The sequence below is a fragment of the Triturus cristatus genome, chromosome 3_1 (assembly GCF_964204655.1).
Source record: "Triturus cristatus chromosome 3_1, aTriCri1.1, whole genome shotgun sequence".
Lineage (NCBI taxonomy): Eukaryota > Metazoa > Chordata > Amphibia > Caudata > Salamandridae > Triturus > Triturus cristatus.
Window position 1 is genome coordinate 972,640,056 of NC_140583.1, and position 288,358 is coordinate 972,928,413.

Consider the following 288,358-nt stretch of genomic DNA (forward strand, 5'->3'; position numbering starts at 1 on the left):
TTTAATTATAACTTTTCTTACGGGTGCTTTCCCAGGATAGGGCATCAATTTCAACAAGAATTATCAAAGAAGGGATGCACACCTTTTCATACTGTTTATATCGAAGTTTGTCCAATGTTCAATCTGCATTGCGTGCAGCTTGGATAGGTGCCATGCCCAACAGACACCTGCGTTAGATACATTGTGCGATTCCACACGGCTGGCGAGACATCGTGGTTCGTCTCAGAAGATGGTGTTGAACAATATGAACTGGAATACTTGAACGACCAACAAATGATATATGTTTTTCCATACAAAATACAACTTTTTGGAGGTTTTTTGAAAAAAAGACATGTGATTCTGATATTTGGAGTATGTTCCTACAACCGTAATGGGTTGTGGGATAAGTAGTTTTTCGATTACAAAGGGTTTTATAGACTTTCATTGGCGGGAAATAAGCATGCACTAGACCAATGAGGGAGGAGGGTACTGGTTTAAATAAGGGGTGTTAACATCATGGTCATGATGATTCGCTAGTCAAGAAACGAAGATGGTTGTTTTGAATTGGCAGTAGCAGGTACGGAACGTAATGAAAATGAACAGCGCTATTGCGCTTTACAGAAATATGCAATGTTTTAACAACAGGTACTTCCGTATAAGGGACTGGGGATTATATAGATGCTTTGTCTAGAGAGTAGCATGGGGAAAATCGAGCGCGTCAATATGTTAGAATCCCGTCATTTTTAATTAGTTCGAATAAGGATGAGAAGTTCAAAGATGTTTAGTTTTAATGTATGAATCAACGTAAAGCACGTTAAATCACATGAGCCTCAAGTTTGATTGTACATTAATGTAGCAGCATTGATGTTGTCGTAAATGTTAACGGTAATATTGGTTATTTTACTTGTTCTTTCAGTAACCCCTGAAGAAGGGCACCAGCGGCCCGAAATGCATTGGGTATTTTTTAAAAAATAAACGACACTGCCTCAGACGAAATTGCTTCTTTCGTGTTTTATGCAAGAGGTTCGGATGGCCCAGCTTAAGCACGTGAAAACTTGTAAATTTGCAAATCCATTCCGCGTGTGGAAACAAAATGGTGAAATAAGTGGATTAAAATGATCGGTTAAAAGTGGTTGAAGAGTTGATTACTATGGCAAAAATACGGATGATTTGGAAAACAGAATAATGGCCTAGACAGGCGAGTTCAGCTGTGCGTTTGGTTGGGGTGTAAACTCACCCCACATTTGAAATTGTATCTAACGCAGGTGTCTGTTGGGCATGGCACCTATCCAAGCTGCACGCAATGCAGATTGAACATTGGACAAACTTCGATATAAACAGTATGAAAAGGTGTGCATCCCTTCTTTGATAATTCTTGTTGAAATTGATGCCCTATCCTGGGAAAGCACCCGTAAGAAAAGTTATAATTAAAAACTTAAGTAAAGATGGAGTATGGACATTGTGCGATTCCACACGGCTGGCGAGACATCGTGGTTCGTCTCAGAAGATGGTGTTGAACAATATGAACTGGAATACTTGAACGACCAACAAATGATATATGTTTTTCCATACAAAATACAACTTTTTGGAGGTTTTTTGAAAAAAAGACATGTGATTCTGATATTTGGAGTATGTTCCTACAACCGTAATGGGTTGTGGGATAAGTAGTTTTTCGATTACAAAGGGTTTTATAGACTTTCATTGGCGGGAAATAAGCATGCACTAGACCAATGAGGGAGGAGGGTACTGGTTTAAATAAGGGGTGTTAACATCATGGTCATGATGATTCGCTAGTCAAGAAACGAAGATGGTTGTTTTGAATTGGCAGTAGCAGGTACGGAACGTAATGAAAATGAACAGCGCTATTGCGCTTTACAGAAATATGCAATGTTTTAACAACAGGTACTTCCGTATAAGGGACTGGGGATTATATAGATGCTTTGTCTAGAGAGTAGCATGGGGAAAATCGAGCGCGTCAATATGTTAGAATCCCGTCATTTTTAATTAGTTCGAATAAGGATGAGAAGTTCAAAGATGTTTAGTTTTAATGTATGAATCAACGTAAAGCACGTTAAATCACATGAGCCTCAAGTTTGATTGTACATTAATGTAGCAGCATTGATGTTGTCGTAAATGTTAACGGTAATATTGGTTATTTTACTTGTTCTTTCAGTAACCCCTGAAGAAGGGCACCAGCGGCCCGAAATGCATTGGGTATTTTTTTAAAAATAAACGACACTGCCTCAGACGAAATTGCTTCTTTCGTGTTTTATGCAAGAGGTTCGGATGGCCCAGCTTAAGCACGTGAAAACTTGTAAATTTGCAAATCCATTCCGCGTGTGGAAACAAAATGGTGAAATAAGTGGATTAAAATGATCGGTTAAAAGTGGTTGAAGAGTTGATTACTATGGCAAAAATACGGATGATTTGGAAAACAGAATAATGGCCTAGACAGGCGAGTTCAGCTGTGCGTTTGGTTGGGGTGTAAACTCACCCCACATTTGAAATTGTATCTAACGCAGGTGTCTGTTGGGCATGGCACCTATCCAAGCTGCACGCAATGCAGATTGAACATTGGACAAACTTCGATATAAACAGTATGAAAAGGTGTGCATCCCTTCTTTGATAATTCGTGCTGTGTATTCAGGCATTGGTCAACTTTTACAACATTGTTTTCTTCGCTCCCAGGTGAAATACCCCCAAGTCCAAATCAGATATTCAAAAGGCAGAATACAGCTTTTCCCCCTTTTCCTGCGCCAACGCCCTCCGCCCCGCCCCGCCCCCTCCCCCTAAAAAATGAGTGATCTCAGATGTTGTTTTCCGTGAGAGCTGGGAAAGAAGACGAATTCCTAAAGTCTGAGGGGCAGCATGAGAGGGGGCTGTTCGCAGGCTAATACATCCCCTGTGCTCTAAGAGGGGGGTCCCTCCACCCTTATTGCCCCTCCCAGTTCAAAGACTCCGGGAGGACCAGCCCTGCTCGTGCACACTCGAGACCGACTGACTGCCTGACAAGTCCCACCGCTCTGCACGCGCAGGTCGAACTAACTTCGAGGACCCCCCGGCGCGCAGGACCCAAGACCGCCAGGACCGCTAACTCCGAGGACCGCAGCCGCCCAGCATCTCCCGGCATCATGGAGCAGTCCCAGCGCAGCTTCCCCTCCTACCTCGCCCTCTCCATCTTCAACATGCTCTGCTGCTGCTTCCCCCTCGGGCTGGTGGCCCTCATCTGCTCCCTCAGAGTAAGTTGCACTACTTTCTCCGTTGTGTCTTTTCCTGCTTCTGCAGAGACGGAAGAACCGTGGCAGGTGGCACATGAATTGTGCAACAATGTAAAATAATATTAATTCATACATGAATAAATTGAGCACAGTGGTTGTATTTGCTCCGGAATAAGGATGCGTTTTAATGCGCATCGCCAAGTTTCAGGGTCTTTCGCTTTGTGCGTGATCGTAAAAAACTGTCATTTGCTTAGGGTGACCAGATCTTGTGACCCCAAAACCGGGACATTTCGCAAAAATAAAGGAAGAACTACCATTTGACATCAACGAAGTGGCAAAGAATAACAGCTCTCAACAACATGGAAACACAGAAGGGGCACTAAGCAAATAAATAAAATGTATTTTTTTTTAAACCAGCATCATACCTGTTAATAAAAGTTCTTATTTATAACAGCTACTAACTAGCCCTGCTTTGGAACACCTAAAAAAAATGCCGCTCACTGTTTTCATTTAACTCTCTCTAAAATCCGGGACGTGAGCCAAATATGCCGGGACAGATGTTGAAATTCGGGACGCCTGGTTATCCTATATTTACTACTCCACTTTTTAACTGTGCAAGCTGCAGCCACAGATGGTGCTAAAACGTCTATCTTCTTGTTAGCGTCGTTGCACGCGCAAACGAGTGGCAAAGTCTGGCGGTAGGAGGCATCAACGCCTTCACTTCTGCACAATCAGCAAAAAAAGACGCACAATTAATGAGGGCAGTTGTTGCCTCAGTCGAAAGCGCGAATTTGTTTTGCGCAGCATCTTTAATCTGGCGTCGTATACTCTTTCTTTGATGTATTTAACCTGACTGACTGGTCTACCTTCCTATGGCGCAGTAATCTTTTTTTTAACGCGCAGTGTCCCTGGTCCGTCTCCTCACTCGTCTGTTGTGGTGCATCGCTTCTGACTTGGCACAGTCTGTTCTGTCTTGCAGCGGTTCCCGTGTCGGGCGCTGTCTCCCTCCTCTGGCGGAAACGCCCTCGTGTGGTGTCGCCTCCAGCCCGGCGACCTCCCCCTTCTGGTAAAACGTCACTTTTTAAAATGCAACAATTTTTAATGCATAGCTCCGTCAAAGTCGGCTCAGTGTTCTTGCATTTCTGGTAAAAATAAATAAATACATGTACGAAGGTTCTTTAAATCCCTTCTGCTAGTGCGGGACTATGGCTGATAATGCCCTCTTTATTTAGGAAGGAAAACTCCTCCTACCAACGATGTGTATTATTCTGGAGTCCCGTGGATAAAATAAAAACAGATCAAACTGCCTTCACTTTTCAGGATCATTTCAATCTGTTGCGCCCTAAAAGAGGCGGTGTCATGGGCGTCAATCCTCTAAAATGCTAGGGGCAGCAGAAATGATATCACATGCCCACTCTTTGATCCAATGACATCACAGGAAATGACAGCACATGATATTTGACACTGAATCGTCCCAGATAGTGATGTCATGTGAACTTAATGCTGATGACATCACAATAACTGGCAATGCAGAAGTTAGGAGCTTCTTAAGCACAGTATGTAATAACACAACAGCTGCTGACATAGATAAATGTCCCTTTTATTTACCACCTACATTTTAAATAGGGTGCTGATATGATAGCAACAATGTGTTTTTTTTTAGAGGAGAATATATAGTGCCAACCCCCCCCCCCCCGCCCACACACACACACACACACCCACACACAAAAAACAGCACCAGGAAGCCAAATTAAGTATACCACAAACTTTTGTGATTGAATGGCTCCTGGTCGGTGGTGCTCGGCACAGGCACTTAATTGTCAACACCAGCACTTATGACAGTGTGCCACATGGTGGCGCTGTTTGTCTTATTTAGAGATTAGCACAACAGTTGTTTATTCATTCAATACCATTCAATATACATTTAAGGTGGCTAATTCCGCTAATGGTTTAGGTTCCGGGAATGGGAACAGTCTGAACTGTCACACATGCCCGAGGATGATGATTAGTGGTTGTTTTGGTTCTCTCATTGGCAGCGCTGGCATGAGCAATGGGTGGTGCAAGGTGCAGTGGACCCCTGACGACAGTCCTGGCACTCTTAATTGTTTTACAAAAAAAGCACTGCTTCTAGTGTCTAACCCAAGCATAAAATGTACAAGATGAAAAAAAAATAGTTACAAAACAATAGCAGTGTGTACATGTTTATTATCACTCACTAAAGCACAAAGGTAAAATTTCTATTCAAACACATCATTTTCTATGAGTTTGTAAGAATGAAAATCTGCAACATCTTGTTTAATTTTTTTTTTTTTATTATTTACTTTCCTAATTTTATTAGGCAGAGTATACTTTGAACTGCTGTGCGTGTTTGCTTTGCAGAGTTAAGTGTTTAATACCCGATGTCACAGGTGGAGCAGCAGAGAGTAAGCAGTGCACATCACAGCAACTGTTTACCTTCTGTTCTTGGCATTGCTTTGCCTTTACTGAAGCCAGAGGCCACAAAGGCAGTGCCAGGGGTCGTCCGGGGCAAGCCAGGGGCCACTGAGAGACTGCACACGATAAAACTTTAAACACCCGAAGGTTGCTGCCTTTAGTGCTCAAGGAGGCAGACACAAGAGTGGGGTAAGGTTGATCGGGAGGGGAGGCAATGTGATAATGGCAGGGCAACTGGAATTATGCGGCAGTCGAGCACCAAATTATACATCAGGTCTGACTAAATTATGCAGCAAGAAAATGCAAATTATGGGGCAAAATGTGGCTCTTTTTTATAGTGTTGCTTCATTATTTTTTATTTTTTTACATATAGTGATACTGTCAGGGCAAAGTTCATATTATTAGTGCCAGTTTAACATCCATATGCAGAAATACACAACTGAAAGATGATGACCAGTTAACCTTTGCAAAGGGGCATCCATTTCACGCAAACAGGGAGTCACATTTTTAGTCACTTTTGATCTGTTTGAGCTGGAATTTTTGTTGTTGTTAAAATCCGCAGATTATGCAGCAGGTGATGTATTATGTGACAAATGCTGCAACCCATACCTATGCTAAAAAAGCTGCGGCTGCAGAATCGCATAATTTTAACAGTCCTGGCTACGGGCAATGGTTAAAAAGAGAAACAGAGGCATGGGAAGGGAGTGATAGAGGCAGGAAAGGTGTGGTAATGGGTTAGGGATGGTGGGAGGGTAGGCAGGATGTCATGTGGCTGCAATTAGAGCTGGGATGTAGTAAAAAGGCTTGAGAGTTTTCCGAGAGAGGTTCAGGAAGTGGTGGGGCCTGGACGGGATAGTAACTAGAGATGGGGTCGGGAGGAGGCACTGACAAAGTGGGCCGGGTCCAAGATTTCACAAACAGCAGCACAGATATCTGCTGTCTCCATTTCCCCCCATGGCCTTCGGTGATTTGTCAAATCACACTCTCTTGAGTTAGGCATCTCTGCAATACTCTAGCTAGGGACCTTCCAAATGCCAAAGGCCACTAGGGTACCTTCTCTGTAGCCTTCAGTGCCAGAGAATCTCCCAGGTGGCCCTTCTGTGTACCAGTCAAGCCCTGATACATCAGGAGGGACCTTCTCTGAAACTCCAAAGCCCTGATGGTCCTGGGAGGGGTCTTCCTAGTAGCACTTCACGAGGAACCATCCCCAGTCCTAATACCCATGTAGATAGGGTGACCAGAATTTTTAAGCAAAACAACGGGACATTTCACAAAAATAGAAGAAGGACTATAATTTTATGTCAAGCGAGCGCACAGAATGACAGCGCTCATCCGCAGATAATTACAAAACTGGCCGTAAGAACATACATAAGATGCCATTTTTAAACCCAGTAGCTTGCCTGTAAATTAAATAGCTTTCTTGGAACAACTGCTAACTATCCCCGCTTTGTAAAACATCAAAAAAACACCTCCCCCGTTTTTAGTCGACCGCTCCAAAAACCGGGACATGAGCTAAATTTCTCGAAATCTGTCCGGACAGCTGGTGGAAAACGGGGACCTTCCTGGCAAATCCGGGACGCGGCGGACGCCTGGTCACCCTACATGTAGAGAACTTCCCTGTTACAAACAAGCTCGACTGGCCGCAGCTCTCCGTCTGTGATCCGTACGCCCTGATGTCAGTAGCAGGGACCCTCTCTAAAGATCTCTGGATTGGCCCTTTCTTCAAACGTCACTCGGATGCACCACATCCGTTAAAGTGAAATCGGATGTCACACGAAGTGATTTTTGCAACACGGAAGGACCTTCTCTGTATCATTCAAGCCACAATTACCAATGCGACTTGGAAGTGTATTCTCTGTAACACTCGGGTGACGTACCTTCTCTGTAACTCTCTGGTGCCCTGCTCCCATGCAGAGATTCCTGTGTACCAAGTGATTACATTTGTAATCGGCAGCCTCATTGACAGCAGGGTTCACGACACCCTTAAACACTTAGACTTCACCCCTCTATTAAAGGCGGGAGGTTCCTCACATCTAAACAGCTACTGCCCTATTGAAAGAATTAATGGATCTAGAACATTATTGAAATCAGTTGCATATGGACTCAAACAACCCTCTCGACAAACACCAACCTGGCTATAAGCCAAAACACCCTGAAACTGCCCTGTCCAACCCGTGGGATGACCTCCTGTCACTGTTTGACCTATCAGGTGCATTTGACAAATCAGACCACAACCCTCTGCTCCACAGGCTCCCAATGGTGGTCAACACCTCTAGCAAGGCCTCCAGAGAGTTCACTTCCTCCGGAAACAGCGAGACTGAGCTGTTCATCCGCCCTTGTGCACAGCGTCAAATGAGGAGGACTATAGGCCCTCCAGTTATCCCTCGCCTCCTCTTCAACATATTTTTAGAACCTTTAATAAACTAACACAGGGATGAGCATTAAAGGAACTTCCTCCCTAACCAATTTCAAATTAAAAAAGTGATTGCCTCACCAGCATCAAAGCCTAAAACTTGCCTAGGAATAAAAGACTTCAAAGAGAAAGTTCGGATGCTAGGTCCAGCACACCTCCCCAAAATCTTTCAATCAATCAATCAGGGTCCGTATAGGGCGCAGCTAATCACCCGTTAAGGTCCCAAGTCGCGGGGGTGGGGGGGGGGGCTGCAGTTAAATCGAAGAGCTTGAGGCAGGGCCGAACTGGCAGTAGCGGGCACCGGGCGTTTCCGCAGTGGGCCGCCAGGGTGGGGGCCGGCTTTGGGCTCCTGTGGGCCATTTTGGTTACTGTGGGCCGCTATAGCAAAATCGGCTGAAACCGGCCCTAGCAAACAGCTCAGCGAGCAGTTTGCCAGGGTCGGTTTCGGTTCCACGTTAGGCCCTGGCTTGAGGTCCTTCCTGAATTGAGCCAGTAAAGGTGACTGCCTAAGAGCTGGAGGTAGAGAGTTCCAGGTCTTCGCAGCGAGGTAGGGGAAAGATCTTCCTCCGGGCGAGGCCTTAAATATCATTGAATATTAGTCCCACCTTCCACTTCTTTAAAAATCGTTCTTATCAAAATTAAAGTGCTGAATTGGAAGTGATTTGGGATGCTAATCTCAGCATGAATTTGCTATGGTAAAACATCATTCCCCCAAATCAGACTGCAGAGCCTCTCCCGCCTATCAATATCACGTGATGATTGTTGGAGTCCTGGCCAACTTAAGGCTTGACTACTGTAACACTTTGCAACATGGCCTGCATCATACCAAATCAGTGAGCTTCAGAGGGCTCAAAGTGCATCAACGAGTTTGATCTTTCTTCTAAAAAAAAAGAAATCCTGTACCACCACATCTCAAAAGTAGGTCAGAGCGTAATTTCCACTGCGTTATGCACGTTACACAAAATTCCAGAAATTAAACTATAACTCACGTTGCGTAATTATGCACCGTTCATGGCAAAATTTAGAGCGAGCAATCGGAATCAACGTGAATGACTAGAAATCTAGTGACTGCTGTTTGCGGCATTCTTGTTTTTGTGATATTTTATTATGTGAACTGTCTTTCACATCTAAAATTGACAAATGCCTATTTTGTATTTTGTGTAACTATGTGTTCTTTTTTTTCTAATTTACGCAAATTTCACACACCATTACTCAAAATTCTATCGTCATGCCCGGTTAAGGACCATATAATATTCATAATCTAACATATTTGTAAAGCACTCATTCACCCCAAGGGCATCTTGGCATTGAATTAGAGCTGTATGGTGTTCACTTTACCAACCTCCTCAGGCTTCTGAAATGCCTGAACAGACCCTCCAGGAATTGAACCTGTGACTATGAGATAAGGCACACCAGGGGCTGCTCCTCCCCTACAGTGGAGGAGCGCCTCCCCACTGCTTTCTCGCAGTGTGAGAAGCAGAAACATAAAATGGTAATAACTTTTAAGTTAATACCATTTTAGGTTTGCTTTGCGCATTGCGGGCGGGTGGGCGGGGAAGCTCTGCTCTTTGAGTAAGGCAGTGGAGGAGTGGTTTGTCCACTCCTGAGTGCGCAAAGACTGTTTGGTCGGCCCTCTTGGGCCGCCCTAACCAGTCATGTGCACTCTGCTCTTCTCCATGCAGGCTGCATTGCACTCACTAGACCCTGGCTGGGCGCCGTTCCGACCAATCACAATGCTGCTTTCAGCATTGTGATTGGCTTAGGGGAGGGAGCCACGCTGCCTGCCTCCTGTTCCTGTTGGAGGCAGGAGAGCAGGAGCAGAGAAGACACGGGACCCGGCGGAAAGGCACGTTTAATATATATATTTTTTATTTCCCCGCGATACCCTCATGACACCCTCCATGAATCCCATCTCCGCGACCCCTCGTGCCCGCCCTCCCCACCCGCGAGCACTGCCGGCCGCCACTGAGGCACACATTCCTGCTGTGGATACATTAGTCCATTGAGACACAAGATTATCTTCCTTACCTGCCAGTGTGTCAAAGGTATACCCTTCAAATACCCGCAGAAAAAAAATTGAGCAATACACCCTGGTTGACAATCTACCTTCAGCAGATGAACATCTCCTGATTAAACCCAAAACAGATGAAAAGAACAGCCACACCCGATGATTCTCTGTGGAGACTCCCCCACCTTTGGAATCCCCAGCCCAGCAATAATTTGCCACACTTAATCCCTGATGATTTAGTTCAATCCCTGATGATGTAGTTCAAGTCGAGACTCAACACTCACTTATTCTAACACTGCTCTAGCTCTCTCCTTTTCCCATCCATGTATTTATTACTTATGTTGGTTTCCACTATGCATGTTTCTACATGCCTTTCTGTAGTCACTTTATTGTAGGGGTGTTCGAAATTTGCAATTTTTTCTTTAGTGTAATTGTGCAACATTTCAGGAAAATTTGCAAAATTGTAAAAAATGCAAATCTATCATGAAGTGCTATATTTTAGGGCAAAAGGTGTCCTTGTGTCAATGTTTGACGTGAAACTGTACTTTGCGCTAAAAAAAAAGCGAACAGAAACTTACGTTCTAGTTATTTGATTTGTTCCTGCGCTATCCTTTTGCCATATATAATGGTGTAATTACATGACATGGCATAATGGAACACTTTCAAGAATTTCATTTAACAAGCATAACGCAAAATTACTGAAAATATGTGAATTATGCTGGCTTAATTTAAGTTTCGCCTGGGCCTACTTTACTGGTCGAGTCGTTCTATATAATCTATAGCATCGGTCCCCAACCAGTCGATGGCGAGCTGCCAATGAGTAGCTGGCCATCTGGCCTGTCTGCAGGATTGAGAATATAGAGGTGCCCACCTGATAAGGCAGCTTTTTAAAACACTGTGACCGTTTCTGGGAGGGCCCCAAAGCTGACAAAGCAGGATAATGCAGCCTTCCCTCTTCTTCAGCATATTATTTTTCTTAACTTCTTTTTCTCTTTTCTTTCTTGCCTCTCCTTTGTTTGCTTTCTTTTTTCCTTGCTTTCAACATCCTTCTCTCCTTTCTCGATGTCTTTTATCCCCTCTTTTTTGCTTTCCTTTATTCATTCTCCTTCTTTCTCTCTTCCTTCATACACTACTAATTCTTTCTTTTCCTATTTCTTGTTGTGCATTCTTTTCAGTTTCAGTTTCTTCTGGTCTTTTTTTTACTCTTACTCTCTTTCTCTACTTTTTTCTTTTGTCTTATTTCTACCCCTACTTTTTTTCTTTTTCCTTCATTTCCCCATTCGTTGTTTCTGTTCTACTTTTTTCTTTATCTTCTGTCATTCTCTTGATTTCGATTTTTCTCTGCTTTTTTCTTTTTCTCTACTTCTTTCCTTTTCAGATGTCTCTCTTTTCTCAATAATTCTTTCTTTTGTTCTTTCATTTTTCTCCTCTTCCAGTATTTCTCATTTCTCCATGTATTTTCCTTCCTCTCCTCTATCCTGATTTCTCTCCAGCTCTAGTTCCTTTCTTTTTTGGCCCTCCCTTTCTTTCTCTGCTTTTTTCCTTCGGTTTTTTCTCGTCTTCATTCTTTTTCTACTTGTTTTCAGCCTTATCTTCTTTCCATGTCTTCATCGTTTCTCCTACGTTATTCTTTCTGACTTGTTTTCTTGTTGTATTCACTTATTGTACATTCCTCGTTCTTTTTCTCCACTACTCTCCTTTCCTCAATGTTTCTCCTTCTTTGTTTCTTTCATATTTTCTTTTTTTTCTACTCTTTCTTATCCCATCTCTTGTTTTTCCCTTTACTCCATTTTCCTCCTTTTCTCATTTGCTTTTTTCTTGATTTTTTTGCACTAAGACCCTTGAAGCACCTAAATGCAAGTGTACCTTAATTGTTGAAACAGATTTAGAAATGTACTACTTAAAGCTTCATATTGTTTAGAAAAAGCAACATAATTATGGTTTATCACAAATGGAAATGCTTACAAAATAAATAGTAAACCTGGAGTCATATCTGTATTAAATCAGCGAAAGTGACTGCTACATAACATTCCACTCCCAGATCTCTGGCTGGCAAGGAACTTCTCTAGACACAACAGGGCTGGGGGGCTCTTGTGAGAGAATTATTTCCGAGTTTCCTCTCTCTCCGTGCAATGAACCCCAGAGCCACACATAATGCAGGGCTGCAGTCCTAAACAATACCCAACATGGCCAGTCCTGCGCCCGTTGCCTCCCCTTCGCCAACCCACTGGCACCCAATCTCCTTGGCAGCGATGAAGCGGCGGGGCTGCCATGCCAGCAGAAATGTCTGTTGTGGAGGACAGGTTGTGTGGGGACAGCCTCTCTGCACCCTACCCCACCGCAAACCAGACTTCCTTCGGGCACAAACAAGCGCCTGCCAAACGATTCCGTCCTACAGGGGGAGTAAAGCAAGAGGTTTAGGGAAGAGGCAGGGGAGGGGGAATAGAAGGGAATTAGGATAGGGCAGACTGAAAAATGGGAGGAGGAAGCGCGCGAGGAAGGGAAGAAGGGAGAGCTAGGAATGGTAGCTCCGGGAAGAGGGGCCGTGGGAGGGGAGGAAGAGAGGAAATGGGGAAGGCGGGACAGGGCGGGATAAAGGCAAGTATGGTGATCGTGAGAGGCAGTGCCTCTCTTCCCATTCCTCGCTCCCATTCCTTCGCCGCTGTATTTCTCGGCACGAGTCTTCGTGCCCCTTTATCGCACTTTCCCGCCATTTCCCGCCCCCTTCTGTCTGTTCGCTTCCTCCTCCCACCATCACACAGCGCCCCTCCCTAGCCCTGATGCTGTTACCACTTTTGCTTGTGAGTTGTGATTCCGTTGTTTACAGAGCGCGGCTCGGGTGACTGAAAAGCGCGCCCGGACAGAGAGCCCCGGGGCTGGAGTGCAGGGGGAATCGATATAGAGCCCACTCGCCGTCCAGACATACAATGCGGGGCTGAGATGTTCATGGATAAAATGCTTACGTGGCAACATTTTAGAGTAGGCAAGTAAGTGAGGGGGAAACTCTAAAAATAAAATCGGGGGATTGCATGATTTTACTCATTGACTAATGGAGCGAAGGCAATATTAGGGAGGCTCCTGAAAGAAAAGCCTTTTTCGGGTTAAAAAATCAATCAGGAATCTCCCACCACCTGATTAGGGTTTATTGGCAGTATGGAAATGTAAAGGGAGAGGTGGGTCTGCAGGAGCCACGGCAAATGGGAAGGGGGGGGGGGGGGGGGGTACTCTCCGTACATGCCATTGACCACACTCCCGATTTTTGAAGGCAAAAATGGCTACATTTTGTCTCCCGCCTGAAATTGCCTCTGCTTCGACATAAGCCAGTGGGGTAAACACATTCTCCCGATTATTTTTTTTACAAAAATACACTCCCACTTTCCTCTTCTAAAATGTTGGCATGTACAGGGACATCTTAAGGATTTTGGGGGCCCTCGGCCAAACGTATTTCAGGGGCCCCCGTTCAGACCAGCTTTAAATTCATGATATCATTTCAGCTCTTTCATGCCTTCTTTGGCTAGGTCTCTGACAGAAACACTCGTCAAAATTCTAAATGTGTTTTCATCTCATTTTGAGGGATAGTGATGGGTGTTTTCAATATTGTAACACAGCAGCAGCTCACCAATATTAATGCAAACAATCTCTATGACATCCTCCTATTTCTCATGTGTGAGGCCCTTTTTTGATCTACAAGAAACTTTTGTGGATGTTGCATGAAACAAGCACGTTTCTCTGCAGAATGTCTGTACTGGACTCTTACACACCAACCACATTAAAAGTAAATTAAAGGAAAACAGTATTTAAAACAAGCTGTTTAAGAAATATTCAAGGTCAATAAGGCAATACTCTGCAGGACAGAGATGACTCTATCAGGGGGCCCCCTGAAAAACTGGGGCCTTGGGCCAGAGCCCACTTTGCCCATGCATTAAAACGTCTCTGGGCATGTATGGTACATATAGAAACACACGCATTACTGAGAGTGAACCTGAGCCTGGAATCTGAACGGCAGGGTTTAATGTACAGGAAAATAGTGCCCCTCCCCTACAAGTTCCCAACCATACACTATCAGTCTGGTCTTTCAGGACTGCTCCTTATCACTGAGTGAGGGAGTGGTATCTCAGAAGTGTCGCCCTAGAGCTGCCAGGCCCAGGGATGTCACCCCGGGACTGTGCAAATCAGCACCCCAGATTGTGTTGCATAAGGGTACCTGATGACTCCACGGCAATAAATATGCAAAGATCCACGCCGAGGCTTTTCTTTTACAATGACTTGTTTCCAGATGCTTTAGTTCAATTGAATGAACTGAAGTGAACCAGGAATACAAGAACCAAAATGCATTAAATTCATAAAAATGAACCCCTGGAGTGGAGCACTCCATCCTTGTTCACAGAGAGCTATCCAGTGCCCCAGTAATTTCTTGGTGAAAAGTTCAGGGCTGGAATCAGTGTCCGTGGTCACTTGGTGTGCGATGGCCATCTCCACCGAATCATCGGCATAGCACCACATTCCCTAAAGCAGAGCTTTCCAAACTGTGTGTCCCGACACAGTACTGTGTCGCCTGCAATGGTGGGTGTGTCGCGGGATGACACTGGTATTAACAGGCACTTAGCACATAACTGCTGCTAATTAAGAGGCATTCCTTTGACCACTTTGTTCTCACTATGCCTCATCTATTGCATAACGTCTCTCAGTAAATGGTCTTTTAAAGACCTGCGAAGTACTCAGGTGTGGCTGTGTGTGTGCCCGGGAAGCTGGGGTGAGGTGACAGAGGGTGACAGACAGAGGGTGACAGACAGAGGGAGACAGACAGAGGGAGACAGACAGAGGGAGATAGAGGGAGGAAGAGAGACAGAGGGAGGGAGACAGAGGGAGGGAGGCAGAGAGAGAGGGAGACAGAGGGAGGGAGACAGAGGGAGGGAGGGAGACAGAGGGAGGGAGACAGAGAGAGAGGGAAAAGTGGGAGACAGAGAGAGGGAGACAGAGGGAGGGAGTCCAGCATAGACAGAGGGAGGGAGAGGAAGACAGCTAGAGGGAGACAGAGGGAGACAGACAGAGGGAGGGAGACAGAGGGACAGAGAGAGGGAGACAGAGGGTGACAGATAGAGGGAGACAGACAGCGGGAGGGAGACAGAGGGAGGGAGACAGATGGAGGGAGACAGATGGAGGGAGACAGAGATAGACATAGATAGAGACAGAGCCAGACAGAGACAGGGACAGACAGTGTCAGATAGAGGCAGAGATAGGGACAGGGGCAGACAGACACATGCAGAGACAGACAGAGACAGAGAGGGAAACAGGGAGGGAGACAGCGACATACAGGGACAGACAGAGACAGGGACAGGGACAGACAGACAGATAGAGGCAGAGACAGGGACAGACAGATAGAGGCAGAGACTGAGACAGACAGAGAGGCAGAGAGACAGAGAGGGAGATGGAGGGAAAGAGAGAGAGGGAGACAGAGGGTGACGGAGGGAGGGAGAGGGAGGGAGACAGAGAGAGGGAGACAGAGAGAGAGGGAGACAGGGAGGGAGAGAGGAAGGGAGACAGAGGGACGGAGACAGAGGGAGACAGAGGGCGACAGACAGATGGAGGAGGGAGACAGACAGAGGGAGGGAGGGAGACAGATAGAGGGAGGGAGACAGACAGAGGGAGACAGATGGAGACAGAGAGAGAGGGAAACTGTGGGAGACAGAGAGAGAGGGAGACAGAGGGAGAGAGAGGGAGGGAGTCCGGGGTAGACAGAGGGAGATGGAGAGAGGGAGACAGACAGAGGGAGACAGACAGAGGGAGGGAGACAGAGAGAGAGGGAGACAGAGAGAGAGGAAGGCAGACAGAGTAAGGGAGACAGAGGGAGAGAGAGGGAGAGAGAGAGAGGGAGAGAGAGAGAGGGAGAGAGAACAAGAGATAGAGAGAGGGGAGAGACAGAGAGAGGGGGAGGGAGACAGAGAGAGGGAGGGAGACAGACAGAGATAAAGACAGAGTCAGACTGAGACAGAGACAGATAGAGGCAGAGACGGGCAGACAGATGCAGAGACAGACAGAGACAGAGAGACAGAGAGGGAGACAGAGAGAGGGAGACAGCGACATACAGGGACAGACAGGGACAGACAGATAGAGGCAAAGACTGAGACAGAGATAGACAGAGATAGAGACAGGGACAGAGAGAGACAGATAGAGGCAGAGATAGGGACAGGGGCAGACAGACAGGGACAGGGACAGACAGATAGAGGCAGATAATGAGACAGACAGAGAAAAGCAGAGAGACAGAGAGGGAGATGGAGGGAAAGAGAGAGAGGGAGACAGAGGGTGACGGAGGGAGGGAGAGGAAGGGAGACAGAGAGAGACAGCGGGAGACAGAGAGAGAGGGAGGGAGACAGATAAAGGGAGACAGAGGGAGGGAGACAGAGAGAGAGGGAGACAGAGAGAGAGGGAAACTGTGGGAGACAGAGAGAGAGGGAGGCAGAGGGAGACAGACAGAGGGAGGGAGACAGAGAGAGAGGGAGACAGAGAGAGAGGGAGACAGAGAGAGAGGGAGGCAGACCGAGTAAGGGAGACAGAGGGAGAGAGCGGGAGAGAGAGGGAGAGAGAGGGAGAGAGAGAGAGAGATAGAGAGCGGGAGGGAGACAGAGAGAGGGGGTGGGAGACAGAGAGAGGGAGGCAGAGATAAAGACAGAGACAGACTGAGACAGATAGAGGCAGAGACAGGGGCAGACAGATAGAGGCAGAGACGGACAGAGACAGAGAGACGGAGAGGGAGACAGAGAGAGGGAGACAGAGACATACAGGGACAGACAGACAGACAGACAGGGACAGACAGATAGAGGCAGAGACAGGGACAGACAGATAGAGGCAGAGACTGAGACAGAGGGAGGCAGAGAGACAGAGAGGGAGACAGAGATTGAGAGGAAGACGGAGGGAGACAGAGGGAGCGAGAGAGAGGGAGACAGAGGGTGACAGAGGGAGGGAGAGGGAGGGAGACAGAAAGAGGGAGACAGAGGGAAAGGGAGGCAGGGAGGGAGGCAGAGGGAGACAGAGGGAGACAGAGGGAGGGAGTCAGGCGGAGACAGAGGGAAGGACAGGGAGATAGACTGAGGGAGGGAGACAGAGGGAGAGAGACAGAGAGAGAGGGAGACAGAGAGAGGGAGACAGAGAGAGGGAGACAGAGAGAAGGAGACAGAGAGAGGGAGACAGACAGAGGGAGACAGACAGAGGGAGAAAGAGGGAGAGCGAGAGGGAGACAGAGGGAGAGAGAGAGGGAGAGGGAGGGAGACAGAGCGAGGGAGATTGAAGGATGGAGACAGAGGGAGGGAGACAGAGGGACGGAAACAGAGGGAGACAGAGAGAGAGGGAGACAGAGGGAGGGAGACAGAGGGAGACAGACAGAGGGAGAAAGAGTGAGACAGAGGGAGGAAGACAGACAGAGTGAGTGAGACAGAGGGAGGGAGAGAGAGAGAGGGAGAGAGAGAGAGGGGGAGGGAGGGAGAGAGAGAGAGAGGGAGGGAGACAGAGAGAGGAAGGGAGGGAGGGAGACAGAGAGAGGTAGGAAGAGATAGAGAGAGGGAGGGAGACTGAAACCAAGAGAGAGAGAGAGACAGATGTGTGTATGCCGGGTCTGGTGGCTCAGTGGACGAAGGCATCCACTGCAGGGGCCTGTGTTCAACCTCATGGTCTCAAAATTGCTTGAAAATACACCATTTGCCCACTTTTATTTCAAAATTTTCTTCCGGGGGAGAACCCCCCCCCCCACACCCTCTTTAAGTGGTTTGGGTTTGCTTGCTACACTCGCTCGCTACACTGCCTTACTGTGTTCCAAAACGATGTATCTCCAAAAAGTGTGTTACCAACATATAGATAGCACTTTTGCTTTCTAGCAGTGTATTGTATTTTAAGGGATTTTATATAGTGCTTACTACCCCTGAAAAGGCATTTAAACACTTTATGCCATGCAGTGTGCTGCTGCAGAACCCAAGGTCACTATTTATTTCTGTGGTTACTGGTTAGTGTTGGTCACTGGGATTTGCACTGTGCGCTGAAAAAAAACCATTACATACATTTAATGAAAGAAAGTTACCTGTGTCATTTATATGGTGCTTACTTCGCCACAAGACGTTGAATCCAGGGTTGTAGGTGTCATTGGTACAGCAGGTGCAGTGGCACCAGTGTCCTGAGGGGCCAACTGAACCCTGATAAATGCTGTATCTTGCTTCCCCAACAGCAGCCAAATGAGGTGTTTTCATTGCCTGCACCAGGACCCTTAGCATCCTTGCCTCGCTACTGATTGAAGCATGTTACAACAGGCAGCAAAATGCTCCAGAACCCAGTGGGTAGTGGTTAATGTAGTATTTATTGGTAACTGGGTCTAGTCTTTTACTGTTAAGGAAACCAATCGATGCCTGTACTCCAATTTCTCTTGGAAATTTATTAGGAGTTAGGTTTGATAATTAATGGGGATGCATATGTGAGTTATTGCAGATGGCTGGTGATATTGATGGGTTAGAGGATTTTAAGTATGTTTCGGTTGCAGGCGTGTTATTTTCAAAGTAGGAGAGGCTGTGATCTTTGAAATAAATGGAAATTTACTGAACTACAAGAATAGGAATTAAGAAAAACATGCATGTGAGTTAGAGTTCACAGTAATCTAGGAGAGGAGGCATACAGAGGATGGAAAGTAAGGAGAGGGTAATTTGAAGAAAAAAGGACAGACAGCAATCAGTAGTTCTAGATCTAGGTAAACATTTTTATGCACTATTTTAATAATATTGAGGAAGCTTTTTGAGATAGCAAGCAATCTGAGGATGCAAAGCCATAGAAAGAAACGACATATCCATGTGCATAGTGCTATGCTAGGTACCTTTGAACGGGTCTAGAATAGGTAGTCTTTCTGCTGCTAGGCCACAGCTAGACCAACGCTTCAGGAAGGACATCTGAGTAGCTCAAGGGTTGGAAGTGTAAAGGGAAAATTTGAGTGCTTTAGGCTCAGTAAGAAAGAATCTGTAACCTCCTGATCACAGCAACATGAGAAAACATACTGGGTGACTAAAGCGGGCAGAAGTGGATGTCTGACAGCTCCCCAGACATTGGAAGTGTTTTCCTGCATTCCAGTGGCTGGAAAGTTTATTATTATTAGATGGTACAAGGAAAGTGCACCTCTGCCCTTTCCATGGTCACTTTACGTTATAACAAGGATTTTCTTCATAGCATCTCATTATGTCCCAAAACCTCATGTTCCACAAAATGCACCCACCAGGAAAATTTGCAGGTAGCTGTCTAGAATACCCCTTAGCATAAAAACCTTACACCACCAGACACACAGGGCTGCTACACTCAGCACCAGGAATGCAGTATTTCTTCACATCATGCTTTCCCAGGCGGCTGAATAACTGTTTTTACAAGTACATTCCATTGATGTACACAGTCCACTCTGATCGGGTGAGCAACAAAAACATGATGAGCCCCTTTGCTTTCAAGTCACCACAAGTTTCCTAATCTCCCCTTCTAGCACACAGAGCTGCAGAGGGTCCCTCCTCGAGTCTCCCGCTCAGGCAGCTCTGAACCAGTGCTGGCCGAGCACCGACACCCAGTGTTGGCCACATTGTTCGGCCATCTTAGGAGGTGTGCAGACTGCTCTGTGCGCATTTGATCCCCATAGATAAGAAAAGGGCCATTTGTGCTATGTGTCATCAACAGGCCTTATTGATCCTGGTGCTAGTTAATAAGACTTGAAAAGAAAAAGGTTACTTACCTCTAACAACAGTTCTTCAGTGTTGTTATCTTTCATAGATTAATGTTTTCAAATTATCTCCTTCGTCCAGCTGCAGTGTTATGGTGCAACTCAAAAGGTGGCCCCACAGTCTTCTCCGGGCGCACCCCAGTCCCCAGCCTCCTATGAATGGCACCCTCAGTGGCATAACAAAATGTAACGGGGCCCTCCTGCAAGATGTTCTGAAGGGTTCCCTCACACTCACATTAGTGGGGGCTAAGGGGGCCTACTCCAGTATGGGGAAGCCTGGAAACCCCTCCCCCGCACCGCGGGGGCCTTTGTTACGCCCCTGGGCACCCTAACTTACCGATAGCTCCCCAGTTTTATGGACTGTGCAGCTTTTACTTTCTTACTTTAAACCCGAGGGGGGGCTGGTGATCATCAACAAAGTTTTACATAGTGCTACTTGTCATCACACTTAACCTGTGAATGATTGAGACCACATTGGCATAGGCTCATGGAATAGATCTGTGTACCCTTAATGTCTATTATGCTATTGACTTCACAATGTAAAATTATTCTTTTTCAAATGTGCACAAAGCTTCATGACTAAGATCCGCTCATAATAATAACAGCAACAGTAATTCGTGTTCTCCGCAACTATTGAATCTGAAAGTTGTGTTCCTTTGTTTTAATGGTGGGACTAGGACACCTGCACACGTGGGTAAAGGGAAATACAGTGGGGTGCAAACACAAGGCATATTTTGCGTATTCTATAATTATCTGCTATGTTTGTTAACCTGCCACAATACATTTTTATAAAGTTTTACCTATAATTTCTCTTAGCCAGTAGGGCAAAAAGAGAAGCACCAATGAGGCCAAACTCTTAGTTTCTAGAGCTCGGGGTGAAATTCTTATTCTGCCTTTCAAACCCCCAAGTTTCACCAGCCTCCAATTTAGGTTTGCAAACAGGGTAGGACATGGGCAGAAAATATGCTGCCGGGGGCACCAAAATACATGTGGCCTCCATTACCGAAACAGACAGCTAAAAAGTGTCCGACATTTGCAAAACGGGGTAGTTTTGCACTTTTGAAGACCCGCTGTATAGGTTGTTTGCAAGATATGGGTCTGCTGCAAGTAATGTTTGTGTTACTATCAGGGAATACAATAGTAAAATCTGGCCCACTAGACAATAAAAGAGGCCCATAAACAAAACAAGCATTGGCAAAGCCAATAGTCTTGCCTACGCGAGAGCTACTGGCTTGTCAATCTCTTATAGCCATTTTGTACTGCAGGGCGGCTGCTGAGCATGGCTAAAAGTTATGAACAAATAGCGCTGTGATACATTGTAGCGCTGTGAAAAAAGCACTGGCCTTCTTCTGCCGCTTTGTTTTCCAGCCATGCTGCACAGGATCCATGCTGCTGTCCAACATGGCTAAATGACGGTGCCAAAGCCAATAGCTCTTGCATAGGCGAGACTTATTGCCTTTTCAAATGCTTATTTTTATTGCTGTCTGGGTGAGACAAGGAACGGGCAACAATGAGGTAGGAAAGGCGTTTGGGAGAGGGGCAGCAGGAGAATTAAGGGGGTGAAAGTGGCAAACAAATGTTAGTGGGTAGTCAATGGAAAATATTTTGTCATTGGCGCTGAATATCCTGTATGTGCAATGCATGCAATCAATGCAAATTATAAATCCCTGAAGGCAAACAAGTCCGTGGAGCATAAGTTGAAATAGTTCAACATGTTTTTTAGGGGTCTGGCACTTTGATCTCTTTACTCAATCCAAGTGGCTAGTAAATTACTGTGCCAGTCAAAGCGTCCCTTTGATCTTGTGGAAATTGCGCTGGCGTGCAGCGTTTGACAGCTGTTGGTCATTAACTGGATTTAACTTTTTTCAGTGTGTGTTTGTTTTTTATGTGCTTAGAAGGAATCAAACCGCTTCTTGGATCAAATCATAGCATGGGAATGGCAAGGTCAGAGTTTAAATTGTGAGTGATTGTAGTAATCTCTGTCTTACTTGTCTTCCCAAATAAAATAATTTGTACTTTATTACATTTAGGACCCTCAGCCTCTGTACAGTTGGTTGGGCTGGGGCGCAGTCAGCCACATATCTACCAAGTCGCCCATGTCGAGTGCTAAACTCGCAGAGAGTTCTTGTTTCGTAGCAAATAGCAGTTCTCATGTTGAGTCTATTATAGTTGAGTAGATAAAAGTTAGGAAAAAAGCACTATGACAAGGCTAGCAGTGACTCTGTCATAGCGCTTTTTAGGTCGAGCCTGGGCAGCGCATGCGCTGCTCTGCGAGGCATGCTGTTCTCAGGTATGGACTTGAAGCTCCACCCGCTCTCCGCCCATCTTTTCAATTGGCTCCTTTTACTGTCCTTTCTAAATGGTTGCTTCTGATTTGTTAATAGTCTCGTTAGTTCCTCCTTAGTAATGCCTTGTCTGCATTTGTAATCTCCAGAGGATCGGACTTTTTTACTTGTGTGGTTATACGGTATGTTTATTTAGTATGTGAGCACTATTTTTTAAAATTATTTTGTCCTACTGCAGACACGACTTTCCTGCAATGGCTTTTAAGATGTGGAGGAGGCACCTTCAGGTTTGAGAATGGCAGCCACTTATTTCTTTTGTTTTGCGCGCTTCTGAAATAAATTAACAAAAACTCACTAATGTCGCCTGCGGCCCGCAGCCCCTCATCTCCGTCCCGCACCCGGGCGCCACGCTTTAGGTTTCTGCACAGTGCCCACTTTAAGATTAACCACATGGGCACCCGCTTCGACATTATCACAAGCACCCATTTTCTTTGCCACAAATACACATGAAAATGTAGGGCACGCACTATCGCATTTCCACTGCCAATCGCTACAATACAGCAGGGACACAAGTTAAATGCTTTGCAACACACGGTTGTGTTGTAAAATCATTCCCATCTCCCGGCTTCCTCCTCCAACCCATCCTCCCCACCATTATCGGGTTTCCTCTCAACGCCACTGCAGATTGTGTGAAAGAGGGGGGTAGGTACTTGTATTCCTGTTTTCATCTTTGTCAATGTACGACTGCATACCAGCGTGGCAACTGCTTCCTCCTCCCTCACTGTTTGGTAGTTGAAGGCTGCATTGTGAAAGTTAGGAAAAAAGAAAACTATAATTATGCACTGCTATAATTAACACGTTCCCTACTAATGTCTTAATTGTAGCAGTGCGTAACTATAGTTTTATTTTCTCCTAACTTTCACTGGCTCTATGGTCGTGACAACAACACAGCCTGCAGGCTGCATGAGGCGTAGTCCAGTTACACGTTGCTTAATAGGTCTCGCATTTGTGAATAACAATGCCTTTAATTTATCTGTTTTAAAAACAACACATCAATAAAAGGCATTGTCATTTTCAATGCCAATAGCTGAAACTCTCGCAAATGCGAGACCTACTGCATTGCAAATGCTTATTGTGTTTATTGCAGAGGGAGTGCTTAACAGTTAGCAGTACTGAGGCAGAAAATGTGAGGGGGAGGAACACAGACAACAGAGGATGTGTGGGGTATGTAGGGCTGGGGCAACACAGCCAAGAAAGGGTGGGAGGGAGGGGCTGGGGTAAGCAGCAAGAAGTACATCAATGAAGGGCAAGTGGGAGCAAGCAACACAGGGAAGGGAGGGACATGGAGGGGGCCTCCTCAAAAACGTGCACTCTGGTACAGTCCTTAACCCCAGATTTCATCTGGCACCATAATTTACCAGCAAACAGTATCCACAACTGATACAAATGAGGCAGCTTTAGAGCTGCTGTGCAGAGCTGGGGGTGGTTGTTTGAGTTAGCAGCAGGCCTGCTGCTGCCCTCTGCTTTTCGATCCCGGAATTGCAGCTCCCGATTGACTTCATGAGTGTCAGGGAGAGTTGTGAAGTCACCAAGGACAGCAATGCCTCACTAATGAAACACTCCTAAGAAGCCATTGTGACCCAAGTAGATAAAAGCTAGGGGGAAAAGCACTATGACATGGCAGTCATAGTGCTTTTGCTTTAAAAAAAAAATGTTTGTTACAGAGGGAGGGCGACTGAGTATATAACAGAGGGGGAGAGGGTCAACTCACTCAAAGGAGGATGGGCAGGAGTGCCTGGGTAAACCCAACAGAAAATAAATGGAGGGCTGGCAGTTGAGAGCCTGCAACAGAAAAGAGGGGTATGGAGGGTAGAGGAGTACACGAGGCAGCCTACTGAATATATTGCACTGGTCGAGTCCTTAAGCCCAAAGACAAAAGTAGCACCTAAAAAAATGGGCAATGGAAAGGCATAAGCAATGCAGCCATGCACCAGGGTAGGCACAAACGCAGGAAGAGGATGGCAGACTATCCCAGCGGGCCTACAAAAGAAAATAAATGAGAGTGGCGAAGAAGACAACCAATGGTAAGTATTGGGTGGTCTCCTAACCCACAGATAAAAAGACATTTTCAAAGAGACAGCACACGCTCTGCCTAGGCAAGACCTAAAAACCAGCACATACTCTGACCCAGAAGAACATCCCTTCCTGCACTGCCATAATTGCCATATATTAGAATCCAACCCAGCTTGCAAACCCACTCCCAACTCCCAAACATGCATTTGCAATGAAATAGGTCTCGCATTTGCAAAAGTTTAAGCTATTAGCATTGTAAATGAAAATGTCTTTTGTAGCATTGTAAATGAAAATGTCGTTTGCCCATTTGTTTGTTTTTTGGAGTTGATGTATGTAGTGTGGAGTGGAATTACGTGGGTTGAATGGAATTGTTAGTTGTGGAATTGTTTCGGGTGAATTGTGTTGTGTATAGTGTATTTGTGGAATTATGTGGCATGGTGAATTGATGGGGATGAGAGCTGCACAGAATAGATAGAAAGGAAGATATAGAGAGGCAGATAGTTTGTGCAGAAAGTGGTGAATGAACTCCAGACAGAGGAGCATAAAGAGTATGTGAGAAAGAGAAAGCAGGGGAGAGCGGCCATAGACACTTAAAGAGGGAGTTTCTCTGTATGCAGGGGACACCCTAAGATTAAGAGGAGGAGAGTGTGAGTTTCAGAGACAGAAATCGTAAAAAGGCATGGGAAAGAAACTGTGCTCAAAGACCTGAAGTGAACCATATGAGAGAGGCAGTAAGAGTGCGTGAGAGAGCTAGAGAGAGGAATGATTGGGAGGGGCACTCGGGTGGGTTGGAGGCGAGAGGTGGACCAGTGCGCAGCGCAAGGAGGTATAGGAAGGTAGAATGTGTGAGCAGGCTATATAGAGAGGAGACAGGGAGTGTGAGGAATGAGAAGGTCGCAGTGGAATTGCGAGATGAGTGGGTAGTGGTAGTGTGAGGGAGAGATGAAAGGGTTGGTGGAAAGACAAGGTAGAAATGGGTTGTTTTTGAATTTTTTGTTGTGAAATATTGTGCTTGGAATTGTGTGGTGGGGAGTGGTGTAGTGGAAATATGTGGCATGGTGTGCTGTGAAATTTTGTGGATAGTAATTAAATGGGATTAACTGTAACAGAAATATTTAGTGAGATTGTGTGTGATGAACTTAATTATGTGGAATGGTATTGTGCATTGTGGAGTGGTGCAGGCCAGAGAGGCGAGGTGCAGGGTAGAGAGGAGAGGTGCAGGATAGAGTGTAGAGGTGTGGAGTGATGTAGAGTGCAGTGGTGTGGTGTGTAGTGATGCAAAATAGATTAGCGTGGCATAGAGTGGAGTGATGAAGAGTAGAGTGGCGTAGAGTTGAGTGCAATGGCGAGAGTGCAGTGGCACAGAAAGCATCGACCACAGAGTGTAGTGGTGCAGTGGCACAGAGCACAGTGGTGCAGAGTGCAGTGGCACAGAGTGCACAGTAGAGTGTACTGAGAGAGTAGAGTGGTGCACAGTAGATCAGATTGGCATACAGTAGAGTGGTGCACAGAGTATAGTGGTGTACAGAGTACAGTGGAGCAGAGTATAGTAGTGCAGAGTGCACTGGCGCATAGTGCAGCGGCACAGAGTGCACTGGCATAAAGTGCATTGGCATAAAGTGGTGCAGAAAAGAGTGCAGACCAGATTGGCGCAGAGTAAAGTGGCGCAGAGCAGAGTGAAGCCGAGTGGCAGAGAGCAGAGTGCATCGGAGTGGAGTGCAGTGGTGTAGAGTGGTGAAGAGTAAAGTGACATAGAGTACAATGGTGTGAAGTAGTGTGGCTTAGAGGGCAGTAAAGAAGAATGTTGCAGAGTACAGTGGCGTACAGTGCAGCGATGCACAGTACATTGGCGTACAGTGCAGCGGTGCAGAGTTTAACTGAGGCCTAGATGGGCTCGGTTCATGCTTGCTATTCAGGATATCCACCTTTGATATTTTTATATATATTTATGTTTATCTATGATAACTCCAAATGGAACTCATTTAGATAGTCAGTGCATTTTCCAGAAAACATAGCACAGATCCGGCCCTCCTGGGCCTTTGTTGGGCATTTCTGGACTAGAATATATTCTTTTGATAAAACAGGTTGTGAATGCAGCAGCTGCCTCCCAGCAGAACTACTAGACACAAAAAAGTGTGCGTGTTTAAAATGGCCTGGGTCAGGTAGAGGAGAGCAAAAGTACCGAGTAAGGACTGGTAAAGCAGACGACCATGGAGTGGGAGGTTCTCATTAGGAGAAAATAAAATAAGCAGTTACGATGTGCCCAGCACTCACTATCTGTACCTAATTGAACGTTCACCTTTTCCATGATCACCTTATGCACCTTTGCTAACAACCGTAGCTCATCTAGCCCTAGAGATGCCCATCCACTTACCCATCTATCATTAGTGCAGTAGGTGCAGTGGGATCAGGGGCCCCCACATTCCAATTTTAATACCTAATCTACGGCACCTTTGTTATGCCAGAGGCAACATGGGTGCCAGAATCGTTCCTATTCCCTTGTGCTGTGACAAAAGTTTGCGCTATATAAATTATGATTGGAAATGTATCCATGCAAACATAAACATGTACATGGGCACATATGTAGATATAGATGCAAACATGAGGACATACATGTATATCTATCTACATATTTACAGATATGCATATACTAATATACATGCATGCGTACATACACAAATACATTAATTTATACATACATGAGACATCAATGCATACATATACATTCATACATGGATATACATATACTTGCATACGTCGATACATGCATGCAATTCTATATGCATGCATGAACGCATACAAACATACACACATGATTGCATGCATCCATATTGTACACATGTACCCATGTTCTGTTTCTAAGACATCAAAATAAAATACAGGAAAACCTACACAATGAGTGGTGTCGGCCTAATGTAGCATTGAAAGGAGCATCACTTTTTTTATCAGTAACCTCAAAGAGTATTATATAACGAGGGATGCACATGCCTGTCCATAGTTACTGGGGCTGGAGGAGTGGACTGACAGGGTAAGAACCTAAACTGAAATGCAAAGCGTGCTGGTGCAGAGACCTGTATACCCGGCTCATCGCACATGTGCCGTGCCACTCGGTAATGAGCATGATCTGGCCCGCTCTCGTCCAATGGGGCACATCACTCCTCCCACCCAGGGAAGCTGCCATTTTAGAGTGGGAGGGTTGTTCCTGCTGAACTGATAGCAGGATGTTTTTTAAATTCAAAATATTTGTATTTACTTACTTAGAGAAAAATATTATACTTTGTAAAACATAGAGTGAACTGAGTAACAAATAATTCATAATTTTACATTTATTTAGAAAACTACGCAGAACAGGAACACATGCCATCTGTATTTCTCCTTTATTTTACAAGATAACGTACTCGTGGTTCTTCAAAATCAAATACATTTTGTAAACTAAGCGTAGTCAATGCAGCTACTCTAATCAGGCAAATAAAACAGTAGAAAAACTATAAGTACTGGAAGCGTGGCCATCCCTCGCCAAATATTCAACTGCATAGGAATAGAGGTGGATATCACCCACGATGACCCAAATGCCCTGGTCTAGTACAGCACAAGAGTGGACAAGTCCATGAGATAGCCTTGTTTAAAGGTGCAAGCCATGTTGGGGATAGTGCTTTATTGGCCCCTCTCACAGTACATTATAAACTCCTTGTTAGCCAAACATGGAAGCTGTTGAGGGTGGCCAATTGTCATCCAAAGCCAGATGCAAATGCTTCTCATGGCACTGCATGGAAGATAAAGTGTCGCAAGAGGCTGAGACATTCCTGGCAGGAGATCCACACAATTAGCCACCACTTTCAATCTGAGTCCGCGGTAAGAGGATTCCCTTGCAGACTGCGCCTTCCCTGGAGTCAGCTCCGGTTGAGACTCTGCTGGAACAGACTGGAGCAATGGGGGGAGGGGTGCGAGGCACTCTGCAGCTTTCTCAGCTTCTGAAACCAGTGCCCAAGATTCAGCTGGAGCATCCTGCCCAGTTTGTGAACCTACCAGACTGGCCAACTTCTAAAAGCAAAGAAGCAAATCTCCATTTTACAGGCACACTTCAATAATAGCTTCTGTCTATAAGTAGCAATCCACAGCTTGGAAAATAAGCCAAAGAGAGTGAGGCTGGTTTCGAGGGACCCAACAAAGCGGCAATGCCAGTTATGTCGTTGTGGGGCCCATAGCTGGCATCGCAGTGGTTTTGTGTACGTTTTTGTGCCTGTTTCTCGTTATTGATGGGAGATATTTGTTTAAATAAACTGTGAGTTGCATTTAGGCATTATTTTTAAATGCAGGCTTGTTTTATCATGCTGATACAAACATCACAGAGCGAGCAGGAAAGAAATAATAAACAAGCAGGCGGGAGAAAGAGGAGGAGGCGGCTGCAGCCCAAGAAGACGGAGCAACTGTTGTTTTCAAATGCAGGCTCATGAAGCGAGCAGGAAAGACATTTTAAACAAGCAGGAGATAGGTGTTGGAGGCAACTGCAGCCTGAGGAGAGAGAGGAAGAGTGGGCGCGAGCGACTTCCTAAGCCTAAACTACCAAAAAGAAAAAAAGAGTGCTCATAAAGTAATAAATAACAAGACAAGTTAGAGCACATGTCCTCATGGGAGGTTACTAATGTAGAAAAGGAGGGACTACTGAGCATATTAATGAAAGAAAAGCAGACATTTACGAAGGACAGTAAAAGGAGCCATTTACAAAGCTGCGGCGGTGCTTAAAGCCCATATTCTAGATACAGCAGTCTCGAATATAGAGCGCATGCGCTGCCTAGGCGAGACCTAAAAGGATGTGTAAAAGTTTTGTCTGCCGGTGAAGTTTTTTTGAGTTCCTTGTTTTTGCCCTTTACAAAGTTTGCTAAGTTTCCAAATTTCACTTTGACTTTCCACATACTACGTTTTTTTTACTTTGCACATACTACTTTTTTTGCATGTTGTACAAACATTTTGACAACATTGTGAGATCTTATTTTACATTATTCAACCAGTCAAACTGGAACATGCAAAGGGGACATTATAAGACTTTACAGGTTATGTGAAGTTTCATAGCTTTGCAAATGTTGAAAACAACTTTGCATTCCCTCCTTCAGGGTTGCAGCTATAAATTTCCGTTTTTTTAATGTTTGTTCAAAATATTTCACAGTTTTGTTCCATATGCTGCAGTAGTGAGTCTTCGAACTATATTTCTTACATTTAGGATATTCACATTTGGGTATCAGTCAAATATAGGCCAAGCAAAGCTTTGACTAATGGCCTATTTTTGTCTCACGTTATGCAATGTGCACTTGTTTTGTCTTGTGTTATGTAACGTGCACTACTATAGCACTTTAATACCACTTCTAAGGTGTGTCACTTTTGGAATATGGGCATCTTTACGGTTTAGAGTACACATTGACAGGAGTCAAAGTAGCCTGGTGACACTGTTTGGTTGTGTTTCCTATTGTGTAGAGGTGTCCTATTTAGAAAAGGCTTTATTTATCGCTGTATGCACCATTTCAGTTTAACTCTCTTTTTAAGTTGGAGTATTTGGGGAAATCTCAGAATAAACCGACTTCCTGTTGATAAAGCAGCCTGTGGGGGATATTCTCAAGAACGTGTGATAACCACCGCAAGTTTAGCTTAGTGCAACTTTGCATATAGCAGTCTATCATGGGAAAACAACGCCGTTTTAACGTAGTATTCCCAACCTGGCGGCACCATGCGATAGTCCCACGATAACGCGTAAAATGACCGCGTTAAAATCAAAGCGACGCCGCAAAAATGCGGAACACGAACGTGCATAAAGTTGCGATGAGGCCAACCGTGATACAAAAATCAGCGATAACCAGCGACAGGCCGGCAATTCCCACTCGTCATGCGGGAAAATGCACTATAAAAGCTGAACAAGAAAAACACACCATAAACAAAATAAACTGCGTAGCAACATGGATGCACCCGGAATGAGTGCCCAGGTCAACGTGAACCCCACAAGCCCCACAGACCACCAGCAAGGAGCCTCGGTTTCGGGGAAGGCCAAGGAGAAGAGGAAGAGGAAGACGGTACAGTCCGCATGACAACCGGATCGTCGTCACAGAGGTGACAGAGCACTGACAACAACTGTCCGTCACCTCCACCCTGTCATTGGCAACACAGACAACAAGCATTGGCATAGCCAATAGGTCTAGCTTTTGGGACCTTATAAGTATTTAGTTATGCAGCACAATATCCTTGGTGCAACAAAATCAACTATTGCATGGCTAAACACTTATAAGGTCCCAAAGGCGAGACCTGTTGGCTATGCCAATGCTTATTTTTTTTATTTTTTTACCAATTAGGCTCTGGCGTCATGCACAGGCTCGCCTCCAGGGTAACTTCTCTCATGCACTGTCTGGGGCCGAGCAGGCAATGTGAGGATCATTGTGCTTGAGGGATGTGCTATCTCTTTTCTGAAAGCATCACCGTCCACCAATGTAACTGCTGTAGTTTCTGGAACAAGAACACCCTGAAAACTGTGGGAAGCTGAGGCAGGAGTTGGTAAGAGCATCCATGACAAAGCCCAGCTAGATGGAAGACCAATTAAAGACACCAAAGATTAAAAGAGTTGCCTGATGGAGGCTCGCACCTAATCCTCCGGGGGGGGGAGGATGCTGTCCCGCCAAACCCATCTTGTCTTCTCGTAAGGAGGAGGGGTAATGTAAGGTGCTAAAGAGCAGAGGAGGTGTGGTTTAGCCCGTATGCAGTTGTTATTTGAAGCCACTTTACCCCCAAGAAGGATCAGCTCACTTTTCAACAAACAGTGTGTCTGGAACACTACATCGGTGTCTTAAAGCAGCCTGTGTATATAAAGAGTAAAGTCCTCTCTAAGAATGACTGGATGCAGCAGATCTTGTAAGCTTCCTAAGTATGAGAACCCAAGGCAGCAACATCCCCTCCATCAAGGTCTCCAAGGGTAATGCAAACTCTGGCCAGGCCGGATTTGGAGAGGCCGCTCTAGCAAACCTCCAAGTGGCTGCTGTCCATGCCATGCAGTGCCATAACAACGGGCTTGATTGGATGAAGCAGCTTTCAGGGGTGCAAGGTGATATGAAGCGGACTCGCCTCCATACCCTTCTGCCCTTGTGATGCATTGAATGCTGGGAGCATGAGAGGGTCCAGGGTGGGACTCTTTTGAACACTTCATAGACTAACTCCTGTTCCTGGAACGGATTAAAAATACATTTATTGACTGTTTAATATGGTCACTGGTGCACCAAGCTCCTGTAATAGGGGTCTTCTGGCTGGCCATGAGGTGTTTTATCTGGTGGTTATTCTTACAGTTGCCTGGTGATTGGTCATTTGGTTGGAAGATTGTTGGTATTGTGTTAGTTCTTGTGGTAGGCTTACGTCTACCTCTACCCCCCTCTTTACCTTGAGTCGGTGGTCACTGGCGACCCCCGCTGCTTTCTGCAGTGCCTGGCTGTCTCTGAAGGGAATGCATAGATAGATGGATAATGAGGGGCTCAGCAGACATGAAGTGGGCGTCTTGCACTCTGTGCACACCGTTCTCCTCGAGGCTCGTTTAGCTGAGGGGGCGGCGTGAAACCAGCTTCACTGAGAAAACAAGTGTGCACTTTAATTGGGATACATTGGTGGCGTGCAGCTATTTCCCGTCTTTCCATTATTAGGTGGTTAAAAATAAACTAATTGCATATTTAATGATTCTTTCACTTTGAACATACCACTGAGTATTTTGTAAATGTACTCTGATGGAACGTAATGCACTGAAGCTGCAGAGTCCCTTCTTGCCGCAACTTCTTATGCAAAGCCTTGTGCTGCGGCGACCGTCCCACTCAGGATCCCCCGCTCTCTGCTTTGGGCCTAGGACCAGGGTTCCATCCTTTTTAAAGAACCTCAGTGTCTGCGAGACTCATGCTGAGAGCTTAGAATACATTTAAATTGCAATTAGCATTTTTCAATCAATACAAGACTTTGCAATTAAGTTTGGTTTTAAAATTCTTGGTGTTAAAATTCTTGGAGAAAAGTGAGGGGAAGGAACATTTCTTGAGTAAATGAGTCCTTTGGGGGCTGTAGCGGCGCCCCGCTTAATTACTCTGCATATTCGTTTGTGGTTTTACTGTGTTCAGCTACAAACATGGTATAGAACACAAAGAGCGCCGGGAGGGGGGAGAAGAGAAGATGCAGAAGAAGCGATGGAATAGGGAAGGAGACGAGAGGAGTTTGGTGAAGCAGGGAGGGAGGATGGGACGACAGTTTGGAGAGCCAGTGCAGAGTGTGATGGCCTATATGCCAGAGACCTCGTGGTTAGCGCGCTGCATCGCGCAGTAATGCACTCGGACACACGATGTAGTTTCCAGCGTGGTCCCGACTGCCGATTGCGGGCCACGCCCCTTTATTTATACCCAGCGCATGACGTCATGCGTCAGCGCTCGTTCCTCACCTCCGACGCGGGTAGACTATACCGCTACCCGACGCCGGAGGACACTACATTCCTTCTAACCTTTATCAAACAAACAATGAACATTTTGACCTAGTAGGTCTGTTACCAGTCACTAGAATTCCAGTCCCAGGTCCGTCACACCAGGAAGTCCGCCAGCTGGGAGGACGGCGCCAGATTTCTTCTCAGGCTGTATCCGGACTGCTGTCCCCGCACTGATGGTGTTGTCGGGACCACTCCTTGCGAGGCTGCGCCCCCTGGGGACCGCTCCCGAGGGCTGGGCGACCTCCCGCCTGGTGTTCCTGGCGGCGACGTCGCACTCTGGTCTGGGTGATCCTCGTGATCGGAGGGGGTGGGCCCCTGACTCCCTTCTGACCCTCCATCCGCTGGCAGCTGACTCGGCCAGTCGCCCTGGCGTTCCGACGGATGGTCCCGGGGTGCACTCTTTTGAAGAACGATATGTTCCTGGTTACCTCCTCGGTCCCTCGCCTCGCGGTGACCAGAGTTCCAGTTCGGCAGACTACTGTCCAAGGTTTGTGTTCAAAGGGGAGCCGGAATTTGCTCCCAGGATACCTGTCCTTGAGATAGACTCTGTCTCTAACTTGAATGGTTGACATCCGGGCTCCCCGGTCGGCACTGGCCTGTTCATTGGTGTGGGTCCTATTGGCTAGAACCTTCCCCGCGTCGATCTGAGGCGGAACCCAGCTTGGGTGATGCGGGATGGTGTCTCGCACTATTCTGCCCATGCTCGCCGGTCCCGGGGCTGTCTCTGTCGTGAGATGAGGCGTCAGCCGATATTCTCTCAGGAAGCTGTAGATGGCCCTCTCGAGCGGCGACCCTTCGGCGTGCGCAATGTGTACCACTTTGTTGAGGGTCCGCATGAACCTCTCCGCTTCCCCATTGGCTTGAGGCCAGCGCGGGGTCACTTTCCGGTGGTGGATTCCCCACTCCTTTAGATAGTCCGCAAATTCTTGCCCTTGGAAGGGTGGGCCGTTGTCCGTTTTGACCACTTCAAATATTCCGTGCGTGGCGATAGTCTTCTCGAACTTTGTGATGACCTCCGCGGCGGTCTGGCTTCCCACCACTTCGACCTCCGGGTACTTTGTGTAGTCGTCGATGATCACCAGGGCATAGCGTCCATCTGGGAGGTGCCCAAAATCTGCGCTCACCTTCTCCCACGGTCGTTGCGGGTTTTCCTCGGTGATGACGGGGTGGGGATGCTCCGGCTGACCTGACGCCTGGCACCAGGAGCATGTTCGGACCGTTCGCTCCACCATAGGGTCCATCCCCGGGAACCATACCTTGGCTCTCAGCCGACTCTTTGTTTTCACCATGCCTTGATGGCCCCGGTGTGCCAGGTCTACTGCTTGCTGGGTCAGACTGGACGGGATCACCAGTCGCGGGCCCCGAAGAAGACACCCGCTGGTGTCAACCGAGAGTTCATCCTTGACCCGCGTGAGCGACTCCAGGATGGCCTTGGCTTGCAGCGTTCGTCTGGCCATGGAGGACTGGATGGGGCGCCAGTCATGCGACTGGACGGCCGTCAGGACTAATTGCAGACATTCGTCCTCCTGGGTGGCTGCTACGATCGTGTCGAGGCTCATGGGCAATGGCCGGGATCTCTCTGATACCATCCGGACATATTCTTCCGTGTCTTCGGCATCCTCCTCTTCCGCTTTAGTGGCTACTCTGGGATGTCTTGAGAGGTAGTCTGCGGGATTCGAGGAGCCCGGCTTGTACTCTACTGTGTAGTCGTACTCCTGTAGCTGAAGGATCCACTTTTCGATCCGCGGTGGGGGTTTTGATGCCGATCCCTGAAACAGGGGGATGAGGGGTTTGTGGTCCGTGGACACGGTGAATGGATTGCCGTACACGTAGACGTGAAAATGTCGGCAGGCCCAATGGATGGCGATCGCTTCTCGCTCGATCTGCGAGTACCTCTGTTCTGTGTCCGTCAAAGAGCGGCTCGCATAGGCTATCGGGGCCCACTAACCATTCTCCTGCCGCTGTGCGAGGACTGCTCCTAGTCCATACGGGCTGGCGTCCACTGCCACATTGGTGGGCCGTGCCGGATTGAAGTATGATAGGGTGGTATCAGCCGACAACGCCGCCTTGGTGTCCTTAAAGGCTTGCACCTGTTCTGGTCCCCATTGCCACGGGGTGGTGGACTTTGTCAGTTCCCTGAGGGGCTTCGTGAGGTTTGACAAGTCCGGGACAAACCGGCCGCAGAAGTTCACCATCCCAGGAAACTCCTTATTTCCGAGATGTTGGAGGGTGCTGGAGCGTCCTGCACATCTTTGACCTTGTCCGGGTCCGGGGCGACTCCTTGGTCGGAGAATGTGTATCCAAAGAAACTGATCTTCTTCTTTAGGAATTGGCACTTCTCCCTGTGTAGGATCAGTCCGGAGTCTTTGATCCTCTGGAGGACCCCTCGCAGCCTCCGGTGGTGGTCTTCTATCGATGAGGCGGACACCAGGAGATCATCGCTTACGTTCAGGACCCCTGGCAGCCCGCTGAGAACTTCTCGGATAGCGTTTTGGAACACCTCCGCGGCGCTTGAGATTCCGAAGTTGAGGCGTCGGTACCGCCTGAGGCCGACGTGTGTCGAGAAGGTAGTGACGTAGCGAGAGTCTGGGTGCAGCGGCAGTTGGTGATATCCGGACCTCAGGTCCATCTTTGAAAACCATCTGGCGCCGTTCAGTTCTCCCAGGATGTTGTCAATGGTGGGAGTTAGATGACGCTCCCTCTTCACTGCGGCGTTGGGGAGGCGCATGTCCACGCAGATGCGGACCTGCCCCGGCTGCTTCGGTTTTCTCGCCACTACGATCGGGGACACCCACGGGGTGGGTCCGCTGACCTTCTCAATAATCCCCTGTCTCTCCAGTGCCTCCAGCTCGTCCTCCACCTTCTTGCGCAAATGGAACGCAATGCGCCTGTGTCTCAGCGCCACCGGTTGGATCGACTGGTCGATGTGGAGGGATACTTCTTTACCTTTGAGGCATCCGATGCCCTTGAAGACGTCTTCGAACTCCTCTAGGATAGCCTCTAACTCTTCCTCCTGCACCGCCAGGGCGAACGATATCAGCCTCAGCTCTTCCGCTGACTGCCCACTGATCAGCATTCCATTTCCTTCAGGGGTCACGTATACTGTGGTGGGTATCTTGACATCGTTGTGGCATATCTCCGTCATGAAACACCCCAAGAGCGGGATTGGTGTTTTCTGCCCATACGCAAACACTCTGATTCTTGCTTTGCTCAGTGGGGGGCTGGGATTTAGTCGTTCGTACACATTGGCCGCCATGAGCTCGATCGACGCCCCCGTGTCTATGGTGGCTCTCACGTCCTGGTTGTGGATCTTGACTTTGCACCTTGGGAGTCGTCGTCTCTTCCGTCGTGGTTGATCTACCACGAACACGTAGTGGACCGGGTAGTCCCCTGCGTCGTCATCCATGTCCTCTCCGTCTTGCTCTTCCGCCACCGTCTGGGCCGCCTCTTTCCGTGACTTTGTGGACCGGCAGACTGCCGCGAAATGGTTCATCCACCCGCATGCACTGCATCTTTTCCCTCTTGCTGGGCAGTCTTGCAGGCGATGGGGCGCGCCTCCGCAGTATCCGCATCCCTTTTTCCTGTCTTGCGGCTTTCTCCCTGCGGTTTGGCGCGATTTGGGCCTTACCGCGTTGGTCGTGTCCACCGCGTTGACTTGCTCCGTCTTGACAGGGCGGTGGAGCGCCGCCTCCATGTGCGACGCCCTGGCTTGCGACAATTCTTTCGACCGGCCCAAAGTGAGGATGTCCGCCAGAGGCTTGCCGTCCTCCTGAAGAATGTTGACTCTGAGTTTGGACGAGTAGCATCCTTGAATAATCTGACCTCGGATCTCCTCCTGTTCATCGCGAAAACCACACGTGCTGGCCAGTTCCTTCAGGCGCCCATGGAATGCGTCCAGCGATTCTTCCGCTTCCTGCTTGGCCTGGCGAAATATGAACCGTTCGTAGTCCCTGTTCGCCATCGGCTCGAAGTGCGCATTCAGGGCATTGAGAAGCGTGTGGTAGGTCTTAGGTGTTGCCTCCACCAATGTCTTGTAAATGCGATGGATGTCCTTGCCTCCCAGGTGAAGAAGTAGGGCCCTGCGCCGCTCTCGGGCTATACCCGCCCCTTCGAAGTAGATCTGGAGACGATCGGTCCAGTCTCTCCATCGTGGGGCAAGAGAGGAGGAAGTGCCGTCGACCACAAATGGCTCAATGGCGGGAATCGACGCCATCTTGGCGCAGTCGCAGATCCACTCCGCAGCACGTGCGCTCCCTACCTTCCTGGGACAGCGACAGCCGCTTGGCTGAGGTCAGGATGGACTTCCTTAGGGCCTCTTCAGTGTCCCGGCCGTGTCAGGCCTCGCAGCGGGGTCCTCCGCTCACCAGGGTGCCGGGCGCGAATCTCCGTAGGCTCCGCCGGCCACGTGCGAGGCCCACACCCATCAGCAGGCACGCCCCCGAGAAGATGGGCCCAGCGTGGGGTCTCCCAACCTGCCTAGGGCTCATCGCAGGCGAGCTGCACCCAGGCGAGACAGCAAGGGGCCAGAGTCGAGGGCACAGCAGTGGTGCACGAGGAGATGGCTGTCAGCACCATAGCATGGGGTCGTTTCTGCCCCTCGTCGCCAGTGTGATGGCCTATATGCCAGAGACCTCGTGGTTAGCGCGCTGCATCGCGCAGTAATGCACTCGGACACACAATGTAGTTTCCAGCGTGGTCCCGACTGCCGATTGCGGGCCACGCCCCTTTATTTATACCCAGCGCATGACGTCATGCGTCAGCGCTCGTTCCTCACCTCCGACGCGGGTAGACTATACCGCTACCCGACGCCGGAGGACACTACACAGAGGTGGAAAAGAGGGACGGGAGAAAGCACAGAATGGACAAATGGGGGGTGGCATAAGAGAGGAGTGGATAAACCGATAATGGCAAAGGTAGTGCGAAGAAATCAAGTGGAAAGAGGAGGTGATGGGTGTAAGGACTGCAGAGGGAGGGGAGAAGGAGGAAGGAAAAGATAGTGACCCTGCTCAAGAGGTTCAGCGTACCACACGGATGTGACGTGTGATCTGTGTGTTTTAACAGAGATGCACATGTCGAGGTACGAACTCAAAGACAGTCTTCCCAATTGCATACTCCTCCCCTCTCATGATTACCATAAGCATAACATTCACGTCTAGTGACAGCCAGGGACCACAACACGGCCAATGTTTGTACTCCAACGACTCCTCATGTTTTCATTGAGTGAATGTGTTATTCTACACATACAACGGAAACATTATAAAGCTTTGCATTTCTGAGTTCCCTGCATGTATTTGAAAATGCCTTTATAGTGTATTTCCTTTAAAACATGGTGCCATGTACTTTAAAAAATTCGTAAAATAACACCCATGAAGTTAAAAAATACACTTACACTTTTTCAATGCAGATATTACTTAGAATTACCATCATAGGTAATAAAATATTTCTAAATGAGGCCATTGCTTTTTTGTCATTTTAGAGATATATTAATGTGAAATGATTTTATAGCAATCCATTTATAAAACTTAGAAGAATGAAATGCTGAACAGTCCTTACAGGGTGTGACCTGGAGCTCACACCAGATGTCTGCAAGGGGCGTTTAACTAACTGAGCCATCTTGCCAGCGACATAAATCATCCAGTGCTCCAAACAACACTTGCTTCCATGACGTGATAGATCGAGTTATGGGAGACTAATAGCATGTGTGTCTGCAGACAAGGACTCTGAAGATTACTGTGCTAAACATCGCACGGTCAGGGTAGGGAAGAAAGCTTAACGCAACGGCCTGCGTAGACCTACAGTACCATACCACTTGGCAACACTAAAAGATCCGTGCATGGGTTAGAAAGGGGCAGACATGACTTGTCCACTGTGTGTCCCTCTGATTAGAGCGCACACAGCAGCATTAGGTAGCAAACTAAACAGGCGCGACCTATTGGCTTTGCCAATGCTTGTTATGGTTGAAAATGCTACTACGGATGATCCAAAAGCAACGATCCCATTGTTTCTATCCAGCTGTATTCAGCTACATCTTGACTGTAGTACTTTACTAGAATTCCTTTAAACATGCATCTTTATATCGTTTGCGTGTAATGAGGTTTGCATTGCATACGTGCCTACTCTGCATATTTAGGAAAGATCGCTCCTGTTTAAGCAAAACAAATCAGTGTATTGATGTTCACACTTGACTATAGTACTTTAGCAGAATTCTTTTAACGTTTATCTTTGTGATGTTCTGTGTGTAATATCGTTCGTACTCTGCAGGTTTAGGAGGAAGTACCCCATTTAAGCACAGATATTCAGTGTGTGCCTTCTCGCTATATTGCAAATCAAATCGCCTACATTTTAGTAAGAGTGCAGTATAGAGTACCCCATTCCCTCCCTCCAAGTGTTTCCCCGGGAGAATGTAACTTGCCACAAACATGTAACAAATAACCCCTCCCGTGCATGTTAAAACACAGAAATCATTGCGCAATAGAACATGTTGCTGGAGGCTGGACATTCTCTCTTACTCAACTTTCACTGGGAGACGAAGTCGGAATGGTAAAAGCCGTAATCTGCATTTTTTAAGCAACAAAAGGTAGTTTGTGGAGTTTTGATGCAGTGAATCTCGGTTTTTAGACCTTTCTGGCCCTGTGTATGCACCGGGTAAACACAGTGAAAGATCTGTGATTTGATTGGAAGGAGTGCTGCATAATAATGGGGAAAGGCAGCCCTTCATTGGCGCTCGCAGCAAAATCGTGCTGCTGCTGAAAGCAAATGTGCCAAAATTGTTGAGTTGTATTTTGAAAAGAAGTGAGCGGAGGCCATGGAGGGGTCAATGTAAGAAGAGGGCCTCACGAGTGGCAGCACTGCTTCTCGGAGAGGACGTAGGAGCAAAAAGTTATTTTTTGTTTATCGGGCAGCTAACCAGAAATCTTGATGTTCGCTGCTCTTATTTCGGTTCCTTTCTTTTTGTGCTTAAAGAAGCCCGATTTTGCCAATGCCTGAGATTAAAGCAGCACCTGGGGGTTGACCCTGTGTGGAGTGCTCACAGACAGAGACAAGTATAAGAGCCAAAGCAAGGAAAAATAAAAATAACAAGCATTGGCCGTGCGGCCGTGAAAGTGATGCGGCCGCGCAAGTGAAAGTGATCGCGGGCTTTAAGGGTGCCCGCGAGCGATGCACTTAATGAGCCATGACGAGACAGGAAAGCCAGATAGCACTTGTGTTCGTATCTGTGCGCGTAAGTGCACGCTCTAGGCCACACAAAAAGCTGTGGTTGGCTTTTTGAAGCCCACTTACTAAAAGTCTCGCCAGAGCATCGCATGCGCTGGCTCAGGCGAGACCTAAAAATAAAATTGTTCCATAAATACACTGCCCCTGGAGCTGTGTTGAGCCTACCTTAGTGTGACTTACATGTAGTAAAAGAGAAGGTTTGGGCCTGGCAAGTGGGTGCACTTGAGAGGTCGAAATGGCAGTTTAAAACTGCACTCACAGACATCCCAATGATAGGCCTGAGACAGGTTTGCAAGCCACTCAAGTGGGTGGCACAATCAGTGCTGCAGGCCCACCACTAGTAGCATTTGATTTACAGGCACTGGGCACACCTGGTGCACTTTACTAGGGACACACTAATAAATCAAATATGCCAATCATAGATAAACCAATCACCAATACAATATAGATAGAGAGCATGTGCACCTTGGCACTGGTTAGCAGTTGTAATATACCCAGAGTCCTAAAATAAACAAAAACATGTTAGAAACAATAGGAGGAATAAGGCAAAACATTTGAGGTTAACCCTACATAAAGGGCCAGGTCCAACAGTCAACCTTTTGGTTTTGTCAATGCATGTCTTGTTCTGACATGATTTTTGTAAAACTTTATTGTTGTGGGAGCTGCCAGGACCTCATCATTATAACAAACATTGGCAAAAATCAATAATATTTTTGGTCTCAAAAAGCGCACATTGTCACAGTAGTATATGGCACTGAGGAAAACTACTTTGTGTGCCAATATGGGCCTTGTGAAAGAGGAGAATGCTGTCACTCGCAGTGAAGCCAGTCTATAGATAGAGGAAGAGAGACAGAATTTTAATAAAAATAAAAGGTCTAGGTTAATTCAAGAGCTAATTAGGGGCCCAATTCTTAAATAAAGTCACAAAAGTGCACCCATGGTATATGCCCTTTATTAGTGCATATTTACAGCTTTCAGAATTCACAATAATTTACAAAAGTAGGCCAGGAAATCGTACTCCTAGAAGATATTTGTGAACTGCATTTTAGCACGAGCAAATATGAAAGTGTAGATTTCACTCAAGCAAAAATCTGTTGAGCGTTTACAAGTTCACTTTCCCTCCAACCACGTTTTTTCCCCAACTATGGAAGACATTTTTATTTCTGCCCTTGTCAGGAATACATTTCCAGTCTTTCTATGCATGGGAGAAGATTAGAGAAGAGCTGGTCAAAACTAACACACACAAGTTAGTAGGTTAGCACAGACTTCAAGGCACTTTCCAACCCTATAACTATTGCTTAATGCTACCTCCAGTCCCAGTATGTAGATTTGTAGAAAGGTGGCAAAATGCAGGACTTGCTAGAATTCAAACCCAACTATAGTATGAGCCCCGGCATAATCAGCTCTCCTATAATGAGATTGCTGCCATAAGTTATTGCTGCACCAAAGGGCCAAGTGGATTATTTTACAGGACAAGTAGATTTCTGAAGTAACCTGTCCCATGGACAAGTAGTTATTTTAATAAATTCCACAACCCTGAACACTGGCACTGGGGACCTGGTTAGCAGGAACCCAGAGCACTTCAATCAAAATTGAATCAAATGCCAGGCAAAAAGTAGAGGGGACAATGTAAAAAAGGGTCACTTTCCTACAGTGATGATCATAATTTCTAGGCCGGACTACACATTCTTTTTCACTTAAACATTTTCCCAGTGGGCTATAAGTTAGGGATCTTTCAGAGCTGGATGGGTTGTTATGATATCATCTGAGTTGCTGACATCTGCAATGACGGGCTGATTTGAACATTTGTATTGGCTTAAGACTGGTGTTTTATGATTTGGATGGAGTTATACTAAGTAACTCCCATGTGCCTATGTTATGCATAGAACTTCTGATAAGGAGACAAACAGGAGTAAATTAGGACTTTGCGTCTGTCCTTTCTTCGATCTTATGATTGTCTCAATTTATATCTAGCTTCGTGAGTAGGGGTCTTCACCAGCCCACATCACTTTCATGATCTGTTGGATCACGTACAAACCTGTAAACCCAAGCAGACCACTATACCTGGCAAGTAAGAATGGGGTTTCCAGGGGCCACATAACACTCACTGATGCAACCACTTAAAGCTCGAAACATAAAGCTGCAGGAAGGAGAAGTCAAGATGCCAAGCCTTTAATCCAAGGATCTGGAACACCCTGCCCACTCGTGGTCAGCAAGCTCTCTCACCCCTTCTTTTCAGGAAGGGTCTCAATCAACAGCTCATCTACGTGTGACCACCCCCCTCCCCCAGATGATAATCCCCCAGCTGCTAATCCCCTTGTCCATCACCCACCTTAATCAAACCCTTTAAAAGCATCTTTGTAAGGCACTCTGTTGCAGTGTAGCTAGGTTCGTACTCCATGAATGAACATAAATACGTAAATGGGACCCCACGACATCAATCGCTTCGTTTACTTCTGTTGCCGAAACCGATTCATGAATTTTAGCCCGAACATACTAAGTGTGTCTGAAACCTGTGACTTGACCGTGGGCCAAAATATTCAACCACAAACATTCAAGTAACCTTAAATTGAGCTTAAATTTCAGAAGAATGGCAGAATGTTTTAGGAGCTTTAGTCACATGTACGAGCACTCTTCGCCTGACCCATTTAGAACGCATTTTAGAAGCTTTTCAGAACAAGAACTGAAATTCGGAGATATTCACCTAATTCTCAGCCCTTCAGAGGCACAAAAAGAGAGGGTAAGAGGAATCCAGTGTAATTGTGACAGAAGAGGAAATGAAACAAAATAAACATACCACTGCATCAAATATTCTATTGGAGGCACAGTGATGTGCACACACAATTCGTGTGGCCTCCACTACTTTTCAAGCTTGTCGGACAGAGAGAGCCCAGCCTGCGAGACATTCCACAACAAAAGCAGTTGCGTTGATCAACGCCACTGTAACTAGGTGTGTACAGGTAAGGGGACTCCTGGGCACTCCCAGCAAGCTAAAGGCTAGCTTCTAGCCAACCTCACACCATTTGATTTCTTCATCACCTGTTGCTAAAATGAATTCGGAGTGGCTTCCAATTACCAGCACTTCGAAGCTAAGTGGGTCACTTACATGCAGCCATCTCTGAAACCTGTCCCTAACCATATTCACACTACTGGTGGCAGAAACAGTTTTAACATAAATAGCACAGTGCCAATTCGAAATAGATTATTGTCTTTTTGGGAGTGTGAGAAACTAGGAAATGACAGAAAGGTGGCTCTGCCAAAATTATGTACAAAGTAAACATGAAGCAAATAGATTTTTCTCAGTTTCTAAATAAAAAAGCAGTAAGCTCAGGACGCCTTGGTTATTATGCGAAAGCAAACGCAAAACGCATTCATTCTTCTGACTTTTTTACGTTTATGAATCCAGTCCCCTGACATGGAAATGTAATCTCAACCTAAACTTTAACAATGACAGGCATTGGATTAGAGTAAAACTTTGAAAGGTCATGGCATGAACCTCATAATTCACTGCATACAAATAAAAAATGTTGAATGCCAACGCGAAACTATCACTTGAGAGCCAGATACCTTTAAAAAGATTCACTCTAATTTGTCCATCCGCTGTGCAGTATGGCTGAAATATGAGACGGTCAGTGGTGGTGGCATCTAGCTCTTTGTTTGTATAGCTGGCGGGTGGGCGATATGACCGGACTCTACACCCTGTGTTGCACCCCTTCCTCCCTTTAGGATGTAACCAGTCCCACCCTCCTGCCAGCAATTTTAAAAAAACAAGAAAAGACAAGCGCGCGCGCCTCACGCTGCAAGTTAAACAAGCAACAGAACATTGGAGAGGCGGAGCGAGGCGCGCGTGCTTGTGCGCGTAGCAGCAAGCTGGTGGCTGCCTTTGGCAGCACTTTAAAAACCCGCTTGCTAAATGTCTCGGCAGACCAGCGCATGCGCTGGCTCTAGCGAGACCTAAAAATGGCATTCCATTGTGTATGCAGCCGGAGTGCAGAGGAGGCCAAGATGCGCTGGCACGATGTGAAAAGTCAAACCTTTCAGAAACCCGCTTTCAACAGGACAGCATCAACGGCAAATGGAGGTGGGAGACCTGTGCCACAGGAGGAGCTGGAGCAAATGATGGCCACAGTGTGGAGACAGTGCAAGGAGTCGGGAGTCCGGACACTGCTCGACATGACCTGACACAACATCAACAGGGTGAGTAAAGAACAGGGACTGGGGGGACGGGCACAAAGGCACACATGCACAACGATGTGTAGCACACCGCACACCCACAATGACCCTGGGTCATGTCCCTGATCACCGTGGCACACTGTAGCACACATACAAACATCAAGTAGGCCCCCGTCCACCATGTGCCCAAAGGGGTCACACCCCACACATCACCAATTCCACAACACACATGCACCAGTGCGAAACGCAGCAAAGATGTGTATGTGAGAGCCACACTGACAATGCAAGTGACACCACATGACGAGCAGCATGGCTGGAGTCCAATCACCATGACATTGTGCACGCCACGACACTGAGGTGGCTGAGTGTGGACCACATCCGGAAAGGAGCAGGTCACACTCTGACACATCCACGTGCACAAACAACCGTAGATGTCAACAATACATCTGCAGACGAATGATACACAAGAGTACAAAAACCGTCCAAGAGCACAAATGACCCAAGTCGCCAACATCACAGCACCATAAAAGCACAAAAGCCAAATGGGCTCACCTCCAAGGGATAAGGGGCAGCAAAGTCACAGCTTTAGGTGCGACTCCCACAATGCAGCACACACACATAGCAATGACAGCACATCCACATGGACGACAATGTGGAACACAGTGCAACACTTACACTGCAAAACAGAGGACACAACTGGGTCCGCCTGTGCGTAGAAAATGGCCAATCACATCTGACATAGCAGGAAACTGTGAGATGAAAATGTACGTGTACAAGCTCACCTACGTCATGTAGTCCATATGTCCACTGTCCCGTATCAAATAGTCCGCCCCTCCCAAACAGTCACAATGTACATTGTCATGCAGTCTGTATGTAAACTTGAACAATGCGTCAACATACATGCCAACACAATGTCAACAAGCATCTTCCCTTCACATTGCAGAGGGACAAACAAAACCTCCAGCAGAACATACAACTCTACAGTGATGCTGAAGAGGACTTCCACACTTTCGACACTGACGCCCTACAACAGTTCATGGACATCTTAGGCAATCGTCCTCCAGGAGCAGGGCAGCACCCCTGCATCGTGGATACCCCACCCCCTGCGTACACCAGCCCAGTTCAATCCTCTTACGCATTGAGTGGGGGACTACAAAGCTACATGTGCAATGTCTCACCCGCTGCCTGCGGTGACATGGCTGCATCTGCTGTACACAGCACAATGTAATGTTGTAGGGCCCATGGCCCTAATGCATATATCATGAGCACACGGACACACTCAGGTAGTTCGTTGAACTGGCTACGGGCACGTGCGCTTGACACCTTTATTGGTATGGTCACATGTACAGTGACGCATGTGCTGGATGTGTGTGTGGTGAGTGTAATCCAGCCCTCATGGAGTCTGGTGACAACATGAACAGTGATCACAATTAAAGCAGAAACAGAAAACACCAGCATAACAGAAACAACTGTGAAGCATCATGGTGATAGCTGGAGAAAGTACAGTGTTCACCCAACATGGAAGCAGAATGGTCCATGTCTTGAGCAGCACAGAGTCAGTGGCCCCGGATGCACTGGGGCTGGCACAGGCCCACCGCCACGGGACGGTGACTTGCGGTGCAGTGAGATAGGGGCACATAAAGTGCTGAGCGGGTTCCCGTCGATGTCCAAAGTGAATGTAGCAGAGGTTTGCGGGGGATAGTGGAAGGTGTCCTCCAGGGCATGATGCAGAGAGCAGAAGCCGGCCCGAAGTGGCAAATGGAGGAGTGGAATGCTACAGCCTCGTTTTTGCCACAAAGTCAGTATCACCGACATGATGATGAACAGACATAGTGGCACTGGAGCTGAAAGGGGATGCAGTCTGCGATGAGGCCATTACAATGACATCAAGTCTGCCATAAATAAATCATGACTGAGTTCCCAATGTGTGACCTACTCGACCGGAGTGTATGCCAGAGGCTGCGGTCTGCATGGCCCCACAGACACATTTCGTTGGGATGCTTTGCACAGAGTTGCTGGCACCACATCGAAGGGAGTACAGTGACATAAAATCTACCATGAAGTGTGTACTCTGCCATTGCATAATCAAGACTGAGTTCCACATGTGTGACCTACTTGACCGCTGTGTAGTCCAGAGACAGCGGTCAGCGTGAGCCAACCGCTGTTCAGCGAGCTCCTCCTGGAACTTTAACACACAACGTTGAAATGGCATGTGGGGATGACTTGTGGTTGACGGCGGTAGAAGCAGCAGAGCCGAGCGGGTGTTTAGCCAGCGACGATGCCGTGTCCTGCCTGGTACGGACTGGATTGGATTGGTGTGAGGCCTGCTGGACCGCAGTGTAGGCCGACGGCGTAGTCATCAAGGGCCCACAGACACGTGTGGTTGGGATGCCATGCACATACTTTGTGTTACCACATCGAAGGGAGTATAGTGATTAAAACTCTGCATTGATATGTGTACTCGGCCATTGTATAATCAAGACTCAGTTCCAAATGTGTGACCTACTCGACCACAGTGTAGGCCCAAGGCAGCGGTCAGCAGGGGCCCACAGCCACGTGTCATTGGCCCGCGATGCACAGAGTTAGTGACACCAGAGCAGTTGTCTGCAGTGTTCGATCACCTCTGTAACGATGATCCTTTTGTCCTCCGGACTGAACCGCGTCTTCCTCTTACTTGTCTCCTTGCGTACAATGATATGAACTCTGCCGAAATCAAGACTTTGTTCCAAATGTGTGACCTACTTGACTGTAGTGTAGGCCGGGGGCAGCAGTAGAGTACGTCGATGAGTAAAACGGGCCTGTGTCACGGAGGCCGTGATGGTCTGAGGAGGCTGCCAAGGTCACAGGCCTCGAGCTTGGAGCTTGCGCCGGCACGTAGTGGGCCCTCTTCGACACTCACCGGTGTCGGCAGTTGAGCAGTGAGGCCTGGCTGCGCAGGGGCGAGCATGACGGGTTCGGGGACCAGCGGCCCGGGGTGCAGCAGGCGCACAGGATCGCAGGCAACACCGCTCACGGCGTCGGCCTCGTGGCACGTTGGGAGGCGCCGCCCTGACAGACATGTTGGGCATTCCGGAAGAGAACCACAGCCAGAGCCACGTGCTTTTTATTTACACTCCTACGCTGGCCTGGTGTACGCCGGGCCATCCCACTCCACACATGCTTACAGGGGGGTACGTCACAAGCTCCATTTCCGCGATCTTCCCAACTGGCTGAGGTGACATGGTTGCGTCCACTGTCCACTACACTCCAAACACCAGCAGTGCATGTAGACATGGATATGTCTGTGGTCTGCATACTGCAGTATGTCCAGCACATCTCCGCCACTCTTGGCATTGTGTACATTCTGATTCATGGGTCACTTGCCTCCTTCGCACATGCCTGGTTCCCACCTCTCCCCACATTCCGCTATTGTGTGACTGAGGTGCCATGCAATTGATGGCTCATGTACATGGCTCACCAAGGTTGCCACAGTAAGTTGTGCTGTCGTGTCTGGTGGGTGGGCATGTCGTTTGGCATGTTGTATGTGATTTTGTGACGTGTGAATTGCCAAAGTTGTGAGTTGCATGATTGTGGAGTTGAGGTGTGTGTTGTGTTCATTTGGTATTTGCCAACGAGCAGTGCATTCCTATAGGTGCCATCCTGGAAGCGCTGGTTCATGTTGGACTGTCGGAAGATGAAGGACTTATGCACACTGCCTGGGTAGTTAGTGAGGACATTGGTGAAGAGTCCCCGGTGGTCCACTATTGCCTGCACATTGATGGAATGCGTGTGCTTCCTGTTGCGGTAATTGTGTGCAGTGTGGGCAGGGGGCACAAGTAGGACATGTGTGCAGTCGATTGCCCCCAACACGTTCAGGAATCCAGCTGTGGCGTATAGTCCTTGCTTGGTCCCAAGCTGTTCCTGCACATTGCGGGGAACGTAAAGGTACTGGGGTACCAAGCTGATGATGGCATCCAGGACAGGTGTGAAGAACTTGGATGGGGCTGGCTGTGAGACTCCTCCGACTCTGGAGGTTGTTTGTTGGGAGGTACCAGAGGACAACATGTGCAGCACTGCCAGCAGCTTTGTCTGCGGAGGGATGTTGGTTGTCAGCTGTGTTGGTACCATCAGCCTGTGGGCAATGATGTTCAGAATGCGGAGGATGGTTGTCCTTTTGGGCCTGTAGTGGGCATTGAAATTGTCTGGTGTTGGGTCTGTGAGGCTGGTGCATTTCCTGAAGGTCTGTTGTCTTTGTCTATGCTGCCTCTGTGGTGGTCCGGGGGGGCAGTGGGGTCCAGGGAGAGGTGGCGGTCCTGATGGTGGTGGCGGTGGGTGTTGTTGCCCTTTCGGGCTCCGGGATGCATGGTGTGTGGCTCCATGGCATCTGTTGTTCTTCATGTGTGGCTCTGGGCTGGGCTTCCTTGTCTGGTGCTGGTTGTCGTCTGACTTTACACCAGGTCAGAGCAGGTGTTAATTTCCTGCTGCTAACGTGCCTTATCGCCTGTTTTGTGTTCTTATCACCGATCTGGCTGGTCGTTGGGAATGTTGAGGTGTGGTGTTGTCGCGGCTTTTTGCTCGGGAATGTCTACTCTGCATCTCATTAGCAATAGTTGCTGGGGTCATCTGTGGCGATGTTTTTTGCGGATACTTTCGCACGGAAACTGGTGTTATCAGCTGTTAGCACCAACTTGTGAATGGGGTGATAGATTTATCGTGACTTTGGGTGCAATAAAGTGCCGATAACTCTGCGATAGCTCCTTGAGAATATCCCCCTGTGTCTTTTAGAGTAAATTGAAATGTATTGGTTGGACGTTTCAACCCACGGCAATATTCCAATAGTGAAAGAATAAATACCACCAGTGGCTCAGAGATGTTGCTTAAAATGAAAATGATTATTTTTATGGGATGAATATGGGACATCACTTACACTGGACAATAGAATGTAGAAAAGTTATCAGCCTTGTTTTTCTCTACAGTACTGTTATAATAGCACCAGTAGAAAATCTTTGCTTTAGATAGCATGACAAGTTTGAAAAATGTCATGAAATTCGACATACTTTTCACTGATTATATATTTTATACAGATTAGCTAGAGCCTCAATCCCCATGATTGCTTTTACTGTTTTCTCAACAACACATCCAGATCATATATACCCCATCAGGGGCCCCATTATGTTAAGGGCGCACTTTCCCTGTTTGCGCCCGGTGCACCTTAAAAAAGGAAAAGTGTGCCCTATTACATGGAATGCGCTTCCCCCAAGGGCAGCCACCATCTCGCGCTGCATCTAGTGCAACATCTTCATGTGAAAAATGAAGCAGCTGCTTTAAACCCACTCCGTGTTTTCACAGTGCAGGTGGCATCCCGTCTGCACTTTTAAATGGGATTAGAGATCTCCTTGCAGGCGGGTCCTGTGAGTGACTGCACTCGCCTGCAGGGGAATGTCTGGGGAGTCCATGGGGCCCCCTTTCTCCTCTCTAGAGAGCTGCAATCACTGCCAGTGCACCCCCTGAGAGCTTCTTTGCCTCTGCACTTGTGTCTCTAATATGGCACAGTCGTAGAGGCAAAGGGATTCTCTCATTAGCATAGGGCCCCGCCCCCATGTAAAGGAGGGAACGCCCTCTTGAGGAATCGCTGTATGTGCACCAGTGATTTCAGTATTACAGAAGGGAACGCACAAGCATCTGCGGCCCCTTCTGCAATACCAAAGTGCCCCAGTGGTGAGTAAATCTGGGTGCAAACGCCTGTTACGCCCCCTGGGCACTTCTATAATATGGCCAGAAGTTTATTGAAGAAGTTTATAAGCCACCTTTGCATGTTTCATGTTTTTTAATTCTATGCATATGCACCATTACTTATTACAACTTATTTACTATTCATGCATTACTATATATGTTTTTTTCTGCTTTAATTTAATTATTCTTTTACAGTTAAACACAGGTTTCAGAAAAGATTATATGTGATTATTTTCCCATTTTTCTTTCTGATCCCTTTTTTCCTCTCCTTAAAGGTTAAAACAAATTGTTGACTATACTTATTACTTTTCGTTGCATCTCATGCCTTTCATTAACAGTCTTATTATGTATGGACATTATGGGCCTCGTTTATGAGGCCTCTTGCTGCACTTTTGCCCCACCGTCACTTTTCAACGTTCCGGTGGTGCAAGGTGCCACCGCATATTTATAGGGCCACGTAAAGCCACTTAGCTTGATTTTTCATGGCCTTGGAAATTTGTGTCCCTTTCACGCATGCCCCTTTCACGCAAAACACAGCGTGAAAGGGGCACTCCAGGGGTGTTGTTGTGGGTGTTCCCATGCAACAACCATGGAATCTGAAGCATTCCCAAATTTACGAGGAATCGTAAACCTGGAAATGCATCAGAATCTAAAACCTCCCTAGGAGTGGCGTTAGGGAGGCACAAGGAGGAACACACAGAAAGAAGAAATCTCCTGAATGTATTAATTTTGTGCAGGAAGGTATTCCTTCCTGCACAAAATCAATCAGCCCCGCAACGCAGGCACCCTTGCACCATAGTGCAAAGATGCCTGCATTGGTGCATGGCAGCCAATTGTGCACCAGTACAGGAGAAAAGGGGAGGAATGCACCGTATCTATTAGATAAGGCACATTCCTGCCCTTCTCTTTTGATGCAGGGCAGCACAGCAGGATTCCTGAGACGCTGCCCTGCGCCAAAAACCTCATAAATTAGACCCTATGGGCATATTTACAAGCCCTTGCGCCGCCGGTGCGTCACTTTTTATGCTACACCTACGGTGCAGGGTGGTGCTCCATATTTACAAGGACACGTAATGCCACCCTGCGTGGCTTTTCGTATCCTTGTAAATACATCCCCATTTCATGCAGCACTTTGCATGAAAAGTTTAGTAAACCTGGGGAGGCGTAAGGAGGAGCAACGAGGAGAAATACTTTTATTTCTCCTCGTTTTTTTCTCTTTCTATGCGTGCTGCATTCTACAGCACACATTGAAATAGAAAAACACCTCATGACTGTTTTTGTGCAGGGAGGTGTCCCTTCCTGCACAAAAACAATCATCCCCGCAACTCAGGCACCCTTGCACCATGGTGCAAGGGTGCCTGCGGTGTCGCATGGCAGCCAATTGTGTGCCAGCGCAGGGGAGAGCTAAGGGATATGTCATATTGTTGTAAATATGATGTATCCCTTTGCTCCTGAAGTGACGCAACGTGGCACCGCCAAATGGCTTGCAGCACTGCGCTGCATTACTTCGTTGTAAATATGACCCGAAATCTTTACAATTATTTATATAACTTTTATCGTTTTTTGTTAGAAAAACCTTTCTTAAACTTTAATATGCGATAAATCGATAAAAGGATCAGTGGTGGCCAGCACTGTTACCTTCTCGCCACTTCCTCGCCTTGTCTCTCCTCCGTAGCCCCTCGCTCCAGTCAGGAACAGGAAGCACACCCAGGTTTCCCATAGTCAATCCCAATGTTGCAATGCAGTGTTGTGATTGGTCTGAGCGCCATGGTTCAGTGCTCAGACAGGCAGTGGGAGCCTGGGTACGTTGCCCACCCAGGCTGCAACACAGCCTGGGTGGAAAACATGCAAAGTGCGCATGAATGTTTGGCCGGCGCGAGACAGGCGGCTAAACATTCATGCACACTTACAAAGGGTGCTCACCACTCCCCTTGCCCCTGTCTGGCTCGCCCTGCCTTGCAAAGCTGCAGCAGCAGAAACAAATGAAATGAAAATAACTGCATGTTATTATCATTTTATTTTTCCTTTATTTTATTGCTGAAAAGCAGTGAGGCAATGTCTTCTGCCTTAGCGGAGGAACAGCTGCTGCAAAGGATGACTGAGTTCTTGTTCTAAGGTGTGATCTGTGACTCGATGTTTATTCATATATTTTGATTGTTTGTGGTTTGTAAGTGGATGTTTTTGCCATATGGTTAACCTGTTGATTGCTGGTCGGTGTCAGTCAGGAATAACTAGCATGAGCGCTATATAGATGCCATTAAAATACAACCCCAACATCTGTACGACCAGATCACAGAGCGTACCGCCTTCTTTGTACCTTTGCGACAAGCTTTGTTTTTAAAATGCAAGGTGCATCTTAGCAGTGTTGGTGATGCCAAAAAATGGGGTGTGTTGCAGAAATTGCTTCAGGAGTAAAGGATCATTGAGAATATTCAACTATACTGGGAAAAAAGTATCTACATGTGCACTAACTCCGTAATCATGATTTGCTGGTTTCCCAAGGTGACGGGCAGTGGTTCCACACAGCTGCATCAGCAGTAGGTATTAAGAAGGGCCAATGGAATTAGGCTGTAGTAGTGGACAAATTATGTGCCACGGAGGACCAAATCATGCAGCAAGAAAAGGCAATTTATGTGGCACATTTTGTGATAGTCTGACCTCATTATTTTCGAATTCGTACACATATCAACACTGTTGGGGCAAAGATTTCACCTCGTTAGTACCAGTTTAACAACCAAATACAGCAATAAGCAACTGAAAGATGAAAAGGCAACCTATGCAAAGGGCATTCATTCCACTGTGCGTGCATATGTTGCCATGTTTTTAGTAACTTTTGATCCATTTGAGCTAGAAATATTTTTTTGTTAAAATATACAGGATATGCAGGAGACAATGGTTTATGTGGCAAATCCATAGCTATATATAAAATGCTGCAGTCGCACAGTTGTATAATTCCAGTGGCCCTGGTATTAAGACAACATGCCCATGAGAGTCTGTCAGGACAAGTGAGTCAGGGGCCCCAAGGCATTCACCAAACTGTGGTGGAAACCTTTTACATCAGTAGTGATGCAAGGCCAGGTCTTTGCAGGCACATGCATTAGACTTTGAGTATTCACTGCATAGGTTAGAGTCTCTGAAAGGCATTTGTACCTGATGCAGCCGGTAGCACATATATACAGAGCTGGCCATTGCTTAGAGAGTAGCAACACAAAAAGATGATGGACGTAATGCTGAACATTGTCAAACATTTGCCGCCAGTCAGAGATCTGGGTTAAGTCCATTGTTTTTTAGGTCTCGCCTAGCGACGCAGCGCATGTGCTACTCGCCTTGGCGAGACAATTGTTGTCGGTTTGGGGAGCGAAGTGGGACAAGACATGTGCATGCCCAGACATGCGATGTGCACACGCATGGCATCTCCTCTCGGCCTCACACGCTCCCACCGCGCGCTTGATTTATTTTTCAGTTCATGTGCGCGCCTGGTTGGGGCTGGACAGAAGATGTGCACGCTCACCGCACAGCGTCTCTTTTGCTCGCTGGCTTGTTCTTTATAGAGACTGAAAGAAGGTCGAGGCACTGTTATGTGATATTATGTGGGGCACTGACTGACATTTTCACCACTTTGATATCTAGCGGGTGCTTGTGAGTAGAAACTACACCAAATCCATAACAAGAGGCAGACTGATAGAAAACATGAATTGTGTGCATGCATCAAACTTTTCTGCAGGGTTACCGCATCACGCTCCAGTGATACCAAAGTGTGTTTAAGAACTATCGAAGCACCTCCGCATTTCATCAGAGAAAATGTGCACGAGGTGTTCCCATGGCAATGCTGTCTTGACTCTCCAGTGCAACACCTTGCTGGACTATGGTTGATTTTGGGGGATTTCACTTTATATTGTCAACCAAAGCGAACGTTTATTCTTACTTCATTTTGTACTTGCTATAACACAGAACCTGTGTGGAGGCTGACTAGAAAGTGCTGCAGTAATGAGGATCTCGCAGTGCCTCCTGGGTAAACGGCCACCATGACTCAGCGGGGGAATCTTCAGGGTGAGACATGCACTCTATAAACAAGGTGACTCAACAGACAGCTGCTGGCTCTAACTTGAGCATGTGATCGAGTTGTGGTGCCTGCATAATATTAACATATGCAAATGAAGATGTCATTGATGATCTAGGTGGAGGGCTGAAGTGGCTTACAGATGCCAAGCGGAGATAAACGGGGAGGGGGGACGTCCTATCAGCGGCCCCGTCTCCAGGGAGCCTCGCTGCCTTGTAATCCACAGCTCGGAATGCTGACGAGAAGTGGGAAATTAGACCTGAAGATATGGAAATGGGTCTGTCTCAGCGTCATTAGCTTTGCATGGAGCAAGGGTTCCGAGTAGCTGAACCAATGTATCCAGTTATTAATGCGGTTTGGGAGGCTAGCCCAACAAACTTCATGATTATTGTACATTTTTTAAAACCAGGAGGACAAAACTTTCCATCAGAGGGGTAGGCTGTTTGTGGTTCTAAGGAAACATAGGAAGTAAAGTCAACAAGGGGAGATATTTTGAAGCTAAGCTACTTTGACAATATCACAGAGAAGTGTGGGAAGGGGAAAACACTCAGCGGCTCTCAGAATAACAGGCTTTGACCCAGTAAAGTTCTAGGTGGCCACAAGGTCTCCGCACATTGTGGCCCCAGTGAAGCCTGTGTTTCCAAGCAAATATCTGATCCACTGACCACGTGGCACCTGTTGCACAGCTTTAAGCAGCTGAGGCATATTCTGGAGTCCACATTGGATTCTGGCCTGCCTCATGCTTATCCTCAATGCACAGGACGAATGTAGCAACTGCGCTCCATCGTCTCTGCTACATGCCTCCCACAAGGGTGCTTGGCTATGTCACTGGTGCAGGACCATCGCTAAAGGAAACAAAAGAGATAACATTGCATCACCAAAACAAGTAGCTCAGATTAAGGCCATGTTTTAAACTAAAATGGAGGTGAGTGTGAAAACCAATCTCATTATCTGAGATTGAAGATTGTTGTTCTTACTCTCTTCCAGCTGTCAGTCACCGTGGCCTTGCAGACATTTCAGTGCTTTTTTTGTTCCTACTCCCTGGCACTAGGTTACTTCACTGCCTTGTCTGTTCCTTCCCCCCTTGCACTCTGTCACTGTTCTTCTTTACTTGGGTGTTTCTGAGAACAGTAGCAAAACAGGTCTCATTTCTGCAAATAAGCCCAGGACAGGTTCTAGGGGAAAGCAACAATAGGCAGTGAGCCATGGTGACACCACTGAGGGGGGGCAGGTTGGCCCTACAAGTAGCAAATGTGCACAAATTATCCTGCAAGCCAGGAAGCAAAATTAACTTTACGTATCATGGTAAAACCCTTAGCAGCAGCCTCCAGAAAGTAGACTAGCCTAGACTCCAGACTGCGGACGTAGAGACTCTGCTTGATATGCAACATAAAAGAAAAGAACTTGTAAAGCATACATTGCAAGGGCGGCACTGGCTCCCTGAGCAGCACCCATTAGAGCCCAACTCGATGTCTCCTTGACAAAGCTTATTCCCACTCTCCAGCACGACCACTCACTACCCCTCCGCGAGCAAGCTTAGGTCAGAAGTGCAAAACACTCCTCTTCCCCCAAATACACCTTCAAGAGTTTTGGAAACCGATACCAGGGATCTAGAAATAGATCTGTGTTACTCCTGCCTGAAAGTTGGTGATTTCTAGGATGTCATCTTTGTTTCAGGGAGGCCTTGGAAGTCCATCTCGTCTGTCAGCATATCTCAGCTGACAGACGAGCAAGCGTGGAGCAAGCTGGGCTCTGCTGTCGGAAACCAAGCAGTTCAGCTACCTGTAAACGAGGCTGAGGAATATATTGACAATTCTGCACCACACAACATATTTACACTACACATAATAGCACTCAAAGCCACATAATTATACTACACATAATTATACTCTACTCAACACAACGTAAATACACCCCCACATAAATGCATTTTATAACCATAACACATTATTCCAATAAGCATAATTTCGCTCAATGCCACACAGTTCCACGCCACACAATTCAACTCCACACATTTCCAATACACACCACATAATTCCACATCAACCCACAGATTTCAAATACACAACACAGTTTCACAACACACCACATACCTCCAATACACACCACACATTTACACATTGTACACCAAATAAAAACTACAATACAACCCACATAATTCCACTCCACACCACATCATCCACTACACTTCAAACCAAATAGGTAAAACACATTGTCATTTTGAATGTCAATAGCTCTAACTCTTGCAAATGCGAGACCTATTGCATTGCACATACTTGTTTGTTTTGCTCACCATGCCACTCATGTTTGGACCCAGCCATATGCAAATCAGTCTTGACCCTGCTCTCCAAGAGAACAGTCCAGCCCAAACTGCCAGGCCAGGTCCTCCCTGGACCGGAAAACAAGCATCCTGGGACCGGTTTCAGGTATCACCTCTCATCAATCAGCCTAGCTTGAATCCAAAGGAAAGCAAGCATGGGACCCATGTCTCGTCACACCCTTCCCACATAGGGCGACTATAGCAACACAAAAAGATGATGGAAGGAATGCTGAACATTGTCAAAAATTCACCCCAATCACAGATCTGGGTTAAATCCCATGACACCCCAGTTTGAACCCAGCCATATGAAAATCATTCTTGACCCTGCTCCCCATAGGAACGGTCCAGCCCGAACTGCCAGGCCAGGTTCTCCCTGGACCAGTAAACAAGCATCCTGGAACCGGCTTTAGGGTATCACTCCTCCTCAGCCAGGCTAGCTTGAATCCAGTGGCATAGCGAGCACGGGCCCCATTTCTAGGCATACCCTTCCCACTTAGGGCGACAATAGCAACACAAAAAGATAATGGAAGGAATGCTGAACATTGTCAAACATTCATCCTCAGTTTGAGATCTGGGTTAAATCCATCATATTTCTGCACATCATGCCACCCCAATTTGGAAACAGCCATATGCAAATCAGTCTTGATCCTGCTCCCCATGGGTGCAGTCCAGCCCAAAATGCCATGCCAGGTCCTCCCTGGACTGGAAAACAAACATCCTGGAACCGGTTTGGGGGTTTCACCCTTCATCAGCAAGGCTAGCTTGAATACAGTGGCATTTGCTTAGAGAGAGCTCTGGGTGAAACCACATGTTATGCCCCACCCCAATCATCCTCTTTAACTGTCTCTGTGTTGAATCAATTGAGTAAGGAGGTGATGAGGCAAGCCAGAGAAAGGAGAACCATGAGATGAAATGTAGCCAAAATGCAGACGCTGGTACCGGCAGCCTCCAGAAGCAGTGTTTAAACACAATTTTCTTTGGAGCCAAGTGGGAAAAAGAGTGATACATACAGTTCATATTTCAGGCAGTATGGCACATTCCATTCCTTTCCTCCATGCTGGTGCACAATGGGCTGCTTAGCGCCAATGCAGGCACCCTTGAACCATGGTGCAAGGATGCCTGCGTTGCATGCAGGATTATTTTTGTGCAAGAAGGTACACCTTCCTGCACAAAAAAAATCCTGAGGAGCTTTTTCCTCTTTCTATGTGAGTTGAAGAATGAAACACATATATAAAGAACAAAATAACGAGGAGAAATGAAGATATTTTTTCCCGTTACACCTCTCCTGGGGAGGCGTATCTTTTTGGCACATTCCTAGGTTTAGCTGCTCTTGTAAATCTTGGAATTCAATAAAATCTAGGCATGTTGTGTTCTCCGTGAGAACGCCTCCCTGGCGCAGAGTAATGTAACACGTTACATTACTCGAGATTTATGAAACCATGCAAGGTGGCCTTGTGTGGCTTCATAACTCTCATTTTTCATTTGCGTCGCTCTTGCATCACTTTGAATGGTGCAAGAGCGACGCAAAGAGGCTCATAAATATGCCCCATTGTGTCTTTGGTGCATTCCATGTGAAGCTCACCACTTTTTTACGACATGACACACGCAGCCAGAAGACATGACACACGCAGCCAGAACCTCTGGACACAGCACCCACCTTTTACGCTAACGGCTTATAGCAACACTCGTCTCATCCCCTTTCCTCCGATACTAACAGGGCCTGAACCAAAATTTAATGACCAAATATTATGTTACAAACTCTCTCAAGCCAGCTTCTGAAAAGTTCTGGCAGTGACTCTTCCTCCTTGGATTCTCTTGAAATGTCTTTACGGGGTTGGTTGAGTGCTATATTTGTCTGTTGGCAGCGCATCATCTCTTTCTGAATATGCAATTATATTTCAAGATTTTTTTTGTTGCAGCTTTATATAGCGTGAACTCAATCCAAAGGTAATGGAACACTTTACATAAGCACCAGTTACATTACACAAGAACATATTTGTTTTTGGTAGGCGAGGGGTGGGGTGGGGGGGTAATGATTAAGTGATATGCCCACGACCAGTGGAGACTCAAACCTGTTTAAAAAGTTGGCAGCTTTGGCCGTTAGGCCACATCCTCTCCTATGGCATGTTAGTAGAACATATCTCCACTGCAGTGGCGAATGAAAGTTGAAGGGAACTCCCTGCAAGGTACACAGAGGGGCCCGCTCCGGATTTAATATGGAGTTTTCAGGCCTGTGTACTGTGCTGAGGGGGCCCCCTGCAGCTCGGGGGCCCCCCCACACCGCAGGGGCCTGTGTTACGCCCCTGCTCCACTGGCACCTGATGTTACGGTCTAGTGCCTTCAATAACACAGTCAAAGATTCTCTCTGATGGCAGCCACAAAAACTCTGGTGATTCTTAAAACTTTTATGTTTCCAATTAGTACTTGAATCTGTGTATATTTCATAAACCAAACATGGCAGACAAACTAAGTTACCTCCCTTTGTTTGGGAGTTATTGTTTTGATAACCTTGGGCCTTATTTAGATCTTGGCAGATGGGTTACTCGGTCACATCAATGACGGATATCCCGTCTGGCGAAATATACATCTGATAGGATATCATTGGATTTATATTTCTGCAGACGGGATATCCCCTGCTGTACATTAGAGCATTGAAAGTCACCTTGTAGTTTCATGACCTTGTTAAGGAACTCAGCCTTTGGCCTTGCTCCTCCGTCTGGTCAAGGAACTTCCTGGTGACTTGCAAAATCCCTATAATGGAGGGCATGGTTTGCTTTATCCCATACATAGCTCATCTGTCTCAGCTGAATAGCCAGTGGGTAATTTGTAAGAAAATAAGTGCTGGTCTCTTGTCAGGAAGCAGCTTGCACCAGACCATTTCTCCTGTAAGGCTGCCTAAAACAGAACCAACTACTAATCAGGAAGTGGGGAGAGGATGTGGGGTAATGGCCAGAGCTGCTGACTTTGGAGGTGAGGAACCAGGCTCAAATCTCAGCATGGCTCAAATCCTCTGACTCTGGGCAAATCACTTAACCTCCCGTGCCTCTCAAAAATGAGCGTGTTCTTAACTGGCGCTCATGAAACTATAGCGCCAGTGCTGATTAAGTGCTGGTGCTGCACACCGGAAACCACTGGCTCGAATTAAGCACTGAGAATAGCCTCGTTGAACTGTGACTGTTGTTGAAGGCGTTTAACTTTGCCAACGTGAGACTCTTGGAGTCTGGCGGGATTTTGTGACACACTCTGCCACTGTCCTTGTGATTGAAGGCCCATGCCGCCCTTGTTCTGTTTTCCACAGCATTTTATTGCCCAGCACTTTCTTTGCTTCAATTTTAGTTCTGAATACTGCTGATTTTGGGATGTGATGTTGCTAAAAGTAGGCATATGGCATACAATGATTGGCCCTAGCTCTCTGTATGGTAAGTTACTTTTTAACCATCATATCGAGCATGGAAGGATGAAAGACTAAGCTGGCCCCATGGGAATTTCAGTCTCTGACCTGCAGGACTCCACCGAACTGTGACTTTTCAAGGGTGACCCCCCCCCCCACGCCCCCACCACAAAGACCCTGATTATCTGCGTGAATTCCACTCATGCCCGAGGCGCATACGCAGAAACAATATGGCATTTGTTCCGGTTTCAAGGGACAGAGCTTGACCAGCCTCATCCTTCAGGAAGCGCGAGCAGGCAATTCTTCGAACGTTTATTTTATCCAGTGACTAAACGACATACCAAATATGACTTATTCTATGTTAATGGGAGTTAAGAACTGCTGGCGATGCACTCCTGTCTTCGGCGTGGTATTTAGTACTAAAGAAAGTGGTCTGTGTGATGGGGTTAACAGCTTGTGTTTTCCTTCACACCCGATTTGTACGGTTCCTTTTCTTAGCTGCGTTCACCAACTTCACACCGCGACCGATAACTTTAAATCCATCTCTTTTTTTCCCTCCCGAACGAAAATCACAGACTCTGAAGCTGCAGCGTCCGCTCCGTAACAAATATCTCCTTATATGGGATGCCTTCAACTAGGCTAACAGAATGCATTACTTTTGTTCATGTATAAGTTTTTTATAACACGAACATGGCCAGTGCTTAATTTGTAAATGAGAGAGTGCCGGTGCCAAAAGCTCTGAAACAGGATGCGGAGCAATTAAACCTGCGTGCAGGGAATACCAAGGCTGCTTAGTCCTAAAGCCACCTCCTGCCTCTCGAATCCACTGCCAGACACTCCCTGCACCTTCGTCTGCAGGTTCCTGATTTCTCCCTTTGTGACAGATTTTCTGTCTTACTCTTCCTTCAACTTTCCCATTTGTGTGTTTTTCGCTCTTTTCCTCTTGGTAAATGTCTGATGCCGAAAAATAAGTGACCCCCCCACCTTCAACCACCTGCTCAAATTAAGCACTGAACGTGGTCCCAAGGGTGCTGGAACACTTGACAATGGAAAAAGTGATAGTTATACAATTAAAAACTAGTTCTGTGTAAACAAAAAAATAGAGAAAAAAGAAACACATACTGGACAGGGAGGACATTTTCACTTAGAATTCCTAGAAAAATATTTTTGAGAGAGGAGAAAATACATCTCATTATTTGAAGGTGTCGAGAGAGGTGGTGGTTAATTGAGGATCCCAGTCACACTACCAGGGAAAGATTGTGCCATTAGGTGTTCCACGTTGAAAGGTGGAGGTTCTAAAAGTGGACCCACTTGACCTTTTCAGTTTAGTTGCAGGGTAATAGAGTACCATGTAATGACCTTGTGGGCACTGGTTAATTTGTAAAAACAAAAATAGGGCTGTGGCTCTTGTCAGGAGGCAGCTTCCACCAACCCTTTTCTCCAGTTACTGCTGCCTAAAACAGACCAACTACTAACCATGGAACCCCACAAGAGAGAATACAATGTGGCGTAATGGCCAGAGCTGCAGACTTCGGACCTGGGAAACCAGGTTTGAGTCTCTGCGTCTGCTCAACATACTGTGATTCTGGGCGAATCACTTAATCTCCCGATGCCTACCAAAAATGAATGCGTCTTTAACTGGTGCTCAAGCACCGGTGTTGATGGTTAAGTGCTGGTGCGGAGCACCGGAAACCACCGGCTCAAATTAAACACTGCTAGTGGGTAGTGCACGCCGTCTTGTAGAAGGTCTTTACAGGTAACCTTTACATCGGTAGAAGTACAGGTGTGAAGTGATCAGATCTCTTGGTACCAGATACAAAAGAGGAGGCTGCATGAAGCATTACCTTCATGGTAGCGAAGCATATCTCACAAAATCCAGACAGGAAAGGATTGCTATAGTCCATCCTTGACAGAACGAAAGATTGGAACATTGGATGTGGACTTGTGGTGGGTAAAAATAAATTGGTCCTAGTTTTCTAATTGAAAAGTTTTATCTCTAAACCCTTAATCATAATCCGAATCCTGTGTCCAAAAAAACGATTCACTGCTTATGATATTTATGAATTAATGCATTTGAATGTTCTCAAAGCGAATCCCCTACTAGCAGAACGTCATCAAGGTGCAGTATCCAGAAGCAGTATCCAGAAGGGCCAAAAGGATCCCTCCAATGTCTGTAATGGCCTCCAGAAGCCAACAGATTTTTCCAAGAGAGCTCATGACTAAATTTGCATGGTGCATTTCCCTTAATCTGTTAGATTCCAACAGTTCCTGAGCACATGAGGAGACTCTCCAACTTTTTGCAAATGGAAAAGAAATTTACGAACTTACCTATGTACTAATCGGTCGGTTCACAAAATTCTGAATCGTACGGGGACACAATCCGACTCACCACATCCGTATTTATGATTAGGTCGCAAATTGGATGCCATCATAGGGACTGTGGCCTGCTGGGATTAGCACACCATCATGTCTGTGATCACATTTTGATAAAGTACATTTTTATTTTAAATGCAGCTCATTCTCCTTAAGGGAAATGGGGCTGCATTTAAAAAGCAGAGGCTATTTTTTGTTTCAGAGCACTATCTATTCCCAACAAACTTTTTTTTACAGGCGGCGTCCCAAAGGAAACTTCTTCCCTTTTGCGAATATGTTACCACCTCCACTCTGTAGTCTGCAACTTTTCCATGTTGTTGCAAAACATTGATACATACCATACAAAACCTTTATTAAGGAGAGATGTCCTAAACACGCCTCTTTTTTAAATAACGATTTGTTATGCCTTTCTAAACCCATTTTGCTTTTGAATATAATGTTACCAAATGGCAAAATGGGTTTAGTAGGTTTTAAAAAAAACATTTCCGGTTGCAGAAAAACTTCAGTCAAGGTGTCCTTCTCACATGGATGTACAATCTGGGGTTTCCCTAGGAATTAAGTTTTGTTTTAGATGGTGTCCTGCCACATGATTAGTACATTTTCCATGCAAAAGTTAATCAGATGGACTCATCTACAGTACCCTAATAGAAAATTCATCCTTACAGAAGACGTTCATATCTCTCCTTCACTCATCTACACACTTCTGTGAAGCGCAGTCCCACCACAGAAGATGCCCGAATAAAGGGCTTCATTAGGATGTTAGGCGGACCGCCACTGACAGGCTATAGGTGGCAGTCTGCCCGACAGACCTGCCATTGGTCTGACCACCGCATCTTTATGCATGCGGTCGACCGCAGAGGTCGGGGGGAAAGACCGCCGCCTCTGGCAGTATCTAAGATCCCGACGTGGCGGCGATTGGAATCCTAACCCTACAATGGAGACGGTGTGTTCACAGGCACCACTGTAGGGATTAGGATGACCCTTTCCGACTTCCTTTTCATGGCAGTCCCACTGCCAAAAAAAGGCAGCTGGAAACTGACTTTGTGGGCCCCAAGCAGGGCCCCGTCCCCCATGGGCTTCTGCAAAGTGGCCCTGGGGTCCTATGTAGTGCCCTCCACACATCCATGCTCGTGTGCCAGGCACATTGTGCCTTGCACATGTGCATGGATGTGCAATAATCGCTTTTTTCTACTGCAGCTTGTGTTGCGGTCCTTTTCCTGCGCTGCAGTACAAGCCGCAGGAGATAAATACCCATTCCGACTGCTGTACTGGTGGTCTCATTGTACGAGGGTGTGTGAGGCCACCGACTCATTGTCGGACAGTCTTCTGCCCGATGCGATGGAAGCCGGTAGTCCGACTGACTGACATCGTAATTAGGGCCAAAGTTCAAGGTTGACAGATCTGGGGAACATTGTTAACAGGCTGCAACATAGGGGTTGCACGGTGGATGTTATAGAGCCTGTGGACAAGTGGCACATAATGCCTGAGAAAGTGGGATTAGTGCTGGAAATGTGACGGGTTAGATTGAGAGTTGTAGTGCGGACTGTAGTGAGAAACAATCTGCAATTTCTTATGTAACCATACACTACTCAATTGTAAAAGTGAGCAGAGAATTTCTTTCTATAGCAGCACTATCCCTTGTACACCAGTGTACAGTACAGAGAACTAAAAGATACATCAGAGAACATGGGTGAAGTAAAAAGATCTGCCATTCAACTTGTGTTTGAAGCAGTGCTTAATTTGAGCCAGTGGTGGGGGAAACTGGCACTCATTTTTGGGGACCAGATCTTATTTTTCCTCAACGGACATTTATTGGGAGCAATAGACGGAAAAACACACATAGGGGAATTAAGTAAGTAGGGATAAATGGAAAAACTGTCACAAAGGCATAAAGCAAGAACCTGCACGAGTAAGATGAAGGGGTGGGGAGTATCTAATAGTTGAAGATCCATGAGGTCTATTCAACACTACTTAGCCTTGGTATTCAGTGCACCGACATTTAGAAGCACCATCCATGGGTTTCATATCCGAACTTTGGGCACCAGCGCTGATTCTATTGCAAATTAAGCACTGGTTCAAAGGATTATATACTTTCTCCCGAGAAGAGTTAACGGCTGCATTGGGGTTCAGGAGTAAGTGTACTGTTAAGGGCTTACGACCAGTCTGAGTGTAAGATAACCTTTGTTGGCATGTATATTTACAATGGTACTAGCCCCAGGGTATAGGTTGTGGTTAGTGTGAGGACTAGGGTCAGAACTCAGAAGTTGACTTTACCTATAGGGTTAGGGCCGGGGCAAGGAATATTTCCACTTCCATGTTTACCATTATAGTTATGGCTAGTATTAAGATTGGCAGCCCTCAATGTGTGCCAGTGGATTCAGGTGGCAAGCACTGGCACTCATTTCTGGGGACCAGGACTTATTTTTCATTATCAGACTTTAAACCAGAGCAAGAGAGAAAGTAGAAAAGTGAAAAAAAGAGGAAGACAGGAAAGATAGGAAAACGGTAACAGAGGGGAAAAGCTGGGTTGGAAAAGTGCCTCCAAGAGTGAGGTAAGGAGGCACAATGTGTAGGGTTGTGCATGAAAGACAGGCATGAAATGATCGGTTACTTACCGGTAATATTCATTACTCCGAGTCGTGGACCTCCCCATCACAGTCCTGGTTCCCATCCCTCCCCCCCTGTTCGGCTTTTTGTGCTTGGTGGTACAGGATGTGCTGCAGTGGGTCAGGGGTTAGGAGCCACAGGATGTGGGAGTGGCCTGGAAGGTAGGGATGGGGCTAAGGGCGTTTTGCTTGGAAGTTCTGTGGGGAGGAGCTATTGCTCATGCGTTAATAACTGTGACTGGGAGGTCTGACGAGGAGGTAATGGAATCAAGACTAGGCAGCCTCGGCGAGGCAGGCCCGGTATTCAGCAGCACCAGCACTGAGCACCCAAGTTAAACATTTGGGCCCCTGCACTTATTTGTTTTACAAAATTACGCACTGGGGTTCAGGTTGTTTTGGTTAGGGGTAGGCGCAGGGCACTTTAACGGCCAAAGTCAGGGCTAGACGGCGGTTGTGATGATTGCCCCACCCACACATTAGGAGAGCTCTATTAGAAAATCCAGCTTTTTGTAATAAAATAAGACAACCTCGCACACAGCACGTCTGCACATGCTATGTAAAAGCAGCATTACTCCTGCCGCATGTTCTTTACTTCCGGTGGAACATATATCCTTTTATGGTGAGGTTAGTGTCCAGCTGTGGTCCAATTAGTGCTTCCGTTGGCCTCGTTAAAGTAACTTACCTTGTCCCATGTGTCTGAGGCCTGGTTTTGGGGGACATTCACACCCCTCCTGTCCTGTTTGTGAATCTAAGCTAATTGTTTCGGTGAAAAACTTTGTGAAGTGTAGAATGCCTGAGTTCTATCAAAGATCCTTTATGATTTTTGTTAAGCGCTTTGGGTTTTGTCTGATGTGAAGATTCTAGGGTACTTAAAAAGTTACAGAAACGTTACAATGAATTATACAGCTTTATGGGATAATTACTTAGCCAGCTAAGAACTGTAACTGCATGGTCATTTTATTGAAGCTCATAGCGTTGATTAACTGTAACTTTAGTGTTTCTAAAGTACAGAAAATCACTTGAATCGATTCCAATTTCCAGTCCCACTGCTCTAATCCAATAAGGTCTCCCTCATTGTTTGACAGTGTCTCTGGTTCTAATGTTGACTACAATGCCCCCAACAGATAAAAAGACATAACATATGGCTAAAAATAATTAAGAAAACATAGGTTTCACTTTCACTCATCTTAGCATTTGAGCCATGTCAAATGCAGAAGACGAATACAGAATAAGAAGAGATGAGTAGTTAGCTTGACAAAAAGAAGAGAGACCATCATTGACTGAGCGGAGGGTGGCTCCAGTAGAATGGGCAGACCCAAAAACTCTGGGGCAGATTTACAAGAAAGTGATGCATCTGTGAAGATGCGTCACTTTCCCTGAGCCACTTTGAGAAACCCTTGCGCCACTATGAATGCGCCGTATTTACAATACGGCGCACCATGGCGCTAGGATTGACAGATGAGTCAGAAATTCTGATGCATCTGTTGACGCAAAAGTCACGCATAGCTGGAGTCGTGCCGCAAGCACGACGCAACTCCAGCAATGCAGGGGGATGCCTATCCGCATTGTGCTGCGTCACTCCTTATGCCTGCTTCAAACAGGCGTAAGAATTTGACGCAGTGGCGTCCTAGAAGTGGCGCAGTGAAATCTTGTAGATTTCACTGCGTCACTTCTACGAGGATTTTTTGCGTTGGAACACCCAACCTGCATACATTATACCTGACGCAGGTATAATGTGACGCAGGGCTTTACAACGTGACGCATCTCCCTAGATGCGTCACGTTGTTAATGGGACGGATTTTTACGCTGCAGCGTCATTTTTAACATGGGAATAGTGACGCAAAAGTGGCGCAAGGGGCTTGTAAATCTGCCCCAAAGTGTAGTAGAGACAGAAACGAATCAGAATTCAGGCACGAGGAAAGTAGATGTTAGGATGACCCATGTTACAAAACCTCAGAAGAAAAAGAATGACATGGAAGAAAGGTTTGTTTAAAAAAGCAGAAAGGCTTATATATATTTTTTTTTTGTTAAAGGACAAGAGATGGAGAGATGGAAAGAAATGGGGGATGTGGAATGAAGTTCAAAAGGAGCAGAAGGAGGCTGAACACAGAAAATACAGCCAAGGTGATCGGATTCGAAAATCGGAGCGAGGGCAGAGAGGGACTGTGCGGTAGGGCAACAAAAGGGATAGTGAATTAGGGCAGACTATGGAAAAGAAGCCAGCAGTCTATCAGTTTTCAAGGCGAAACAACCTAAAAATAAATACAAAATGAGAGACAGAGTGAGAGAGGAGAGGGAAGTAGTGTCAACAGAGTACGGATTTGTTACTGTGTTTTAGTAAGGAGAAAATATAGTGATAGCCGAGAATATGGCAATATATCTGCTGCACACTGGAGACTGATAAAAAGGGTCAGGAAAGGGAAAAGAGCATCACTGGAAGGAACGCCAGACTTCTCCCACATACATTTCTACCAACATTCTGTGACCAAAACGAGGCCTGACTTTCAGGTTTCAGAATTAATTAGCACAATGATGACATCACAGGAAATTACATCACTTGGCCGTTGACCCTATAATGAAATCACAAAATGCACAACAAATGATATGTCTCCTATGCCAGAGTATATAACATTGTGCACCTGACCTAGATGATTTTCTGAGAAATTACGGGAGCAGGCCATTGGCCTCCAAAGCCACAGTGCCACAGTGTCATAGGGAATGCCAATGCATTCCCCACCGACTAAACCATTACAAACAATGCATTCCCATGACCCCAGAGCTATAGTAAAAGATGTGTGACCAGGTTAGAAAAGCAATAGGGATCAATCTGTCTCTAGGGGCAAACTGTAGGTAATTATGAATGCAGTTAATCGTTACAGCCAACAGCTCTCTCTCTCTCTATATATATATATTCACAGAAAAAAACATAGGTTTCAGGGGTGTTATAGTTAGCTGCCCATTTCACTCGTACAAAACCATAGAAATTCCTCCGTTATAGTTAGTTCTGCTAACTATAACTCACGCGCCCGCAATGCACTGCTGATGATGTCACATATTGCATCATTCATGACATGGTCAGTGACATCCCTGATGACATCACTGATGACATCTCAAATGACATCACTGATGACATCACTGATGACATCATCCACTGAATGTGGTTTAGTTTGAAATTTAAATATGTATTATATATATACCAATCTGTATTGAAGATTGAGTGGATATATAACTGTCTGGATGGAGGATTTAGTAGCTGTCTGACTGTCTTTTTAAGTGAGTAATTAAAAGTGTCTCACTTAGTACATGGATTAGTAACTAAACTATGTGAATGTGTGCAGCACTGTCTCTGTTGTTGTATAACATGCTGCCTCAGTTGGTCACTAACTACATGAGTGTGTATATTAGTTATTGATTAGTTGGGTGAGTATTTGTATGGGACACTGAGTTTGTGTGTGGTTGGATGGGGTGTGTGTAATTCTATGCATAGATGTGTGAATGGTTGATTGACTAGGTGTATGGGTTTAAGAGTGCATGTGGAAACAGTTGTTTGGGTGACTGAGTGTATTTATTTGTGTGTTGGTGAGCGAATATATGTTTTAGTTGTACATCTTCAACAAAGTAAAAAAATAAAAGGCATTGTATGTGAGTGTTGGTGTATATAAATAAGTTTGTGTAAGAGTCAGTGATTGTGAGAGTAAATATATGAATGAGTGTATAATTGTAATGGTTCTTTTTTAACATATTAACGATGAGTTACTATGTGTTTGAATAAATGAGGTGTCGTTGGATAATTGTGTAAGTGAGTAAATTTAAGTGCGATACATTTGTTTCATGAGTGAGTAGGATGACTGCATAACCGACTAAGATGACTGCTGATGTGTCAATGTCTATATATGTGTATAAGTGCATTTGATAGTGTTCTATTAATTAATGACTGCATGTATAGATGATTCTGTTGTTGAATGGGTAGTTGTGTGTGTAGACTTAGGAATCAGTGAGTGGGTATGTAGTAACTGGTATTGGTGTGTCATTGGTTTCAAATATGGTACTCTGTATTTTACAGTGAGTGATGAAAGGTTATACTAGTGTATGATGTTGTGTATCGGATTGTCAAGTGGATGATGTCATCAGTGATGTCATTTGAGATGTCATCAGTGATGTCATCAGTGATGTCACTGACCATGTCATGAATGATGCAATATGTGACATCATCAGCAGTGCATTGCGGGCGCGTGAGTTATAGTTAGCAGAACTAACTATAACGGAGGAATTTCTATGGTTTTGTATGAGTGAAATGGGCAGCTAACTATAACACCCCTGAAACCTATGTTTTTTTCTGTGAATTTCTAAGGTTTTTTAAATGCTAATTTCTAACTATAACGTCTCTGAAACCTATGTTTTTTTTCAGTGAATTTCAAAGGTTTTTTAAATGCTAACTTTTAAGTGTGATAGTAGTTATATCTATTTTTTGTACTGATTTTCTACAGTTTTTTAACTATTTATAAATATTTTATTCATTAAATAACATTATATATTTTTCTGAAAATTGCAAAAAACATTTTTTAATTAAAACTGAAATATTGATTAATTTTCTTGTTTTCATTTTTTATTTTAATATATTTATATCATTTTCTTTAAAAAAAAAAATCCAATTTTTTTCGCAGTCGCAAACTCAAAGTGTACACATCACGGTGGGTGCGCGCATTCTAGCCGCCATTTTAGAAAAGTCATGAAGGATCCGTGTATGGTGTGCGACCGCTGCGTGTTTTTCAGTTACATCATATACATTTAATATCACGTGATATGCGCGATTGGTATGCGACCAGTCTGCGACTCCTGCTCCCGCGCATTCGCGACACATGCGCATTACGGTACGAGATAGACCCTCTGAGCGGCCCTCATCAGTGCCCCAGCTGTCCCTTTAGGCTTCAAAGGCCTCAGCCAAGTTTAATAACTCGACCTAGTCCATCTATGCTGTATACAGCTGACGCTGTCGCTGAGCTTGCCTCTCGACCTTCATTAAAAATCCTACATCTTAACGTCAGATCCTTGGTCTGCCACTATCTGGAAGTGTTCTCCCTGATTACGGATGAGAACCCTGATGTATTCTTTTTACCGAAACATGGCTACATGATCAAGCCATGGTAACCATGAACTTAGCCCTACCTGTGGGTTATACTATGTACACGCTCCATCGTAACGCTAGAGGGGGAGGCATTGCGGCTGCGGTAAAATCATGTTACCCATGTGTTTGGCAGCCTGTCTCCATAGCGGGATGTGAGAGTGCTCAATTCAGAATCTCTATAAACCCCCATTTTACCTTTTCGGGACTGCTCATATACAGGCCTCCTGGCCCTGATGCAGCTTTTCGTAATAGCCTCCCGGAGGTAGCCTCCTCCCTTGCGCTGAAGACGGCCAACTTCTCCATAGTTGGAGACCTTAACCTGCACATGGAGTCACTGAGTTCCAACGCTGTCAGCAGTCTTCTGGCTGATCTTGAAGCTCTTCAACTAGTTCAGCTGATTGAACAACAGACTCACACTGGCGGACATTTACTAGACCCCTTTTTGACAAATATTACTAATAGTTCAGTGCTCCAGCCTAAACCCATGGCCTGGACCGATCATTACCTGATCGAGATCCACATTGCTACATCTGCTCCCTCTTTTAGAAATAACATCCCTAATATCTTTAAACGACCATGGAAAAATTTAAACCTAGTGGATTTTCATCAGCTTCTGATGAAACACCACCTTCACCTCCCCACTGAAGTTACCCGTGGTTATGACAGTTTTTGTGAATGGCTAACTCTAGCTCTGGATTCGCTCATACCTGCTAGATGGTGCAGGTCCCGATCAGGTCCCTCTAATCCATGGTATAACGACTCTCTTAAGCAGCTTAAATCTTCCTGTAAAAAGGCGGAGCGAGCCTGGCGTAAAGTGTATGACTCCGACCTCAAGTCAGCCTATAGGGCTTGTACTAGGCTATACCATCGGGCCATATGCAAAGCCAGAGCTACGTATTACTCGTTGGAAATAAAAAACAGCACTAATCCAATGAAGGTAATTTTTAAGGTGTGTAAAGATCTAACTAGTAAAAAGACGGTAACCCCAGCTAAAGCCACCTTAGCCCACTGTGAAGATCTCGCCTCCTTTTTTGTTGAAAAGGTTGAGGCTATATATAGGTCTTTCCCTCGGTCCACCTCTTTAAATAAAACACCAGTTCATAAGCCAACTGCCTCAAAACTATTGTTATCTATTCCGGGCCCCACCTCTGAGGAGTTCAGATCTCTGGTCAACAAAGTTAAGTCTGGTTCCCCTACGGACCCTTTAAGACCTGCTCAATTTCAGGATCTTGCAGAGTGCTGCTATCCTCCACTTCACAATCTTATTGAACTTTCCTTTGTTTCAGGTACTGTGCCCACTAAGTGGAAGCAGGCCACCATCATCTCTATACTAAAGAAACCTTCCCTTGACCCCGCCAAACCCGAACATTACCGGCCCATTTCCCTTCTTCCCTGGATATCAAAACTAGCAGAAGCACATGCCAATAACATCCTCTCTTCACACCTACAGGAAGCTAGCATTCTTGATCCTTCTCAGAATGGGTTTCGTGCAGAACACAGCACTGAAACCGCCCTCTTAGCAATTGTGGAGCAGATAAGGAAGATGCTAGACAGTGATCAGACGGTGGCACTGATCCTTTTGGATCTAAGTGCCGCCTTCGACACTGTCTCTCATTCGATCCTTCTCCAACGGCTTTCTGAGGCGGGAGTCGGGAAAATTGCGATGGATTGGTTCCGCTCCTTCCTTGCGGAGCGCACCTTTAGAGTCTCCACGCAACCCTACGAATCCTCTCCCGTCCTATTTTACATGGTGTTCCACAGGGTTCGGCTCTTAGCCCTACCTTGTTTAACCTTTATGTTCAGCCGTTGGCGGAAATAGCCCGTAGGTGTGGTCTTACCATGGTGTCATACGCTGATGACACTCAGCTTGCGGTGGCACTTAATGGTGACACCACTATGGATGCTTCCACCTTCCAGGCTGCCCTTAAAGAAGTAGCAGGGTGGATGTTGGAGAATTGTCTTCAACTTAATGCTACTAAGACCGAGGTCCTTGTCCTTGGCAAGGACACTAAGCTCTGGGGAGATCAATGGTGGCCATTAGAATTGGGCCCCGTCCCTACTCCCGTTACAGAGGTTAGAAATCTCGGGGTGTGGCTCGATGACAAACTCTCCTTTACTCCCCACACAAAGAGAGTGGCTGGTGTCTGTTTTGGCACTTTGCAGTGCCTTCGGCCGATCTTTAAATTTTTCGACGCGGCTACCAGACAAATAATAGTCCAAGCCATGGTTCTCACCAAATTGGACTATGCTAGCTCACTCCTGCTGGGAGTGAATCAGGCAGAGCTAGTTCGCCTCCAGCGTGTCCAAAATGCGGCAGCCAGGATGCTGGTCGGCCTCCCTAAATTCTGCTCAGCCCGACGTACCATCCATGATCTCCACTGGCTGCCTGTAGGGCAAAGGATTAAGTTTAAGGCCTTATGTCTGACTTTTAAAATCCTTAAATTGGCCTCTCCTCCTATCCTTGCCCAGACTATCTCTTATTATACTCCTTCCAGAGCTCTCCGGTCATCAGGGCAAAATCTTGCCATTGTCCCACGCTACAAAAGAACTAGAATAGGCGGACGTTCTTTTGCTGTGATGGCGGCCTCTCTCTGGAACACTCTGCCTACCTCACTCCGTTCTATACCCGATCTGTTCCTGTTTAGGAAGGCTTTAAAAACCTTCCTATTTTCCACAGTTTAAACTCTTTTCTGTTGAAGTCTTCTCAATGTTTGTTGTGTGTCACCATCTCCTTAGCGCCGGGACGCCTCTTGGCTGCGGCATCTGTGCGCTCTATAAAATTATATAACATAACATAACATGTTTGCTCGCTTGCGGGTCCCGCGTGACATCATATACGTGCTGGGGCGCGCTGGGTGCGCGACTCCCGCAAAAAAAATGTATGTTCCAAAATAATATGTTTGTGTCTTTAATATACATATTAAGGCAAGAGATTATGTCAGATATTCATCAAAATAATATATTTGTACTTATAAGAAACTTATATTATTTTTAAATATATTTTCGCGAAGTCGGGTGCGTGCGTCGTGAGTGCAGAAAACCAGGTCAGCAGAGCTGCTGTAGAGCCAGAGAACCAGGTCAGCAGAGCTGCTCTAGAGCCTAAGAACTAGGTCAGCAGAGCTGCTCTAGAGTCAGAGAACCAGGTCAGCAGAGCTGCTGTAGAGCCAGAGAAACCAGGTCAACAGAGCTGCTTTAGAGGGAGAGAACCAGGTCAGCAGAGCTGCTTTAGAGCCAGAGAACCAGGTTAGCAGAGCTGCTTTAGAGCCAGAGAACCAGGTCAGCAGAGCTACTCTAGAGCCAGAGAACCAAATCAGCAGAGCTGCTTTAGAGCCATAGAACCAGGTCAGCAGAGCTGCTTTAGAGCCAGAGAACCAGGTCAGTAGAGCTGGTCTAGAGCCTAAGAACCAGGTCAACAGAGCTGCTCTAGAGCCAGAGAACCAGGTCAGCAGAGCTGCTGCAGAGCCAGAGAAACCAGGTCAGTTGAGCTGCTTTAGAGGGAGAAAACCAGGTCAGCAGAGCTTCTATAGAGCCAGTGAACCAGGTCAGCAGACCTGCTTCAGAGCCATAGAGCTGGGTCAACGGAGCTGCTTTAGAGCCAGAGAACCAGGTCTGCAGAGCTGTTGTAGAGCCAGAGAACTAGATCAGCAGAGCTGCTCTGTAGCATAAGAACTAGGTCAGCAGAGCTGCTCTAGAGCCAGAGAACCAGGTCAGCAGACCTGCTGTAGAGCCAGAGAAACCAGGTCAGCAGAGCTGCTTTAGAGAGAGAGAACCAGGTCAGCAGAGCTGCTTTAGAGCCAGAGAACCAGGTCAGCAGAGATGCTCTAGCTGACACTGACTGACTGACACTGACTGACTGACACTGACTGATTGACACTGACTGACACTGATTGACACTGACTGACACTGACTGACTGACACTGATTGACTGACACTGACTGACTGACACTGATTGACTGACACTGACTGACGCTGATTGACTGACACTGACAGACTGACTGACACTGATTGACTGACACTGACAGACTGACTGACACTGACTGACTGACATTGACTGACATTGACTGACACTGGCTGACTACTCTCTACTACTCTACTACTGACTCTCTACTACTCTACTACTCTCTCTCTACTACTCACTCTCTACTACTCACTCTCTACTACTCTCTACTACTCACTCTCTACTACTCTACTACTCTCTACTACTCACTCTCTACTACTCACTCTCAACTACTCACTCTTTACTACTCTACTACTCACTCTCTACTACTCACTCGCTACTACTCTCTACTACTCACTCTCTACTACTCACGCTCTACTACTCTCTACTACTCACTCTCTACTACTCTCTACTATTCACTCTCTACTACTCACTCTCTACTACTCACTCTACTACTTTCTACTACTCTCTACCACTCACTCTCTACTACTCTACTACTCACTCTCTACTACTCTCTACTACTCACTTGCTACTACTCTCTACTACTCACTCTCTACTACACTCTCTACTACTCTCTCTCTACTACTCACTCTCTACTATTCACTCTCTACTACTCACTCTCTACTACTCTCTACTACTCACTCTCTGCTGCTCTCTAGCACTCACTCTCTACTACTCTACTACTCTCTCTCTACTACTCACTCTCTACTACTCTCTCTCTACTACTCTCTACTACTCTCTACTACTCACTCTCTACTACTCACTCTACTACTCTCTACTACTCACTCTCTACTACTCTCTCTCTACTACTCTCTACTACTCTCTACTACTCACTCTCTACTACTCACTCTACTACTCTCTACTACTCACTCTCTACTACTCTCTCTCTACTACTCACTCTCTACTATTCACTCTCTACTACTCACTCTCTACTACTCGCTCTCTACTACTCACTCACCACTACTCACTCTCTACTACTCTCTACTACTCACTCTCTACTACTCACTCGCTACTACTCTCTACTACTCTCTCTGCTACTCACTCAACTACTCACTCTCTACTACTCTACTACTCTCTACTACTCACTCTCTACTACTCACTCTCAACTACTCACTCTCTACTACTCTACTACTCACTCTCTACTACTCACTCGCTACTACTCTCTACTACTCACTCTCTACTACTCACTCTCTACTACTCACGCTCTACTACTCGCTCTCTAGTACTCTCTACTATTCACTCTCTACTACTCACTCTCTACTACTCACTCTACTACTTTCTACTACTCTCTACCACTCACTCTCTACTACTCTACTACTCACTCTCTACTACTCTCTACTACTCACTCGCTACTACTCTCTACTACTCACTCTCTACTACACTCTCTACTACTCTCTCTCTACTACTCACTCTCTACTATTCACTCTACTACTCACTCTCTACTACTCTCTACTACTCTCTGCTGCTCTCTAGCACTCACTCTCTACTACTCTACTACTCTCGCTCTACTACTCACTCTCTACTACTCTCTCTCTACTACTCTCTACTACTCTCTACTACTCACTCTCTACTACTCACTCTACTACTCTCTACTACTCACTCTCTACTACTCTCTCTCTACTACTCACTCTCTACTATTCACTCTCTACTACTCACTCTCTACTACTCGCTCTCTACTACTCACTCACCACTACTCACTCTCTACTACTCTCTACTACTCACTCTCTACTACTCACTCGCTACTACTCTCTACTACTCTCTCTGCTACTCACTCTACTACTCACTCTCTACTACTCTACTACTCTCTACTACTCGCTCTACTACTCACTCTCTACTATTCTCTACTACTCACTCTACTACTCTCTACTACTACTCTACTACTCACTCTCTACTACTCTCCCTCTACTACTCTCTACTACTCACTCTGTACTACTCTCTACTACTCACTCTGTACTACTCACTCTCTACTACTCACTCTCTACTACTCTCTACTGCTCACTCTCCACTACTGATTCTCTACTACTCGCTCTCAACTACTCTCTACTACTCACTCTACTACTCACTCTCTACTACTCTACTACTCTCTCTACTTCTCACTCTCTACTACTCTCTCTACTACTCACTCTCTACTACACACTCTCTACTACTTGCTCTCTGCTACTCTACTACTCTCTACTACTCTCTCTCTACTACTCACTCTCTACTACTCACTCTCTACCACTCTCTCTACCACTCTCTACTACTCACTCTCTACTACTCTCTACTACTCTACTACTCTCTCTACTTCTCACTCTCTACTACTCTCTCTACTACTCACTCTCTACTACTCACTCTCTACTACACACTCTCTACTACTTGCTCTCTGCTACTCGCTCTCTACTACTCTCTAGTACTCACTCTAATACTCACTCTCTACTACTCTCTACCACTCACTCTCTACTACTCCACTACTCTCTACTACTCACTCTCTACTACTCACGCTCTACTACTCTACTACTCTCTCTCTACTACTCACTCTCTACCACTCTCTCTACCACTCTCTACTACTCACTCTCTACTACTCGTACCCTACTCACTCTCTACTACTCTCTCTCTACTACTCTCTACTACTCACTCTGCTACTCACTCTCTACTACTCTCTACTACTCACTCTCTACTACTCTCTACTACTCACTCTCTACTACTCTCTACTACTTTCTACTACTCACTCTACTACTCACTCTCTACTACTCTCAACTACTCACTCTCTAATACTCACTCTCTACTACTCACTCTCTACTACTCTCTACTACTCACTCTCTGATACTTTCTCTACTACTCTCTACTAATCTCTTCTACTCACTCTCTACTCTCTATTACTCGCTCTCTACTCTCTACCTCTCTACCTCTCTCTCTACTACTCTCTACCTCTCTACCTCTACCTCTACACCTCTACCTATACACCTCTACCTCTCTACCGCTCTGTACATGCACACATATGCACATATATATATATGCATATGCATTTATATATATGTATGTGTATATATATATATGCAGCTCCCAAAACTCCCGTATTTCTCAAACAGAGTTAAGCACTCACTGGAGGGGTTAGGTATCGGTTTTTCTTTATTTCAGCAGAAACATCAGATAGCGAGACAGACGCGTTTCGAAAAAATCTTCATCAGTGTCTCATTAACAGAGCCGCACGCCAACATTAAATACAGTTTACGTCATGTATTGCGCGACAGCGTGATCAGAATCAAAAACAAAAACAAATGATGGCAATAGTCCCACGCTATCACATAACTCGTGGGGCGGCCATCTTTGAGTAATGTGTTCTATGCACAAAAGAATATCAATAAGACGTATATCTTAACCCTCGAGGAGCCATTACAAACAAAATGATCGTGTTTGCAATAATTCATTTTGTGTTGCTATTTGTGTACAATCTAGATGTGTAGCTCTCTACTTCACTCTCTACTACTCTCTACTACTCACTCTCTACTACTCACCCTACTACTATCTCCTACTCACTCTCTGCTACTCTCTCTACTACTCTCTACTACTCTCTCTCTACTCTCTATTACTCATCCTCTACCTCTCTACCTTTCTCTACCTCTCTCTCTACTACTCTCTACCTCTCTACCTCTACCTCTCTACCTCTACTTCTCTACCTCTACACCTCTACCTCTCTACCTCTCTCTACACAAACACATATGCACATATATGCATATGCATTTATATATATGTATGTGTATATATATATACATACATATATAAACATATATATAATCTGCATATCTATATAAATACAAATATAAATGCATGCATACATATACATATATGCATGTTATGTACATGAAATTTTGAAAAACACTAATAAAAGCAAAGCTAAAAAGCCACCTAATTACAAACAGAATTGCTTTAACTTAAACAAGGGCGAGACCTATTGCATTTTCAATGCTTGTTTACTTTGGTTCCATCAAGAAGGCATTCAGATGTGACACATTTGCCATAAATTCTGAATGGTAGCACTCTAGTTCCTCATTAGATCACTGTAGCAAAGCTACTGCTCACCAGGGAAGTCTGATGCTGGTATTCAAAGTGCATGTTTCAGTCTGCATGTCAGAACTTTTTAATGAAATAGAAGAGGATTTGAGAAGTCAAAATGTGCCCTAAGTTTTCTTTCTGCAGCACTAATCATAATTTCTATGGCAAAATGAACCCCCTCATTTTGTTCCTTTGCAAATTAAATGTTTTAAATGTTACCACTTTATTCCAATCAAGATGGCTTCAGGTGTGCCATACCATTGTCATAAGTAAGACTGTTAGCGCTCTAGTTGTTCTTTAAAACACTCTGGGATTTCTGTCATTGGGCTATACTTGGGCTGCATCTCTGTGATATTTGTGCTACTTTTGGGCTCTTTTGTCTCTGGTGGCCATCTTGGGAGACTTGTTATGAAGTTTCCTAATTTCCTCATTTACTGCAGTCTCCTCAGTAGGCATACTGTCAGTTTTTTACTTTGATTCAATGAAGAAGGCATTCAGATGTGTCGCACATTTGCCACAAATTCAGTATGTTAGCACTCTAGTTGCTCATTAGATCACTGTAGTAAAGCTACTGCTCACCAGGGAAGTCTGCTGCTGGTATTGAAAGTGCATTTTTCAGTCTGCATGTCAGAATTCTTTAATGAAATATAAGAGGACAGAAAATATGCTCTCAGTTTAGCTTATAGATCACCTTCCAAACCTCTGTGGGAAAAGCATGTGAAAATAGTTTTCTCTCAAAGATGATTCATGATATCCCAGCAGAAGGCTTTTTCACATGGTAAAATCACGTTAGAACATACCACAATTCCTAAAATGAGTATGGTACCACCAACAAATGATTTATAATGTAACTAAAGTCTTAAAACCTTCTATTAACTGCAATGCTTTTTAATGAGGTGCTATCATGTATATTGGTCCCAAGATGGCTGCCAGCACTTCTTGGATGAAGTGCTGACAGCCAATCAGATCTCACAATGAGATGTGTGGTTAGGCTCCGCCCAGATATGTATATGATTTTACTTTTGATTTTCTCAGGAACTACTGAACGGATTTACACCATATATGCAAAAGGCACATGCCTGACCTGAGGACTACCTCTTTGCCAAATTTCAAGTAATTCTGTTCAGCCGTTCGGGCTGTACCTTCGACTAAAGGTCCTATGGGAAAATGCATGGGGAAAACGTGTTTTGGGACCCCCCTTTTTTCTCAGCCCCCGCTTGACGAATCACCCCGAAACTTTCAGGGTAGGAGCTGAGCGGAGCGCCCCATTAGTTTTGAAAATTTCACGAACATAAGTCAACCGGCGCCAAAGTTATTCAAAATAGAATTTTCAGATTTCCTATGGGAACTCGGTCCTAACTATAACTATCTACTGGCGACCGCCAGTAGATAATATATATATATATATGTATTTGCTTATATATATTTAGGCAACTCTTAAGAGTTGCAAGACCTTTTGTTACCTTACAGTGGGCATAGAGGCCACACATTGTTTACCACTGGATGGCTTCATTGCCACCTGACTTGCTTGCTTTTTATTCCTCTGCTTTGTAGGCTTGCCTTCCTCGTCTTGTATTGATGCCTCACCAGGAGCATGGACACACTGCTCCTTTTTCTGGTGCTACTTTTTGCCTTTTGTTGAAGCACTATATGTAAGTGCATCAGGGGCGACTCCGCTAAGGCGAAGAGCATCACCCCACTGCTCTCAAAGCACGGAAAATAAAATCATAATAACGTCTTTATTATTATTTTATTTTCGTATGTTCAGGGCTGGGTTAGGGTGGGGCGGGGCTGGTGGCACAGGGGTAGCAGTGATTTGCTCACTCCTAGTGCATATTACTTTTTGGCTGGCCATCTCGGTCCGGCCAAATAGTCATGCGTACATTGCATGTTCCCCCACCAGGCTGTAATGCACAGCCTGGTGAGGAACATGCACAGGCTCCCTGTCTCCCTCTGAGCGCCGAACCACGGCACTCAGACCAATCGCAATACTGCATTGCAGCATTGTGATTGGCTTAGGGGAGCCTGGGTGCTTCCTGATTCCGGGATTCGCAAAAGAAGGAGACACGACGGTGGAGAGACAGTCACGGCAGCCGTGAAGAGGTAGGTGTTATTTTTTGTTTTCTTTTATTTCTGCCCCCTCTCAGCCCCCCCGGCCACGCCTCCCATTCCCTGCCAGCCGCTACTGGAGTGCATGTATGTTCTACCTGATGCACTTGTGTTCTTCTCTGCCCTCCATGCTCTTCCCCTATTATCCTCCCACCCATCCTCTTATTGTCCATGTGCTTCCCCAGCCTCTACCACCTACTCTCTGTTGTCTGTGCAGCTCACCCTCCATTGTCCGAGTGCTTACCCCAGCCATTACCACCCACCCTCCATTATCAATGTGCTCCCCATCACATTTCACCTGTCCCTTTCCACACCCTCGTCCTTCTCTCCTGCCCTCCCTCCTTTCGTGATGCTTTGTACCCCAACCCACTCCCCTGTTTGTTTGTTTTCAAAAGGGGGTGTTGGTTGTTGGATGAAGCAACACAGCAGAGGGATGGAGGGAGGGCAAGAGAGAGGAATGCGGGTTTGGGGAGAGAACTGTGGAGAAGAGATGGGGAGCACACTGCGAAAAAATATTTTTGAAAAAACCCTATGATAGGGCCAGCACCAATGTATTCTTTTTTGTTTTTTTGTTTTTTAAAGCGTATTAGTCATTGCCAAAGCCAATAGCTCTCATAGGCAAGACCCGTTGGCTTTGCCAGTGCTTGTTTTCAGTGTAAAGCAGGCAACTATGCAGATCTAGCCGGTAAAATGAAATTGAAGAAGCTAAAATGGTAGGTGTTAGTCACCATAACAGTAGTTTAGTAGAAAGAGTGAATGAACAAAGATAGTGAAGCAGACCTAAATCTGATTGTATGCTGGTGGGGATGCCCAACCAAATATATAAGCCAAACTGACCCATGTCAATCATGCATATCATAGGTCAGTGCCATGCAGTAAGGCATGCTACAGAGTCTTAAAGTGGTGTTCCAGGCTGGCCACATAGCACTGAGGGTGCACACGCCCCATCAAGTTATTGTAGACTGCCTGACTGTGCAGCCCAGTTCAGAATTGTAGAATTTACACATGTCCACAAGAACACACTATTTATTAAACTATCCCACATGGCACTTGCCCACCATAATCAGCCAGCTGTGTTCCTTTGCCTTTTCATTGTAGCTGACAGTTGCCATTGCACTATTGAGTCCTGCACCAAGTGACATTAGGCAGTTCTCTAGAACCTCTTAATTGCTCTTTAGCCTAGATTAGTTCCATGCCCTTACAAATGAAAAAACTCCTCCTGAAAAAGGTCAACACGTTTTGGCCATAGTAAGTCGTGGCCTCCTCAGAACTGAGGGAGGTGAGTAAACTCGAGTAAATTGCCATCAAATGCGGGCACGTTGGAACCATAAACAACCATACGACCTGGTGTACTCAATCTAGTCATGTGAATGCTAGCAGGTCCAGAGGTTCGTTTTATGAATTGCTGTCCTCTTAAGAGTACCTTCAGCTGGAAGTTGACATGGGAACCTAAATGGTCTACTCTGAATTATCGCCAGAGAGTCTCCAGAAATATGAATATTTGGATGACAGTCAGTAACTAATTTTTTGCAAGAACCTCCAATTCCAAGTTGACTGTCTGTCTAATATAAAAGGAAAGCAGTCTACAACAGTAGCACTGTCTTGGTTCAAAGAACAAAAGCCAATTAATTTCCACAATGTGGCTTTGCGTCTGGAAAAAAAGCTATTGTATATCCATCGTGTACTCTTAAGGTATTGTTGTCTGTGGTAAAACTTGCTCTATCTATAACAAGTGTAGAGACCTTCTGATAGAAATTAACTGGAGTTCTGGAGTTGCTTTTTAGGTCGCAGCCTACCAGACAGGACAGCTGTCTGGTTTGCTAATGACAAGTCGGGTAAATTCGGAAAGCTTCCCTGGGAAAACATTCCATCCATTGCTTACCATTAGCTTTGTAGTTTGTAACTCACATTTGCTTGTTTACTATTTGCTGGCTTTATTTGTTTTAGGCTGTCCAGCTTGAGTTTTCCCCTTCCCTTGCCCAAACCCTATTCACTGTATTCTTCCACCAGTACTGATTTCTGTTAACAAGCCTTTAAATCTTGTTCTTATTTTGTCATATTTGATGTGCATTCAAAGACCGAGGTCAAATGTCGGGCTCTGTCTTTCAGGGAGCTTGGTGTTTACTTTTCTTTCTCTGACTTCAAAGTGAGAGGATTTATGTGACAATCATGCTGGTTATTTGGGGTGCCTTATAACCCCACAAATTATTTTAAATACCTGTAAATAAACTGTGCAGATATTTCAGAATATGGAAAGCACAAATGAAGCATCTTTTTTTGGTAATTCTGAAGAGTGTTGGCAACAAATACCTTTAATATGATCAAAACAAATCAATACAGGTGGTGATGACATTTCCACACATTATGGTTTGTGTGTTGTATACTTTTATCAATAAAACTGTGTCTGGGCATTTTAATAAACATATATTATTCAGCACCAAGATGCCTACGGGTGAATGTGCGCTTTACAAATACACATGTTATGTTATGGTATGTTATGCCACTCGGCTCCACACTGTGTCACTGCCCTCTACTCAGCACCATTCCACTCTTCACCACTTCACTCAACACCTTTCTACTCTATGTCAATGCACTCTACCTCACATTACTCTACTATGCACCACTACACTCTATGCCATCCACTCTAATCTACTCTACACCATTGCACTCTACTCTATGACATTCTATTTAACTCTGCACCATTCTACTCTACCCCACTGCACTCTGTACCACTCTACTCTACGCAGCTGCACTCTACACCACTGCACTCTACGCCAATGCACTCTACTCCACTTTACTCAAAACCAGCAAACTCTACGCCGCTGCACTGTACCCCAATCTACTCTGCACCACTGTACTGCATGCGACTACACTCTACTCTACACGACAGCACTCTATGCCACTCTACTCTACACCATTTGACTCTACGTCACTTTACTCTGCACCACTCTATGCCACTGCACTTTGCACCAATGCACTTTACACCACTCTACTCCACACCATTGTGCTCTACAACACTCTACTCTGCAACACTACACTCTCTGCCACCGAACTATATGCCACTCCACTCTGTGCCACTCTACTCTGCACCACTCTACTCTGTGCCACTGCATTCTGTTCTACTGCACTCTACTCTGCACCAATCTATGCTACTCTACTGCACTGTACGCCAATGCACACTACGCCACTATGCTCTACTCCACTACTCTCTATGCCAATCTGTAATCTATGCCTCTCTGCACGACTCTACTCTACACAGTGCACTGTACGCCAGTGCACTCTACAACACTACACTCTGCAAGACTGCACTGTCCGCTCGTGAACTCAACACCATTTTACTCTATGCCACTGCAGTCTGTGCCACTGCACTTCATGTCACTGCACTCTACTCTGCACCACTCAACTCTATGCCACTCTACTGCACTCTACACCAATGCACTATGCCCCCCTACACTCTATTGCACTCACCTCTGCATCACACCACTCTAATCTAGTCTGCACCACTGCACTCTACACCAGTCTACTCTATGGCACTCTACACCACTACATTCTACCCTGCACAACTCCACTCTACCCTGAAACAATCTACTTTACATCACTGCACGCTTCCATTCTACTCAACTCCACTGTATGCCATTTCACTCTACACCACTGCAATCTACTCTGCACCACTCTACTCTATGTCACTGCGCCAATGGGCTTTACACCACTTTACACACAAAAAATGCACTCTACATAAATCTACTCTGCACCACTGTACTTTAGACCATATTACTCTAGTCCACTCTGCTCCACTCTACAATACTCCACTCAAAGAAACTCCACTCTATGACACTCTACTCTATGCCACTCCACTCTACAACACTCTATGTCACTCTACGATTCTACTCCACTCAGTGATGCTCTACACAACTCTCTCTATGCCACTCCACTCTGACACTCTATGCCAGTGAACTCTACTCTTCGCCACTCGACTCCACTCTATGCCATTCTGCTCTCCTATACTACTCCACTCTACGCCAAGCCACTCTACAACAATGTCCTCCTCTTTACGCCATTCTACTCTAACACTCTACTGCACTCTACACAACCCCCTCTACACTACTCTGCCCTGCACCACTCCACAATGCTCTATGCCACTCCACTCTACAACACTCTACTCCACTCTGACACTCTGCTCCACTATACGTCACTCTACTGTACTCCACTCTACGCCCATCCTCTCTATGACACTCTACTCCCTCCACAACACTCTACACCTCACCACTCTCTGCCATCCCACTTCACTGCCTGCCACTCAACTCAACTCTACTCTACGCCACTCTGCCCCACTCCACTACTCTCTACCCCACTCCATAACACTCCACTCTACTCCACTTTATGACACTCTACTCACCTTTACCCCACAAATGTTTACTCATGCTGAACAGCAGCCATGCTGGTGTACAACATGGCTAAAACATATTGGCAAAGCCAATAGCTCTTGTATAGGTTAGACCGATTGGCTTTGCCAATGCTTGTTTTGGTAAGAGGTTTTCCAATTCCAGAAACTAGCTTAATTATCTTTCATTCTACTTAAAGAGAAGGAATTTATCCAAATGTATTGGGTGCTGCATCAGAACTGAGGAATGTATTGTCAAATGATCCTACAATCACCTTTGCTTCCCACGAGAGAGATCTAAATGAGAAACCAATCTATTCTGTTTTTGTTTCCTCTTGGGTATCAGCACTTTCACTTTAGAAATCATGGGTTATTTTGGAATCTTCTGGGTGGAAAGAGTGGAGAAAAGGATCAAGCAGATCTATGTTTGTGTCTGTGAATGTTTGCCCCCAAGTGTTTTTGTATATGTGTGTGTGTTATTTCATCTTTGTTAGCAACTTCTCTATGCTTACTTGGTAGGAAAGTGGTCATTTCACACTCTGATATATATTTTGAAACCAGGCTACTCATTTAATTTAGTGAATAATTCAGAAATGTTTTTAATAGCTCTTTCTGTCACATACAAATGAAGTGATCATAAGTTCTGCCTTAATACCATCTGTAGATGTTATTGGCATATTGACTGTATGAAATATTGCAATAATTGCAGCTCAAAAGACTATGGGGTGATTTATATTTTGATGGATGTGTTAGTACTGTCTCATGGTGGAGTACTATACTCCTGCCATGGTGAGGGTACTTCCCCCACCAAATTTAGAGATGTTGCCTGGCCACGCGGACATCTCTTGCATTTTCAGGAGCCGCTGTGAGGCCGGTTCCTGTAAATGCATTGAAAGTTTGACAGATGGCTCCTTCATTAAACTTTCAACATTTTCTTATTCTCAAAAAAGAAATTACAAAGCTGAAAATATACATAAAAAACAATGATCCTCTTGCCATTGCAGGATTCTCTCATGATGTGGGAGTCATTTTCCTGTTTTCAATGCCTATTGGTGCCAGGTTTTACCTTACGGTGATGGGCAATGAAAACTGGGCATTTGTTCACCAACTGTAAATAGGGTAGGAGAACACATGGCCAAAACGTTGATGGCCCTTACTCCGTCGGGCCATCAAATATGCATGTAGGTGGCAAAGACAGAGTAGTCTCCGCCATCTACATACTAAAGATCCGCTTGACTCTATATGAGGCTGTGGACCTTCAGGCTGACGCACAGGGTACTCTGTTCCCATTGCGATGGAGTTCCCTTTTTGCCAACATCTAAATCAGACCCTTAGTAAGGGAGTTCTCATTACTGTTGTCCATTACATATAACACTGACCCCATCACTGAATGCATCATCCAGTTCACAGGATTTTCCAGGAAAAGGTTATCAGTAACCCAATGATAGTAGTGTTCCCTTCGTGGGAGTCGTCAAACAATTTGACCAGGCTCTTATTGCCTTTGGCAGATGCGGCCGGGCAGAGAGAGAAAGACAGTAACATTGGAAAAAACTAACTTCTCAATCATGGAGGCAAATAAGGTGTGTGAGACAGGTCACAGCAGTTAGGCCAAAATGCAAGCCGTAATGAGTGGCTACACGCAACTTTAGTCACAAGAAGCCCTCTGTTGTACACAGATGAGCGAAGGACCGTACACTGCTGGAGGAAATTTATGAAAACATCATGGAACGTAGTATACCAACCAAAGCTGTACATTGTCGAGCATAGGTTTTGTCTTGGAAGGGGAGCCTTTGTAGTTTGTGGGGACACTGTTGGCTTCTATGACACATTCGCAGCATCAAACACTGGCTTGACCATGTCTTCCCACCCAGGAGTGAGGAATCATGGGGTTGCAGTTTTGTTTCTGCCACTTGAACTTCAGCAGTTTTGGGGAGAATGGCTCCTTTCTGTGCATTCTGCATGCACTTGCTTTCATGCAGCCTCTGGTAACCAAGGTTCAATTTGTAGGGAGGTCAAGGCATGGCAAACAGCGCACTGTGTTCCTCCGGTTTATCAATAGCTTCTTGTCTTCTTAAATGTAGTCCATGAATATCTCCAGCTCTTCGAGAACAGAGTTTTGATCAGATGAAACTTTGTCCTGCCTGGGGAGTCTGAGCATCTCATCTACAAAGAATGCTTTAAGCCCCTTAGCAGACACATTATCCTCTACAGTGGATTCACTGTTTGAAGATTTAATGAATGTCACAGCCCAGCACCACATACAGTTCAGGGAGTGAACTGAGGGCATCTTTGAGTGACGCTATCAACAGCACACTGTTGAATGGGTGGACTGCTGGAGAAACAAGTCTTGGCAGCAACAATAATTGGCTCAGGCAGCAGATGTTCTTAACCCCTTCCCCGCTCATAACGGAACCACTCCGTCATGAGCCACGGTTGCGCTGTGCTCATGACGGAGTGGTTCCGTCATGCTGCGGCCGTTGGCCGCCGCTCCGCCCATGCGGCACTAATTCCCCGCCTGTGCGGGCGATTAGCGCAGTGGGCGGAGACGTGACGGAACCACTCCGTCATGAGCACAGCTCAACCGTGGCTCGTGACGGAGCGGTTCCGTCACGAGCACAGCGCCACCGCGCTGCCCCCAAATCCCCCCCAGCGCCGCGGCGGAATTCCTGCCGCGGCGAAGGGGTTAAAGCACCAGGTTTGGCGCTGGGTTTGTGACTTCGATCCTGGAGCAAGCCTCGTGATATTCAACCTGATCTTGGTCAAATGGCCGATGCACTGTATTGCTTTAAAAACATGGGCATGTCTTATTACAGCCTTTTAATTCTAACCATGGTGCTGAAAATCAGGCATTTTGTGTATTTTTAATGAGGGGGAGATCACAGCTTCGTATTCAAATTTAAGATCCTACAGAGCATTTGTCGGAAAAGGGATAGCATGAATGCAAAAGTTGGTCGCCCACCTCATCTCTGGATTCACCCATAAATTGGACAGCACCAAGCAAGATGTTCAAGTGAACTTCAATGGAAAAAACATGAGGAAATACCATCGAAGTTTATTGACCAATATCTACCTTCAAGAAAGAGTTAAAGACACATCTATTAAAGGAGGCTTTTGCTCATGAGAAAATCCTGTGGGTCTACTCATCTCATGAAGGGATCAGGCTCCGCCAAAACTAGCCAAGACCAACACCCATGAACCCATCATCCAACATGACCCCCGGAGCGACGAATTCTTGAGACATCTGTATCAAGTAGATGAGCCTCCACTGTATGTCTTTGCCTCGATCTACACCACCTGTCATTTTTAAAGCTTCAAAGTGTCTAGAAGGCAACATGCTGGCAGTATATATATAATGAGTAAATGATTAATGCACTAATGAAACATGCTGAGTCGAATCTTAAATCAACTTCAGGTATGATAAGTTCATTAAATCCTGTGGCACGGTAGAAAGTCCATGTTCCACGTATCCCCTGAGGAACAAGAGAAGATTAAAACTCCAAGGTCCTGCACCCTGGGGCAAAACAAATTAAACATTTTGCCTTCAAGTGAAACTATTACTCCTGAACTTGGGTAAGCATTGGAGACTCCACTTAGCCATGCCAGCACCCATAAGTGTCAACCCCTTTCACTAACACCCCAAATTAAAACTCTGGTAGGCGCTCAGGACCCTCCACGTGATGCTTTCACACTCAAAACCCAATAGCTATTGCCATGGTGCTATTCAGCAGCAGCCCAGAGTGATGCCATGGGCACTCAGGATCCACTGTGGCACTCCCTGCACTCAGCACACACCCCCAGTGAAGTTTCTGGCACTAAGGATCTGCCTGTGACATCAATTTCACTCCCTACTCAACAGCGACACCCTGGGCAAGTGCCCCTTGGCACACAGCACCCCCAACCACTCCCTGGACTTGACCTGACCATGGGAATAATTTACACGCCCCTTTCACCACTGGAGCGTCACTATTTTTGATGCTCCACTGGCGTAGCGCCATTTTCCATATGTACACGGTGGCGCTAATAAAATAACGGGTGGAGAATTCCTGCATGCAATTTGAGGATGTAAACCTGTTGAGAGAAACATTTTTAAATTCTGCTCCTAAGAAATGTACAGTATTTTTAGAGACAGTTAAGAGGTGACACAGATTCCTTCAACAGTGAAACAGAAGCTCAGTGCTTGTTGAGCCCCCTTCACTGCCAAGAAGTATGACAAATAAGCACATTCTATTACCTGTATCAATGCGAACACCCCAGAGAAACCCCATTAATATACCTACAACAGCAGCATATTTAATACTGCAAAGAATCGTTACAGTTTATGCAAATCATATGCGCCATTCATAAACTATACATTTAATAGGAAACGTATGTTATGTAAACACCCATCCACTGGAAAATATAAGGCAATAGATAAACACATTGCAGCAATTATTAGTATATTCAGTCCATGTTTGTGACTCATTCAGTACCTGGTTCAGAAGGTATTGCCACTGCATCCACCTGAAGAGCCCCCCTCAAACACCATGTCCTGAAGAATGGATGTGTCTGTGGTCACCTTCACCTCCCAGGATCCACCCTTCCTCGTAGACGTTGTCTCATTGTGCCTGGACACCGAGTCACTAGCTTGGCTGTGGCAGCAGAAGTGACTTCATGTCCACTTGTCTCATAATTACATATGACCTGTTGAAGATATTTGCAAGCAGTGGGAACTGCAGAAAGCAAACACCTCTCTGAGAATCCTATTTATGTTTTGTGTATACCTGCTGCGGCCTTCTCAACCCTTTGAATTATGGATAGCCAGGCCAATGCTAAGGGTAGCAAAGGAATAAAAAGGACAAGTCTGGCAACCCACAATCCACATCCATGCCAATGTACCATCCGTAGATTCCTGTTGCCTGCTGAGAGGCCAATGAAAGGAAAATGAGAGGGAAACCCAGAACGGGAACCATTTCACATGACTATTTACTTTCTGATTCGCTATTATGACCCGAGACCATGGCTAGCAAGGTCGGGGTTTGTGGTATTAAAGGGGAAGCTAGGGTTTGCCAGCGGCTTAACACAAAATGATGCCCCAGCCCCCTGCATAATGTAATGAGCCACCCCCGTCCTCGAGTCTCCTGTATCTTACAGATATTCATTGGTCTTGGGCTGAATGGGACCTCGTTGAAGGGGTTGGAGTCCCTGTAGGGTTGGGGGTCGCCTGCGCTGCAGAGTTTGTAGGTGTCTGTGTTACACTCCTGAGGGGTTGCAGTTACTACCCTATTTTTCATGTGGTTTTACTCCCTTTCCAGTGGTTTACCTACATCTGTCCCCTGACAGCCTCCCCTTGCTTCTTCTTCAATGACACCTACATCAAATTCCGGCCCCAGTTAGCCCTATTCAGGAGATTTCATGTTTTTCTGCTTTCAGGATTGAAGCAGGACCATCGGAGAGGGCAACTCTCTCTGGCTCAGGTTTGAAGCTGACTTCTACCACAAGAACGCTCCCTGGATACCACATCCAGACCCCGGCCCACGGTGTGTGAACTCCCAATGTTTTCCTCGAAAGTCACTCTACTGCTTTTATTGAATTTGCTAGTCCAAGCTAGACCTTCATGGGAACATGTCTGAAATGTAACGATGGTGCCAGCTGGACAATGTGTGCTGCGGGATATCCGGCAAGACACCATGTGGCATATTTACAAGGAAATGTCGGAGCCGGGAGTTGTGCCAAATTTGGCAGTAAATCTGGCACAGCGTTAAAATGCAATGGATGTTGCGGTGGAACACCCACAACAACACCCATTGCATACCCTTTTCAGTCAAAGTGATCCATGTAAGGGGGCCATATTTACTAGGCGGCGCTAAGCCACCGAAGTGGCTTAACGCCGCTTTGTAAATATGGAAAAGGGCATATTGCCACCAGAACGTCTCTAAAAGTGACTTCTGGTGGCGCTATCCCCTTGTAAATATACACCCTTATTTGTTATATTGATTATTTGCATAACGCCTTATGTCACCTTATGTTTGCCTTGAAGCACTGAGGGGATGAGAGAAAAAGAGGGGTCTCTTAAGAGAGCAAAGGAGGGGAAGAGATATGAGACAGCATTGAAAATATTTGTAGGTGAAGTGGGCTGTTCGAAAATGGTAATAACGCATCACATTGAGAAATGGAGCATTCTGGGGAGCTCCACTTAGGACTCGGACTGGCAGGAAGCAAACTATTTTTGTTGTTAAAGTCAGTGGTTGTTTACAATTTCTTGTTCTTTCAGTATCTCGTTTGTTTACGTCCCTTGGGTCCTTTTGTTTCAAGATGCAATCTGTGCTGGGTGCATCGCCTCTTCCTGATCATTATTGGCTGTAATGTTGTTTGTGAAGATATTAAAGAGAAGTCAGGGGGCCTCATCTTGGCCCTTCCCTGACTCACCCAGGGTTATCTTAGATAATGTTCTCTTCTCTCTCAGCCCTCCAAAATGGGCAACCTGTCATTTATACAGGGGATAGTTTAGCATCACGTTTGTTTGTTTCCTGGCTGTGGCCCTAGCTGGGCTCGCAGCAGAGTCGGACTGGGACAGAAAATAGGCCCGGGGAACCAAAATAAAAGAGACCTCTTTAGTGAATTTAAAAGAAATCAAACATTGGCATAGTCAATAGGCCTCGCCTTTGGGACCTTATAAGTATTTAGCTATGCAGCACAATATCCTTGGTGCAACAACATCAACTGTTGCATGGCTAAACACTTATAAGGTCCCAAAGGTGAGACCTATTGGCTATGCCAATGCTTGTTGCTGTTGTTTCCGTGAACTTTCTGAAACAAATGTGGAGGAGGTTGCACAATTTATTTGCTTTTGGACTGGCAGAGGCAGTAAATTGCGTCAGGTGAACCTTTGTGCCACGATTACAATAGTAAACATAAAAAGAAACTCGTGTTACCCAACAGTAAAACTCGGGTGACCCCTGCCAGACTTCCCGTCATCCAGTCTCGATTCTCACACTCTACTCGTGAATAGCAGCAACATTGTATTTATTGCTTGGAAATCAGACTTTCTTTGCTGCGCAGCACCAAATGTGGTCTGCAGCATGTGGCAATGACAACTCAGCAATGGTGCCACCTGCAGGAAAAGTGCAACATTTCATGAAGGCTGGAAGTGGCCAAAACACACAAATGTGGCTGACCGATAAAACATGGAACAAGAAAACCCAGGAGCCAAGAACATCAGACGAGCGATTTAAGAAAGAGATAAGTGAAATTTATTATTGAGGAAGTTAAAATCCCCAAAAGTGAGACAACAAAACATCAGGAAAAGTATTTCCCACATTAAAATCATCTCCTGACAAAAGAAGCTGGCCGGTGTAACAGCACACTGGGGAGATAAATACGCTGACATCCATAAAGAGCACTGTGTATGAAGTGAATAAGTGCTTGCATGATATGAAGCAGTGCATTAAAGAGATCCTGGCAAAGACACCAAGAGGCAGCACTGGCAGTAGTAGCAGAGGAAAAGGTGACTGAAGTAATTACCACAGAGTTGGTGTGTGCATTCCAAGGCCAGAACATCGGGCCTTGAAGCAGAGCAAACCTTAGGTAAACAATGCATCACATAGCAAGCAGCGCATGACTAATTATGCACGTTTTCATTAAGACAGGATAATGAGAATATGCCTTGCCCATTGTGTTTCCCTCAGTAAAATTGTGTTTTTTTAAAACAAGCTAACTCGAACACATCCTCGGGCAGTTAGGGGTTAAAGTGTTAAGCCCTTGCTTCCATAGAAGTTAATTGTTTAATGCAAAATGAAGAGCGTATTCGCGTGTGCAATTTAATTCGAAAACCCACATGTAAAAAAAGATAGGATCTAAGGGTAGAGCTAAGGGTAGAGCGCCTCGCGCTCAAAGTAAAAAAAAAAACAAGCTGCGAGATGCGCCCTGAGGTGGGGAAGGGGGCGGGCATTGAAGTGAGGCGCGCGCAGCAGCACGAAAAAGTTGAAGTGATCGGGCGGCTGCGCGCATGCACGCTCGCGGGAATGCAAACGCTAGGCCACCAGGCAGCACTTTGAAAACCCGCTTACTAAAGGTCTCGCCTGAGCTAGCGCAAAAGTGGCCCATGTTTGCAAATTGTGCAGTTTGAAACTTCTAAAGATACGCTGCATATGTTTTTTGCAAGGTATGGAAAACTGCGCAGATTTATGCTTGCTGGAGGCAGTGTTTGTTTTAATATCTGGGAAATCAACAATAAAAAGCACCCTAGCTGAACATAAAGCAGGCCCACAAGCAGCCACAAAACCCGCCCACGCACCGACTTTTCAGACCTCCACATGGACACTGCCTCTTTGCCCTATAGCCGAGGCCCACTCTGGCACTCAGTCAATTCCTACTTTAGTTCTTAAATCCCCTGCCTCGAACAAGTCTTTTCAGCTCTTTCAGCCTTCAATGTGTCTTAAGGTATTTGAGAAAACCACTATATTTATTTCTCCGGCAATCTCGTTCCCTGGCCTGGTTGCCCCCTCGATGTGACTTTCCTCTTTTGAAACTCTGCCACACTGGATTGTGTCTTCTTAGAGATTCTTAAATTTGGTTACTCGACACCATGGTCTGGCTGATTGGTCCAGGGATTCTCCCTACAGCATCTTGGGAAGAACAGGACTGTCGGACCTAACTGGTCCTTTACATGTCCAGGCATCTTGGGGCAGATTTGTGACGACTGGCGCATCCCTGCATATCAGCTGGGATGCGCCAGTTATTATGCGCCACAGCTGCGCCACCATGGATGCGCCGCATTTATAATGCGGCGCACCATGGGGCAAAAACGGCACAGATGCGTGACGCATCTGTGCCGAAAAGTGGCGCATTGCTGGAGTTGTGTCCAAGGCTTTCGCGGAGACTTTTTTCTTTATTCTCAATAAAATCCCAGGTACTCTGCCACGCCGTGCAAGTGGGAACTACAAAAGACAAGACTAGAACAAAGAACGCAGCAGACAGAACGTTTGCTCGTCAGCTTTGACGAACATGGCGGGATTGTCGACACACATGGTAGTAGGTTAGCAACAAACACTTTGCTGACCCCCCGACCGTTGCAACTAGAGCCGGAGTGATGACCTGCTGGCATTAACATGTCCCCAGCTGTCTCGGTTGCCAGCAGGGTGGGGTTTCTATCGAATGCATGGATTTAGTTCAGCAGATCACTTTTTAGCGGTTACCAGGTGCGTTCGGTTTGGTATATCACTGACACAGATTAAAGCTTTTGTTTAGCAGGGTTGAAAGGGTCATGAAGATGCCATAGTGAGCGGGCATATAGATGAAAGACGCTGAAATACAGAACTGCACTTGGTATGGGGCACCATTAATGGTGAAAAACGGTAACTGTGTGTTGCGGCCCTCCCCCGAAATAGGTCTTTTCCTTGTCATTAGGTTGCAGCCTACCAGCTAAAGACATTTTGGAGACGTTCAGAAAGTTGACCAAGGAATGCATTTCACCCATGGCTTACCATTGGCTCTGTGGTTTGTAACTCACATTGTCTGGCTTTCTATTTGCTGCCTTTATTTGCTTTAGGCTGTTCAGATCAAGTATGTCCCTCCGGTTGCCCAAACCCTTTTTACTTTATTCTTCCACGAACTTGCTTTCTGTAAACAGGCCTTTAAATCTATCTTGTTCCTATATTGTCACATTTGCTGTGAATTTAAAGACAGGCCAAATGTCAGGCTGTGTCTTCTAGGGAGATTGTATTTTTTTTTCTCTGACTTAGCCACTCTGAACCAATCCACTCTGTCACCCTACTCTGCAACACTGCACTTTATGCCACTGCACTCTACACCACTTTACTCAAAGCTAAAGCACATTATGCCAATCTACTCTGCACCAAATCACTCTACACCACTATACTCACCGCCACTGCATTCTACGCCACTCTATTCTACTCTGCATCGCTTTCTACGTCATTGTACTCTGTGCCACTGCACTCTACGCCAATGCACTCCACGCCACTCTACTATACATCACTGCACTTTTTGACAGTATGCTCTGCAACACTGCACTCTCTACCACTCTACTTTATACCACTCTATGCCACTGAACTCTGTCACTGAACTCTACGCCACTGCACTCAACACCAATCCACTCTAAGCCACTCTAATCTACTCTCCACAACTGCACTCTATGCCACTGTACTGTACACCAATGCACTCTACACCACTTTACTCAAAACCAATACACTCTACGCCACTGCACTTTATGCCAATTTACTCTGCACCACTGCACGCCACTAAACTCTACTCTATGCCACTGCACTCTACTCCACTCAACTCTACAACATTGCACTCTATGTTTCTTTACTCTTCACCACTGGATGCCACTGCACTCTACAGATGCACTCTACGCCACTCTGCTCTACACCACTGCACTCAATGACACTCTACTCTGCAGCACGGTACTTTATGCCACTGAACAATGCCACTCTACTCTTCACCACTCTACTCTGCACCACTGCACTCTACTCTGCACCATTCTATGCAACTCTTCAGCATCCTACGCCACTCTAATTTACTGTGCAACATTGCACTACACCAATGCTCTCTACACCACTTACATTATTCACCACTGTACTCTATACCAATCTACTCTGTACCACTGCACTGTATGCCACCATACTTTACTCTATGACACTGCACTCTACATCACTCTACACCATTGCTCTCTATCACTTTATTCCACTCCACACCGCTCCACTCTACACCACTGCACTCTACAACACTCTACACCAATAAGCTCCATGCCACCCTAATCTACTTTTCACCACTGTACTCTATGCCCCTGCACTCTGCACCACCCCAGTCTAGGCCATTGTATTCTAAACCACTGTACTCTATGCCAGTGCACTCTACACCACTTTACTCAAAACCAATTCACCCTATGCCAATGCATCTACACTAACTACTTTGCACCACTGCATTTTTCCCCATTATACTCTACAACGTTCTGCTCTATGCAACTGCATGGTATGTCACTCTACACCACTGCACTCTACACCACTCCATTCAACTCTACTTCACTACTCTCTGGACCACTCTACTCTGCACCATTATTCGACCCTACATTCTACGGTGCTACACTCTGACACTCTACTCTGCATGTCTGCACTCTATGCCACTGCACTCTACTATGCCCCACTCAACTCTACTGCACTCTGCACCACTGCAGTCTACGCAACTCTACTCAAAACAACTGCACTCTACCCAGCACCCTTCCTGTCTATGCCACTCCACTCTGCGCCACTCTACTCCACTCTGCGCCACTCCACTCAATGCCACTGCACTCTACTCTGCACCGCTCTTCTCTATGCCACCGCAGTCTATGCTACTCTGCATCACTGCACTCTACACCACTTTACTCAAACCCAATGCACTCTTTGACACTGCACTCTAGACCAGTCTACTCTCCACCAATGCACTCTACACCACTTTACCCAAAACCAATGCACTCTACGCCACTGCACTATCGGTCAGTCTACTCTACACCATTCTACTTTACACCACTTCACTGTATGCCACTCTATGACACTCCTCTCCACAATACTCCACTCTATGATGCTCTACTCCATTAAACTCTGCTCCACTGATACTACTCCATTCTATGCCTCTCCACTCTAGAGCACTCTACTCCACGCTATGCCCTTTTATGACATTACTCCACTTTATGAATCTCTACGCAAATACCTCTATGCCACTCCATGCTACTCTACTCCAGTCCACTCCACTCTATGACATAGTACTCCGCTGTACACCACTCTCCCCTACAACACTCTGCTCCACTCCACGCAAGCCCTCTACGTCCTTCCACTCTGCTCTACACCACTCCACGACACTCTGTGCCAGTCCACTCTCTAACACTCTACTCAATTCTGGCACTGTGCTCCACTCTACGCCCTTCCACTCTATGACACTCTACGACCTCCACGACATTCCACAACACTGTATGCTGCTCAATGACCCTCCACTTCACTTCACTCCTCTCCTCTCCTCACCACCACTCAACTCTACTGTACGCCACTCCACGCCACTCTAAATCATATTGGCAAAGCCAATAGCTCTTTCGCAGGCACGACCTCCTGGCTTTGCCAATGCTTGTTTCGTTTATTTCATCTGTGAGTGGGGATGCATTTCAGGGAATTGGTGGCAGCATGGTGGCACAAAGGCAGGCTGACATACAGATGGGAAGGCTGAGCTGAACACATCTGCATGTGCATTTGTCACCATAAATCACAACCCCTGCGGCAATGCTAGTGCTGTTGATCGAGGCCCCAGTCTGTGTAACCTTCCCTTGAATGCTGGTGAGCAAGTGCTGCATCTTTTCATGTCTTAGAGACACATATAGTATGGTAATCCAGGCACATCGCCTCCGGCATTTGTCCAGGTCTGTATCTAATCTGGGGTAAACTACCGGGGAGTGAAGCATATAGTTTCCCTACATCTGTAATTTGTCAGCCAAGATTATTGGAACAAAACGCAGTCAGCAAATTGTGGTCATAGTTATGGCTACGCAACCATCTTTCCTTACTGGCTTAGGCAGGCCACAGAATCGGGGAGGCTTGCAAACAATTAACCTAATAAGGGGCCAAGAGAAAGCAGGATACCCCGCAGAGCCACCATCACATCTGAGGTCTGGTTGAAACCCTTAGCTTGCCCAAACGGGCTCATCACCTCCTGGAGGTTTGTCAAGTAAGTGTGAGGGAGGTCACTTGTGGCCATCCATTGGTAATTATCATTTGCTAACCCTTTAGTCTTTTCCCATTTCATGTCTGCCGGATGTCTTAAAATGGGTTAGTTAGGGCACATCAGGTTCAGAGGAACCTTTATCTCCTTTGGCCACAAACCTCCAAGGTAGTAGCCCAAACTCACGTTGAACTGCAGTACTGTACTTGCTATAACAGTAACCCATCTTGTTTCCTCCTTCTTATACCAAAGTGCTCTGGCACACCTGTCTCTCGAATGCATACTGTTATAATGAGCTGGCAGCTGGCAGTAGCTTCACAAGGATGCCATGTGCCCTAAAGCAAACAAGGAAAAAGGATGCTGGAGTAGGAGTTATACCTAGCAAGATGGAGTCAGTTCTTGTCCTCCCGAGTGGGAGTGATTAACTTCAGTTAATAAGGTAGGAGAATCTTTGGAAACAAAGGGGTATATTTTGAATTTACAACGATACCTTTCACATGCTGATCATGTCTTCTGAAATGAGGATAATGAATGTCAAGTTGTGTATCAGGTAACATGAACACAGGAGCCTAGTGACTTATTCTGTCAGCGTTTGACCTCAATGTGTAGCCTGAAGGTCGCAGGTGAAACTTACTGGGTCAACATAGCATCACCCCTTTTAAGGGGATGAAAGGAGCACCATGGTCTGCAGGAACCAGGGCATGCAACCACAATTGTATTAAGTTACACTGGGAGCATGCTAAGGGAAAAAATTGTCCATGGGCCTAACACAGAACCGTAAGCTTTTTAAAGCAATGGAAAGAATATTCCATAGGAGGGGCAAAATGGTGGTTTTAATTGAAATGTTTCCAACCACTTTTTGCATCACGCTTGAGGGAGAGGCATGATATCATGCATACATTCGAAGTAATCTTTGTTAATGCAGCAGATTCAAGAAAGTAGTGAACACCCAAGGACATCGCGTCCTCTGGAGTTAAAAACGTCATTTCTGTGAGGGCCCCATTTACAAATGTTGCCTCCCTAGACCTAGGGAGGGTGACCAAAGGCAGAGTTGGGCATAAATGCTGCAACAGATGAACCGCAACCAAAGGTGTGTGCATCTTCCCTTGCAAATATTATGAATTCATCATAAAAAGGGTTCCCACCTGAGTTACAGAAGACTATATAGATACAGCGTGTGTCTAGTTCAGCTGTTTACGAGCTCAATTACACCTTGATATGTCGAAATTCCACAAGTAATTTCATAAAAGTAATAGAACAAAAAGGTTCTTTTCACATTTCTACATGGTTTCCTTCTCTTGTTGAGGAATGTTGTAAGGGCACATCATCATAGAGTATATGCTAGTAGTTCCTCCATTCATTCTCTTGTGCTCTGAGTTCACATGAACAGACAGCACAACAAGTACCAGACTTCGGATTAAGCTAACATGCTTGAAGAATACTCGCACCCATTAGGATGCCCAATTCGCAGAATAGAAGTATTTATTTCAAATTATCCACATGAGATGATGTTGATGCTTTATATGGGTGCCCGTGGTAAGATCGATTCACTCTGTTTGGTAGCTTATGTACACATTATTGACTGTGGCAATAGTTGGAACACAGTAATAACAAAACATGTGTATTTGTAACTTGTGTATTTGTAAAGCGCGCGTTCATCCCCAAAGGGGCATCTTGGCGCTGAATAACAGATGTTTAATGCAGGCATTAGTCTAATTCGTCTATTTTGAGTTCAGATGCAGCATGGATGTATTCAGGGATAAAAGTCTGTTGAAGTATGGAGTCTCCAGGTCCAGTCATGTTCATTTTCTTCTCCATACACTTGCCAAGGCTTAGCCTGCTTCACAAAGTAGATCAATTAATATAAAAAATTAGTTAATTGTCTAACGGCCGAAAGAGTTTTCATCTACTTTGTCGTCATCGCTTCCTTCCTTCATAAATGAACCAGCTGACCTGCTGGTGGTCCAGACCCTCTGGAATGGCCATAGTATGATCCTTTATGGGGAGTAATTGGTGGCGGTCACATGGTGGCCAAAGCTGGGGCGGTGAGGTTTGCGGTTGCCTGGTTACTGGTTCTGTAAATGTACAACTCTTATGTTCAGCTGCAGGTCTCACTTGAGTATCACTTATGCGCATGTGCTCTGGAGACGGGGACCTGATCCAGAAGAGGGATGTACATTTTGTAAATATTCAATATGTTATCTCAACATTATGCTCATTGTCAAGATTTGTAACTTATTTTATTTAGCGTATGCAAACAACCTGTACTGCTCCTAAAATGCAACTTTTTGATATGTTTGCAAGTAAATCTAAGCTACGCCCTACCTACCATGAAACTTGTCAAGTGTAATTTTTAGATCTCGCTCGCCCACACAGTGCATGTGCTGTTGCTGCAAGTCTCTTGTAAACAACAACAACAAAAAACTTAAAAAGGGTTTAGAGCCCCCCCATTACTTACCATTAGTTGACCTCCAGGTCACTCTAATTTCCTTGCTTTCCATTGGCCATCACCTCCTGATGTACTCTGTTTTCACTTTCTTTTGTGCCTTCAGTGGAGCTTGGACTAAGTACGGTTTCCTGTCCAGGCCACTAGTCAGGCACTTCCAGAGATACTTTTTAAAATCTTTCTTGTTTTACACTATAAGAGTGCATATATGTAACCGTCCTCCTCTGCTCTGCATCCTTGCTAGGCCCACATCCATCCTCCTCCTGATGTCATTTGCTCTCTCCCGCACCCCATCGGTGCTTGCCCTGTTACCCTCCCATCGTCCCTGGTGTTGGTTGCTTCTCCCCTCCCTCCTACTGTGGCCTGTAACCTTGCTTGCACCTCCTCCACCCTTCATGCTTGTTATCTATGTTATGTCCTGCTTGACACGTTCTAGTGTTTCAGCAGGCACTTGTTTTACCAGCCACTCCCTCGAGGGCTGGCCACACTCACCCCACAACCATCCAACACAGGCATCACGAGTGAGGTGGGCCTGTTAATAAAAGGGACGGGGGGCACTTGCTTGTGGCCAGTTAACCAGCATACTCAATGTGTGTGCATCACTCATTTCAGTTGCATGTTGGCCTAGGGCCCACATCTCTAGCATCTATTGGCTTTTCATTGAGAACGCAAGAGGTGCTTTTTTAGTCGGACTCCCTTGGTGCCTGTACTGCTGGCAGCTGAAGCGTGTGCTCGTTCACTTCAGCAGGCCCGCCAGCTCGTATGTCTCAATGCTGCATTGTACACCCAGGACCTGGCCAACCCCGCCCCCACCTCCTTCACTCTCAGTGGCACGCGAGGTGGCGTCCCCGTCCAGCTCCCGTCCGCCTCTCCTCATCTGCTACCACTTACAAGGGGGCATATTGCAGGCGCAGATTATGCAGGAAGGAGGCAGTAAGGGCGGGGGCTCAGTGTAAACCTCTCATCCGCCTAAAAGCACCCACCTGCATGATCAGTCCCTGTACATTAATCCAAAGTGGCATTTTTTTGGCTGGGAGAAGGAATAAACTGTTGAACACGTTTCACGTCTTGATAACAATTTCTAAGTTTTAAACCACAAAAGATTTTCATTTCTTGGTCTTTTCCATCCTCTCCCTCAAAATTCGATATTCATAGTCCTCCCACTCAAGATGCTGAATTTGTTTTGTTTGTTTATGGTTAACTATACACAACCTCTTGTACTGATAATTACGGTATGATTACAAGGCACCAGCATATGTAGGTCTGCAACTTTGGAGCCCTACTAAACACTGGTGAATAACTGACCAGCTGACAAGTACTGCCGTCTTCTTGTTTTTCATTGGAGTGAACAAACTTACATTCACATGAAGTACTTTTTGTAGAATGTGAGAGGGGAATCCTGGTGTGAGAAGGATGTCAGAAAAGATGTCAGAAATTGCTCCACCGTTGGGCAGCTGGAAGCACAGCGGCACCTGAGGTGGAATCTTCGACAGTCGCCGGTACGCCATCTGTCTTTGGAGGATTGCTAGCCATGGAGCCAGAGCGCCTTTGAAAGGAATAAATGAATGAATTTATTTATTGTGTGGTTCATTGTAACCATTACAGTATACAAAAAATCAACTGGGGTGTTTGTCTGACTCTGCTTGTGCCAACTTGTCTTCAAGAGTATACAAGTATGATGTACAAAGTTGCCAAAGTTGGCCATGTTCTTCACAATGTCCAAAGTGTAGAGCTGGCAGACAGCCTCCCTTTCAGTGCGAGTACCTAGTGGAAGAAGAATGTGTCTAAGATAGATTCTGTGGACTTGCCATAAGGCTGGGCAGCATAGCAAAATGTGTGCCAGGGACTCTCTTTTGTTGTTACATAGATGACACTCTGTAGTGTCCGACCGTGCTTTCCAGGATATAGTTCCTTTAAGGGGAGAGGATGTAGCCGTGTGGCTAAGATCCGCTGGAGCGCCTTTGAAAGGGTATCAGCAACAGCCTTCACTATTGCTCCATATGCACCTTCACAGCAATCAGTGTATATAGACTTCCACGTAGTGAGACCAGGTGGAAAAGGACCCACAGTGCCCAGGTGAACTATGACCATTTATACTGGTGGACAAGAAATCCATTGACGCTGCCATTCGTGCCCAGAGTAGTCTGGTTAGACCTACAGAGGTGTGCCGTGATGCCAGGTGCTCCCAGCTGCACCTGTACTCTTATCCTGATTGCGAAAACAACTTGAATGGACTCAGTGGAGTTGTTGTTTGTTATCTTGTTCTCTCCCACAGGTTGAACTTGTCCCATTTTTAGGTCGAGCCTAGAAAACGCTTGCGCTATCCTGAAGATCTGTTTTATGTATTTTGCGGGATCTGGAGATCATCCCTAAGACTTGTCGGCTGCCTCCTTAGTGTATGGACTTTTTTTTCTGTTCAACTGCCTCTATTTAACTGTCTTGATAGAAAACGACCAGTAGAGGTCAGTAAAATACCAGAATTACTTTCTGCTTGTTCAACTGCCTCTAATTGACTGTTTTGATAGAAAACGACCAGTAGAGGTCAGTAAAATACCAGAATTGCTTACTGCTTAGGGACATTTTTATTTTTTTATTTTTCTGGCAACTGCCTCTATTTAACTTTCTTGATAGAAAACGACCAGCAGAGGTCAGTAAAATACCAGAATCACTTTAGCATTCCCTAGATTCCAGGCCATAGAAACTTGCATTCAACAAGCACTCGTAGACAATAATATTTTTTTCAAATCTTGTATTTTAAGAGATATGACCATGAAGGGGCTGATTTTATATTAAAAACAGAGCTTTGGACAATACAATTTCCTGCTGATAGGCAGTACTTCTCTCCATGTGTTCCCATACCTGACGTGTTTCGCAGTTTGGTGCTTACTTTACCTCCATGTTAAAGAACATTAGATGTATCAGCACCCAGGCTAATGTGCTGCATAGCTAAATACATATTAGGCGCCAAAGGCGAGACCGATTGCGTTGCAAATGCTTGGTATAAAAGGTTGGGAGGGCTGTAGTGACCCGCTGGTGACGGTCTAGTGTTCAGAAGTTATGTGCTTCAACCAGCCACTCCCTGAGGGCTGGCTCCCACACTCACCCCACACCCATCCATCACTGGTGTCACAGGACATGTGACCCTGTCAATAAAAGGGGCCGGGCGCACATGCCCTGGGCTAGTTCCAGATACCCTATCAGTGTGTCTGGGTGATCATTATTAGTGTAGGGGGACCTAGTGCCCGACCCTTTACACTGGTGGAACGTGATAGTGATGGAAACAGGGGAATCAGGGGAGAAGGAGGTCAATTGAGAGCACAAAAATAGACTGTCGCCCCAGGTGCCACCAGCACTAAAGCTGGCCCTGCCTTTATGGATCCGTTCCTGTTTAATACTAGTCGCAATGCTCGGGTCTACTCTGCTCCTGAGAACCTTAGTTCCTGACAGTTACAAATTCCCCTTCTTGTTCTGCACCTGGTGCCACCCTGTGCACGAGGTCTGCAAGCTCTTCACACCGGAGAACAACACTCCACTGAGACCATTCTCTCTCTCCTTGATATTGGGCCTTCTAGCGTTTCCTACCAGCCATTTTAGATGAGAGCCCTACCACGGTCGTGCCCTTTCTGCTGATTTCCTAGAAAAGTTACTTCACAAATAATTGAAAGTTCTAAGGCCAGAGCTGAAAAGGGATGTTGATCTGATCCAAGTCTGAGCAAAGAGCACCGAGAGAAGAAACAGAGGGGTCGGTGCATGGAGGACCGGGATGCGTGGGACACACAGCTTGGGAGGGTCAAACACAGGCGGAAGGAATGGCCTGCCGAATTAGGGTGCTCGAATACTGAAAAACAGGCATTGGAAATGCAATAGGTCTCTCATTTCATTGAGGTAGAACTTTTGGCGTTGTAAATGACAATGTGTTTTACCCAGGTGTTATCGAGTGTATGTATGTGATATGTAGCAGAATTATGTGAGTTGAATTGGAATTGTTAGTTGTGGAATTGAGTGATGTGCAATTGTATATTGATGAGTGGATTTGTTTAGTGAAATTATGTGGATAGTAATTAAGTGTTATTGAGTTTACTGGAATTATGTGGAGTGTGATTGAATGTTATGGAGTGTAATTATGTGGAATGGTATTTTGTGTTGTTGGGTGGTATGTAGTGGAGTTTAATTATGTGGTGTGCGTTTGAATTTTGTGGCTTGATGTGGAATTCCGTGGTGTGGATTGGATGTATGTGGTGTGTTGTGTAATTGTGTTTTTTGAGTTGTATTATGTGATTTGGTGTTGAATTATGTGGTGTCGATTGGAAATGGGTGGAGTTAAATTGTGTGGCATGGAACTCTGTGAATAGCTCTGCATATTTGGTAATAAAAACAAGCATTTGCAATGCAATAGGTCTCGCAATTGCAAGATTTTGAGCTATTGGCATTGTAACTGACAATGCCTTTTAATTATGTGTTTAAAAAACCTGCAATAATAAAAGGCATTGTCATTTACAATAGCAATAGGTCAAAGTTTCTAAAATGCGAGACCTATTGCATTGCAAGTGCTTGTTGTTTACAAGCGCCCCATGCTGCGCTTTCACGTTAATAGAGGCCACACCCTTTCTTTAGACGAGCCGTATCTAAAGAAAGGTCCTATTGCATTGCAATGCTTGTTGTTTACACGCGCACCATGCTGCGCTTTCACGTTAATAGAGGCCACACCCTTTCTTTAGACGAGCCGTATCTAAAGCAAGGTCCTATTGCATTGCAATGCTTGTTGTTTACATGCGCTCCATGCTGCGCTTTCACGTTAATAGAGGCCAAACCCATTTCTTCAGACGAGCTGTGTCTAAGGAAAGGTCCGCGGCCACTATTAAAGGGAAAGGGCGGTGTGGGCGCTTTCACCAACAAAAGCATTTGTTTGTCAAGTTGACAAACAAATGATTTTTTTGTAAAAATGCCCTGTGAAAGCGCGCATGGCACACTGAATGTTGCAGGAGTGCATGTAGTGCCTGCAGTCGGAGAAACTCATTAAAGAAAATAGTGCTTACAGACAAAATAAGACGTACCGCGTAACAACTGAGGATAAAGGTTCATCTTCATGGGATGCTACAAAGGAAAACAAGGCAGGACTAACAATCCTATTAACTAATCAGAAGCCAGAATTTACAAAGGATAATGACACAAGCCAAGGACAAATATGGGTGGAGAGTGGGCGGGGCTTCAAGTCCCTACTCCAATACAGCATGCCCCGCAGAGCAGCGCAAGCGCTGCCCAGGCTCGACGTAAAAACATAGTAACGTAAATAGTTTATCATACACAGAACCCGTTTGGTGCCAGACCGCAAAGGGGTGCTGAGGAATAGAGTCACCACTAACAAAGGACAAAGGGTGAGCAGAGGGATCGATCTTTTAACCAATGTAGAGTCCCATCGATGCATGTATATCTGGCATCGAGGCGCTGCATAATTTAAAGTGGATGCCTCCTGAGAGAGTGAAAATGAGGAGCAGTGGCTTAAAGCGAGAAGAGTGGCTGGGCACTAGTAACTAAGAGTCAAACTAATGGATGCAAAGATATAACGGTCTGCGCACAAGGAAATACTGTTGAAAGTACGGGATGAAAGGAAAAATTCTATGGACAACAGCAAGAAAAGGCGTGAGACGGTACATCACAGGCTATAAGAAAAGACACAGTTGTGTGGCTGCAGTATTTTCTGCATGAACATGAATTTGTCAAAAAATACATTATCTGTTGTATACATTGCAGATTAAAAAAAATATATGTTTTTCGCTGAAACAAATTGAAAGTTATGAAAATTGCTACACCCAACGGTGCAATGCCACGCCAGACACTCTACAAACACTAGATAACTAGCCTACTCGATTATTGGAGTGTGGGACTGTTTACACATTCAAATGGGCATTGGTTTAATTCACTTGCCTGTCATTTATGTAACTATACCGTTCCTTACAATTTTAAGTATGTACACCAGTATACAGTTCTAGTTTAAAATCGTTATTAACACTGCTAAACAGATTTAAAGTGCATGATGCTTAATACTGTACATGTTTGAATTAGTTTTAAGCATGGGCAGTGTTCAACATTAGGCATTTTTAAAGCCTTTGAACCTGCATTAATGCACAGCTATAAAAAAAATCTGAGTAAAATACTCCAAGCTCAAATGTTGCTGTAGGTAAGGCTTAGGAATGAGTGCATGTAAAGAATATAAATCCTGAAGTAAAAGAATAGAAATTAATAGAATATAAATCCTGGGTGGAGATGGGAAGACAGCATCCACCCTGGAAGAGGCAATATGAGATTGAAGGGACTGCAGCAGTCTTGCCACAAGGGATGCTCAGAAATGGGCTCGGAAAACATTCTTTAAAAGAGAGGAAGTAAAGGAGTGTAGCAAGCACTCAACGGAAGAAGAAGGGTTCAAAATAATGTAATGGATTAAAGAAAGCCTGGGACGACAGCAATGCGAGATCAACTCTTTAACTGGAGACAAAGGACCGTTTGTGGTGTCGAGTCAGAAGGGAGCGCTGGGCAGGCAGGATGTCTCCAGTCCTCATCGAAAGCTTAAGACAAATAAAAGACGAGTGAATTTGGAGCAGAGGGTTGATGCGCTTCCAGGAGCCCACAAGAGGCACCGAGCCCTTTCAGCATTAGTTCATCAACAATTAAGCAACTTCTGCAAACAGAAGGGTTTCATTTTATAAGTGGAGTATTTAAGGCCGAAGTCTGTAGTCTACTGCATGGACTGGAGTGAAAAGAAAACAAGACAAGCCCGGCGGAGCGTGGCACGCGCGCTTGGCGGGGGAGCGCATTCCAGGCGGGGGAGCGGACCCTTTGAAGTGCGATGCCAAACGGATTGCATGGCGGCACGATGCGCGTGATTATGCGCGTGCTCGCCATGCAATCCGCTTTTCGGAGCACTTTTAAATGCCCCTTACTATAGACTCGCCTTGCGATCGCTTACGCGATAGCAAGGCGAGACCTAAAAACAATTAGGTAGGAGCTAAGCTCCAGATCTGTGCCTTCGGGTTTTATAAAAAAAAACAATAACAAGCAGTGCACTGAAGCAACACATTTTAAAGTGCTCCGATGCCTAATAGAGGTAGCTTATATATATACAATAATGAAATACAACTTCCAAGCGGCACTGTCAATTTGTTATGTATACAAGAAAAGGTTTCACAATGTGAAAGATTAGAGCCCCCTCCCCCCCTTTTCTTTTTATGCAATTTTATATACAGTAAGCTCGCCCATCCAAGGTTAGTTGCATCTTTCTTCTGCTCCTTGTTTAAAAAGCACATGTATTCTACTGATCTCCCTAACAAGGGAGAACACGCTTGTTTCCCAAGCAGTAAGAATTTTACACTCCTCTCTTTCTTGTGTAAGATTTATTTTCCGGTCTTGCTGATTTCCAGTAAAATATACCAACATGATTAAAAAATACAGGTGAAAAGATAACATCATTGGTGGAGGGAGAGTGCCTGGATACTATTACTGGACCATGATGCATTCACTGCAAGTCTGAGCTCCCACACTCTGAAAGCTGAGGATATCGTAAAATATTCTGAGAAGCAGACAGCTGAGGGGAGCAAGAGGGTGAGAGAGAGGAGGGAGGGAGGGAAGGAGGCTGCACAAGTACTGGCCACACTCCATTACAAGAAAAAAGTTGTGCAATGCACATGAATAAAAACATTATCACAAACAATGAGAGTTTCCTGCGTACACTGGATTTCAACCAACTGCGCAGCAACCAAAGTTTGTGTGCACACAGTGATAATTGCTGTTTAATAAATAGACATCAATAGGCTGGCTATCCTGAAAGCGTCGTGAACAGTTGACGAAAAAGTGGCATATACTCTTTTTGCCAGCCTCTGCTTCTATATATCCAAATTAAAGATAAATTACTCCAGGGCCTTTTTTTTTTATATCGCTCCTAGAGAAACTGATGGAAGTTTCAGATGTTTCAAAACAGTAATCCAATGAAACTGTCAAGTCCCGTGTGCACGCGCAGCATGTTGTATGATATGCTATTTAATTTAATAATGTTTTTAGGGTGCGTTGTGGTCCGAAATGCTCTCTACATGTTGGATTTTACGTGTAGACATGTTCACTGAATCCCTCAGTAGAAGAGGGGTTCCGCACCAGAAAAGCACACAGATGTGGATGCCTGCTCTAGCCCTGGGGGCACCGGAGAGTGACAAAGAGCACGCCTTTTTTAGGTCTCGCCTACGCAGCGCGCATGCGCTGCTTAGGAGGACCTTTAGCTGTCGCTCTGCTAATTTTCAAGCACACACTCGTGCTTGTGGCGGCATCCACCTTGCGGGAGCGAGCAGTGGCATGCCACAAGCACGAGTTCAGTGCTTGAAAATGAGCAGACTGCGTGCGCACACATGCACCACTCCCGGGCTCACCTCCTGCTCCCCCTCTCGATCACGCGCATTCCTTGTTTTTTAAAAACATTCAGCGCCAGTCACGCGCGCTTGTTTTTTATGCTTTCGGCCCATCATTGATTATTTTGCCATCCGCTTCTGTCACCCCTCCTGCCATCTTTATTTTGAACTGCCTCACACCTTGTCACGTGACAAGTGCCATAAAGGCTTCAGTAAACACTACTTTGTTGAGCTTGTTCCCGGTGCCGTGATTCTTTCATAATTGCCGCAGATCCTGTTCCGCTTTTTGTTACCCTCGTCCCGGCCGCCACGATAAATCTTTAAAGTTGCGGCCGCACCTCCTGTTCTGTTGCTTCTTTGCAATTTATATTTAGGTACATTACGTGGCTTGTCCAGAATCGCAGTGTTTTGAGCTGAAGTCAGGATTAGCTTTGAAACATTCTGTTTACTAACACTCATCCTTCCTTCCTCCTCTCCTGTTTTCCACACCCAGCCGAGTAGCAAAGCAATCACTAATTTCGATATCATCTGGCTCTCCTGCTTTTCCACCACTTGAGTTTGCCACTGAATCGCTACTTTCGTTTTTCATCTTTCTAGAAAATGGTGATTTCAAGAAACCTCTCTTTCCTCTCCTTTCCTTCATGCGCTCCCCTGTGAAATGGATCCCAAAGAATAAATACATATTTGTTCTGTTACGAAATGCTGCCTCAGCACGGAGAGAAAAAAAAGGTTCACAATACAAAAAATAAATATTTTAACTAAATAGAGCAAGACTAAATTTTCGCAAAGTGTCCAGAATGGTTTTATTCACACCCAAACACATTATCGCCAAAATTCAAGCTCTGCCACTGGATTGTTGTTTCCTCTGGCGAGTCACCTCGCCCCCTTGTGTCTCTCACTACACCTCTAGTGCCTCCAACCATGCCTCTGAAACTGACTGCCCTCAGGTGAGCTCTTGCTTGCTGTGCTATCTCGGGTGAGCATAGCTCCGACCTCTCACAGTCGTCCAGCTTTCGTTTCCTCTCTAGTGGCCTCTTGCTTCACCTCATGTTCTCCTACCCTCTTACTTCCACCATCTTTCCCTTATTATCACCTTCTACTCTTTTTTTATCTCTATATAGATTCTTGTTTTATCCCGGCTATTTTTATCTTGCGTGCCTGCTTCCATCTCTCTCCTCCCGTCATTCTCTCATTATCACCTTCTACTCTTTTATCTTTCCATAGTTATCATTGTTTACTTTCTCCTTTCTGTTTTTATCGCGTGTTCCTTCTTCGATCTCTCTCCTTCTTTATTTTCCTCTCGTCCCTTCGCATTTCCCTTTCGTTTGTTTCCCATTCTCCTTAAGCTCTAATTTCTTCTCCATTCCTTCTTTCATCTTTACCGATTTTGCTTTTATCTTCGGTGCCAACATTTTTTTTCCAAATTCATTTTTGCTCGAGAGTTCATGCAGTGTTTTGTAGCCATGGAAACTACTTACTCCCTGCAGATGTCTGCTTCATCCTGCCATGACAGTTCATAGTGCCTTTTGAAGATGGAAACACCTACGGGTGCCCCTTTTTCAGGCACGATTAAAAATGAATAATTATAATAAAAAACTGTACAGCCAGAGAGGAGTTTCAATAGCTAGAGCAGACTGCTTGGATAAAAAATAAATTTACAAATAAACCAGGCTACTATGGAGCAGATTTGTTTTGTGTGCATGGACAAGCCACCCTTGTAGATGTCCGCTACGAATGAGCATAGTTTATCCATGTTTAACCGTGTATTTCGCAGCACAGTTCACCGTTGTAACCCATGTGTGCAGCACCAGTACTATGAGCCTCTGGTGCTCAGTGCCACAAAGGCGGCATGCAGCACAGTAACTTGCTACAGTACAGAAAGCCAAGCTTGTGAGCACGATGCTGCCGTCCAGTCCTAGATATTCTTACCAGCCTGCCAGTCCTCTTCAGACTGCAGCTCCTTCCCTCCCCCACTGCCGCTGCTCGCTCCCGCAAGGTAAAGGCTGTCCATGGACTTCTGCCCGCGCTTACCTTCACCCTTGCCCTCTCGCCCCCCTGGCAAACCTGTTAATTACCCTTAACACATACAAATCTCACCCCTGGCCAACCAAACGCCTCTTTGTGCTCAGTAATTCATCGCACCAGCCCCCTGCTTGGAATTCGCGCCCCTCCCCGCGCAGGCACATTTAAATGCTTATTGTCTGTGGAGCTCGCGGCCATGACTGAACTCCTCACTAAAGTAAAACCCTCCCTCAAGCTTCAGAGGTCTCCAGGGTCGGTGCACCATCTCCCTGGTGAAAAATTGTAGTCCGAAATTACATCCTAATATTGACAAGAGTACAAAATGAAAGTGAGATTTAACACTGACAACACTGCCCATTGTTATAACACTCACCGCCCTCTTGACGCTTGAAATGCCTTGCAGTGATCTCAGAAGGATGCTTGTACCCATTTAAATAGTTGTTCGTATTCCATTGACCCCCCCGCTTCATTTCCCCCTCCCCATTAGCCACCCTTTCCACCTCCTCCGCTCTCTCCTACCCTGCTTAACCCCCCCCGATTGTTTGCCCCTATCCTCCTCCTCCTGCTGCCCTGCTCCACCGTCATAATGCCTCCTAAATACTGCTCCTCTCCTCTCATCTCCTCTTTCCTCTTCTCCTTCTCCCCCTCTTCCTCCTCCCCTACCCCCCTTCCTCCTCCATCTTCTTCTTCCTCTTCTCTTCTACCCCACTGCTACCATGCCCTTTCCACTGCTGCCCCACTTCTGTCCTTCACTGTCCTCTCCCCTGGTAAACTGCTCCTAAGATCCCTCCCCATCTGCCCCTATGTTGCTATGTCCTCAGATCCCTCTTCTCCTGACTTGCTCCCCTGTTCTCCCCCCCCTGTCCTGCTCCACTGATGCACTGCTCCCTCCTCTCCTTCTGCCTGATTATTTGCTCTCTCACTCTCTCTCTCTCTCACTAACTCACTCTCTCACTCACTAACTTACTCTTTCACTAACTAACTAACTATCTCAATCCCTCTCACTAACTCTCTCACTATCTAACTCTCTTTAAAAGCACTAATTCAAACTATCTCTCTCTCATGGACTCTCTCTCTCCAAACTAACTCTCTAACTCTCTCTCTCATAGACTCTCTCTCCCAATAACTAACTCTCTAACTCTCTCCTCTCTCTAACTCTCTCCTCTCACTAACTCAGTCTCTCACTCACTAACTTACTAACTTTCTCACTCTTTCACTAACTAACTAACTAACTCTCTCATTAACAAACTAACTCACGAACTATCACACTAACTGTTACACAGTTACTATTTCCCAAGCTTCAGCCTCCTGTTATTTATGCCCCCCCATAACAAAACAAGCATTGGCATAGCCAATAGGTCTTGCCTACGGGATCTTATAAATGTTTAGTTATCCAGCACAATATCCTTGGTGCAACAACATCAACTTTTGCATGGCTAAACACTTAAAAGGTCCCAAAGGCGAGACCTATTGGCTATGCCAATGCTTGTTATTACAAGCAGTGGTCAAAGTACATTAAAAACGAGAAGAAGCAGGGCTCCTTCTACTGTATAGTCCAGGCAGAGCACACTTTGTTTGTGTGAAGAAGTCCTCAACCTACACAACCACAACTTTAAACCCTGTTTTGGCATTTAGGCATTGGTAAAGCATAAGCTATCACCGAATCAACAAAATGAAATGTAGCTGTTTTTCATTCCTGGGTTATGGTCGCAGCAATGGGTTTCATGACGACTTTGCACCATCAGAGACTCCCCCCCCCCCCCTTAGACTGTCGTGCCTACAAAGGTTTTGCTGATGTGCTTTGTGTTCTGGGGGTGTGATCCAGTTCAGGTGCTGTTCATCCATCAAGTGGCAGATGCGTATCTCGGGACTTGTGTAAGTGTTCTCCTGGAGATGGATTGCTTTACGTGTCTAGTCAGTGTTTAAGATGCTTCTATTTTTTTTCTTCCAATAAAGATGTTGAGACTAATGGATACCTCCTGCACAACAAGCACGTGTAAATACCAGGACGGAGGGTGGGGGAATCAGGGACTACCGAGAGGACTGCAAGAGGGAGGAAGAGCGCAAAGAAGAGCAAGGAGCTGGGGAGAAACGAGGGGGGTGGAAAGAATAGTGGGTGGAATGGGGAAAGAGACTGGACAGAATGCGGATTCGGACTGGAAGAGGAACAAATAGAAAAAAGGAAAAGGGGATCAGCAGCGCCGCTCGGGCTGCAGGGGAGAAAATAGCCAGAGAAGCAGGAGGGGGTAGGAGGCAGCGGCAGCAGAGGAGATATCGCAAACGTGTGCATAAGTGAATAGCAGCTGTTCAGAATAAAAACAAGCAGAAGGAAGGAGGTGGAGGCAGCTGAAGCATGAGGAGATGAAGCAAACGTGAGCGCAAGTGAGTTCCTGAGTCTAAAGAAACAAAAAGAAAAACAGTGCCCAGAAAGTAATAAATAACATGACCAATAAGAACCCATGTAACAGGGGCAGTCCTCATGGGAGGTTACAAAAGTAGAAAAGGAGGGACTACTGAGCAAATAAACCAAAGAAAAGCAGCCATTTACGAAGGACAGTAAAAGGAGCCAATTAGAAAGATGGGTGGGGCTTAATGTCCATATTCCATACACAGCATTTCTCGAAGAGAGATCGCATGTGCTGCCTAAGTGAGACCTAAAAACTGCTGGACCATTTGGATTTTATAGAACTAGTGGTGTTGAATTTACATATCCATGTATGAAGCATTGGGATATTTAATGGCTAGGTGGTAAACATCTAAAGGGTACGGATTGATAGTGTTTGCTGTATATGGGTGCCTTTTAATTACTAGTGGTAACCATGGTGTAGTAAAGGTGCATTTGGCTCTAAGCAAGCAAGGACATACAAGCCCTGGCTCCTGGCTGAGCAATAACAAAACAGCCATAATTTAGGGTGCAGTGAGATACTTAGGGCCTCTGGCCCCTGTGCCACTGTGCACCTGCTGCACCACAGATACCTTCGCCCATTTACCGTATGCATTTACAGAATACGCATTGAGGTAAAATCATCCAAATATGATTTAATTCTTGCAAATTTATCGGAAAACAAAATCATATTTTTTTTTACACATATTGAAAATATTGTTGCAGTGTGTTTCTTTAACAAATGCAATAAGCAAATTGTTAAGTTAGAAGGTTTATAGAAAGTGGTGGGTGATGTGTTGTCTCTTTCCCTTAGAGCGAGGGTTGTTTTTGAAGTCTTTTGAGTTACCTAAAATGGAAGGCAAAATGTGGAAATATGGGTATCGACATGCTGTTGTATAATGGCTAATCAATAATCAATACCAGATATGAAAAGCGACTGAGAAACTGATAACACATCCTAAACTCATTTAAGCCCAAAGTTTGGCTTGTGAATTTGAAAACTGATAAAATGTGGTATGAAGTATTTCAGATGATTCTCAAATAGATGAAAATGGCAACTATAAGTCTGGCCAGGTAGTTTAAGTGGACTTTCACATTGAATTGTACATGGCATAATAGACACAATGAAATATGATTTTGGTGAATTTTAAAGAATGAAATCTTATTGATTCATTTTACACTATATGATGGTGTTATTTATCACGTGTGAAGTCTTTTAATGACCAGGTGTGACGACTTTTACTGACAAGGAGTGATGGATTTTAAGGGTGTGAGCCAGTGGCTTCTAATGGCCAGGTGCGATGGCTAATAATGAACAGTGGTGATGTCTTGTAATGATCAGGTATAACGACTTGTAATGCTCACGATAAGTGATGGCTTTTAATTACATGGTGTGAGGGTTTTAAATGAGTAGGAGCAATTAATTTTAATGGCCTGGTGTTGCTAAGAGTGACGACGTTTTATGACTTGGTGTGATTTTCAATGGCTGTGAGCGATGTATTTTAATAACCTGGTTTAATGGTTTTAATTTCAAGGATTGACTACATTTGATGACCTGCCATTTTGGCTTTTAATTATTTGGTGTGACCTGGTGTGATGGTTTCAATGACTATGAGCCATGACATTTTAATGACTTGGTGTGATGGTTTTTAATGACTGGAAGTAATGGGTTTTAATGACCATGTCAGATTAATGTTAACTACATGGGAAATGACATTTGATGACCTTGGTGTGATGACTTTATACATTAGAGGGAAATGAGTTTTGAAAATGACCTGTATTGACTTTTGACTTAACTGTAAGAACCACCCGTTACATCACTATAATCTCTTGGTGTGATGGTTTTTAATGACTGGGAGTGATGGGTTTTAATGACATTTTCAGATTAATGTTAACTACATGGGAAATGACATTTGATGACCTTGGTGTGATGACTTCATACATTAGAGAAAAATTACTTTTGATAATGACCTCTATTGACTTCTGACTTGACTTTTACGAACCATCCGTTACATCACTATAATCTCAGATACTGGCAAAATTCTGGAGGATGCGTGAGAACGAGTAGTAAAAAGCATAAGACAGTTTGGTTAAGGGGGAAATAGCTACAGGATAAGAGAGGAAAAAGAAATGGGTTTGAACTAAAAAACATTAGAGAATCAACGAAATGACAAGATTTGTCTGGATTCTGATAGCAAGTGGCATCAAGGTCTTGCAAAACCGAATGCAAGCAGTTAAGCCACTGGGTAATTCGCTTTCCATCCCCTGTCTTAGTTTTAAAGTTTTTTTATGTGATCCAAGCTGTGAGCTAGGAGACTAGTGGACGGTCACACTATAGGGTTCAGATTAAAGTCTCTAAATTTTACTATAATGACTGACTGTAAATGTTCTGCTAGAGTTATCTATGGTCAACTCGTAGATCTCCTCCAAGTACAGAACAAATGGCCCAATTTATCGTTTGCCTGAGAAATAAAGTTTGTCAAGGATGTGAAGGACATTACCTCCACCACCCTGCTGAATTACAATCCATCAGGCTCAGAAGTCATCAAAGCACATCAAAAGGAACCACTGTCATGGTGGATCATTTCAATGTACCAAAAGTTTGGTGGGAAGCCTCCGTAGGTTTGGATGGCCATCCACCAAATGTTTCTATAGTTTTTGTTTTTCAGAAACAAACTCCCAAGCAGGAGGGGGGGTCATTATTTTTATCCTGCCCCTCATAGATAGGCTTCTCCTGGGGGTGACAGACAGAAACAAGCAATGGCAAGCCAATAGGTCTTACCTGTGAGACAGCCATTGGCTTTACCAATGTCTTTTAGACATGTTGTAGTGCAGCATGGCTAAAAGTTTTTAAAAATTGCTATGATGCTTCATCATAGCATTTTTAGTGCTTATGGCAGACTGTGGTCGGACAACATAGACAACGGGAGTGAGGGTGGGAGGCAAAGGGACAGTAAACTAAAGCAGTATGACGTGGCTAGTGCTGGCCTCATCATCTAGCACATGCATCAAAAATGCCATTTGCGATTCCTTATTAGCGAAAAATAAGGATTCGCTAATAAGGAATCGCAAAAGCCTATGCATGTAGAAATCGCTTACAAAATAGCGATTTCCTAAATATTTCTTAATTGCGAGTTGCAAATTGCGAGTCGCAATTAAGGTATACCTCCCCATTCATTCCTATGGGCCTAAAGGCCCATAGGAATGAATGGGAGGACATTCTCAATTTGCGATTCTCAATTAGAGAATCGCAAATTGAGAATGCAATTTCAAGGGTGCAAGGGTGTCAAAACGACACCCTGTTGCACCCCTGAAATCGATCTGTGTACAAATGTTGCACACACACATGTCCAAAGGACATGTGTGTGTGTAACCTACCACTTTGAAAAATGCACTTTCGTGCATTTTTTAAAGTTTTTGAAAATTACCATGAAGTTCAACTTCATGGTAATTTGCGCCCCCTATCAGCGAAATCGCTAAATATTTTACTTTAATGCATTGCATTTAAGGAAATCTCAATTTGTGAATCCTTAAATGCAATTGCAATTTGAGAACTCGCAATTAATTGCGAATTCTCAAATTGCGAGTGCCTTGACCCTTCATGCATCGCAAATGCCCTTTTTGCGAATCGCACCGTTTGCGCTCGCAAAAATGGTTGATGCATGTGCCCCCATGTGCTTTTATTTCTTATGGCAGGTGGGGGTAACACAGATAACAAGAGGATGTGGGTAGGAGGGGAAGCAGCAGCAATGGAAAGGTGGGTGGGAGGGGAAGGAGCAACACAGACAAAGGGGTGGAAGGGGAAGAAGCAACACAGACAAAGGGAGGTGGGAGGAAGAAGAAGCAGCACTGACAACAGGAGGTGGGGGAAGAAGCAACATGGACAGTGAAGCGGTGGGGACGGGAAGGGAAGAAGCAACATAGGCAATTGGGTGGTTGGGTTAGATGCAACATGGACAACTGGAGGGTGGGAGGCAAAAGAAACAATATGGACAAATGGGGAGTGGGAGAGGAAGTAGCAACATGGACAACACGGGTGGGAAGGTTAAGAAGCAACAGAGACAATGAGGGGTGGGGGTGCAAAAGCAGCAAGGATGACAGTGGAAGAAGAAATAAAAATAGTACCTCAATCATAGGACGAGCAGCAAAAAGATGCTAATCAAGATGTAGCTGTCAGTATTCGGGCAATAGGCTGCAAATAAGAGTGACATTGAAGCTAATGAATAGTTAAAAATGGGTGGGCTGCAAGCCCCTTGTATACTATATCTCTTACAAGTGAAAGCACAAGCACCCTATCTTAGTCGAGACCTATAAAGGAATCAAACTGATCTGTAACAGACAACAGACCTGCCGAGTGTCACACATAGAGGGTCAGACTAAAGCATTTCAGGACCTGATCTTCACCACATTGCAATGCTTAGGCACTCACATGAGCTTCTCTGCTCGAGGCCCTAAATCAATAAACAGCTATATTTCTGCTGTTAGCCTCCAGTGCCGCGAGGAGAGGGGGCCAGGAAGTCAGAGACTGGGTCGAGGAGAGGCTGCTCTGGATGTGATCATGTTGCTGGCCAGAGCCTGGGCCTACATTGTCCCTTAATGTGTAGGAATAATGATTGAATATATTGGCAGCTAAAAAAAAACAAATTTTTGTTTTTTATTTTACTTTAGTTCTTCCGGTAGAACTTTCTAATTTCAATATAGCTTCAATTTCTTACATATTGTTTACTTTTCTTGACCATAGTGCAACTGTAATCTAACATCCCATTGGTAGTACTTTTAGTATTTTTACTGTTAGAGCATTGGACATAAATATTTATTTTCTAGCTGTATAAAGCCGTGCTCTGCTAAGCGACTTAAAGTTCCTGTTATGCACGAGCAGTGCTGGGCCCATCCTGAAAGTACACCAGCAACAGCTTCAGATCTCTCTGTCTCCACCTTTACCAATGATTCTTAAGTTGTTGTCAAAGTTCAGGTGAGTATGACACTTTCAGCAGCAGCTAAAATAAAACTACAAGTCCAAAAAGACAATCTGCTGTTTACTAAAAAAGAAATCCAGGAAATGCTAAAGATGGTATACATTATGTGCGAATCAATCCAGTACAAGAGTAGCTCGCCTGCCTTGTCAACACCTAGTGCTGCTCCATGGCAATTTGCCAAACATGGGAAACTAATTTTAGAGAACACATGTCTGCCAAAAGCAATTTATATAAACAGAAAGACCTGCATATACTTTATTTGTTGGGTTTAGAGATGAGGAGAGTTACTTGAAATTCTAGTGCGCATGGTATTGTGTCTGTTAGGTGTGTGAAGGGGCAGTGTAGCTAACAAGCTTTCCTCACACTGGTCAGCACATTCCCCGGCATGACACACAACAGATGGCTGCAGCTTCTCACTCGCACTGTACTTTAAAATGTATCGCCGCGTTAGGGTAAACTCTGCTATTCTAAGAAAAAGCAAGAGGTTTTCAAGCTAGATAGATGACACAGGAACGCATACAGCAAATAAATAAATTTAAATTGCTTTAAACAGCCAAAACATGACGCAAACAGAAAGAAAAGTAACAGCTTTAAAAAGCAGATTCACGCTGCCTTGCAGTTGCATACAGAAATAAAGCTTTACATACAACACACGAACACAGAAAGAAACAAAATAATTCCATACAGAAAGCAAAAAAGCTGACACGCTGTAAACAGAAAGGAAAGAAATGATTAAAAAAAGCTTTACAAAGCGTACATGCACACTGCCTTGCAGTTGCATACAGAAAGCAAAATAATACACACAAACAAAGGTTAGGCTACCAAAAACACTTGCAAAATGCAAAGAAAAAAAACAGCGCCGAGAGACAAACTTAGAAGCATAAAAAGTGTAAGGCTACATGTAATTGGGCCATGCTCTCTGGGGAGGAACAACACACAAAAAGGAAGGACATTTACAAGAGAATGACCACATACAAGCAAGGATTTGCAAATTACACTCTGAATTATAAATAGAAAGCAATGGGTGGGCTGTAAGCCCACACAGTGTTTACAACATGTCTCAAAGAGACCGAGCATGTGCTGTCTAGAGAGACCTAAAAATGACATTAAACCATCCACCTTAATAGGGAAGGCAGTGTAATGTCTTTCTTCTGATGGATCTGTCAGCATGCAAAGCTATCCCAAAATTCAACTCATGCCATGCACCAATGACTAGGACCGGGAGTGGTGTATTCCCAATTAGGACTTTGGTGCCCCCCACCTGGAGCCGTCAAATTTTGTATATTGATTCACTTCAGTAGCAGGTGCTGAGCATTCTTGTAAGAATGACAGATAAGGGTTGTAGTTTCAAAGATTTATATTAAGAATTAATAGGCAGGTTACAGAAAACGTGCCATAAGCACATTTAGCGGCAATGCATGCAAAACATAGGAAAAATAACTCAGTACAGTTCTCAGTGAAATCCAGCATAGATATGCCTTCTAAAGGTGGAGGAAAAGGGTCTCCTTTAAAAATAAATCTACACATTTTTTTCATAGTACTTTAGACAAATACATTCATACATTCTGCTTGAGTACATGGTTCTCAGGATATGCACTAATAGGGAATGAGCAAGAAGAAAATTTTTACTACGGAATACATTCAAAGTTTCTCTCAGGGTAGTACTACATTAGGTCTACAGATATCCCCACAGTTTATTTAAGCAATTAAATTGATACATTGTGTAGCAATACCCTGGGAAAGTTGAAATGTCCTTGGTTAGGTACTGAGGGAAAAAAGTCTCTGGGAACATTTCTAAGTTTATTAGTGTGAGTCTTGCAAGTCTTTTTTCAGAACGAGAAGAACAACAACAGTTAGCACATGATATTTTGCGATGTCGGTACAAGAAGGAGTACATTGTAAACACAACCTAGGTTAGTGTAAGCCCACTTTATGCTGCTTTTAATATGCAAGGAGAGGAGCTCTCACAGTTCCTCCTCCGTCTCACAATTGGAAGAAGTTTTCTGTTGACAGAGTCAATGGGGCTTTGTCAACAGAATACTTAAGGTCTGCCCATCTCTAAAAGAGGTGGGTTGAAAAGTTGTTTGGAGGGCAGGGTACTCCGTCATGTTTTCAACGGAGTACCCTGACCGCCAAACTCTTAATCGAGCCCTAAGTGACAAGTGAGACTCTGTATGCATTCATAGTCATGGATCAGAGGGCAATAGTCTAAGCTTAGAACCCACAAGCACAACCATTTAAGGGGACAATGACGACTGTGTCCTGGCACTCCACTCATGTTTAGGCATCACGTATAGGTTATAATTGCAGTCAGTGTTATTCTATCAAGTCTTCTACTCCTCTCCTGGGATGGCCTTCTCATGGGGTGGTGAGTTGGTATCACTGGAACAAATCTCCAGCGCCTCTCCAGGCATGGTCTCTTCCTAAAGCAATTAGTATCACTGAAACATGCCTCGGCCTCCTCCAATGAGAGGCTCTGCTCATTAAGTGATTAGTCGATATCACTCAAACAGCCTTGTAGTGAGCCACTCATAAAGTGATTAGTCAGGATTATTCCAAGAAACCTCGCTCTCCTTCTCAGGGATTACCTCTTCATAAAGAGGATAGTATGCTTCACTCAAAAAAAGCCTTAGTCTCCTTGCCACGGAGGCATCCTTATACAGCTGTTAGTTTTATAATTGAAAAGCCGCGATCTCAGCCACAAACATAGGCTCCTCCTAAAGCAGTTAGTCAGTGTCACTGGAATAAGCCACCGTGTCCTCCCAAGAGACGGAACCCTTATACAGAGGTTAGTAGGTATCACTTGAACAAACCTTGAGCGCCTCCTCTGGCATGGTCTCCTCTTGAAATTATTAGAATCGTTGAAACAATACTCAAGCCCCTCCTTCAAGGGAGAACTCATTGAGTGATTGATGTTCCTAATGTATGGGTGTTATGTTTGATACTCTTAGTAATTGGTCTCTCCATGACTCCCTTGCAGGTGGAGAATGCTGCAGGCATCGGTGACACAGAGCGTGCTTCCAAGGCGTCACGCACATCCAAGGTTCTCAACATTGTGGGCATCGTCTTAGGAGTCATCTTAATCATCATAGTCATCGTCGTCGTAATTGTTGGAAAAAACGTGAAGCATAACTGAGAGCCATGGGCCTGAAAAACCCATCTTCTCCCACACCCCTCCTGCACCATCAGCATAGATGATCAGGCATTATACAGAAGTCCTGGTCCTCCCTTCAGACTTCCCACCAAAAATGGCATTTATCGTTACTTTATGCATGTTTACCCATGTAACATAGGTAACCTGGAGCCGACCACTTACATATGTCGATGGTGCTATGCTCCTGTTTTGTAATCTTGATGTTTTACTTACTTCTTTTTACCAAATATGCTTGTAATTAAAAAACTAAAAATCAATAATGTGTTTTGATTATCGATGTCTTTTGCTGACTGTAAATTCACATGGATGTATGTAGGTTAGAATAGGATCTTCCACCTCCAGCTACTGGAAAGGGGAAAATGTGAATAATTAGAAAATGAGGGGCATATTTGTTTAAAAGTAACACAGTGTAGCTATTCACCTTGCTGCATTGCTTTACACGGAAGCGGCTAGAATGCACTGTATTTATCACAAGTCAGTGCATTCCAGTCTTTTCCCAGCACTGGCGCACAATGGGCTGCCTAGCGCCAATGCAGGCACCCGTGCACCATGGTGCAAGGGCGCCTCCGTTGCACAAAAGTGATCCCCTGAGGCATTTTCCTCTTTCTATGTGTGCTACATATTGCAACACACGTAGAAAGAGAAAGTAACAAGGAGAAATAAAGATATTTCAACTCGAAATGCCTTCCCTGGGAATGCGCAGCATATTGGCGCATTCCCAGGTCTACCAGTAATGGTAAATCTGAGAATGCGTCAAAATCCATGGGTGTTGCGTGGGAAGACCCAGGCAACACCCATGGAATACCTCCCTGGGGCAGTTGAACGCAACACAGCAATTTGCGTTGCTCTGGATTTATCAAGCCACTCACGGCCCCGCAAAGTTGCCTTGCATGGCTTGATAAATCGCATTTTGGGATTGCGTCATGCATCTGTCACTTGCGTGGTGCAAAAGTGATGAAATGCCTTGGTAAATAGGGCTTGAAGTGTCTTCAGTAGCTGTGGGATAAAGATAAAGGGGCATATTAGCAAGACCGGCGATAAAATTATCGCAGTTTTAGCGGCAGGAAACTGCCGCTAAAACGGCGATAATGGGCTTGACAATATGCGTTATAGAATTCCAATAGAAGCCCAGGTTAGATGTCCTGCACATCTAACCTGGGCTTCTATTGGAATTCTATAACGCATATTAGCAAGCCCATTATCGCCGCTTTAGCGGCAGTTTCCTGCCGCTAAAACGGCGATAATTTTATCGTCTGTCTTGATAATATGCCCCAAAGTACTCAACTACGGAGCATGCAAAGAATTTCCTCCATTCGTATTGGGCACGAAATCAAAAAAAAAACTTGTGCTTGTTGGTTTGTCTTAAACACACAAAAGTCTCTGTGTTCCACTTCAAGGAATTCACAAAAGATAACTTGCAGCTGGAAAGCCTTTTACTGAAATGTTATATTAACTCACGAAGGAGTAAGATTGCACAGGAGTAAATCCCGTGCAAGGGGTTGGGAGTGGGCGTTCCAGGACATGAGTTGTCTTCAAAGTTTGTAGTTTGCAGGTATTCACAAACACTCTCGGACCACATCCCATTCTGTCAATGAAGAGCAGTGAAAAATTCCTATGCAGATTGCAAATGACAACAGAACTTCCCAGGTCCATGGGCGTAAAGGGAACGGGGATTCTCCTCCAGGAAAAATAACAATAGAAAGGTTGCAGGAGGTGCAGGCATTTTTACTAGGCCTAACTGTAGAGTGCAAACAACTGGCCATTTCTGAATTGCGTCAGGCAAGAAGAAGATACCATTCACAATACCTTTCTTGAGTCGCCCGGGTAGCTGTCATTTCCACGGCTTTCCATGCGTATAATAAAGATTTTTATGAAATCCTGAAAAATATAAAACAACGTTCATGAGAGGGTAAATCATGCCACGCGTAGGTCCCCAGGTTGCTTTGTCGACTGGGTCCGGTACATCCAGCCAAAGCAATCGTGGTTTAGAACAGAAGAATGCAAACTTCTCAGTCTCCGTTATCAGCCCAAGGGGCTTATCAGCAACAACCAGCGATAATTATCGCTAAGCGCACTTAGCGCTAGGATAATTATCGCCGGCTAACGTGGATTTTTATCGCTGAGATAGCGTGCTATTAGCAACGCTTATCTCAAAAGCGATAAAAATCCTAGCGCTAACTGCCAAACGTGAGATTATCGCGATAATCTCACGAAGTTTGGCGTTAGCTTGATGATAGGGCCTCACATACTTAGCCATGATATCCACCTTCCATAGGATATCATGGCTAAGTCAGTCCTGTAGCAGGCGTAAGGAAAGTAGCGATAACAGGGGTTATCGCTACTTTTCTTGCCGCTATGCTTCATAGCGTGGGGCTTGATGATAGGAGAAATGTCGCTTAGCGACATTTCTCCAGTCATGTCAGGTTAACATGGGCTTCAATTGGAATTCCATAGAGCATATTATCAAGCCCATTATCGCCGTTTTAGCCACAGTTTTCTGCCGCTAAAGCGGCGATAATTTTATCGCCTGTCTTGATAATATATATGCCCCAAAGTGCCTCCAGGGAGCACGAGGAATACCCAAGTGGCCAAATGAAGCACGTGTTTCTATTTCTGAGGACTCACTATTGTCTCAATTTGTGGAATTATCTGGCTTGAACCAGATAGATTAGTGAAACCTAGAAAGCTATTTAACATTGGTGCTTCCACAGTTTTGAAAGTCGTGTTGCTGGCTTGTGACAGCAAATACTAAAGGTATAGGGCTGGGAAAAATATGAATGCAACTTAATGAGCAAGAGTCTTTAATGAGGGGCTCCTGTTTGGTACAAGGAGCGGAGCTCTGGTCCAATAGACCATTTTGGAGCTCATGTTAACAAATATATCTAAAGTGGAGTTTAGGTTATTGTCCTGAAATTTGTGCTTGGATCCCGAGTCCAACTTGTGCAAAAATACCTCACATTTTCCCAGCCCAGTCAGATACAACCTCGAAGAATTTGTATGGAGAAATACCACTATCATCTGAGTTTTGCATCTTGTAAGGGAAAACGTGTAATCATATTTTCTCTTATTTTGAGCTGCAGAGCTCGGAATGGCTGGATAACACAATACAATATTAAACACTGCACCACAACTGTACTTACTGGGTGTGGTCTTACATCCTCAGTTTCCATTGGGTCTCTATGTTTCAATGTTGCTAATATTTTTTTTTAAAATACTTGAAATTTTAGTTTGTAAACATGTTTTCCAGCTTCCAGGAGGCTAGAGTACTTTTGCTTTCTCTCCACTGCCTTTTTTGGCAGGTTTGTGCTTTACAAATACAACATACATACATCCACTGTTTATGCACTCTGGAAGCCTGTGCCTGGAGAAGGGAGGAGCTTGTTTTTTTTATTTGCCTCCCCCCACCCCATCCCTATTTCCACCTCCCCCCCGCCTCGCCACTCTGTCAACTCGCCAGCCACTACTGGAATCAAAGCGTAGAGCGATTTAACACGTTGAGAGCATAGTCTGGAATACAAGCGCTTCCAAAATTTAAAAAGCCAAGCAAAGGTTGTAGCTTTTGGATCGTATTTGGGGTTAGCAACTGCACATTTTTCTACAAAGTGAGGAGCCAAGTTCATACCCTCATTGGTTAACTCATAACCAAAGAAAAGAACACTGAGGATAGCAATGTGAAATTTTGAAAAGTTGAAATTGTAACTAAGTGCAGCGAACCGCAAAATTATGCGATCCACTCTAGCTAAATGCAGATTTAATTCATCATCAGTCAAGTGGATGTCATCAACATAAGACAAAGCATCAGGGTCTGTATCATGGAGAATGGACACAATTTGAGCTGCAAAAACACCAGCCTATTTTTATAACCCGCTGGGAGCCAAGGGCGGTAAATGCGGACCAGTCACAGCTCTCTAGAGCCAAATTGTGACTGAAAAAAAGCATTGGAAATATCAAGTGAGATTACATTTTTTTTATACGAACAATATTGTCAATCAGAGCTGTACTGTATGTGTTTTACACAGCAAAAGTGCGAGTATGACTATTCAAATATCGATAATCTAATACAATATGATAAGACTTTTGAAAACAAAAAAAAGAGGAATATTCATCTGTGAAACACAGGGTTCAATTACTCTTTGATATTCCAATTTAGTAAGAATGTCTTTAACATCTTCTTTGGCGTCATGTTTAATAGGATACCCAGGTTGAGGTTGTGGAGTCGACCGCATAGGGTTTACATGGAAAGTAGAATCCTTGTCCCATCCGTTTTGGTTGCGATATAAAGCAAGGGTCAAAGCAAGGGCCCATTTAGAAGCATAAGCCTGTTTAACTGCGTCTGGAACCAGATGCGAAAATGAAGGGTGAATAACATCCTCACCCCTCACCCTGGGGACAAGCAATAATAAAAGAAGCAGGCCAATCTACTTCCACCAAAAGAATATCATAAGAAGAAGTTAAATTGTCTCAGAAGGTAGCTTTAATGGTGAGTTTAATGTCACCTTCAACCTGAATATCTAGGTGATCGAGTTTGTTATGGGGTGCAATGCGGATGTCCATGGTTCGGATGCTCCACCTCCAGAAGCTGTCAGAGTGTCTTGCGCACTATGGTGACTTCTGCCACGCTGTCAAGGAGAATCTCCTCCCAACTCCTGTCCTCACGGTTCTTACAGTCTGAGACATATTTTGCTTTTAAGGCCGCAACTTTCTTTTTCTGGAAAGGGAGCTTATGAGGAGGTGGTTGATCCTCCTTCTTGATCTTCAAGTCGAAAGTACGTTGTGTGTCCCGCTTATGTGGTACGTACTCTCCTTTCCTATGATCACATCGTCGTCCCCTTTCGTACTATTGATCAGACGAGTCCTGCAAAGAACGAGGAGAACATGTATCAGGAACCTACAAGCGATCAGCAGTTTTAATTTTAGAGTGGTCACGAAAGTTGAATGTTGCTCAGAGTATTCCTGTGGCGGTGTACCGAGGTCTACTCTTTTGTTGTGGTTGTTTAGATTTGTCCCATGTTTTCTTTAGAAAATCACGGGCAGGATGAGCAGCTTTAAGAGAAGCTGGTTTTACAAGGGTGGACACTGACGGTCTGGTCCCCAAACTGTTATGTCCTAAGGATGTATACACCTGTGAAATAATAATGGCAATTCACGCTCATGGTCTGCAATTACTACCGGGCCAAAATGCTGGCATATAGCCAGAGAAGCTGCTTCACCTTTAACATTAGAAAGAATCATTTCGGAGACAACTGGAAAATTTCCACCCAGTTTTATCCCCAAATCTAGGGCAGGACCTGCCCCATGTTTATTCTGTATTTGTTTGAGGATGTTCAGCAGAACGCCCCTCAAGGGAGTGCCATAACAGAGAGTATACACTGTGGCGAACACGGTCCCCCAGGTGTTGCAGACAGCTAAAGGAGGAACCAGATCACTGAGCAAACACATAGTTAAAATTCTGAGTTTTTCCTGTGGGCCCATAAGGGGGAACACAGCTGATCAGTTTTCTGGGCAATCCAAAATGGAATGTCCTCACAATTAGGTCATCGTTTGCCCATAACTGAATTCACAATAACTGTACTAATTTCAAGACCGGGGGCTTGGTATGACATGGCATGTGCACAAGCCCTAGCTAGACCTGCCAGAAATGCATGAGAAACAAATTGTATTAAGCGTCTATATAAATGAACAACTTGTTCGTATAACACAGGCATTTCAGCCAAATTCAGTGCAGCCAAATTCGGGTAAGGTGTAAAGCCTGCAAAAGTAGGCCAGGTTGCCCTGTCTAACTTAAGGGTCCCATATGAAGGATGCCGCAGACATGGGGAAGGGTGCCATTAAAACAAGTCTGGTGTTCTCAGACCGTAAGCAGAATCTCAAGAAGTGCATAAGGATGATAAGCATTCGGCACTGCAGCAACAGTATAAGTATGAAACAGATTGTCAATAGCATTGACAGTGGGAAAGGTTTTGCAGCGTGAATCTTTCTGGATTCACTATGCTGTGCATTATTCCGCGATCTGGTGGTTGGGTCCGGATTCGTAGTCTTTCTTTTTTTTTTTTTTTTTTTCGTAGCCCAGGTGGGCGTCGACGTCCCACCATTTGGTGTACCTCTCGTGACGTCGGCGTGCTTCCTGCGGAAGTCCCACCTTTGGGGCGCCATCTTCAGATTCTTTTTTCCGCCGTTGGGTCTGGATCGTCATCGAGAAGCTCCAGAGTTTTAAACGAAGGAAGAAGGAAAATACGCGAGTTTCATCGAAGGAGAATTTACAGAAGACTACAGAGAGGAAGGAATTATAGCCGGGACGGCGAAGAAGGAGGAGATCCTCGAAATTCTTCGACGCCCATAGGAAAATGCGCATTCAGGGACTCTGAGCGCAATGGACAAGACACTATTTAAATTCTGCCCTAACTGCCACCACAAGTACGCGCAGAAGGACCAACATCCGGTGTGCAACCTTTGCCTGCCGATCGACCACGAGAGCATGGACTGCAACGTCTGTTCCGCATTCACGCCTAAGACTCTCCGGGTGAGAGATAGACAGAGGAGAGCCAATTTCAACATGCAAGGCAAGGGTAAGGCCCCGTCGCTGTACGATCTGGGCCTCTCCACCAACGATGAGGACAACATCGCCGAAGGACCTGATGTCTTCACGGTCGCAGAGACCGATAAGAAAACGCCTGACGAGGTAAGAGACACGTCGAGTGCGAAACCCCCGAAAGGGCCCCGAAAATCTGAAAGTGACTCTCGAAAAACAGAGTCAAAGTCCTCAAAAGGAACACCGGCGCCGAAAAGCTCGACGTCCGCGAGTGGATCCATGGACAGAAGGCCCAGCGGATCCTTCGAGAAGGACTCCCAGGTGCCGAAGGCCGCCGAAAGACAGAGTTCGTCGAAGCAGGCCCACGAGGTGGGGCGCTCGGCGACGAAAGACAAGACCGCGTCGACGCAAGCTCTATCGAAGAGACCTGCGGTCGACGCCGAACAAGTCTCCGAAATGGAGAAGAAAAAGAGAAGGCTCGAGGCGGAGATGGAGAGCATCCTTCAGAGGAAGAAGGAGTTCGACGAAAACATGAAAAAATTCAAGATCCCAACGATCCCACCGACGGAGGTCATCGAGATCGAGGAGCAGGAAGAATTCGACGCCTAAGAGCTGTCGAAGGATCCGGAAGAGGAGGAAGAAGGCCCCTACTATGAGGGAGAAGATGAAGAAGAGGATCAGCAGTCGTTCTACGGCTCGGCGCCGTCGACGACTCAGGAGCTGGAATGGCAGGACATCGACACCGAAAATCCCGAAGAGCCCGTGGAGACTTATCCTTCGAGGCCTTCGCTGCCAGACGACATCGGAGCATACAACATGGTCGTCAAGAGCGCTGCAACGGCTTTTGGAGTGAAATTAGACAAGGAGAAGCCGAAAGCAGATTTCCTACTCGAGACTCTGCTCCCCATCCAGACGAGGAGCCAGTTCCTCCCCATGCTCCAAAGCGTGATGAACCAAGGGAAGGAGGCGTTTAAGGACCCAGCAACATGCCGGTCCATCACGCCCAGAACGGAAAATAAGTACAAGCACTCCTCGCAGGATCCTCCTTACATCAAGGGATCGGTCACTGCCGACTCCATCATTGCTTCCACGGCCAGGAGAAGAGCCAATGTGCCGGCGACCTCGGGACCACCTCCTGATAAAGAGAGCAGAAGGATGGACCTCACTGGAAGGAAGGTTGAAAGAAACGCCGCAATGCACTGGCGCATGGCAAACTCTAATGCGCTACTGAACAGGCACCAGTACCAGCATTGGGATGAGATGGGGGAACTAGTCAAGCATCTCCCAGAAGAGTACCGACAAAGGGCTTCCCATCTAGTGGAGGAGGGGAAGAATATCGCCAACTCATGCATTAAGACTGCATTGGACGGGGCTGAGACTTCGAGCAGACTAATGGCCATTGGGATCACTGAAAGGAGGCAGGCCTGGCTGAGAATTTCTGGATTCAAACAAGAGGTCCAGAACAACATACTGAACACCCCATTCAACGGTGAAACTCTGTTCGGGGCACCGGTGGACGAGAAGCTCTCCCAACTGAAGAAGGAAAATGAGACGGCAAGGTCCATGGGGGCCCTGCAATTCAGAGGGATGAGAAGAGGCACCCCAGCTCGGAGACCCTACGGAAGGGGAGGTAACCAGCAGGGAACGTCACACCAAGCATTCCAGCAAGGACAGCAGAGTGACAGTCACAGCCAACAAGGACAGCAGAAGCAGAACTGGCAGTACCAACCTCGAGGCCAGTCCTTTCGCGGGAGGGGAAACGGACGTGGCCAAAGAAGAAGAGGGGGAGACCAACCCTCTTCTAAGTGACTTTGCACGCAAGGAGACGCTCACTCCCAGTATACCCCAAGGGGTGAAGCGCAAAATGAACACAGTGAGGGGGGTACACGAAACAAGCGCCTACGAGCATACAACACCGGTAGGCGGAAGACTGGGACTTTACCTTCAACAATGGCAAAAAATAACCACAGACAAATGGATACTCAACGTCATACAGCACGGATACTGCATAGAGTTGGAGAAAAGGCCTCCAAACAGGAAACCAAAGAGAAGACAACGCTCTGGTCAAGAGCTTGCTCATCTCAGGGAAGAGGCACAACAACTACTCCAAAAGGAGGCCATAGAACCAGCGCCATGCACAGAAAGGAACAAGGGAGTGTACTCAAACTACTTCCTGGTCCCAAAGGTGGACGAAACACTAAGACCCATCCTGGATCTACGATTCCTAAACAAATTCATAAAGACGCAAAAATTCAAAATGACAACGCTACAAGAAGTGCTACCTCAAATACAAGGGGGAGACTACATGTCCACCGTGGATCTCAAAGATGCCTACCTGCACATCCCGATGAACAGGCGCCACAAGAACCTGTTAAGGTTCAACATCAACCAGGACCATTACCAATTCACATCCCTGGCATTCGGTCTAAAGTCCGCACCAAGGGTTTTCACGAAATGCCTTGCAGCAGTAGCAGCGTACCTAAGGAGAGAAGGGTTTCATGTGTATCCTTACCTAGACGACTGGCTGATCAAAGCAAGTACTCGCGACAAGTGCGAGGAGCACGCAGAGCAGGTGACAAGAACACTAACAAGCCTGGGGTTCTCGATACACTGGGGAAAGTCATCAATGGAACCAGAACAGGTGAAGATCTTCCTGGGAGCGCAGATCAACACCTTAGACAAAACAGTCATGCCCAGCGACAGGAGAACGGTAGCCCTGCTGAAGGAGACGCGTCTCTACCAGAAGGGGCGAGCTCTGACAGTGAGAACAGCGAGCAAGATCATGGGCATGATGGCGTCATGCATTCACCTAGTCCCCAATGTACGGCTTCACATGAGACCGTTCCAGGAATGGCTGCAACAACAATGGTCACAAGCGAACGGAAGTTGGGAGGATCTAGTGGTTGTTACGCACACAGTGCAAGAGGAGATAGCATGGTGGAACAGGGAGAACATAACTGTAGGAAAGCCCTTGACACCACCAAGCCCAACTGTGACCATTACCACAGACGCATCCCAGATAGGATGGGGAGCGCACATGAACAAGCTCAGAGTGAGGGGTCTGTGGACACCAGCATATGCGGTCAGACACATCAACTACCTGGAATTGAAGACCGTACTGCTAGCCCTGAAGGCCTTCCAGAGGCAGCTATACAACCAAAAGGTGTTGATGCAGACGGACAATACTACCACAATGTTCTATATCAACAAGCAGGGAGGAACACAATCGTTCCCCCTTTCAATTCTGGCACAAGAGATTTGGAGATGGGCCATCCCACTCAAAATAGACCTGCTGGCGATACACCTACCAGGGAAAGACAATGTGGAAGCCGATTGGCTCAGCAGGCAGACCTCGGCATCCCACGAGTGGGAGCTCAATGGACAGGAAACGCAGGGCTATTCAAAAGGTGGGGTACACCGACAATAGACCTGTTTGCAACACGCCTGAATGCAAAATGCCGAAACTTCGCATCCAGACAACCAGAAAAACAATCCCAGGGGAATGCCCTATGGATAAGTTGTTCAAGGACATTTGCATACGCTTTTCCACCAATACCACTGATGCACAGGGTACTCAACAAGTGCAAGACCAGCAACATGACAATGATCCTGGTGGCACCACAGTGGGCGAGACAGACATGGTACTCACTAATAGTGGAAATGGCACAGGGACCTCCACACAAATTCTCAAAAAGAAAGGACTTGCTCTCCAGGCAGAACGGAGAGGTTCTACAACCAGAGCCAGAGAGCCTCGGACTGGCAGCTTGGCTCCTGAAGACATAGAGTTCGCACACCTTAAACTACCTCCAAGCACTATGCGAGTGCTGCGGGAGGCAAGGAGACCAACAACACGGAAATGTTATGGGGAAAAGTGGAAAAGGTTCACAATGTGGTGCAGCAAAAATAAACTGCAAGGAAAAATCACAAAGGAATCAACGGTGCTTAGATACCTCACACACCTTCTAAAGGCGAAACTTTGCTCATCGTCACTGAGGGTACACCTAGCGGCGATCGTAGCTTATACACGAGGTGAGACAGGAGGAAGCTTCTTTACGTCACGGGTAGTAAAGAGATTCCTGGAAGGGGCAAAAAGAATAGCGCCACCAAAGAGGATGCCGCCTCCGGCATGGAACCTCAACATAGTCCTGACGGAACTTATGAAAGCGCCCTTTGAGCCCATGCACAAGGCCTCCCTCCAAATGCTGAGAATGAAGACAGCCTTTCTGGTGGCAATAACCTCACTGCGCAGAGTAAGCGCGTTGCAAGCGCTAACGCTGCAAGAGCCCTACATCCAGATACACAAGGACAGGGTCGTAATGACAACGGACCCACACTTCATGCCAAAGGTGGTGTCTGCATTCCATTTAAATCAAACAATTCAAATACCAGGTTTCTTTCAGGACCCAGCAACAAGCGCAGAAAGGGCACTGCACACTCTAGACGCTAGGAGGGCGGTGATGCACTACATCGAGAGGACAAAAGAACACAGGAAAACCAAACAGTTTTTTGTGTCCTTCGCAAGGAGCTTCCTGGGTAGACCAGTGACAAAAAGCACCATCGCACGATGGATTGCGCTAACAATACAATTCTGCCACAAACAGGTGGGGCAAGAACTATCCGAGGGGCCATGGGCCCACTCCACAAGGAAGAAGGGAGCAACAATTGCCTTTCTGGCAAATACACCCATTCAAGACATATGCCTGGCGGCAACATGGGCTTCGGTGCACACGTTCACCAAGCACTACTGCGTGGATATACAGATGAACAAGGAAGCACAAGTAGGACAGAAGGTGCTTCAACATATATTCATCGAACAACGCTCACCTTCCACCCAGCCGCCACAGAGATAACAAACCACTACAAAATCTATGCACAGCATAGTGAATCCAGAAAGATTCACGCTGCAAAACTAATAGTTTCTTACCTGTCGGTGTAGTTTTGCAGCTTGAAGATCTTTCTGGATTCACTAGCGAACCCACCCACCTCCGCCAGGAAGATGAGGCAGGAGAAAAAAGGGTGGAAGGACATAGACTGAAATAACAGGATAAAACTGAGAGGATATACAAGGAAGATACTTAACGCCTAGGGTTAAAAAAAAAACAAAAAAATGAGAAAGGAAGGGAAAAAAGAACCCGAAGATGGCGCCCCAAAGGTGAGACTTCCGCAGGAAGCATGCCGAAGTCACGAGAGGTACACCAAATGGTGGGACGTCGACGCCCACCTGGGCTACGAAAAAAAAAAAAAAAAGAAAGACTACGAATCCGGACCCAACCACCAGATCGCGGAATAATGCACAGCATAGTGAATACAGAAAGATCTTCAAGCTGCAAAACTACACTGACAGGTAAGAAACTATTCGTTACCCAAGAATAAAATACTTCAAAATGGTACGCTGTGTCCGGTTCAAGCACACAAACTACAGGAGCCCCTGCATTAGGGACACCATGTGCAAGTACTTGTTGTTTAACGGCAGGGCAGCAATTAACCGCAATAGCAACAGCCATAGTCAATAAGTAAAGGATTTAAAAAAGCAACACAAAAGAGGGTATAATCCTTCTAACTTTCAAGCTTGAAAAACCAACAGAAATAGGTGTGTCCTAAACACTGTAGAGGAGACGTCCCAAGCATCCCTGACTTCTCTGCAAGATGGTACAAGGGTATTGTGGACAAGCACTACTCAGGGGTCCCGCAAGTAAGTACCAGACCAAACATTGGCAGTGCCATGTTGCAGGGATTCTGCTCAGAAACAGAACTATGCTTGGGACCATAGACCATCAGTAGTTAGGGACTGAGTCACCATACCACCTCAGTACCATGAGCCCAAGTCTGACTAGCTAAAGTGTCTCACTTGCCCTCCTACTCATAACCAGAGGAACAAGTGAAGTGACACCCCAAAACACAACACTCCTGACCCTCTCATGGATAATGATGCAAGACACCAGCTTTTGCTCACACACTCGTACTCGTCCACAAAGCAACACGAAGAAAGTTTGAAATGCTTATTTAAACTATCGTGCCCTGAAATGCAGTATACGTGCCACAGTCAGAAAATGACTGCCAAGCTAAAATACCATCAGCATTGTCAATAAACCACATATTATGAAATACCCTGTTATAAGACAGAATAGCCTAACCCCTCTCCCCTTCCACAGAAGCAAACTGATTATACAGCAAAGATCTCTGGGTTTAACAGCAGACCCCATACAATAGCATAGACAGATGAATGTTCTATATCTCAGATACAGCTATGATGTTCTCTCTGGAAATATCTGTGTCTCTCTGTGTGTTACTTTGCTGCACATATCTATATGACAAGGTTCGCGTGTTCATAAACAACAGTTGCATTTCTGTATTGTGTCTAGGTGTGAGTGCCTGACCCAAACAAAATAACAAGGGACATTGTCGTTTGACCATGTCTGCTGCTCAGACTAAATCCCAGGAAAGAACAGAACGAGAAAACAACTGCAGGTTCTGTGTGAAAATATAATGTAACACAAAAGCAAACGTGTTTATGTAGTAACGTGTGCGAAGCTAAAGTGGCCTGTGTCATGCACAGTTAGGCTAACATAGGGAAAACTACAATGGGCCCTATGTAGAACACATGACAAACCCTCATCAGCCAGAATAGACTGAAACCACTGGTGTGGCGAGCATAGGACTCACGTATGGGCATATCCCTCCCACTTGGGGTGACAAAGTCAAATGATCTCCATGCCACTAGAGTCAAGCTAGCCTGGCTGGTGAGGGGTGATACCCCGACACTGGTCCTAGGATGCTTGTTTCCAGTCCATAGAGAGCATGGCTTGGCAGTTCGGGCTGGACTGTTCCCATGGGGAGCAGGGTCAAGACTGATTTCCATAAGCTATATCCAAACTGGAATGGCATGGTGAGCAATTATTTGTTTAAGGGGCAGATCTCTGTACTGGGGGTGAATGGTTTACATTGTTCAGCATTCCATCCATCATTTTTTCTTTTTGCCTTTGTCACCCCCAGTGGGACGGGTATGCCCAGACGTGGGTCCCGTGTTCTCCATGTCACTAGAGTCAACCTAGCCTAGCTAATGAGGGGTGATACCCTGAAACCGGTCCCAGGATGTTTGTTTCTGGTCCAGGGAGGGCCTGGCCTGTTAGTTCGGGCTGGATGTTCCCATGGGGAGCAGGGTCAAGACTGATTTGCATATGGCTGAGTCCAAACTGGAAAGTCATGGTGAGTAAAACAATTATGGATTTAGGCCCAGACCGCTGTACTGTGTGAATGTTTGACATTGTTCAGCATTCCATCCATCAATTGTTCTTTTTGCATTGGGCATGCAGAGCACGACACCATGAGTGCCCCGGTCCTCTCCCACCACATAAACACTGATGGCCTAGTGTGTAAGGCTCATAACCTTCAGGCCTCAACTCCAGTACCCAATAAGTGCCCTGTACTCACCATTTCAGTGTGGTCTACTGACACTCACAGCCTAAGTACATACTCTTAGACAACGTACGCTCAGTGATATAGTGCAGTACATAACAGTCCATGAAAATACACCTAGTGTAGAAAACAACATGATAATCTGGACTCTGGTGAAACCACTGATTGTGAGTGGTGAATAAGATGTAATGCAAATGCAATAGGTAGTTCACTGTAGACCTCCTACAGATCCCTCTTACTACTCCTGATTCACGATTTGCCATAGTCATTAACTTTATCGAATTGGCTGAGCCAGTGTATTCCCCTGTCTGTCTGGGGAAACTACCCCTCCGCTAACCACTACCACAGATCTAGTTAACCACCCACCTGGTCCCCAACCCAGTCAATGATCCGGCACTATTACTGCTCTAGTATCCTGCCCTCTTACTACTTGCAGAGGACATTCGGAGACCCCACAAACATGGCAGACCAGACAGATCCCAAAACCTTCAAAGATAAAGAAGGTAAAAGTGGGCTAAAAAGATCCAAGCATGAACCCTGAATTGCCTATTATAGACAAAAATGAGAACCAGTCCACTCTGGAGATGATCCTTAAAGAACTAAACAATGTCCACACATTGCTCAAAGCACAAAAACGAACACTGATGGAAGTAGCTGCAATCAGAAGGGATTTCAAATAACTAAACTTGAGAGCATCAAACGCCAAAAACCAAATAAGCATGATGGAAGACTGCCTCACAGCACAATCCAAACACCTACTCAAGAACGACAATAATCTCTCTACTCTCAAACCTGAAATTACTGACCTGGAAGATCTCAACAGGAGGGAGAATCTCAGAATTGTTGGTCTAGCACAAGGATCAGAAGCCAAAGACCCCACTATGATTGCCTTCCATGTAGCATGGATCCCGGAGACCTTGGGAGTCACGTTCAACAGGACTAAGAAATTAGGTGTGCCCACAGAGTTCCCGCCTAGAAACCTAAAAACATGACTACCCTGCGAACACTCATCTTTCGACTCTTGCACTACCAGCATACAGAACTCATCCTTTCGTATATGAAGAAAACAGTCTATCTCATGGCAGGGTGCAAGGATCAACATCTCCCAAGATTACGCCACAGAGACAGTTATCAAAAGGAAACACTCGCTGATCGATAGAGCAATCCAGCACTCTTTAATAAGCCCTTCCAAATTCAGGATCAACTATCAGGACAAGACACATTTTTTTTCATAGCCCAATGACTTATCATGAGTCTTCTTAGACAACTCTGTGGAAACCCAAATGAACAACTCTCAGATTGGTCACAGTTGAACAACTTCCACCCTTCTAGAAACTTCCTAGAAACTCAAACTCTTACATATGGTTTTGACTTTACGGATGCCCTAGAGGGCCCTGCAATACTCCAATATATATTTAATTTATGTTTCTAATTGCTCCACTTGTATTACTCTATAAGGTCCATATTGCTCCATAATACTTCATTATGCCTCACGATGCGCCATAATGTTGCACAACATTGCACAATGGTACAGAGCACTATAATGCCCCACACACTCCAAAACCTTCACAACTATATCCATAACCAAATGGCCCTTCAGGAGACATACACACACTGACTTCCTATAACCCTGCATACGGACCATATAAAAGTCCTCCTAAGGAACCTATACAATGTCTCCTCTCAAGGTACCTGGGTAATGTCTCTTTTTAAGAACAAGGCGCCTACTGCTAAAGTCCCTTACCTGATTGTGTCTCCCTTTTAAGGCACCTATGTGCTGTCTTGTCTCGAAATATCTCCTTTTATGGTACCGGTATGACCCGAGACACCCTCGACATTGTTTGTGCACTGTTATCTTACACTTACATGTTGTGTCCCCCCAGCTCTCGTATACTACAATGCAGTGCACAAAACATCTTACTACAACATTCTATTCCCTACACTCTAGCTCAGTGCCTCCTACATGTCACTTCATAATGTTTTACATTTCATAGTAACATTCTATGACCACTCATAGTATAACAGTACACCATTGTCATACATTGCATTTTAGTGCCTCAATTGTAATGTTTTATATGTTCACTGCACCTGCTCACAGTTACAAGAATTATCTGTCTAAACAATTCTATTGTATTGAGCTGTACTAAGTTGGAAAACGCTTTATGTATACACTTTGTGCCCATCAGGGCCCTCTTGTTGGTGTTTATATTCTACCAACAAAACATTATTGGAGCAGGCTCATGCCCCCCTTGCTGTTCGAATAATTGCTCTTTTGCAAGTGATACCCACTGCCCCACACTCTTCACCTTGTCTTTTTGAGACTCTCTCTCCCTGTTGGAGAGTAACTGGTTTACACATGATCCCTCATCCTACCATAAAAATCACTAATGCCCTCTCTCTCCACTCCCACCCTGAATCATGTGACCATCACAATGCCTCAATGGCCATGCAGAAACTAATGGCCACCCACAATAACAAGCCCATTACGAATCCTTAATACACTAATGGCTGACCAAAGTACTACCATGTTTAAAGTGGTTTCCCTCAATGCCAAGGGACTTAACCACCCTGTAAAGCGTAGAAAATACCATGATTACTGTCTCTCTCTTAAGGGCGACTTAACACATTTATCTCCAAGAATTCTAGACTCTCAATTATTTCCTCGGAGCCGGATGATGATAGCAGATAGCTAATAACATGACTACAGCATTCCACTACAGAATTTTATGCAGCAAAAATATATGCCCCCACCACAGACAACCCCAAATTCTGTGACAACCTCTCTGCTAAACTCACAGTTTTCCCCCCAAATGCACAGATTGTTCTTACTGGTGACTTTAACCTCCTAATGGACCACCCTTCTGGACAGACAATTTGCCTTTAGATACAGAACACCGAAATTCCAAAAATCACTAGATGCCCTGTGCTCTGCTCATAAGCTAACAGATGTCTGGGGACTCCAAAATCCCAGTGGCAGTGATTTTACATTTCTCCCCCCACCGACATAACATCTTTTCCAGAACAGACTACCTTCTAGCCCACTCAGCCTCCATAGAACTCATCACTTTCTCAGACCGCGCAGCCATTTCAATAACTCTCCAACTCCTTCCAAACCTCTACCAATGCAAAGGCCTGGTGATGTAACCTAGAAGTTCGGTAAGACTCCAACATGGCGAAGGAGCTTTATAATGAGCTATTCCATTTTATGGAGATAAATAAAGACTCCACATCCTCTCCCATACATTGATAATCGTGGACGTGACCTAGAAGCTTTCACTTTGCTACACTGCAGATTACGTCTCGAACGATATCTTTGTACTGGGAGGTCCTGACTTATGGACTCCTCCTGCGTTTACCATAACGCAACATGGGCTCATTGTCCATAGAAGGATTGATTCTACCGCTCACTGAGACATATGACTTTATACCGTTATTGCTCTGCACCTATGACTTCTTCATATCCAGGGTTGCTCTCGCTCATTCTTGTGCTCGTATGCATTTACGGACTAAAGCCTTGAGAAAGTCGTCCCATGACGAAACACGTGTCAGCTGTTCTTCTTCAATACCTACGTGTCAACTACATTGTCAACTACATAGGAGATCAAGATAAATGTTTATTGATCATTACAATCCGTGTTTTGTTTGGAATTAAATTGATCACTGACTAGTGCAGCATAGACGTCTTCTAGATTCACAACTGTGCATATTCCGCCATCTAGTGGTTGGAGTCGGAAAGTTCTTTGTATTTTTTTTTTTTTGGGGAGGTTGCGAAACCTGTTCCCCTCTGGTGAGACTACAACCCCCATCCTTTGTATGCAGGCTCTCAGATAATTTTTTCCCCTTCTGCATTGCGATTCTGCCTGCTTGTTGAATACGTATAATATTGATTGCTTATAGGGCTGAGAGTGCAGGGACACTTTATTTGTAAGAAAGTGACTTATTTATATCTATGGATATATATACACTGATATGTACATACCTATATTCACTGAAAAAAACATAGGTTGCAGGCACGTTATAGTTAGGAATTAGCATTTAAAAAACCTTAGAAATTCACTGAAAAAACCATAGGTTTCAGGGGCGTTGTAGTTAGCTGGACTTTTCACTCGTACAAAACCATTGAAATTCCCCCGTTATAGTTAGTCCAGCTAACTATAACTCGCGCGCCCGCAATGCACTGCTGATGACGTCACATATTACATCACTCATGACATGGTCTGTGACATCACTCATGACATCACTGATGACATCTCAAATGACATCACTGATTACTTCACTGATGATATCATACAGTGAATGTGTGTTTTTCTGAAAATGACATATGTTTTATATATGTATATCTCAAGGTCGATGGAAGAATACATGGGTATATAAGTGTCTAAATGGATGATTTGTTTTTGAAAAATTGATTGTATAACTGGCTGATTAAGTGTATCTTAGTGAATACATGGCTTAGTGAGTAATGTTTAAATATGTAAATATCTGTATCTGTCACTTTGTGTATAAGTGGCTGCATGGGTGTCTATATGTGTAATTAGTTGGTTTTTTGAGTATCAGTATGAGTGTCTGTATGGTTCGGTGGGAGGTATTACGTAGTGCATAGGTACATGAATGAGTGACTCACTGTTTGTATGCGTTGAAGACAGCATGTGTGCAGGACTGTATGGGTGGGTGAGTAAATGTAAATTAAATGTAAATTTGATACTTGTATAGTGCACTACTCACCCGCAAGGGTCTCAAGGCGCTTGTACGAATACCACTGTGGAACCCATCCTGGCTTTCCCTGTGAGGCGTCCACTCCTGGGCACCCCCAAGGTGGAGGCCAGGCATCCTTAGCGTTGTGGGGGCCGTTGTGGAGATTAAGCAAGCTATTGCCCAGAGTTGCAGAGTGGGACTCCATGATTGGAATAGGCACCGAGGCGAGAATTATCAGGTCCGTGGAATTTTTGAGCCCAAGACTCACCGAGGCGGGGAATTGAATCCTGGTCCAGGGCTAGACCTCTGCATCAGGGTCTGCCGCTCTAATCATTGAGCCACACTTCTCCACTCCAATGAGTGTGTGCATGGGTGTGTTAGTGAGTGAATGACTGTCTCAATAGTGTCTTTATGAGTAACTACATATGTTTTTAAATAGTATATGTGACTATTGGTGTATATAAGTGAGTATATGTGAGAGTAAGAGATTGAAAGAGTTCCTGTATCAATAAGTATGTGTTTCTATAAGTGATTGTTTAAAAGACTAAGTATGTGTAAGTTTCTGTAGAAGTAAGTGTGGTGGTGTGTGTATAACTGTATATGCAAGTAAATGGATGTTTGATTCTTTATTAGCATGAGTGACTATGTGTGTGAGTAACTCTATGGATGAGTGGTGTTGTGTAACAGGATGTATAGGTGTATGAGTACATATGATGAGTGAGTACATGTATGAGTGACTGTATAGGACTGTTGGTGAATGAGTGGATGTGTATGTGGATCTTAGAATTACTGAATAGGTTGTTGTAACTGGTATTGGTATGTCCATTGTTTTGAAAATTTTAGTTTCTATTTTTGAATGTGTGTATCAAAGGTTATATTAGGGGGAGAGGAGGTCTGCCACTCTATCACAAGGATGATGTCATCAGTGATGTCATTTGAGATGTCATCAGTGATGTCATGAGCGATGTCACTGACCATGTCATGAGTGATGTAATATGTGACGTCATCAGCAGTGCATTGCGGGCGCGCGAGTTATAGTTAGCTGAACTAACTATAACGGGGGAATTTCAATGGTTTTGTACGAGTGAAAAGTCCAGCTAACTATAACGCCCCTGAAACCTTTGTTTTTTTCAGTGAATTTCAAAGGTTTTTTAAATGCCAATTTCTAACTATGCCTACAGAGATAGGACATGTGAAGAAAGAAGAAAAAATGCACAGAAAGAAAAAAAAGAGATGCAGAAAGAAGCAGCAGAAGTCCTCAAAGATGAAGAAAAGTGCAGGAAGAAGGATAACGTACAGAAAGAACAAACAGAAGAACAGAAAGAAGCCTTGTTGCAAAATCATCCTGTACCCTCAACTTTTTCAGACGGATACTGGTGGTAACTGAGTCTGACTAACCAGTCCTAGAGCCAGTGCTATGTTAAAAGACACTCACAATACAGTGAAAACACCTACATACACTAGGGAACACTATGCGTTGGGATCCCCTTGTGATTAGCATGACCTCCTCTTTAAGCCCCTAGTATATAATAGGGCAGGGGATTAAAACTACCTCTTAAAACGTACCACAGGGCGTGTTTGCACACGTCACCTCAGGCCCCGTCCCCTCCCTTCCCCACTGTGTAAACACGTCCTGTGGCCGTTTTAAGTTGGGAGATTAAGTCCCCTTGAATCCTGAGGGTCCATAGGGTCCAACTAGATCACTAGGTACCTCCAGTAAGTGCCACAGAGCTGCGTTGCAGAGAGGTGTAAAAAGTGGCACGGCCTGGACCACCTCTCTGCAACGCAGCTCAAAGGCGCTTACTGGAAGCACCTGGTGGGCTAGTTAGCCCCCAGGGGCCCTCAGGATTGAAGGGGAATTATTTCCCCAATGTAAAACGCGCCATAGGGCGTGTTTGCACACGTCACCTCAGGCCCCGTCCCCTCCCTTCCCCACTGTGTAAACACGCCGTGTGGCCGTTTTTTAAGTTGGGAGATTAAGTCCCCTTGAATCCTGAGGGTCCCTAGGGGCAAAATAGCCCACTAGGTACATCCAGTAAGCGCCATTGCAGAGAGGTGTAAAAAGGGGCACGGCCTGCACCAGCTCTCTGCAACGCAGAGCAGTGGCGCTTACTGGAAGCACCTGGTGGGCTAGTTGGCCCCCAGGGTCCCTCAGGATTGAAAGGGAATTATTTCCCCAACTTAAAACGTGCCACAGGGTGTGTTTGCACACGTCACCTCAGGCCCCGTCCCCTCCCTTCACCACTGTGTAAACACGCCCTGTGGCCGTTCTAAGTTGAGAGATTAAGTCCCCTTGAATCCTAAGGGTCCCTAGGGTCAAACTAGCCCACTAGGTACCTCCAGTAAGCGCCACAGAGCTGCGTTGCATAGAGGTGTAAAAAGGGGCGTGGCCCCAGAACACCTGTCTGCAACGCAGCTCCCTGGCGCATACTGGAGATAACTGTTGGGCTAGTTGGCCCTCAGGGACCCTCAGTATTGAAGGGGAATTAATTCCCCAACTTACAACTGGCCAGGGGGCGCGTTTGCAGAGTGCTGCAAGGAGGGGGCGTGGCCTCCGGCACGATGCCTGTCTTTTATTGATTTTATTTTTTTAAGAAGGAGGGCTGTGTGGCCCCCCTTCTTTTTCTAATTTATTGGCCCTGGGGACCCCATCCCCCAGGGCCTGCACCCTAATTTTTTGTTGTTGAAAAAAATTAATTTGGAAGGGGGCCGCGTGGCCCCCCTCCCAAGGCCTTAATCGACCCCGGGGACACCAAACACCGGGTCATGACCTTTTTTTTTATTCTTTAGGAGGGGGGCTGCGTTGCCCCCCTCCTCAGGCCACATATGGCCCCGGGGACCCCATCCCCCGGGGCCGGCCTTTGTTTTTTTTTTTGGTTTTTCAAAAATATATTTATAGAAACACCTAGGACATGCTGGACAAACCGTATGTACCTATCATCATGACGATTTGCGTGATATTCATTAAAAGGCGACTATGCATACAATGTATCCACGTGGAACGTATTTACACCGCTAGTGAAGCTCTGACGTGTCTGACGCCCTACTGTGCCTAATCCCGGCACCCCCGTCGTTTATTTATACAAACATGGGTAGCTATTGACGGGCACATTTAATACACACGCTTACCAAGCCATTCAAAGGGGATTCGACAAAAATTCGACCAAACTATGCAAGAAACCCCCTTACGGTTAATAAAACACACATCCACCACCGGATGTCTAATACTTTTTATTTTACTCTCTGGAAAGGAGACAAACCTCACTTGAGAGTCACAGCGTGCCCCTGGCTGAGCCCAATGCTTTGTTACACCCACCAGTGCCCGCAGAGTCCCACACACCTCTGTGTTGTATTCCACCACCTAGTGCGTATGCTATGACACTCTCTAGCCCAAGTGCACTGTAACACCACCCTGTGAATATGTCATGCCACACTTGCCTTCGCACGGGTTATATTGCCCCATCTAACGTGCCTTCCTCGATGCCTATGTTATAACGCACAGCGCTATGCCATACATATTACAATCTGGGATCCATATCTTTGTCACAGTGCATATGCAACGTTACACTCCCCAGCACATATTTTATATTACAACTTTAGAGACTAGTTAGGTTACACAACACTGCCCTGTGCATATTACACTCCAAGGCGCATATCGCATAGCACGCACTAGTGCCTGTGCTATCTCGCTCTCTCCAATCAATCTGTCATTGCGCAGGATGTATTGCATATTATATTTCACGCCCCGGTTCAACTTATATCACACTTTTTGGTGCATAGTTTATACCATATACTATATCTATTTCATTTTCAATCGTGCTCTCAGGACTATGTTCTATATAACACTGCGTCCACCTACCCTTTTCACGGGCATTACATTTTGCTGATATCAAAAATAACTAGACGGTGACGGACATAAATTGTAGCACCTCACTTTTGTAATGCTGCTGCCTTATCTGGCTGTTTGTGCACAAATACTCCAGCACCCTTCAGCTAATGGTGCCTCAGAAAACAGATCTGACAATATATTTAGAACAAATGGAGGTGCACTAAACATAGAATGGAGAGTCCAAAATATTTCTCTTTTTCTTTGTTTGACTTTTATTTCATAGCTGATAAATACACAACAACAGCCAACGCGTTTCGTTCCTTTAAAGACAATTTTAACAGAACTTCTTCAGGGCTGCAACAGAATAGAAAAAACATTTTTATAACACTCATTAAAAAATGACGGACTTACACATTAATTACAAACGTTTAAAAAAATATTGTACAAATAATACTCAGTTGTTTACAAGGTATTAAAAAACTGTACAGAGAAGAAGTCATAATATACACAAGATATCCTAAATTATTCGGTGTTCTTTATGACATATTCTTTGACACCTTATTTTAAAGGTTTTCCAAAAGACACAGAGAAAGAGTCATAATATACATAAAACACTGTACATTGTTCAATGTTCATAGCAAAAACTTCTTTAAAAGTTTGAAAAACTCTAACTTATATTTTCCAAAGCTAAAACTCAAAATAAAGACTACTGTCTCACCTCGAATTGATAGCAAGTCAAGTTCAAACTTTATATTTGATGGATCGAGAGTAAGAAAAAGACAGCGAATCCCATTTGATGTGTAGGAAATCCAAAATATCTAGAAAGTAAAGCAAGAATAAACCAAGGAAAGCCAAAATAGACCAAACCCAAACTATTTAAGAAACACTTCAAATGGATTATATACTAACACTTATCTCACCTTAGTCGGTCGTAGAAGGTTTAGATATGTGTAGAGAACCAATGGTTCATTTTAAAGATGAAAAACCCATTGTAAAGTTGACTATCAGATTTGTGATAAAAATCTAAAATAAGAACAGAAGAAAATGCTGAATCATAGTGGAGTGGGTATAATAGATGAAAGATCATTACATAATAGTTCAGTATTTATGAGAATCACAAAATCCAAAAGGCTAACCGTTTTCAAAAGAAGGAAACCAAACCAAAGAGACCAAAAAATTCGATTTTGACAATGAGAAGAGAAACAATACACAGCCAAAAACAATTTTATAAATTATAGATCATACCAAATTCAAATATTAGCTAGGTTCTCACCTGTAGGATAGCTTCAAAATTTTTTATTTGAGACGGAAATGCTAATTTGCATAGATGGTCGCTCAATTCATAAATGCGAAACATCGATCATTCACCTAATAAAGAATATATATAATTGAGTATCTGATCAACAAATTGCTATTTTCAAAAGGTTATATATCTATATGCAAGTTCATAAAGAAGTGTATGAAGCTTGAGAGATAACTAGTATCATAAAATTAAGTGAAGAAGATATGAACATATAACACAAACATATTCAACCCATATATCGGATAAATTAATATCGATACCTCTTATAATCGCTAGGTACTCCGAAGAGATTAATCAATATCCAAACTCAAGATAGACGTTAGTTTGGACATACATACATACTAAGCGTTTAACAAGTGATCACAGGCTTAATAATATATAAATTGAAAAAATGAGTATTATTTAAACTAACTGATAAGGAAGGCGTTATTCGATTTATATTCTTAAAGCCCTGATGCGAGATAGAAATATATAAATGCACGAAAAATAGAGTCTCTGTTTCCTAGTAAAGGACTCAAATATAACTTGATAGTCCAAAATATTTGGTAAATACTAACATTTGAACTTAATTACAAAAATAAAAATAAAAAGAATACAAATTGTCATGACCAAAAAAAGGATGAAGAGGTCATCTATTTTGTTGAAAGGTGTAGGGCTTAAGAAGCCACTTTGAACAATACCCAAACAAACAATCAAAGAAAAAATATACTAATGCTTTCATGGTAAAGTTTAAAGTTTTTATCCGAAGATAACAAGATAAGTATAGCTTTCCATTTCTGAAGGGCCATATTACCCCCATTCTTTAACTATCGAAACAAGTTACTAAAATTCTAATTCAAACGGGAATACCTTGATAAGCGATTCCTGCTCACTCTCCGATTCACCGACAAACTCCATGGCCGTTTAGCGCTGCTTATATACACCTCGTCTGTGTTTTCAAAGTTGGAAACACCTGATCTCAAATCTTAGGCGCATATTCAGTGACATCACAAAAATGCGACGTTTACATTCGAGCAGCCTTATAGATATAAAGCCTTTTGCAAACAGTTCGGCCATTTTGAAATGCCTAAAGTTCAAATATATAAAGATCCATAGAGGTTGGTTCTTGTGCTCATCAGATATATAGACAGTTGTGAAAAATAAATTGATAATCAGAACTTATAATATAAACCAATATAATAGTATGAATAGTAAATCTAACGTTATTTCCGACTCGAACAGAAACGGCAATTTTGGTGCATTTCTATTAATATCACGAGACGTGCAAAATTTAATATTTAGTCCTGTGATCCTTTAATAATGAAAAAATGAATATTCAAATAAAACAAAAAGCAATTTAAACGCTAGAAATATGGATTGATATAATAAAAGCAACTATACGATAGGCACTGCTTCCAAGCACGGAAATTTCGGCCATTTTGAAATGTCAAATATATAAAGATCCATAGAGTTTGGTTCTTATACTCATCAAATATATAGATGGTTGTAAAAGTGATAGTCAGAACTTATAATATAAACCAGTATGATAATATGAATCATAGATCAAGCGTTATTTTTGGCTCGAGCAGAAGCGACAATTTTGGTGCATTTCTATTAATATCGCGAAACATGCAAAATGTGATATTTAGTCCTGTGATCCTTTAATGATGGAAAATTAATATTCAAGTAAAACAGAAGGCAATTTAAATCTTAGGAATATGGATTGATATAATAGAAGCAAATGTGCGGTAGGTACTATTTCAAACACGAAAATTTCGGCCATTTTGTAATGTCAATTTAGCATATATAGAACAAATAATATTTCATTTAGAAGCTTATGATTGAATACTGACAGGTCGATAATAAATGCAGAGGAGAGGGAGTAAATATACCTTATGATATTTAAACAAATTTCTTAGATGGTTGTTTTAAATTCAAACCAAGGTTTGTGTAACTTGTGTAGGAAGATTACATTGCATACAAGAAAGTGACTAGTTGCCACTGTAATTAGCACAAAAAATTTGCAAAGCCAGCAGGATGACACTTAGAAACATTCTAGTTTTCTATTAGGTAAGTACGAAAGAATTCAACTAATGAGTCTATAAGTATACAGTCCTATGTATGGACTTGTTGCAAAGACAACGTGGGAGAGATAAAACTCCCAAAAAAGAGTAGTATGATTTTGTTTCTATTAAAAAGGGGGGCAATCCCTTTTTATTCAAAAACCTGTCCAACTTTTCTTGCTATCAGATTAGATAAGACGGCAGTCAAAAGGTATTACATTTTCTTGTACATTCTGTACTGTCAGCTTAATACAAGTTCCTAATGTATTTTTAAAGGACAACAGCAGGACGAGCACCATCATTGATAGATTAAGTTGTTTCTAGACAGATTTAAAACGTAGATGCCAAACCAAGCATCTACTTGATTTGACTCAACTGGATATAAGACTTTGTCTAGTAAAGTATATCTTAATTAAAAAAATAATGAAATTCATTGTCGGTGTTATGAGCAAACTTAATTGCTTGTAGTCTACAAATCCATTTAGCCTCACGTTGCCTAAAGATGAGTGCTCTATCACCTCCTCTTTTACATGCTGCCACATGTTCAATTCCAAAGAACCAAAAAGTATGGTCATTAGCATGAGTGTGTTTATAATGCTCGGCCATAGGATACCTGGGATCTCCCCCGACTATGGCTCTTCTGTGCTCTTGAATTCTTAGTTTTAGGCTTCTTGTTGTGCTTCCTACATATATTTGGTTGCATGTACAGCCCAAAATGTATACCACGTAACAGGTTTTACAATTAATGAATTCTCTGATCTTATATTGTTTCTGAGTGTTGAAAACAAATTCCTTCATCTTGTTCTTACCAAAAACACACATGTTGCAGGAGCTACATGTGAAAAATCCAGCCGGTTTAGTAGGTAACCATGTTGCAGGATTTCGTGATGAGGTCATGTAGCTAGGGCATAGTCTATCTTTCAGTGTTGTCCCTTTTTTGTAGGTGACACTTGGATTTTTGGTAAGAGTCATTTTGAAAGCGGGTATTTCCAGTAACATATGCCAGCTATTTTTCAGGATTCTGAAAATCCTTTTACTATGTGAGGTGTACCTAGTTATAAATCGAGGTTTCTCATTGTGAGTTTTCCTCTTCGTAGTACATGTCTCCAACGTGGAGTCTCTACTTAGTTGATGTACTCTTGAAATAGCTGATTTCACATCACCTTTTTCATATCCTCTTTGCAAAAATCTAGTTCCGGTCTCTGAGACATTTTTTTTAAAGACTGTTGTTTCTGAGCAGTTCCTTCTTACCCTTACCATCTCTCCATAGGGGATATTCTTAATAACAGATCTAGAATTAGCGCTTGTGGCATGGAGCACTCCATCACAAGACGTCTCTTTTCGATACAAAGCACTCTGTACCATTCCATCTTTCACGTATAGATGTAGATCTAGAAAATCTATTTTGTCTCTGTTGTGAGTCATTGTGAGTGTCACGTTGTATGGATTATCATTAAGATAATGGAAATATTCATGTAGACAAATTTCGGAACCAGACCAAAGGCATATGATGTCGTCAATATACCTCCCCCAGAACACTATTTGCGATGTGGGGTGGAGGGTCAGGGGGTGTTTCTGCCAAGTGAGCCCGGAGTCACAGTCACAAACGTCCTCTTCTTCCTGAATAAAAGTGAGATTATGCTGCATACTTGTTCATATTTTAAGTAATTTGCACAGACACACATTTTAAAAACAATAAAGTTCCTAATACCCACCTTCTCTGAACAGTTAGCTTGCTGCCACATCCACCTCCTCCCTATCCTCTGTTGTCTGAATCCATGGACTAGCCTCCTCCCTCCTGCCATGCATGGTCTGATGTGCTGCCACTGCCCTCCATTTAGCATGATGTACCAGTCCACTCCTCCTGCCCTCCATTGCCCAATTCTATGGCCCATCATTGACCTCCTGTTTAGCCTCTCTGCTTAGCTTGCTGCCCCTATTCTCCTTCCCCCTGCCCTCCGATGTCTTTGTGCATGCCCCTGCTCCATCCTTTTTGGCCACCATGTTCCATGGACCTGCCACTCCTATCTACTCTGAGTGTTCTGTTGAGCTGCCACTCCCCTCCCACTTTCCTAGCATTGTCAGATGACTGTAACCTCTCCCTGCCACCTCCACCCTGCCTGTCCACATGCCATGCCCCTATCCCCTTCCTCCTGTCCTCCATGGTCCATTTTACTGCCACACCCTTCTGCCCTCCCTGGTCTGTTGTGCTGCAACTGCTCCTCCTGCCTGCCCCGTGCGGTCTGTTGTGAGGCCCCTTCCCCTGAACTCTCTTGTCTGTGCCCAGGTGCTGACCCTCCCTTCTATCCGCCATGGTCCTTTGTGCATGCCCCTGCACCCTCCTTCTTGCCCATCATAGCCATTGTGCTGCCACTAACCCTCCGCTTGCCATGCATGGCCTTCTGTGCTGCCATGGCCCCTCCCACCTTCCCTGTGTGGTCAGCTAGCTGCCCCTGCCCCCCTCCCACCTTCCCTCCATGGTCTGTGTGTATGCCATCATAGTCTCAGTGTTGCTCTCCATGGTGTGTCTTGTTTCTAGTGCCCATCCTGCCTGACCTCCATGGTCATCTTGCTGCTCCTGCCCTGCCCCCTTGCCCCCAGCCCTCTGTTTCCATGTGCAGACCCCTATTCCCTCCCTCCTGGCTTGTCTGTTCCATTGTAATGCCCCTGATCCGTCCCTCCTGCCCTTTATAGTCTGTTATGCTGCAGCTTTCTCTCCTGTCTATCCATTATGGTAAACTAGCTACCATTGCCTCTTTCCTCTCTGTTCTCTGTTGTCCATGTGCATGGTCCTGTCCCCTCCCTATTGCTTTCTATGGATTGTTGTTCTGCACTCCCGTCCCGCATGCCCTGTGTGGTGTATTGTGCTGCTGCAAACCCTGATGCCTGCCCTGCAGGGTCAGTTTGGTGCACCTCTCCATGTCCCTCCTGTCCTCTGTTAGCCGAGTCCATGTCCCTACCCCAATTCCTCCTGCCTACCATGATCCAATGTACCACACTTGCGAACATTTTAAACTTGGTAAGAGGGAGATTTTGAAAAAAAACTGGGGTATTGATTTTCCCCTTTGAGTTACATTGAAAAAGAGGAGATTGTAGACAGGAGACAGAGCAAATAAAGCCCATTTGAGCTTAAAAACATTGGACATTTCCTGGCTGAAACGGGTCTGTTGGCATGTATGGTTGTACTACCACTGTCTCTTCCTTCTGCCCACAATGGTCTATTATATTGCCACAGCCTCTCTTGCCAGTCCTGTATTGTTGGTTTGTTGCCCCTGCCCCCCTTTCCACTGCCCTCCATAGTCTGTCACTGCCCTTCCTGCCTGCCCAGTGTGGTCAAATTGTTGCCTCTGCACTCTCCTACCTGCCTTCAATTTTCAGAGTCCGTGCCCCTGGCCTCTGCCTCTCAACAGTATCCCAATGAACAACTAGATTGCTAACATTCTATATTTATTACAAAAGTGTGGAACGCCTGACGTCATCTTGATGTAATCAAAACTGTAATACCTAGAGTATTTCCTTTAGAAATTACATATATGAGAGGGTCTTATTTGCATCAAAATTATTGTTAGTGCTCTAAAAAACGAAAATGAGGACATATTTTCTGAGTTTTCAAATAGAGACAAAGAACTTTGAAATTATTTGTAATCTTTATGTTTTTTTATCCAGTTGACCACTTGATTAAATGTTGCACCTAGGGGAGAGGATGTGGTATTACTTCCAGAGCTGCAGGCTTTGCAATTGGGGAACCAGGTTGGAGTTTCTGCATCAGCTCAACATTCTGTGATTCTGGTCAAATCACTTAATCTCCCCATGTCTACAACCAAAATGAATTTGATCTTGTGTGATGTAACCAATGCTCATGTAAAGCACTACAATACCTGACAAGTCTGCACTATATAAAACTGCAAATACACAAAAAATAAGTGTTTTGCACACTTCTGTCATTGAGCTACATGTGGGCTACATCTGGGTGATATTTGTGCTGCATTTGGGCTCTTTTGTCTCTGGTGGCCATCTTGGGAGATTTATTTGTTATGAAGTTTCCTAATTTCCTCATTTACTGCAGTCTCCTCAGTAGGAAATGCTTTCAGTTTTTAGGTCTCGCCTGGCGTAGGCTGCGCGCATGTGCAGTTTCGCTGGCGAGCTTTAATGAGATGTGGGTATTTTCTGTAAGGGGCATTAAGCCCCGCCCCTCTTTTCTATTGGCTGGCGTCAACGTTTATGCTAAACGGTGGCCAGCCATTGGAAAAGAGGTGTCTGTGACGTATTTGCTTCGCTTTCTGAGCCGTCCCATTCGGACGGCCTCGCCTGCTTTGCGTTCGTCGCAAAACGTTTCTTATCTTTATGGGGCCAAACACATGGCCCCATAAAGAGAAGAAACCATTTGGCAGGCGAGGCCGGCAGAAAAAGCCGAGCAAATACGTCATGGTGTAATGGCGTCCGCTTGGCTTCTAGACGTGGTGTTTACTGGGGGCTGGAGTCCCCTCTGGCAGCGGGAGGCAGCTGGCGGGAGAATGAAACAAGTTGCGGGCTCCAATAAGTACATAAATCACATCAACAAAGAGCTGTTCCTTGTACTGGGGGCCAGGGATACAATCCCTTTCATGGATTACTTAAGCGAGGCAGGTTTTGAGGGCTGGATTACTGGGGTACAATCTTTAACCTGAGTCTCGCAGAGCACATCTACCCTGATCTCCTGACAGGTATCATAAGAGCCACTAAACAATCAGATCGTGTCTTGTCCGAGTTCAGACTCCAATATCCATGGTCTCCACAGAATCACTCCCCTGTGTAATCTCAACAATGGTGTCACTATTTAAAGCAAGCCCCAAGGCGATGTCACCGGTAGAGGTTTGCCCCGTGATCTTTTTACTGCAGGAGTATGTGAAACGGCCCCCTCTGCTGTTGTCAGGGAGTAGAGAAACAAAGTGTGCCCCCGTAATGTCACAGGTGCCCCGGCCACCACCAATCTCGGACCAGGTGCGGTTACTACTAGAAAGCCCCTTCCCGGTTACTACAAGACGGTAATAGGGCTTCGGGACACGTTGAAACTCCGCCACCGCCTCTGCTGTTCGTGTCTCTCTCGGGCACCTCCAAGATCCGAGGCTCTCCCCCCCACCCCCTTCCCCACGGGAGACAACACCACTCCCACCGTCGACGTGAAAAAGGAGGGCCATTTCGCCCCCCCAACCTCCGGCTTCTGCTTCGCAGCTACCAGGGCCTCGGATGCCTCCTTGGTAGTAACAGGACTCCCGGTCCAGGGGAAAACACCGCTTCGCAGTTCCCTCTGGCGGCACTGTGTGGGGGAAGGCGCAGTTCCTCAGGGAAGGGGAGAGCACTACTCACTCTCCCGCTGCTGACGACCTGCTGGGCGAAATTTTAAAGTCGTTTACACCAAGCAGTAAATCGAAGCGGCAAGTCTTGAGGTTCTGGACTTTTAAGAGTCCAGAGGTGTCAGGGAAACAACACCCGAAGACCCCTGAGTTCCTCCTGTCTCGGTGCACAAATAACAGAGACACGGGCTTCTCGATGGCGGCGTCAAAGACCAAGGTTTATTTACTGCAGGGATACAGAAATCATAGGAACCACACAGAGGCAGAATCTACGAGACTGTTCAAATTGCATTAAGTGGGTTGCTTCTTAAATACAAGAAAAATGTCTTGGGGCAACATTACACGAATATTTCTCATGCCTAACCCGGTATCCCAAACAGACAATAAATAAATATCAAACAATGATTAGTTGTGGGTTTTCGGTATTCAATCAGGTCCTCTCGACAGTTTTTCATTCTCTACTTGATCCTCCCCATCATAAAAATCGTAACCTCCCCATTGTAAAAGCCCAGAAAGAAAGGAGCAGAGCCAGGTGCAAAGGATTGAAATGTAGGATAAGAGGTGTTTATGGATCATAAACGGGCAGGGCAATCGTCTTCGGCCTTTCAGTCAGGACAACGGACACGAGAACCAGTATAGCAGGACTGGCCTCAGGCAAGGGAGGCAGCTTGATTCTGCCTAGTCATGTAGCGTCAGCCTTTCTCGGGGCTCGAGCTTACGTGTCCTTAACAAGGTGACTCTGCCGGGGTCATCGTCCGTTCATTGACTATGTGAGGGCAAGAAACAAGATGGATGCCGTAACTAAAATGGATGCCGTGACTTTTAGAGAGAATGCCCTAGTTTCCAGTGAATTCGTGCTAGTTGCGCAGCGAAAACACTGTCACGTATACAATGGATCGTTTGCGGTTCATTGGTACCAAAATCGTGTCAGTACTATGATACCGAATTCACAGGTTCGGATCGCTACAGAACCTCAGACCGTCCTTTTGCCCTTACATAGGCAACAACTCACTCTATGTCAGAGTCCAGTTCTATATTCATCAGGTCACTGATATGTTGTTGTAGCATTACTCTATCCCGTGGCGTATCTCTGAAAACAGGTGGTCTTCTAACGCATGATGAAACACAAACGCTACATAAGGCAGGGCCACACTGAATAATGAGACAGCACGAGAATAAAAATACTAACGTAACACCAATGACCATTAGAACCTTCCACCCCCATGCAGATAACAGGTTCCAGAACCATCCCATTAGTGACCAGTCACCTTCCTCTACGTGAATGGAGTCGGAGATTTTGTGTAACTTAGAGATGGCCTTGTATACTGTTGGCGCATTATCTGGGATAAAAACGCAGCAACTTGATTGGATCATCTTACATACCCCACCTCGATCTGCAAGTAACACGTCAAGAACCATACGGTTCTGTAACGTCATGAGGCGATCCGCTTGAAGCTCAGCTGTCAGGTTACTAAGGGCACCTGTAGTTTCAATAATGGTGGATTCAACTACTCGTGTTAGTTGACGCAGGTTTCTACTGTTGACCATAGGCCCCCAGAACGGGAGGAAACCTTTGAAAAAGTCTCCTGCTTCTTGGCCAGCAGTATCCTCTTTACTGAATACACCTCTCACAACTCCCGTTTTGTGATAGTCCGGTGCAGCAGTGTATGTCGGAGGTAACAATTGAGCGATATAACATGAACCTGAGAAGTCAGCGGGCAGCCATGTATATGCTCTGTCTTGACAAACAAAATAGGTACCCTTAGCGGCTAAGAATGCAGGGGAAGATTGTGACGGGAACACGTATGTTTCAATGCAGTCACTCTTCCCCAGTCGAGCCTTCGGATTCCTCCCATTCCCTTGCAAACAGACCTGACCTTGGTGGGGTACGACCCAGATCGGAGTTGAGCTCTTACGTTTGTTCTCACCCAGAGTAATGCCTTATTCTGTAATGTTCCACCCCATGTAAACTCGCAACTCATCCTTGGGAATGTACGGAGTATTAGTGACATCTCTCACCATATCAGTGATTCCTTTTACCAAGGCTCTATTAGCAGAGTTATACCGGGTGGAACGCGGAGGTCGTGGAGGGTAGGTCTCTAGAGCATAGGCGAACATGGTCTGAAATGCCCAGAATGATCCATTATAACTGAAAGGCAGAACCAAATAAGGGATGCCCTTGTCCATGGTATGTGGTATCAGGCCACATACCCAGCAGTTTGTTGTGTTAACCACTAGTTGATGTTGATGCAAGAGCTGAATGAAAGTGTTATTTATAAACTCAGAGCGTCGAGCTTGCTCGTGAGCAGGAAAAGGGTGGAAAGAGTGAATAGTACCAATAGTTGGGGAAACAGAAATATGGGGAGATACTGTGGACGTAACAGGTGCAAAGATCAATTGAATACCAAAAATAATTCCGCCTACTAGAGTTATAAAAACAATCAGAAGTGTTAGGGCACATTGCATTAGGAAACATTTACTATACAATATGTCATATAATTTTGTCTTGTGCACATTTATGACTTTAACCCGTCGTAATTCAGGAAGCTCCATCTTCTACAACCGTTCGCAACGGATGGTTTGTACCTGTTAGAAACTTACCTCTGTTTATCCTGGGAGTTCCCAAGACAAACAGAAGAAACCGACCTAATGTCTGATTCCCTGTAAATGAAAACAAGGCACACGTTATGACCCTACGGTAACCCAGATGGCAAGGTGAAAGAAATGAAAAAAATAAAAATTCTAGCAAACTTCCTGATTGACTGGAATGCAGTATGATCAAAACAGTTTTACAGTCTTTAAACAGAAGGGCAATAACGCAATGTCATTAGTTCATAACATGAGAACGTAGATTATATCTGTACTTTCCGGGTCTTGTTTGGTCTTGAAATAGCTGGTCCACAGGTGCAGAAATGTTCAACTCCACAGGAGACAAGTGTTCACTTTGTGCAATATTTGGTTCAGGATTCAAAGGAGCGGTTTCTGCTGAGGTGCCAAAGTTCTGCGTTTCGGTTCGTGGATGGTCCGTTAGGTACTCTGCATCACTGAAAGGGATGTGCCTAGGAACAGGTTCTGTTTCGGACACACCAATTCCTCGTCTAACCCAGTTGTCATAGGGGAGTGGAAGAGGGACACGCTTTGTGTGGCTGGCGTGCACCCAATTCTTCCTTCCAGCTAGCCGTACTGCAGTTCTGGTTACGAGGAGGACCTGAAACGGGCCCACGAATCTTGGCTGAAGGTTTCGAGTGCGTTCAAAGTTCCGCACTACCACCTGGTTGCCGGGTTTCAACCTATGGCCTGGACTCTCCGGCAGTTTAGGCAAGGATTCGAATACCTGTTGATGAATAAGGCTCAGTTTAGCAGTCAAGTCATAAAGGTAATCAATCAACATTGGGTATTTGATCTGTTTGAATTCCTTTGGCCTAGGGACTCCCCAAACATTAGCAGGACGACCGAACACAATCTCATATGGGCTAAGCCCTACTCGAGAGTGTACAGTCGCTCTGGTGGACAGTAAAGCTAAAGGCAGTGCGTCTGGCCAAGAGAGACCAGTGGAAGCTTGAATTTTCGCAAGTTTCAGTTTCAGGGTACCATTGTACCCTTCCACCAAACCTGCTGACTGTGGATGATTCGCACTGTGGAATTTTTGTACAATTCCTAGACCTGTACACACTTTCTTCATAACTTTCCCTACAAACTCACTTCCGTTGTCTGACCAAACAATCCGTGGCATACCATACCTAGGGAAGTACTCTTTGAGGAGGATTTTGGCAGTGGACATGGCAGTGTTATCCTTTAGTGGGTATGCCTCAATCCATCTTGAAAAGGCACATACTACCACTAGGACATACTTAAGATTGTTACACCTGTCCATGTGGATATAGTCCAATTGAATCACTTCAAAGGGACAAGAAGGGGGAGCAAAATGACCAGTTGGGGTTGGGGTTCCCTTGCCAGGATTATGCATCAGGCATACCATGCAGTTTTTCACCACTCTTTCCGCACACTTAGTAATTCCATCGTTCTTCCATACTGGAGCTAACATTTTACAGATCCCTTTCGAACTGATGTGCGCCGCTCCATGTGCCATCGTGACTACTGCAAGTACATACGCATTGGGTAACATCCAACGTTGCTGCTCAGACAGATCAATCCAACATCCACTTGGATCCATTTTACCCGTTTTCTCCTTCCATTCATTCTTCTCATTTTCAGTTGCCTCATTTTGGATTGCTTTCACACTGTCAATCGTATTCTCACACATTCCTGATTCAGCAATCCATCTTGCAGACGTTGCAACGTACATTCGGCTCGTCATGTTCTTGGCCGTCTCTTTGGCAACCGCATCGGCAAATGCATTCCCTCGGCCAACATCATCCGTAATCTTTCGATGTGCACTGCACTTCACAATCGCAACTTCATTCGGTAGGGTCAGGGATTCCAATAGATCGCTGACTAGCTGTCCATGTTGGATCTTAGTTCCATGAGACGTGAGAAAACCTCTTTCTTTCCAGAGACGCCCAAAACTATGTGCAACGCCGAAGGCGTACTGGCTGTCAGTAAACACATTCACTCTCTTTCCCTCAGCTAAAACACACGCTCTTGTCAATGCAATTAATTCTGCTGCTTGGGCAGAATTCTGACTCACTCTTGCAGCCTCAACAATGGTACTCAAAGTCGTAACTGCATACGCGGCCGTCACGTCACCATTCTGGAGTTTAAAGCAGGACCCATCGACATATAACGTGCCGTCTGGGTCTGATAACGGAGTATCCTTTAAATCAATTCTACCTTTTGTCTCTTCTTCAGTTCTGAAACAACAATCATGGGGCTCTGAATCACTCGACTCCTGAGCAGTCGGCAACAGCGTTGCTGGATTCAATATGTTGCATCGCTTGATCTGAATATGACTTGCCAATAGTGTCAGCTCGTAGCCTGATAATCTAGCACTGGTGAGGTGCTGAGTTTTTGTTCGATTCATGAGTGTATCCACAGCATGTGGAACCATGACTACTAGCATGTTGTTCATGACTAATCCGGCAGACTGTCGAATAGACACTGCGGCTGCTGCCGTGGCTCTCAAACAACTTGGCAATGCTCTGGCTACCGGATCTAACGTGGATGAAAAATATGCACAGGGCCGCTGCTTGTCGCCAAATTGTTGCGTTAATACGCTCAATGCAGAACCTTCTCTTTCGTGGACATATAGAGTAAACGGCTTACTGTAGTCAGGAGTACCCAACACAGGAGCTGAACACAGCGCATTACGCAAGTCGGAGAAGCTCTGTTGACATTCATCAGACCATGGCAAAGGGCTTGGGACACCTTTTCCAGTCAGGGCTACCAATGGTTTCGCCATGAGAGAAAAATTTGGGATCCATTGCCTACAGTATGACGTAATACCCAAAAACGCACGCACTTCTCTTTGTGTGCTTGGTACAGTCATCTGTGAAATTGCTTTGATTCTCTCTGGGGTCAACCTTCTTCCCTCCTTTGACAAAAGATGACCTAAGTAGGTCACTTCTTGGCAACAATATTGTAGTTTAGAAGGTGACACCTTGTGATGTAGGTCTGACAAGTGACGCAATAAAGAAATTGTAGCTGCTTTGCAAGTTTCCTTGTCGTCAGCGGCTAATAAAAGATCGTCTACGTATTGGATCAGAGCAACACCATGAGGAAGTACAAGAGCGTCTAATTGACTTTTTAATGCTTGGCTATAAATTGAAGGGCTTTCACAATAACCTTATGGAGCGCGTTTGAATCTGAAACTGCGTCCTCCTAAGGAGAAACCAAAAATGTCTCTACTTTCTTCTGCTATCGGAATGCTGAAAAATGCATTTTTCAAGTCGATCACCGTAAACCATGATGCCGATGCAGGAATCAACGTCAACAATGCGGTGATATCTGGTACCACTGGGAACTGTGGAATCACAATTTTATTTACCTCTCTGAGGTCAATCACAAATCTGTAGATTGGAGGTTTGGAAGGGTCAGTGCGTTTCAAAATTGGCAGGACAGGACTATTGCAGACGTTTCCTCTAGTTTCCTCAATCACGTCTTTCTGTATCAAGTCTTTCACAATCAGCAAGAGTGCTTGTTCACCTTCGTTTGAAATCCGATACTGTGGGATTCGTGGAAATTTAACATTAGCTTTCAGACTTACCACGTAAGGGGGAATTTCCAAGAGGCCTACATCGTTTGGACCAGTCGCCCAAAGAGTATCAGGGAGAGAACGTAGCTCCGGTGGGAGCTTGTCCATCGACATGTACATCGGAGAGATTACTCTTTTTCCTAATGTGAGCCGTACTCCCGAAGGAGAACAGTACAGTGTCGCATGCAGGCGTTTCAACAGGTCTAAACCAAGGAGATTCTCATTACAACCAGTAGTTAGGATAAGGGGTGCTTCTAACTTGTATGGCCCAACAGAGATAGATAAAGGATTGGACACAGGATTGTGAACAGGGGCGCCTGAGAAACCTACTGAAGTGTTCGTTAAGCCGGACAAAGGTGCGCCAGGGAGTTTCGCATGCATGATTGAGCTTTTTGCCGCACCAGTATCCAACAGAAACGGTTCGACCACGCCTGAGGTAGCTACTGCGACATAAGGTCCACTCTGATCAACTGGAACTGATACTACTCCCTCTCTCTGCCTGCGGCTGTCCTATTGCTCGCTTCTATGAATCTCTTCATTATGATCGTAGTAATCTTCAACATGATACTGTGGAGATCTACCTGGCTGCGTAGGTTGTACATTTCGCTGGTTGAAATAATTCGATTGGCGATCAGCCTGTGGTGTCATTGTACCATGTCCTCTACCTCTAGGAGCTTGCATAAACCCAACATGACCTCTCTGTGCTGGGACACCACTAGTTTGTGGGTGTAGTACTGGACACTCATTCTTATAATGACCCTCCTTTTTACAATAGGCACACTGATTCCATGCTAACTGTTGTCGGGGAAAACTATAATTAAATCTCTGGGCCGTCCCTTGCTGGAATTGTGGCTGCTGTTGAAACTGGGGTCGCTGCTGTGAATCTGACTGATTTGAACGAGGCGGATATGCCTGTTGCAAAAGGACTTTGGTTTTTAAATCTTTCGTTTTCTTTTCTGACTTTTCCTTTTCTTCTTTCTCTCTATTCTCATAATACTGTGCAGTTGCAAGTATCTGTGCTGTCGTCGACACTGCCCATGCACTTTCAGAATCCTTTAACTTGTTACTAAGCTCAGGTAGTAAATTAAACACGAACTTGTCAACAAACAACCTCTGACCTCCCTCGGTACTCATATCTTGCCCACTGTGGTCTACGAAAGTCTCTTCAAATCTAGTGAAGAAGTCAGAGACGCTTTCGTCCTTCTTTTGCTTGCATGCTGATAGTTTATCCCAATTTACTCGTAACGCTGGCATCAGCGTTTTCATCAGGTTAATTATTCTGCCAGGTAAGTCAGCAATCAGAGGTTCGGGTTTAGCTCCGCCAACCTGCTGTGCGTCTGCCGCTATGATAGCTGGCCAATCACCTCCTAAGGCGACTGGGTGGTTCTCTTGCCAAATCTTAGCCCATATAGGCTGTGGTACTACATTACCAAATAGCATTTCAATGTCTGCCAAATTCATGATACACGCTTGGACTGTCTGCGTTAATTCTTTGTAATAACCAGCAGGATTCTTACGAGGATCTGGTAATGCTTGTTTTACTGCTAGTACTTCAGCCCGTTTCCAAGGAATGTGTATCCACACTCTCTGGAATTGTGCCGGAGCAGCTAAAATACCCTGAGCCGCATCAGCTTGAACTGCATCACGCCATATCGGTGGAACTTCCCTCATCGGATATTGACCTCGTCTTTTCCTAGTTATCGGTGTACCATCAGGGTCTCTTGTCGCCCTAAAAGGGGACTCATCCCGATAAGCTAAAATCAATTCTATCGCTCTCCCTACTTCTGAACCTATCACCATTCCTGCGGCGAATTTCTGCTGAATATTTATTAAATCCGAGGGGACGGAATCTAAGTCATCATCTTCCCATTGTTCACGCACAAGAGAACACATCACGTCAAAAACATAACGTTGAGTCGGTTCATTCCATTGCATAAATGTGTCTAACACTCTTCGTGCATCATACTTCGCAGCTTTCGACATCCACCTAAGAGCTGTCGAATCTAACGTGTCTCGTTCCTCGGGACCAGGAAGCTGGCTACGTCTCTGTATAGAGTCAGAAACGGGGGTCCCAATTAAAGACCTGTAGAGAGGAGTTAAGATATTAGTTACAGAGTCGGTTATCTTCCGACGAACGGAAAGCGGAGTCAGAATGACAGGGCTTGGGGACAAGGCAGCTGAAGCAAATGAAGTAGTAATGGTAGGAGTAGTAGGTAAAGCAGTTTGCGAAACGATAGGCAAAGGCGGAATAGGCGACCCAGGGAGAGGGGGTGCCGTAGGATCATTGATCACGGGAAAGACAGGAGCTGGATTCAAAGGAAGTGGAGCACCTATTCCATGCTGACCAGCAGCTGGCTGTACAACAGGTAGTAACTGTGGTGCTGTAATACCCTGTGCATACGGTGGAGGTGAACTCAACAGATAAGATAACAGAGGATCCTTTTCAGGGTCCTCTATCGGCTTAGCAGGACAAGATGACAAGACAGGGTAGCATTTATCAATCGCCAAATTGTGTTTTCTATTCTCTATCTCTATTGCTTTCTCGGTCTCGTTGACATGCAGCTGCCTAGCAGACTCCATCAAGGTCAACCCTTTCTCTTTCTGTTCTTTCTTCGTTTTCCTAATTTCTCTCTGTTTGGCTTCTTTGCGCCATACGCGAAAAGAATCAAACATTGCCGGCCGGGCTTTTCTCTTAAACAACTTCGTTTCTAAATTATCTAGAATTTCTGTTTCGAAACTACCATGCGGTGGCCAACTAAGGACACCATCTTTCTTGGTATAATGGACCCATACTTCATTATACGTAATAGGACCCACACCATGTTTACAATAGAGCTCATATGTAGGAGTCCCAATCGGAGGAACCAAACACGAGTCCTCCAACCGTGAATCCCCGTTGCAACGTAACCAGGACAAAAAACAATTGTTACCCTTAGTCATGACTACAAGGACAAATTCCAACCAAAATGTGCAGAGAACTTAGGCCTACCAAAATGAACCAATACCAAATACAAAGATTATCTTACCAAGAGCAACCAATGATAATCTACAAATCCAAAACAATCGTATCCAAATAACCAAACTGAGCACAACCCACTTAATACTTAACTGAAAAGTGGAAGACGTCACCAAGGAGAACCCGTCTACATCTCGCCGTACTAAGGTCTGCACCTCGGGTCCAAGACAGGGCGACAGTCAAGGCAGCGGTCCTCTGTAGCCGTCTGGGAACGGGAACCCTCGTGGAAGAGATCGTCGGGCCACTTTTACGACATGCAGGGATCGATGAAGCGGGGTACCTCCCTCCGGAATCTTCACACGAAACTTCTCGAACTTTTCAGGCTTTGGACCGGTACCGGATGACGTCGCCCCACGTTGGGCGCCAATTTGAGGTTCTGGACTTTTAAGAGTCCAGAGGTGTCAGGGAAACAACACCCGAAGACCCCTGAGTTCCTCCTGTCTCGGTGCACAAATAACAGAGACACGGGCTTCTCGATGGCGTGCGTCAAAGACCAAGGTTTATTTACTGCAGGGATACAGAAATCATAGGAACCACACAGAGGCAGAATCTACGAGACTGTTCAAATTGCATTAAGTGGGTTGCTTCTTAAATACAAGAAAAATGTCTTGGGGCAACATTACACGAATATTTCTCATGCCTAACCCGGTATCCCAAACAGACAATAAATAAATATCAAACAATGATTAGTTGTGGGTTTTCGGTATTCAATCAGGTCCTCTCGACAGTTTTTCATTCTCTACTTGATCCTCCCCATCATAAAAATCGTAACCTCCCCAGGTTCAAAGGATTGAAATGTAGGATAAGAGGTGTTTATGGATCATAAACGGGCAGGGCAATCGTCTTCGGCCTTTCAGTCAGGACAACGGACACGAGAACCAGTATAGCAGGACTGGCCTCAGGCAAGGGAGGCAGCTTGATTCTGCCTAGTCATGTAGCGTCAGCCTTTCTCAGGGCTCGAGTTTACGTGTCCTTAACAAGGTGACTCTGCCGGGGTCATCGTCCGTTCATTGACTATGTGAGGGCAAGAAACAAGATGGATGCCGTAACTAAAATGGATGCCGTGACTTTTAGAGAGAATGCCCTAGTTTCCAGTGAATTCGTGCTAGTTGCGCAGCGAAAACACTGTCACGTATACAATGGATCGTTTGCGGTTCATTGGTACCAAAATCGTGTCAGTACTATGATACCGAATTCACAGGTTCGGATCGCTACAGAACCTCAGTCTGTGTGCCCCAGAGTACAGGGGGAGATTAATAGCTGAGATGCGGCGAAACGTCTATTTAGCAGGAAATAGTTTTCGCACTATATTAATCAGACTGACTTATGCATTTTTTTCTCAGCTTCTTATGCGGGGCCCATGTGAATGTCGAGGTTGCCCACACAAAGCACAATACAAAAACGTTAGTTATTGCATTTACGAAATGTAGGTTTCTGAGCTAACATTGAAAAAAGGTTTAGAGGCAATAAGAGAACTAAAGTAGCATCTGCTCACGCCAGGTACCATCCTGGGCTGGTTCTGGCAAAGGGGAAATTTACTTTTCCTCTCCTAAAAATAAACAAGCCTTACGGTGGCTCTCCCCCCCACCCCCTTCCCCACGGGAGCCAACACCACTCCCACCGTCGACGTGAAAAAGGAGTGCCGTTCCGCCGCAAACCTCCGGCTTCTGCTTCGCAGCTACCAGGGCCTCGGACGCCTCCTTGGTAGTAACAGGACTCCCGGTCCAGGGGAAAACACCGCTTCGCAGTTCCCTCTGGCGGCACTGTGTGGGGGAAGGCGCAGTTCCTCAGGGAAGGGGAGAGCAGCTGGGCAAAATTTTAAAGTCGTTTACACCAAGCAGTAAATCGAAGCGGCAAGTCTGTGTGCCCCAGAGTTCAGGGAGAGATTAATAGCTGAGATGCGGCGAAACGTCTTTTTAGCAGGATATATTTTTCACACTATATTAATCAGACTGACTTATGCATTTTTTTCTCAGCTTCTTATGCGGGGCCCATGTGAATGCCGAGGTTGCCAACACAAAGCACAATACAAAAACGTTAGTTATTGCATTTACGAAATGTAGGTTTCTGAGCTAACAATGAAAAAAGGTTTAGAGGCAATAAGAGGACTAAAGTAGCATCCGCTCACACCAGGTACCATCCTGTGCTGGTTGTGGGAAAGGGGAAATTTGCTTTTCCTCTCCTAAAAATAAACAAGCATTTGCAATGCAATAGGTCTCGCATTTACGCGAGTTTGAACTATTGACATTGCAAATGACAATGCCTTTTATTTATCTTTTAAAAACAAAAATAAAAGGCATTGCCATTTACAATGTTAATAGCTCAAACTCTTGTAAATGCGAGACCTATTGCATTTTTAATGCTTGTTTACTTTGATTCCATCAAGAAGGTATTCAGATATGTCTCATATTTGCCATAAATTCTGAATGTTAGCACTCTAGTTGCTCATTAGATCACTGTAGTAAAGCTACTGCTCACCAGGGAAGTCTGCTGCTGGTATTAAAAGTGCATGTTTCAGTCTGCATATCAGAATTTTTTAATGAAATAGAAGAGGATTTGAGAAGTCACTCAAAATGTGCCCTAATTTTTCTTTCTTCAGCACTAATCATAATTTCTATGGCAAAATGAACCCCCTCATTGTGTTCCTTTTTAAATTAAATGTTTTAAGTGTTACCAGCTTATTCCAATCAAGATGGCTTCAGGTGTGCCATACTTTTGTCATAAGTAAGACAGTAAGCGCTCTAGTTGTTCTTAAGAACTCTCTGGGACATTCTGTCATTGGGCTATACTTGGGCTAACTCTGGGTGAAATTTGGGCTACATTTGGGCTCTTTTGTCTCTGGTGGCCATCTTGGGAGATTTATTTGTTATGAAGTTTCCTAATTTCCTCATTTACTGCAGTCTCCTCAGTAGGAAATACTTTCAGTTTTTTATTTTAGTTCCATCAAGAAGGCATTCAGATGTGTCACACATTTGCCATAAATTCCGAATGTTAGCACTCTAGTTGCTCTTTAGATCACTGCAGTAAAGCTACTGCTCACCAGGGAAGTCTGCTGCTGGTATTGAAAGTGCATGTTTCAATCTGCATGTCAGAATTTGTTTATGAAATAGAAGAGGATTTGAGAAGTCAAAATGTGCCCTAATTTTTCTTTCTGCGGCACTATTCATAATTTCTATGGCAAAATGAACCCCCTCATTTTGTTCCTTTGTAAATTAAATGTTTTAAGTGTTACCACTTTATTCCAATCAAGATGGCTTCAGGTGTGCCATTCTTTTGTCATAAGTAAGACTGTTAGCGCTCTAGTTGTGCGTTAGAACACTCTGGGACATTCTGTCATTGGGCTATAATTGGGCTACATCTGAATGATATTTGGGCTACATTTGGGCTCTTTTGTCTCTGGTGGCCATCGTGGGAGATTTATTTGTTATGAAGTTTCCTAATTTCCTAATTTACTGCAGTCTCCTCAGTAGGTAATACTTTCAGTGTTTTATTTTGGTTCCATCAAGAAGGCATTCAGATGTGTCACACATTTGCCATAAATTCTGAATGTTAGCACTCTAGTTGCTCATTAGATCACTGTAGTAAAGCTACTGCTCACCAGGGAAGTCTGCTGCTGGTATTCAAAGTGCATGTTTCAGTCTGCATGTCAGAAATTTTTAATGAAATAGAAGAGGATTTGAGAAGTCACTCAAAATGTGCCCTAATTTTTCTTTCTGCAGCACTAATCATATTTTCTATGGCAAAATGAACCCCCTCATTTTGTTCCTTTTTAAATTAAATGTTTTAAGAGTTACCACTTTATTCCAATCAAGATGGCTTCAGGTGTGCAATACGTTTGTCATAAGTAGGACTGTTAGCGCTCTAGTTGTTCTTTAGAACACTCTGGGAAGCTGCAGTAGAACACAAAGGAATCAACTGACAGTCTCTGCCCTTGTTGGATGTACATGTTTTACTGAGAATGTCAGACTTCATTCTCACATGACTGAGAAAGATAATGTGAATTTACAGAAAATATGCTCTCAGTTTAGCTTATAGATCACCTTCCAAACCTCTGTGAGAAAAGCATGAGAAAATAGTTTTCTCTCAAACATGATTCATGATATCACAGCAGAAGCCTTTTTCACATGGTAAAATCACCTTAGAACACACCACAATTCCTAAAATGAGTATGGTACCATCAACAAATGATTTATAATGTAACTAAAGTCTTAAAACCTTCTATTAACCGCAAAGCTTTTTAATGAGGTGCTATCATGTATATTGGTCCCAAGATGGCTGCCAACACTTCTTGGATGAAGTACTGACAGCCAATCAGATCTCACGATGAGATGTGTGGTTAGGCTCCGCCCAGATATATCTATCTTTTTAACTCTAATTTTCTCAGGAACTACTGAACTGATTTACACCTTTTAAGCAAAAGGCACAAGTCTGAACTGAGGACTACCTCTTTGCCAAATTTGGTGTAATTCCGTTCAGCAGTTCAGGCTGTAGCTTCGTCAACAGGTCCTATGAGAAAATGCATGGGGAAAACGCATTTTGGGACCCCCCTTTTTTCTCGGCCCCCGCTTGACAAATCACCGTGAAATTTTCAGGATAGGAGCGGACCAGAGCTGGCCAAAAGTTTGGAAAATTTCGCGAAGATTTGTCAATCGGCGCCAACGTTATTCCAAATAGAGTGTTGCAGATTTCCTATGGAAAATAGATCCTAACTATAACTACCTACTGGCGACCCTGCACCACTGGAGTGATGTAGTGCAAATTTCATTTTTATTTGTAGGGGTGCATTATAATCACGCGTAGTCCGCCCTCAGATATATAATACTTTGTCATATACACACTTCCCTTATCTCCTTTTTTCAACTGTCTAGTATTTCCCATGTCTCTCCTTTCTAATCACCCACCCCTTCTCAATGGCTCTCGTCTCCAGCAGTCTGCCACTTCTCTATCACTTCGTCCAAAGTAAGTTCTATTCACCAGCTCAATTAAACAATTCAGCAAAACTTCAGGTGAATGATACTGCTCTTAAGTGGTATTTTAGGAGGAGATGGGTTTGCCCACCCAATATAAACAATATGGGTTGTTTTGGAGGTGTTTGTATCTTCCCAGCTTTCAATTCATCTGATGTCATACTCCTACTATATTTGTGTGCTCTAGGCTGAGAGCCCTTTTCTTCAGCAAGCTAGGGAAGCAAAAGGATATTACATCCAGTATGAGCTGCTGATGGCTCAGTAACAACCACTGAGGTATTGTCAAAGAAAACTCCTTCTCTCATCTAGGCTGAATCTGAAAAGTGTTTATTGAAAAAATGAAAAGTCGGAGAGTCACATAAAACATCAACAAGGGAATCCCCCTACACTGGCAAAGGACACAAGCTCCCCAAGGCAAGTATTGATTGCATCACCAAATTATCAGCAAGCATACACGAAGGTGAACTATTGATCTTCTGAGAACTGGTAGATGGCCTTAACAAGAGTGTATGTTTAAACAAAAACAAGGGGACCCAATGCGGTAAACAAGGACCTTGGGTATCAGTAATTTATAGGAACAGTGGTCCTTGGTGAAGAGCTCCTTGCCATGATACCTTCACACAGGTTCTCATCGGCCACGCCATCTCGGACCGTTCATCCCCTTAATGACCACATTTCAGTCCTTAACCGCTCGTGGACACCAGAATGACCCATTGTGGCTCTTGATCTCGGAGCAGCCTAGGACTCTTTGCCGTATCTTGGCTCCAAGCCCAACAACTACTCAGCACCAGCACTGAACCACTTATTTCCTACAATTAGAGGCTTGTTATCCATGCCTCCACCGATTCCCGGCTGTTCAAGTCCTCCTTGCCACATTATTGTTGGCTTTATGTTCTTCAGGCTTGCATTAATTTTGTTCTGATGATGATCCTAATATTGTTGCAAAGTTATCGAAACATCGTCAACTTGCTTGAACATTGTGCACACAATCACAATCTTAATTGATATTCAAGCGTAATGGTTGTTGTTTTCATTTTGCTTGTTTAATTGTTTACATTGCAAACAAGCCTTTCTTGCTCTGCCTGAATGTTTTGTTTTCGTCATGGTATGTGTTTTGTAATGTGTTGGACGCAGGATTGTGTCCCACTTTATTTTTTCTTTTCAGATCTTTAATTTTGTTATTCATTAAATCTCACTGTCCATTTGGACAGTAGTAATATAGTACTGACTCTAGTCTATATTGATTGCTTATTTATATCAGTTCTTCACCAAGGACCGTTGTTCTTAACAAGTGTGTAAACAGTTTTATCTGAGCATGGTTCTTTGAACATTTCATCTCTCAGGTGCCAAGGCACAGTATGCCTGTTCTCGGAGATGTGCACATCCAGTAGGCAAAGTTAGTGTGAGCAGAAAAACATGACATTTGTAGTTCACAGATTCAAATCTTTAAAATACAGCAATGTGTTTAAAAAAAGAAATTACAGTATACTTTAGTAGGAAATCCACTTTTTTCTTTGAGGCCACCTCAGATTTTGTTTGCCTTTTCAGGACCCTATATTTTTTGCCGGGTTTTGAACTCTGTACACTTTACCCCTTCTAACTAACAGTAAAGTGCCTGTGTTCTCCCTTTCAAATTGGCATAACCCTAATTGGCATACTTCATTTACATATACGTCACTACTATATAGTACAAGATGTGCCCAGGGCCTGTAAGTTATATGTCACTAGTGGATTGCAGCACCGGTTGTAGCATCCACTACAGTAGCAGTACAAACATGACTTCTGGCCTACCATTGTAGCCTGAATGTAGCACTGTAAAAGTTACAATTCAACCTGTCAAAATAAACCCTTTTGACAGGTTAAGGACTTCCTTTTGGATATTAATAAGTTACCCCTATGTAGGCTTTGTAGCCCACAAGGCAGGGTGCATGGTATGTAAAAGTAAGACATTTAGAAATGTAATGTTAACATGTCCTTATAGTAGCTAGCACCCAAATGCTATTTTCACTGCAGCAGGCCTAGTTGTCCTACGTAGAAACCTAGAGTACAAATTAACATTACCCATCTCAGGAATGGAACTAGCTAGAAAAATAATGAAATAACATTTTTTAATAGTTATTACTAAACTATTCAATGGTGAAGTTGAGGTTTTAATAAATATATAGGAAAAGTAACTTTTAGAAAGCTACCTTACCTGAATTTCCCGGGACTAATTTGCATTAGCTCTCCAGATTCTCCCAGCTGGTAATTAGCCTTGAATATGTGTGAAATGCTCCCAGGAACAAACAATAGGCTGACCTGAATGGACAGCAATGACTCCTTCCTCTGAACCTCAGACAATATGCAGGGTGGGACTGTGGACATCCTTTCTGATTCTACTGTATCTAATCCTACTTGAGTGTCAAACCCTGCTTGACAGTTCTGCTGGGTTCACATAACAGTGGGGGCACACTTGAATGGGAAACAAAAACATTTCTAAGACAGTTTTTGTGGATCCACAGTCTTGTTTCTGAGAGAATAGGATTTTGTCCTACCAGACTTCTGGCTCTGGATTTACATATAACCCTTGGGGCAACTTGAAAGGGGAGGGAACAGAATGACAAGATAATTCTTGTACATCCACTATCTAGTTGCTGAATGACTCTGCTTTTATCATACCAGACGCCTTTCTCTGGGTTTAGTGTGGATGCAGTGACTACTGCAAACTGGATTTCAGTGCTAGATGTGAGAGGACATTATGATTACCATAGTACACTCCCCTATAAACACTCAGCCCTCAGAGCCCAAGTTTAGAGTAGCTAAGACTTTTGCCATCTTGAAAATACCCAATATTATTAATTAGGGCATGCCAGGAGTCATTCCCACTCACTAACTACTGCCTGGCATAAACGTGGCACCTCTAGGCACCCACTCCAGAACACTTTATGAACCTGAAGAAGATCAGACGAGGGCTGGACCTGCAGCCTGTGATCTGAGAGGAGCCCTAAAGGACTGGAACTGCTCCCACCTGTACCCGGAGAAAAGCAGTGGACTCCAAGGGTAATAGCGGTGACCTGTTAAAGCTACAGGAATACAAGAAGCTGCAAGAGGCCTTCTGGGTAACTGCCCAGCTGCCCTGTGGCAACTAGACCAGCACTGGACTGCTTCTGTCCTCTGCCTGACACCCTGTGACTTACTTAGTGCCTCTTCTGATGTCCTGGAATACTTTAGAAGTGTACTCCTGTTCTGGATTGGGCTTAAGGGGCTAAAGTCTGATGGGAAAATCTTTGACCACGGAATACCTGGTTGATGTATACAACCCGCGCTCCATAGCAGTTGGCCTCAAATTGCACCAAGGTTGTAGTCTACGGTGAACATTGCCTATTATTGGTGCTTTGCGCATGTTGGTACTATTTCTTCTAAAAACTTTGAAAATTCATATCTCTGTTTCCCTTTATTGGCTGTTTCATTTTGGTTTTAGTTTGTTTATTACATTTTGCACAATTTTTCTAATTCAGTATGAGATTTTAAGCCTGTCTGCACTGTGCCATAGCTACCAGAGGGATGAGCACAGGTTTAATTTAGACACAAGGGGGGAGGGAGCACATTGCTTCTCACTCCAGTACAGTTCATCCCATTACATTTATGTAAATGCAGAATGCTTACTTCAAAGTTGCTGTAGTTTTTCACCAACCTTGGTGCAGGTAGTGCTGTTATCTCTAAACACATGTTTCTGGGTTTAGCTCTTCATCAGTAGAGAGCAGAGAAAAGTCATCTAGGGTTGCTGAAATGCTCTCCAACTCTTCACAGGTCACAGTACCACTCCACAGGCACACAGGTGCATCCCAGGTGAGCTTGTCAGCTCATTGGCTCAAGGGTGCCTCTTAAACACAAAGGGGGAGAGCGCACACTGCCGCTCATCCCAGCACAGTTCTCCCCATTGCATTTTGGTAAATGCAGTATGCTTACTTCAAAGTTGCTGTAGATTTTCACCAACGTCGGTGCAGGAAATGCTGTTATCTCTAGACATGTGTTTCTGGATTTAGCCCTTCATATGTAGAGAGCAAAAGTAGTAGAGAGCAGAGAAACGTCATCCAGGGTTTCTGAAATACTGCCCAAGTCTTCACAGGCCACAGTACCACTCCACAGACACACAGGTGAATCCCAGGTGAGCTCATCAGCTCGTTGGCTCAAGGGAGCCTTTTAAACACAAGGGAGCAGGGAGCACACAGGTTAATTTAGTAACTTTGAGGGTTCACCTTGACAAGAATTGTGATTATTCCTTGAGGTGGGTAGTCACCCACCCCAAATAATAATCTGATTTCTTAAAACTTTTGAGCTGCTAAAGGCACTCTCTTGATCTACTGCACCCCACCCCCACCCCATATCATAAAGTACATTGGGACCGTTTTCCTGAATTCTGGGACACATAGGTGTTGACTGGCATAAATTGTGGCACAAGGGCATTTTACCACTTATGTCCCAAACCCTGACCTATCGATCCAAGGCTAACTCAGGGAGATAATGCAGGGTTAGAGAGCTGAACTCAGAATATCTTTAATAGCATATAATACATCAAAATCTAACCAGTGTTTCCCTTTACCAAAAGAAAAGTACTTTATCTACCACCAGAACAATGCTATACATGCAGTGACACAGAATATGGTATTGCATTGGGCAAGCAGAAGGCTATGGCTAGAAGTTGCAAGGTTATCCAAACCCTGAGTGTTGTCCTGCAGTAATGTGTTCAGGACCGCTCCCACTGTCACATCCAGCTTCTAGCTAGCCAGAGTGAGCGCTGGGAGCCGTAGTCCACCCAATACCCGTCCTGATGTTAAGGACCCCACTTTAAGGTTATGCCACACTAGTGACCTGCCCCACTCTCAGAAAGCTTTAGTCAGGGTTTTGTTTTAGCTCTTACCATTGCACCACCATTGGTAGCTGTCTGTAGGTGATGACCGCGATCTCATCCAACTCCGCCGCACCGTTACTGCAAATGCGAGCAGGTAGCAATCTTCACTTGCAAGCAACACATGCTGAGGATTTGGGGACCTAGCAGCTTGGCATCTTGCACGTATGCCTGTTGCACCCTTTTGCCTCCATATGTTATGTAATTGTCGTTGGAGAATCCTTCAGGTGGTCACGCCAGGCCAGCACACAACCTTTCTCGGAAATTATGGCACAGTTCACCCCAAAGGAACATTGACACCAGGTCGCTTGGCGAGATTGTTGAGGGAGCCTAGTAGGTGGCTAGAGATGCAACCTAGTGCCCAGGCAACACTTTTCCATGTCTCACAGCAAACAAATGTGGGTAGAATCAATGTAAGTGTGTAGTTTCTTTCTTGGTTTTTGGGTATTTGAGCAGAAATATTGCGGTTGAAGTTTACAATCCCAAGCTGACGCAAAAATGCTTTTTGTAAAGTTGCTAGGGATCTAATAACGTTTGTAGTGAATGGGCCTTCCCTTGCTTGGGTAAGAGGAAGAAAATGCAGCATGGAACTTCTCGGAAGCACTCTATGATTGTTTCACCTTTATAGGGGCTGAAGTCAGAAAATGTGTTGTATGTTATGTTTACCTACGAGTGGATCTGGTTAAATTGCTCCAGAGACCTATCTTTAAACTCAAGACACCAAATTAATTGTATTACATCTAAATGTATTCGCTTTGTTGCTAAGACTTCGAAAGAGGTGAAGGGGTATATTGGTCCTGCAAGAACTCAAGTCATTGGACTTCACTGTTCACACAGATCCCAGCAGGGAAAACTCACACATTTGTTTTAATTAATAGTGGAATTTGTAATCTGCATGTTACACATAGATTTATTTAGGCAGCACCTCACCATCCACTCTTCTCCACCAACACTCATTCAGAGGATGGAACATGTCACCTGCAAGGTAAAGCAGATCTTGCAGAAGACATCACAACAATCTGAGCTATCTTACTCTGATAGTAGGATGTGGTCAGCAGTATATACACTACTCATATATATCACCTTTAAACTGGAGACAAGATTTGAGGCCCAGAAGCGCCAGCCTAAACAGGACTTGGAGTTTCCATTTCTGCTCTGCCCCTTTCATCTCCCTGCCCAAACCTCCCACCCACCTCCACCTCTACTGTCACCACTGAACCACCCCATCATCTTGGGCACCGGTGTCGCTGCTTCTGTATCATGCTTACCTTTTTTAAACGCCAAGTATAACCCATTTAGTACCTGCGTCCTGTTTGTAGATTTACAGAAGCATTCCTTGTTTCTCCACCCCATCGTCTGCTGACCTGCTTGGGACTCAGCAGGCACTACTGTCAGTGTGTTTTCACTTCCTTTTCGTTAGCGTGGGCATTGACTAGCTCTTTTTCGTTCCATTTGTAGAGACAGATCATTGTGTTGTATCTGATTTACTACCTAACGCTCCTAGTGTGATACGGCTATTATGTGATATTCTGGAAAAGCCCAACTCTCCTCTCCTGAGCTATCCAAGTGACTTTTGGACTAGGTATCTCTGACTTGTAAACATCAGATTTTTTATCTCAAGCCTTAACAGTCGTTGTTGCTGACATCCCAATTCTCATGATGCAAAATGTAATAACATAGGCAGATCAAAACTTTAACTGGTATAACTTTTGTACAGCTTATAGTTGTTTTTTTTCATTTTATGAAGAGATTTAAACTACTTCCCTTCCTGCCTTTTGCATCCGTCTCTCCTTTGCGGTATATTTTACTGTGCATTGTAGAACTATATGTTATTTTTTTTGCTTCAAATATCTCAGTAGTTTAAACCACCCATGTTTTTCACTTGCATTTTTGTGCCTGTGTTGATCCTTGTTCTGATAAACCCTGGCCTGGAGGCCTGTAGTGCACCCCAACTGGTTGTTTTTTCTTGCCCAAGTGCATTAACCACCAAATAGTGGGTTGCTCTTTTTCTTCAATGCTAAAATATTTTTCTCCCTCCCCCTCCAGCTCCACTTCTTCTCCCTACTTGTCTTCATTGCCGGACTGGAAACAGGCCCAGGCACCAAAATAAAAGTGCCCCTCATTAGCAAATCAAACCTAAAAAGTGGTCCATATTTGCGAATTGGTGTAGTTTTGAACTTGTAAAGACCACCTGTGTAGGTGTTTTAGTAAGGTATGGGTCACTGCATGCATTTTAGCTTGCTGCAGGCAATGTTTGTGGTAGTCTCAGACAACTCAGCAGACCATAAAATACGCCCACAAAAAAACAAAATATTATCCCACACACTAATCTGTGAGACCAGTCCTTGGGGCACTTTCTGATTGCCCCTTTGGCAGTGCTGCAATTGGAGAACATTTACTACGGGAACACATAAATTGGGGGTTAAAGTGTGGTAGAGGAACCGGGGTGGATTTAAGATGGGCGGAGCTTGAAAAGCAGAGTCTGGCAGTCAATTTATGTATTTAATAAATAATCTGCTGCAAAGAAATTGGCAACAAAGACAAAAGTTACCGTAAATCTGTTCTTGGTCACAAAGAAACTTCATTTTAAAATATCTTACAGCATTAAGACACCCGCTGCAGAGATCTTAGTGTGCCCAGCAATTGTGAGGAGATTATAACAGTAGTAAAATAACTCTGGTGGTTCATGCACTTCTGGGAGAATTCTGTGTTTTGTCTAATCACAGTTTTGACTCATAAAATAGAATAGAGGGTTAATGTGCCTTCTGCTCAGCGCATTGTGCTACAAGCAGGTCACAGATTTGAATTTTATGTAGCTAGGTAAGTGGGCTAATGCTTTGACTAAAATCATTTTGTTACTTCCATTTCATAAATTACAATCCTTCAAAACTAGCACAGTGATCTATTTACCAGCATCAAGGAGCTGCATGCAGTGGCGTAACCCAGACCCCCGCAGCCCTCAAGCTCCAGGGGGCCCCCTCAGCACAGTACTCTGGCCAGAGAGCTCCTGATTGACCCCCTCATGTTTTGTTGCGCCATTGGCGGCATTAAAATGTTTACTCATGGGTTGAGCTCCTTATTGTTTTTTTCTCAATCTGTTGCTATTCTAAGATTGCAAAGAAGGGCTTCTCAGGAATTAATAAAGTTTTGTTAGTACAGACAACTCTAATCACTGTGTTACGTTTTATATCCTGATCTGGTGTTTCTATTGACCATTCAATCTTAACATATGTCTACAAGGATGGACAATATATGTTTCCTACAACTTATAACCCTCAGTGTCTTAAGTAACATTTCCTGTGCATCGATATACATACGTGTATGATTTATCGGATCTCGGTATGTGATGTAAAGCGTTCTGACACCCTACAGTGGGACAAGAAGCGCTATAAAAGAACTAAATAGAAAATCAATTAGTAGGTGTCCTTTAAACCCTTATTAGTTTAACTACACGCACACACAGAAATCGTCTATGCTTACAGTAGAAGCACATCTCTTACATAAGGGTGTTGAAAAAAGCCAAAAATCTGCCTCTTAATCATAGTTTATGTAAAGTACTTGGGAAATGATACGCTGTCTGCCTTACTTTCCTCCCATTGCATTGGCATCTAGTTGTTAGGGTAGGCTCCTTAATGCTCCCAGCCAGAATGATACTTGAACAAAAGAAGGACAGATTGCCGTTTAAATCAGGCTTTTTTGGGGCCCAGTTGGGACTGAAAGCCCCCTCAATGCCTGCAGGATGCTGCATCAAATGTAATGCAGACAATATGTGGGCGCTGATGAATTGTGTCCCAGTGTCAGAAAATAATACTAGGACACATACAACATGTTTTCCTATGTTTCCCGGCCCAGACATAGCTGCTTGAACCAGGATCTAGTGCAATTCCCCTACTTTTCAGCATTGCCTATAGGCCAGACACTGTATGGGTTCAGCACAATTTGTAAGTGTCTTCAGTTTCATATGCATGGGACATCCCATAAGGTCCTGCCAGCATCACAGTGTTAATCTTCCTTGATATTTTGCACCCCATGAATCGGCCACTTTGCTCTTCCTTTTTGTAGGGTACTGCTGGTACCAGAAAAGGATAAACATAAGGAGGCATCAACCTTTTCTGGACTGAATTCAGCTGCCTTTCATCTTCACTTGTTCCCCTTTTAGATGTGAGTTGACAGCACACGTCAAACAGATCAGGTGCATATGGTATACTAAGAGGGGTCTTCGGGGGCACCCCCATTGCATCATTTTTTTTTTCACCAGAATCGTTCATCAATTAGCTTAAGATTTTGTCAATTACATCTTGACGCAGGCCAGAGGAGTATTTCTTCTAAACTAGTGCTGTTGGCTGATATAATGCACCGTTCTGCCTACAATGCAGTGCTTGCATTAAAAAGCCCAAGGAATTACTTCATAACTATCGGATTCTATGTCAGGACTGGAGGCTTTGTATTATGTTTTGTCTTACTTTACTGCAGACACAGCAGCCAAAGAGAAACAATGATTTTATAAAGAAAAATCTTCATTTCCCATTAATAATTCTTACGACATCACTGATAAAGCAGAGATGTTATCTTTCATCTATATACGACAATTTTACACAGAAATAGTTTGTGACACTATTTTACATGATAATAACAAAGTGTGTCTTAAGATCTATGTTTCAAGAGACACAAAAATGAAATTTGGATTTAGATACTGCATCGTAAAAACATGCAGAATGTTAGAAATAGTTTTCTGATAACACATAACAGTTAATAAGTTGATGTGAAATTTGACATGTTAGTAAAATGTGATCTTATGCTTCGATAAACGTGGCAAATAAATGATAATACAGAAAATTGCTAAGTAGGAATAAAGTTGCTTCATGTGTTAGAAAAAGGATAATAACACTAGAATGTGTAACGTGGGCACTGATATTGACAAGAAAAGTATGTGTTACACGAGGTTATGTTACAATTTGCACTTTGTAAAAGTTCATTTCTGATGTGCTTTTAACTCCTGTATGATGTACTAACGTATAACGTGCAAAAGAGACTTACAGAATTTTATGCGCAATGATAGTGAATATTTTTTAAAATTATGAGTACCTTATACTTAGATGAATTTGTTACAATTCATAATGAAGTGATATTAAGATGCTTGATTGAAGAATTAATGTACCATTCTATGCAATGTGAGATTCATATTTTAGCACAAATTCATTGTGCATGAGCTGAATTTTCTGAATGCCTCAAACTTTGCTTCCTGTCCTATTATGAACTTATGAACTGAATATTCTGAAGCCTATGGAAACATTTTGTAAAGCTACCACTTGTGTTCTAACACTCAATCGCCTTCTTCCACGTTTGAAGCTTACTTGACTAGACTTTCAACAAAAATGTTACGTCCTGGAGCAATGCTTGAGAAACCGATGAGAAAGAGATGAGAGCATGAACTCGTCTACTTTCTAAATGCAACAAACAATCATATGACTAAACTGCAGTGGTCATGAGGAAATTGCGAGTAATGGATTACTTAATTCTTCCAGATTTGTATACTTTTAACTTACTTCATCGTCTCATCCTATTGAGACTGTCCAATGGGACAGAGTGATCCAAAAATGTGGTGTGGTCAAGGGGTGTAAACCTGGATTGGATGGAGTATAATTGCCTACATTTTTAACTAAGGTTAACCATCTTCGGGTACAGTGACTGATGACTGGAACTTCCAGAAACAACGTCAACTGTGAAAAAATACTGCGTTTACTAGCGGCTGGTATGCTATCGTAGTGGAACCTTTTGTCTGAAAGGGTTAGACTCAGAACAGCTGTGGCATTGACGCTGCAGTGCAGACAGAGACAGATGATTCTGTACATGAACTGGAACTGGTCATTTACTGAACTTTCCTAATAGGGTTAGTATGAGACGCAGCTGATTTAACTAATAAATGATTTTCTTTAGGATAAAATCTCCCTCGGCTGAGGAAGATAGTTCCTTCCTATTTTAATTTGCAGAATTTGCAAGTGCTGATTAAACCTGATCTAATTTGAAGTTAAGGCTTTGTACTAATCCTTTGAAATGTAAACAAAAAGAGGGGGCGTGACTTGGAACATCCTGCCCAACTCCTGGGGGTATCAGCAATCCCGGGGGGAGCCCGCGCAAGAAGCACAATGAACCACAAGCGCATGAGGAAGTACTGCCTACAAAGCAGCGCGTACCGGGGGGAGTAGCGGACACACAAACTCTAGCTAAGACGCCGCTGGTAGCAGACGGGAGGAGTCGCGGCGAGCTTAAGGAGTGGGTGGACAAAGAAACAAATCAGAGACAAAATAAAACCGAAAACAATAAATAAAATGGCGCCCTCCGCAACACGGGAATAGGGCGGCCGCGAACACAAGGGAATCCACAAAGAGGGTAGAGCGGTGCAAGAGCGGCAAGTAACCTGAGGAGCGAAAGCGGAAAACACTAGATCTACCTAAGACGCCGCAGATAGCAGAAGGAAAGGGCTGCTGCGACGACTACGGACCGGGCGGACTAAGCAAAAAACAAAAATGGTAAACAAAGTGGCGCCCTCCACAACAAAGGAGTAGATGCGGCCGCGAACATAAGTGACCCCACAAAGAGGGTTTGAGAGAGGAGCGAAAGCGGCAGGTAGCCGGGGGAGCGAAGCGAGGCAATAAGGAGCACCGAGCAGCCGGGAGTACAAAGCACCGACAAACCCCCCACAACAAGCCACTAGATAAACCCCAGGGAGAAGGGTCCTCTGTAGTACCCAGCGGAGGGGGGAGCGGCACACAGCTGCACACACCGCAAAGAGGCACCCAAAAGCACTCCACTAAGGCTGACCAGAAAGGAAGGGAAGAGAGTAAGGCAGTGCAACCGTAACCGAAACTGCGATCGAAGCACCAATGGGAAACAAAAACAAAACAGCGTCCGCTACAAGGATCAACAAGCAGTTTTCTGCATTAAAGGGACGTGCAATAAGTGTTACCATAGGTGTTCCCAGCAACACCCATGGCTTTAGGACACTGTCCCAGATTTACAAGGAATCATAACTCTGAAGCAGCACCGTAAAATCTATGCAAGGCTCAACAGGGAGAAATACCTTTATTTCTCTTCGTTTTTCCTTTTTAGGTCGAGCCTGGGCAGTGCATGCGCTGCTCTGTGAGGCATGCTGTATTGGATTATGCACTTGAAGCTCTGCCCACTCTCCGCCCGTATTTTTCATGTACTTGTGTCTTTGTCCTTTGGGAATACTGGCTTTTAAATCGGTAGTCAGCTTGTTAGTCCCTCCTTAGTACCGCCTTGTCTTCATTTGTAGCCTCCCATGAGGACTGGCCCTTTTACTTCTTTTGTTACACCGTCTGTGTTATTTAATCTGTAAGCACTATTTCTTTCGTGAGTTTTGTCTTACTGCAGGCACGGCGTGCTTTACAGCAACATTCAGCGCACCTTGCGTGCTTTCACTTTCCAAGCAGCCGGGACAATGGCGCTGCTTCTTTGGAATGCCATAGGTCTCACATTTAGGAGAGTTTGAGTTATTGGCATAATAAATGGCAATAGCTGAAACTCTCGGAAATGAGACACCTATTCCTGTACAAATTTTTTTTGGGGTGGTTTCCAAGCTCCCCATGTCGCGATTCCACTAAATAGAGGTCATGCTCCTTTCTTTAGACGTGGCTCATCTAAAGAAAGGGGCGTGGCCTCTATTAAGTGCAAGCGCGGCATGGGGTGCTTGGCAACAAACAATATTTGCAATTCAATAGGTCTCGCATTTGCGAGAAGTCAAGCTATTGACATTTACAGTGCCAATAGTTCAAGGTCTTGTAAATGTGAGACCTATTGCATTGCAAATGCTTGTCTATGTGTGCTGCAGAATGCAGCACACATAGAAAGAGGAAAAAGCCCCTTGTGATTGTTTTTGTGCAGGAAGGTTTCCTTTCCTGCAGAAAAACAATCATCCCTGCAACGCAGGCACCGTTTGCCCCCCCTTGCAAAAGCAGCCCATTGTGCGCCAGCGCAGGGGAAAAAGACAGGAATGCATCTTATCTGACAGATACAGTGCATTCCTGCCCTTTTCTTTTGCCATAGGGCAGCACAGCAGGAAGGACTATGGCGCCGACCTACGGCAAAATCCTGTAAATAAGGCCCCAAGAGAGTTAATTATGCAGAGTAGGGCTAAATGGAAATAGTTAGAAATCAGCTAAATTTACTGGCAATGCCTGTTCCAGAAAGGCTTTCAAGTCCCTTTTTTTGTAAATGAAGGATAGCAGTCTGCCTTCAAATACATCCCTTAATATTCAACAAATTCAGCATGCTCTTGGTTTGCTTTTGGGCTGCATTTGTGGTACTGTTGAGCTTATACCCTCCATGTTCTTATGTCCATTTCGAATTAATTCAGCCTTTATATTTATCAAAAAAACATAATAAAGTCAATTGAACAATATTAATTCCTGCTTTCAACTCTCTCTTCGTCTCTAAAGATATTGACGGCTTACGTTTTTTAGTGCAGCAGCTGGTGAACACACGGACTGTAAATTTCTACAATGTTCACAAAAGGTTTTCTTAGTAGGAACAACACTTTAGTCAAATGTATTTTGTTAATTAAAGCATAAAGTGAGGTGAGAAGAGCAGGAGAGAGAGAGTAGTATCTGACAGACTATAGTTTGAATTTAGACCTCTGACCCCTCCAGCCGGTCTGTCTCTGTATCTCACTCTCTATGTAAGCTTACAGTAAACACTGAGCTCATGCAGGGGTAAAAGGCGCCTTGGTGGCGTTGACACAGAGACAAACATTGAAGTTAGCCAGCTGTTTTAACCACGTCTATAAAAAGTAAATGGACGAATGTGAAAACTAAACCTTTGGCCACTGGTTAATGGGTAGCTTACAACAGCGAAAGTAAGTTTGTATTTGTATAATTTTTTTATTTTTTTAAGTGTGTTTTGGTACACCACCCTGGACTCTATGCAGCTCAAAAACAATAATGGATTCCAGCTAAATTTGGGGAGCCAATGCACAAATTGTTTGTGATTTGGTCAAAAAGAGCCAATTGGAAAATGTTTTATTAGTGCAAAATGTAGCAGTTTCTGGACCTAGCTCTTCCTCCCTTGAACATACAAGGCCTGTTGTCAGCAGTGGCTATGCTTGAACATACATAAACAAGTCTTCTGCTAACCAAATGCAAAACTTGTTACCAACAGCTCACTGGTCTCTCCAACCCCCACATCTGCCTTCCTCAGCAAAAAGCACTCTGGTCATCCAGCTCCGGCCATCCTCTCCCTTCTTGCTCTCCCCTCCTGAAGCCACACTGTATGCCTCAGGACTAAAATGTGAGTCTCAGAGTGTCTGTGTCAGTATCTGAGTGAGTCTGTGAGTGGGTGCATCAGTGTCTGAGTGCATCTCTAAGTCGATGTGTGACTTCCTGAGTGGGGGCATCAGTTTCTCAGTGAGTCTCTAAGTGACTCCATAACTATCTGAGTGGGTCTGTGAGTGGGTGTGTCAGTCTCTGAGTGAGTCTGTGAATGGATGCGTCAGTGTCTGATTGGGTCTCTGACTCGGTGTCTCACTCTCTCAGTGGGTCTCCGAGTGGGTGCATCACTTTCTCAGTGGGTCTCTCAGCGGTTGCATCACTGTCTGAGTGAATCTCTCAGTGGCTGCGTCACTGTCTCACTGAGTTTGTGACTGACTGTGTGCATCTGTGGCTGGGTACATAAGTCTGTAAGTGGGTGTGTTACTCTTTGACTATGTCTGTAAGTTGGTGTGTCAGTGTCGTAGTGCAACTGTCAGTAGGTGTATGAGTTTCTGAATGGATGTGTCACTGGATGCATGTGTCTTAGAGGGGTGTGTAAGTAAAAATGACGGTGAGTGTGTGTGTGTGTTTGTGTGTGTATGCTCCCCGCTGTGTCCTCTGGCTTTCTTCACGAAGGGGTCTTTTGTTGGATAGTTTACGTGCCTGCCAGCAGCACGTTAAGAGGACCCGTTCCACAAAGTGTCCTGCGAATGTTGGCATCTTTGCAGTTGATTACCCGAGGGATCGGATATCGCAGGACCGCCACAGAATCAATACAGGCAAGCGGCCACTGTCAGGCACAGTCCGTGACTTCACGGGGAAGCGGGATCACTGTATCCCAGTTTCATGGCCCGGTTTGACTTTGATGTTGGGGCTGGAACGTTGGGGACCCGAGAGAATGCTGGACTGTTATTTACGGGATTTCTTTACATCTACAACATCCCCACTCCTTGCCAGGATTTACAGCTCTCATTTTAAGATCAAACACTATGGCTCCACATATGGTACTCACCAGAACACTGCATCATGGGAGCTGTAGTTCTGCAACATCGAACTGCAGCTGAGAATGATCAGTAGGAGGAGCCAGCTGACCTCCCCTGATTGGGAGGGCCTGAGAATATCAAGGGTGTGAGGAGGAGTGTTCCCAGTCAAGCTAGCGGCATCTGAAGAAGGCAAACGCCGAAATGCATCATGCCATAACAAGCTGTCATTAAAGCATTCTCGAAAGCTCCCCGCTGTGTCCTCTGGCTTTCTTCACGAAGGGGTCTTTTGTTGGATAGTTTACGTACCTGCCAGCAGCACGTTAAGAGGACCCGTTCCACAAAGCGTCCTGCGAATGTTGGCATCTTTGCAGTTGATTACCCGAGGGATCGGATATCGCAGGACCGCCACAGAATCAATACAGGCAAGCGGCCACTGTCAGGCACAGTCCGTGACTTCACGGGGAAGCGGGATCACTGTATCCCAGTTGCATGGCCCGGTTTGACTTTGATGTTGGGGCTGGAACGTTGGGGACCCAAGAGAATGCTGGACTGTTATTTACGGGATTTCTTTACATCTACAATATCCCCACTCCTTGCCAGGATTTACAGCTCTCATTTTAAGATCAAACACTATGGCTCCACATATGGTACTCACCAGAACACTGCATCATGGGAGCTGTAGTTCTCCAACATCGAACTGCAGCTGAGAATGATTAGTAGGAGGAGCCAGCTGACCTCCCCTGATTGGGAGGGCCTGAGAATATCAAGGATGTGAGGAGGAGTGTTCCCAGTCAAGCTAGCGGCATCTGAAGAAGCCAAACGCCGAAATGCATCATGCCATACCAAGCTGTCATTAAAGCATTCTCGAAAGCTCCCCGCTGTGTCCTCTGGCTTTCTTCACGAAGGGGTCTTTTGTTGGATATATATATATATATATATATATATATATATATATATATATATATATATATATATATATATATTTATTTATATTTTTAATGTTCGCGACTTTGTTGTGAAGGGCGCGACGTCCCCGCAGCGTTAGACGGGGGTCCGCGCTAGCAGTTGCTGCATCTTCATGAATATCACGTGTGATTATAAAAAATAAATTTTGTCACTAATACCCTCATTTCACAAACATTGGGTCAGAGTACCTACCCTCTGACCCCTTATATCAGTTTTCACGGAAATGTTTAGGCCCGGTAACAGTTCCAGTCAATCACACCATTCTTGTCACCTCTAAATATCCGCGGGTAAAGCTATATCTAACTTTTCTTCCTACATTTCTCAAGAACCACTGAACAGATTTGCACCAAATAACTAAAAGCACAATCTGTGTAACAACATTTACCTTTCAGACAAAATTTGGTGTAATTTCATCCAGCGGTTCGAGCTTTAGGTTCGACTATGCGTCCCATGAGAATTGACAGGGGAAAACATACTTTTTTTTAGTCCCTTTTTTCTCGGCCCCCACTTGATAAATCACCCCCGAAACTTGACATGTAAAACAAGACTTACAATGGCACATTGTTTGGAAACTTTTGTGAAAATTTGTCAAACTGTGCCAAAGATATAGGCAAGTCAAAAAACTCTTTTCCTATGGAAACATGGTCCTAACTATAACTACCTACTGGCGACCGCCAGTGAGTGATATATATAGACACACACACACACATAAATATCTATATAAATAAATTACATTAGCCAGTGGCAGTCGCCAATGGGTAGTTATAGTTATGGAAATTCCTATTTTGTGTTGCTGATAACTTTGGTGCAGTTTGATAAATCTTTATGAAACTTTCCAAAAATGCTACTTTTTTACTACTTTGCACATCAAGGATGGATCCCCACAAGAGAAAAAGACGAGTCCGAAAACACATTTTCACCATTCATTTTACCATAGGAACTTTAGACACAGCCCAAACTACTTTGTATTTTCCACGCCACAGATGCTTCATGGACTCAAGAGATCTTGTTATGTTATGTGAATTTGTAGAACTAAGCTAATCACCTATGTGGCTATCCAGGCACTGAGTAGGGGAGGGCTAAGGGGGGAGGAGGAGATCATGCCTGTTTCGTCTGGAAGAGGCATGTCTTGAAGTTCCTTTGGAAGTCCACGAAGGAGGTTCTGAGGTGTTTTGGGAGGTTGGTCCAGGTCCGGACTGCGAGGTATGAGAAGGATAGTCCTCTGCTTTTGGTTTTTTTGATGCGAGGGAGATGTGCTCTTGCCTGGGATGCAGATCGAAGGTGTCTGGTGGGTTTATTGAAGATGAGGCGGTGGTTGAGGCAAGCTAGACTGGTGTTGTGGAGAGCTTAGTAGGCATGCGTGAGTAGCTTGAACTTAGATCTTTTCTTTGACTGGGAGCCAGTGTATATTGTTCAGGCGTGGAGAGATGTGGTTATTTCACGGATGTTCAGGATGACTCTGGCTGCGGAGTTCTCGGTGGTTTCGGGTCGGCGTAGAAAATGGGTTGGGATTCTGATGAAAAAAGGTATCTCTGTAATCAATCCTACTTGTGATAAGAGCCTGGATGATGGTTTGTCTTGTGTTTAGTTCGATCCACTTGAAAATCTTGTGTAGCATTCACAGGATGTGGAAGCATGATGAGGTGATGGTGTTGATCTGTCTGCTCATGGAGAAGTTGGTGTCCAGGATGATCCTGAGGTTCTTGACACGGTCCGCATTGGTAGGTGGGGGGCCAAGTTTGGAGTGCCACCAAAAGGCGTTCCAGGGGAGTGGCTGTTGCCGAAGATTAGGACTTTGGTGTTATCTGTGTTGAGCTGAAGGCAATTGTTTTTCATACAAGCAGTGACATTTATCATGCAGTTGGCGAAGTTTGCTTCGGTGGTGCTTGTTCAATCGATAAGCGAGAGAATGAGCTGTGTGTCATCGGTGTTGGATACTATGTTGATGCCGTGAGCTGAAGAGTGTTGGACTGACCGACGATCCTTGAGGAACTCTGCAAATGAGTTACTTGGGTTCTGAGGTGTAGGGGTAAAGTCTAACTCGTTGAGTTCTGTCCATGAGGAAGGAGGATATCCACTTGAGAGCTGGTCCACAGCTACCCAAGTGCTGAAGCTTTCTGATGAGTGACTCGTGGGAGACTGTATCAAAAGCTGCGGAGAGGTCGAGGAGGATGAGTGCGGTCATTTTGCCATGGTCGATGATGTTCTGATGTCATTGGTGGGCACAATGAGGGCTGTCTTTGTGCTGTGATTGGTATAAAAGCCTAATTGAGAGCTGTCTATGAGTTCTAGGTGGTCTGCGAGTTGGGTATTGATTATTTTTGCAATTACTCTAGCTGGAAAAGGCAGTAGTGAGTTGGTTTTGTAGCTGTTGAGTGTGTTGGGGGTCCACTGTTGGTTTCTTCAGTAGGGTGTTGACTTCTGCATTTTCCCAGCAAGAGGGCAGGAGGCGGTCATTATGGAGGTGTTGATGAAAGCACTGAGTGCAAGGTTGTGCATGAAGTGGGGGCATGGGTCTGAGGGCGCTTCTGAGTGGATAGCATTCTTCAGTCAGTATTTTCTTAATTCGCGAGGGGCTTCCAGTTGCTTAGCTGTTGTTTGGCAAAGAAGAAGGTGTCCGGTTAATCAGGGGATTTCATATCAGTATGCTGTGTTTTGACTGTGTTGTAGATCTTGGCAATCTTCTGTTGGAAGACGTTTGAGAGGTTGTTAAGAAGGCTTGGGATGGGATGATGCTGTTGTTGGGAACTGCAGGATTAGAAAACTTCTTGACGATGGTTGTTCTAGGACCTGGCTTAGAGTCTGAGAGTTAGGGTCTTTTTCTTTCATCTCAAAGTTGTTGGTGGTAGAGGTTGAGGGTGACTTTGTATGTGGATCTTGCAGTGGTGTTTTTGTCGAGCCTCTTTTTTCTCTTAAGTTGCTTGCAATGATGCTTAGTATACCAGCTGGGTCGTTTGTTGTTTTTGTAGGTCTTGTTTCTGACGGGAGCAGTCCGGTTGACGCAGTCAGCAAGCCATTACTTAAAGAATTTGGAATCGACATTGAGGTTCCCATTGAGGTAGTGTGTGCTTTCCTGTAGGGAGTTTTCTTTGGATATTTTGCCTCAGTGTCTTGATGGTGTTTTGGGTTTTTCTGGTAGCGAACTTCGTGGGCGGGTATCCTAAAATGTATGATGTAGTAGTTGGACCGTGTGTGTGGTCATGTTGGTGGTAATGATGGTGGTAATGATCCCGTTGTTGGAGGAGAAAAAAGGGATGAGGTTGTGGCCTGCTGTGTGGGTTGGTCCGTGAACGAGCTGTGTGAGTCAGAGGTTACTAAGGCCATCGAGGAGGGCCATGGAGTTAGGGTCTTTGGTGTCTTCAAGGTGGAAATTGAGGTCCCTGAGGAGGATGTAGTTGGTTGATCAGATGGAGGGGGAGAGATGAAGTCTGCGACGTGGTTTCAGAATTCCGCTTGGGGACTGTAGGCAAAGGTTCCCTTAAGGGAGGTGTTGAAGTCCGTTCGTATTTTGAAGTAGAGGTGTTCCATGAGGTTGGTGTCAGAGTCCGTGGTGCAGTCAATCATGCTTTTGTAGATGATCATGAGTTCTTCGCCTAGTTTGTGTGTTCGGTCCTGGTGTATGATTTTGTAGGAGGGCAGGATGTCAGGGTTAGATTCTGGGTTGAGCCATGTTTGGTCAGGAATAGAAGGTCAGCTGTGTTGCTGTTGAGGAGGTTCTAGATTTTGATAGAGTGTTTCCAGAAGGACTGGATGTTGAAGAGCATGGTGGACCATTGTGGTGGGTGGTGTCATGCGTCAATTGTTTGGAGGTGGTGATATCCGCTTCTGAGACGTCACAAGTGAAATTGCAATGGGGGCAGGAGAAAGGTCCTACTGTGGTGCTGGAGGGTGCACGGCAGCAGTGTGTTTGTCAGTGGGTATTCTTGAGGCCATGGAGGAGGGCGGAGGAGTAGTGGCAGAGTTCTTTGGCTCTGGTGGTGGCTGTGGTGTTGCATTGGATGGTCATGGGGCCAGGGCTCCAGGCGATGGGCATGGTTCAAGCTAGGATGGTTGAAGAAAAGCTTGCATTTGGAGTGCCGCCTGCTGCTGCCTGCATTAAGTAGGTGAGTGGGAAAACCTGGGATGGGAAACTGGCAAGTGGCAAGCTAGGTGCATAGGTGCCTGGGTGCCTTGGTGCGTCTTAAGCTGTGATCTGATTGGCTACTGCCGCATCAACAACAATGTGGCTACAGCCATCTTCCAGGACCCAGTCCAAGTACTAAGAAAAAATGTAAAAAGAGACATATGGCGATGGGTTAGGGATACCTTGACCCCTTGGCCTGGTGGGGGGGTCCCAGAGGGACTAAGCCTGAGAACAAAAATTTTATTTTTTTATTTTGTCACAAATTCATGGAGGAGCAGCAAGTTCATGCAGAATCCACAAATTTATGGCAATTTTTTTTCTCAAAGCGTGGGCTTCTACGCTTGTTTTTCAAAACTCTCCTGGATAGGCCAGAGACGAAGGGGCGATGGTTGTTTTTTATTTTGAGGAGGGGCCCTATCGGCCGTGGCTGCAGAAAACAACAGAAAGATGGGAACGTATGCCCCCTCCCTTGTCAGAGTCTTATTTGGTGCCTGGGGCCCTGTCCACCGGGTCACAATGTACGATATAAGGGGAGTAGGGTCACATGGCCCCCCTCCCAGAGCCCAAAAGGCCCCGGTGACCTTGTCCCCAAGAATAATGGAGGGTGCATGCTTCCAGCCCCCCCTGGAACCAAATTAGGCCCCAGGTACCCCACCCCCCAGGGTCACTTAAAAAATTAAAAGGGAGGGGGGCTGCGCGGTCCCCTTCCCTGAGCATTTAAAGGCCCAGGGACCCAATCCCCCAGGGACAGACCAGTTACTGTGTCCTGGGGAGCCCACCCCTGGGACAAAGTTGTTTCCTTGCGGGTAGTGAAACATATGTTTGCTCACGTCTGATGAGAGCTTTTTAAATCTCCTGCCGACAGGGCCAAACATGCCTTTCCAGCCTGCAAGAGAGCAGGCAGGGAAGGTAAATCTGCTCTCAGCCAGTGGGAGATTAAAACATGCTGCTGCCAACTGGGTGCAGGATTCTGTTCTGTTCCCTTTGCTGCACTCCTATGGGCAGGGGAACGGAACTGATATTGCTCCTGCCCAGTGATAGCGTGCAAAAAACACAGCTGCTCCCTCTGGACGGGAGCAATTCTGGCTCCTGCAGGATGCAGGGAGCAGACTGGGGTCCATGGGTTCCCTGTGGCTCCACAAGGTAGGCACTGGAGCACCCACCTCTAGCCCCAGGACATGGGATCCCTGGGGCCCAAAAAGACTCGGGAGGGGTGCCATGTGGCCCCCTCCTCTGTTTAGTTCAGTTCTGCCATGGGGATGGGTCCCTGGGTCCTAATAAGGCTCAGGGATGGGGGGCTGTGCACCCCCTCCCCTTAATATGAGTTGCCTGGTGGGTGCCTCAGATGGGCACCCTAGTACCCACCTATAATTTAGAGATAGGAAAGGCTCTGGGGGAAGGGGTCCCCTTGGCCAAAATAGGCTTAGGGAAGGCTCCCTGGGGGCTATTTATGCTCAGGTAGGGGGACCACGTGACCCCCCTACACTTTTATATTATAATTCGGTCCTGGGGCTGTAGCCTCCGGGGCCAGAAGGCCAAACCTACACTGTGCACACCAAATGCTATGGACACTTTGGAGTTGGAAGCATGCAGGGGGGTTGGCTGCCTGTCGGTGTGTTGGCCGCCAGGCCGTGCGGCCCACCTCTTGCCATGCACGGTGATACTGAAAAAACAAAAGTTAAAATAATGCAATAGATACGTCAGAATTTCAGTGACAAAATAACATTTTAAACCTATAAAACCACTGAAATTCACCAGTAATAGTTATCTCAACAAACTATAACTCGTGCCCTAAGGTTACTATAACTCATGCCCCCGGCTTGCACAGTTTTCTGATCAATAATTTCATTGGTAATGTTGCAGTGATATTACCAATATGCAGTGCATTGCGGGGCGCAAGTTATAGTTAACTCAGATAACTATAACGGCTGAATTTCTCTGGTTTAGTACGAGTGAAATGTCAGCCTAACTATAACATCCCTGTAACCTTTGTTTTTTTAGTTAATTTCTAAGGTTTTTCAAATTCTATTTGCTAACTATCATGTCCCTGTAACCTTTGTTTTTTTCAGTGAATTTCTAAGGTTTTTTACATTCTATTTGCTAACTATATTGTCCCTGTAACCTTTGTTACTTTGTGTGAATTTCTAAGGTTTTTTAAATTCTATTTGCTAACTATAACATCCCTGTAACCTTTGTTTTTTTTAGGTAGCTTCTAAGCTTTTTAACTAGCAGTCACGTTTGCAGAGCGGTGGAGAAAGGGGGCTGGGTCTCTAACCAGCTCTCAGGAATTTCACTGCGTAGGACTCACAGGAGGTACCAGAAGGGCTTCTTGGCCCCCAAAGTCCCTCAGGAGTAAAGTGGACTTCATCCCCCAACGAGTAGTGTGCCAGGAGGCACGTTTGCATTGCTTTTTAACCCCAGGTATGTTTGCATTGCTTTTTAACCCCAGGGAGCTGCTAAGATGCAGCTCCCTGGGGTAAAAAGCGAAGTGTGCTCACTTTAACTAAGCGCAAGCAAAGTGCTCTTGCTTTTTCTATGGTATGGTGGGAGCAGTGCTCCCGCCTTCCCATAGCAAACTGCAATGTCCAGGGGGTGGGCACCCCGGGACATTGCTGGAGCCAGCCTTGTGGGGAGGCGGTTCCCAGGGCCATTTATGGCTCCAGGAGGGAAGCTGAAGGGCCCTGCCCATTTTTTTAATAGCCCCGGGGATTTGCTAGTCCCCGGTGGTTGCAGGGCTGCAGGGACATGTGGCCCCCCAGCATTTAAAAAAAATATCCCTGGGGAGGTGGCGGTCCCCGGGGCTGCCTGGGGCTGCTGGAGCCCTCCACCCATTTTTGTAAATATAGCCCCTGGGAGGTGGCGGTCCCTGAGGCAGCAGGGGGGCCACGTGGCCTCCGCATCTCCACTTGTTACTGCCCTCGGGACCTGGCCCACCCGGGGCCTTAAAGTAAACAATGTGCGGCAGCCTGCACTTCATTTTAAAACAATAATTCTGTTGTCCCTGTGGGAACCCCTGAACGGGCCTAGGGGGTCAGGGTGTTTCTACCCTGCCCCCTTTACTTTTTTTAAATGTTTTTGCTTGTGACTCTGTTCAACTGAGTGACAAGATGGCTGCCAACAGTTGTATATCTGAGAAATCTTCAAATTTCTCAGAAACGACTGAACCGATTTACAGCATTTAACAAAAAGAGTGCTCTCTGGGCTAAGAGCTAACTTTATTCCAAATTCGGTGTAATTCCGTTCAGCAGTTCGGGCTGTAGCTGCGTCAACATTTTCCTATCGAAATTAACATGGAGAAAAAGTGCTTTGGGCCCCCCCATTTTTACAGCCACCGCTTGACAGATCATTCCAAAATTTTCAAGACAGCAGCTGACGTGACTGCTCCATTAGTTTTGAAAATTTCTCGAAGATTCGTCAAACAGTGCCAAAGGTATTGGCAAATCAAAAAACACTTTTCCTATGGAAAGTAGGTCCTAACTATAACTAGCAACTGTTACTTGTAGTGCTGCTTCGTATTACTGCAGTGGGTTTGATGTTGTTCCCCTTCTTAGTGCAAAATAAAAAACCCCAGTGGGTTGGCCTCAATGTCCGTCACTCCACCCCTGCCAATACCAAAAACCTCCACGAGGACACCCGCCAGTCACAAACACCACGCTGTCGTGGTCTCTTGATCCGCTGTTCCGCAGCGGGCTTTTTCCAAGACTGGGCTAGCTGTCAAAAAATCCAACAAACAGGTTTGCACCATTCGGAAAAAGCCTCACAAGTGGGTGATAAATTGCGTGTTTGAAGGTGCAGCGGGTGGGGACGTGCCATGGTGCCAAAGTTCTTCTGCCAGACGCGTTTCGGGCTATGCGCACTTGTTCACAGGCAGCACAGGATACAAACATGATTTTTTAAAAATTTCAAATAAGCCCCTCCCAAGGGCCTCCGTGCATTCTGTTACTTGTAGTGCTGCTTCGTATTACCGCAGTGGATTTCATGTTGTTCCTTATTAGTGACAGACCTGAGTTACCTAGACATAATGCCTCCAGCAGTCTGGGTGGGATTTACCTTGCTCAGCCTTACACACTGTGAACATGTGTTGAGCAGAGGTGCCTTTTACCAGGCAATATTTTTATGCACAGTAACTGAGTGACGAGTCAGACCCCCAGGATATTGCGGCATACATTAGAAAATTTAGCTGCACAAAAATGGGGACTTAATGATCCAAATATTTTAATTTTGCAGCGTTTTAGTAGCAAATTATTTAAGTATTTAAAAAAATAAAAAACTATTTACCCCCGTGGGTCCCACTGCCTGCGGGCCTGAATTCTTTCTTTAAAAAAAAATGTTGCCCCAGCGGAAATCCTGGAGGGTCCGGGAGAGGGATGTGCAGGCGAGTCTGTGGCCCCATTACTTGTGATCTGGCACAATTAGGGAAAGTGACTCTGTCCACTTCAGTTGCATGTGCCACAATTAGAGAAAGTGACTTTGTCTAGGCACACTGGCACTTCTCTGCAAGACTTTGGTATTTTTAATAAAGACATTACTTGTGCATTTTAGTATTTCTTACTGTTACTAGGGCAGCAGTTGAATTTCTCAGCAGAAAAATATTATGGGGCTTATTACAAGGCATTGTGGCAGAAACGGGACTGACTGACCTCTGCTCAGGGGTCCCAACCGCCTAATCATGAAGCGACTGCAGATAGTGCGGTTGCATTCCCCCTTTTCCCTATGGAAGCACGTGTTACGGTCATAAACCAGAGGTCCTAAACAGAAGGGACCCTACTAGGGGCCCACAAACACGCTTTGACAGGCTTTCCATGTAAGAAAGCACGGCATGGAGAGCCTGCCAGAAACCGTGTAGCTCCTACCCACTTGGGCAGCACCTTTATACATCTAATGCAACACTGGCACCTCTCAGCAGGACAATTTTCCTGTTATTAGGACAGCACTGACCCTTCTCAGCTGAACCTTTACTGAGCTAGTACTGGCACATCAGAGAGGTGGTGTTTCCGCTTGCTGTTTACAATATGTGTTTCTACGTTATTACCTCCCCATATGTTTTGGCTCCTCCTCCTTGGGCTTTAGTCAACACATATTGCATATTCTAAATTTGAGCCATGACGTCCCATCATGCCTTCAAAGAAACGCAGACATTCTCTGAAAATACTAAAATCCGGGGACGCTTTCGACAGCACTGAAAATTCCTGCATTAAGCGAGAGTTTGAAAGAGGTGACAACATGTAATCACATCTTTTAAACATTACAAGATGTCTTTTCCTAATTGATCTGAACCGAAATGTTCTACTTTATTAAAAAAAGGAGAATGTGAGCAACTATTTTTTTCTGTCTCGAAAGGAGGCAATGCTCGGATACAGCAGTTGTCTTTAAATCTATGACCATAAAAAATCATTATCTCTGTGAAATTTGAGGGATAATCAAACAGCGACCAGGGGGCACAGCTGCCAATCTCAGACCTCGGTGCCTGTCAAGGTGTCTTTTTCTCTGCCCCACCTGCCTGGTGCATAAAAAGCGCTGGAGCAGAACATTTTAATGTTCTGGGTATTTCCTGACAGCTAATACCCTATTGGAATAGCAGAGGTGAGCTCAGGGTGCAGGAACCACCAAGGCATGTCTGTACAGGAAACTCCATGCCCAGAGCCCATTGGCAGACCCCTCAGGATATTTCCAATAAAAGGAATTTTGCGGTCACTTGTGTAAAAAACAAATTGCGAACTCCTGGAGGGTCTGATAAGTGATAGCACAGGAGTCCGACACACCACAGCTTTAGAAACACAAGTTGCCTTTAGAGTTGCTAGTAAGAAAGAATGTGAACAGAGCAAGTGCAGAAGCTCTAAGCTAGCAGAGGGCCAGACCTAAACCAGCAGGGGACATGCCCTAAACCAGTTGAGGATCTGTTATAAACCAGATAAGGACTAGTCCCATACCTGCAAGTAAAAAGTCATAAACCAATAGAGAAATAGTCATAAACTAGTGGGGTACTAGACCCAAACCAACAAAGAAACATTTCTACACCAGCCAGAGTCTAGCCTTTAATGATTTTATGATTAGCCATAACCTAAAAAAAGGACCAGCCTAAAAAGCACAGTGAACAGATTTTAAGACAGGAAGGGACTGACTCTAAGCTTGGAAATGAACCAGCCCTGAACCAACAGGAAAGGTCCTCTCCATCAAGCAGAAGTTCAGCCTCAAATGAGCAGACTTTCACCTAGAAGACCGCACCGACCCAAACTTTATGGCCCTTCTAGAAAATCTCAGAAACCTTGGCCTCAACCAGCAATGTTACTGAACCCACCCACACCGTAGGACACCTATTAGATCCGACCAAACATCACTGCAAGCAACTGGAGCACAAATGAGGAACAAGACAAGATTCCACAGATAAAAACATCCTCAAATTAGCCCTAAGATTCCACCACCAGCAGATTTGGAACACCAAGCGCATAGCTCCTGCAGATCTCATAAATGCCGGACTAACAGCAGCAAGGAAATATTCTCCTTCATCAAAGATGTCACTGTGTCTCCTAACACCTCCAACAACATCACCCTCTCACAAGACTTTTGCAACAAGCTCTTGAAATTCTTCTGTAACAAAATCCTTTCCATATATGGCAACTTCGATCCTCAACCAAACCCCATCCCTGCCGAAGAATGAACCCTGATGTTGTGCCCTGTCTTCTCCATCATTGAAATTGCTGGTACGATGAAGACCATCCACTTGGGCCCCACGTGACCCTTGCTCTACCGTGACTTCAGCAAAGGTCTCCGACCGATCAGAAAAGCACTAACCCCCATCCTTAACACCTCCATCAACTCAGCCACATTCCTGAAAACCTGGAAACATGCTACTGGTATGCCCCTGCTCAAGGAACCATCCGCTGACCCATCCACACTTTCCAACTACAGACCCATCACCTTCCTTTCATAAGCAGCAAAGTCTTAGAGAAACTAATCAACTGACGCCTCACTGACTACCTCAGTACCGGCTCCTTGATGCCACACAGTCCAGATTTAAGCCCAACCACATTACAGAAACAACAATCATTGCCGCTATAGATAAGATCCTCATGACCCTTGACAAAAGAGACACAGCAGCTTTCATTCTACTGCACCCTTCTGCAGCATTTGATACAGTCTCAAACTTCTTCCTTCATGCACCTGCACAAGATTGGCCTCCACAGACCTGCTCTGAGCTGGCTCTGCTCTTTCTTAATAAGCGGAACACAAGCTGTCAGCATGGGACCTTACTTGTCGGAAGCCTGCAAACTCATTTGCAAAGTGCCTCAAGGTTCGTCACTCAGCACCAACATCTTCAACTCATACATGATCACTCTTGTCAATGTCATCCACACACATGACTTCAACATCCTCTCCGATGCTGATGACACACAACTCAATACTCTCTCACTCGGACATGACCCCCCAACACAAGACACAAACTCACTGTCTGCAACACCAAAGTATCTAACCAGATGAAAGCAACTGTCTCAAGCTCGACATCGACAAAGCAGAAGGAGTGATCGCTGGAAAGAGCACCTCACCATGGGATTCCAACTGGTGGCTGGGCAAACTCAGACCCACACCCAGCACCCATGCCAGCAACCTCAGAATAATCGACAGCAAATTGGACATGACTGCACAAGTCAACGCCATCACTGCACCCTACTCCGAAATCCTGAAGATGCTGATGAAAATCTTCAAATGGCTCCCGAGCAACATTAGAAAAACTGTCACTCATTCCCTAGTTACCAGCAAGTTCAACTATATTTCAACTACATGAACACCCTCTACGCCAGCATCACCAAGCAACTCACTAGGGGCCAGATGTAGGTTGTGATTTTGTTGGCCATGTACAATTCCTAAATAGCGAATCGCAATTTATTTGCAACTCACTATTTAGGAATTGCGAGTCGCAATTAGGAAGGGGCGTTCCCTTCCTAATTGCGTCCGCAATGCTCTGTATGAATGTTTTGTTTTGCAACTGTTCAAGAGGGTGGTAATGCAGTCGCAATTTGGAAAGGGTCCCCAGGGGCCCCCTTCCACTTTGTGACTGTCTCTAAAAATATTTTTAAGGGCAGGCAGTGGTCCCAGGGACCATTGCCTGCCCTTAAAAAATTAAACGAAAACGATTTATTGCATTTTTTTTTAAATGCAGCCCGTTTTTGGGCCTGCATTTAAAAAAAAAAGCTGCTTTATTTAAAAGCAGTCCCAGACATGGTGGTCTGCTGAGCCCAGCAGGCCACCATCCCTGGGAGGGCTGGCATTCCCAATGGGCTCGCAAATTGCAAGAGGCTCATTAATATTAACGAGCCTTACAATTTGCGACCACATTGGGAATCGCAAAACAGTGAATCACAAATTGCGATTTGCTAAATGAAAGGGTCGTACATCTGGCCCTAGAAGTCTATGAACCATCCAGACATCAGCAGGCATACTCATCTTCAATCTCCCACACAGAACTCAAATCACACCACAACTCAGGGAGCTCCACTGGCTCCCGATACACAAGCAAACTCATTTTAAACTCTTTATATACACATTCAAGGCACTACTCAACTTAGGTCCCACCTACCTGAACAGTTGCATCTCCTTTCATGAACCTCCCGTTCACCTCTGCTTCGCAGGACTTGTACTCGGATAAATCCCACACATACACAGAACCAGATCAGGAGGCCTGGATTTCTCTTACATCACTCTTAGAGCATGGAACGATCCGCTTCCACATCAGAGCCTCCTCCTATCTTGTAGAATACCGCAAGAAGGTGAAGATCTGGCTTTTCAATTAACCAACCTACCATTAGCAGGGCTAGGCACGCACACCTTCTAAGCACTAGGATACCCTCTAAACCAGCAGGAAACTGGCCATAAACCAGCAGGTTCTAAGCAAGCCCTAAAGCAGACAATCAATACTAAATCAGGGGTTATGTTATGTTATTAGCATTTGTATAGTGACTCCTATAGCAAGGATGAGGAGATGTGTCCTAACAACCAGACCTGCTGACATTGGCACTGAAAACCCATGTCTGAGTCTCACATCAACTCCACATTCTGTTATTCTAGAACAATCACTTAGGGCCTGATTCACAAAGGTAAACTTACAGTTTTGTGTGCGTTTATAATTGTTTGGTATTCAAAAAGGGGTTTACAAGTAGTATATTTATGAGTGTAGAGTCTCCACACATAAAAAGATAAGACAGTATGATAAGAAGTGGAGTGGACGCAGTAGTAGGTTTCCAGAAGAAGTATTTATTGTAGGGGTACAGAGAGCTGTCCCAGCTGGCACAGCCAAGGCACAAGCAGTAACTACCACTGAGAGAACACTCAGAGCAGGGTGTTTGCCAACACTCCAGGTGACATCACTAGGTTCTGGCTGAGCTCTGCCAGCATCACATCACCACACAGTACTATATTTTTATGTTCGGACACTCAGCACTGATAAAGACACCACTCGTAGATCCCTTTGGGAATACCAAATAATCACAAACCAGCACAAGAAGTGTTGTTTTACCTTTGTTTATCAGGCCCTAAATCTCTTTGCACCTGCTAAAAAATCTGATCTAGTGTAATGTAACGTGGTTCTCATGTACAGTGCTCAGTGCCTTAGGTCCATGTTCACGCTATAAAAACACCTGAAAAGAATAGCTGGAAAAAAAGTGTTTGAGGTAGCTGTCGCTAGCTTGGCCTCTACAGATTCTTTTTATAGAAAGCATCGCTAACTAGAAAGATAGCTATGATGCAACGTTATGCCTGCATGAAGTGTGGTGTGTGTAAGCAAAATTCATCTGAATGGTTCTAAGATGTATATTGGTATAGTAAGGCAAAAGTGCCACTAAGCTGGCACCACCATGACAACTATGTAGACTTGGTGTCATGTTCGGTATATGAGGGTTTTGGGGTTCAATCTAGTGTGCTGTCTTTGGGGGGGGGGGGGGACACATTTTCTAGTCTTGTGAAGAAAAGTCCAGGACTGACTTTGTTGGTCACCATGAATTTCACATGTCAGGTAGATGGCATGGAGGTCAGTTTCCATTTTTTGGGGCCAACTCCAGCCCTCTGGGATTTAATATTTATATTAATTCATCAGTCAACAACTTCTATAGCTCTACTGTGGCCGTCTCCCATGGGATGTATGACATTACAACGCATGCTTTTACAACGCATGCCGTTACAACGCATTTTTTACAACGCAAAATCTGTTACAACGCAAGTCTTTACAACGCAAGTCTTTACATCGACTTGCAGTAGATGGCGTGCTAACATTAAAAAAGGGTAATTTACTATTCTAACTCCAGTCCACGTTGCAGTAGGGAAGGTGTTTGGATAGTAAACTACACTATTTTTAATGTTAGCACACCATCTAGTGCAAGTCGATGTAAAGACTTGCGTTGTAATGGCATGCGTTGTAACAGATTTTGCGTTGTAATAGTTTCGTTGTAATGGTAGTGCGTTGTAAAAGTTGCGTTGTAAAGGTTGTTCCCCTCGCCCATGCAGCAACCTGAGGTCGAAGTGGGCAGAATCTCTGGGTCACAGCATGCAGGACCACGCTGCCAGTCTGAGATGGGCGCAACAGAAGCCACCCTCGTCTGGACGAAAGGAGGAGTAAGAATCGCGCCTAAAGCTTCCTGGCCCCGGGTTGTAGGCAAGTTAAGTGCTACCGTAGGCCCCACTGTTATTTACAGGAATTATAGTAATTCCTGTAACTAGCCTCGGAACGATGAAAGGCGGAATGCTATGTAAACTGTCGCCGTCGCATTGACAGACACAGCTATGTACACTCCGCCTGAAGCTTTGGAAGGAGCTGACCCTGTCTCCTTTTTCTCCTCCTTCTTGCCAAAGTTGCTGGATATGCCTTCTTCAACCTCGCTCAACATTCAGAGAGCCCACAGACTTGGTCCTCGCCCATCGTTTTCTACATCTTTGACCAAGCCTAGAGGTGTCATCATTCTATTCTTAAAATTGACTGACTTGTTGTCAGTTATCTCTGCAGCTAGGGCGAAACTTCAAATTTCATGGTTAGGCCAAAGATTGTTCCTTTCTCAGGATGTTTCTAATGCCACCGCAGCCAGAAGAAGGGAGTTTCTCAACCTTCAAGCTCCTCTCTGTTCCCTTGGAGCCAGATATGGCCTTTTCCATCCTTGCACTTTCAAGGTGACTTTCTAAAATAATACTGTGACATTTGAGGATCCTGCGAAACTTCAGAAGTTCATACAATCTCACACTTTGAGTAATATGGACACTACTGGTTCTCCCAATGGTTGAACAGTTTGTACTTACTTGTAACTACTGTTACATTGTTATTGAATTATGGGTCTATGTTCTGACTCTCTATTATATCTCCTCTTACCAGACGATGGGTATTTAATATTTCTCATGTTGTTCTCTTTTTTGTAACCTTGCAGGTTCGTATGATGCACTTAATATGTTTGGTCTGTTTTCCTCATTGTTATCTCCTTTGCCCCCGGTGTGGCTCTGTGAGAAAGTGGGTTTCTGTTGCAGTAACCCCCCTTTTTTTGTTGTTGCCAGACTACTGATGCTCTTTGACTTGATGTGCTCCGGGGCCCTGCCAATCAGGACCCCAGGGCCTATGTTCTTTCCCCAAAACAAAACCCAATTGACTGCTCTGGCCACAGGTAGGTCCCTGGTAAATGGTACCCCATGTGCCCAGGACACTGTGACCAGAGAAGGCTCCTAAGGGCTGCAGCACCAATTGTGCCAACCTTAGAGGCCCTGTGCCCTGGCACACACACGCTGCCTTTGCAGGCTGAGTGTCTGGGTGCAGAACAAAACAAAGACGACATGGCACACATCTCTGTGTGCCATGCCCACAAACCACTGCCCTGGCATACATCAGTCACCCCTCTAGCTGGGTGCCCTATGTCAGTGGTGAGGGTACAGGTGCATGAGCCCTGTACCCCTACAGTGCCCAGGTCCATTCCTGGGCCCTGTAAGTGCAGTGCTGCCATTAAGAGTATATGGTGCTGGGAGGTTGTCATTACGAACTCCACAGCACCATAATGGCTGCACTGAAGACTGGGAAGTTTGGTATCAAACTTCTCAGCACATTAAACCTACACTGATGCCAGTGTGGGATTTAAGGTAAAATGCACGACAGAGGGCATCTTAGAGATGCCCCCTGAAACTTGACCAACTCCCAGTGATCTGACTGAGTGGCTGCGCAGGCTGCCACCACCAGACATGTTTCTGGACCCCTGGGTCGAGAGCTTGCTGCTCTCGAGGGCCTGAAACAATGCACATCCTGGGACGAGGTGCCAAGCCTCCTCCCCCAGGATGGGCAGGGTTCACGAAGGAGAAGCTTCAAAGGCATGCCGCCTTTGTGAGCTTCTCCAGACCACTTGCTGTACTCAGCAACTGGTCCCCACTGGTTCTACCCCCCACTTTGGGCGGGAGATCCGGCGGGAAAAACAAAGTGAGGAAGAGAGGTGTGCCCACCTCTGCTAACTCCACCCCTAAGGTGGGGGAGGCGAGGTGAAGCACAACCTTGAGTCCCCGCCATCTTGAGGATGGGGGACCCAGCCAACCAGGGACAGGCTTCTGCCCCACTCCCACTGGAGTGGCAGAATAGGGGGTGTACCCACCCCAGGGAAGGGACCCATTGGTCCCTGCCCTTTACCTACCTGTAACGCCCCTAAATTTTGTATTTAGGGGCACCCTGAACCTTCCTTCCTCAGATCCAGCAACCACAAGAAAAGAAGAAAAGAAGAAGGACGAAAAGCCATGCAGAGCTAACAAGAGGACGACGCCCACTGACTTGGCCCAGCCCTACAGGCCTGTCTCCCCTCGAACCTGCTCCTGCGAAACCCCGGCGTGTCCAGCGGCCAGCAACCTCAAAAACCCCAGAGGACCTGCCTGCCTTCACTCTCCAAGCTGTTTCTCCCAAGAACACCGGACGTGTTTAAACTGCAGCTTCTGGTGCCAACCAGGAACCGCGAATCCAGCACACTCTGCACCCGCCGAGCCCGGCCCGTGTTTGAGTGAACAAACACCACGAGGAGGTCCCCCCGGTGATCCTGACCCGAGATCCGGTGACCCCTGACCTGTCTCAAGCCTCCAGACGATGCCTGCAGCCTCAATCCAGAGGACCCCCCCTACCGTGACCAGAGACCGGGTAAGAAAATCTGACGTCCAAAGGCACCCCTGCACCCAATGCCCCACGGCCTTGTGTGCCCAACCCAGTGGTGCCTAACCATTCCTCTACCTCCCAACTTACCCCTCGAAGTGGTGGTCCCTCCTGGAAGATCCTCGTCCCCGAGCCTGCAGTGTTTCTTTGTCCCGGAGAATCTCCCCTGAAATCAACAGGGCACCCGACCTCAAAACAGCACCCTGCACCCGGCCGCCCTGGCTCCGCTGAGGGTGCCCCTTTGGTGCTAACTTGGTCCCCAACGTGCCCTGAGATTAACCCTAGGAGCTTTGCTCCCACAACCTTGTGGCCTGCTTGCCAGCAGCCACCAACCGGAGCCCCCTATCCTCCATAGGATAACATTGGGCCTCAACACTCTGCACCCGGCCGCCCTAGTGCCACTGGGGGTGAAACAACAGTGCATCACTGATCCTGGGAGACCCCTGAGTCTAACCCCAGAACCGTAACTCAAAAGATCGATTACTTACCTGGAAACCGATAACTCATTTTTCCTCATAGGATAACATTGACACTTTTTCTCTCAAAAAGGTTTCTAAGTGTCAACTTTGGAAACACAGTAATATTCCTTAAAAATCATACCTTTAACCAAAACGCATTTACTCACCTGTTTTCAGGAAATGTCCCAGGGCTGAATCTAGGATCCAGTCCTGTGGTTAGAAAAGTAATCTGTAAAGTAATTAACTGCATTTTACTTAAAAAGCCCATTCAATTGAATTACTATACCTGCAATGTGTTGCAAACTGCTTTCTTAAACCTGTAATCAAAACCAGTACCAGTTATACTGCAATTCTGAACTGTGTTCAAACACGTCAATTACTACTGCAAAGTATTTATATGCTTACCTGTACCAAACTTGCTTGGTTCTAGAAATAAAACAACAGTATATTTTTTTATACAAAACAATTGGCCTAGAGTTCAGTTCTTGAGTGTGTGAGACCATTTGCTGACTGAGCGTGTACACATCAAATGCTTTACACTGTCCTCTGATACTGCCTTACTGCTCGACCAAGCTACCATTTTAGAGAGTAAGGTTCTATCTAACTTTAACCTCTGCCAAACCTCTGGAGACTCTTGGACTATATACACACTGTACCTCACTTTGGTGCAGTATATGTAGAGCCAGTTTCTTACAGGCTCCGGCTCCCCCGTCTTGAGCGTGTCTTTTTCTCGTGTGTCGTCACCACCCCAGTGGTATTTCGTTCTTGTCCCCTACAGGTATGTTTCTTCAGTCGTCCTTTATGGATATGTACCGTCTTATTTTTTGGCTTTCTATTTCCCTCTCTTATATTTCCCTTTTCTATCTTTTGTTTCCTTTCATCCCTTCTCTCTCTACTTCCTTTTTTACTTTCACTCTGCAGATATCCTTTTCCTTCTTGTACTATGTAATGCAATTTTCTGTTCTACTCTTCCCTCGTTTCTCTCAAACATATCTTTCTTCTACTCTTTGGCTTGGCCTATTACTCTTTCTATACTCCTTCACTAATGCCAACTTCTTAATTTTGACTTCTAAGCCATTTTCTTGTATTCAGTATTGTCTCATGGAATGTATCTTTCAATGAAGCATTGTTATTGGTTCTCTTGTTCTATATATATTGCTTATTTTCTTACACTGAGAGTTGTTACTTGGAATGTAAAAAGATTTATTAACCCTATAAAAAGGCTGAGAATTATTTCTCATTTAGCCTCCTATAATCCTGATTTAGCTTTATCACAAGAAACTCATCTATCGGAGGCTGAGGCTCTTAAACTCAAAAGTAACTGGGTGGGTTCAGTTCTTGTTTCTCCTACCACTACAAAGAAAAATGGTGGTATTATTTTATGCCACAAAAACTTGAAATGTTCTGTTGTATCGCAAGAAATTGACACAGATGGTGAAGAAATCAAAACCTTCTCAGGGGTTTCACTGATACACCTGGCTCTTTTAAACCAAAAAAGAAGAGATTGGCACGGAAGCTGTAATATAAAAACAATGCATTTATTAAACCTCAGCTGAGGGAGATTGCATCACACAGTACCCTCAAGTCACTGTAGGAGGCATTCTAAGGAGTACAGAGAACAGGGGACTTATATACCCACACAGGGGCACAAAAGAAGGCGGTACAAGTACACATGAGAAGAGTTGCACACATAGATGGTCATACAGAAAATGCACAGTCAACAAGTAGGAGGAGTAATGAGTTGCTGACATCAGTTAGAACAGCCTGACAGTTCTATACTAGGAGCAGGTGCATTCTACTAGCTAGGCCCTTCTGAGCATGTGCGAGGTTCTGGAAGAGGGAGAAAGCAAATGGCTAGCACATAGCTAACTAAAATGGCTGCCAAGTACAAAATGGCTTTCAGCTCATGCTAACAGATCCCTGCAATCTTTAACAATGGTAGATGGATTTTAGTTAAATTACTTATTAATGATAATATCTCTTTAACTGTCTTCAATATTTATGGCCCAACTCAATCAGATTATTTCTTCTGGCCTACTATTACAAACAGATGTTTACAGCACAAGGATTCATTTTTTTATCCTAGGAGACGATTGCAATCAGATCATGGACCCATTTATTGACAGTAAGTCTCAGATACATTTTATCCCTCACAAAGCTCACAAACAGACACATCTCGTAGATGCTTGGAGAGTATGTAACCCAGACCAAACTGAATTTTCTTTTTTCTCCACTCCACATGGCTCCCTAACTCGATTAGATTACCTATTTCTGTCTAAACATCTGGCTCAAAATATCATTTCATCCTCAATCGAACCTATCTTGATCTCTGATCAAGCCCCAGTAATTGCGGATTTTGATTTGCTCCCTCCGCAACCCAGGTCCTCCAGGTGGAGGTTTATCAACTTCCTCCTACAAGATCCAGCTTTTTCTTCCTCTTTAACCTCTGTGCAGAGGAATTTTTCTCTTTTAATGAAGGTCCATCCATTTCTTCTGCCTTTGCGTGGGACGCTTTTAAACTGTTGCCCGCAGTTTCATTATTGATTTTGTTTCTAGGAAAAAGAAACATGCCCTTTCTCAACATAAAGCCCTACTTTATAACATTATATACTTGGAGCATCAATTTTATACCTCCTCATCAGAGTCTACTCTGCAGGAGCTTGTTCGTGCAAAGCTGGATTTTAATAAGATTTCTACAGACAATGCTTCTTCTATTCTTCTTCGTTGTAGCGCCCGATACTATGGAGGCCGTAATAAGGTGGGTTCTCTTTTAGCTAATTACCTCAAATCCAGAATAGAAAGAACTCTTCTTCTTTTTAAGGAGCAGGACATTTTGGATGAATTTGCCTCCTTCAACGAAAACCTATACACTCCGGAATCTCCAGCATCGTCCTCTCTTATCGATTTGTTTCTCAGTAATATCTCTCCCTCTTTATATTCAGATCCTGACTTCGATTCCCTAGATTCGGATATATTGATCCAGGAGATTACTAATTCTCTAGGCTCATTAAAGAAAAATAAATCCCCTGGCCCAGACGGGTTTTCCGTCAAATTTTATTTACATTTTTCTAATATTTTACTCCCAAAACTCCTTAATCTTTTTCAATATTTTTGCACAACTGGTGCAGCAAGCAGTACTTTACTGGAGGCTTCTATCTGGCTTCGTCATAAAGAGGTTAAAGTTTTTTAATTCTGCAAAAACTTTCGTCCTATTTCTTTGATAAATGTAGAGTATAAAATTTGTACTAAAGTATTAGCATTATACCTTGAATTACTCTTAACTCATTTAATTGGTCCAGAGCAGTGTGGCTTCGTCAAGGCAGACTAACATCTGATAATTCCCAGCTATTCTTTAATGTTCTAAATAAGGCATCTACTCTACCCTATCCCTTAGCTACAATATCTATTGACACGGAAAAGGCTTTTGATAGGGTTGATTGGTCGTTTTTATTTAAATCACTCTGCTGGCATGGTTTCGGGCCTAAATTTATTTCTTTGGTTTCATTACTCTATACTACACCTACTGCCTCTACTATTGTCAATAGTCTTATTTCAAAACGTTTTTCCCTTCACCGTGGCATTCAACAGGGTTTCCCCTTATCTCCTCTTCTCTTTATCTTATCTCTGGAACCCTTTTTGTCTCACATTCGTCATAATACTTCTATTTCTGGGTTTCTTTATGGAGATCAACACTTGAAACTTTCTGCATATGCAGACGATATCTTACTTTTTATATCCAATTCGGAAACTTCTTTTTTACATTTTTTTATTATTGTATTTTAGTATTTCAACACAATAACAGAGAAAAAAAAATGAAAAGAAAGCAACCATACAAAAAGCCGACATAACAAAAAAGAAAATTACAATGTCAAGCAGTGAAGGCATTAATATGGATCACCAAGGTTAAAAAAACCAATAGCAAGGTCACAGTTGTAATACAGAGCAAAGGTGCATGATAATATGAGTGGCAGCAAAGGTGCATACAGTACATTAACAGACACTCAGTACATTAATGGTGAGGTAATGCGACAGAACCATGCGGGCGCCAATAGCTGTGGACAAGATGGAGGCCGTGTGTCAGAGAGAACCCGGAGGAGGGTATATGCAAAACTATCCAATGAAGAAGTGTAGCAAAATCGTGCAGTCACACTTTAGACATCAGGATCCTCCATTGCAAATTGAGCAGCAGCTCGATATTGAGCAAATAGCCCTCAAAAACTTTTAGGGCGATTAAAAGGGGGGAGCAGTTCGCTGTAGACATCAGATTGGGTGTTGCAATACAACATGTCACGCTCCCACTCCGCAACTGTAGGTAGCGGGCCCCTCAGCCACCGCATCGCTAATCGACGCTTAGCCAGCAGGAGGCCCATGGCAGCCAATTTGCGGACAGTATTCTTAAGGGGCTTGGTGTAGCCAAGAAGCACCAGCAGGGGGTCTGGGGTGAGGAGTAGCCCCAGAATATCGCTTAGCTTCTGGAAAATTAGTTCCCAATAGTGAAACACTGAAGGGCATTGCCACGCTAGGTGGAAAAAATCTGTATGTGGGGCACAGCATCTCTCACAATCGGCAGAGTCTAACAACCCATATCTAAAAAGCCGTAAAGGAGAGTAATATACTCTATTGAGAAATTTAAAATGAACCAGTCGATGGCAGCCATTCAGGGAGATCCCATGAGTAACCTTACAACAATAAAACCAGATGTCGTCAGAGATGGGAGTTCCTATGTCAGCCTGCCAAGCTCGTCTAATGCCGCTAAGGGAAGACGCTTTTTCACTATGTGCAAGAGTGTGAAGCTTGGAGATGATACCGCGCGGGGAGGGAGCGCTTAGTAGAGTTGTCAGAGGGGGGATCGCCAAGAGTTCCTGTAAGTCATCACCCAACACCACCTTCAAAGCGTGCCGAGTACGAAAAAAATTAAACTTGGTGAGGGCTGAATGTATGCCGTCCGTGCCTGCCACCTCATCCCAGGTGCCCAACCGTCCTTGACGAAATAGATCGCCCATTTGATATATACGTAGTTTGTGAAGGGAATCTAGGGTACCTCTATCTGAGCTGAGCACAAACCACTGGCACCAGTCGATATGCATACGGGGCGAGTATAGTTGTGCCCCCTCATATATTCGCAGCAGAGCATTCCACGCCTGTAGTACGGAATTAATGGAGTCTAATACGCCACTTCGTCGAGTAGGGGCCTGTGTCAATAGTCGAGGCAACGACTGGGGGCGGCGACAACCCTCTCAATGTGGAGATGGGGCAGATCTTGAGGACCATGCACCCATCTATGAGAGTGGGAGGCCTGCGCAGCCCTATAATACAATTCGAAGTTGGGGGCGTTAAGGCCGCCAGCGGCATACGGAAGAATAAGCGTGTCAAAGGCGACTCGCGGAGTCTTGCCCGCCCATGCCAGTTTGATCATCAGAGATCGCAAGTCGCGAAACAGCTGTGGAGGAACCACGATCGGTATATTGAGAAACAGAAAAAGTAGGCGAGGTAGCACAACCATTTTCATCAGGGATACTCTGCCAACTAAAGATAATGGGAGACGTATCCATCTGTCCACGTCATCACCTATCTTCCCCATCAATGTGCCATAATTGGCCCTAAGGAACTCCTCGGCATTCAAATGAACTTGGATACCTAGGTACCGCACCGGTTCGATGGTCCACTGGAGTGGGAAGTCAAGCGGAAAGTGGACCGTGGTAGGTGTCAATGGGAACAAAATAGACTTATCCCAATTGATCCTCAGGCCAGACAATCCCCCGAAGCGTAATTCCTTCCGCATCACAGGGGGTAGGTGGGTCTCAGGGTCTCTGATGTACAACAGCGTGTCTTCTGCGTATGCCGAGACAATGAGGTTGTAATGTGGAAAGCGAAGCCCTCTGTGATTGTGATATTCACGTAATGCCATTAACAGTGGCTCGACAGCTATTGCATATAGCAGCGGGGAGAGTGGACAGCCTTGCCTCGTGCCACGGCGGATCGAAAAAGGGGAGGAAACCACATCACCCGTGCGAACCCGAGCAAGAGGGGAGTTGTATAACACCGACACCATTTGTATGAATTCCTCACCAACTCCAACGCGCCGCAGCACAGCGTACATAAACTTCCATTCGATGGAATCAAAAGCCTTTTCGGCGTCAAGGAATAGTGCGGTGGCTTTGACCTCTGGGTGGATATGCTGCAACGCGCCAAAAACTGTGCGGATATTTTGTGTGAGCGTGCGACTTGGGATGAACCCAGCCTGTTCAGGGCCAATAAGTTGGGGAAGGAGCGGGGCTAGACGATTGGCAAGGATCTTTGCATACAGTTTAGTGTCCACATTGATCAGAGAAAGCGGACAGTAAGAAGGGCATCTACGGGGGTCCTTGTTGGGCTTCAAAAGGGTGATAATTAAAGCCTCATGCATAGATGGGGGCATGATGCCGTTCACGGCCACATCGTGGAACAGCGTTATAATATGTGGGATGAGGAGATCACTGAAGGCTTTGTAAAAGGGGACTGTGAGGCCGTCAAGCCCAGGTGCGCTGCTTTCGCGCATCGATCCAAGAGCTAGTCGAATCTCCGCCGCTTCGACGGGGCGCATCAAGAATTCCCTGTGCTAATTTTGGAGCCAGGGTAGGTGTATCTATTCCAAGTAATTGGTGATTTCATCGTCACTCGGGGCAAGTTTGGAGCTATATAGGTCCCGATAGTAAGATAAGAATTGCATATTGACATCAGTGGGGTGCGTCAGAGTCGTCCCGTCGTCGCCTTCTATCTCAGGAGCATCTCGCGCGTCCAGTCGTCGGCGGGCCATCGCAGCCAGAACCGAGCCAGGCCTATCGGTTTCGCCATACGCTCTGGCGGTAGCGTATTTACCCATGTGCTTGACCTCGCTATCTGCGGCCTCATGAAATTCGGCCAATGTGGACTTAAGGAGTTCTCTCAGTTCAGGGTCATCTGAAAGAAGCAGGCTTGACTCTATATCTGAAAGCCGGGCCTCCAGCAGTGTAAGGCGATCACGGATAGCGCGAAGCACTCCCACATGTTTACTAATAGCAATACCCCGAATGAAAACCTTAAATGTTTCCCACTGCGACCGTGACCGGGGAGTGATCTGAAAAAGAGCGAGCGAAAACAGTACACTGCAGCACTTGAGGCAATAGGGATTGTGAGAGAAACCAATAGTCAATTCGCGTGTGAATGTCATACTGTGCGGAATAGTGAGTGTACTAGTGGCAGAGCGGGTGCGCCACACATCTGCCAATTGAAGCTGCAGAGCAATATCCTGCACCGCCTTTGCCGACGCAGAGAGTGAACGGGTGGGGCCTCTGGAGCGGTCTAACGTCGGGTCCATAGCACAATTAAAGTCACCCCCCCAGAAGATCGGCAAATTACAGTGTGCTTTAATTAAATCAAAAAGGGATTGTAAAAACCCTGAGTCGTCGTAATTAGGGCCATAGGAGTTGACCACAAGGAACTCCCAGCGAGGGCTGTGACAGTGTGAGATAACAAACCTGACTGCAGAGTCTGTGTGTAAAGGGGTTAATTTGAAGCCAGCCCTAGGGTTAAGTCAGGTCAAAACACCCCTGGCGTGGGAGGTAAAGCAAGTCGCGTGCGATAGCCCTGCTAGTTGTTTGCTAGTCAGGAGTGCAGCGCCCGGTGGCAGGTGCGTCTTTTGCAATAACGTGACATCAATCTCCGTTCGCTTTAAATAGGCTATAACCTTTCTCACCTTGCGCTGGTCATTGAGACCGCGAATATTCCACGACATAAGGGTCAGATTAGTAGATGATTGGGTCCTAGGTCGATGATCACACATATCTAATGCTGACAACAACATGGGGAATCGCATCCTGCACTGCAGCAAGCTGGACATCTATCATGTAGACAGCACGCCTGCATGCACACCATAAAGCAACGGGAAAAGGAGGGACATATAGATCCTTCACATACCAAATGAGGAAATTGCCGATCCAAATAACGCAAAAAAATAAAAAGGAAAAAGTAAAGACAATCCATAAACACTTGCCACCCCCCACCCACGCCTTGCAATCCCCAACTTTGCGAAGGCAATGCACAACCCACCCAAACAACATAGGGAAACAGTCAACAACCACCTCTCGGGATCCCCAACCCATTGGAGGTAAATCAGCGGTTAACGCAAAGGGGCGGATGTTGCCCAGCCACACAAACTGAGCATAATACGCAAACACCGCCTACATGTGGCAGGTCCGCCACAACTCTCAAGGAGATAAACAGATAGGAATGCCAAAGAGTCAAAGCAACGTAGCTTAGGAGGGCTAAGGCCCATTGGAGGGGGAACAGGCCCATTTGGAGCAGCGTGGAGAGCCGGCCACATGTATCAGAGAAAAGGAAACATGGAAGCGAATGAGGCAAAGCCCAACAAGGGGGAAGAACCACAGCGCTCTGGTAGAGCTTCACCAAGCATACCATGTGCCCCGCAGGGTCAACGGCGAGACAGCAGGAATCACAATAATACATCATGGCACCATAAACAGTAGCAACGGAAAGCATCTGGAGCACACAAGTAACACACAACAAATCGTTCAGTCATTATCGTCCAGGTGCACATGAGCAGTAGGCTGCGAGGAAGGGGGCTTCTGACTGCCCGAAGGTTTGTTGGCTTTCTCCCAATCTCGGACGGCCTTGTGCAAGGATTGCGGGTCGGAATAAATCCTGGGCTTGCCATCAAAAAGGACCTTCAGGCGTGCTGGGTAGAGCATGGCATAGTCAATGTGGTAGTCTCGCAGTTTGCGTTTCAGTGGGGCGAATTGCCGGTGCGCCTCCTGCACTTTCAGAGTGAAATCGGGGAATAGAGAGATATCTGATCCTTTGTACCTAAGGGACCCCAATTCACGTGCTTTGCGCAGTGCAGCGTCTCTGTCCCGATAGTTTCAGAGTTTAGCAATAATGGGCCGAGGAGGGGCGCCAGGCTGGGGTTGGGGCCGAAGGGAGCGGTGTGCTCTCTCAACAACAAACAGGTGGGAGAAGGTATCGGCGCCCAGGAAAGTGGTCAACAGGCGCTCTACAAACTTCTCCATGTTCCCCGTCACCGTGGACTCCGCCAGGCCAGTTATGCGCAGATTGGAGCGGCGCGACCGGGCCTCCAAGTCCTCCGTCTTGTCGTGTAGGGTCGCAAGAGCGCGCTCCATCTGCCTTCGCACTTCTCCCGCGTCGGTCTGGGATTCCTCTACTTCAGCAATGCGACGCTCCACCATATCCAGGCGCTCAACCTGCTTATCAACACGCTCAGATACACGGTCCATGCGATAAGCCAGCATATCAATCTTAGAGTCTATGGCAGTGAGGCCCCGCTGCATTGACGCGATAATCTGTTTTATGTCACCTACAGGGTCGACGGTTGGGGCGTCAGTTCCAGGGAGGGTCGTGTCCACACCCTCCGCCCCCTCCTCTATGCGACGGGATTTACGGTGTTCAAATTGTAGTTTAGTTTGACTACGATCAACCTTCCCCATAATGGCGCCGGAAGGAGCAGGCAGGCGCAAAGCAGAAGAGGGGGGCGCTGAATCTCAGGGCCAAGGGAACCAAACTCACCAGCTCTAGTCAGTCAGCTTCATTGCAGCAAGAGGAATGGAAGACCCAGAGCCAGGCGAGGAGATGGGCCCCCGAAGACAGGAAGGTGCAGCCCAAAGCAGCATCAAACAGCAAGAAATATGGCGCTCACCGTCAGGAGCCTTAGACGGATGCGTCAGGCAGGCAGAGAGACCCAGGAAGGTGAGCAGTAGGAGGGATCACACCCCAGTAATGTCCAGGTACAGCGCGCCCACATGCGCCACCCCTATGCCCAAGGGGAAGGATAGTCGCCAGCTGCAGTGCAGGTCCACGGGGCAGCAGCGTCAGATGGCAGCTGGGGGGCCCACCGAAGGCAGGGGGCAAGGCAGCAGAGGGCCAAGCAGGCAGCCCCTGGGAGGGCGAATCCGGCACACAACACGTCGTGGTCTCAAGCCCCCTTACCGGTAGCAGGAGCGGCAGCCAGAAAAACAGGAACGGAGCAGCAAGCTTCGCTCCAGAAGTGGCCGGTCCGGATGACTGGAAGGCCAGCTGGCACCAAACTCGAGGGCGGGGATTCTAGGCTGCACCTCATTGCGGCCGCCGGGAGCCTGCGGCGCGGGAGGAAAACAATGCCGCCGGTGATTGGGAGTGCCCCCCGAAGTCCGCGGGCACCCAAGAAGCCGGCGCCGGCATCTGTGTCTCGGCTGCGGCGGAAATATGGTTGGATACCTGGCGGATGGCGGCGGTGATGTGCGGAGCTCTAACTGAGCGTGGCCATATTCTTGCTGGGCAAGCTCCGCCCCCCAATCCGGAAACTTCTCTCCCCGCTTTATTACAAGAAATCTCAAATTTTTCGGCGGTATTAGGTTACAAAATGAATATTGCTGGAAACATCATTTTGATATAACGGGATTTCGCTGGAATACTTCAAAAATTAAAAACCTCGGTTTATGGTTTTCCAATTCCATTCCGGATTTGATCAAAATAAATATGAAAGAAATCCTCGACCGGTTTTCCAAACTACTTTCCTCCTGGAACCCTCTTTTTCTTTCCCGGTGGGGATGTCTTGATTCTATTAAGATGATGGTCACCCCTATAGTGTTAAATGTTCTTTCAATGCTACCTGTTCTTATTCCTTCTATTTATTTTATAAAGCTGGACTTCCTTCTTTCTAAATTCCTAATGAATAGTAAAAAATCTAGAATTTCTTTATCTCATCTCAGGAAGTTAAAATCTATTGGAGGTGTGAATTTCCCAAACTTTAGAATATATCATAAAGTCTTTTGTCTCAAAGAGGCTTCTTATTGGCTTCATACAGATATCTCCCCTCTTACTCCCTTATGGGTCAATATTGAACACTGCCTTCTCTCCCCTGTCTCTTTTTCAGAGATCCTTGCTTTTACTGCCAAAACTAGCTTCACATCTCTCCCGCTATTTAAACACACTTGCTCATTACTAAGACCTCATTGTCAACCAAAATTAATTTCCAAAAATACGTTTTTACGCTCTCCTCTTTGGCACAATCACCTTCTCACCATTAACAACAGACCCTTATTTTGGACTTCTTGGAGATCTAAGGGTATCATCTGGATTCAAGATATCTTTGATGGTATTTCTCCCTGTTCCTTTCTTCAGTTTCAAACCACTTTTCAATGTCCTCGTTTGTTTTTGCGCAAATTTCTGTTACTGATGGAAACCGTTTTAGAAATGTTCTATTCTCTTCCACCTGAAGACTCCTTGTCTCCGCAAGATTCACTTATAAAAGTTTTATTGTTACTTTCGAAGGCTCCTCTTATCTATAAATTCTTCAATTCTGCTGATCCAGAACGAGCCAAAACTAAGGTTGAACTTGTATGGGAAGCGGATCTGGGTTGTGAATGAAGCACTAACGTTTGGAACAAGATCTGGATCAAATCGTTAAAAATCTCCAGATCCGAATACTGCCTTCAGGAGAGGCAGGCAAGATGGCGTCCACTGGTTGGACAAGTGAGTGAGTGGCTCCGGTGTTTGCTCACCTTTCCTCCACCCTTTGCTATGTAAGGACCGAGAAAACGAGACAGAAAAACAAAAGAAAGTAGCTGGATAAAAACCTTTCTTGATACGGTGGTTTTTGGTCATCTTGGATTTGGCTCCCGAGAGTGTTAGGTACGCTTACCTACAGGGCGAGCCCGTTGGCGGCTGCAGAGGAAGCGATTTGGCGACTAGCACGGTGAACGGCAAGCCGGGAGCCGTGTCAGAGTGAAGATGTCGGCGATACAGCAACCAGCGGACTGATGAGCCTGAACTGTGGCAAAATTGGAGCTCCACGGCTTCGGAAGAAGGAGTGAATTACTGATGCTGTTGAGCGGATTGCTGGGGGAAACCATTCTGGCATACTCTGGCTTTCCCTGGACTGCAGCGTTGCCGTAAGGTGAAACGCACCTGAGGCTTGAGCGGAGGCACGGCGGAGGGGCGGGCAGGTGAGCCGGGATCGGCAGTGTCAACAGAAGGAGTCAGAAGGAGTCAGAGAGTCAGGAGTTGTCGGTGTTTGGAGCAGGAACAGCCGGGTGACGGGCTGGTGTATAATTGTGCCTACTCCTGGTCCCTGGAAGTAAGTGTTTGTTGATCTCTTTTGCTATCGGCACTCATAACTGCTAAAAAAAAATGCCGCCCAAAGTTGCTCGAGGTGGGAAAAAAAGAGCTGTAGGTGAAGCTTCGGTGGGGACCAGAGCAGCACTTGTGGGTCGCAGCGCTAGAGAGGCTGCAGGATGAGAAGACTTGGAAAATATCCTGCAAAGTAATGATCAAGAACTATCTATTAGAAAAATTCCACAGATATTTCAAGTTGTAAATAAGAAAAAATCCACTACACCGCAAGCCTCTAATAATATAATTGAGGAATTAGGAATAATACACAAAGAACAAGGAGCAGACGATAATAATACTGAGGAAACTGGTGATCATGAGGCTCCAGGAGCTATAATTAGATCTAATGAGGATAATATTTCGCTGGAATCAACGGAGCTAGATGCTGGGATCAATATAGATAGGGGATCTGTCACTAACAAGGAGAGTGACTCAGGGGAGAAGTTTTTCTCCCTTTCCGAACCTTCTGATATATCTGATGATGATGGTGATTTAGGATTTAAAAATGGCTCACAGCAGGGGTCATTAATAAGTGTTGGCAGTGATGTGAACAGTACTGTTGGGGATGAGGAGAGTTTAAAGTGTCGTACAGTGGGCAAACAAAAAGCAACCAATTAAGTAGAGTCTAGGATAGTAGCAATGCAGTTTCCTCAGTGGGATTTCCCCTCGTCAGGTGAAAGGACCCCGGAGGGTCCCAGTCTATCTGACCAAGCATCTGGTAGGGTGAGCGAGAAACCTCTGGTTGAAATATCATTGGAATCAATATATAGATGCTTGTCGGATCAAAGGGAGGAAACTCGCTCAGAGAATTTGAAGACTCATATGGCTTGTAGAAAACTTCAAAATACTGTAAGAAGATTGGCCAAAACATGTAATGACTTTACTGAGAGAATGGCTGAAGCTGAGATGCGAATTTCAGCTTTTGATGATCAAATGAAGACACAGAAGGGGATTACTGAAGCTATGAATGCTAATAAAGACGATGTGCAGATCAAACTCGTGGATTTGGAAAACAGGCTTCGTAGAAACAACCTCAGAATACTGGGAGTGCCTGAGGGGCTTGAGGGGCAAGACGCTTGTAAATTTGTGGTTCAATTATTTGAAGAGGCCTTTCCGGAATTGAAGGATTGGAACTGGTCTATGGAAATACAAAGGGCACATAGATTCCCGTTCAAGCAACAAGTGGTGAAAGGACGGCAAACTGAACAGAGACCTCGGGTGATTTTGATTTCCTTGAACAATTTTTTGGCAAGGCAGGCGTTATATGACTTGGCATGAACAGATAAGCAGAGGGAGGGAAAGGGCACGCAATTTTTTGTCAGGCCGGATTATTGTCATTCTACGATAGAGAAAAGGTGACAGTTGCGTCAACTGATTACCCCCTTTCAGGTAAAGGGGGCACAGGCTTTTTTGTTAAACCCCTCCACTCTGAAAGTTCTCTATAAGGTGCAAACACGATTTTTTATTTCTGAGGTGCAAGCAAAAGAGTATCTGCAATCCCTTTGATTAGATTCATGATTTATAAGTAATGATTTTTAGATTGGAGTAAAAAAGTTTTTGTGTGAGGGGAAAGTAAACTGGTTTAAATTCCGGGGGAATGGTGAACGCAGGGTGATACACTCACCTTCCATCAACTGGGCTATTTTGCCTGCATAATGGGGAGAGGGCGGGGGATGGGACAGGGGTTAGTGGGGGGCACGAGGGTGTTGAGTGAGGGTTCAGGGGTAGGGCACTGGACTGGGAAGGGGCAGGGGGGTATTAAAAATACAAAAATCAAACCATAGGAAAATATTTCTGGTCTATATATTATGTTTAATTATGTATAGCCAAAGATCAGCAAGGAGTCATGCAATTTTGGACAGATATATGAAAAATGTTGACTAGTGGGGTACGTATATGCTTGTTTAACGTATGTGGCCTTAATAACAACAATAAGAGGCGTAGGGTAGCTGCAGATTTACACTTAATGAAACCAGATATTTTGTGTATCCAAGAGACGCATATGCCCTGGGCAAAACGCAGAGTGATGGAAGAGCTTGGATATACACTTCTGGCAGTGACTAGGCAGACTATTACTAGCAGGGGAGTTGCAATTTTGATACGTGGCGGGATTAGTGGGACTGGAAGGAAAATGACAGACAACTATGGTAGATGGGTGATTGCTGAATGTATTATTGGCGAGACCAAATGCACAATCTGTACAGTATATGGGTCAAACTTTGATGAAGCGGCTACACTGGAAACTTTAAATGTAGAACTGGCTCTCTGGGCGACCCCTTTAATTTTATGTGGGGATTTTAATATTCATTTGGAGGGGCAAGCTCTAGATGGAAAAAATTATAAATATATGAGTCGAAAACGAAAGGTTTTCAGAGCTTTAATCCAACTGCTGAGGGACCATGGGTTGGTAGATGTATGGAGGACCCTAAATGATTTAGATCCAGGATATACTTTCTACTCACATCCTCATCAGAAATTGGTGAGACTCGATTATGTATTTATGTCTACGGCGTATATTGTTGGAGCAAAAATGCAGGTATGGCCCCGTATAACTGTGGATCATGGTCCATTGCTGCTAGATCTACATAGCTTAAGACAAATGAAGGCTGGAAGGGCGTTTACATTTAATAGGAAACTATTAAAAGATAAAGCGTTCATTGAGCACATGCTTAACTGGACAGGGCAAATTTTGGAGGTGAATAGGAGATCTTCCTCTAGCCCTATAGTATGGGATACCCTTAAAGCGGGAATACGCGGAGAAGCACTCAGTTTTGGACTGGCTAAACAGAAACAAGGACAAATTTTTATGCAGCGACTCTTAAGGAACTAATACAGGCGCTCATGCAGGGAATTGATGGTAAGGATACACATACTAAGATAGCATGTTCCAAGGCTAAAATAAATGTGATCTGATGCAATGAAATTGCCCTTCAATATAACACTAACAAACCGGATAGATATGAATATGGAGAAGCTACGGGTCGATGTCTTGCTCAGAGATTAAGAGTAAGGCAGTCTTCACAGAGAATACTGGCTATGACTAACGCGGCAGGTAATACGGTTGAAACAGAAGAAGGTATATTGGTTTTTTTAATCATTTTTAGCAAGAACTCTATACGCAGAATGATTCTGATGAACAAGACATAGAGAAATTTTGTCAAGAATTCGATTCGGTTAAGTTCAGAAGAGCAAGGGTTATTACATGAACCTATACCAATGGATGAATTGGAGGAGACACTAGGGTTGCTTGCAAATGGGAAAGCTGCAGGGCCAGATAAATTACCGCTCGAGATATATCGTCTGCTATTTCATGTACTGAAAATTGACATGCTGAATGTTTTTCAAGAAGCTCAGGTTGGGAACCTGCCCCCATCTTGGGATGAGGCTAATATAGTTGAGTTACAAAAAAAGTATAAGCCCCCGAACATACCTGGGTCATATAGACCAATATCCCTGTTAAATGCTGATGGGAAAGTCTATGCTAAGATATTAGCTAATAGGCTGGTGAGAGTTATTACGCCCTTGGTTTCTATATCCCAGCACGGATTTATACCTGGCAGAAGTACGATCAATCAGATTCATAGAGTTATTACTCTTATAGACTATGCTAATGTATATCATAGAAGGTTTGGGCTGATATTTCTCGATGCAAAAAAGTGTTTGATCGCGTTTCTTGGGCTTTTGTATGGGGTATTATGCGGAGAATAGGGTTCGGACAGGGCTATATTAGGGCAATTCAAAGCATGTACAAGTCACCACGAGCGAGGATCTGTGTGATGGGCAGGGAATCACAGCAAGTTTATATTAGCAGGGGAACAAGACAGGTATGTCCCTGTTCTCCGCTACTGTTCGCGTTATATATTAATCCATTTGTGATCATGTTAGAACAAAGCGAGCGTATTAGACGATATAGCAGTAGCCTCGGCAGACCCAGCACAAGCAATAATGGAGACTGAAAGGCTTTCTGAAGAATTTGGTGTGGTCTCCGGGTATAAATTAAACTTGTTTAAAATTCAGATTTTATGCACCAATCAGGCCTGCTGGGAGATGTACGTGTAACCGATGAAGCTAGATACTTAGGCATTACAATTAGAATGTCTTTGCAAGACTTGATAGAGGTTAATTGGGCAGCATAGTTTCAGGGGTTAAACAGGAGCAGGATCGGCTGGAGTGTCTCCATCTTACATTTGCTTAAGATGATTGTCCTCCCCAAATACTTTATTATTTTAGGGCGGTACCGCTTGAATTAACAAAAAAACATTTACAGAGGGTGCAATCTATATGTGATAGATTCATATGGGCACAACGAAAAGCGTGGAGAGCATTTAAATATATGATGCTACCACTTGACAGGGGGGGATGGTTGGTCCCTAATTTCTTTTTCTATTATTATGTTTGTTTATTGCAATATATGCAGATTCTGTGACAAGGGAGGATGTGCCGGCTGCAGAAGCTCCGTCTATATATCAGTTGCTATTAGGTGAAGAAGCCAGAAATGTATTAGTAACATTTTGTGAGCCAAGCTATTATAAAAAAAACAAGGTTCAAGGTAATTATTGCAGTATATAAGATATGGAAAGTGGTACGTAAAAAGCTAGTTATCCCACAGATTAACTATTATACACCGCTTAATTCAACAGTTAAGATTCCTGCTATATTTTGGGATTATAAAATGCTAGGTTGGAGGCTTAAGGGGATTAGACAGCTAGGTGATTTATTTGAGGAGGGAGTATTATTTTAATTTGCAGGGCTAGCTGATAGTTATGGACTTCAACAGCATGAATTTTTTTAATATTTACAAATTTGTGATTTTCTAGTTAAACATCATTTGCATGAGGGTATTACGGAGTCACCGATAGTTGAGGCAATTAGAAAGCGGGCAAGGATAGGGGCACTATATAGTATATTAATTGAGATGCAATCAGACGACCTGGCTGCTCAAGATTGTAAATGGTGTGAACGATTAGGGCAGGTCGGCGAGTTTATGCAGAGTTCGATCGATACTGCAGGGACGATACTGTTGTCACCAAACTTGAAAACATAAAACTTCAAGACTATATTTGATTTATATCATACACCAGAGAAGATGATGAAGTGGGGTGGAAATAATCATGGGAAGTGTTTTAGATGCAGTATCGCTAGAGCTGATATTGTGCATGTGTTCTTTGATTGTATTGCGCTTTCACAGTTAAAGCAACATATAGATTTGTTCTTGTCAGAAGTCACAGGGACTATAATTCATATAACAAAAGAAATTATTTTATTAGGGATCTGGGAAAATGTTTTAAATGATCAACCAGCATATAAATTTAGATATATGCCATTTATTGCCTCTTCGGTGGCTTGGCTATGTATAGCCTCATGTTGGCTTCAGAGTGATGCTCCCTCGTTTGAGATGTGGAGGGCCAAATTTTATAATATCTTTAATCTTGAATATAGCCTTTATCGTTTGAAGTCACCTAAACGGCAAACGTTGGGTAGACAGATATGGGATTCAATGATACAACATATGAGATAATTGTCTGATCTTGGTTTTAACTTTCAATGATGATGGATTAATGTTTTCCTTTCTTTTCTTTCTGTTGTTTCATCAAGTGTACTTGAAGGAATATCTATGTATTGACCAAAGTATATTTGAATGTGTGCTATGGATTGAATAAAATATATATATTTTTTTAAATCTCCATAGCTGCATCCACCACCCAATCTATGTTTATTCTGTACCATATTCATTGCTACTTTTACACACTCTGATGACAAAACTTGCTGGTCATGTGACCACACATTAGCTGATTTATATCACCTCCTTTTTTCTTGTCCTCACGTAGCCTCATTTTGCTCACAAATTCGATATAGGGTCTCAGCTATATTTAATCTCCATATTCCTGTATCAAACACCATCCTCTTTATAGGTAGTCTATCAGAATCACTTGGATTACCATCTCATAAGCGGGGACTTTTTGACCTCATGTTAGCCTTAGCCTTTCAACAGATCACACTTAATTGGAAATGCTCAAACAAACTTTCACTCAAATCCTGGTGGAACACTCTATGTCACTATCGTAGATTGGATACTGCTTTTGCATCCTGTCACAATCCACAGAGAAATAGAGATATATTTTGGTTACCACTAACTGTTTATTTGAATAAAATCTCCGTTGTTCAGATATCCCGTAATTGTTCTGAAAATGTCCACCCTCCATGATTTTCTGTTGCACTTCTTTGCCTTTTTTCTCTTTTCTTTTTAAAAACATTTATTATTGTAATTATATTTCCACATATCAACTTGCATTCCATTTGCTCTGATATATATTGTTATTTGATCCTCAGTTGTAGAGCATATCTTATTTTTCCCTCTTTTTTCCTCCCTCATCCTATTTCTGTTTTCCTTATAAATCCCCAAAATTTGTAAACGGCTTTCTACTATGTTTCATGGCATTTTATTCCGTATAGCTTAATTGTTCTTGTATATTTTTCTGATTTTTGCTTAATGCTGTATGGTGAATTTAATCTTAATAAAGCTTATTAAACATTAAAAAAAAGAATTGTAGAGCGCACAGTTACCTAAAAAGGTGTCCCGGTGCTAACGGTAAAGGTGTCCGCTGAGTTCTAGGGCAGAAACCAGTTTAGGGGTATTTATGGCAGAGTCAAATAGAAGAGTTTTGATCCTTTTCCCGGAGACTGTTTCGGATGAGCAGCTTCTCAATGCCACAGGAAGGGCATTCCACAGCCTGCCTGTGAGACAGGAAAAAGAATGACCACCCCTTCTGGATTTGAAAATACGAAAAGTTTGAAAAAGCTTAAGATTGTTGGAGCAAAGAGATCGCAATTGGGATGAAAGTTTGAACCGGCGCCTGAGGTACAGAGGGCCACAAAGAGTTACAAATCTTGAAAGCAAAAGTGGGGGCATTAAACTGAATTATTTTGAAAATTGGCAACCAGTGAAGCTGAAATTGGTACCCCCATTGTAGGAAAAATAATCTAAGGGTAACTTGTTAGATATTTAGTGGACTAGTGCATAATATTAAAGTAAGAGATATAGACATAGTACTTGAAATTGCAGCTTTATTTGCTGAATATTTGTCATCACCAATGTATCCTCCTTCACAACTCGCCTTCTAGCTGCAACAGTTAAAATCAAAGCTCAGCTCAGATGAATTTCACCTTTCCATTGGTCAAAATTGAAATAACTTTCTGCTAATTTTCTACCCCTGCCTTGTCCCTCTGCTCCTCTTTATATGCGTGCACTTCTCTGACTAAACAGTTACTTGTGACCCTTCTGAGTAAGAGAAATGAAACAGGCCAGGATACAAGAGATGTATAGGGAGATAAACAGAACAGTATAGCGCGAGCCGTAAAATAAAGGGGAAAAGGGGAAGAAGTAGAGATGCTACAAAAAAATATATATGAGGCAGGGAGAGAAGTAAAGTAAATAAAGAAAGGTGTGCTAGCCACAAGGAAACTTAAGGAGAGGCAGTGGCGTAGCTAGGCCTTTTGCCAACCCTAGAGGTCCCAGCCTTTGCTGGCCCGCAGTGGGTGTAAGAGGGAGGGGGGTGCTGGCGATCAATTCCTGCTTTTGCCACCTCTGCGGCCACAGGTAAGAGTGGGGAGCTCCACCCCGAAAACTCGTGTCACCCAGCCTCCCTTACTACTGAGGAGAAGTAGAAAGAAGATCTAGGTAAAAAAAGAGAGGCAGCGAAATATCTAAGGTTTTAGAGTGTGGTAGAGAGGCAGATCAAGACAGAGATAGGGAGAAGGAAATGGCGACTGAGGCAGAGGAGTGCAGAGGAGTGCAGAGCTTCAATGGGTGATATAGAGCGAACTTAGAGAGAGGTACAGGCAATGATGAAAGGTAGAGAGAGAGCAAAATGAGAAGAGATATAGAAAAATGGGTTAGGTGTAGAGAGTACAGGTGAAAAGAGAAAAGTAGAGAGAGGGGTGATGGGTAGAAGGGGAAAGAGTAATTTGAGAGACTAATGTGAGCTAGAAAAAGAGAGGTGAGGCTTATACAGAGGTAGAAAGTAGTGAGATAGAAAAATAGTAAGTGATGGTGAGGTAGAGAGATGTATTAGAAAAGAGATTGAGTTGGATAGTTGAGCTGTAGGGGGTGGGTTGAAATGGACACGGGGACCTGTAGAGAGGTATTTATTTGTTTGTGTGTCAGAGAGAGAGAGGCAAAGGAGTTGATGACAGAGAAAAAGAGGTAGAGAAATTGAGGTAGCCAGAAAGAAGCATTATATTTACAGAGATGTAGGAAAGGGAATAGCTGTAGTGTGAGAGAAAGAGGAGGTGGGTTGTAAGGTAGTGAAATAATAATGGGTAAAGGAAGAAGGTAGGTAGTGAGAGACAGAGCAATCTGGTATATAGAGGTGCGGTGGTGAGGAAGATGTGAGGTGGAGAGAGAAATGAGACAGAGCGGTAAAGCAGAATAGTGATATAGAGGAATAGCTGAGAGATATAAGGTAGCAGAAACATGTAGAGATAAATATGTAATTTGAAAATAGAAATGAGTGTGAGAAGTGAAATAGATGGAGGAGACGTACAAAGAGGTCATTTGGAAAAATTGATGTGAGGTAAAGAGCAGGGCCGGACTGAGAACATAAACTGGCCCTGGCAATTAAGTCTGACCGGCCGCATGGGGGTGGGGGGTTGTGCTTGTGGAAATCAATGCTGCTATTTTTGGTACAGGCGGCCGATATTGCAGCAAAAATCGGTCCCCACCCTTTCAGCCCACAGGGAAAATGCCCAGTGCCCACTAGGCCAGTCTGGCCCTGTTAGAGAGAAATGGGGAATGCCCAGAACAACGAGGGCAGAGCCACGCGTTCTGGAACACGCTTGCCTGAACAAGGCATCTACCTTAACCATGCATATGCAGCTGGGTTTGGGGGGTATTTTTTAGGGGTAGAGGTCACTTTTAGGGGTCAGGGTAAGGAGGAGGTCGAGGTACTTTTGGAATGGGGGCAGTTTTTTAGGGCTCAGGGTGGCATGAGGGGGTCGGGGTTGTTTTAAAGGCTGGGTTTGGAGGGGAGTTTTTAAGAGTAGGGCAGTTTTAGGTCTCAGGACGGAGTGGATCAGGGATGTTTTTAAGTCTCGCCTACGCAGCGGGCATGCGCTACTTGCGCTGCATAGGCAAAAAGACCTTTTGAAATCGCTTTGGCTTTTCAGCCAAAAACGCCACGCATTCCATTGTCTTCAATGGCAACGCGTGCATGTGTGGCGATCCACTTGCGGGAGCAGGCTGCACCATATGGTAGCAATTATCGCTCCTGGTGCTGCTCGCTCTTGCAAGTGAAACGCTTTCACTCGCACCCTACTCTCACCCCTCCCCCTGCTGCCTCCTTTTAGCGCGTGGAACGCGCTTGTTATAACTTTACTTTCACTGTGCAGCAATTTGACAACAGTACGTGAATGCCATGTCTTTTTGAACCCAGGCCATTGTCTATCCAATCTACAGTGGCCCGGTAACTGAAAGCTTGTATACCATTTCCATAGAATGCATTTTCAGTACTTCCACAAAAATAGAACATTAGGAAAGACTCTAGTCTCAAATTTCCTCTCTTCTGTTGTGATGCTTAAATTCAAGATTACAGGTTATGCTCCTGAATGATTTCTCTAACTATGCATATTACAATCACTGGCCGGCTCTCATTTCAGCGTGCACATATGCATTTGGAAGCGTTCCCTCCTGGAAGACTGGCTGCATCGTCTGGACTACCAGCGCAGATCCCGATATTGCACACACCCTGAGCGCCTATAAACATATGAACCTTCACTTCCACAATTACCCGTTAGACTCCCTTAATCACAGATGTCACAGTTTCATTCTTGGTTACGATTTGAGATTCTTTCAACGCATTTTACACATCTTTACTTAAATTACACCCTCAAACTGGGGGGGAGGGGGAAGCGGGGGGGGGGGTTTCAGTTGCATCTAACTAATATTTACATCGTTTTATCCACTGTTGTAGTTTAGAAAAACGTCAGGTGGCTGTTTCGAGTTGTACAGCGTTTTGTTTTAGGACTCTGTTTTGAAGTGTTTTGTTTGGTTAGGGTGTCATCGTGACATTCGGTTACCGACTCAAATTTGAAGCTTTTCATGCTGAAGTGTTAGTGTTTTACAAAGTGAGGTAGGGATTCCAGGCCTGGTAGTTAATATTGGTGCATCATACTTCATAGATTTTCTAACACTTCTTTTTTGTGCTTATTTAATAAAATACTGCACGTCTATAGAAATAATTTGAAATCATTGACATTGTTATATAAAATCAACGTAGGTGCCTTAACCATGTGTGTAATGCTTTCGAAGAAACATTGATCGAGTATCTCCTATTCTCATTTTAATCCCACATACACAAGTACTATGTTGAATATCTTGGGCATGTTTTATTTACTGTGCAGAAGCGCGATAAATACCGGGATTGCACTAAAGTATGTTTCCCAACTTGAAGTCTTTCTTCATATATTATCGCTTCACCAGTTGTTTCTGACCTGCAGAGGATAGAACACCCAGTGGGGACTCGTTTATTTCACATACACTATACTGTTCTTGTCAGTATGCTGATGCTCCTTAGATCATGCCCAGAAGTAGCCGTGGTCTGCTTTCGGTTTTGGAGAGTTCAGAAAAGAGCATGCATTTGCCGTACAAAACTAACCCGCATACATTTGTTTTGCCACTACCTCTCTAGTGTTGTTTCTGCAGAAATTCTCGCCCTGCAACTCATTGTAGCAGCAGGTTAAGAATGATTTAGCATGACCTGTGTTCATTATTGGAGGTTGGCAATGAAGCACCCGCTAAGTACTTCAGAAGTCTCAGGAGAGAGCCTTTGGGCTGCACAAATGTCATTGATGTATTTTACTTTCTACAGGTGCACACTTAAAGTATGGTGTGTCCTATTAGTGCTAGCAGTCACTACTGCGGTTTCTTAGATAGTTGTTGTTCATTATTTACATCGGATTTTACAGATTCTCTACTCATTATTTTTATTATTACACATCATTAAATATGCAGCTGTACAGTTGTAATTTACATCGAGGACTTCGAGGTGCATGCGCCCGCTTTCCACACAGCTTATTTAATTTACCGCCAAGCGATCGGACCAGAGCTGCTCTGAGCTGGAATGATTCTTCGATGAGTGCCCTAGCTGTCTTGTTGACTTTTGCTTTTTCTTTTTAATTCTTTTTCTCAGAGCTCTTTGAACCTTCATTTGATAAAGTGGGCATTTTTTTGTTGTCACATTTCTTTTAAACTTTGTACCCATCTACTCGTCTCTTTCACCTTCCTTAATATTTCATGAGCTGTGTTTTCTCTCCCATCCATTTTCTTTTCTAAACCCCGCCGTCCACCAGTCCGGCTGGGATTCCACACTTTCTTAATACATTCATTATTGTTTTCCTTTAATACGAGTTCAAGGACGCTTGGCACCTCTAAGCTTCTCCCTGTTGATGATTTCTGTCTTTTGCGGCGCTTAAGGAGAGCGTTGTTGATTCTTTCTTTCCTTTCTTCTATGGTGTTCGGGTTAAATGGTTGTGCTTGCTAATTTCATAGTGCCAATATCGGCCACACTCACCAGACCTCCCACAGCAACATAAAGGTAGCATAAATAAGCAGACAAGACAACTTTTTGGTGGAGAAAATTGCTGCAGGTTTATTAGCAAACCAAATATGCCAACATGGTGGGTTATCTTACAGGCGATCTAAAGGCAAGCCGCCCCTCGAGGCCTATCACGTGATGGACCAACTTGCATCGTGGCCTTAGCCAATCGGTGCTTAGCGGTTGTGGTGAGGGGATAGCCCCTCCCACTTCCGGTGAACCATTGGTCCACCATATAACTCACGCCCCCCCCTACGAGGGGCGGAGCATTCAAGCGACCCCGGTTCTACAGGTTTCCAACTACCCGTAGGACAGATGGGGCGCCGTCGCACCCCTGGGTCCACCGCACAGACTTCCTGGGGATATTAGGCCTCAGCGCCCTTGATGCTCCTGAAGAGGGTACCCCCGAGTACCTTTCCGCCTCTGGATCACCAGGCAACTCCGCCTGCAACACAAATAAAAAGATTAGAACATCCTTCCCCCCCACCCTGATTACGCCGGGTAAGCGGCAGGGAGGGAAACGGCATCAGGGTGAGGGGACAAAGAGGCCGCCAGGTGGACGGGGGAGGAATTTATACCTCTCCCCGTTCTCCACCCCAGCCGGAAGTGACGAGCGGGACCCCAATGGGGTCTCTGGACACTAGGCTGCCCAGTGTGCCATCCTGTGGCACTAAAGGGGCCGCCTTCTTATCAGGGTCCCCTGCAGTGACTTTGTCGGTCAGCCCACATAGTGCCAATATCGGCCACACTCACCAGCCCTCCCGCAGCAACATAAAGGTAGCATAAATAAGCAGACAAGACAACTTTTTGGTGGAGAAAATTGCTGCAGGTTTATTAGCAAACCAAATATGCCAACATGGTGGGTTATCTTACAGGCGATCCAAAGGCAAGCCGCCCCTCGCGGCCTACCACCTGATGGGCCAACTTGCATCGTGGCCTTAGCCAATCGGTGCTTAGCGGTTGTGGTGAGGGGATAGCCCCTCCCACTTCTGGTGAACCATTGGTCCACCATATAACTCATGCCCCCCCCTATGAGAGGCGAAGCGTTCAAGCGACCCCCGGTTGTACAGGTTTCCAAATGCCCGTAGGACAGATGGGGCGCCGTTGCACCCCAGGGTCCACTGCACAGACTTCCTGGGGATATTAGGCCTCAGCACCCTTTGTGCTCCTGAAGAGGGTACTCACGAGTACCTTTCCGCCTCTGGATCGCCATGTAACTTCGCCACAGCCCTGGGTGTGGTGTCTGTCGCACCAACGCCGGCGCTCCTACTTACATCCCGATATTTCCAGGGCCTCCCCTAGATCCAGGAGGAACAAGTCCATGCCTATTCTGGAGAGATGTATCCCATCGTCCTCGAAACACCCTGTGGATTTAGCATGAAGCAACCCGTGCCTTATGAATTCAAACCCCATTTGTTCTGTGAATTTACGCATCGCGCAATTGACTCTCCTGCGTGCAGCTTCCATTGCTTCCCCTGATCGGACTCCCTGCCACAGGAGCCGGGGGTGATCACGAACCACCAAAGTTCATATGTCCCCAACTGGTTGCTCAATTTGCACATTGTGGATTTCATGCTTTGAAGCAATGTCCTTTTACCCAAGCAGTCAGGTCATTCCCACCCAGGTGTATAACTAGGACATTGGGAGGAAGAGTGTCACCTAGTCTCTGTTGCAGCTTGCCCAACAACCCATTCCATCGCATGCCCGGGTACCCCAGCCAAATTATCCAGCAAGAACAGGTCCATGCTTATACTGGACAGATGTACCCCATCGTCCTCAAAACACCCTGTGAATTTGGCGTGTAGCACCCATGTCTAATGAAGCCAAATCCCCTCTGCTCAGTGAATTTACGCATAGCTCAGATGAACCTCCTGCGCCCAGGCTCCATCGCCTCCCCCGACCGAGCTTCATGCCACGGGAGCCGGGGGGTAAATTCAGACCACTAAAGTTCACCTGTCCCCAACTGGTTGCTAATTTGCACCTTGTGGTCTTATTCTAGGGTGCATTACTTCGCCACATAAACCAGACAATTTCATAGTTCTTTTCGATTGATCCCTGGCGAATATAGTAATGGTGTCACAACAGGTTTGAGGGAATAAGAGTACGGTGCCCATTATTAGGCACTGCACCCTTTTGTGAAGTGACAACTTACGCAGCCAGTAATGGCGTCAGACTACCAGATTCTGTGGAACATGTTTCGCTGTAGTCCCTTTGGTGGATCCGCTGGGACCCTTCTTTCTCCCTGCAAATGCTGTGTCACGCACTACGGCCCTTTAATGCCCATGCCCGGCCCTCAAAGACACCCGACAGCCTGATGCCCCCAGCAGCTTTGGTGAAGGGTTTTGGGCCCAGCACACCCAGTCTGTGTTTTTAACATTTATCTTCCTAGAGGCGCCAGTTAGTGTGAGTGGCTATCCCTGTCCTGGCAAGGCATGTCAATGGCCATTCCCCCCTTTTGGTGACTATCCTGCCATGGGATATGTGACATAAGCACGGTTGTCCTTGTGTACCTGCCGTGTAAGAGGGTGAACAACATGAACGAATACTTGCCCCTTCTTGAGCAGTGGGAAAGGCAAAACAATCCTTCTTAATCATGGTAGCCAAATATGATCTGACCCCATGTTCCCCTCAGCTTATTGCACCGCAATGGGCGTGGGCCAGAATGTAGGAGGTATATGTGTGGCTTATTCAGGCCCAACTAATCTACAGGGCTACCCAGCTTGCTCAGGCAGTGTGCTGAATATTGCCTGGTATTTAGCCGCTATGTCCTTGCCTCCCTATTTTTACTACAAAAGGAGCACTACACCTACAACAAGTCCATCTGTTGGCTTAGTCAATGCTTCTTAGTTGCATAAGATAAATAATCCACAATTATAGCTTTCTTGCATAGCCAACCGAGATCTAGCCGCCCCCATCCATGGCTGCCAAGGTTTCAACTGCTATGTGTGACATTTCCATCATTTCAGTGCACTAAGAGTGACATTTAAAAGACTATGAATGACACTTTCTTGCTAGCAATCAAACCATGAAGATGAGGGAGACATACCGATATCAGTAATAACGCCCATTTGAGCAACAAGAAATTCTAAGAAGACCAGGGTTTAAGCTGCTTTTGTGAGATATTCCCTAGCTTGGAGTGTGCATGTGTGAGACAGTAACATATATATGATACTTTGGGAGTCAAAGTATGGTATGAGACTGACATAGCTCATATGGAGCAGAGTATCACAAATATACACAGTCAGTCTGAACAGCCTGGCGCAGTAAGTACAGGAGATGGGCGCATGCAAACTACAAGCCTTGCGCGATGTACACACCTTGCGCTGAGGGGGGAACCGGCTCATGCCGGCTTCGTCTCATACTGAGCACACCACTCACTGACCCATGGGGCCATCATCAAGCTGCACCCCAAAGGCCCCGCAAGCAGAAGCTGCACCTAGAGAGAGCACTGCCCTGCCCTACCCGGGGATAGGAGGCCCAAATCTGCCCCTCAAGCACAGGACACCAACCAGGCGAACAGTCCCATTATGGCTTTGGTGTAGTAGTATACTGAAAATACAACGATTCTGGACAGGTGGCACATGTCCTTGCGAAGAACCCAGTCCCTTATCAAATTGGCGCCAACCAAGTACAAGTCTCTTTTTATTCTTCTCAACCTGTGAGAGCATAACTAACACTAACGGTCGCACTACAGACCCACAGCGCTCCGATTACCGAGCCCAGTATGCCTCCCTGCAAAGCTTCACCATGCGCCGCGTGGGCCATGTGTTCCACCCTTACAACATCACTAAAAAGTTTCTTTTCGATCTAAACAGAACCTCCTATATGCTAGTTGGTAGAGTCACCAATTATTTTCATTACTATTAGTGAGCTGCTGCTGTGTTACCGTATTGCAAACACGTCACCATCCCCGAATATTGTATGGAAACACATTTAGAAATTGAAGAGTATGCCCGTGCACTGTCAGTAACTCTTCCCAAAGTGGGCATGAAAGAGCTGGACTGTATCAAGATCAAATCTGTTCCAATCAGGGGCCCCCAAATAAGTTTCTACCAATGGCAACTGGTAATACTACCGCATGTGCATCAACGCATCTAGGCTCTCCTAAACCAGCGGTTCGCCCACTGAGGTGCACCAGAGTTTTACAAACTTGCCACCCCTAATAGCTCTGCAGTCTTTCTTCATGCAGGAGGCAAATGGCAAACTTCATAAGGCTCGACAGTGTGCTGTATGTGAAGTTAAAATGGAGGTCTAAAGCAGTCCTTCCCTTATGCTTATGGTGCTTAGCTTGGTGAGCTGCCGGACAGTATTTGCGGCATTTGTCATTGCCTCCAGATATATCCTACAAATACTACACTACACCTACAACTAGCAATTATTTTTCTTGGCTTTGTCAATGCTTGTTAGCTGCATATGATGCACAAACCACCATTATGGCTTTGTTGCATTGCATATTGAAAAAGCTTCAATTCTACATGGTGAGACTGTTGCGTTTATGTATGACATTATATCCAATGACTTAATTCAAATCAAAAGCAAGTTCTACAGCAATTGAGGGCATTACCACTAAACCGCACGCCAAATAAACAGAAATCAACAGTACCGCCCTGAGAAGCCGATAAATGTATGTAAAACCCATCTGTACCATCTAAACCAACAGAAGCGGATTAAAACAGGGACACTGCAGTGACCACCAGGTGTCCTGCCTAGCCCTCCATACTTCCGCAAAAGCCAGCTAGGTCCATGCGCGCGTGCCGTAGGCCCACACTGGAAAGCAATGGCCATTTTGAAGCTGGACTGGCGATGTACAATCCTTACGCTGGCGGTGACGCAGACCGCCTTCTAGCCGGCTCCCACTAAGAGCCTCCTCTTTGCCTAGGAGACCCTTGAACACAGACCTTCCTTACACCACTAAGGTCTGGCCGTTACTGCACAACAGGAACTATATATCTCTGGGAAGAGCACCTGACCTATGCATTTGTAGAGATCCATTTGCAGTAAAACTTTCCCTGCTATTACATTTTTGTATTGTCCATTGTTCCTCGCTGCAGTGGTATGATCTGAAGTAGTATTGTGTACTCCTCTATTCCTTAACTTTGTATTTGTATTAATATGTAAAGGAGTATCCATTATATTTTGCCTCATGAATAGACCAGGACTCATCACCCTAGCTGTTAGTGCATTAGAGAGCACTCTGTCCCGGTTTCAACCACCTATTTAAGCACTGTTTAAGAATTATAAAGCTATGCCTAGGACTGAAGCCTAGTGCTCAAATCAGGTGTGTCGCTTTTTACCGCTATTGGCTCAGAGATGGGCCATGAGATTCAATTTCTTAGGTTACTAGCTGCTGCGGGAATTCAAACGCCTGGCTGTGCAACCAAAACTCTGATAGGTGCCTGCCAGCAGGGGGCAACGAGAGGTGGATTCACATGTTATCCATTTAGGTAGGCGGTATAGTTGATGAGTACTTGGTCTGCCCCAGCACAAACAAAGTACTTGGTCTGCCCCAGCACAAACAATGATTTTAAAATGTAACGTAATGGATTGGTGCTCTCTTTGATAATCAGAACTGATTTGAAACCTAGCTGCAACTTTTTTTTTCGACTTCAGAATAGTGAAAGTCTGGGGAAAATGACATATGCCCTTATCTGTACTTTGAAGTCTGCACGCCTTTGACAGTTAATAGCTCCCTGTAAACTGCACGAACCAAAAGGTAGTCTCTGATAAAAAGCGGTAACCCCACTAACCTGTTGACATAACACTCCCTTTGTGATCTGCATGTTACATGTTCTTTGCCGCAGGCATATTAACCCTCAGTGCTCCGTACCGCTAATAACACCTTATTTTTTTTACATTTTAATTGTTCTCTGCAACCTTGCTGGAAGACGGGTATGGCGGCCGAGCTTTTAATCACAAGATAACTTGCACCCAGGTGCCCCCATGCCAAGTCATTACCCAGAGCTGCACATCATGCAGCCCCTGTAGGCCGAGCGTACTCTCGGTAACTCGAGCCTGCCAGAAGGCTAACCTACCCCAGGCATGTATTGCTGTGCTTGTCCTCGGGATCTCAGACATCCACGGTATGCACTATGCCAGCCAATGCCATCCTGCCTTCAGGTATATTTACATAAGGCAGTACTGAGTAGAGGCGTCACATGCCCAGCTATGCTCCAGGCTATGCTTTGCAGACGCATGTTGTACACCGGTATTTATGTGTCTAGATTTTTCCTACTGCGCTGTGTTACCAGTAGGAATTAGAGCCCTTCACAAGGAACACAAAAATACATTTAGACACATGCAGCATTGACTTGCATCGCTCAGAAATTTAAGGTTTCAGTTTAAACGTTTTCTTGCTCCCTGGTGTTCTAGAACCGTCTGAAAGTTCCATTGATACTGATACGTAGCGTGATCTGCCTATGTGCATGGCTTTGAAAGTGAGTCAACTAGTTTCGAAATTATTTATTTTTTATTTTTTATTTTTTGGGGACTTCGAACTGAAACCACTGTACCTCCCTGAGAAAAGGGGGGTCGCTAACAGTATAGGGGACTAGGTCAGAAGAGGCTATAGGTCACACTTCTGAGGCTGCAGTAAAATGTACTTAGCTTAGGATCAGTTCCAGGCAGGCTAAGTCCATCAGGTCTGCAGAATGGTATAATAAGGCTGTCGGTAAGAGAGTTGTTGTGACCTTCCAAGAGCGCTATCTCTCGCAAAAGAGAGGGGTGCCTTTTACATCAAAATATTCCAGTACCTAGGAAGGCCTTACACTCCCCATGCAATTATAAATATTTATTTAGCACGGGGAGATTAAGTGATTTGCACAGTCAGCATCGTTGCCGAGACCCGAACCCTGTTCTCTATGTTCGAGGTTGAAAGCCCAAGCCATTAGGCCAACCCCTCTCCCCACCTAGGACACTGGGCAGAGTAACACCGCATGTATTGGAGCGTGTCACACGAGCACCAGTTACATCACAAGGGGACACACTCATTTTATTGTTAGGCAGGAGGAGATTATACCTGTTCTCCACACAATAATCTGCCAGCGACAGCATTCAGTGAGCCGTGGGACAGGCATACGAATCTGTGCAAGCTCTGCCTGTGGCCCTCTCAGGCCGTGAAAGTAAATGTGCCCACTTTAAAATATTTTCCCTTGATGTTGAAAAACGACTCTTGGATCGAACCCCTGACCCTAAGCCAGAATGTTACATCTCTTAAACACGTGTGCTATTGCTCACTTGTTAAAGAAAATCTCTCGTGGTGCGTTACAATAAGTGCTACATTACACCTCACGGGCAGTGTTTAAAAAAAAAACATTTTTATTTTTTTATTTACGTTATAAGGCTGAACAGTTGAGTCAGCGCCCAGCGCGCTGCAAACGTGTGGTCAGTAGTTTGCACACAGCTCTCTTCAAGGACCTCGTCAGCCTGGTAGGCGGCTCCTCCCTTCGTGAGGGAAATGAGCCCAACCCCAACAACAACTTCGAGGCGGCTGCCGCCAAGGAGAGACGGGTGGGCAACTGCCTGGGCCCCGACACCAACACGGTGATCCTGCCGAGGGCCCACTGCACCTGGAGACCCACACCCATGGTAGGCGCCGGAGCCTACCTCTTGAAAGCACCGTGAGCTATTCCCTAACGATGGGAAGCTCACGCCCAGTTGACACAGGACTATTCCCAGTCCCCAACTGGACAATGCGCAGTACTTGCAGATAGTAAATGGACCTGTGCCTATGAGGCAGCCCAACTCGATTCCACCATGCCGGGATGAAAACCCATGCCAGTGCATGTTTCTATGGTGAGAACTCGGCCCAAAAGTGTGGAGCGCTTTAAGAGCACCGTTTTATCATTACCTTCAGGCACGGCAGAGTAAGTGGATTGCCCAGAATCACCGTATGTGATTGCAACCCCTAGGCTCAACCCTGGTTCCCGCACCAAAGTCGGCAGCGCGAACTCGACCCAAGAGTATGAGCGCTTCCATGAGCAGTTTATCCATTACCCATTCAGACACGTGCAAGTTAAGTGAATACTACCAGGAACCGCAGTGTTGTCTGGCAATCGGTCAGAACCGCAGTGTGAGCGATGCCTCCCCACAGCCCACCAAGAGAAGCGTGGCCCGCAGCGCTAGGAAGTCGGCCTCTATTTAAAGTGCTAGCACCATGTATGCACAGGCTAACAACAGCCACTTCACTGCACCCGCAGCACGATTCTCACTGCCTGTCGACTGCCCTCTGTCACGAAGAGAGAGGCTGTCTCTGGAGGAATTTACAACCTCGGTGAAGACCCGCAACTTTAAGGGAGCTGCCGTAGCCCTCAACCCTTGCGGCGTCAACCCTGCACGGGAGCAATGACCCGCAATGCTGGGCTTGAGTGCGTGTGAACGCACCCCGTGCCACTCTCTTACCCTCACCAGGGTTCTGTGGTGCCAGGGCAGGCCGCCCCGCGACGGCTCGAGAGGAGCCCTGCATATGGCACTGCCGACATAAGGCTGCGGGCGGGAAGCTAAGCGACCCTCGATGCTCCCCCCGACAAACATCAGGCCCCGCTCTACGCTCTACCCGTAACAGGCCCCTGCGGGCCAAGGCCCGGACCTGAGCTGAAGTGGGCAGAGGAGGGGACAAGGGGACTCCCCCACCAACCCCCGCAACTGGCCAGCGAGTCAGTTAAACCGCATTAGACGGCATAGAGCCGCCAACCCCCTATCCGGTCTGAGAACACCGAAAAGAAATGAGGAGGGGGGGTCGCTGCCCTAAACCCACTGGAGCTGTCCTGCCCTCCCAAGGCGGCTGCACGGCAATGGCCGGCCTTGCAGCCTTGCCCCCGAAAAGGGGGAGGCAAGGCACACTCACCACAGAACAGCTCTAGGGGAACCCAACAGCGAGACGGCACCGACCAAACGGCGTCAGGGTGAGGGGACAAAGAGGCTGCCAGGTGGGCGGGGGAGGAATTTATACCTCTCCCCGTCCCCCACCCAGGCCGGAAGTGACGAGCGGGACCCCAAAGGGGTATCTGGACACTAGGCTGCCCAGTGTGCCATCCTGTGGCACTAAAGGGGCCGCCCTCTTATGAGGGTCCCCTGCGGTGACTTTGTCGGTCAGCCCACATAGCTGTGAAACAGCCGCGTGTCACGTTAGTGGTGTTTCACTGGTGCAGATAGCTGCCATACAGCCAGCCTTGCTAGTTCAACCAACGCCACTAAGCACGCTGGTAATTATACCTTGAGAAGTCCCATTATAATACAAAAGACTACAATTCCAACAATGCATTGGGGTGTTGACAACTATACAGTGGGCTGCCTCAACCACGTTCCACGGGCTGTTTAATTGTAATGCATGTGGAGTCATTTAGAGCCGTTCACTAGTGTTAACAGGGGAGCACGCTACATTTATGCTCGTTCTATCATCAGTGCCCATTACAAAAGGAGGGACTACTTTGTTCACGCCTGTGTTTGAGAGGTTATGTTCTACTGCGTGCTGCCTGGTGCTAGTTTTGTGAGCAAAATACTGCTCTAGGGGTACCAAGGAAAGACAAATGGACAGAAATCCAATTCGTAAACAGTATCAGCCATGATCTGTGAATGAGGCAGAAAAACTGCACAAATATTATCTGTAAGAAGAAAGCAGGGTTAACGGCGGACTCCAATGACTGCACCTCCTTACTGTGTTCCCAGTGTGTATAAAATGGTATAGTTGATGATGGTGTGCATACTAACACCCCCGCATCCGCCGTTAGTAGATGCCAACTGCCAGGCAGATCAATGAAATTTCAAAAGGGGTTTGGGGTGGTGCACCACCAATTTGCTTGTAAAAATATTATCTGTGTCAAGGTGGGACAGACCCCAAGGCACGGGCGAACCCTTAGCGAGCCCTAGATGTTTAAGCACTTTGCATGCTGGATATATAAACTCATGATTGCAGTATAAACCAAAGCAGAACTGCAAGTCCCAGAATGCAAAGTGCTGTTGGCTAAAAAAAACAAGAACGGTGGAAGACACCACACAGGGTATATAGCCACTTGGAAGGCATGCACAGGTAAGCTCCTCATGCCCTAAATACCAATGGGTTTTCTAACCTGAATTATTTAGTAATAATTGTTAGGCAAAACAACCAGCGTTACTTACCTAAACCACCTATGGTCACTAATTCTTACACGTCTGTGGAATGCGTCTCTTTCAAGTGAGACTCTCACTGAGTTTACTCTGTTTGAAAAATGGACCATTGTTGACAAAGGAAAAGCAATGCCAGCCTACAAGGAGGTCTCCACATGGTACCTGTCTCTGACCTCTGTGAGAGAGGTCAGTGCCTCTCCAGCTTTCGCAGGGAATTCTGACATTTCTCTCGCTTCAGCATACTCATCAAAGCTCCAAAGTAATGAATGAGCCATGGCACATTTTTAGGCCGAGCCTGGGCATCACATGCGCTGCTCTGCCAGGCGTGCTGTATTGTAGTATGGACTTAAAGCCCCGCCCACTCTCTGCCCATATTTGTCATTGGCTTGAGTCATTGTCTTTCGTAAATGCTGCCTTCTAATTTGTTAATAGGCTTTTTAGTCCCTCCTTAGTACCGCCTTGTCTTCATTTGTAACCTCCCATGAGGACTGGCCTTTTTTAGGTCTTGTCTACGCAGCACGCATGCGCTGCATAGGTGGGGACCTCTTGGAATCGATTCGCTTTTTCGCACAAAAACATGCACGCTTTGCATTGCTTTCAATTGCAACGCGTGCACGTTTGGCGATTCCCTTGCGGGAGCGAGCTGTTTGCAAGTTAATTACAAACAGATGGTGCCCCTGCTCGCTCCCGCAAGGGAAACGCTTTGTGGGGCTGTTTTTTTTAGTTTTTTTTGCTCGTCAGTTTCTGCAGGCACACTTCCCCCACTTCAAATAAACTTTAGTTTACCTAGCGCCACACTCACGGCCTCGGGCGCGCAAATATTTCTTTGAAAGCTGTATTTTTTTGCTTGTCAGTTTCTGCAGGCACACATCCTCCACTTCAAATAAACTTTTGTTTTCCAAGCAATCAAACCAATGTTTCAAACATTACAGACACACATTCGACAATGCTGACTTACTTTTAGAATCTCGTTCTTAGTATGGAGGAAGAAACACGATTTGTGTGTGGTTATGCATAGTTGAAACAGCACTCGTTTGGCAAGAAAGTCGCAACTGGTGTATTGAAACTGCAAGAGAGCATGGAAAACCCTTTAAGTATTCTATTAATACGAGTAGTAATATGAAAAAGCCGTTATTTGTAAAGATTGGCGTCATACCTCAGTTTGCGGCGAGAAAAATGCTCGTAGTTCCTGTTAATCTCATTTTAAATCGTTTACGGTTCAAATTCTTTTCGGAACTGGAAAAAGTTAGAATGAAATGCATAACCACACACAAATCGTGTTTCTTCCTCCATACTAAGAACGAGATTCTAAAAGTAAGTCAGCATTGTCGAATGTGTGTCTGTAATGTTTGAAACATTCGTTTGATTGCTACTACACCCCCTCTTCCATTTCATTTTTCTTCACTTAGGTTACATCCCTTATCAAATCGACTGACTTTAACAGCATTCCACTTGAGGTAATTTGATTCATACAAGAGGTATATTATTGTGCATAAGAGGTTCAGGGGCCCCAATTTTTACTGAAACAGGTTTTGTTGTTTTAAACCCACAGGTCCTGATGAGAGCCCCAGCTAAGAAGGGGTCTCGAAACGCGTTGACCTTGTGAAGAGACCACAAGAATTTTGGAATCTTTGATAAAAAAGAAACAGTTATAGAGATTAATTTTTCCCAACTTCTTTCTCTGTGGTCCAAATAGAAAGATTATAAAACACGTTTTCTAATTAAACTTTCAGATCGAGTACGCATTTGAATGTATGAGTATGATCAAATCCATGAGAATGAATGGTATGTGAGATTAGTATGTATGATGTGAATCAATGAATGGTGTGGAGAAACATTCAAAAAAATTATTTGTCATTACTTGTTTGTTTACCCTTTGAATCGTTCTAGTAAATGGAAGGTTAAAAATCTAAAATAAATAAATTCATTGATTAATTCAAGAAGAACAAAGGTCTTTGACACTTTTTGTTTTATTTCAAGATGCGTCCTCATAAAAGAAATTGAGCTTTAAGACTTGGTGCAGTACTAGCAGTTGTATTGAAAGAACTGGCCAGCACGTGCAGATTTCGTGACGAACAGGAAGAAATCCGAGGTCAGATAATACAAGGGTGCTACTCGTTCAAACTCAGAGTAAACATTCTTCAGGAGGATGGCAAGTCTCTAGCGGACATCCTCACCCTGGGCCGGTCAAAAGAACTGTCGCAAGCCAGAGCATCCCATATGGAGGCGGCCCTCCACCGCCCTGTCAAGATGGAGCAGGTCAACGCGGTGGAAATGGCGAACGTGGTGAGGCCCAAAGCACGCCAAAACACAGGGAGAAGACAGCAAGACAGGAAAAAGGGATGCGGCTACTGCGGAGTCACACCCCATCGCATGCAAGACTGCCCGGCGAGAGGGAAGAAGTGCAGGGCCTGCAGGTGGATGAACCACTTCGCGGCGGTATGCCGGTCTACAAAGTCACGGAAAGAGGCAGCACAGACAGTGGCCGAAGAGTGGAACAGTGAAGACATGGATGATGACACGGGAGACTACCCGGTCCACTACGTATTCGCAGTAGATCAGCCACGACAGAAGAGACGACGACTTCCAAGATGCAGAATCAAGATCCACCACCAGGATGTGAGAGCCACCATAGACATGGGGGCTTCGATCGAGCTAATGGCTGCCAATGTGTATAATCAAGTAAGTCCACGTCCACCATTATGCGAAGCAAGGATCAGGGTATTCGCCCACGGACAAAAGACACCCATCCCGCTCCTGGGTTGTTTCACGACTGAGCTGAGGCACCAAGACCTCAAGATCCCCACCATAGTGTGCGTGACTACAGAAGGAAGCGGTATGCTGATAAACGGACAATCAGCAGAAGAGCTGAGGCTGATATCATTCGCCATGGCGGTGCAAGAGGAGAAACTGGAGGCCATCATGGAGGAGTTCGAAGATGTCTTCAAAGGCATCGGATGCCTGAAAGGGAAGGAAGTCTCTCTCCACATTGACCCGTCAGTCCAACCGGTGGTGCTGAGGCACAGGCGCATTGCGTTCCACTTGCGCAAGAAGGTCAAAGAAGAGCTGGAGGCACTGGAGAAGCAAGGGATTATAGAAAAGGTCAGTGGACCCACCCCTTGGGTGTCCCCGATCGTAGTGGCACGGAAACCGAAACAGCCAGGGCAGGTCCGCATCTGCGTTGACATGCACCTCCCAACCGCCGCAGTGAAAAGGGAACGTCACCTAACCCCCACCATCGACGACATCTTGGGAGAACTGAACGGCGCTAAATGGTTTTCGAAGATGGACCTCCGGTCTGGCTATCACCAACTGCCACTACACCCGGACTCTCGCTACATCACCACATTCTCTACACACGTCGGCCTCAAGCGCTACCGACGCCTCAATTTCGGGATCTCAAGTGCTGCAGAGGTATTCCAAAACACCATCCGTGAAGTCCTTAGCGGGTTACCAGGGGTCTTGAACGTAAGTGACGACCTACTCGTATACGCATCGTCGATAGAAGATCACCACTGGAGACATCGCGGGGTCCTCCAGAGGATCAAAGAATCCGGACTGACCCTAAACAGAGAGAAGTGCCAGTTCTTAAAGAGCAAGATCAGCTTCTTTGGCTACACATTCTCCGACCAAGGAGTTGACCCGGACCCCGACAAGGTTCGAGATGTACAGGAAGCCCCAGCACCCTCCAACATTTCGGAAATAAGGAGTTTCCCAGGGATGGTGAACTTTTGCGGGCGGTTTGTCCCAGATTTGTCTAACCTCACAAAGCCCCTCAGGGAACTGATGAAATCCACCACCACATGGCAGTGGGGCCCCAAACATGAACAAGCCTTCAAGGATACTAAGGCAGCCCTGTCGGCAGACATAACACTATCATACTTTGACCCGGCCCGATCCACCAATGTCGCTGTGGACGCCAGCCCATATGGGCTAGGAGCTGTGCTCACACAATTGCAAGAAAATGGAGAGTGGGCCCCGATAGCATACGCGAGCCGCTCCCTGATGGACACAGAACAGAGATACTCGCAAATAGAGTGAGAAGCGATCGCCATCCACTGGGCCTGTCGACATTTCCACATCTACGTATACGGCCATCCATTCACAGTGTCCACAGACCACAAACCCCTCATCCCCCTGTTTCAAGGGTCAGCGTCCAATCCTCCACCGAGGATTGAAAAATGGATCCTTCAACTACAGGAGTATGACTATCGAGTGGAATACAAACCAGGCTCATCCAATCCAGCGGACTATCTTTCGAGGCATCCCAGAGTTGTCACCAAAGCGGAAGAAGAGGATGCCGAAGACACAGAGGAATATGTCCGACTTGTATCGGAAAGATTCCGACCACTTCCCATGAGTCTTGAGACTATTGTAAAAGCCACCCGGAGTGATGAATGCTTGAAACTGGCCCTAACGGCGGTCCAATCGAATGACTGGCGCCCCATTCAGTCCACCATGGCCAGACGAACGCCGCAAGCAAAGACCGTCCTGGAGTCAATTGTGCGGGTCAAGGATGAACTTTCGGTTGAGAGCAGTGGTTGTTTGCTCCGAGGCCCGCGACTGGTGATCCCATCAAGTCTGGCTCAACAAGTGGTGGATCTCGCACACCGGGGACATCAAGGCATGGTGAAGACGAAGAGTCAGCCGAGGGCCAAGGTGTGGTTCCCAGGAATGGACCCACTGGTTGAACAAACAGTCAGAACATGCTCGTGGTGCCAGGCATCGGGCCAACCGGATCACCCTCACCCCGTTATCACTGAAGAAAACCCCTAACATCCATGGGAGCCGGTGAGTGTGGATTTTGGGCACCTCCCCGATGGGCGCTATGCCCTTGTGATCATCGATGACTACACAAAGTACCCAGAGATCGAGATCGTGGGAAGTCAGACAGCCGCAGAGGTCGTGACAAAATTCGAGAAGACCATCGCCACCCACGGAATATTTGAAGTGGCGAAGACAGACAATGGCTCACCCTTCCATGGGCAAGAGTTTGCCGACTATCTCAAGGCCTGGGGGATTCAGCACTGAAAAGTGACCCCGCGCTGGCTTCAAGCAAATGGGGAAGTAGAGAGGTTCATGCGTACTCTCAACAAAGTAATATGCATCGCGCATGCCGATGTATCACCGCTCGAGAGGGCCATATACAGTTTCCTGAGAGAATACCGTTTGACGCCCCATCTCATGACCGAGGCAGCTCCAGGACCGGCAAGCATTGGCCGAGTAGTGCGAGACACCATCCCGCATCTCCCAAGCTGGACCCCGTCTCAGATCGACGCTGGAAAGGTCCTAGCCAACAGGACCAGCTCCAATGACCAGGCCAGCGCCGACCGACGAGCCCGAATGTCAGCCATTCAAGTGAGAGACAGAGGTGCCAATTACGATCCGGCAAAAAAATGGCCCGTACGACTCGTATCCGGTCTTTTTACCGTACGAATCGTACAAGTGCCGTACAAACTGCCAATTACGATTTGCATGGTAAAAAGCCCATACGAGTCGCATTGGGAATAACTCCCCACATGTCCTCGGGTCGGAAAACGTGTCATACACGGCCACGGACGATTTACCGTACAAATGTGAAAAGTGAAGTCCGACCGCGGAATTACGATCCATCCCGTGCATCCGATGTTACAACCGTATGGTGAAAACACCATCCGCACCGAACTCCCATAGCAACCATGGAGACATGTGCCCGCATACGCGCCCAACACTCCCCCCAGCCCCCGTACGTTCGAGTCGTACCCCCGTGTATGTACACCCCCCGTGTATGTACACCCCCCTGTATGTACACCCCTGTACGTGTCGAACCCCCACCCGTGTACATGTCGAACCCCCCGTGTATGTACACCCGTGTACGTGTCGTACCCCCGTGTATCTACACCCGTGTACGTGTCGAACCCCCACCCGTGTATGTACGCCCCTGTACGTGTCGAACCCCCACCCGTGTATGTACACCCGTGTACGTGTTTTACCCCCCGTGTATCTACACCCGTGTACGTGTCGAACACCCACCCGTGTATGTACACCCCTGTACGTGTCGTACCCCCCGTGTATCTACACCCGTGTACGTGTCGAACCCCCACCCGTGTATGTACACCCGTGTACGTGTCGTACCCCCGTGTATCTACACCCGTGTACGTGTCGAACCCCCACCCGTGTATGTACACCCCTGTACGTGTCGAACCCCCACCCGTGTATGTACACCCCTGTACATGTCGAACCCCCACCCGTGTATGTACACCCCTGTACGTGTCGAACCCCCACCCGTGTACGTGTCGTACCCCCCGTGTATCTACACCCGTGTACGTGTCGAACCCCCACCCGTGTATGTACACCCGTGTACGTGTCGTACCCCCGTGTATCTACACCCGTGTACGTGTCGAACCCCCACCTGTGTATGTACACCCGTGTACGTGTCGTACCCCCCGTGAGTCTACACCCGTGTATGTGTTGAACCCCCACCCGTGTATGTACACCCCTGTACATGTCAAACTCCCACCCGTGTATGTACACCCCTGTACGTGTCGAACCCCCACCCGTGTATGTACACCCCTGTACGTGTCGAACCCCCACCCGTGTATGTACACCCGTGTACGTGTCGTACCCCCGTGTATCTACACCCGTGTACGTGTCGAACCCCCACCCGTGTATGTACACCTGTGTACGTGTCGTACCCCCCGTGTATCTACACCCGTGTACGTGTCGAACCCCCACCCGTGTATGTACACCCGTGTACGTGTCTTACCCCCGTGTATCTACACCCGTGTACATGTCGAACCCCCACCCGTGTATGTACACCCCTGTACGTGTCGAACCCCCACCCGTGTATGTACACCCCTGTACGTGTCGAACCCCCACCCGTGTATGTACACCCCTGTACGTGTCGTACCCCCGTGCATCTACACCCGTGTACGTCAGAGTCGTACCCCCACCCGCGTATGCATGGAGCGTACCCCCACCACAACATCCTAAGTACGGAGCGCACCCCAGGCCCCAACATAACAACCGCATGTACGAGTCGTACCAAGCCACACACAAGGACAGCACTGTACAACAAAATGGGCCATGTACACACCGTATACACGCTAAAAACGCACGTACACAACCAGGACAAACCAAAACGACACAAGAATACACCATTCGAATGGCACAAAGCCACAAAACATGTCCAACAACCACTAAAACAACACATTCACTGACCTGCAACTGCCAAAAACAAACAGAGGCCCAAAACACCACCACTCCTTATAACACACCCACCCAAAGTTCAAACACAGCCACACCCACCAATGGACCAATAAAAAGGGACCACACACACAAACCATGAGCCTTTGCAACAGATTCACTCCTGCCAGACCCCACAGACAACCTACAGCACCAGACTTGAACCTTTACTATACCTTACACTTGCACACCTTCACACACCCACCTTCACAAACACCCCCACATCATATTCACACACACACCCAAACAACCACACCCACACACCCACAACCATCCACACCACCACCCCCACCATCCACACCCACACCCCTCACCATGCCCACTAACAAGAATCCAAAGTTCACTAGCCGAGAGTTGGAGGTCCGTGTCGATGAAATCCTCAGAGTTGAGCCACACCTCTTTGGAACATTGGTCAGACAGACCAGCATTTCTGAAAAAACAGCCATGTGGCAGACCATCGTCGATGCTGTGAATGCTGTTGCGGACACCAGAAGGACCAGGCATGAATGCCAAGCCAGGTGGTACGATCTGCGGAGGAGGGTCCGAGCCAAAATGACCGACGACCACAACCAGGCCAACGTCACTGGAGGAGGGCCGCCCCGCAGACGCGTAGAATACCATCCCTGGGAGGAGAGGGTGATGGCCATACTGCCGGTGGTGGCAGTCGACGGATTAGAAGGACTCCGAGACCCGGGTGAGTACACAAACAACTCACCTCACATGGGGGGAACTTCATCCACAACCAAACTCACAAACAGGCACGCAACCACCCCAAGCTATCGCATGACTCAACCACACTCCATGAACACGCACATGCCACTGGCGCCACCATGCCCCATGCACCCAGCTGGACAATGTCAAGTCACAGGCCACAGAAAACACCAACACATGACACGGTAAGCCAGATGGCGGGAGTGTGGGCCCAAAAAATCACATAGTGCAAATCAGAAGCAGACAACAATGCCCTCTGCCCATATGGCCTAGGTCACAGCCAGACAAACAGTGTGTCCCCACACAGGAAAGACTCGCCAGCAAATGGCGGACGCCTTGCATCAACACATGGGGGTGACGGCACGTTCTTGCACATGACAGCAGCCAATGAACAGCCAACACTGTGAAAGAGTGGCAGCACACACCACCACAGCAGCAGTGCAGACACACACACTACACCCAATGGGTGCCTGGAGACCAGAAACAAACTCACATCAACAATCCAAGGGCCATTCAAAGATCTGCTAACAGTGTGTGCCCAGGAAGCTGGGCTGAGGTGACAGAGGGTGACACACAGAGGGAGGGAGAGGGGGACAGAGAGGGAGGGAGACAGAGGTGGACACAGGGAGACAGACAGAGGGAGGGAGGAGGGTGGCAGAGGGAGGGAGAAAGGGAGACAGAGGGAGACGGACAGAGGGAGGAGGTTGACAGAGGGAGACGGACAGAGGGAGGAGGCTGACAGAGGGAGGGAGAAAGGGAGATGGACAGTGGGAGGAGGCTGACACAGGGAGGGAGGGAGAGGGGGACATAGAGGGAGGGAGACACAGGGAGACGGCAGAGGGAGGAGGCCGACACACAGAGGGAGGGAGAGGGGGACAGAGAGGGAGGGAGACACAGGGAGACGGACAGAGGGAGGAGGCTGACACACAGAGGGAGGGAGAGGGGGACAGAGAGGGAGGGAGACACAGGGAGACGGACAGAGGGAGGAGGCCGACACACAGAGGGAGGGAGAGGGGGACAGAGAGGGAGGGAGACACAGGGAGACGGACAGAGGGAGGAGGCCGACACACAGAGGGAGGGAGAGGGGGAGAGAGAGGGAGCGAGAAAGGGACACACAGGGAGAGAAAATCAGCCTTGGGGGGTGTGGGAATGTCTGCTAATCAGCAGGTAGACTGCGTGCATGTACACAAGGGTGGCCAGTGCCAGAACCCCCCCTCTTCTCCATGGCAAAACACAGGGCCATGTCACAACCTGTGCACGAGCACAACGACAGCTACCTGCATTATCTAAGTGTGTGGAACCACTCTATGTGCCCACGTACAGTGCAACACGGAAGGCGCCAATGCATGGCTCGCCACACCTGCCCACTCCACTGCTGACTGCAGTCACAATTGACGCAGCAACTAAGACTGTGCCACACATAGGTAAAGTCGCAAAAGCTGTGGCCAAGGGACCTACCCATGTACAAGTGCACTGTGAGTGGAATGCAAGACATATCCAAATTCACAGAGGAAATGTGCCAACTTAGAAACCAATGAAACATGGATGTTGCATGGAACAAAATTAACATTGTCTCTCTCACACACAGGTCAACGTCGTGGATCACCCCCCAACACTGGGGGGGAAGACTCACAGGACCCGGCTCTGCGGGAGGCCGATCCCACCGGCAGCGACGACTCTCACCACTATGTGGATGACCCCGACCAACCTGGCCCCTCTGGTGTCCAACGACCTGCAGCACCTGCGTCAGGTACAACGGGGCCAACCACCACCCCCACTCCTGCCACATCCCAGGAGACACCCAGGATCCCTGCCCCACCACCACAAAGCAGCCAGGCTGGCCAGGAGGGACAAGGTTCTCCGGGCACCCAGGAGGAGGCAGGCAACACCGCAAATGCCATCCCTCAGGGGTCCCGGAGACCCGATGTGCCCACAAGGGCAGGTCAGGCGCAAGTGGGCAGGGGTGGTGGGAGTGGAGGACGGCAGAGGCGCCAGCCTGACCAGTTGGCTGGGGAACCGGTATATGCCCATGTCCGAAACATCCTGGACACATACCGGCAGGACACCACGGGCATGGCCCAGGCTGTGTCCGTCCTCGAGGGGATCAAGACCCAGCAGGCCCAGCAACATGCGGAGCTACATGCCTGTCTACTGCAACACCAACGGAGGATGGAGGATAGACAGGCTGAGCTCGTGACGGTGTTCACGGGAATTCACAGTACACTCCGTCGGATGGCCGACAACATGGGCAACCCTCCCTGTGCCAGAAGGCCTAGAACATCACCACCCACAGGGAGGGATCAGGAGGAAGAGGAGGAAACATCCGACGGAGCATCCCAAACATCGTCACGGCCTGCTTCTGAGGGTCCCCGCAGGAGGGCGGGTCGTCCACGGAAAAGACCGTGAGGGTTGGCGCAACAGCACCATCTCCCAGGACACCTGGCCTGGCACCTGGCCCACTGGAGCAACAGCATCACAGCATCAAAAGACATTCTCTGCCACATGGCCTTGCTGATCACTGTCTGACCAATGTTGACAAAGACTGTGGCATGGACTCTGAGGATTTCAAATGGCAAGGACACCAACTCCCCCAGTGAACTTTGGATTCCACACACCCGGAAAGCCCCTCATGTCAAACCCCCTCCCCCCCACTAAAATAAAAAGTCACACCATGAAGAGAAGATGCCTGCTGGTTGCATTATTACCTTACATGTGTCTTGTAAAGTCTAACCATGCCTGAGTTCTCTTTTGACTTCAACCATCCACACCCTGGGGCCTGAGTCTGGCACAGGACACACATGGGTCACAGTGTATTAGGCAAGACAGACATGGAGCACCATACACACCCGTGATGGGCCCAACCAGCTGAGGGGGTGGCCGCACAACCGTGCCGACAGACATATTGAGTACAGCAACAGTCATGCGCAGAGGTCAGGGATCATGTGGAGTGTCCTGGGGGGCACCCAGGTATGTGTAGACAGGTGGCAGAACCATGTCCCATGTACCCACACACTCATGGACATCATGCACAATACACAGTCTAATCCCACACAAACTGCTTGCATCTTGCTACTCGACACATAGACACATAGCCACTATCACGGAAAACCATGCCAGACATGCCGGATGCACCGTGGCAACACACCAGCATTGACTGAGAAGAGGCACCTTGGAGGCATAGGGACACCTTTATTAGTCATGTATTCGGGATTGCAGAGGCAACTCGAAGTACACATGAACGGTTCATGTGGAGTAACATGTGGGTCCAACACTGGCACCCCCCTTCTGCATCACAAATGCGTGATAGCCATGGAACTGGCACACAAGTGTCGGCTAACAGCTAAACACCCCCTGCTGCTCACGGAGAGGCTGCCATACACCATTGATCCGCTGATGTGGAAGTCCCACAGCATGTCAAGCCAATGAAAACCGTATGTGTCCGAGGGCAGTGTTACACACATTGATGCCATCATCACATTCCACAATCCCATCACTGATGACTGTCAACAAGTCTGACCATCTATTCAGGTGTACCCAGCTGCATGTAATGTGTACCATGGTGATGCAACATGTCTGCAGAGGAACCAAACATCCACAGGGGCAGTGTGCATACATCGTGAACAACTGCCACACCCAATACACCTCTGATGCATCCCTTACCCTAAGGAGACTGCCAAACGTGTCCGTGCCTGTAACGCTGAGTCAGCACACGATGACGTGTCCATGAGGAATAGCAGTGCCACAACAATGCAAGCAGCAGACGGCATGCGCAAGTACCTGGGGAAGAGAGACACACAAGAAGTCAGCCACAAAAAGCACAGCCACTTGCATGTGCATGTACTCGACACATGTAAGGATGACCACATGCTAGGTCACAATTATGACTGGGGAAATACACCCATCACTGGCACCATCACTCCAGTGACACATCCACACACACCTCTGACTCACGTGCCATACATGCAGGTGGAGACACACATCGCAACACATGCCACACGGGGACCAATGCGTGCACACTCAGACACTGGTACTCACCACTAAGCAAAGAAGTCGCATATGAGCCGAGTCCGGATGTCCTCTTGCGGCTCCACATCCACCACATCACTAGCCCCATTGCCAAGCCCTTCATCCTCCATGGGTGGATGGTCCTGGTCATCTTGATCCAGGATGAGTGGCACTGCTTTCTCAACTGCCATGTTGTGCAGCATGCAGCAGATCATGAAGATTTTACAGACCTTCGCCGGGGCATATGGGAGGGCGCCGCCGGTCTTGTGGAGGCATCGGAATCGGCTCTTCAGGAGGCCAAACGTCCTCTCTATCACTCGCCTTGTCCGGCCATGGGCGGTGTTGTAGCGGAGCTGGGCCGGCGTGATGGGGTTGCGGAGAGGTGTGATCAGCCATGGCATGTTGGGATAGCCAGCGTCCCCTACATGGAAAGCACATGGACATAAGTAGGACAGGAGAAACGGTCGTGCTGGAAGTCTACGCAAAATACAGGACAGACAGAGTGTACCCACCAACAACACATGCCCGTTCGTTGCGCAGCTGCGTTATAATTTCAGGCATCCTGCTACGCCTCATGATGTAGGCATCGTGTGCTGATCCTGGAAAACGAGCACAGACATGTGAAATCACCATGTTGGACAGACACACCACAAGGGCATTGATAGAGTGGTAGTGCTTGCGATTCCGGTACGCTACCTCCTGTGCGTGTGGTGGTACCAAAGCCACATGTGTCCAATCTATGGACCCAATGACATGGGGCATCCCTCCCAGGGCATAGAATCCACGCTTGACCCCAGTCAACATTTCTGGGGTAGGAAAATGGATGAAGTCATCCAGGTGAATCAACATGGCCTCTAAGAAATCATGCAGCACACGGCAGAACATGCTCTGGGACATGCCACCAACATGAGCTATGGTATTTTGAAAGGTACCCGTGGCTAGAAAATGTAGGGCTGCCATTACCTTCAGCTTGGGTGTCAGTGCCGTAGGATACCTGTGCTGCAGTTGCAGGTGTGGTGCCAGTCTCGCCGTCAACTCCAGAATCAACCGTTGGGGGAAGCGGTAGCACCGGATACGGTCATTCTCCCGCATGGCAGCCAAGTCCGGAATTGGTCGGGCAAGAGGCGGCGCTCTGCAGTAATTTGGAAGTGACAAGGAAGAGTGAGTGCACCACAACAACTATTGATTTGTACTGTGCACATGTTAATCTGTCAATACACATATGCTACATACAGAGTCAGGTATGTGCTACATGCCCTGGACACGTATGGCTGCCAGGTGACACTCCTACCAAGACCCAGCTACACACGGAGATTGTGAACCTCCACATGCCATGGCATGGGATTAGCTGTGTCCCAGTGCAAGTGAACAGCCAGACGCAAGACAGGAGTGACATACATCCACACATCAGCAGAAGTAGGATGTCGATTGCAGATACTGGTAGCGGAACACTAGAGCCACAGGTCACATGACATTACACTCGGACAGCCCACACACCTTGCCATGAAGGTGTACATGTCATGACTCACCACACATTCATAGAGAGGATGCAGACATGTCCTTGTTACGCTACTCCGTGTCCCATGCATACATACGCACCTCACATCCGATACCACATGTGGCATGGTGTGCGGAACAGTGTGCCATGTCAATCTACACACAGACACATGTTGGTTGCTGCAACGGCTACAGCCTTTGAGGGAGCTCCAACATCTACCTAATGGGAACAACCCACACATACATGACATAGTCACATCGTGCACCGTGGGTAGTGACATGTCAGGTGTGGTAACCCCTGTACCGGGCCTCAGGGGACACTTCCGTGTGTTGGTGTCCGTGCCATGCCAGTGACGCTCATGCCAAGTGTGCAGTACGACATGCACACATGTCAAAGGAGTCAAGGGCATGCCTGGCACACATTGCACCGTCACACATTACATATGTACACATCTCATCATACATCTGGTGCCTTCTCCACTCAGGAGTAATGTGCCACATCACAGCCTTTCACACCTGTGCCCCACACATGTAGTACTGCCCAGACAATGCCTTGATGTCCATCCATGGACAAGTATGTCAGCCCTATTCCTTCCTGTGTGCTGCCTGTCACCACTGTGATGTGTGAAAAACACCGTACTTCTGCTACGAGGGCCTGTGTACGTTCCCGTATCACTATGGGAGTGCTGCCGTATGTGTACCCATCGTGATGGTGAGCGTACAGGCATGTATACGGGCCGTACCACTACGAGTACGCATACGCAATAACACCCATAGTGGTGCGGCCCGTACACACGCCTGTACGCTCCCTATCTCTATGGGTGTCCTCGCGTATGCGTACTCGTAGTGGTACGGCCCGTACACACGCCTGTACGCTCCCTATCTCTATGTGTGTCCTCGCGTATGCGTACTCGTAGTGGTGCGGCCCGTACACACGCCTGTACGCTCCCTATCTCTATGTGTGTCCTCGCGTATGCGTACTCGTAGTGGTACGGCCCGTACACACGCCTGTACGCTCCCTATCTCTATGTGTGTCCTCGCGTATGCCTACTCGTAGTGGTACGGCCCGTACACACGCCTGTACGCTCACTATCACTACGAGTACGCATACGCGAGGACACCCATAGAGATAGGGAGCGTACAGGCGTGTGTACGGGCCGTACCGCTACGAGTACGCATACGCGAGGACACCCATAGTGATAGTGAAGGTAGGCACGCGTGTACGGGCCGTTGCTATGCATTTGGGGTGCCCTAGGGCCCCGGAACGCACCGTACCTGTGTGTGAAGCTCAAAATTACATAGGGGACACATGAGGGACAAGTATTAAGGCCTACATGCATGCTGGTTGTCATGGAGACCAAGTTTAAAGTTTGAATTTGTTCTGGAAGGTGCACAGCAGAAGTCAGTTGGAATGAATCTACTTTGTTGCAATGTGTTTGTGGGGCTGACATCATGCTGAAGAAAAAAACAGAATAAGAACCCACTGACTGCTAGGTTTGAAGGGATTGGAGGAAACATAGGATGCAAATGTGAGTGACCAATCACTCTGTACTCCTGTGCATGAAATGGGCCAGCAAGGCAGATATAAGGCAGCCAGGTCCCATGAGGGAGCACTTGCCTGCACATCTCTGTATTCCACGACCCAGCTGCTGCTACTGATTCCCTGGAACCATGTCAAGGGCTGTGGAGAGGTCACAGCCATTCACCCTGGAGGAGAACCTGGCTTTGCTGGATGTGATCCTCCCACAGTACCCCATGCGGTATGGCCGACCAGGTTATCAGGTGAGTGCAGAGTCCACTAGCACAGACTGTGTCCCTTTTTTGTGACTGTGACTTCTGCCATTGTGTCCAGGTGTGACACACATGCTATGTACTGTAGGGGGGGTCCCAGGGGGGGGAATGCCTCATGTCTCCCAGCAGTGCCCAGAGACAGGAGGGGTGGGTGCGGAGTCCCCCCAGCAGTGCCCAGAGACAGGAGGGGTGGGTGCCTAACACTCCCAGCAGTGCCCAGACACAGGAGGGGTGGGTGCAGAGTCCTCCCAGCAGTGCCCAGACACAGGAGGGGTGGGTGCCTAACACTCCCAGCAGTGCCCAGAGACAGGAGGGGTGGGTGCAGAGTCCTCCCAGCAGTGCCCAGAGACAGGAGGGGTGGGTGCAGAGTCCTCCCAGCAGTGCCCAGAGACAGGAGGGGTGGGTGCCTAACACTCCCAGCAGTGCCCAGAGACAGGAGGGGTGGGTGCAGAGTCCTCCCAGCAGTGCCCAGAGACAGGAGGGGTGGGTGCAGAGTCCTCCCAGCAGTGCCCAGAGACAGGAGGGGTGGGTGTGATGCACAGTGTGAGCCTGGATCATTGATTGTGTAGTTGCCCTCATTCCACCTGTGTCCTTACAATGGCACGTACTGCTTTTGCCCTTCCCCAGAGGATCATGTCCCTATGACAAAGGTGCAATGCGTTGGATGCATACTATGCCTTGTTGTAAACAGCAAATGTGTTCTAATATGTGTCTCTGTGACATGTGCCAGGTGTATTGATGTAGTGTCACTTGTTCATCCTCACAGGTAGACGCCTCTGCCAAGGAGCACATATGGCTGACCGCCGTCAGCGCCGTGAGGAGTGCGGATGGTCGGAAGCGGCGCCTGTCCCAGGTGAGGAAACGCTGGCAGGATATCCGGTGCTGGACGCGGAGGATCGCACGGGTCCTGCTGGGGGACTCACCTGAGAGCCATAAAAACCGCGGGCGCCACCGTCTCTCCCACATCCACAAGCGTGTGCTGGCGGGGGTATTTCCAGACTTGGACAGACGCCTACAGGAGATGCAGCAGCAGGAAGGGGGTAGGTACATGTGTGTTTGTTGTGTTTCACCAGCATTTGTAAGTGCACTGTTCCATGGATACACTGCCAGGGTTTAATGGTGCTGTGCAGATCCTGTTACCCACAGTATTGCAGTGCTCTCCTGCCTCCCTTCCCCTCCTTGCAATGTGTTCCCTGGTCTGTGTGTAGTCACTCCGTCACAAGGTTATGTAGCCTGGCACCTTCTCCACGTGTACTATGCCTGCAGCATCATGTGTGGGGGTGGTGTGTAACAGGTTTTGGGAACTTGCCTGTGCCCTGTCCAGTTCTGGACTTGTGGGTTCCATGTCAGTTGGCACTAATGCTGAGTCCAGACATGGGAGTTAGTCTCTCAAGTGCGAGGCCTTCCAGCACGCATGTCCTATGTGGTGGCCTGTGACATGATGTGCATGAGTGTGCGGTACGCATAGTGCAGGGATGGTAGCATGTGTTGCAGTCATTCCCATTCAGGAGCATGGAGTTGTGTGGCCACTACTGTCCCCAGGGGCATCTTTTCCTAGGTATCATGTGTGTAATCCGAAAATGTCGACAATCTCTGTGTCTACAGCATAGGTTGTGCTCTGTGCCATTGTCCCCTGGCACCATGTATATTGACGTGAAATGTAGTACAAGTGTCCACTGTCCAGCCTGACCTGATTTTCCTTGTTCATACTCACGGTGGCCATTGCCTGTGTGTCTTGTTACAATCATCTGATGATGCCCATTTGTACATGATTATTTGGACAGGCGCACCTTGGGTATTTTGTGTGCAATATTGAATTTTTGCATCCCATGTGTATTTCACCCAGACTAAGAGATGTAAGTGCTTCCTGTGTCTCCAAAGAATTGTCTCATGTAGGGGGTGGGTGGTGCGGGCATGGCCTACATGTTAACACCTGAAATCTCCTTGCTAGGACTGGCCAGTGTGTGATGTTTGTCTGGACATACACTCAAGGTGCAGTGAGCCAGTCAGGGTGGGCATGTTATCAGTATTACCTATGCTGCATGTGCCTCTAGTTCCTGGATATGGTCCCTGCTCATCCCTATTTCCTGCCACGCTGTGTGGTGCAGATGCAGTGCTGGATTGTCCCCAGGGCCTTGCTCCTCAGTCAAAATTCCATGTCATCTCATTTGCTATTGTGTCATGCTCTCCATAGTTTTTCAGTGGCATGGTGGGTCAAACAACTGTGTCTTGCATGCCCTACATATGTACCTTGTTTTGTAGTTGTAACTCTTCTTTTGTTTCAGGCTATGCACTGTAACCTAATGAGATTGGACTCATGTGACATATGTATACAGGTGTATGATTAATTTCTGTCTCTTCAACCTGCCCACAGCATCGTCGGGGGACACGGAGGGAGACATGGGCACAGATGGAGCAGAGGGACCGAGCACCAGTGCCAGCGGTGACATCGTGGCTGGCACATCGAGTGGGACTGAGGCGGAGGAGAGTGAAGCCGGGGACCTGTCGACTGGCACAATAGAGTATGAAGCTGACGGGTCCGAGGATGATCTCTCCGAGTGGGCGGAGGCTGCACCACCATCTGACAGCAGCACCACATCTCGCCCCGCCCCCTCCATTGGCATCAGCCGCCTCCCACGTGCTCGTGTCCCTTCCCAGCGTGCCCAGTCACCGCATGTCTCCTTCATGCCAGGCACCGCACCCCCTGCCCCTGTCTCCACTGCTGCCGCCAATGCCGAGTCTGTGTACATCCAGCGGCAGTTGCAGATTGGTCAGGCTGCGATCCTTAATGTCCTCCATAGCCACAGCCAGGTCCTCAACAACATGGAGGCATACTTGGAGGGCATTCATTCATCGCAGGCTGACCAACGCAACTTGCTGAGGTCCATAGACTCGACACTGACTGCAGCAGTGGGTCTCCTGCAGCGCTATGTCCCACCCCCTACCCCTGCCCCTTCCACACTTCCCACTCCCATGCCTGTCCCACGTACACCCAGACGTCAGCATGCACCCACCACAACAGACACAGGCACCACACCAGCAGGGAAGGTCCGCCGCACACCTCCTGACACGCACACAGGGTGAAGTAGGCACACCCACTGGGTCGGGGGGCAAACGTGTGACACGCAGCCAGAGTGGGAGTCCGCATTCCACCAAATCCACTCCCTCCAAATCCCCTCCCCTCAGCTCTCTTGGCCACATCTCCCCCAAAGACTCCTTCATGGCCGCTCTGTCCCTGAGCCCCACAGTGACACCACCCCGCAAGCGGTCAAGGAAGTCCCTGGTCAGGGTGGTTGAGTCCCCCCCCCTGTCCACACCCTCCCCCAGTGGCGCAGCGACCCATCCCTCTGACCCCCCCCCCTCCTTGGGGCCTGTGGTTCCTTTGGGTGCAGGGGAGTCCCTGGAGGACCTTGATAAGGTGTGCAGCGAGATCCTGGCCTCCGCCTTTGGCCCTGCCCCACCCCCTGTGGTGGAGTCCTCCATCCCTGCACCCACAACGCCTACCCTTCGCCCTCCTGTCCCTGCGGTGCCTGTTCCTTCCCCCCCACATGATGCCCTCACCCCTGTGGAAGACGACGGTATCTAACTGTGCAGGCAAGCTAGGGGACACGCATCCCACTGTGTCCCTCATCCAGCTGTGACTTCTGGACTGCCCTATGGGCTTTGTAAATATTGAACTTTCTACAAACACACTATTTAAGATCATGCTGAATAAAGCAAGTTATTTTCTTCCCTTGGAACACTACTGCTTTGCTGGTATTGCTGTTGGTGGGGATGCTACATGATTTTGGGTGGTGATCATGTGTTGGGTGTGTGGGAAATATAGTAGTGTGCTGGTCATAGGGGGGCCCTGGTATCTGTGTGCCATCACACAGTGTTAGCTAGGTTTCTCTGTTCATGTAAGCAGTTACTGCATGGTGAAATTGTCCCAAGGTGTATTCCTTCCTCTGTGTATCCTGCCATCTTCCCTGCAGGGTGTTGCCAATATTTAGCGCTGAGCTGTGTGTACATTAGCTGGGTGTGTGACGGACTCCTTCAACTTTGCACATGCATGCTGAGCGATGTCTCCACCTGCATCATTCGTGGCATCCTTGGTAGTCATTGTACTTGTGTATGTGGACTATTGACATGACTTCATGTGGACATGTTTTCTTTTTTGCGCTATGCATGCGTATACTCCCAGCCTCGCACACATGTGGTACATGTACTGCAGGGTCTTTGTGCACCTGACTGACATTTGTGGGCATGGTATCTGTGGCTACTCCACCCTTTGCGTTCCATGGGCACTGCTGGGAGTGTTAGGCACCCACCCCTCCTGTCTCTGGGCACTGCTGGGAGTGTTAGGCACCCACCCCTCCTGCGTCTGGGCACTGCTGGGAGGACTCTGCACACACCCCTCCTGTCTCTGGGCACTGCTGGGAGTGTTAGGCACCCACCCCTCCTGTCTCTGGGCACTGCTGGGAGTGTTAGGCACCCACCCCTCCTGTCTCTGGGCACTGCTGGGAGTGTTAGGCACCCACCCCTCCTGTGTCTGGGCACTGCTGGGAGTGTTAGGCACCCACCCCTCTCATGTCTGGGCACTGCTGGGAGGACTCTGCACACACCCCTCCTGTCTCTGGGCACTGCTGGGAGTGTTAGGCACCCACCCCTCCTGTCTCTGGGCACTGCTGGGAGGACTCTGCACACACCCCTCCTGTCTCTGGGCACTGCTGGGTGTGTTAGGCACCCACCCCTCCTGTCTCTGGGCACTGCTGGGAGGACTCTGCACACACCCCTCCTATGTCTGGGCACTGCTGGGAGTGTTAGACACACACCCCTCCTGTGTCTGGGCACTGCTGGGAGTGTTAGGCACCCACCCCTCCTGTGTCTGGGCACTGCTGGGAGTGTTAGGCACCCACCCCTCTCATGTCTGGGCACTGCTGGGAGGACTCTGCACACACCCCTCCTGTCTCTGGGCACTGCTGGGAGTGTTAGGCACCCACCCCTCCTGTCTCTGGGCACTGCTGGGAGGACTCTGCACACACCCGTCCTATGTCTGGACACTGCTGGGAGTGTTAGGCACCCACCCCTCCTGCGTCTGGGCACTGCTGGGGGGACTCTGCACACACCCCTCTCATGTCTGGGCACTGCTGGGAGGACTCTGCACACACCCCTCCTGTCTCTGGGCACTGCTGGGAGTGTTAGGCACCCACCCCTCCTGTCTCTGGGCACTGCTGGGAGGACTCTGCACACACCCCTCCTATGTCTGGGCACTGCTGGGAGTGTTAGGCACACACCCCTCCTGTGTCTGGGCACTGCTGGGAGTGTTAGGCACCCACCCCTCCTGTCTCTGGGCACTGCTGGGAGGACTCTGCACACACCCATCTCATGTCTGGGCACTGCTGGGTGTGATAGGCACACACCCCTCCTATGTCTGGGCACTGCTGGGGGGACTCTGCACACACCCCTCCTGTCTCTGGTCACTGCTCGGAGGACTCTGCACACACCCCTCCTAATTCACAATATGTACGCTTGGAACATACACGGGTGTGGGTTCGCTCCATACATACGCGGGTGAGGGTATGGCTCGTACTTACACTGCTGGGGTGGGGTGTACGCTCCATACGTACGCGGGTGGGGGTACGTGTCGTACTTACACTGTTGGGGTGGGAGGTATGCTCCATACGTACGCGGGTGGGGGTACGTGTCGTACTTACACTGTTGGGGTGGGGGGTACGCTCCATGCATACGCGGGTGGGGGTACGGCCCGTACTTACACTGTTGGGGTGGGGGGTACGCTCCATGCATACGCGGGTGGGGGTACAGCTCGTACTTACACTGTTGGCATGGGGGGTACGCTCCATACATACGCGGGTGGGGGTACGTGTCGTACTTACACTGTTGGGGTGGGGGGTACACTCCATACGTACGCGGGTGGGGGTATGTGTCGTACTTACACTGTTGGGGTGGGGGGTACGCTCCATGCATATGCGGGTGGGGGTACGGCTCGTACTTACACTGTTGGCATGGGGGGTATGCTTCATACGTACGCGGGTGGGAGTACGTGTCGTACTTACACTGTTGGGGTGGGGGTACGCTCCATACGTACGCAGGTGGGGGTACGTGTCGTACTTACACTGTTGGGGTGGGGGGTACGCTCCATGCATACGCGGTTGGGGGTACGGTCCGTACATATCCGTACCCACGCTGTGGAATGCTTGTGCGGGCCGTCCCCAGGCCTTTGCCACGTGGGTACGAGCCGTCCCGCCATTGTTGGGGTGACGTAGGTGTGGGCGTGGTCCGACTCCTACCCACGCTCTTAAGGCGTGGGTACGGGACGTACCTGTATGGTTGTGTTGCCGGTTCGCGTCGTCAAGAACTTCCGTTGTGGCGGTCGCTGGCTTAGCTGGACACGCCCCCACCCCCTCGTAGTGACCAGGGCCTGAGGGTCAGGTATGTCCAGGGCATGTGTGCTGTGTGACTTTGGTTGGGGTTTTGTGGCCTGCCCTGGTCCTGCCACCCCCTCCCCCTTTCCCCCCTCCCTTTGTTGTTCTGACCTTCTGCGGCGTCTGCGTTGTAACCTGTAGAGGAGATCGACTGCTATGAGGGCCGGGATGACACGTAGGTTCGGGTCCATGTCTGTCCGTCGCGTACAGGTACTCCTTGTTCGCGTCGTCCTGTCTGTCCGTCGCGTACCGGTACTCCTTGTTCGCGTCGTCCTGATTTCCCGGCAGTTTTTGGCAGCCGGAAAATATTCACCGTGCGGGATGACGTCGGTGCGAATCGTAATTCCTGGTTCTTGAATGGCAGGCTGCGTGCGTCCCGACGTCACGTCGGCGCTTTCCCGGATCGCATTTGTACGTTTATTTTGGTCGGTCGGGGTTTTGTACGATTCGTACGGGAAAGGTGTTTCCGTGCGAATCGTAATTCCATGTTTGTATATTTTGACGACCGGGTACGCGTCGGACGGAGAATATGCTCCGTCCGACGGTTCGTACCCGGTTTTTACAGGATCGTAATCGGCACCAGAGTCTATATCAAGGACAGGTACCCTGGGAGCAAATTCCGGTTTCCATTTGAACAAAGGCCCTGGACAGTCATCCGCCGAACCGGCACCATGATAACAGCCAGAAGAGGAACCGAGGAAGTCACACGCAACATCTCTTTCTTCAAAAAGGTGCACGCCGGAACTCCGGACCTGCAAGTGTCAGAAAACCTGGACGCCAGACCACGTCATCCGCCAGCGGAGGAAGGCCCAGATGGTGATCAAGGGACGACCCCCACGGAAGATGAGAACCGATCTGACCAGGGCGCCCCTTCACTTTCGGGAACACCAGTCGGAGGTCTGCCAAGTTCCCCGGTGAGATCCCATGGGAGCGAAGTCTCGCAGGGGATGACCCCATCATTGCCATCATCACGGGGAGAGCACTCCAGATATGGTCTGAGAAGAAACCCGGCTCCATCCTCCCGGCTGGCCGACTTCATGGTGAGACGGACCTGGGACTGGAATTCTAGTGACTGGTAACAGATCTACATGATCACTGTTTGTTTGTTGTTTAATAAAGGTTAGAAGGAATGTAGTGTTCTCCAACGCGGGGTAGCGGTGCAGTCTACCCGCGTCGGAGGTATTTCGCTAGCGCTGGCGCATGTCGTCACGCGCCAGCTATAAATAAAGAGCGTGGCCCGCAGGAAGACAGTCGGGACCACGCCGAGAGTCCAACAAGTGTCCCATGTGTTTATTGCGGCCGTAGCGCTGATTACACGTGCGCTATCGGCCTCTTATCTATTACAGGCATCATAGAAAAATAAATATAAAGATGGAAGATGGAAGTAGGGCACTGGCTGGAGGAGAGGAGAGGAGAGCAGAAGAGAAGAGGGGAGAGGAGAGGGAAGGGGAAGGAAATAGAAAGCAAGTGACTAAGAGAAGAAGTGACGGAAGGCTCGGAAGTGAAGCTGTATATTGACAGACAGGCAACATCATGAACCTGAGCAACTGTAAGAAAAATATGTGTAGAACAAATGAGTAAACTTACCCATATCATTTATTTAATTAAATATCCGTTTATTTGGGGTTTTTAGCCATATCATGATATATAACAATATCATTTATTCCATTTAAATCAGACAACCCATCAGATATAAACAGAAGGTAAACCACCCAAAGCAACTAGCAGGTTTAAGCCACCTTACGTTAGATTACGCACCAAAGAATATTGAGAAAGAAATATTTTAATTAGAACGATTCAGTGCCCCATAGTTAGGGGCAACCAAATCCATCCTCCACCTGGACGGCGTGCCCCTCCACAGTCGGCCTGTAGTTATCTCTGAGGGTATGCAGTCATAATATCGAGTTTTAAATATCGATATACCAAAATATCAATGTTTAAATCTCGATATGACAGAATATCGACCTGCAAGAATATCGTCAACAAGAATATCGGCATGCAGGTAAGAAGTATCGTTTTACTAAACATCGAAGTTAGTAATATCGTTAGTAAAAATATCATTGTTTATAATATTAACATTTTTTTAGTGTTCTGTGTGTTAGTATATGTGTTAAAAGTATAGCTTATTTTTTAATGTATGTTAGAATTTTTTAGAAATAATTTATTTTATGTTATTTAATTTTTGCGTGTTTTAGCTCTGTAGCGGGTTGTGGGTTTATAGGGGAATAGGGTGGGAAGTAATTTAATTATAATATATTTATTATACATTTTTTAGAAATTATTAATGTAAAAAAAAAAAAATTGCGTTTTAGTCCCGTAGCGGGTTGTGGGTTTATAGGGGAATAGGGTGGGTAGTAATTTAATTGAAATTAATTAAATAATAATTTTATTAATTACTATTTTTGTATTTAATAGTTCATATTGTCCATTGTGTTAATAATTTTTTTATTAATTAATTATCAATTGGGTATTAATAATGAATAATTAATTGGTAAATATGTTAATTGTGTAATTGTTTTAGGAGCGGGTTGTGGGTTGATAGGGGAGTAGGGTGGGAAGTAATTTAATTATAACTAATTAAATAATTTTTAATTAATTAATATTTATTAAATTAATATGGTATATTGTTAATTGTGTTAAAAAATGTTATTAATTAGTTATTAATTAGATTTTAATTATTAATAATTAAATGGTAAATATGTTAATTGTGTAATTGTTTTAGGGGGGTTGTGGGTTGATAGGGGAGCAGAATGGGAAGTAATTTAATTATAAATAATTAATTAATATTTTTAAAAATTAATATGTATGTAATTGATATTTTATATTGTTAATTGTGTTAAAATGTTATTAATTAGTTATTAATTGAATATTAATTATTGGTAATTAATTGGTAAATATGTTAATTGTGTAATTTTTTTAGGAGTGGGTTGTGGGTTGATAGGGGAGTAGGGTGGGAAGTAATTTAATTATAATACATTTTTTATAAAGTTTTATATATAATATTTATTTAAAGTTATTTTATAGTGTTAGTTGTGTGAACTAATTCATTTTTGATAGCTTTTAAATTGCTTGCTAATTGTTATTAGTTAATTAATTAATTGTCAATTAATTATGTTAATTGTGTAATATTTTACAATATTGGTGGTGTCGATTATAGGGGAATATGGTGGGAGGTAAATTATTTTTGAAAAATTAATTTTTTGGTAATTTATATTAATTATTTTGTAGGAGTACTTTCCCTACTGTTGTATTTGCTGGAGTGGGAATAGTACATTATTCCCCTACACTATCCAACACTTTCCCTACTGTTACACTTTGTGGAGTGGAAATAGTAAATTATTCCCACCCGCTATCCAACAGTTTCCCTACAGTTGCACTCGCTGGAGTAGGAATAGTAATTTCTAGTCACCCGCTATCCAATAATTCCCTTCTGTGGCACTCACTGGAGTGGGAATAGTAATTTTTACCCCCCCCACAGTATCCAACACTTTCACTACTGTTGCATTCGGTGGAGTGGGAATATTAATTTTTACCCACCCACTATCCAACGCTTTCCCTACTGTTGCACTTGCTGGAGTGGGAATATACATTTTTAACTCCCCCCATCCAACACTTTCCCTACTGTTGCAATTACTGGAGTGGGAATAGTAATTTTACCCCACTGCTATCCAACACTTTCCCTACTGTACCATTTGTTGGAGTGGGAAAAGTAATTTTTACCCACCCGCTATCCAATATTTTCCCTACTGTTGCACTCACTGGAGTGGGAATAGTAATTTTTATCCACCGGCTATTCAACACTTGCCCTACTGTTGCACTCACTTGAGTGGGAATAGTATTTTTTACGCCCACTGGCCATCCAACACTTTCCCTACTCTTGCACTCGCTGGAGTGAGAATAGTAATTGTTTCCCACCCGCTATATACCACTTTCCCTACTGTTGCACTTCCTGGAGTGGGAATAGTAATTTTTACCCACCCACTATCCAACACCTTCCTTATTGTTACACTTGTTGGAGTAGGAATATACATTTTTACCTCCCCGCTATCCAACACTTTCCCTACTGTTGCACTCACTAGAGTGGGAATAGTAATTTTCATCCACTCGCTATCCAATACTTTCCCTACTGTTGTACTCGCAGGAGTGGGAATACTAATTTTTACACACTGGCTATCCAACACTTTTACTACTGGTGCACTCAGTGGAGTGGGAATAGTAACTTTTACCTACCCGCTATCCAACACTTTTCCTACTGTTGCAATTACTGGAGTGGGAATAGTAATTTTAACCCCTCTGCTATCCAACACTTTCCCTACTGTTACACTCCGTGGAGTGGGAATAGTAAATTATTCCCCCCGCTATCCAACACTTTCCCTACTGTTGCAATTGCTGGCGTGGGAATAGTAAATTATTCCCATTCACTATCTAACAATTTCCCTACTGTTGCACTCTCTGGAGTGGGAATAGTATTTTTATCCCCTAGGCTATCCACCATTTTATTTACTGTTATAGTTAATGTAGTGTAAAATATTTCTTTACAAATATATATATATATATTTTTGTATAATCTTTTTTATTAAACATCTTGCAAAGCATGACATCAATATTACTTCCGTGTGACATATGAACTGAAGTGTTTCAGCATCAACATTAGCATTACAGTACATCTCATAGTGCCCTCTTTTTCGTTCCATCTTTGGCATCCTTACGGTCTCATCATCCACGCCCCCTCTATGTGCGTCTCTCCTAATCAGCTGAGCCACTGGCATCTGAGTCCGATTCATTGGGCGGGGGGGGGGGCTCACAGATATTCCCACGATAATTGTTCCAGCCACCCCAAACCTTTTCCCACTTTTTGGGACACCTCCAGTGGATATAGACTGACCTTTCCACCACCATTGCTGTGTCCATGTCTTTGCACCATTGTTCAAGTGTGGGGCAGTTTCTGGATCCCCAGCGCTGGGCAATGTTACGCTTGGCTATCTTTATGCCCAAAGTTACCCAGTCTTGAGCCACCACATTTAAATCTGTAGGTTCCCAGATATTGAGCAGGCAACATCTCGGGCTTGGGAGTGTTCCGATCTGCGTGACCTGGGACAGCGTTCTCATTACCGCCATCCAGTACTGGGTTATTTTAGGGCATAGCCAGATGGTGTGGCAAAATGTGCCCTCCTCCCCGCACTGCCGGAGACAGAGCGGTGTGTCTGCCCGATGTATTTTATGTAGGAGTTGCCTAGTGTAGTATGTGCGGTGCAGGATTTTTAATTGGACTAGTCTCAGTCTTGATGGGATTGCAGCTTCTCTGGGGGAGGCTAGTGCACCTCATCAATCTCTCCAAGTTCGTGTTCCCACTTAACCTTAAGCGCTACCATAGGGTCCTTCCAGTTATTAACTATTTTCTTGTATGTCAATGAGATTGCTCTTTTACGGAGGTGGTCCGTTAGGAGTCGATCCTCCAGTGGAGAGGCCTCTTCAGGCCTCGTACCTGGTGGTATTAGGGACTGCAGCGCATGTCTGACCTGCAGGTATCTGAAAAATTCTGTCTGGGCCATGTCATAAGTGGCCTGAAGATGCGCAAAGGTAACCACCTCACCTCGCTGCCACAAGTCCCCCACTTTGGAAATGCCTATTCGATCCCAGCCACAAAATCCCTTCGTCTTTCCCAACATTCCTAGCCGCTTTGTCTCCCATAATGGCATCACCAGTGAGACAACACCGTCCCATCCTAGTGTGTGTTGCGCCGCATACCATATTTGCAGTGTGTGTCGTGTAGGCCCCGTAATGCTGCGTTGCTTCCTCTTATTGTATAGAGCACCCATGATCCCTGATGGCTCTAGGAGGTGTCTATCTAACCTGTATGCGGGGTCGTCATGAGGGACATGGAGCCACTGGTTGATTGCGACTAATTGGGAAGCCCAGTAATAGATCTTTAGATCCAGAAGGGCTATTCCGCCATCATACCAGCTGCTGGTGAGTTTCTGTAGAGCTATTCGGGGCGTTTTTCCATCCCAGGGCAGCGACGTCACTACCGCATTTACTGCTGTGAAGTACGCATCTGGGACACAGAATGGCGTATTCTGTAGTGCATATAAAAACCGGGGGATCGCCATCATTTTAAATAGGGCTACCCGCCCTAGGAGTGTTAAGGGTAGTGTACGCCAATGCTTAACGTCTCTTTTAAATCGCGCCAGGGGCTGGGTCATGTTTTTTTCCGCGAACAGCGCATGATCATGTGTCACAAATATTCCTAAATATTTAAATCTATCCGTGACTATTTGCAGTGGGCATCCTCTTTGGAGCCGCGGCGGGGGGCCGTGTAGGATATAAAGCAGTGACTTTCCCCAGTTGATGGTATACCCTGACATCTGTCCGTACGCGGCACAGATATCTTGAAGACAGTTGAGGGACCATGCAGGGGACGTTAGGTACAATAAAATATCATCCGCATATAGCGAAATGCGATCTTCCCACCCGTTAGACCACCGCAGTCCCTGTACTGTGAGGTCCTGCCTAATCCAAGCCGCCAGGGCCTCCAGGACCACCGCGAATAGGAGTGGTGACAGTGGGCAGCCCTGTCTAGTCCCTCTACCTAATGGGAATTCGTCCGATAAGTGGCCATTGACTACAACTTGTGCCACCGGCTGCGTATATAACAAATGGATCCATGCGCAGAATTTTGACCCAAACCCCATATGCTTAAGGACTGCAAATAAAAAGGGCCATTCCACTAGGTCAAAAGCCATCCTTGCATCTAACGATAGTATGGCTGCGTCTTCATCTATAGTTGATTTACGCTCTATTACTCCATGTAGCCTTCTAAGATTTAGCGCTGTGTTGCGGTGGGGCATAAATCCAGATTGGTCTGGATGGATTATATCTGAGAGATGCGGCTGTAACCTTGATGCTAGTGTCTTCGCAAGTATTTTTGCTTCCGCATTAAGGAGGGAAATTGGTCTATAAGATCCGCATTCGTGCGCCGGTTTACCGGGCTTATGTATAGCCACTATAGTGGGCAGTCGTTGATCTGTGGGCAATATTCCTTTATCTCAGCTTTCAGTGTACATGGCGCGGAGGTGGGACGCCAGCTGTGGGCTCGCTAATTTAAAAAATTCTACTGGAATTCCATTGGGACCTAGCGCCTTTCCTGTATGCAGTGCCCTAATGGCTTGCGTAAGTTCGGCGGGGGGCCGCGTCGGACCGTCTCGATCCACTTAAGGCGCGCCGTGCGCGGAAGGCCCAGCTCCGTCCTGCCTCAGGGCCTTCTGGTTGTTTCCCCACAGGGCCTTTCTTCAATGGGCCCGCGCCACTTCTCTACATCAAAGGCGAGCTGCTAGGCCCTCCCTGCACCAGTCCAGCCTCCCACTACCTGTGAGCCGAAGCGTCCTCGCCCGGCGCGCCTTCCGCCGCAGCTCACTTCTCTCCCGGCTGCGGCCGCCACTGTGCCTCCCGGCTTCTCCGCTGGGATTAGGCCTCTGCAGCTTCTTTGGGCTTCCGGTGGGTTCCCAGGCACGCCGCGATTTCCCGGCCGCGGCAGCAGTCTCCGCTGGTGGCGCGGCATCTCCGTCACCGTTTTCTAGCCACAGACTTCAGGATTTATGCCCGGATTGTCGGGGGTTATCTCGGCGTCCTCCTTAGGCTGCGGCCATTTTCTCCGGTCGCAGACCACGCCCCCACAAATAATTTTTTTTAAACTCTTTTTTATTAAACATTTAGGTAGCAATACAGCATATGTTAAGGGTAGCCATAATATTAGACGATCAAAACAATTTTGAATTACTTTCGAACAGTCAGTTCAAACCATTAGTAACCCATTAGAGTTTTTCGTTGTTTTCATCCATGGTACCTCCTCGCCAGCTGGATCTGTTCCCTTGCGTTGAGGCGAGATACAAATATTGCCCCTATGAGCGTTCCATTTGCCCCATATCTGGTCCCACTTCTGGGGGTAACTCTTGCTTTCAGAGGCCACCCTTTCTGCTATCGTACAACAGTCCATATCTTGTTTCCATTCCTCTAGTGTTGGTGTCCATTACGCCCCACTTTCGGGCTATATTTTGTTTCACAATTATCAACTCCAGGGTGATCCAAAATTGTTCCATGCGGGTCATGTCTCTTGCCTCCCACACATTAAGAAGACATAATCTCGGCTGCGGATAAAGTTCTACACGACACACATCTCGTATCTGAGACACCACCACTTCCCAATACAATTTGACTGCCGGACATTCCCATAGTATATGATAGAACATACCCTCCTGCATACACTGTCTTTTACACAATGCATTGTCCCTTCTTCCCATTTTGATTCTGCTGTTGCAGCAAAAAGATGATCTGTGGAGTATTTTAAGCTGCATCAATCTCAGTCGCGATGTCATAGCTACTTCCCGTGGGGAGGAGAGCACTTCCTGCCAGTCCTCATCTTCTAGGTTCCCTAGGTCTGCCTGCCAAAGTGCACGGAGGCGTAGAAGGGGGTCAGGTAGGTTATTGATTATTTTTTGGTATGCCATGGAGATGGCCCACTGATCCATGTGGTCTGTTAGGAGTCTATCTTCCAGAGGGGAGGCCTCTGGCAGGTCTTCGTCATGTGGGATGATTGTCATCAGAACATAATGTATATGTAGGTATCTAAATGTCTCAGCTTCTGACATCTCATAATCTTTCTGTAAATCGGAGAATGGAACTATTTTTCCCCTTATCCACAGGTTACCCATCCTTAATATACTAATGGTGTCCCATTTGTCAAAGCCTGAGCAGGAGCCGAGTCTTCCCAACCTCCCAGCTTCCCAAAGGGGCATAGCTTGTGTCACCTAGTTATTCCATCCCAATCTCTTTGTCACTCAATTCCACAGGTAGACTATTTGGGCTGTTGGGCCTATGAGGTACTGGCGTTTCGGGTTCATATATAGGGCATTTCTATAGCCCCCGGGTCCATGAGCCATCTATCCATGCAACATGACAGCTTGTTGTGTGTGCCATGAACCCATTGATTTTTAACCGACAGATGAGCTGCCTAGTTATATGCTTGAATGTTCGGCAGTGCAATCCCACTGTCGTACCATTCCCTGATTTATGGACCACAATACGTGGGGGCTGCCCGTCCCAGAGGTGGGTTCTAACTTCCCCCTCTATCGTGTTGAAGTAGGCATTGGGGATTGTGTATGGACTATATTGCAGAGCGTGGAGAAAGCGTGACAATGCCATCATTTAAAAAAGGGCAGCACAGCCAAGTAAGGACAGCGGCAGTGACCTCCAGTGGGGCACATCACTTTGTGGGTGAGTTAGTGGGCCCAGGAGATAATGCATGTAAAAATAATTGGGATCCGCTGTGACAAATATCCCTAAATACCAGGAACCCTCAGTCACTTATCATTGCCCCACAGTTTGGTGGCAGGTTTGGGGCAGGGCCATGCAAAAGATATAAAATGGATTTTGACCAATTTATGGAATATCCTGAGTATTTTCCAAAGTTGGTGCAGATCTGGAGAATCCTGGTAATGGAAGCCTGTGGCGATGCAACATATAAGAGTACATCGTCTGCATATAAGGAGATTTTTTCTTCCCACCCTTCCGTCCACCTTAGCCCTCAGACCAATGGCCCCCACCTTATCCAGATTGCTAAGGGCTCTAGTATCATAGCAAATAATATCGGTGACAGGCCTTGCCTTGTTTCAGGACTTAGAGAAAACGTCTGTGACGTATGTCCGTTTACCACCACCTGTGCCAATGGCTCCGCATAAGGAAAGCAGATCCACGCCATGAAGTTTGGATCTAGTCCCATACTGACATTGGCTGTTTAGCAGTAAAATATAGCAATATTAGGTATTTAGAGGAGTTCTGACAACTTTTGGGTCTGGTGCTACTGCACCTGCTGCACCATTCAAATCATGACCCTGTTGTCTGCGATGTAACTGCGCTTGTGAGTGCCTGTTTAGTATTAGAATATAGCATAGCTCTTGCATATTAACTTAATTTTTAACATGCAATGTTTATGACAATATTTCGAATTTGATCATAATGACTAGGCCTGGGCGAAAATTTCGTTCCGTTCGCGGAAATTGCGATAATTTGACATTTTCGCGTTCCGCGGAGAGCGCGAAAATGTCAAAATTTCCGGTTTCCGCTGCTTGGTGATAATTTGTTTCTTGCTCGCGCTGTAAAATAATACATTCTCGCACGCGCGCGATCGCCTTACCTGAATCCCTGCGTTCGCCGACAAGTTTTCTTGATCCGGTCGCGTTCTCCATGAGATGTTGTATTGTTTTTAGCCATTTGCGCTGTCTCGCGACAGTTCGTGCCCGCAGTGACGTCATGCGTCGCGCGATCACGTCTTTCTTCTCGCGATCATGCACCGCGAGACAACTCAAAACAAGATGGCCGTGCCCGCAAGCAACCACATGGGTAAGTTGGCGACCCGCAACCATGCAGAAAATCTCGCGAACATGCGGGAAAAAAACTTCCGCATCTTCGCGATATTTCCGCTTGTTTGCGATAATTTTAAAAATTTTCGCGATAATTTGCGAAAGTTAATTACGCAAATTCCGCCCACCCCTAATAATGACCAAATAGATTAAGTTGAAAAAATCAACCTGGAAATGACTACAAAGGCATGAATAAAAAATTCCATAAACGTTCTAAGGCTAAAGCATCTGCTTTACACAACTAAGTAATAAAAACCAAGCATTCCAGCATACTGTTAGAAGCTGCCTGCCTTTTCGGTGGGAAGAGATCTTATCTAGAAAGTGAATGGAGCTTAAACAGTGTGAACAGCTTTAGCAGAATTATCGTAAAAACGTGCAGCCAGGAGATGTTAACAAAAAAAAAATTCCACTCAAAAGCGAATGACCACTTTCATTCAGCAATGGGAACTGATAAGAGCCCCCTGTTATGATTTATTAAATATAAGAGATTTCACAGCGCAAGCGCTATGCAAGAAAACCCTAAAAAGTACTGGCGATAGGGGACAGACTTGCCTTGTGCCACTGCCAACTATAAAAGTGTCAGAAATGTAGCCACTGATATGCGGTTTAGCACAAGGAGATGTATAGAGTATGCTGACCATGCATAGGAAATAGTCACCAAGGATTAGTCTAGGCAAGGTCAATAGCAGAAAGGGCCCTTCCAGGGTATCAAAAGCCTTCTCGTGTCCAAAACCACAATGACAGCCTGGATATCGGGGCGAATCTGATGAGTAACTGCATACAGGGTCCGCAGATTGTTTGGAGTTGCCCTACTGGGTGCAAATTAAAACCGGCTTGATTAGGTCTAATCATCTCGCTCATCCGTGGATTAAGACTGTTGGCAAGGATAAGGGCCAAATTAATGACCCCACCGATTCTCTCCAACAACCATCTCTCAGTCCACAATCCCCTACTCCCCATGTGCTGTGCACATACATACTTCTTGCCACAATGATGCATTATTTGAAATTGGTGATGCTTGCCTCTGTCCTTTTTGTGCCAGCTGCAACCACACTTTTAACTCCACTGGGTTGCCAGGATCTGGCTAAAAGAAGCATCAGGCTGATGACAGTGCTTTGTTTTAAGCTGAAAAAAACAGAGCAGAAGTAAGCCACTCTGTAATGGGCCATCACTAACATTGTTTATCATTCATATCTGAGAGAATGTGTCAAAAGGTTCCAAATATTCTTCAAATCACCCACCCCCATTTCTGAGAATCACACTGTGAATACTTCTACACGTTAATAAGGCCTAGCTAACCAGAATTGTATGTTTAGCAATCATGTATTTGATTGCATTTTTTAAAGTGTTAACAGAACTTAACTGCGATTTTAAATGTCTAGACATATTTAATTATTGCCAATTAAATAGAACAATTGTAAACATTTTTTGGGGGGGCGCCCAATGATTTTGTGTTTTTTAATTGGAGGGGAGGGGGTTTGCATTAACAATTTTCAAGACCACGGGCTAGGGCATGAAATGATGAAAGAAAGTAATAGAAGGTTGGAAAAGGAGATGGGAAGAAAGAAGAGGGAGTGAGAAAGGAGATAAAAGAAGTACAATCGAGGAGGGAGGAAGGAGAGAATGATAAAAGTCAGGACGGAGCAGAAGCAAGGGGTGGGAAAGGAAGTTATTGAGATATTATGGTTAGAGAAATGGTGGCAGGGATCCTGAGAAAAGATGAGAGAGCAGAAAAAAAGTGAAAGGGCATGAAATGGTGGGCGTACTTGCTCCAAAGTAAAGGAGGAAGTGATACAGTAAAATGTGCCAGGGCTGCTTTCGGATCCCAGTCGGCACTGATGAAGTGGCTGATGTTGGTATCTGATTATGCCCAATTGGCACGTCAGAGATGTGCTGCATGCTTGCGCAATGGTCCGTCTGCTTTGTACTGATTAAGTTGCTGCAGGGTGTTGTCTTGGGTTTGGGTGGTGTCTGGGTCATAGCCATAGCTAATTATCGGCCAGCATGTGGAGTTTCTACGTGTCATATCAAATAAGGTCTCTGCGCGAGGAGCAAGGGAAGGGCAAGCTGTTAGAATAGGGCAGGTTTTCGAATCAGTCGTGCATATTCTTAATGCAGGAAGCCAAACTGAATAAAACAAGCTGACGTAGAAAACCACAAAGTATGATGCATGATTTTTGTCATGTAGTCCAAAAATGTTCTCTCGTTTGTGAGAAGAGCCAATACCAGCCATTTCAGGTGTGAGAATTTTTTAATCTGGCGTAATTTATGTTTTTCTTGTGTATATGTTAGAAGTGTGTCCTGGGCCTTTTTATCGTGTTTCGTTATTGAAGAGCGGCAGTTTGCGGAATGTGTTTTTTTTTCCATTTTGCAGGGGGGGGGGGGGAAGAGTGCCACCCAAACGGTATCAGGCAACAGGGGCGTAGCTACCATTGGTGCGGCAGGTACAGTGGTACCGGTGCCCCGAGGTCTGAGGGGCCCATTAAACGCTGATAACTTTACTACCCCAAAAGCAGTCAAAGGGGCAATTTTCTTTGCTTGCATCAAGACCATGGCATCCTCGCTACAGAACTGTAAAGCAGGACATTTTGTAAACGTCTCGACACACCCTGGTGTCCAAAAACAATCGAAGAGCTAAACCGTTTAAGAACCTTCCTAGCAACTGCAAAACTGTGAAATTCTTAAGACTTTTACATGGTGGAACAGTTTCACAAAACCAGTGACGAATCTGTTCTGCATACGGAGTTTAATCCCTGGAAGATTTTGCACTTTTGGGGGCAGATTTACAAGAAACTGACACATCTCTGCGTTATAGCAGAGATGCGTCGTTTACCTGCGACGTGCCAAAACACCCTTACGCCACCATGGATGCGTAGCATTTACAATGCATCGCACCATGGTGCAAGGATTGACAGATGCGTCATGCATCTGTTGGTGCAAAGGTCACGCATTGCTGGAGTTGTGTCGCAAGCACGACGCAACTCCAGCAATGCTCAGGGAGGCATATACTTACTGTGCTGCGTCATTCCTTACACCTGCTCAAGCAGGCGTAAGGTTTTGACGCAGTGACATCCTAGAAGTGGCATAGTGAATTGCGTCACTTTTTCCAGGCTTTCCTGCGTGGGAACGCCCACCCTGCATACATTATACCTGATGCAGGTATAATGTGGCGCAGGGCTTTACAACGTGACGCATCTCCCTAGATGCGTCACATTGTAAATGTGTCGCAATGTGGCGTATTGTTTACGCTGCGTCACAAAAGTGGTGCAACTGCGGCGTAAAAGTGTTGCAAGGGGCTTGTAAATCGGCCCCTAAGCATTTTAACGGAACGTTTTGTTCGTGCCCATAGATGAATGTTGGTATTCTGCTCACTAGTGGCAGACAGTCTATGGCTGGTATGTGTTTAGAATTTTCATACTTCACTCAATTTGTGTGCCTCCGTATCATTTTCGGAGACTGGACAACGTTTTCAGTTTGACCTGGAATTTCTTTTGATGGATTGTGTTTTGTCATGTTTAATTAGTGCTAATGGTTTGTTCAAAGTAGTACTGGATAATGGCTCATATTAGTTAATGTGAAAACTAAAACGTGTTTATAGATGCTAGAGCCGAAGGATGTTTTTCTTTTCTCAGGTGTGAACAATTATCCTTTGTGCAGCCTTATCCGACTTTGCATCTCTGGTCAGTTTGTAGCTCTTTGTTACAATATTGCACACTCCAGGTTGTGATTTGTTGATACTGTCTGTCACTGAGTGGGTCTATGAGGTATTTTGGTGTAATGAGAGTGATATGCTACATAGATCTGGTGCTGTGTTGTGTTCATGTTGGTGTCACGGGGGCTTGTGTAATGTGTTCCGTGGGTGTTGTATGCAGGTCCAGGAGGGCAAGATTCATGGAAGATTTTCAGGATAACTACTTACAAACTAAGGAGTATATTCACAAGAACGTGTGCTAAACATCACCAAAAAATGCGAACGCAACTTTACACATCGCAGCCCATCACGGGAAAATAACCCAGTGTTAAAGTGGAATTCACAAAACACGGCAGTAGTATGCGATAGTCCGCCGAAAACGCGGCCAATGTCCGCGATACAACCACCCCGACGGAGATAAAAACACAAAACACAACACCAGAAAACTTGCGATGAGCCCATCCGGATTGAGGAAAGCAGGGATAAGCACCGCCAGGACGGCGATACACACGGCAGGCGGGAATAAGCACAACAAAAGCCTGAAAAAGTAAGACAGACCAAAACAGAAAACAACAGCCAACCACAATGGAGGCAACCCGAGCCAGCAGACAACTCCACCACACCCATTGGCACCAAAACATTGTACATGGCAGGCCAACTTGGACAAGATGAATGCAGCCTGAGAGCGGAGGAGGACAATGGCAGAAAACCAGAACTCCAGCAATGATGCGAAAGGCACAAACAAACAGAAACACGCCAACAACAAGAAGGCAGCAATGCACACCGGGGTGGGAGTCCAGCGCCAAACCAGGAGCTGGATGACATGGAGGAAATGGTCTCCACCAAATCAGTCTGGAGATGGTGGCAGGACTTGCACCAAACAACAGACACAACAGCGGGAGAGGAACCAGCAGGGACTGGGGGACGGGTGGAGATGGGCACAATGGCACACATTCACAACTAAGCACAGCACAACTACAGACAAACCATGCCCAAGAGTAATAACACCAACCAGGAGCACAAGTCACACAACCCAGCAATATCACACCACTGAACAAGCACATAGGTGAACACAACACCGCCTGAAAGGGAGAAGGGTGAGCCAAATCAGAGCTGAAGGGACATCTCACACACAATGCAGCACACACACATAGGAAGCAGAGCACCCCAACATCCAACACAATGTGGTACAAACACCAACTTGTGCACAACCAAACACACGACACAAGTGCACCCGCCTGTGGCTGGTAAACGGCCATAATCATCTGGCAAAGCACGAAAGGCCCCATGTCATCCCGTGAACCTGCTCTGCACCCGTGATAATGGGACATGATAATGCACAAGTACAAACACACAGCCCTGATGGGGTAGCACGGATGGCAGGGAGCCAGAGAGTCTGTGACACACACATTGGCATACAAATCTAGACACAACACAGTTGGGGACAAGTGAAAGTGCGGAAACTTTATCAACAAGTGTGAGTCAGTACGGCTAAGAGAAGTGCCATGATATGCAGACAAATGCAGCAGCATGTCTGAATGAGGAACGTAGGAAAGCGCCCATGTCCACCTTGGGGGAGTCCCTCACCAACAGAAGTCAGTGCCACCCCGCGTTGGTTGTCTGTGCCTGGAAGATGAGTCCTGGCCAATGCAGCCATGTCCACTGTCATCTCGGGACCTGTGACCGTATCCACAACATGCAAACATGTGTCGTGACAAGTGCAATGGCTCACATCCAGTTGTGGCTGCAGGTACCTTGTCGCTGGTCCATGAACGCGAGTGCAGCTATGTAGGCCAACATCTCCAATGAGCGATCGTCGTCCACCACATCTGACATGTCGTCAACGTAATCCATCAGCTGACCCGGACAGATGTGCTGACTCTAACCACTGGACCCAATGTGCACCAAAGCCCAATCGGGTAGTGGCTCAATGTGCTCACTGCACACGACGACTCGCGCAATCTCCCAGGTCCAGTTTCCAGCCTGCATGCCAAACATCCATGCATGCCATAAGTGGTCATCCTGGTGACACTCCTGGTCCTGGGCCAACAGGGGACTCACACACACGTCGAAAACCAGGTCAACTACCGTTACGTTGGAGAGGCAGACATCCATGGACAACTCGAATATGCACGAGTGACAATGCAACACAGGCTGCACGCAGGTGACGTGTGCAAGGCGGAAGCTCAGCCGGTAACTGATCCGCAACACTGCCAATGGCAGTGCCCCCAGTACATGCAGCAGACGTGCACGGTACAGCACCACATGACTGGAGAAGACCATGTGTCCGGTATGGTCCGTCATTGCGTCAGTGGCTCTGCTTGAAGTGGCACTGGCTTGCCCTGAGACAGTTCTGTGGATGAAATGGCACAGCTCGGTGCAATGAGCAGTGTCTGTGTGCAACGGGTGCAGGCCTTGGGTGGGGTGGGAGGACGTGTGAAGGCCATATCACGCTCGTCAACTACGACCAAGGACTACTGCGTGTGGGATGTGTACATGTTGGTCTCACGCCGGGCAGTGCGTAGTGTGGGAGTCGCAAGCAAATGCTATTGTATCTGTCAGAAGGGTGCTGGGCACATGCAAGTTACTGCTTGGAGCTACAGATGTGCTACCGCCTGACAGTACAGACAAAGGACCTTTCATCTCTACAGTAACTTCACCAACTGCATGCATACAGGAGATGTACAGAGGCCGGTCGTGGATTTGGTGGGACATCTGCGACCCTGGGAATCATGGATGATTCACATGAGTGGACTCACTGTGTGTCACGTTGCCACACAGCTGCTCCTCCCTGCTACGGGCACCCACACTTGTGTGCGCTTCACGGTTGCATAACGTGCACTCCTATGGGACACCATTCTAATGCCTGTCCGCACATGTCCAGCGCCATGCCAACAACACTACGACACTGGCCTTCGAAGGTGTGCGCCCACTTGGGTGTAGGCCAATGGTCCGGACAGGGCGGATACAGGTGTCCAGCCCATGGCTGTCTGGGATTGCGCTGCGAATGAGGCCAGGCAACAGACTCATGCATCCGCGAGACTGATACACATCACACCTGGCATGCATGTGCCAAGACCCCGAGCATCCTTGCACTCCTACATGTCCCCGTACCTGCGGGCCTGCTCTCCTGGTACATGTCATATTGCAACATTGTGTACTGTGGCCCTGGTGACGACAACACCCTGACACAGAGACACACTTACCGCACTTCCTGCACCGGGCCAGGTCCGCACCACGCCCTGCCCCCCTGCCAAACCAGCACATGCAGCCTGTGCATGCAGGGGGGCAGGTGCGGGGCTACATGTCCAGCGTCACTGCCAACGCTGAGGTGACATGGCAACGTCCGCAGAAGACAGAACACCGTGATGTTGCAGGACCCGTGCCCATCAAGCTGACACAATGAACGCACGGACTCACTTGCTCAGATGGTGTGAATGGCTACGGCCACGTGCGCACAGCCACATTTATTATCAGGCACACTTACCGAGTGACACCTGTGTTGGATGTGTGTGGGGTGTGTGCACACCAGCCGGCAAGGGCTGCATGGTGCAGTCAGAAATCAACAACAGTGTACATCATAAAGGACTCAAGCATACAACAATAAAGGCCCCATGATTTGTGCTGCACAGAGTTAGTGGCCCGGATGCACATCGTCCTGCACAGGCCTGCCGCCACGGGCCGCTGACTTGCGGTGCACTGGGGCAGGGTCACGGGTGCAGAGCAGGTTCACGGGATGACAAGGGGCCTTGTTGTGGAGTGTCTCGATGGACAGTGGAAGGTGTACCCCCAGGGCTGGATGCCAAGGGCAATCCCACACTGATACAGTCACTATGGTGGAGAAGAAAGGAACAGACACATGTCGGACACCAAGTCCGGTCCAGCCAGAAGAAGATGCAGAAAACCACCAGGCCATGGGCTCTGACGCCACCAAGGTCCAACCAGATGGTGCCCATGACTCATTGCGCACAGAGTTAGCGGCACCAGTGCAGGTAGGGGATGCCGCCTGCAATGAGGCATGTCCAATGGTGTGGATTCCTCCACATCTTACCCAAAACACAGTTCCACATGTGTGACCTTCTGGACCGCAGTGTAGGCCTGAGTCAGCGGTCAGCAAGGGCCATTGACCGAGTGTCGCCGGCATAGGTTGGATGGCCCCACCGGCCTGTGTAGTTCAGGTTCAGTGGTGCCACGGAACGCGGACTTGCAATGAACAGGGTTGATGGCACCAGGTCAGTTGTTGATAGTGTTCGGTCACCACCGTGACTGTGACCCGGCTTTCGTCCGGACTTAGCCACATCTTCCTCTTACTCCTCTCTGTGCGACCACTGGTGTGGACTCTGCCATTCGTGATTCGCGACTAGGTGCTGGACGTGGGACCTACTTGTCTGCAGGGTGGTCCTGGTCCCTCATCCACTTGTCGCCGGCTGGCGTTGAACAGGGTTAGTGGCACCACGTATCGCCGGCTGGCGTTGAACAGGGTTAGTGGCACCACGTGTTGCCGGCTGGTGTTGAACAGGGTTAGTGGCACCACGTATCTCCAGCTGGCATTGAACAGGGTTAGTGGCACCACGTGTCACCGGCTGGTGTTGAACAGGGTTAGTGGCACCACGTGTTGCAAGATGCCCATATGGAACTATGCCTCACTGATCGGGAGGGGTCTGGTGCTGTGGCTGCTGCCCCGGCTTTGGGGTCACTGCCATTCAGGACTCAGGACACAGTTTCACATGTGGGACCTACTGGGCCGAAGAGGACACCGGTGTAGTATGTGAATGAGGAAGGAGTAATGTGGGCCAGCGCCAGGAGGCCAGCTATGGTCTGCGGAGGCTGCAGAGGTCATGGAACGGGTGCTTGGAGCTTGCACCGGCACATGGTGGAACCTCCTTGACACACGCCGGTGTCGGAAGGTGATCAGTGTGGCCTGACTGCGCTGGGGCGGGCCTGATGGGTTTGGTGTCCAGCGGGCAGGGGGGCGGCAGGCATAAAGGATCTCAGGCAACTCCGCTCACGAGGATGGAGATGGCCTTGTGGCGTGGTGAGAGGCGCCGCCCTGGCAGAGACGGTGGACTTTACGGAAGAGGACCACGCACAGGGCTACGTGTTTTTTATTCACACCCCTACGCTGGCCTGGCGTACGCTGGCCCATCACACTCCGCTCACGCTTACGGGGGGGGACGTAACAGGCAACATTTCCGTGAACTCCCCCACTGGCCGGGGTGACATGGTTGCGTCCACTGTCCACTACACTCCATACACCAGAGGTGTATGTCGCCATGGATATGAGTGTGTTCTGCATACTATGGTCTGTCCAGCACATCTCCGCCACTCTTAGCTTTGTGTGCTTTCCCAGTCATGTTTCTCCTGCCTCCTTCACACATGCCTGGTTGCCACCTCTCCCCACATTGGGTTAGTGTGTGGCTGAGGTGCGATGCCGTTGATGGCTCATGTTCACGGCTCGCCCAGGTTACCATTGTGAGTTGTTCTGTCATGTCTGGCGGGTGGGCATGCTGTTTAGCATGTTGGTTTTGATTTTGTGACGTGTGCATTGCCAGACTAGTGAGTTGCATGGTTGTGGAGTTGAGGTGAGTGGGGTGTTCATTTGAAACTTGCCAAGAAGCTGTGCATTTCCCTTGGTGCCATCCTGGGGATGCTGGTTGCTGATGGACTGTTGGAGGATGGAGGAATCATGCATAGTGGCTGGGTATTTGGAGGCGAGATTGGTGGAGGTTCCACAGTGTTCGGTTGTTGCCTGCACATTGATGTGAGACGTGTGCTTTCAGTTGCGGTGATTGTGTGCTGTGTAGGCAGGGGGCACAGGTATGACATGTGTGCTGTGGATTGCTCCCGACATGTGCATGCATCCGTCTATGGCGTATGGGCCTTGCTTGGTGTCCAGCAGATCCTGCGCATTGTGTTGGACGTATAGGTACTGGGGTATCAGGCTAATGGTGATGTCCAGGTCAGGTGTGAGGGACTTGGATGTGGCTGGCTGTGTGACTCCTCCGACTGTGGCGGGTGTTGGTTGGGAGGTACCAGGGGCCAACAGGTGTAGCACAGCCAGCGGCTTTGTGTGGGGTGAGATGTTGGCTGTCTGCTGTGTTAGTGCCGTCGGCCTGTTGGGCGTAGTTGGTCAGGATGCATACGATGGTTGTCCTTTTGAACCTGTAGTGGGCAATGACATTGTCAGGTGTTGGGTCTGTGTGGCTGGTGCGTTTCCTGGGGTCTGCTGTCTTTGTCTGTGCTGCCTCTGTGGTGGTCCGGGGGGGGGGGGTTCCGGGTGGGGGTTGGGGTCCTGGGGTGGTGGGTGTTGTGGCCCTCTTGGGTATCCGGCCCGCATGACCGGTGGCTCCATGGCATCTGTTGCCCTTCCGATGTGGCTGTGGGCTGTGCTCCCTTTTTGTGGTGCAGGCTGTGGTCCGACTTTGCACCAGGTCAGAGCAGGTGTTAGTTTCCTGCTGCTAACGCGCTTTATCACCTGTTTTGTGTTCTTATCGCAGTTCTGGCTGGTCGTTGTGGAGTGGTGTTGTTGCGGCTTTGGGCACGGAAAAGCCTACTCTGCATCTCATTAGCGATAGTTGTGGGGGTCTTCTGTGGCGATGTTTTTTGCAGCTGCTATTGCGGGTAAACTGGTGTTGTGGGCTGTTAACACCAGCTTTTGAATGGGGTGATTGATTTATCGCAACTTTGGCTATGACAAAGGGCTGTTAACTCGGCGATAGCTCCTTGTGAATATCCCCCTAAAGGTTTTACTTTAGGATTCCGTGTGTGTTACTCTACCTTATATGATTATCCTGGATGCCTGACTTAAATCCAGACTTCCAGGACTTACGCTCTACTCCCCTGCACTTTGTATAAATCTATGTAGATATGTATAGGGCATTTCATTCGTGAGCACCCAGCAAAAAGGCAGTGGGGGGCTGTACAAGTTTAAAGGCAAATTTAATGTCGGCAAGAAATATTAGATGAGGACCTCTAATGCATTGTGATGCATAGGTGTGGCCGGTACAGGGAAGAGCGGTGAGGTGGAGCTAGGGATGGGGGGGAGGGAGTGGTGAGTCGGTGATGCAACGAGCGCAAGGTAAGTGGTTTAATTTATGTATTTATTATATTTTCCCTATCCTGTCATTTGTCTACTTCCCCCTTCACCCTGCCCCGCCCCACTGTTCTTACCTGTACTGGCTTTGCCTGGTGATGTAGTTTGCTTTGAAAAGAAGTCTGCAACACTTTCCTAAATTGTAGCAGAGATGGGGCAGTTCTGATGGAGACGGGATGTTATTTAAGATCCTGGATGCATAGATGGGAAAGGCTTGTTGTGTTGTTGTTTCTTTTTTACACTTCTTAGTCTGCACCCTGATGGTTTCCTGGCTGCGTGTGCCAAGAACAAACAGAAATGGTGAGCATCTCTGGCTGTGGTGGCTTTGTAAATGTTGTAATGATGATGCGGGCTAGCGAGGGGAACCAATGGAGTTTCATCAGGGTGGGGATGATCATATTTCTTCAGACCCTACATTGAACGTGCTGTGGTATGTAGGATCCTCCTAAAGTGGGCTTGTGTGGAGTCTGGGAGGCCATCCAGATGAAAGAGTAAATCTTCAGCGGCTCTAAAGTCGCTTTTGCGAAGAAACTGTTTACTTTTGTGTAGAAGAGTGAGCTGATACCAGTCCGTCTTTGTTTTTTTGGGCAATTTGTTACTTGAGGGGCATGTTGGTGTCTGGGGTGAATCCAAGTGATTGGCATTCAATGAAAGTTCGTGTTCGAAGCTGTCAAGGTTCATGTCATTGAGCCAGGTTTGTACTGAATCTTATTTGTTGTTCTTAACAAATTATAGGAATTTAGTCTTGGTTGGGTTGAGCTTGAGGTAGGCGCTGGACATTCAAGTCTGGTTGATGTGGAAGCAGTCTTGAGGCATTGGATGTCTGAAGCAGAGAAGACGCTCAAGCAGAGTTTTGTATCATCAGCTTTTTGATAAACCTTGATGCTGTTATCTATGAGTAGAGCACTAAGTGGCTCTATGTAGTGGTTGAAGGTGACAGAAGACAGTACGGACTCCTGGGGGACTCCATATACAAAAAGAATATTTTTTTATGAGGAAGCGCTGATGTGAATAAACTGGTGTTGTCTGGAACGGCAGGAGGAGATCGGTGAAGGATATGGCCGGTAAATACCATTTGTGGCTCAAAGGTGCATATAAGGGCGGGATAGTTGACTTTGTCGAAGGCAGCTGAGAGATTTAGTAATGTCAGGAGGCAGGGGTCATCTTTATCTGCGGTCAAGAGGGCATTGTTTATGATGTGAAAGATTGCAGTCTCCATGCTGCATCATTATCAGAAGCCAGGTTGGTAGTTATGCAGGCGATGGTTAAGATTGGTATGATCTTGGAGTAGAATATAGACTGCTTATTGAAAGATTTTGCCAATAAATTGTAGGTGAGTGATGGGCCTGACATTCCTGAGGTGTTTTAAGTAATGGGCAAAGTGGACAGAGGCTTTGGTCCCCACTTTCTAAAGGGTCCCCTTATAAAGTGATTGGGACAGTAAGAAGGCTCTCTTCACCCTTTCTCTATCTCAGCCTCTCTCCCTCTCTCTGACTACATCTGCCTCTGGCCCTGTTTTTCTCTACCAATCACTACTTCACCACCGTGCTTTTCTTACTAGACTTTCACTAAGCCACCTATCTCTTGCTCTTTCATTTCTCACTCATCTTACCTTGCTTACACCTCTTTACCTTTGTCTATTTCTGCAAACCTCTAATTTACTCTATGCTCCCTCTATCTACTTTGCCCCTCTTTCTACCTCTCCTGTCTTAACTTAGAGACTGATTCACCCTCTTGCATTCTGTCAATTCAAGAACACCGGGCACCTGCTAAGCACAGGCCCTTTGTTGCTGATTGATGGTGCATTAAAGTTACTTCCTATTTGGTGCTCGGTGATGCAGGGAGGATATGCATGACAGTGAGTAATATACACTGTAAGTTAGAGTGTTGTCACCAAATAACACTTGGGGAGAAGAACCCTTTCAGGACCATGTGCAAGTGAACACCTGCTTTAGCACCTTTAACTACTGGGTTTCTGAAAGGTTAACCCTTTAAGTGTGGGTTCCAGCCAATGGTCGACACCTGCACTACCTTCCTAGTTTCAAACGAAGGCTGCTCGGGAAGAGCTTCTTTGGCAACCTGAGTCTTTTTTTGCCTAGAGTAATGATGATCTGCACTCAGGGCATCATCACACAAAAGTGAAAGTAAAATGAATCGATGGGCTTGTTTGACTTTCACTACATCAGTACTTGGGGGCATATCTCAGCCCTCTGAGCACTTATTAGGGTGGGAGGGATATTGTTGGAACGGGGGAAATCTCCACATTCCAATGATATCTCTGTTGAGTGGATCCCTGCTTGGGGATTGCCCTACAAGAGCGATCCCCAAGCCGAGATCCACCCACTAGACACCAGGGATTTTGGAAGAGCTGCCCCTCAGGCAAGGGCTTGTGCACCCCCCCAGCTTCATAGCATTTCAGTCTTTAAGCCACCCCTGGGGGCAGATGGGGTGATTACCCTCAATCTGCCCCCTGGAGGGCAGAAAGTCCACTAGACACCAGGGACATGTAAAAACATATACGGGTAAGGGCTGCCCATGTTGTCACCCCTCCAAAACAATGTTAGCAGTTTTTATGCTCTCCCTAGAGACAGCACACTGTGGTGTTGCAGGACCCGTGCCCATCAAGCTGACACAATGAACACACGGACACACTTGCTCAGATGGTGTGAATGGCTACGGCCACGTGCGCACAGCCACATTTATTATCAGGCACACTTACCGAGTGACACCTGTGTTGGATGTGTGTGGGGTGTGTGCACACCAGCCGGCAAGGGCTGCATGGTGCAGTCAGAAATCAACAACAGTGTACATCGTAAAGGACTCAAGCATACAACAATAAAGGCCCCATGATTTGTGCTGCACAGAGTTAGTGGCCCGGATGCACATCGTCCTGCACAGGCTTGCCGCCACGGGCCGCTGACTTGCGGTGCACTGGGGCAGGGTCACGGGTGCAGAGCAGGTTCACGGGATGACAAGGGGCCTTGTCGTGGAGTGTCTCGATGGACAGTGGAAGGTGTACCCCCAGGGCTGGATGCCAAGGGCAGGCCCATGCTGATACAGTCACTATGGTGGAGATGAAAGGAACAGACATATGTCGGACACCAAGTCCGGTCCAGCCAGAAGAAGATGCAGAAAACCACCAGGCCATGGGCTCTGATGCCACCAAGGTCCAACCAGATGGTGCCCATGACTCATTGCGCACAGAGTTAGCGCACCAGTGCAGGTAGGGGATGCCGCCTGCAATGAGGCATGTCCAATGGTGTGGATTCCTCCACATCTTACCCATAACACAGTTCCACATGTGTGACCTACTGGACCGCAGTGTAGGCCTGAGGCAGCGGTCAGCACGGGCCATTCACCGAGTGTCGCGGGCATAGGTTGGATGGCCCCACCGGCCTGTGTAGTTCAGGTTCAGTGGTGCCACGGAACGCGGACTTGCGATGAACAGGGTTGATGGCACCAGGTCAGTTGTTGATAGTGTTCGGTCACCTCCGTGACTGTGACCCGGCTTTCGTCCGGACTTAGCCATATCTTCCTCTTACTCCTCTCTGTGCGACCACTGGTGTGGACTCTGCCATTCGTGATTCGCGACTAGGTGCTGGACGTGGGACCTACTGGTCAGCAGGGTGGTCCTGGTCCCTCATCCACTTGTCGCCGGCTGGCGTTGAACAGGGTTAGTGGCACCACGTGTTGCCGGCTGGTGTTGAACAGGGTTAGTGGCACCACGTATCTCCAGCTGGCATTGAACAGGGTTAGTGGCACCACGTGTCACCGGCTGGTGTTGAACAGGGTTAGTGGCACCACGTGTTGCAAGATGCCCATATGGAACTATGCCTCACTGATCGGGAGGGGTCTGGTGCTGTGGCTGCTGCCCCGGCTTTGGGGTCACTGCCATTCAGGACTCAGGACACAGTTTCACATGTGGGTCCTACTGGGCCGAAGAGGACACCGGTGTAGTATGTGAATGAGGAAGGAGTAATGTGGGCCAGCGTCAGGGGGCCAGCGATGGTCTGCGGAGGCTGCAGAGGTCATGGAACGGGTGCTTGGAGCTTGCACCGGCATGTGGTGGACCCTCCTTGACACACGCCGGTGTCGGAAGGTGATCAGTGTGGCCTGACTGCGCTGGGGCGGGCCTGATGGGTTCGGTGTCCAGCGGGCAGGGGGACTGCAGGCATACAGGATCTCAGGCAACTCCGCTCACGAGGATGGAGACGGCCTTGTGGCGTGGTGAGAGGCGCCGCCCTGGCAGAGACGTTGGACTTTCCGGAAGAGGACCACGCCCAGGGCTACGTGCTTTTTATTCACACCCCTACGCTGGCCTGGCGTACGCTGGCCCATCACACTCCGCTCACGCTTACGGGGGGGGAACGTAACAGGCAACATTTCCGCAAACTCCCCCACTGGCCGGGGTGACATGGTTGTGTCCACTGTCCACTACACTCCATACACCAGAGGTGTATATCGCCATGGATATGAGTGTGTTCTGCATACTATGGTCTGTCCAGCACATCTCCGCCACTCTTGGCTTTGTGTGTTTTCCCAGTCATGTTTCTCCTGCCTCCTTCACACATGCCTGGTTGCCACCTCTCCCCACATTGGGCTAGTGTGTGGCTGAGGTGCAATACCGTTGATGGCTCATGTTCACGGCTCGCCCAGTTTACCATTGTGAGTTGTTCTGTCGTGTCTGGTGAGTGGGCATGTTGTTTAGCATGTTGGTTTTGGTTTTGTGACGTGTGCATTGCCAGACTAGTGAGTTGCATGGTTGTGGAGTTGAGGTGAGTGGGGTGTTCATTTGAAACTTGCCAAGAAGCTGTGCATTTCCCTTGGTGCCATCCTGGGGATGCTGGTTGCTGATGGACTGTTGGAGGATGGAGGAATCATGCACAGTGGCTGGGTATTTGGAGGCGAGATTAGGTTCCACGGTGTTCGGTTGTTGCCTGCACATTGATGTGAGACGTGTGCTTTCAGTTGCGGTGATTGTGTGCTGTGTAGGCAGGGGGCACAGGTATGACATGTGTGCTGTGGATTGCTCCCGACACGTGCGTGCATCCATCTATGGCGTATGGGCCTTGCTTGGTGTCCAGCAGATCCTGCGCATTGTGTTGGACGTATAGGTACTGGGGTAACAGGCTGATGGTGATGTCCAGGTCAGGTGTGAGGGACTTGGATGTGGCTGGCTGTGTGACTCCTCCGAATGTGGCGGGTGTTGGTTGGGAGGTACCAGGGGCCAACAGGTGTAGCACAGCCAGCAGCTTTGTGTGGGGTGGGATGTTGGCTGTGTGCTGTGTTAGTGCCGTCGGCCTGTTGGGTGTAGTTGGTCAGGATGCATACGATGGTTGTCCTTTTGAACCTGTAGTGGGCAATGACATTGTCAGGTGTTGGGTCTGTGTGGCTGGTGCGTTTCCTGGGATCTGCTGTCTTTGTCTGTGCTGCCTCTGTGGTGGTCCGGGGGGGGGGGGGGTGTTCCGGGTGGGGGTTGGGGTCCTGGGGTGGTGGGTGTTGTGGCCATCTTGGGTATCCGGCCCGCATGACCGGTGGCTCCATGGCATCTGTTGCCCTTCCGATGTGGCTGTGGGCTGTGCTCCCTTTTTGTGCTGCAGGCTGTGGTCCGACTTTGCACCAGGTCAGAGAAGGTGTTAGTTTCCGGCTGCTAACGCGCTTTATCGCCTGTTTTGTGTTCTTATCGCAGTTCTGGCTGGTCGTTGTGGAGTGGTGTTGTTGCGGCTTTGGGCACGGAAAAGCCTACTCTGCATCTCATTAGCGATAGTTGTAGGGGTCTTCTGTGGCGATGTTTTTTGCAGCTGCTATTGCGGGTAAACTGGTGTCGTGGGCTGTTAACACCAGCTTGTGAATGGGGTGATTGATTTATTGCAACTTTGGCTGTGACAAAGTGCTGTTAACTCGGCGATAGCTCCTTGTGAATATCTCCCTAAAGGTTTTACTTTAGGATTCCGTGTGTGTTACTCTACCTTACATGATTATCCTGGATGCCTGACTTAAATCCAGACTTCCAGGATTTATGCTCTACTCCCCTGCACTTTGTATAAATCTATGTAGATATGTATAGGGCATTTCATTCGTGAGCACCCAGCCAAAAGGCATTGGGGGGCTGTACAAGTTTAAAGGCAAATTTAATGTCGGCAAGAAATATTAGATGAGGACCTCTAATGCATTGTGATGCATAGGTGTGGCCGGTACAGGGAAGAGCGGTGAGGTGGAGCTAGGGATGGGGGGGAGGGAGTGGTGAGTCGGTGATGCAACGAGCGCAAGGTAAGTGGTTTAATTTATGTATTTATTATATTTTCCCTATCCTGTCATTTGTCTACTTCCCTCTTCACCCTGCCCCGCCCCACTGTTCTTACCCGTACCGGCTTTGCCTGGTGATGTAGTTTGCTTTGAAAAGAAGTCTGCAACACTTTCCTAAATTGTAGCAGAGATGGGGCAGTTCTGATGGAGACGGGATGTTATTTAAGATCCTGGATGCATAGATGGGAAAGACTTGTTGTGTTGTTGTTTCTTTTTTACACTTCTTAGTCTGCACCCTGATGGTTTCCTGGCTGCGTGTGCCAAGAACAAACAGAAATGGTGAGCATCTCTGGCTGTGGTGGCTTTGTAAATGTTGTAATGATGATGCGGGCTAGCGAGGGGAACCAATGGAGTTTCATCAGGGTGGGGATGATCATATTTCTTCAGACCCTACATTGAACGTGCTGTGGTATGTAGGATCCCCCTAAAGTGGGCCTGTGGGGAGTCTGGGAGGCCATCCAGATGAAAGAGTAAATCTTCAGCGGCTCTAAAGTCGCTTTTGCAAAGAAACTGTTTACTTTTGTGTAGAAGAGTGAGCTGATACCAGTCCGTCATTGTTTTTTTGGACAATTTGTTACTTGAGGGGCATGATGGTGTCTGGGGTGAATCCAAGTGATTGGCATTCAATGAGAGTTCGGGTTCGAAGCTGTCAAGGTTCATGTCATTGAGCCAGGTTTGTACTGAATCTTATTTGTTGTTCTTAACAAATTATAGGAATTTAGTCTTGGTTGGGTTGAGCTTGAGGTAGGCGCTGGACATTCAAGTCTGGTTGATGTGGAAGTAGTCTTTGAGGCATTGGATGTCTGAAGCAGAGAAGACGCTCAAGCAGAGTTTTGTATCATCAGCTTTTTGATAAACCTTGATGCTGTTATCTATGAGTAGAGCACTAAGTGGCTCTATGTAGTGGTTGAAGGTGACAGAAGACAGTACGGACTCCTGGGGGACTCCATATACAAAAATAATATTTTTTTATGAGGAAGCGCTGATGTGAATAAACTGGTGTTGTCTGGAACGGCAGGAGGAGATCGGTGAAGGATTTGGCCGGTAAATACCATTTGTGGCTCAAAGGTGCATATAAGGGCGGGATAGTTGACTTTGTCAAAGGCAGCTGAGAGGTTTAGTAATGTCAGGAGGCAGGGGTCATCTTTATCTGTGGTCAAGAGGGCATTGTTTATGATGTGAAAGATTGCAGTCTCCATGCTGCATCATTATCAGAAGCCAGGTTGGTAGTCATGCAGGCGATGGTTAAGATTGGTATGATCTTGGAGTAGAATATAGACTGCTTTTACAAAGATTTTGCCAATAAATTGTAGGTGAGTGACGGGCCTGAAATTCCTGAGGTGTTTTAAGTAATGGGCAAAGTGGACAGAGGCTTTGGTCCCCACTTTCTAAAGGGTCCCCTTATAAAGTGATTGGGACAGTAAGAAGGCTCTCTTTACCCTTTCTCTATCTCAGCCTCTCTCCCTCTCTCTGACTACATCTGCCTCTGGCCCTGTTTTTCTCTACCAATCACTACTTCACCACCGTGCTTTTCTTACTAGACTTTCACTAAGCCACCTATCTCTTGCTCTTTCATTTCTCACTCATCTTACCTTGCTTACACCTCTTTACCTTTGTCTATTTCTGCCAACCTCTAATTTACTCTATGCTCCCTCTATCTACTTTGCCCCTCTTTCTACCTCTCCTGTCTTAACTTAGAGACTGATTCACCCTCTTGCATTCTGTCAATTCAAGAACACCGGGCACCTGCTAAGCACAGGCCCTTTGTTGCTGATTGATGGTGCATTAAAGTTACTTCCTATTTGGTGCTCGGTGATGCAGGGAGGATATGCATGACAGTGAGTAATATACACTGTAAGTTAGGGTGTTGTCACCAAATAACACTTGGGGAGAAGAACCCTTTCAGGACCATGTGCAAGTGAACACCTGCTTTAGCACCTTTAACTACTGGGTTTCTGAAAGGTTAACCCTTTAAGTGTGGGTTCCAGCCAATGGTCGACACCTGCACTACCTTCCTAGTTTCAAACGAAAGCTGCTCGGGAAGAGCTTCTTTGGCAACCTGAGTCTTTTTTTGCCTAGAGTAATGATGATCTGCACGCAGGGCATCATCACACAAAAGTGAAAGTAAAATGAGTCGATGGGCTTGTTTGACTTTCACTACATCAGTACTTGGGGGCATATCTCAGCCCTCTGAGCACTTATTAGGGTGGGAGGGATATTGTTGGAACAGGGGAAATCTCCACATTCCAATGATATCTCTGTTGAGTGGATCCCTGCTTGGGGATTGCCATACAAGAGCGATCCCCAAGTCGAGATCCACCCACTAGACACCAGGGATTTTTGGAAGAGCTGCCCCTTAGGCAAGGGCTTGTGCACCCTCCAGCTTCATAGCATTTCAGTCTTTCAGCCACCCCTGGGGGCAGATGAGGTGATTACCCTCAATCTGCCCCCTGGACGGCAGAAAGTCCACTAGACACCAGGGACATGTAAAAACATATACGGGTAAGGGCTGCCCATGTTGTCACCCCTCTAAAATAATGTTAGCAGTTTTTATGCTCTCCCTGGAGAGCAGATGGGGTTGGTTACCCCTAATATATCCCCAGGGGGCAGAAAACCTACTTGAAACCAGGCTAATTGAAAAAAGTATAGTGGTGATGGCTGCCCAAGGCCATCATGGCCATGGCTATGCTCCCACCCTCAACAAAATATGCTGGCAGTCTTTTTACCCCACTGAGATGCTGATGGGGGTGACTACCCCCAATCTGCCCACCGGGGGGCTGAAACCCCACTAGACCCCAGGGCTATAGCAAAATAAATATAGGGGTAGCAATGTTTCCACCCCCCAAAAAATATGCTGGAATTCTCACTGTTCACCCAGAGGGAAGATGGGGGTGATTACCCCCAATATGCCCACTGAGGGCAGGAAGCCCACTAGACACCAAGGACACATTAAGAAAATATAAGAGCAGGGCTGCCTACCATGGGCATGGGCATGGGCACTGCTATGTTCCGACCCTACTCACAAAATATGCTGACTGTCTTTTTGCCCCCCCCCCCGAGCAAAAAGGTCACTGTACGGTAGGATTTTTTTTTTTTAAAGAAAATATTGACGCAGGTCTAGCCCATTCTAACATCAGGCCCAAGCTCACCCCTAAAGCATCAGTCTTCCTGCTCCCCTGTGGGCTAAATAATTCCATCCCAATGACAAGCAAGGGGACATCTGATTCTTTTGGGTGTTTTTTTTTCATATTGGCCAGGAGAGTGTGGCTAACTTCCAATATCATCCCAGTTGCACTGCTGAATGGCTATGCTTTTTGGGCTTTGGTAGGCTGCTACCTGTGAAAACATAAAAGACCCAAACTAGATGCCTGGGGGAGTCCAGGATGGTGTGCTTCCCGTGGATCCCACAACACTTTCTTACCCACAATTCCCTGCAAACCTCAAACTTCTGGAATCTGCAGGGAGCCACACATTTCCTACCACCCACATGTCTACTGATGAGAACAGTTCCCCCTACTTGTGTGGGTAGGCCAAGAAACCACAACAGAAAAGGCCCTAAAACGCTAAATAGAGAGATAAGTGATAGGGGTAGCTGCATGATTTGGGGCCTTTATTAACCGCCATTCATGGAAACCTACCAACCGCAGACATTTTTGAAAATTAGACAGCCAGAGGAATCAAAGGGGGTTTGTCTTGCATGGATCCCACTTGTCTTTTTTTACCCACACTGCCCTTCTAACCTCAACTTTTACCTGAAATCGCTTATTTTCCTTACATTTCTGTGATAGAAATGTCTGGAATCTTTAAGAATCCCCAACGTTCCTGCCACTCACTGTTAGCCCACTTGTGCTGATAACGTTGTGCCACTTGTGTGGCTAGGCCTAGTGCCCGCGACAGGAACAGATGAAACAGAGGTCAATAGGAGTTCTCTCGAAAGGGCTCCTATTGACTTTAGTGTGATCCGTTCCTGTTGTAGGCATTAGTCCCAGCTAAACGCTCAGCTGCTTTTGCCTGCTTTGATGGCTGAGATGGCAAATGAGCCACAACCATCGATAGGGACTTGGAGATGCAATCTTCTTTTCAAATACTAGGTGCAGAGAGTATGGATTTGGATGCTACCAATATTGGCCAAACTCTGCCTGTGATTTATAGTAATGGAGTTCTATATCTGAGATAGCAAGCTAATAGCAAGCATTTTCAGCACCCTGTATTCCTTGCATTAGGACCACTCCATTGATTCTTATGGGGGTTTGCCCATAGACCCTGGACCAGGAAAGGAAGGGTCAATATGTCCCATGACATTTTTTGTTGTCTTACACCATAGATTAGCATCATTAGCTGGATCTCACACTCCCAAAGAATCGCTGTGGTAACAGAATAGGTATTGTATGAAAACGCCTCTTTTTGCATGGTCACCCCCACGTTTTTGGACTGTTGCTACTGGTTTTATGCCACTGAATATGCACTGAGTCTTGCCAATCAGGCCTCAGTGCCAATCATCTGGCCTTTAAAAAGGTATATGTCTACTTGGCTCACCCAAAATTGTCATTCGTTAACTACTTATAAGTCCTAGTATCTGGTACCAGGGTTACCCCGGGCTTTAAGTTAAGGTGTCCCTTTTGGACTGCAGCACTTATAGTGCCACCACAAGTGTGAAAAAGCACACCACTGAAGGTTGGCATTGCAGTTTTTTAACTGCTAACTCAACTTTACCGTTTAAAGTAATGGCAGAGCACAAACCTTCATTTTTAATATTTATGTTACCCCTAAGGCAGGTCTATTAAGCCCTAAAAGCAGGGTGCTTTATATAAAAAGATGGTCATGTGTTTTAGTAACTTTACATATCCTGACAGTAAACCCGAACCATTGCAATTTTTACTGTGAAAAGACTAGTTGTCCCATTGGCAAGTACAGAGTTACACACTGACAACTCAGCAGTGCTAACTTCTAATTAGGACCACTAAGTATGGTACTTCAAGGTATCAAAATAATTGTTGGATTAAACCCAACTTGATGCTCAAGTCAAAGTTAATGTCACTTTTGCACAAATGACAACTTTAGAAAGTTTCCACTTTGTTGCTCAGAATTTCCAGTGATTGTTTACGGTCACACTCAAGGTGTTTTCAGGAAGAAACACAAAGAGCCAGCCGAGGGAAGAGGTGTGACCTCCTCCTGGCAGGATGGCCAAAAATGATGTGAGCCCAAAATGTGAGCTTCAAAGGTGAAGCCTCCTTGAAGGCCAAATGGTAGTCACACAAAAGAGGGGCTGATCTTTTGTTTTAGCAGACAGTCTGGCACCTCATACAGAGAAGGAGGAGCCATTGCCAAACCATTTTTTCCGTGGGCGAGTAGCCCTTAGGCAGCCACACCTCTGAGAGCTCCATACACCATAGACTGTTGGAAGTGGGCAGAATAAAGCTTCTGGGCTAGCTAGTTGTCATCAGATGGCAGGGGAACTGTTACCCTATTGGCTAGTTAGTCGTCACATCCCTCTGGGCAAGAAATGAGTATAAAAGTGGCACCCCTTGCACCCTGATCTCTGATCATGTCTGGACTGGTGTGAGGGCAGAAAAAGTAATGCCCTACTGTTCCTTAGACCCAACAAAGAGGCTGCACCATAGATTAGAAAGGACTGTGCCTGAGGTGTAGCCCTTGAGGTAAAGTTGTCCTTGAGCCCCAGACAGAGAAGGTTACTCCAAGCTCCAAGGTGACAGAGTTGGCTGACACCCTGTTACCGACACAGGGCCATAAAAGCTGAGAAGCCTGCTCCTTTGAGAGCCCAGAGCCAAGAAACCTGACTATCTGTAGACATTGAGATGCAGCATGGGAGACCGAGTTCCGACCCTCAAAAGTTGCACCCGAGTCTGCTGGACCTGGGAGAGTCGTAGGAAAACAGTTTGGTCACCCAGCACCAAAGTTACTGCATGTTAAAGGGAACCACTGGTCTTGCAGTAACCGAAGACCAGTAGACCAGTAGACCAGTGACAACTGTTTTTGTGCTGGATTTCATCTGGACTTCACAGGAGGTTGAACCTTCAGGTCAAAGCTGCCTCTCCTTGTATGTGGACCAAGAGGTGGTCAGAAGAAGATCCCTGACACTGGTTCAGCATCCTCAGTATCTTTGAGCATCTTCTGCATCCTGCATGCGTTGTGTCAGGAC

The 288,358-nt window shown here is 46.3% G+C and overlaps 1 long non-coding RNA gene across 1 annotated transcript; it reads left to right on the forward strand.

Moving 5' to 3' along the window:
- Positions 1 to 2,826: 2,826 nt before the first annotated feature.
- On the forward strand, positions 2,827 to 120,361 carry LOC146861342 (uncharacterized). The gene is made up of 2 exons (XR_014978948.1): positions 2,827 to 3,218; positions 119,928 to 120,361. It is a non-coding gene; the product is annotated as an uncharacterized LOC146861342 (long non-coding RNA).
- Positions 120,362 to 288,358: the final 167,997 nt, after the last annotated feature.